General features: G+C 42.9%; 8 protein-coding genes and 2 long non-coding RNA genes across 12 annotated transcripts; 9 read left to right on the top strand and 1 right to left on the bottom strand.

Annotated features, from left to right (window-relative positions):
* The first annotated feature begins 16,131 nt into the window (after positions 1-16,131).
* Positions 16,132-27,860, top strand: LOC139543974 (DDRGK domain-containing protein 1-like). Its single transcript, XM_071350582.1, has 9 exons — positions 16,132-16,428; positions 16,909-17,064; positions 17,153-17,289; positions 18,123-18,224; positions 18,339-18,461; positions 21,251-21,289; positions 26,932-26,988; positions 27,253-27,301; positions 27,418-27,860. The coding sequence occupies exons 1-9, from the start codon at positions 16,341-16,343 to the stop codon at positions 27,576-27,578; spliced, it is 912 nt and encodes a 303-aa protein (XP_071206683.1). The 5' UTR covers positions 16,132-16,340; the 3' UTR covers positions 27,579-27,860.
* A 485-nt stretch (positions 27,861-28,345) lies between these two features.
* On the top strand, positions 28,346-35,987 carry LOC139543973 (uncharacterized). The gene is made up of 4 exons (XM_071350581.1): positions 28,346-28,563; positions 32,914-33,093; positions 33,373-33,534; positions 34,044-35,987. The coding sequence occupies exons 2-4, from the start codon at positions 32,916-32,918 to the stop codon at positions 34,496-34,498; spliced, it is 795 nt and encodes a 264-aa protein (XP_071206682.1). The 5' UTR covers positions 28,346-28,563; positions 32,914-32,915; the 3' UTR covers positions 34,499-35,987.
* Positions 35,988-37,734: 1,747 nt separating this feature from the next.
* Positions 37,735-51,948, top strand: LOC139543972 (leucine zipper putative tumor suppressor 3-like). 2 transcript variants are annotated; one of them, XM_071350580.1, is made up of 7 exons: positions 37,735-37,883; positions 42,750-43,566; positions 44,139-44,744; positions 47,035-47,163; positions 47,517-47,708; positions 47,983-48,213; positions 48,649-51,948. In XM_071350580.1, the coding sequence occupies exons 2-7, from the start codon at positions 42,838-42,840 to the stop codon at positions 49,474-49,476; spliced, it is 2,715 nt and encodes a 904-aa protein (XP_071206681.1). In that variant the 5' UTR covers positions 37,735-37,883; positions 42,750-42,837; the 3' UTR covers positions 49,477-51,948. The 2 variants fall into 2 exon arrangements, with proteins under 2 accessions (XP_071206681.1, XP_071206680.1); XM_071350579.1 differs by lacking the exon at positions 37,735-37,883 and adding an exon at positions 39,472-39,689.
* Positions 51,949-70,593: 18,645 nt separating this feature from the next.
* Positions 70,594-89,590, top strand: LOC139543971 (uncharacterized). Its single transcript, XR_011668780.1, has 3 exons — positions 70,594-71,041; positions 71,314-71,460; positions 88,554-89,590. It is a non-coding gene; the product is annotated as an uncharacterized lncRNA (long non-coding RNA).
* LOC139543970 (vasotocin-neurophysin VT 1) lies at positions 79,746-81,464 on the top strand. The gene is made up of 3 exons (XM_071350577.1): positions 79,746-80,056; positions 80,553-80,757; positions 81,025-81,464. The coding sequence occupies exons 1-3, from the start codon at positions 79,937-79,939 to the stop codon at positions 81,165-81,167; spliced, it is 468 nt and encodes a 155-aa protein (XP_071206678.1). The 5' UTR covers positions 79,746-79,936; the 3' UTR covers positions 81,168-81,464.
* On the bottom strand, positions 81,918-124,422 carry LOC139543969 (3'-5' RNA helicase YTHDC2-like). The gene is made up of 31 exons (XM_071350576.1): positions 124,086-124,422; positions 121,183-121,354; positions 120,995-121,085; positions 119,646-119,842; positions 119,264-119,466; positions 118,945-119,111; positions 117,807-117,909; positions 117,554-117,710; positions 117,191-117,298; positions 116,914-117,065; positions 116,526-116,661; positions 116,208-116,334; positions 116,041-116,106; positions 115,760-115,938; positions 115,134-115,230; positions 114,683-114,770; positions 114,461-114,541; positions 114,290-114,372; positions 101,802-101,907; positions 101,539-101,658; positions 99,388-99,660; positions 99,085-99,211; positions 98,563-98,771; positions 92,636-92,831; positions 92,344-92,450; positions 91,636-91,755; positions 91,299-91,495; positions 90,909-91,104; positions 88,766-88,972; positions 88,511-88,693; positions 81,918-86,293 (listed from the first exon to the last, which is right to left on the bottom strand). The coding sequence occupies exons 2-31, from the start codon at positions 121,346-121,348 to the stop codon at positions 86,153-86,155; spliced, it is 4,383 nt and encodes a 1,460-aa protein (XP_071206677.1). The 5' UTR covers positions 121,349-121,354; positions 124,086-124,422; the 3' UTR covers positions 81,918-86,152.
* Positions 124,423-128,979: 4,557 nt separating this feature from the next.
* mcc (MCC regulator of WNT signaling pathway) lies at positions 128,980-250,191 on the top strand. Of its 2 annotated transcripts, XM_071350574.1 has the most exons (19): positions 128,980-129,353; positions 132,744-132,988; positions 133,402-133,625; positions 185,950-186,063; positions 191,752-191,894; positions 196,102-196,244; positions 199,531-199,694; positions 203,531-203,737; positions 221,081-221,227; positions 221,726-221,815; positions 222,970-223,118; positions 230,027-230,167; positions 233,544-233,644; positions 236,608-236,791; positions 240,843-241,077; positions 241,739-241,951; positions 244,491-244,582; positions 247,398-247,520; positions 248,008-250,191. In XM_071350574.1, exons 1-19 carry the CDS (start codon positions 129,232-129,234, stop codon positions 248,186-248,188), a joined length of 3,018 nt encoding a protein of 1,005 aa, XP_071206675.1. In that variant the 5' UTR covers positions 128,980-129,231; the 3' UTR covers positions 248,189-250,191. The 2 variants fall into 2 exon arrangements, with proteins under 2 accessions (XP_071206675.1, XP_071206676.1); XM_071350575.1 differs by lacking the exons at positions 128,980-129,353; positions 132,744-132,988; positions 133,402-133,625 and adding an exon at positions 151,527-152,262.
* A 1,746-nt stretch (positions 250,192-251,937) lies between these two features.
* LOC139543418 (protein FAM221B-like) lies at positions 251,938-253,968 on the top strand. The gene is made up of 5 exons (XM_071349527.1): positions 251,938-252,052; positions 253,164-253,292; positions 253,390-253,500; positions 253,636-253,839; positions 253,928-253,968. The coding sequence occupies exons 1-5, from the start codon at positions 251,938-251,940 to the stop codon at positions 253,966-253,968; spliced, it is 600 nt and encodes a 199-aa protein (XP_071205628.1).
* Positions 253,969-258,881: 4,913 nt separating this feature from the next.
* Positions 258,882-264,119, top strand: LOC139543967 (uncharacterized). The gene is made up of 3 exons (XR_011668779.1): positions 258,882-261,159; positions 261,376-261,495; positions 263,098-264,119. It is a non-coding gene; the product is annotated as an uncharacterized lncRNA (long non-coding RNA).
* Positions 264,120-270,720: 6,601 nt separating this feature from the next.
* LOC139543966 (boophilin-H2-like) lies at positions 270,721-273,704 on the top strand. The gene is made up of 6 exons (XM_071350573.1): positions 270,721-270,875; positions 271,944-272,153; positions 272,519-272,683; positions 273,065-273,130; positions 273,301-273,379; positions 273,516-273,704. The coding sequence occupies exons 1-6, from the start codon at positions 270,812-270,814 to the stop codon at positions 273,571-273,573; spliced, it is 642 nt and encodes a 213-aa protein (XP_071206674.1). The 5' UTR covers positions 270,721-270,811; the 3' UTR covers positions 273,574-273,704.
* The last annotated feature ends 2,585 nt before the right edge of the window (positions 273,705-276,289 follow it).

Genomic DNA, 276,289 nt, shown 5'->3' with positions numbered 1-276,289 from the left:
AGTCTGTTTGGGGAAGGGAGTAGGAAGCAGCTGACTGGGAGGAGGCCTGATCAAACAGTTATCTCTGTTGATTTTGCTATCACTCTAGCTACTGTATCTGTCATTACCACAGTCATTATATCAATATCACAGTCATTATATCATTACCACATTCTGCACAAGTCACCAGTTCTCTTTTTCTCCTTTCTGCTTCTTGTATCTGGCTCATTCACATTGGCTGTTCACACGTTCCTCTCATCCAGTGTTCCTTCCTATCTTTTGTCAAAATATATAAATCTAAAGGACAGCAAGACTGTCACATACTGTCTATGAAGAATGGTCACGTTCAATTAGAAGACATTGTTGTGTTGTTATTTGTAGTTATATAGGATAGCCCCATTTAATACCAAGCAATAAAACCTCATTGAATGTCATGAGTTATAGAATGCTGTAATATCCTGTAAAAAAACAGGAGTTGACAGATACATAACTCCATTTTTATTATAGGAAACAGGGCTGGATGGGTCACATTTTCCCTTTCACTTCACAGGGTAATTAATACTTGGAAAAAACACCACCAAAACACGTGAGGATGCTTCTGGAATTACACACCCTTGTGGAGACAAACTGTTTACAGTAGGGAGTGTGGGAGAGAAGTAAGGGGTGAGGTGGAAGAGGAGAAGGATAAGGGAAAAAAGAAGGGGTGGGAGGAGAGGATGAAGGGAGGAGGATACGATTTGTGTGTGTGTGTGTGTGTGTCATGTAGTACTTGGCAGATGTTCTTTGGAAGATGAAGATGGGAGAGATTGCAGAGACAGAGGCTCAGAGAATTTACCGTATTTGTCCTGTTCTAATCAAAGGTCTGACTGTGGTATGGTGCTGCAGAAACTAAACACTGTTCAGCTGAGTAAGAAACTATGCAATACCATCTGTGAATTGAAGAACCTACCACAAAATATTTGACTTCATAACAGCAGAATTACTTTGAATTACTTGGTAATGTACAGTGCCTTGCAAAAGTATTCATCCCCCTTGGTGTTTTTCCTATTTTGTTGCATTACAACCTGTAGTTTAAATAGATTTTTATTTGGATTTCATGTAATGGACATACACAAAATATTCCAAATTGGTGAAGTGAAATGAAAAATTACTTGTTTCAAAAAATTTGAAACTGTCCCGCCCTGACCTTAGAGATCCTTTTTATGTCTCTATTTTGGTTGGTCAGGGCGTGAGTTGGGGTGGGCATTTTATGTTGTGTTCTATGTTGTCTAGTTCTATGTGTTTGGCCGGGTGTGCTTCTCAATCAGAGAGAATGGTTCTCAATCTTTGTCTCTGATTGAGAACCATACTTAGGTAGCCTTTTCCCACCTGTGTTGGTGGGTTGTTGTTTTCTGTTGTGTGTCTGCACCAGCCAGAACTGTTTCGGTCGTTATCTTTGTTATTTTTGTTATTTCAGTGTTCATTTAATACATATGGACACGTACCACGCTGCACCTTGGTCCTCTCCTTCCAACAGCCGTTACAGAAACACAAAAAAATGGAAAAGTGGTGCGTGCATATGTATTCACCCCCTTTGCTATGAAGCCCCTAAATAAGATCTGGTGCAACCAATTACCTTCAAAAGTCACATAATTAGTCAAATAAAGTCCACCTGTGTGCAATCTAAGTGTCACATGATCTGTCACATGATCTCAGTATATATACACCTGTTCTGAAAGGCCCCAGAGTCTGCAACACCACTAAGCAAGGGGCACCACCAAGCAAGTGGCACCATGAAGACGAAGGAGCTCTCCAAACAGGTCAGGGACAAAGTTGTGGAGAAGTACAGATCAGGGTTGGGTTATAAAAGAATATCAGAAACTATGAACATCCCACAGAGCACCATTAAATCCATTATTTAAAAAATGGAAAGAATATGGCACCACAACAAACCTGCCAAGAGAGGGCCGCCCACCAAAACTCATGGACGAGGCAAGGAGGGCATTAATTAGAGAGGCAACAAAGAGACCAAAGATAACCCTGGAGTTGCAAAGCTCCACAGCGGAGATTGGAGTATCTGTCAATAGGACTACTTTAAGCCATACACTCCACAGAGCTGGGCTTTAAGGAAGAGGGGCCAGAAAAAAGCCATTGCTTAAAGAAAGAAATAAGCAAACACGTTTGGTGTTCGCCAAAAGGCATGTGGGAGACTCCCTAAACATATGGAAGAAGGTACTCTGGTCAGATGAGACTAAAATTGAGCTTTTTGACCATCAAGGAAAACGCTATGTCTGGCGCAAACCAAACCCCTCTCATCACCCCGAGAACACGATCCCCACAGTGAAGCATGGTGGTGGCAGCATCATGCTGTGGGGATGTTTTTCATCGGCAGGGACTGGGAAACTTGCCAGAATTGAAGGAATGATGGATGGCGCTAAATACAGGAAAATTCTTGATGGAAACCTGTTTCAATCTTCCAGAGATTTGAGACTGGGATGGAGGTTCACCTTCCAGCAGGACAATGATCCAAAGCATACTGCTAAAGCAACACTCGGGTGGTTTACAGGAAAACATTTAAATGTCTTGGAATGGCCCAGTCAATGCCCAGACCAAAATCCAATTGAGAATCTGTGGTACGACTTAAAGATTGCTGTACACCAGCGGAACCCATCCAACTTGAAGGAGCTGGAGCAGTTTTGCCTTGAAGAATGGGCAAAAATCCTAGTGGCTAGATTTGCCAAGCTTATAGAGACATACCACAAAAGACTTGCAGCTGTAATTGCTGCAAAAGGTGGCTCTACAAGTATTGACTTTAGGGTAAATAGTTATGCACGCTCAAGTTTTCAGTTTTTTAGTCTTATTTCTTGTTTGTTCCACAATAAAAAATATTTTGCATCTTCAAAGTGGTAGTCATGTTGTGTAAATCAAATGATACAAACCCCCCAAAAATCTATTTTAATTCCAGGTTGTAAGGCAACAACATAGGAAAAATGCCAAGGGGGGTGAATACTTTCGCAAGCCACTGTATACAGTCAAATAAGTACAATATTAGTTTCCATTAACTGCAGAAATTTGAATGGAATAATACTAATTTATTTAATATGATTTTCAACTGTACAGTTACAGTATAGTGCATTGATAATTCTTTGTACAATTATTTTTGATTAATCATACAAAATAATAAATACAAATATTTTGATACACACATTACAAAATAAGTCATACACTTTCTGAAGAAATGTTTAAAATATCTTCAAATCGAGTACAAAGAGGTCTTTAGGAAAACTCACAGAATAGATTTGCAAATAAAACACTGATAAACATATGGAATGCCTCCATGAAATGCCACTTAAAACTTCTCAAGGATAGGGGGCAGTATTCGGAAGTTCGGATGACTGACGTGCCCAAAGTAAACTGCCTGTTACTCAGGCCCAGAAGCTAGGATATGCATATAATTGGATAGAAAAGCATTGGATAGAAAACACTCTGAAGTTTCTAAAACTGTTAAAATAATGTCTGTGAGTATAACAGAACTGATATGGCAGGCAAAAACCCGAGGAGAATCCATCTGTAAAAAAAAAAAAATTACGTCACCACCCATTGAAATGCTTGTCTATGGGATATTCAAAGGAAATCCTCCCAGATTGCAGTTCCTATGGCTTCCACTAGATGTAAACAGTCTTAAGAAAGGGTTTCAGGCTTGTTTTTTGAAAAATGACTTAGTAATTGTAGTTTTTCAAGGTGGCTCTCATTTTGGACTGTAGTCTTGTGGCGCGCGTGGATGAGGTTGCGCACTTCGTTATTTATCTCCGGTAATGAACATACTATTCTACGTCTTACATTTTATTGTTTATTTACATATTAGGGTACCTGAGGATTGATTAGAAACGTTGTTTCACTTGTTTGGACGAAGTTTATTGGTAACTTTTGTGATTCCTTTGTATGCATGTTGAACGAGTGGAACGGGTGGATTACTGAATCAAACGTGCCAAATAAACTGACTTTTTTGGGATATAAAGAAGGACTTTATCGAGCAAAACGACAATTTGTTGTGTAGCTGGGACCCTTGGGATTGCAAACAGAGGAAGATCTTCAAAGGTAAGTGATTTATTTTATCGCTATTTCTGGCTATTTTGTGACGCCTCTGCTGGTTTGGAAAATGTTTTCAATGCGGGGCGCTGTCCTCAGATAATCGCATGGTATGCTACAGAACTGTTTTTAATTGGTTAATGTTGCATAGGCTTGTGTTTTTTAAGTAATGCTTTAAAAAAAATCTGAGCGGTAGATCTCGGCTTGCATTTTGACTCAGGAAGTGATCTTGACTCAGAAAAGGTTGGTGACATCTGCTCTATAACAAAACGATACCAAAACAATACCACTGCAAAAAAAGAAGGCATATTAGCCAGACACAGAATGGCACTTGATGCAGCCAGATAAACTGAGCAACTGCTCTGTTCAATCAGTGGGCATCTTTTGAGTTCAATATCACTACATTCAATTTTTTTTTTTACATCAACATTTTAGAGACACCCATGTATGCATTAATGGATCAATTATACAATCATACAATCAATTTGACTTTGTTTTTACCAATCCAACCACATATTGGTAATCATTTATTTGAATGCTAAATCTCTATTAATAAACTTGGTAAATCAAGATGTAGCCTAGGCCTATCCACAAAACAGGTAAATGCATATTTAACAGGAGTCTGTGCATGTATTGAAATATCGAGCTTGTTTTGGCTTATTTCATGGGTCTACAGATGACAAACAATATGTTTCCCTTCCATTTGGGAATTATTTTATTGTACTGATAAACAACCTTTTCATAGAAGTAGCTTATTTTATAAAACATTTTCTTTTTAACCAGTCCTTTGCATTTACTTCTAGTGCCACCCCAGAGATAACACCCTTGATATGCTCCCTGTTTCGAAGATCCACATGACACATTCCAATCTGACATCTTGAGGAGCAGAGCACACTCCTTCTGTTCATTGACACCACCTCATCCAACGCATCCACAATTTTAATAGAGACTTCAAACAGATCTCCCAGGCAACAACATCGATCCATATATCTTATTCAAGCACATGAAAAGTGAAAAGATAACACATTTTTTATTAAATCCAATGACTTGACTCAGTATAACGTATGATCTTGTTTTAATTGTTTGGTATGTTTGAATAGTTCTCTCTTATATGACTAATCAAATAAAATCTATTTTTTTTACCGGGCCTGGAATTCAAAGCTGACTTTGAAAAGGCTTTTGATAAAGGACAACTGGAATTTATATATGCCTGGAATATTTCAATTTTGGAGAATCTCTTATACAATGGGTTAAAGTTATGTATAGTAACCCTAGGTGTAAAATAATAAATAATGGTTACTTCTCAGAAAGTTATGAAACTATTAAGAGGAGTACAACAAGGTTGTCTAAAATTGGCATATCTATTTATTATGGCATCAAAATGTTAGCTACTAAAATCAGATCCAACAATAATATCAAGGGCCTAGAAATCCAGGGCTTAAAAACAAAGGTGTCATTGTACGCTGATGATTCATGTTTTCTTTTAAATGCACAATTTGGATCCCTCCACAGCCTCATAGAGGATCTAGATAATCTTTCGAATCTCTCTGGATTACAACCAAATTATGATAAATGTACTATATTACATTTTGATTCACAAAAAAATACAACTTTTACATTACTGTGTAGTTAACCAATAAAATTGTCTGACGGGGAAGTGGACATACTCGGTATTCATATCCCAAAAGAAAGAAATGATCTCACTACAATCAATTTTAATAGAAAGTGAACAAAAAAAGATAATATCTTGCTACCTTGGAAAGGAAAATACCTGTCTATTTGTGAAGAAATCACCCTGATTAACTCTTTAGTCATATCCCAGTTTACCTCTTAGCTTATGGCCTTGCCTACACCTAGCGACTAGTTTTTTTATTTTATTATATGAGCAAGAAATTTTCTATTTTATTTGGAATGGCAAGCCAGACAAAATTAAATGGGCCTATTTATATAATGAATATGAATTTGAAGGGCAGAAATTATTAAATATTAAACCATTACCTCTCACTAAAGGCTTTAAGTTACACTTAAATCCGAAGTGGTTCTCTAGCAGATTAGTAAGAATGTCTCACCCCATGTCCAAGAATGGTATTTTTCCCGTTATTCAGATTACAACCTCACTTTCGGTTATTTGAAAATGAAATAATCTCCAAAATATCACTATTTTTAAAACAAGCCATGTAAAGTTGGTTGCAATTTCAGTTTAATCCACCAGAAAAGACCAAACAAATATACTAATTGATTAAAAAAATGTATATAAAGTATATATAACAATAAAATAAATGGTCTAATCTTTGTAAATTATATCATTAATAGGACTGGTGGAGCTGTCACACATGCAGCTAACAAAAATATATGGAAATGTCTGCTCTACTTAAAATTACAACCAACTAATTTCAGCATTACTGCAAAAATGGAAGAGGCAAGTGGAAGGGTGAGAAAGTAAAGAACTTGCATTAAAGACCAAAATTGGCAAAAGACATTTGTGATAAATAAAAAACTATACCAGTTCCATTTAAGTACCAAGAAATTGATAGCTGTGCCATGTAGATTGCAAAATAGTTGGGAAGAGATTTTCGATGTACCAATTCCATGGCAGATGGTTTATGAACTGATACACAAAACAACAACGGATTTTTCTATTTCAATTATTATGCAAAATTCTTGCAACCAATAGAATGTTATATACAGTTGAAGTCAGAAGTTTACATACACTTAGGTTGGAGTCATTAAAACAAATTTTTCAACCACTCCACAAATTTCTTGTTAACAAACTGCAGTTTTGGCAAGTCGGTAGGACATCTAATTTGTGCATGACACAAGTAATTTCCCCAACAATTTACAGACAGATTATTTCACTTATAAATCACTGTATCACAATTCCAGTGGGTCAGAAGTTTACATACACTAAGTTGACTGTGCCTTGAAACAGCTTGGAAAATTCCAGAAAATTATGTCATGGCTTTAGAAGCTTCTGATAGGCTAATTGACATAATTTGAGCCAATTGGAGGTGTACCTGTGGATTTATTTCAAGGCCTACCTTCAAACTCAGTGCCTCTTTGCTTGACATCATGGGGAAATCAAAAGAAATCATCCAAGACCCCCGAAAAAAAATTGTAGACCTCCAAAAGTCTGGTTCATCCTTGGGAGCAATTTCGAAATGCCTGAAGGTACCACGTTCATCTGTACAAACAATAGTACGCAAGTATAAACACCATGAGACCACACAGCCGTCATACCGCTCAGGAAGGAGACGTGTTCTGTTTCCTAGAGATGAACGTACTTTGGTGCGAAAAGTGCAAATCAATCCCAGAACAACAGCAAAGGACCTTGTGAAGATGCTGGAGGAAACAGGTACAAAAGTATCTATATTCACAGTAAAACGAGTCCTATATCGACATACCCTGAAAGGCCGCTCAGCAAGGAAGAAGCCACTGCTCCAAAACCGCCATAAAAAAGCCAGACACGGTTTGCAACTGCACTTGGGGACAAAGATTGTACTTTTTGGAGAAATGTCCTCTGGTCTGATGAAACAAAAATAGAACTGTTTGGCTATAATGACCATTATGTTTGGAGGGAAAAGGGGGAGGCTTGCAAGCCGACAAACTACATCCCAACCGTGAAGCACAGGGCTGGCAGCATCATGTTGTGGGGGTGCTTTGCTGCAGGAGGGACTGGTGCACTTTACAAAATAGATGGCATCATGAGGAATAAAATGATGTGTATATATTGAAGCAACATCTCAAGACATCAGTCAGGAAGTTTAAGCTTGGTCGCAAATGGGTCTTCCAAATGGACAATGACCCCAAGCATACTTCCAAAGTTGTGGCAAAATGGCTTAAGGACAACAAAGTCAAGGTATTGGAGTGGCCATCACAAAGCCCTGACCTCAATCCCATAGAAAATGTGTGGACAGAACTGAAAAAGCATGTGTGAGCAAGAAGGCCTACAAAACCTGACTCAGTTACACAAGCTCTGTCAGAAGGAATGGGCCACAATTCAACCAACTTATTGTGGGAAGCTTGTGGAATGCTACCCGAAACATTTGACCCAAGTTAAGCAATTTCAAGGCAATGCTACCAAATACTAATTGAGTGTATGTAAACTTCTGACCCACTGGGAATGTGATGAAAGAAAAAAGCTGAAATAAATCACTCTACTATTATTCTGACATTTCACATTCTTAAATGGCTGCAGTCCCGGTAACGGGACCGATATGACAACAGCCAGTCCAAGTGCAGGGCGCCAAATTCAAAAACCAGAAATATCATAATTAAAATTCCTCAGACATTCATGTGTTTTATATCATTTTAAATGTAATCTTGTTGTTAATCCCACCAAAGCGTCCGATTTCAAATAGGCGTTTTCAGCGAAAGCACTACAAACGATTATGTTAGGTCCCCACAAAACCACAATAAGCATAGCCATTTTTCCCAGCTAAATATAGCTTCACAAAAACCAGAATAGAGATAAAATGAATCACTAACCTTCGATTATTTTCAACAGATGACACTCATAGGACTTCATGTTACACAATACATGCATGTTTTGTTTGATTAAATTCATATTTATATAAAACAATCTGAGTTTACATTGAAGCGACAAGATTCACTAAATGCAAAAACATCAAGTGACTTTGCATAGCCCATCGTTTCAACAGAAATACTCATCATAAATATAGATGATAATACACATTGAATTATAGATATACCTCTCCTTAATGCAACCGCTATGTCAGATTTCAAAAAAACTTTACGGAAAAAGAAATGCACGCTATAATCTGAGACGGTGCTCAAAAGTAGCATACCACAGCTGCAAAGATGGCGTCACCATAAACACAAAAATATATGATAAATATTATCATGATAAATATTCCATTCCACCTTTGATGATCTAGATCAGAAAGCATACCAGGAATCCCAGGTCCACAATAAATGTTTGTTTTGTTCGAAAAAATCCGTTATTTATGTCCAAATACCTTCTTTTGTTAGCGTGTCTGGTTTACATATCCAAACGCTAATTCTGGTCAGCGTTATATCGGACAAAAACTTCAAAATGTGATATTACCGGTCGAAGAAACATTTCAAACTAAGTACTGAATCAATCATTAGGATGTTTTTAACATATAGCTTCAATAAAGTTCCAACCGGAGTATTCGTTCTTGTCTGCGTGAGCAATGGAACGTCAGTGGCTTACATGAAGAAAAAGCATGATCAGGAAATGGCTGCTTGATGGACACCTGACTGATTCTGCTCTCATTCTCTCCCACAACATCATAGAAGTCTCATTGAAATTTCTATTGATGGTTGACATCTAGTGGAACCCCTAGGCAGTGCAACATCATTAATAGCTCAAGTGGATTTTTTTAGGGACTCTGGTGAATACACACAGGCTCAGATTTCTGACTTCCTGTTTTGATTTCAACTCAGGATTTTGCCTGCCAATATGAGTTCTGTTAATTTCACAGACATAATTCAAACCGTTTTAGAAACTTTAGAGTGTTTTCTATCCAATACTAATAATAATATGCAAATATTAGGAACTATGACTGAGGAGCATGCCGTTTGATATGGGCACCTTTCATCCAAGCTACTCAATACTGCCCCTTCAGCCATAAGAAGTTAAAATAAAGTGGTGATCCTAACTGACCTAAGACAGGGAATTTGTACTAGGATTAAATGTCAGGAATTGTGAAAAACTGAGTTTAAATGTATTTGGCTAAGATGTATGTAAACTTCTGACTTCAACTGTACATGACAATAGCCTCACGATCTTTCTTAATATTGGCTACCATTAAGTTGACATTTGGGTGATCTAAAATACAAGTGAAGTTAACTATACCTGATAGTGTGAATGGTTTAGGATCATTTCCCATACTTTGTGGGCTCTGCATGTCAAGAAGGGCACAACTGCCGATATACTGTTAGCTGATCATGTTTACTCATATTGTGTTGCTACCCTGCTGTGTTGTCATGTCATGCCCTGAACATAGTAAGCTGTTTTTTCTCTGTGTTGGTTGGGGCGTGATGGTGACTTGGGTGGGTTATCTAGGTGTATTTGTATGTCTATGGTGGCCTGATATGGTTCCCAATCAGAGGCAGCTGTTTATCGTTGTCTCTGATTGGGGATCATATTTAGGCAGCCATTTCCCTTTTGTGTTTGTGGGATCTTGTCTACAGTAAGTTGCCTTTGTGCACTCTAGTAGCGTCACGTTTCATTTGTTCTTTATTGTTTTGTTTTGTGAGTTTCTCTTTATTAAAATTATGTGGAACTCTATGCACTCTGCGCCTTGGTCTCACTTATACGACGATCGTGACATGTCATGTGTTGCAACCATGCTGAGTTGTCGTCTTAGGTCTCTCTTTATGTAGGTTTGTGGTGTCTCTTGTGATGTGTGTTTGGTCCTACATTTTTAATCCCAGCCCAGGTCCCCGCAGGAGGCCTTTTGACTCTTGCTAAATAAGAATTTGTTCTTAATTGACTTGACTAGTTAAATAAAAAATGCAATAAAATTAAAATACAAATATTACATTGCAAGCTACCGGTAGAAATGTTGCACAGTTGGCTAAACAGAAAGTATTCATACCTCTTGACCTATTCCACATTTTGTTGTGTTAGAGCCTGAATTCAAAATTGATTAAATAGATTCTTTCCTTCTTCACCCATCTACACACAATATCCCATAATGACAAAGTAAAAACATGTTTTTAGAAATCTATAGAAAATAAAATACAGAAATATCTCATTTATATAAGTATTCACACCCCTGAGTCAATAGTTTGTAGAAGCACCTTTGGCGCCGATTACAGCTTTGAGTCATCTTTGGTACGCATGTATCAGCTTTGCACATCTGGATTTGGGGATTTTCTCCCATTTTTCCTCGCAGATTTTTTCAAGCTCTGTCAAGTTAGATGGGGAGTGGCGATGAATAGCAATCTTCAAGACTTTCCACAGATTTTAAATGAGATTCAAGACTGGGCTTTGGCTGGGCCACTCAAGGACATTTCAATTCTTGTTCTGAAGCCATTCCAGTGTTGCTTTGGCTGTATGCTTGGGGTCATTGTCCTGTTGGAATGGAAACCTTCGCCCCAGTCTAAGGTTGTTTGCACACTGAAGGAGGTTTCCATTACGGATTTGCCTGTATTTGGCTTCATTCATTGTTCCCTGTATACTTACCAGTCTCCCAGTCCCTGCTGCTGAAAACCATCCCATTGCATGATGCTGCCACCACCATGCTTCATGGTAGGGATGGTGTTAACCAGGTACAGCTCACACCCATCTTTCTCCACACACAGCGCTTTGCATTCAGGCCAAAGAGTTTGATTTGCATTATTGGTCTATATAATCCTTTGCCTAATGCTCTGAGGCTTTCCCATGCCTTTTTGCAAACTCCAGGCATGATGTCATGTGCTAAGGTGTATGTAAACTTCCGACTTCAACTGTATATGGGTATTCAATCTTCCCAGCTCTGCAGATTTTGCTGCGAGGAGGCAGAGTCATTAGATCATTTATTTTGGTACTGTCCATATGTAGCTTGTGTTTGGTGACAGGTCCAGGAATGCCTGAAGAATTGCAACATTTACCAAGAACTAACACTGCAGATAGCAATACTGGGTGATTTGAAAAGTCATAGTCAATCGAAAAAAGAAAAAAAGAGTGCGCAAAGCTGTTATTAAGGCAAAGGGTAGCTATTTGAATAATCTGAAATATAAAATATATTTTGATTTGTTTAACACTTTTTTGGTTACTACACTTCCATATGTGTTATTTAATAGTTTTGATGTCTTCACTATTATTCTACAATGTAGAAAATATAAAAAATAAAGGAAAACCCTTGAATGAGTAGGTGTTCTAAAAATGTTGACTGGTAGTGTATATTTACAAAACATATATGGGGGATTGGAAATGCAGACAATTACATTGATGGAAGCCACAATCTATCTGCAACATTAAAGCTGATCTACCCACTCATTATTATTATTTTTAAACAATGAAATGCTTACTTATGGGTTATTTTCCAACAATGCAGAGTTAACATGAAATAGGAATAAATACACAGTGAATAACAAAAAAATAACACATGACTATATACAAGGAGTACCAGTACCGAGCCAATGTGCAGGGCTACGAAGTAATTGAGGTAGCCGTACATATTGTAGGGGTAAAGTGGTGACTGAACAACAGGATAGAGAATAGGCAATAGCAGCAGCCTATAGGTGAGTGTGAAAGTGTGTGTGTGTGGCATCAATATGCACGTGTGCGCATGTTATGTTTGTGTGGGTGTATGTAGTGTGTATGTGTGTGTGTATGCGTGTGTTGGAGTGTCAGTGTAAGTACAGTATGTGTGTGTGCACAGAGTCAGTGCAAGAGAGTCAGTGCGGGAAGCCATTTGATTAGCTATTTAGCTGTCTTGTTTAGCAGACTTATGGCTTGGGGGTAGAAGCTGTTCAGGGTCCTGTTGGTTCCAGACTTTATGCACTGGTACCGCTTGCCATGTGGTAGCAGAGAGAAAAGTCTATGGCTTGGGAGGCTGGAGTCTTTGAAAAAAATGTGGGCCTTTTGTAGTAGCGGTGCGTGAGTAAAATCACAGGATAAGCCAGAAAAATAAACCATATTACAGCCTATGTGTTGTGATAATTGAGCTGTTTGCTCTATAACCTCTAAGTTCATATGCTTTGTGACTGTGATATATGCCTAAAGGCCGGGACAATAAGAAGACACAGTGGCAGAATAAATTCAACCACACCTTCGTTTCATCACAGAACCGGAGAGCAACCTTTATCCAGTGAAGTCCACAAAGCATATCGCATGCAAAAAACAGTTACATGACCTACAGCATGATCAAGCAAGTTAATATTTCAGACATTTTCGGACCACTAAACAACTAATGATTTAGAACCACAGAGAGTTATTACAAATTACAAAGAAAACCTGTATTGCTCAGTTGGTAGAGCATGGTGCTTGCACCGCCAGGGTTGTGGGTTCAATTCCTGGGGCCATATATACGTAAAATGTATGCACGCATAACTGTAAGTCGCTTAGGATAAAAACGTCTACTAAATGGAATATATTAATTAACAGGAGCTCCATCTACTATTTCAACATCATCAAGTCACCTATGCTTAGTCTAATACAGTGACAACTAAAAGAAACCTAAAACGATTTAGTCCAATCAACATAAACTAAATATGATGTGGATGCCCATGGTTCTGATTTATGTGTGTGTGTTCATGCAAGTAGAAAAAACATGTTGACTGTCACGTTCCTGATCTGTTTTCTGTTAGTTTTTGTATGTGTTAGTTGGTCAGGACGTGAGTGTGGGTGGGCAGTCTATGTTTTCTGTTTCTATGTTGGTTTTGGGTACCTGATATGGTTCTCAATTAGAGGCAGGTGGTTTTCATCTCCTCTGATTAAGAATCATATGAAGGTAGGTGGTGTCACATTGTTTGTTTGTGGGTGGTTGTCTCCTGTGTCAGTGTCTGTGTATGTTACGCCACACGGGACTGTTACGGTTTGTTTGTTCGGTTTATGTAGTCTGTTCCTGTTTCATGCGTTCTTCGTGTCATGTAAGTTCTTATGTTCAGGTGCGTCTATGTTGTTTTGTAGTTTGTTTAAGTGTTTTCGTGTTTTTCGTCTTTACTTTAATAAATCATGTCATATCACGACGCTGCATTTTGGTTCAATCCCTGCTCCTCCTCTTCAGAGGAAGAGGAATACCGTTACATTGACTTACTCTACTTGTAGAGAAACGCCAATGCCACCCTCCTTTCTTTCATGTTGACAAAACGATCTATCACTCTGTCATACAGTAAATGCTTTTATTTGTTGTTGTCCTATTCTACCTGGCTAAAATGCTTGCTTGCTAGCCTAACTTCCTTTCATGGGCAACGTTAGCTAGTTAACATTAGCCTTCTACATCTACTGTAGCAACATATTTAACTTCCATCCTCTCAGGCCAGAGGGACAATGTATGAATTAATGGTTGGACCAGATTCGTCGTTATAATCATTGGCCAGTACGGAGAATTAAGTAAAACCACAAGTCCAAATCCCTATCTCCATCCATGGATAATTTAGGAAAGGGACAATTTTAGCTAGCTGGCTAGCCACTGGAGGACAACAACACAACCAGATGCAACAATTCAAGTTGTTTCTGTCAATTACAATGCGATTTTATTAGATTGACTCCAAGTCCAAACTGACTTCCCATTACACTTTTTTTTGGTGCAGCAGAACCATTCAGAGTTGAGCTCACTCAGTTTAGCTCAATAGTGATTGCCGATTATGTTATACTTTTTTTTTATCAAGGGAGGCCAAAATGCTCCCTGGCTTCTCTTGCATTCAATGCTACGGGCGGCAACAACGTCGTACTCCTTTGGACCAGACAGCATCAGATAGATGGCCTACACATACAGAGACAGAGGGGTGATGTTTCGCTCGCACGGATGCTTTCTCTGGTGAGATACATTCAGCCTCTTCAAATTGAAGGACAAATATGAAACACAGAGACAAAAGATACTTTATTTTATACTTTATTTTATATTTCTTTCTTGATAAATTTTTGGAGAAAGTCTGCCTTCCCTTGGTATCCATGAATACACGCCACTGCCTGAATGGCAGGGAGCTCGGCCCCGTGAAGCTCTGGGCTGTAGTCACCACCCTCTGTAGCGCCTTGCCGTCTTTATGCTATGAATTTGTCTAGCCACACGGTTCTGGTATTTCACGCTCTATGATTTGACATTTAAATAATGAGACAACGCTAGTTGATCACGTGACATGGGTACTTTGTATATGGTTCTGTGGCTTTTACATCGATGTTGCGCCTTGATAGAATGCAAGCGAGGGCACTCAAGATGTGCGATGGTGCATTTAAAACTACACCTGTTGAGGCTTTACAGGTAGATTCTGCGGAAATGCCACAATCCCTTAGATGAGTTAATCTAGCCCTGGCATACTAGGAAATATTGAATGGTAGTGCGGTAGATCATCCAACACTGACAGTATTAGAAAACTGCTGGGAATATGAACAACATCAAAATAGGGGTTTTGGTCCAGAGATTGGGAAAACGGTTGATAAATATGGACTCAGGGACCTTGTTATAGTGCCAGCTGTGGCAATAGGAAATGTGCTACCGTTGTTTTATATAAGGCCACATGTTGATCATAGCCTGATGGAAGAAAATAAACAGTGGTGTGAAGAAGCTAATGTAGAAACAATAGTGGATCGATATATTAGTACTCAGTTTTGTTCTTGCCTTGCAGTGTATACAGATGGTTCAAAGGATCATATGAATGGGAAAACAGGAGAAGGTGTATTTATTCTTGAGTTTGATGTTAATCTATGCAAGAGACTAACAAATTATGTATCGGTATATTCAATTAAGTGGTTACGATAATTGTTGGATTGCAATGGATATAGGAGGTGCAACCAAGAAGAGTAGTAATATGTTCGGACTCTGTATCAGTTTTGTGTAGTTTAAAATCTGGAAAGTCAGAACGTGAGGATTTATGGTTAGAAATATTTATGCTGTTGTTGGATTACAAAAGAATGGTATTGAAATTCAGTTCTGTTGGATTCCTGCTCATAATAGCAAAAAAGCTTTGGAAAGAAATATTGTGGATATACAGGTGCAGTTGGGAAGAGGGGGAATTAAAACATTTATTCTGAAAAATTGGTTAGATTGCTGGCAGAGACAATGGGGTGAAAGTAGTGAGGGCAGAAATGTTTATAGTACAAGGAAATCTGTACGGGAGGTAGTGTCATATAATGGGAATAGAAGGGAGGACGTTATGTTGTGTTGGATGAGATTAGGGCATACAAGTTTTAATTTGTCTTTGAAATTGATAGGGAAACATGGTACTGGAATGTGTAATGGCTGTATGGTAGAGGAAATGTATTATTATTTTGTGAAATGTATGATGTAGAATGAGAGAGGTTGTTTGACAGGGTCAGAGAGGTTGGACTTGAATGTGGAGTGGGTGATATTTTGGGTGTGGGTGATGGGAGTAGAGAGGTTTGTTAGGGAAATATTTAATTTTCTTCAAAATTCGGGGTTAGTTAATTAAGAGAATATGGTGTTTTCGGTTGGTCGTGACCGGTCTCACACTCCAGTACAGTAGGTGGCGGTGTATGCACGTATCAGTTGGTTGCGATTCGCCAATTAAAACTTAAAGAAGAAGAATATCACGTGACATGGGTCTCTGAAGCACAACTCAACATACGTGTCTGTCATGGTGGGGAAGAGAGTTTGAAATGTGAAATTCATAGAATCTGAAATAACCATTTAAAATTTGCAATGGACATCGTGGTGTATTTGATTGCTGCAGCAATCCTTATTGTGATGATCGTTTTTGCTGTGAAGGTACGAGGAAAAACAGAGGAAGGTAAGGAGTTAACTGTAGCTACCAAGCGTTTGGATAACGACACCAATACTTAAACAGCTAACGTTAGCAATAGAGTTGCTATTCGTGTTTAACACTGGCTATTTATAGCGTTTAACCTAAGTTAAAAGTAGAGGTTGTTTGGGTGTTTATTTTTTTCCCTATCACTTGCTCGTCATGACCTGTCAGTTCTCAATGAAGCTAGCTACTGTTGTAGCTGACTAAGGAACATGTTGACAACAAGCTTATTTTACGTTATTTCTCTTGCTATATTTGTCTCCCTCCCCTATTCTCTTCCTATACTTTCTACTAGTAAACTTAATCGAGTCTATCTGTGTTCCCATTATCTGCCTTCCCTGACTCCCTCCATTAACTCTTCCCCATGTCTCCTGCTCTTTACCTCTCTCCGCATATGTGCACTAGTTTTTGGCCTAAATTGACCCAATAATCTGTAATTGAAAATGGTCCCCCCCCTCTCTCCAGCTGATCGTGAACAAAGGCAGGATGTGTTGGCTCGGGTGGCAGCTCCTCGCCCGCAGGTGGCCGAGGAGCGTGGGGCGGGCATGCCCCGACGCCGTAGAAATCTCAACAGCAGGGTGATGGCCCAGAGGCGAGCCCAAAGGGACGCATCCGACAACGGTAACACATCTGACATACACACACATGAGTATCACATGTGTTTCTACTGTGAAAATGAAGTTTCAAAAATGTGTGAATGCTCCTTCAGAGGACAGCCCTGTAGAGGAAGTGGCTGTGGAGGAACAGGAAGAAGAGGAGGAACAGCAGTTCCAGGCCACAGGGAAGCTTGGAGCCAAGAAGCAGAGGAAGCTAGAGGAGAAACAAGCCAAACGGGCTCAGAGAGAGGTATTACCACTCTCTGGAACAACTGGAGAACAGTTCTCCATTGGAGATTGTCCATTATGTCATCAGTAGCATGTCAATCAACAGTAGGGCCGGGACGATACCAGTATCACAATACTCGTTAGTTTTGTGGCAAGGAAACAAAACATGAAGCGGATTTAACTTCTTTAGGAAAACAGCCCTAATGTTGGAAACAAATATCATTATGTTGTCATCCAGTGTCACATTTATTTTCCAAACTATAAGCACACAATATTTTACCCTGCTGGACCTCTATGAACATTTGAACATCTTGGCCATGTTCTGTTATAATCTCCACCTGGCACAGCCATCTTGATCACCCCTCATAGCCTGGTTCCTCTCTAGGTTTCTTTCTAGGTTCTGGCCTTTCTAGGGAGTTTTTCCTAGCCATCGTGCTTCTACACCTGCATTGCTTGCTGTTTGGGGTTTTAGGCTGGGTTTCTGTACAGCACTTTGTGACATCAGCTGATGTAAGAAGGGCTTTATAAATACATTTGATTTGAATTTGATTTGATTTTACATACAGCAGTTCTTTTAAAGGACCAAAGAGTTTGATCTGCTTCTTGTTTTCCTGTTTGCCATGAACAAAAATATTGCCTCACAGCCCTAGTCAATAGTCTACAATGACTTTCTCCCCTCAAATGGCGTTCTCCCTTCAGCTGCACTGCTTCTTCTCAGCTGCACTGCTGTGATAGAACCAGGCAGGTGAAGGGCATCCACCATATTGCTTTGACCCACCCTGCATTTTCAAATCATTGTATTTTATGTTTGCAAGTGTTCTTCTTGGCGACTGGGTTTGATGCTGTGTTCCTCAGGCTGAGCTGGCAGAGAGAGAGGAAAGGAAGAAAATGCAGGAGCTCCGAGAGCAGGAGAGAAGCAAGGAGGATGAGAAAGAGAGACAACAGGAGCAGAAAGAGGTAATGAACACACACTATCTCACTCTTTTGAACACAGATGCAAGTAGACACATCACTTCTTATTCCCACTTTTGCACTCATTCCTTCTTTCTCCTATTATTATTTTCTGTTTAGGAGGAAGAGGAGCGGCGGGCCAAAGAGGAGCAGGAGAAGGAGGAGGAAGAGGAGTACCTAAGGCTCAAACAGTCCTTTGTCGTCGAGGAGCAGGGTGAAGCTGATGATGTCACAGAGGAAGAGGTAGTTTACTAGTGTATTCACATAGTTCAGTTTAAGTGGTTTAGGTGGCTGTTGACATGAACCCGTTTTTATCAAGTAGATCAGGGCTGGGCAACTGGCGGCCCACTTCCCCCCTTTTGTAGGCCCGCGGAGTGAGGGAGAAAGAAAGAGAGAGAACAAAAATATAAACGCAACATGTAAAGTGTTGGTTTCATGAGCTGAAATAAAAGATCCCATAAATTTTCAATACGCACAAAAAGCTTATTTCTCTAAAGTGTTGTGCCGTATACAACAGGTGTAGTAGACCTTTTGTGCACAAATTTGTTTACATCCCTGTTAGTGAGGATTTATCTTTTGCCAAGATAATCCATTTACCTGACAGGTGTGGTATATCAAGAAGCTGATTAAACAGCATGATCATTACACAGGTGCACCTTGTGCTGATGACAATAAAAGACCACTATAAAGTTTCGAGGGAGCGTGCAGTTGGCATGCTGACTGCAGGAATGTCCACCAGAGCTGTTGGCAGAGAATTTACTGTTAATTTCTCAACCATAAGTCGCCTTAGCAAGCTATTCTTGTCTAGCTTTTCCTGCATGGGACTCCCAAGAGCTAAGGAGCATTTTTTTAAGGAGAAGCCAGTATTACCTGAAAGAGAGGTAGGCTAGGACATCTATTATATATACACTGCTCAAAAAAATAAAGGGAACACTTAAAACAACACAATGTAACTCCAAGTCAATCACACTTCTGTGAAATCAAACTGTCCACTTAGGAAGCAACACTGATTGACAATAAATTTCACATGCTGTTGTGCAAATGGAATAGAAAAAAGGTGGAAATTATAGGCAATTAGCAAGACACCCCCAATAAAGGAGTGGTTCTGCAGGTCGTGACCACAGACCACTTCTCAGTTCCTATGCTTCCTGGCTGATGTTTTGGTCACTTTTGAATGCTGGCGGTGCTTTCACTCTAGTGGTAGCATGAGACGGAGTCTACAACCCACACAAGTGGCTCAGGTAGTGCAGCTCATCCAGGATGGCACATCAATGCGAGCTGTGGCAAGAAGGTTTGCTGTGTCTGTCAGCGTAGTGTCCAGAGCATGGAGGCGCTACCAGGAGACAGGCCAGTACATCATGAGACGTGGAGGAGGCCGTAGGAGGGCAACAACCAGCAGCAGGACTGCTACCTCCGCTTTTGTGCAAGGGGGAGCACTGCCAGAGCCCTGCAAAATGACCTCCAGCAGGCCACAAATGTGCATGTGTCTGCTCAAACGGTCAGAAACAGACTCCATGAGGGTGGTATGAGGGCCCGACGTCCACAGGTGGGGGTTGTGCTTACAGCCCAACACCGTGCAGGACGTTTGGCATTTGCCAGAGAACACCAAGATTGGCAAATTCGCCACTGGCGCCCTGTGCTCTTCACAGATGAAAGCAGGTTCACACTGAGCACATGTGACAGACGTAACAGAGTCTGGAGACGCCGTGGAGAACGTTCTGCTGCCTGCAACATCCTCCAGTCATGGTGTGGGGTGGCATTTCTTTGGGGGGCCGCACAGCCCTCCATGTGCTCGCCAGAGGTAGCCTGACTGCCATTAGGTACCGAGATGAGATCCTCAGACCCCTTGTCAGACCATATGCTGGTGCGGTTGGCCCTGGGTTCCTCCTAATGCAAGACAATGCTAGACCTCATGTGGCTGGAGTGTGTCAGCAGTTCCTGCAAGAGGAAGGCATTGATGCTATGGACTGGCCCGCCCGTTCCCCAGACCTGAATCCAATTGAGCACATCTGGGACATCATGTCTCGCTCCATCCACCAACACCACGTTGCACCACAGACTGTCCAGGAGTTGGCGGATGCTTTAGTCCAGGTCTGGGAGGAGATCCCTCAGGAGACCATCCGCCACCTGATCAGGAGCATGCCCAGGCGTTGTAGGGAGGTCATACAGGCACATGGAGGCCACACACACACTACTGAGCCTCATTTTGACTTGTTTTAAGGACATTACATCAAAGTTGGATCAGCCTGTAGTGTGGTTTTCCACTATAATTTTGAGTGTGACTCCAAATCCAGACCTCCATGGGTTGATAAATTTGATTTACATTGATCATTTTTGTGTGATTTTGTTGTCAGCACATTCAACTATGTAAAGAAAAAAGTATTTAATAAGAATATTTCATTCATTCAGATCTAGGCTGTGTTATTTTAGTGTTCCCTTTATTTTTTTGAGCAGTGTATATATATCTCAATTTAGAACAGGATTGTCTATTTTGGATAACATTTCAATGCGTTGGGGAGAGCCTGCGCGTGCACTGATTTTAAAGTAACGATATTCGATATATATTAAAACTCAGCAGCTGCAATAATAAAAAAAATCGTTATAATTAAAAAACAAGGTCACCCCCGAAAGCCAGATGGAGATGGGTAAATTAGACAAGCATTCTGTTTTTTTATATTACTGTAGCGTAGGTTATGCTGCAGCAAATGTAGACCTACCTGTCACATTAAAAACAAATTTTACCATGAGATGATAGGTCTCCATGCATTGTGAACTGCGCTCCATACTAAGATGGGCTGTCTGTCCCCACCCTGAGGGTTGATTCATCATGCAGAGGCTGTAGAGAAGCCACATTTAGACATCGCATGTAATTTAACAGTTCTGTTTCACACTGCTGTTCATGTAAATAATTTACCGGTTTCTTGCAGATATTTATCCTGGGAAAAGGGAGTAGTTTTGGGCGGTAAATCTCGGTAACCGGATTCCTGGCATAAAATCCCTATTTTATGTTAATGTTTGTTCTTCTTTTATAGTCACGCAACCTTCTACAAGAGTTCATCCAGTACATCAAGGTATGAGCAGGAACCTAACCAGAACCATATACACTGTGTACAAAACTTTAGGAACACCTTCCTAATATTGAGTTGCACCCCCCTTTTCCCGCAGAAAAGCCTCAATTCGTCGGGGCATGGAGACCCCCAGCTCTGCTAAAACCTTTGACAACTATGTGCCGTTTTCAAGGGAATGTTAAATAAATGTTATAACTATTTGATTTTAACATCATAACCTCTTGAAGAGAATAGTCAGAACTACACAGTTCTGATTATTCCACATTTAGCTCTATCATCCGAGTTATAGGCTATAGCAATTAACTGCATGCTTTTCATGATCAGTAAACCTCAATTGATCATGTCATTTCAGATGCGTGAGGATAGCATAACCATTTTTTATTTTTTTTATTTAACTAGGCAAGTCAGGTAAGAACAAATTCTTATTTACAATGACGGCCTACCCCGGCCAAAGCCGGACGACGCTGGGCCAATTGTGCGCCGCCCTATGGGACTCCCAATCACGGCCTGATGTGATGCAGCCTGGATTCGAACCAGGTACTATAGTGATGCCTCTTGCACTGAGATGCAGTGCCTTAGACCGCTGCGAAACTCGGGAGCCCCATTTGGCGTATAGTTAGTTAAGCAAACAGCGTGTCATTTGGCTTGTATCTTTAGAGATTAGGCTTTTGGAAAGAGCTTGACATCAGCAAGTCCTCGTTCTGATAAAGTTGTCAGTTGGACTTATGTCATCACCACTAGCAAGCAAATCAAACACTATTTGGATAAAGCCATCTAGTTTATCCCCTGAATGTTAACTTGTTAACTAACCATATTGACATGATCTGTTATTAGCTAGGTAGCCAATTTGACATCGTCCATTAATCAATGTAGCCTATCATGTCTGTCCACAGCAATTGTGATTAAACACTCTTAAAAACAATGTTGAAAAGGGAATAGTGTTAACTTCATTAGGTAGGCCTACGTTGGTTGGAGAAAAAAGTACATTACCACTACAGTGCATTTATGGGGCGGCAGTTAGCCTAGTGGTTAGAGCATTGGGCCAGTTGCTAGATCGAAGGTTGCTAGATCGAATCCCCGAGCTGACAAGGTAAAAAGCTGTCGTTCTGCCCCTGAACAAGGCGACCCATTGTTCCTAGGCCATCATTGTAAATAAGAATTTGTTCTTAACTGACTTGCCTAGTTAAATAAAGGTTAAATAAAAATTCACAAAGTATTCATACCCCTTGATTTAGTCCACATTTTGTTCTTACAGCCTGAATTCAAAATTGATTAAATATATTTTCTTCCTCACCTATCTACACACAAAATCCCATAATGAAAAAGTGAAAAAAGTTTTTAGAAATGTTTGCAGATTTATTGAAAATGAAATATATCTAATTTACATAAGTATTTACACCCCTTTGCTATAACACTACAAATGGAGTTCAGGTGCATCCAATTTCCTTTGATCACCCTTGACATGTCACCACAACTTGATTGGAGTACACCTGTGGCCAATTAAATTGTTTGGACATGATTTAGAAAGAAACACCTGTCTATATACAGTACCAGTTAAAGGTTTGGAGACACCTACTCATTCAAGGGTTTTTCGTTATTTTTACTATTTTCTACATTGTAGAATAATAGTGAAATAACATGTGGAATCATGTAGTAACCAAAAAAGGGTTAAACAAATCACAATATATTTTATATTCTTCGAAGTAGGCACCCTTTGCCTTGATCAAATCACATCAAATGTATTTATATAGCCTTCTTACATCAGCTGATATCTCAGTGCTGTACAGAAACCCAGCCTAAAACCCCAAACAGCAAGCAATGCAGGTGTAGAAGCACGATGACAGCTTTGCACACTCTTGGTATTCTCTCACACTCTTGGTATTCTCTCAATCATCTTCAGCACCTGGAATGCTTTTCCAACAGTCTTGAAGGAGTTCCCACATATGCTGAGCACTTGTTGTGTGTTTTTCCTTCACGCTGTGGTCCAACTCAACCCAAACCGTTTCAATTGGGTTGAGGTCGGATGATTGTGGAGGCCAGGTCATCTGATGCAGCACTCCATCACTCTCCTCCTTGGTCAAATAGCCCTTACACAGCCTGGAGATGTGTTTGGTCATTGTCCTGTTGAAAAACAAATGATGGTCCCACTAAGCAAAAACCAGAATGCAGAATGCTGTGGTAGCCATCCTGGTTAACTGTGCCTTGAATTCTAAATAAATCAGTGTCACCAGCAAAGCACCCCACACCATCACACCTCCTCCATGCTTCACGGTGGGAACCACACATGCAGAGATCATCTGTTCAACAAATCTGCGTCTCAAAGACACGGCGGTTGGAACCAAAAATCTCAAATTTGGACGACTCAGACCAAAGAACAGATTTCCACCAGTCTAATGTCAATTGCTCGTGTTTCTTGGCCCAACCAAGTCTCTTATTATTCGTGTCATTTAGTAGTTTGTTTGTAGCAACTGTGAAGGCATGATTCACACAGTCTCCTCTGAATAGTTGATGTTGATGTGTCTGTTACTTGAACTCTGTGAAGCATTTATTTGGGCTGCAGTCTGAGGTGCAGTTAATTGCCTATTTCTGAGGCTGGTAACTCTAATGAACAAATTTTACTATTTGGCCTGAATGCAAAACGCTGTGTGTGGAGAAAGACGGGTGTGAGCTGTGCCTTGTTAACACCATCCCTACCATGAAGCATGGTGGCAGCATCATACTATGGGATGGTTTTCAGCGACAGGGACTGGGAGACAGGTAAGGATAGATGGAACAATGAATGGAGCCAAATACAGGCAAATCCGTAATGAGAACCTCCTTCAGCGTGCAAACGACCTTAGATACAGCCAAAGCAACACTGGAATGGCTTCAGAACAAGAATGTGAAATGTCCTTGAGTGGCCCAGCCAAAGCCCAGTCTTGAATCTCATTTAAAATCTGTGGAAAGTCTTGAAGATTGCTATTCACCACCTAACTTGACAGAGTTTGAAAAAATCTGCGAGCAAGAATTGGAGAAAATCCCCAAATCCAGATGTGCAAAGCTGATACATGCGTACCAAAGATGACTCAAAGCTGTAATCGGCGCCAAAGGTTGACTCGGGGGTGTGAATACTTATGTAAATGAGATATTTCTGTATTTTATTTTCTATAGATTTCTAAAAACATGTTTTTACTTTGTCATTATGGGATATTGTGTGTAGATGGGTGAGGAAAGAATCTATAATCAATTTTGAATTCAGGCTCTAACACAACAAAATGTGGAATAAGTCAAGAGGTATGAATACTTTCTGTTTAGCCAACTGTGCAACATTTCTACCGGTAGCTTGCAATGTAATATTTTTTAAATTTAACTAGTCAAGTCAATTAAGAACAAATTCTTATTTACCAAGAGTCAAAAGGCCTCCTGTGGGGACCTGGGCTGGGATTAAAAATGTAGGACCAAATACACATCACAAGAGACACCACAAACCTACATAAAGAGAGACCTAAGACGACAACACAGCATGGCTGCAACACAATATGCGTAAACATGATCAGCTAACAGTACATCGGCAGTCGTGCCCTTCTTGACATGCAGAGCCCACAAAGGATGGGAAATTAACCTAAACCACTCACACTATCAGGTATAGTTAACTTCACTTGTATTTTAGATCACCCAAATGTCAACTTAATTTTTGCCAATATTAAGACAGATCGTGAGGCTATCGTCATGTGCAGTTGAAGTCAGAGGTTTACATACACCTTAGCCAAATACAATTAAACTCAGTTTCACAATTCCTGACATTTAATCCTAGTAAGAATTCCCTGTTTTAGGTCAGTTAGGATCACCACTTTATTTTAAGAATGTGAAATGTCAGAATAATAGTAGAGTGATTTATTTCAGCTTTTTTCTTTCATTACATTCCCAGTGGGTCAGTTTACATACACTCAATTAGTATTTGGTAGCATTGCCTTTAAATTGTAGCCTTCGACAAGCTTCCCACAGTAAGTTGGGTGACTTTTGGCCCATTCCTCCTGACAGAGCTGGTGTAACTGAGTCAGGTTTGTAGGCCTGCTTGCTCGCACACGCTTTTTCAGTTCTGCCCACAACTTTTCTATGGGATTGAGGTCGGGGCTTTTTTTATGGCCAATCCAATACCTTGACTTTGTTGTCCTTAAGCCATTTTGCCACAACTTTGGAAGTATGCTTGGGGTCATTGTCCATTTGGAAGACCCATTTGCGACCAAGTTTTAACTTCCTGACTGATGTCTTGATGTTGCTTCAATATATCCACATCATTTTATTCCTCATGATCTATTTTGTGAACTACACCAGTCCCTCCTGCAGCAAAGCACCCCCACAACATGATGATGCTGCCAGCCCTGTGCTTCACGGTTGGGATGTAGTTCGTCAGCTTGCAAGCCTCCCCCTTTTCCCTCCAAACATAATGGTCATTATAGCCAAACAGTTCTATTTTTGTTTCATCAGACCAGAGGACATTTCTGAAAAGTACAATCTTTGTCCCCATGTGCAGTTGCAATCTGTAGTCTGGCTTTCTTATGGCGGTTTTGGAGCAGTGGCTTCTTCCTTGCTGAGCGGCCTTTCAGGTTATGTCGATTTAGGACTCATTTTACTGTGGATATAGATACTTTTGTACCTGTTTCCTCCAGCATCTTCACAAGGTCCTTTGCTGTTCTGGGATTGATTTGCACTTTTCGCACCAAAGTACGTTCATCTCTAGGAGACCGAACGCGTCTCCTTCCTGAGCGGTATGATGGCTGCGTGGTCCCATGGTGTTTATACTTGCGTACTATTGTTTGTACAGATGAACATGGTACCTTCAGGCGTTTGGAAATTGCTCCCAAGGGTGAACCAGACTTGTGGAGGTGTACAAAAAAAATTCTGAGGTCTTGGCTGTTTTCTTTTGATTTTCCCATGATATCAAGCAAAGAGGCGCTGAGTTTGAAGGTAGGCCTTGAAATACATCCACAGGTACACCTCCAATTGACTCAAGTTATGTCAATTAGCCTATCAGAAGCTTCTAAAGCCATGACATCGTTTTCTGGAATTTTCCAAGCTATTTAAAGGCACAGTCAACTTAGTGTATGTAAACTTCTGACCCTCTGGATTTGTGATACAGTGAAAAAATCTGTCTGTAAACAATTGTTGGAAAAATTACTTGTGTCATGCACAAACTTGCCAAAACTTACGAAAACTATAGTTTATTAACAAAAAATGTGTGGAGTGGTTGAAGAATGAGTTTTAATGACTCCAACCTAAGTGTATGTAAACTTCTGACTTCAACTGTATCTGAAATCACATGATCAATTGATGTTTACTGGTGATGAAAAGCATGCAGGTAGGCTATTTAATGTATAATTATGATGATAGAGCTACAGTAAATGTCAGCTATTGTTTTGTATGGAATAATCAGAAATGTGTAGTTCTGACTGCTGTTCAAGAGGTGATGTGATAATATTATAACCAAATACTTAACATTTATTCAACAATCCCTTGAAAAAGGCACGCAGTTGTCAATGGTTTTAGCAGAGCAGGGGATCTCCTTGCCCCCCTACATGCAAGTCGATTACGCTGCACCTTATGTGACATTTTATTGTTAACAACGTATAGGTTTTTTACCCTCTATTCCTCTGGTTATCTCACAGGACTCCAAGGTAGTACTGCTGGAAGACCTGGCGTCACACTTTGGAATGCGCACACAGGTGAGTGGCAGGTGATGGCAGGAAAATGATCAAAGGGTGCCATGGACTATGATTCCTGCACTCAATGGTCTATTCTCATTTTGAAATATTTGTGTCAGATTGTGTTGTATCTCCACAAGGTTCAAGGTTATATTAGTGTTTTTTGTGGTGGTTGAGAGAAGGGAGATGATTGGTCATCATAACTAATTTGTAAGTCGCTCTGGATAAGAGCGTCTGCTAAATGACTTAAATGTAAATGTAAATGTAACTAATCTTTGCTCACAGGATGCAATTGCGAGACTGCAGGACCTCTTAGCTGATGGTGAACTCACAGGTAAGTGAATAAAAGTGTGTGCCAAAATTAACATTGTACTCATTTACTCAGAGAAATAGTCAGGCACTCTTGCTTCTCTGCTGTCTGACCATCTTTATTCTCATTCTTTTCTTCAGGAGTGATCGACGATAGAGGGAAGTTTATCTCCATCACGCCAGAAGAGTTAAACGCTGTGGCTCAGTTCATCAAACAGAGAGGGAGGGTCTCTATCAGCGAGCTGGCCCAGGCTAGTAACTCACTCATCAACCTCACGCCCGAGATACGAAACACCGCCTAATGGGGAATATACAGACACACACACACACATTGTGGACAGATTTTGCCGAAGCTAGAAACTCCCTCATCAATCTACAGTAAAACCTGAAATATTCAATGCTGCCAGATTTGTGATGCCAAACTCGGATAAGTAATGAAGCATAAACAAACACATTAGACAACACTCATGCTGGTACAGACTCAGAATTATAATTTCATACACTGAATTATTGGATTATATTGAGTGTTCTCATTATACTCAGTATACAGACTGTATATGAATAAAGTTGACATGTGAACTGGATTTTGGATGTTTCCTCTTTTTATGTATTTCCAGACCATATTTATTTGTATCTTAAACTTGGCCATACAATCACTACCCACAGTTATACCTTGAGTACGTTGCACATTATTGCATTCTTAGAGCAGATTTATGTTCCAGATTTCATAGCATATTGTTGATTCCTTGGTGGGATGAATATGAACCTGTCAGAGACAGGTAAATAATTGTACAGTATGCAAAAATACTAATTCACGCTTTGTTGGATTTGCTAGTTAATTACATCATGTCCCCGACTAATTGTTTGCACACCGTTGCACTCGGGTCGTCAGTAGTTACCACAGCCACAAAGTCATAAATCAATTTATCCTTTAAAAATATGATTTTACACCTAACCTTAGCAGTGTCGTTAGCTTTATGCCTAACCGTAATCTTAAATGAAGACCAAAAGGCACATGATTGTTTTCAGGAAGTTTTACGATATAGCCTTTATGGCTGTGGTAACTAGTGACAACATTGCACTCGTGCTTGTAATTTCCGGTCATCCCGGAAGACTGTCTACGAGCCAGCGTTAGCCAAATGAAAGTTAGATAATTCCGTGCTTTGAATTGGCTTTAGATTATGTCGGCTCAGAAAAAACATATATTTAGCCACACCCGTGAGGCATTTATATACATTTAAAGAAATAGATTGTATGTTCGTGGATTTCCTTGTTTTCGTAGCTCTGGTAAGTAACGCTAGCCTAGCTATTTCCGAAAGAACAAGCTTGTGCAGAGTTATTATTGTGCGCGTGGATCTGAAATAGCAAGCGCATGCTAGCTAGCCTGCTTTAGTTACTTTATTGACAACTGATTCTCTTGAGTTAATTCAGGACACGAGATAGGTTGTACATGTGAAATTTCGCAATGCCTGACTACACACCCTTCAGAAAGTATTCATACCCCTTGATTTATTCCTTATTTTGTTGTGTTACAGCCTGAATAAAACATCTTATTCAATAGATTTTCCCTCATCCATCTGGACACAATACCCAATAGTGACAAAGTGAAAACATGTTTTTAGATTATTTTTTATTTTTATTGAACATGTCTAATTTACATAAGTATTCACACCCCTGAGTCAGTAATTTGTAGAGGCACCTTTGGCAGCGATTACAGCTGTTAGTTTCCATAGGTAAATCTTACATTTTCCACACCTGGATTGTGCATAATTTGTGCATAATTGTTTTCAAAGTTCTTCAAGCTCTGTCAAATTGGTTGTTGATCATTGCTAGACAACCATTTTCAGGTCTTGACATAGATTTTCAAGTAGATTTAAGTCAAAACTGTAATTTGGCCACTCAGAAACATTCACTGTCTTCTTGGTTAGCAACTCCAGTGTAGATTTAAAAAAAAATATTTCACCTTTATTTAACCAGGTAGGCTAGTTGAGAACAAGTTCTCATTTGCAACTGCGACCTGGCCAAGATAAAGCATAGCAATTTGACACATACAACAACACAGAGTTACACATGGAATAAAGAAAACATACAGTCAATAATACAGAAGAAAAATAAGTCTATATACAATGTGAGCAAATGAGGTGAGATAAGGGAGGTAAAGGCAAAAAAAAGGCCATGATGGCAAGTAAAACACTGGAATGGTAGATTTTCAGTGGAAGAATGTGCAAAGTAGAAATAGAAATAATGGGGTGCAAAGGAGCTAAATAAATACAGTAGGGGAAGAGGTAGTTGTTTGGGCTAAATTATAGATGGGCTATGTACGGGTGCAGTAATCTGTGAGCTGCTCTGACAGCTGGTGCTTAAAGCTAGTGAGGGAGATAAGTGTTTCCAGCTTCAGAGATTTTTGCAGTTCGTTCCAGTCATTGGCAGCAGAACTGGAAGGAAAGACGACCAAAGGAGGAATTGGCTTTGGGGGTGACCAGTGAGATATACCTGCTGGAGCGTGTGCTGCTATGGTGACCAGTGAGCTGAGATAAGGCGGGGCTTTACCTAGCAGAGACTTGTAGATAACCTGTAGCCAGTGGGTTTGGCGACGAGTATGAAGCGAGGGCCAACCAACGAGAGCGTACAGGTTGCAATGGTGGGTAGTGTATGGGGCTTTGGTGACAAAAGGGATGGCACTGTGATAGACTGCATCCAGTTTGTTGAGTAGAGTGTTGGAGGCTATTTTATAGATGACATCACCGAAGTCGAGGATCGGTAGGATGGTCAGTTTTACGAGGGTATGTTTGGCAGCATGAGTGAAGGATGCTTTGTTGCGATATAGGAGGCCGATTCTAGATTTAATTTTGGATTGGAGATGCTTAATGTGAGTCTGGAAGGAGAGTTTACAGTCTAACCAGACACCTAGGTATTTGTAGTTGTCCACGTATTCCGAGCCGAGCCGTCCAGAGTAGTGATGCTGGACGGGCGAGCAGGTGCGGGCAGTGATCGGTTGAATAGCATGCATTTAGTTTTACTTGCGTTTAAGAGCAGTTGGAGGCCACGGAAGGAGAGTTGTATGGCATTGAAGCTCGTCTACAGCTTAGTTAACACAGTGTCCAAAGAGGGGCCAGAAGTATACAGAATGGTGTCGTCTGCGTAGAGGTGTATCAGAGAATCACCAGCAGCAAGAGCAACATCATTGATGTATACAGAGAAGAGAGTCGGCCCGAGGATTGAACCCTGTGGCACCCCCATAGAGACTGCCAGAGGTCCGGACAACGGGCCCTCCGATTTGACACACTGAACTTTATCAGAGAAGTAGTTGGTAAACCAAGCGAGGCAATCATTTGAGAAACCAAGGCTGTCGAGTCTGCCAATAAGAATGTGGTGATTGACAGAGTCGAAAGCCTTGGCCAGGTCGATGAAGACGGCTGCGCAGTAATGTCTCTTATCGATGGCGGTTATGATGTCGTTTAGGACCTTGAGCGTGGCTGAGGTGCACCCATGACCAGCTCTGAAACCAGATTGCATAGCGGAGAAGGTATGGTGGGATTCGAAATGGTCGGTAGTCTGACAGGTAGCACCGGACGTGCTACCTGTCCCAGACCTGCTGTTTTCAACTCTCTAGAGACCGCAGGAGCGGTAGAGATACTCTTAATGATCGGCTATGAAAAGCCAACTGACATTTACTCCTGAGGTGCTGACTTGCTACACCCTCGATAACTACTGTGATTATTATTATTTGGCCATGCTGGTCATTTATGAACATTTGAACATCTTGGCCATGTTCTGTTATAATCTCCACCCGGCACAGCCAGAAGAGGACTGGCCACCCCTCATAGCCTGGTTCCTCTCTAGGTTTCTTCCTAGGTTTTGGCCTTTCAAGGGAGTTTTTCCTAGCCACCGTGCTTCTACACCTGCATTGCTTGCTGTTTGGGGTTTTAGGCTGGGTTTCTGTACAGCACTTCGAGATATTAGCTGATGTACGAAGGGCTATATAAAATAAACTTGATTTGATTTGTTAACTTGGCAGATTTGGCCATGTGTTTTAGATTATTGTCCTGCTGAAAGGTGAATTAATCTCGCATTGTCTGGTGGTCAAGTCAGCTTTCCAGGTTTTCCTCTAGGATGTTTGTTGCCTGTGCTTCACTCCATTCTGTTTCTTTTTTAACCTGAAAAACTCATCAGTCCTTAACGATTACAATCATACCCATAACATAACACAGCCTTCAAGATGCTTGAAAACAATACTTTGGAGAGTGGTACTCAGTAATTTGTTGTATTGCATTTGCCCCGTAACATAACACTTTGTATTCAGGACAAAAAGTGAATTGCTTTGCCACATTTTTTGCAGTATTACTTTAGTGCCTTGTTGCAAACAGGATGCATGTTTTGGAATATTTTTTATTCTGTACAAGCTTCCTTCTTTTCCCTCTGTAAATTAGGTTACTATTGTTTAGTAACTACAATGTTGTTGAGCCACCCTCAGTTTTCTCCTATCACAGCTATTAAACTCTGTAACTGTTTGGCCTCATGGTGAAATCCCTGAGTGTTTTCTCTCCTCTCCGGCAACTGAGTTAGAAAGGATGCCTGTATCTTTGTAGTGTAAAGTGTATTGAATGGGATATTGAATGTCTGCTTTTTTCCCCTACCCATCTTCCAATAGGTTTCCTTCTTTGCGAGGCATTGGTAAACCTCCTTTGTCTTTGTGGTTGAATCTGTATTTGAAATTCACAGGTCAACTGGGGGACTTTACAATTATCTGTATGTGTGTGGTACAGAGATGAGGTAGTCATCTCATGCTTTTACTCCTGAACTTATTTAGGCTTTCCATAATAAAGTGGTTGAATACTTATTGACTCAAGACATTCAGCTTTTCATTTTTAATACGTTTGTAAAAATGTCTAACATCATTTGACTTTGACATTATAGGGAATTGTGTGTAGGCCAGTGACAAAAATCTACAATTTAAATTCAGGCTGTAACACAATCAAATTTGGAAAAAGTCAAGGGGTCTGAATACTTTCTGATGGCACTTTAGCTTGCTTTTCAGACAATATGCTGAACAATACACAATTAATTTGTCGCATGACTTTTGTTTTTATTTGTGGCACTTGGTTATCCCTAGCCAAGTAAAACTCAACTCCACGATGTTGATGTGAAGTACATTGTAGAGTTGAGTTTTACTTGGCTAGGTTATCCCTTAGCAGCAAGTAGCTAGCTAGTCTACATTTTCATCTTATAGTGGGTTAGTGCTAGTCTAGCTGCTGGTAAGTGAAGGGTTAAGTGACAGATGCCTTAATAATACCGAACCATTCCACAGATCTCTCACTTCCTCATTTCAAGTTTCCCAACTTCAGGTTTACAGTGTCAATGTTCTTACAACCTGCAACAGCATTCTGTGCTGCATCGTTATTTTTTGCATAAACTCTTCTTACTTCTTAGTTGTACATCCATTGAAGTCATATTATTACAGCTAACCATACACATGATTTGTCTGAAACAGTAAGAAAATCTAGTAAAACAGTCTAGTAAAACACCTTGCCTAAATGGTGACATTACATCTATGTATTTGGCAACTGTTGCAAATTCTCTGAGCAACAGTTGACTACAAATTGTTATGGATGGGGCTACATCGTGTCTCCCTTCCAGCCATGACTCTGAGCATGTCTCCGGCTGCGGTTTGCCAGTGCTTTACGCTGGTGTCCCTGTGCACGTCCATCGCTGACCCCAACTGGATCCAGGTCAGGAACAGTACTGACCCCGGAGGCAAACAAATCATCTATGGAGTGGCCTTCACACTGCACGCTGCCCAGAACCTCACTGACACAGGTAGGGAAGGGCAAGGCTGGACCGTCAAAGAAGAGATTGGTTGACATTTGTCTTCTATCTCTGCTACCACACAATCGTCATTTGTTTTGACAATGTAGAGTTCACATTTTCTACAGTTTAACTGCACCCACATATGTCTGGTTAAAGGCCTATGTACTGTACTCGTCCGTATTTCCATGTTTGTGATCTTAAACGTATTTACTTTCTGCTTATGCAGAAGCCTGGGAGTGTGGTGTGTGTGGAGTTGACTGAGAGTACGTGTGTGTTCCCTTCCTGTAGGTCCTCTGGGTGGTGTTAACGGCTGGGGGATGTGGCTGCTCTATGCCCTGGCGGCTCTGTGCTACACTGCTGTCCTGCTCTCCAGCTCCTCCTTCTTATTGGACTTCTTGGGGACTGGGATGTCCCACCCTCGACTGGTGGTGTCACTCCACATCTCCACTGGTAACCTAACCTTTCTCCCTTTGTCTATCTCTCTCACTTTTCTTATTCTCTCTCTTTCTCGTTCGGTCTCAATTGCTGCCAATGTTTTTCTCTGTCTGCTTGTCTCTCTGAGGGCTTTATCACTATACTGTCATTTTTTTATTTTTTTAAATGTTTAGTTATTTAGCAGACGCTCTTCTCCACAGCGACTTACAGGAGCAATTAGGGTTATGTGCTTTGCTCAAGGGCACATCTGCATATTTTTTATCTAGTCGGCTCAGGGATTTGAACCAGCAACCTTTCAGTTACTGGCCCAACGCTCTTAACCGCTAGTCATAATTTGAAGAAGAATATACTCTCACAGGTCTCATAAAATATTAAGTGTCATAAAATGACATGAGTCATGTTTGCTGAGCCATGTTGATTTACATCACTCTGCAGTTCTCTCTGGGATTAATTAGTTTATCATCCTCTCGCTCTCTTTCTCCCTTTCCCTCCATGTCTCTTTTTCTCCCTTCCACTCTCCCCAGTCGTTTTCCTAATGTCCGTGCTGGGAGTGTGTGGGGCTTGCCTGTACGTCATCAGCGGCAACCTTCAGGAGGGCAAATTTGGGCTACTGTGGGACTGGGTAGGGGGCTGGACCTGGCCCGGGTCTGGGTCTTGGTCTCCTAGGCCTGGCACCAGAAGCCAAGGAGGGGCAGCGGGGATGCAGGCTTACCCAGGGGAGAGCTTCTACATTGCCATGCTGGGCCTACTTTTTTCCTGCCTGGCTCCTGTGATCAGCCTGAGTTGCCCGGGGCACCCCACCTCCACCCAGAGTGACTACACAGCCGTGGTGGAAGGGGACGACAGTGACACAGAGCCCCTCACTCCCAGGGAGCAGGGAGTGGGGCAGTCTGACGGAGACAACAGGGGGGAGGAGTGGGCAGGAGAGGTGTTCCCTGAACTGAATCAGGTGGAGGTGGGTGGAGGTGGAGACTGCTAAAGGGGGTTCTGTTTATATGTGTAGCCCAAAAGGTGAACTGTGGTTTGGTTCTCTACTAGAATGCGAACCAGGATCACACATGGCCTGTAACAGACTTTATTAGACAGCAGTGCTGGCCTCTTCCCTGGTCATGTTTTGGTTCCTTTTAATACTTCACTGGACCGAGATAGTAGAATCCTGTCAGGAGCCAAAAAAGAGATCAGATACGTTTCCGAATGTTCTCGTAATGTTTGTCTGCCTAAAAACTTCCCTCTCGGGTCAGTGTGTGTACAGTTGAACAACATAAATAAAAAGAATAACATTATCTTTCCCTTGTGGGAGTTTAGGCCCAGAGTCTCCAACTTCACTTGACCAAGGTCAAGAGTTATTTTGCTTGCTGTGATGGTTGAAAAAGTGTGCCACATGTTTAAGCTATTTCTGTCTGTGTGACCAGGGCAAGAGTGTTATACAAATTATATGCTCTTTTCAATATAGTTGAACACGTGGCGTCACTTGCATGAAGGGATAGTAAACTCATCAATGGGAACAAGCTTTGACCCTGTTCCCATTACTGCAAAATAACCACTGGGGTATGTTCAGGATCAGCGAATGGTTTCAAACAGTTCAAAACCAGAAAATATGTTCAATTGAGCATAAGTTGAAATATAGCCCATGTTTGTACAATCACCTATTCTCCTCTTCTAGTTATAAAAATCCCTACAAGACGGTTTTTTAAAATTATTTTTGCAGGTTTTCTAACCTATTTATTATCTTAACCCCTTTGCACAATCTTTCATAGTGACACTTGAAGTTTCCCAAATGGAGGTCAGAAATCCAATAGATTATTCATAGATTTACCTGAAGTGTACTGAAACTAGAGTTTCCTTTGAGAAATTAAATTTAAAAAGCCCATTTGGCTATTATTGCCACTGTAGCTTTTATCACTTTTAATTGATGCACTATTTATTAATGCATGGATGTTTACTACTATAGGAAGAATTGAGTGTGGATATGACGGCTTGCATTTCCACAACAGGTAGTGTAAATACATGGCACTTGCCTTTATATGACTTGATATACTAATGATATTAAAATATGATGTGTTGAATATTTTATGTATATTTTATGTATATTGATATTAGTATATCAAGTCATATAAAGGCAAGTGCCATGTATTTACACTACCTGTTGTGGAAATGCAAGCCGTCATATCCACACTCAATTCTTCCTATAGTAGTAAACATCCATGCATTAATAAATAGTGCATCAATTAAAAGTGATAAAAGCTACAGTGGCAATAATAGCCAAATGGGCTTTTTAAATTTAATTTCTCAAAGGAAACTCTAGTTTCAGTACACTTCAGGTAAATCTATGAATAATCTATTGGATTTCTGTGCTTCTACACCTGCATTACTAGCTGTTTGGGGTTTTAGGCTGGGTGTCTGTACAGCACTTCGAGATATTAGCTGATGTACGAAGGGCTATATAAAATAAAATTGATTGAAATTGATTGATGTATTCAAATGTTTCTGGTTTCATAAAATGTCGACACTGCTATTTGTCACTAGATAATACATATCACTGTGAAAATATATTCCAGTTTGGCATCTTTAGATGGTTACATTACAGCACAAACCACTCTATAAAGCAGGGTTATCCTGCTTGAAGGCAACCAATAAAACAAGCTCCTTGATGGTGTTTGGTTGCAGACGATGGTAGGACCATGGATATTGGCTAATTAATTAAGATAGCTAAGAGCCTGCCTAGAATCAGGTTTTCCTTACCCACTTGTTTCCTGCACACAGATTAAGCCTAATCCTGTATTGGGAAACATGTTCAATCGAGATTCTCTTTTTATTTCAAGACTATGCTTAATCTGTGTCCGGGAAACTATTCCTCAATCTCTTCCTCAGGTACATAGGAAGACATTCCTTCTCTTATTCCAGGGTCACAGTCCCATCTCTATGAATCAGACTGTTCATTGTGATTGTTTGTGGTGTTATTTATTAATTAAACTGTTTTTGTGTTTAAGTGAAATGTGTGAATGCATTTTCTTCCTGTTCCAGAACAGAAGTGTCCAGTTCCTCTTATTCCCACTCATCTGTTTGTGTTGATATCTCATCTCTGACACTACAGCTTTATTTCCAACCAACATCATCAGGACATGATCTTAATCCAAAACCATGAGATCATCTAACACATTATTTTGCTTGCTGGTACGCAAATGACCAGGTATTAACTTAGAAATTACATGGTTAAATGATAATTACCCAGTAATAATCTACAGAATGAATTACTTGTTGTTTTTTTTCTTTGCGATTCATTTAAACAAGCCCCCGCAATAGGTACCATTTGGTAATAGGTTATGAAATTGTGTGAATTATATCAAAGTACCTAACGCCATACTAATTTCCTACACTGGTGGTAACAGTACCATAAAATCAATTGCTACCCAAATTCACCTTGTGGGAACATCTTGGCATCAAATGAGACATCGAGTAGGGGTCTAGGGATTTTGTCTTAAACCAAATTTAAATCTGAACCCTGTCTGTTGTATAGAGTAAGTATCCTGGGGTATATGTGACTATATAGGGACTGATGACCTTCTCTCCTCTTCATGGACAGTCAGGTGGCTCTAAATATACCTCAACACGGTCCCACATGTCTTTCTGAATGCATAGGCAGGTTTTAGGGTTAGCCAAGCAGAAGGACTCTATGTGAACATGATGTCCCCTCTGTTAAGCAATGACTTCAGCAGATAAACCACTCATTGGTAAGTAGAAATAATCCGTTTCTTTCCCCTCCCTCCATCTTTCCCTCTACTCTGTCACATGAGTCCAGCCCCTTCTCCAATTGGACAGAAACCATTGCCATAGTAACCTTGACAAATTGTTGATGTCGCCAGTGAATTTGTGAATGGAGAGGGAAAATGCAGGGTATTTGAGGATATTTTAGTGGTGGTGTTGCGGTCATGGGTGAGTGAGTGGGATCCTGTGTGTACACCACACACGCATGCAGGTACCTGTGTGGACTTGCTAGCACTGGTTTACTGTACAAAAATATACGGGAAGTTACAGATTTTCATGTAGATAATTTGAAATGTGGTGCATTTCCAAAACATGTATTTATTTTGTAACCCTAATATTCACATTTTTGCGAGGTAAATCGGACATATTTTCAACAAAGCGCGTGTGTGTTTGCGCACGCGTGTACTTTATGGAGGCGGATGGAGGGAGTGAGAGGATGCTATTGGTAGCTCAGAGGGGCTGGGACGCGGTGAGAATTACTACAGTTCATTTCCACATGGAGGAGTGGAACGAGGGATGAGGAGAGAACCGACAGGGACGAGCCTACTAGTGGAGCGCATCAGAAGAGAACCGACAGGGACGAGCCTACTAGTGGAGCTGTGAGATTGCTCTTTGTATACCTTCTTCCACTCCCTCAGTTTTCCTCTGACTCTCCTATTCTCCCCCTAAGTGACATTCAGCTATGGCGGCTCAGAAATTAAAAAAGAGGAGAGGAGAGAAAGAACACTGGCGTTATTAAAGATGGATGTCAGATCCTGTTTCACTTGCGTACTTGAATGCGGTCCCTGTGTAGCCTATCTGGTCCTGTGTTATGTTTATGTGTAGTAGGTCAGTACAGCATGAAATGTGAATACATTTGTGTTTTAAATGTCCAGAGTGGGTGTGGATCACCATGCACCTGGCGACAACGGTCATATTTGCCTTAGTGCATGTGTATGTACCATGTAAGTATTAATTGTTTTCTCTGCCAACCTGGCTCAGAGAGTGTCTATGTGTGTTTTTTAGTCTCTTGACAGTCTTGTGTATCCCTCTACGACTGGCAAAGCGAGTTGCGTGCGTGCGTGCGTGTGAATTGTGTTGGAGTGGCTTGTGTCCAGTTCTGTGTTAGTGTGAAGGACCATGGCTGTTTTCTAATCGTGTTGACGGGGTTATGTGTAGAAGAGTGGTTGTAGTAGGTATGATTGTGCACACAGTGGAGTGTGTATGAAGAAGGCATTATGAGTGGGAATCGAGTCACACATTTCTTGACATTGGATCCTGATTTACTCCAAATAAAACCTGCAACTCTCGTATGCAATGAACGGATAGATGTGTTTTGCATGGAAAGTATGGTGTAATGTTTTTATATCCCTATAAAGGCCTATGTGTGTGAGCTCCGTGATTTTGAACGCCATACATGTATTTGATTTTGGTAAACCCAGTCAGTTTTAGGAAATAGGACAGAGTCCTATGTCATACTTATTCTTCTACTCATCTCTCTCTCTCTTATCCTTATTTTTGTCGTTGGAGTGGTCATTTTAGGCAGATGTCTTCTTGTCAACTTTATCTCTTATGGGAGATGGTGTCTGTTGGCTTTATGACCAGCACCAAATATTCCATTCCAGACAAGTTAACAGTTCGGTTCAGCTCCTGCTACAGCTTCAACATTGTCTGTTTCTCTTTCGCTCTGCCCTCTTTCCCTGCTCTATGCTCTCTCTCGTCTCTTTCTGCAATCTGTCTCTGTCTCTCTCTCGATTAGTCCTGAGTGAGGCTGATTTCAGGCTCCAGTTCCTCACCTACACAGCCAGCTCTGCTTTCTCTGCCCCTGGGAACTGGGCATCATGTTTGCCCAAGGCCTCGCTTGCCGTTGGTACTAAGAACTGAAGTCCGAGCTACACACACACACTCAACCTATCCGGTCATGTGTCATTCAGTTGTGCAGTACTCAAAGGAATAAATATAGAATATAATGTGCAGATGCATACATAGTGATAGAAACAGAGAGACATGTTGTAGGATTGGCAGGGGTCCCCATTTTCCGGCAGTTGCATACGTATTCTGTATGGAACAGAATCAATACATTGTGTGCTATTCTAAGGTGGAGGAAGAATTCACACCTTTGTGTGGGCGCAGGCGCGGGTCTGGGAAGGGGGCGGTGCTGTGCTCTATCAGAAGGGGCGGGGCGGAGGTGGGTGTGTGACACAGCTGATACACGCATCCTCTCGCTGTCTCCATCACCCGATATCCGCTACGGGCAACAGCGGTTGCAGTCTCCCCCCGACCAGAGCCACACGAGTAGGCTATAGGCCTACTGCCACTCCAACGTCCCTATCTGCGAACCCCGAATCGGACAGCTCGCCGAGGAGCAGTGGGGCGACGTAATTCGGCTTCATTCGGCGTTGTCTGTGCTGCTTCTGCCGCTAATAGTAAGTGCGGAGCTGTTCTCGGCTATGAAGTGATGGAGCCGAGCGCTCTTTCATTTCCATAGAGAAATACGCGCACCTAGTAAGGGACGCAGCGCGGCGTACAATCTACACCTGCGTTTTTCTATATTTATCGTCATTCACCGCATTGCCAATCCATTATCCTGCCGCTTTCCATGTTGGATTTGGGGTGATTCAAAGGTTGTTGTGGCAGAGAGATAAGTGGAGAGAGCGAGATGGAGAGAGAGAGAGACCGTGTTTTTTAATATTGCTCATTGGATTGAAAGTAAAGATGCGAATCGGTGAGGCGCAAGCGGGAGGTTGTGCGCGAGGGTTGTAGCGGATGCTGATGTTTTCTCGAGCTCGCTCCTTTCCGATTCCCCCCACGGAGAGAGAGCTGCGAGTGGAGTAGAGCGCTTTGCGTGACCCACACACGCATTATCTATTGCGTGAATGAAAAGAAAAACGGATCGAATAGATCATGCTAATTATCTCGTTCTTATTGCCTTTAGTGGCTGGGTTAGGTCTTTTTCACTGGTATGGAGAAGCGAGTAACATTTCACCATTGTGCTCTAGCATTGCCGCGTCAGCTGACAGCCTATGCACATCACTGTGGTGATGAGGAGGTTGTTGTAGCGGCTGCAAAAATAATGGAGATGATTTTGAATACATGGAGTTTAAATGGACAGACCAAGAGCAAATGGCCTACAGTAGAATTTAGACCAACCTTGGTACTTAAAAGGAATAGATTGCATGGACGTGCAATAGGCTGATTTGTAGACCTACATCACTACCAAACATATATGTAGCAAATACTGTATTATTGACATGATATAAAGCTTATTATGAGGATATGTATGGACTAGAAATGTGAGCTAGCATGTCAGTTTTAATATGCTGGTAATGACAAGGGAGCTCTGATAAAATAGGCCTATTATTTAATATTCTCTACAGTGCAGTGGTTACCTCTGTACCCAATGTGACTGCTCTGCGGGACTTCTACGCCTGGCCTATTTGAGGCCTTGAATGAAGTGTGTGTAGTGGGATAGCAGCGGTCACCGTTTGGGGGGCAGTTTGTTTGCATTTGAGGTGTATATAGGGGTCTATATATGGACAATGTAGTGAAAATATGGGGAGAAAATGTATTACTGGTGTGTAGACTACACCTATTAATCTAGGAATTATCTCATACTGCATGTCAACACAGGAGATTAGATTGAGAAGACTCCCTTAATGAGAGGGAGTGTGTATGTGTGAGAATGATGGGGGAGCGCGCACCAGAGAGAGTGCCTGCCTGTGTGTGCGCGCTCTCTATTTGAAGCATGGAGCCGATGATGTAATGCCTAGGAGTGTGTAACTGTGGCAGTGAGGCGAGTGTAGGCACGTGCCACAGCTCAGCCAACACTGGAACAGGGCCCTCTGCTGGCCCGAGGCAGTATCGTACCGTATGCCGTTTTGGACACAGCACCTCATCCTAAGGATTCAGTACTCCCCTGTTCACATCCCAATCTGTTCCCATGTCCTACCTGAGATGGAATGTCAATACTCACCTTATTATAGCAAAGTAACATAGAAGCATAGTAGCTTCATGTGCACAGGCTTGGCTTCAGGCATGAAGAGACAATGGGGAGAGACAATGGAGAGAGAGAATTCACACCAAGGTTTGACTGCATCTTTGCTCAGATAGGAGTAGTAAGCTACACTTGGTACAATGGACTATAAATTCACATATTACCTTTAGGTCAATGTTCAATCAGAGATAGATATTCTAGTGAGTAATCAGATAGTGCTCCCTGTGGGTGTGGTTCAGTGACAGGGATATAATACAAATATGGATAGTGTTCCTTATTGCACTTAGTGATACATACACGGACATGATGTACTGTCTTTATATGCACAAAACTGTGCATGGCCTTATTTGCAATGAAGTATTGACGATTGTCTCCCATGTTTTTCCTTCCATTAGAGGTTTGATAAAGAAGATGGGTTTTTGTCATTATCATTGGCACAGGGGGAACAACTGTGTGTGTGAGTGTGTGTATGTGTCAGAAGGCAAGGGGTTAACATGCAAATATACCAGGTGTGCAAAAGACCTGCTCTGCTAACCAATCACAAAGTAGAGTGTGAGATGGTGAGAGAAAGGAACAAGACAAGAAGGTTGTGTGAGCAGAGAGCAGAGTAACCTTTCCTTCTATGGTTGTATATTCAGGATCTGTAATTGAGGTACAATCTGTTAATGTAGAATGTAGTTAATATTTTTTATGATTTGATTGAACTTGATAATCATTTGCATTGACTAGGCTATTTGTTAGCCCTTTAATATCAACAGTTTTTACATTTTATATCAGATGTGCTTTCATTATTGTTGCATATGTGAATTTTGATATGATGTGGAATGAGGAGTAACCATATAAGGGGAAGCATACTGAAATAAGTACTCTAATTCATACTTTAATCATACATTCAATGTACTTATTTTTGTTTAAAAAAATTATACATCATATTTGAATGCTCAAGAAATCTCAATTAGTGTCAAAGTAACCTTGTTCTTAAAAGAGTTTGAATCGCCTAAATAGCTTTTGCAGGGTGTATAGTATGACTCCTATCTCAGAGAGACAGAAGGAGAGGAGGGAACAGGGAATTGGGAACTCATTGCTATGGTGAGGGGGGAGAGCACGGGTGGAGAGAAGTAAGAAGGGGGCGAAAGGATGACCTCACCCACTGTATCAATGTCCCGGGGGGGGGGGGGGGGTTCAGTCAGTATTACATTGCATGAGAAAATGGCAGTGCTGACGTATAGGCCTATGGCACTTTTAGCTTAGTGCATAGATATGAATCAACAGTCATATCCTACAATATAGTATGTCTCACTCTATAGATCATGTGTGTATGGTCACTAAATAAATCTGTGTGTGTCTACTTTACATTATGTCAACCCCTTTACTCTCTTCCTTATGTCGTCTATAGTTATTAAGTAATTCTGTTACTTACAGTGTGTACCTTACTCCTAATGAACCCTTTCTCCCCCTCTCTCCCCTGTCCCTGTCTCTGTGTGTCCTGCAGTGTGTGTTGGCAGGTGCTGCCTCCCTGCCCTCCATCATAGCGCGTGTGGAGCACGGGGTGCTGAGTGAGGGGGGGGCGCCCCCAGGGCATGGGCAGTGTGGCCAGCGGGGAATCCTCCTCGACCACCACCACCTCTGGTCAGCAGCAACAGCAGCAGGAGATCGCCATGCGGAGCGTGGGCACCCGCACCACCCAGCAGAACAGCCTGCCTCGCGCCCCCCCACCACCCCCCTCTTCTTCCTCCACCTCCAACTCCACCCACAGGGGCAGGAGCTTGGAAGATAGGAGTTACAGTATCGAGAGGTCCTCTCAGCAACCTCCTCCCCTGACCCATGCTAAGGGGACTACGGCGGACGAACGCAGCTTTGCCACCGTCGAGAACTCTTCTACTTACTACGGCAGTGAGCGTCCTCTGCCGCTCTGCGAGGGGACAGAGAGAGAGAGGGCCCCCGTCCATAACAACGGCAACAGACATGTCTCCAATGGCAATAGGGGCATTCCCAATGGGAGCCGAGCGGCAGCGGCGGGTAACAGTGAGAGGCAGGTGGCCAATGCAGTGTTTCTGAATGGAGGCGGGCGGCGTGATGGGCGGGACCAGAGGGATGGGCGGGACCAGAGGGATGGGCGTGATGGGGGTAGAGAGGTACCAAGAGGGGCGGTGAGTTTGGATATTTGTGGGAACAATGTGCTGAACAATGATAAGAACAGTAGCCAACAGCTGGCTCAGTACAAGGAGGCGGCCAGCGCAGCCAAGCTGGATAACCATAACAACCCCCCCAACATCCTCCCCATCTCTGGGAAGATGGAACAGGTTCAGGTGGGTCACTGTGTGTGTGTGTGTGTGTGTGTGTGTGTGTGTGTGTATGTGTGTGTGTGTCCAAATACAGGCTGTAGGTTGAGTATGAGGGTTCATGTTGAAAGTGTGTGTTGTGTGTTTTGTACATACAGGCATGTGTATGTTATGGTGCAGGCAATAAAAAACTGTCGTAAATTCATGTACTGTACTTTGTTACCTACCGGCTGTAAATCAGTGTTGTTCATTTATGACAGGGAGTTGTTTACATGAAATATGATCTCCTCTCCTGTCAACTCCTCCATGCACTGTAATAAGATTAGCCTTAGCTATTACTGTCTGGTACATGTATATCTACATATAGTTTGTGTACTGGTATATTAATAAACTATAGTAAATAAGATGAATCCCCCTTGTAATCAGGGAATTTAAGATCACAAATTCACATTTAGCTTCAGTATGCTGGTTGTTTAAGTAATTATACATATAGCAGCATATTCATAATCCCTGTAAACCAAATTGTCAGATAACGTATGTTGTACAATCCTTGCATTATATTTCACCACCAATACCATTTGCCTTCCTCCCCCATCCAGAGCAACGAAGGATTGGTCCGCCCATCGGCCTTTAAGCCTGTGGTACCCAAGAGCTTCCACTCCATGCAGAATCTGGTGTGCCCCCCCCAAACCGGAGGAGTGGGCCACAGCGCCGGAGGAGGGTCTGGAGGTGGTGGGGGTCCCAGTGTAACAGGACCCCTCAGAGACACAGACAGCCCTGGCAGCCGGGGTGGAGGTACCAGAGGCGGAGGAGGGGGCGGCAGCAGGGGCGGAGGCCAGGGGAGCCTGTCCGACTCAGGGAGGAATTCTCTGACCAGCCTGCCCACCTATGCTGGCTCGGGCTACGGGCCTCCGCCTGTCCTGGGGCCCCTGAGTGCCTCTACCAGCCACATCAACCACCTGGGGGCCACGGGGGCCCCGGAGAAGTTGGACAAGCCTGGTGGCATTAGCGGTAGCGGCGGTAATAGTGGATACCAGAACGGACTGAGCGCCTCGGATAGTGGTCGCTCTTCCTCCGGGAAGAGCTCCTTGTCCTATCAGAGGCTCAGCCACCTGAGTGACGCCCCCGCGCCGCTCCGCCCCTCTCCCTCCTCCGATGACGTCATCCAGGACCTGGAGGACCGGCTATGGGAGAGAGAGCAAGAGGTGAGGAGAGCGAGGGAGATGAGGAAAGAAAGAGGGAGGGATGAAAAGGGAGAGGATGGATACTACTGGGGGGTATCCATCCTCTCCCTCTCCCTGGATACTAAATGGGAACAAATTATCACAACTATAGCACAGTGAATACAGTTATTTTATATACACTCCCATCCATATGTATTTTTGAGAGTGAAGCAAAACTCTCACATTTGGTTCTATACACCACCATTTTGTATTTGAGATAAAATGTTTCATACGAGGTGACAGTACGGAATTCAGCTTTTGAGGGTATTTTCTTACATTTCTGTTTTACTGTTTAGAAATGAATGCACTTTATTTATCTAGCCTTCCCATTTAAGTAAATCATAAGTATTTGGATAAATTCACTTCAAGTGTATTAAAGTATTCAAAAGTTTAGTATTTGGTCCCATATTCCTTGCACTCAATGACTACATCAAGCTTGTGACCCACAAACTCGTTACATGTATTTGCAGTTTGTTTCGGTTGTGTTTCGGGATTGTATTTCGCGCAATAGGAAATGGATGGTGAATAATGTATTGTGTCATTTTGGAGTCACTTTGATTGTGAGTAAGAATAGATGTTTCTGAACACTTCTACATTAATGTGGATGCTAACATGATTATTGATAATCATGAATGAATCGTGAAAAATGAGGCTAGAGGCTCAAAGATCATATCCGCCAAAAAATGCTAACCTCCCCTGTTATTGGTAATGGGGGCTATTCCACGCCAGCATGGCCCGAAAACATTTTTGGTATCTCAGATTGTTCTGGCAATTCTCACATAAAAACTTTATTGGGAGGAAGGATGTTTAACATGCTTTTTACATTTGTATCACAAACCATTTTTGAGAAAATCTTTATGAAAGTGCAAATTTTCGGCTCTTTTTATACCTAAACAGTGCCTTCAGAAAGTATTCACACCCATTGATGGACTTTTTCCACATTTTGTTGAATTACAAAGTTGGATTCAAATGGATTTAATTGTCAATTTTTTTGTCACCGATCTACACAAAATACTCTAAGTGGAAGAACAATTCTAACATTTGCAAAAAAATGATATAATATATAAAACACTATAATATATCTTGATTAGATAAGTATTCAACCCCCTGAGTCAATACATGTTAGAATCATATTTGGCAGAAATTACAGCTGTATGTGAGAATTGCCAGAACAATCTGAGACACTATGCTATGCTGGCATCGCCCAATGTTGAGAGGTAGCATGTTTTGTTGTAGCCTCTGTAATGATGGCATTATCAGGATTAATTAGAAGTGTTCAGAAAACATCTTTCACTTAGAAAGAAAATGACTCAAGTCACCATTCTGTTCCAATTGAGCAAAATATAACACAACTAAAACAAACTGCAAATGTATCCAACGAGTGACGAGCTTGATGTAGTCATTGCGTGCTACGAATATGGGATAAAATACTAAACTTTTGACTACCTTAATACACTTCAAGTTAATTTGTCCAAATACTTTTCCAAATTACTTCCTCAAATGGGGGGTACTAGATACAAGTGCTTTCATTTCTAAACTGTAAAATGTATGTAAATTCCCTTGAATAAAAGGTGACATTCTGTACTGTCGCCTCATATAAAACATTTGATCTCAAATCTAAAATGCTGGAGTAGTATAGAGCCAAATGTACAATTTTAGAGTCACTGTCCAAGTACATATGGAGAGGAGTGTAATCACAAACATCTGTTATTTGAGGAGTTTGCATGACCTGTAGAAGGCATGGGTAACTGTACCAGTGATTTTACTGTGTACATAATACTGTCTATGGCTTAAGAATAAACCGTTAAAACCATTGGGTGTGCCTGAAACTCTCTGAGTGGACAACTGTATTCTTATTAGCTGATGGTCAAGTAGGTAAGATACGTTAGGCCTTGGGTCTGAAATAGTAGTGCAAGGTATTCAAGTACTGAGGGTTTTGGAAGTAGCGATATGTGATATTGGAGTGGTACACATTGGTGGCAGTTTGTGGGTGAAGTGTGTTACCCTCATATAATGCAATACAAGGAGACATAGTGGAACACCTAAAATGCTATCAATTGATATTCAACATTCATTGATATTGCATATGAGAAGTACAAAGAAATATGAAAGACTAGTGGGGCAGTAACTGGTCCTCATTCACTTACCTTGGTAATGGATGTCAGCCATTTTGTGAAATAACCATCAACACCTCCTGCAGTGGATGGAAATATGAGCAGCTCACAATACACGTTAATTACACCCGAGTTCCCTTCCTCCTCCCCTCCATAAGGTTCTCCACATGCGCCGTAACCTGGACCAGAGTGAGGCGGCCATCGTCCAGGTGTTTGAGGAGAAGCAGCGCGTGTGGGAGCGCCAGATGGACGAGCTGCGGCAGAACTATGCCTCACGCCTGCAGCAGGTGACCACACAACTACAATAGATAGATATTAGAATTGCAGAATATACTGTATCTTACAAGTATAGAATGGCTCCTCAGTTCACAGATTGTGGGGTGGTAGGCTATACCCAATATCATATAGCACAATAGCATTAGCCATGGCTGCATGGAAAAACACAGAGAAAAGGCAAATAATGAGCTTAAAGGAGCAGTTTAGAGATGCAGAGTAAAGTTCTGTGGAAAGAGATGATTTAATCACTGCTCTCTAATTTTATTCCAAATGGTACACACAATATGGTTGCCACCGGTATACCCACTGCCGAATGTTGATTTGAATGGGGAATGTCCATTCTACTAAAAGTATTTCTACCCAGGTGACGCGTCGCGCCCAGCGCTCCCAGAGTGCCTTGCAGGCCCAGATCAGCCGCCTGTCGCTGGATAAGCGGCGCCTACAGGAGGAGATGGCTGCACTGCTGGCCCAGAAGGAGGAGCTGGAGAGGAAGTGCCTGGACTACAGGAAGGAGCAGGCTGACATTCTGCCCCGCCTGGAGGAGACCAAGTGGGAGGTGAGATAGGGGGGTGGGACTACCTGGGGTTAAGGGGGTGGTGTGTGTGGCTGGGTGTGGGATACGAGGGAGATGAGTGAGGGCCCAGCATAACATCTACTAGATTTCCATGCCAAAAAAGGACAAAAGGGCAGTACTTTCTAAAACCAATGATCAAATATGCAATAGCTGTCCTATACTGTACATGCATATCCATTAGACAGAGAAATGCTTGTTGATCTCTATTTCCACCATCTTCATACCTTTCATCCCCCCTCCCCGTCCTCCCCTCAAGGTGTGTCAGAAGGCGGGGGAGATCTCCCTGCTGAAGCAGCAGCTGAGGGAGAGCCAGGCGGAGGTGACCCAGCGGGCGGGGGAGATGGTGGCCCTGCGGGGCCAGCTGAAGGAGGTCAATGCCCAGCTGAGGGACCGGGAGGAGGCCATGCTGGGCCTCAAGGACTCTTACAGCACCAAGAGCCTGGAGCTGGAGCGCTGCGAAGGGGAGCTGCAGAGGACGCTGACCGAGGTAGACAGACCTGAAACACTAGCTACAATTTGTAGAGTTGTTCTGCTCTGTGCACCAAACGTTTTGCGCTCTTGGGTCAGTCACATGCATACAGATACAGGCATTCGCATACACTTTGAAAGACACAAATAATACTTGCACGCACGCACACACACACACACACACACGCACGCGAACAAAAAAAAGTATGTTGGGGACCAAGTAATTGATTCCCATTTTCCCTTAAACACAAAATCGAACTCCTAACTGTAACCATAAACCTAACCCCTAAGCCTAAAATTGCCTTTTCCATTGTGGGGACCGGCAAAATGTCCCCACTTCTCAGAATGTTCCTTATTATACTATCCTTGTGAGGACTTCAAGTGAATTAACCCTCACTTCCTCTTCCTTTAACTACTGATTGACCCTCCTGCTCCCCTCCCTGTGTCTCTCCAGGTTTCTCTGCTGAGGGACAAGCTGGGCATGTTTGAGGCTGAGGTGGTGGGGCTGAAGCGGGCACTAGGTGAGCTCAGTGCGAGGGATAGGGCTATCGAGGCTAGGGGTGGCGGAGGAAGCAGGGAAGCATCCAGGACCAGAGGGGGGCTTTCCTCCCCACACAGCCCACCTGAGGGCTATGCCTTCTCCTACCCAGCCCTGCCTCCACCCCCTGTACCTCCCCCAGATGCCATACTGAGTTTGCAGAGTGATGAAGCTAAAGTTCAGCGCCAGGAGGCCCACCAGCGCCAGGAGGCCCACCAGCGCCAGGAGGCCCACCAGCTTCAAGAGGCTCAATTGCGGCAGGAAATCCACCAGCAGCGCCAGGAGGCCCACCAGCAGTGGGAGGAAGCGGGGGATCTGCGTCGGCAGCTGGAGCGCCTCCAAGGCGAGCTGCGTCTCGAGCGGCAGCAGCGCGAGCGGCAGGCCCTCACTTTCAAGAAGGAGCGCCACGTGTGGATGGACGAGAAGGAGCGTGTGCTCAAGTACCAGGCCCAGCTGCAGCTCAGCTATGTGGAGACCCTGCAGAAGAACCAGGCCCTGGAGCTCCGCGTGGGCCAGCTGGGCTCCAAGCTCACCTCCACCAACACCACCCCCTTGCCCACCTCACCACCCCGACAGTCCCTGGCCCCCATCCCCCTGCCTGCCCCCGTCACCCCCCTACCCTCCCTCTCTCTCTCCCCACCTCCCCTCGCCGAGGACAAGAATCTCCCCCCCGCCCTCCACCAGCTGGCCCCCCCCTGGCCGGTGCCCACCCGTCTGGAGAGGATAGAGTCCACAGAGATCTAGATTCTATTTGCTGTAGATATATGGCCCTCCAGAACACTGCCGATCAGTTAAATTCAGCTTATACAAACGTTTACAATAATTAAACCATACCACATAGCACCTGTATCAATAGCATTAATTTGGTACAGTCCTAAATGGTTATACTACTCACTGCTACCCCGGGGCGGTCCTAGGACACACTGCACTATGAATGGTGGACAGAGGCATCGAGGACCAATGGGAAAGGGGGAGAAAAATAACAGTTTAGACTGGTATTCAAAGCCGCTCTTCAAGCCCACTTGTATACAGGTTTTTAGATCTATTGATCTGCTGTCCACAATATGAGGCAATCAAATTAACATTTAGGTTGGGGTGAAGATTGGAGTCAAGAGTAACACACTACTGGAAAAGCTATTGTTACATTGTCGTTAGCATGATATTTATATATCATAAAGAGCAAGACAGTGTGTGGGTGAAAGGATTTGAAATACAAAACCTGTAGAATCTATTTAAATCAAGCCCAATACTACCACAGTTAACAAATAATGTAAAAGTATAGACAAGGGAATTATCCTGCAGATTTAGTCTAGGACATCATAATAACTGATGTATGACAGAGTTTGAATAAAACACAGTTTTACCAACCTATATACAAAAAGGGGCTTGAAGGACAACATTGAACACTACTGTTGTGTCAGATTTGAGGCATGACTGTTGGGCATGTGTGGTTATGGTATGCCATGTGCAACTGGTCCAAGGCCAGTTCTTCTGCTTAATTCACATGGTTAAATCAAAATCCAATCAAAGTTTATTGGTCATGTACACAGATTAGAATACACTGTTAACATTAGGAACGAGGTAAAGACAGCTATGATTCAGGTAAACGGGGAGATCCATCCACACAGCCTCCCCCTGTGGCTTTATGTGTGCTATAAGAACACACCACCACACAAATCACTAAGGAAACACAACCAAAAGGTTAGGATACAGAAGCCGTTTTTAAGGGATGTGAGATGTGTTTTTCAGGAGTGTATTGCATTGTATCATGGTAAGGGGGGGACTGGTGAGAGGCGTGCTTGGTTGAGATATGGAAATGAGGCTTCAGAACCCTAAGGGGCAGGATTGCATGACAGGATCAGTTGTATAAAACAATCGGAGATCTCCAAATATTTGATGGAACTGCAGCTGTGAATGATTAACGGCACATTGCTGGGTTTAAAAGCCTTTGTTTCCTACCTCTCCAGTGATGCTGTACATGTATGTTTCTCTGTGCTGTCAGTAGCTGCAGTGACTGAGGATGGCCACCATGTGGCGACAACCGACACAAAATGGCTTGATCAATCCCAGGATGACCTCTTTTTTTTCCATTTTTCTTTCTTCATTTTTCTTCGTTTCGAAACTATGTAGGCGACAGCCAAAAGCAGTTTGTAATTTGTTGACGTTCTAGATGCTTTTGGTCTCTATTGATATTTCTTAAAGTGACAGAAAAGGACATGTTAGTGATTAGGTAATGGGCGAGTTTGTTTTGCATGGCAAGGTTGGTCAATGAAGCTGCTTATCTGAGCAAAGTGTCTATTTAAGATCACTAGCAGCAGGTTGTAGCTGAGCCAGCAGACTTGGTGTTAGATACTCATGGTGAGATTCAGACTTTATAGGAAGAGTAATGCATTTTAGGAATTATTCTTTGAGACAATGGAGTTTTATGTGGTGTACTTGTTTGAACAGGACCCACCATTATTTGAAAAAACTATGTATATGTCAATATATACTACCTTTATAGATATCTAGATTATATTTGGCTGTATGGGACATTTTACAATATATGAAACTATTCTAAACATTATAGTGTGTACAGTATATGTTGACATATATTTTTTAATAGGTCTGGGCAATTTAGAGAATGCCTTTGTGAAGTGAGGAGTGAAAGGAGTGAGGACTTAAAGAAAGAATGAATGTTAGAGGACTGGTTTATATGAGGATGGTGTAAGTATAGAGGGATGGAGGCCCACATACCCTCTGTCTTGGGGCAACATTTGCTGCTATGTACTTCTGTTGTGTCCTGCTGTGTTCTTGGTAGAGACAGAAAGTCAGTGTACTTGGATGTAAATATCATTTATTTATTATGTGTACATATATATTCAAATATATCAAGCTATTGCGTGTGAATACTTTAAGAGGATTATTGTGAATTAATGAGACAGACATTTCTGCTTTAATTTTTTTTACTATATCAATATAAATATATAAATATATACATATATTAAATCTTTTTAATTTTGATCTACTACATGTTACAGTACAACTAAAGCGAACATTCAAAAACCATTGTCTGTTTCTTTTTATTGTTGTTTCATCTCTTGCAATGTCTTAAAAGACAAAATGCTGCCAAGTTTTTTTGTGTGTTATTTCTTATTTTGTGTTACTGAAAAATGGCTTGAAGAAAGCAAATCTTAGCAAATCTTAATTTAATTAATAAAGACGTGATTAAATAAGCATGAATAACTCCTTTTTGGCCTACAGTGTACACACATCCACTACGACTATTATGACTTTCAGTTTTAAACATGTTGCAGTAGCTAATTTCTTATTAGAAATACAATTGGCCAATCATGTTCAATAATTAGGATTATTTGGATACAGTTGATCAATCATATCCAAGAAGGAGTAGCAGTCAGACGTCTTTGTCCTGTCGTGTCCCTTGTAAATAGAGCTTCCGAGAGCTTCTGGTCAGCGGGGTGGTGGCACCGGGATCCTCATCTCTCCCAAGTGGTCATTCTCTCTTTCTCCCCTTACCCATCTGTCTATCGCCTCCTTTGAATTCCATGCTGTCACAGTTACCAGCCCTTTCAAGCTTAACATCCTTATCATTTATCGCCCTCCAGGTTCCCTCGGAGAGTTCATCAATGAGCTCGATGCCTTGATTAGCTCCTTTCCTGAGGACGGCTCACCTCTCACAGTTCTGGGCGACTTTAACCTCCCCACGTCTACCTTTGACTCATTCCTCTCTGCCTCCTTCTTTCCACTCCTCTCCTCTTTTGACCTCACCCTCTCACCTTCCCCCCCTACTCACAAGGCAGGCAATACGCTCGACCTCATCTTTACTAGATGCTGTTCTTCCACTAACCTCATTGCAACTCCCCTCCAAGTCTCCGACCACTACCTTGTATCCTTTTCCCTCTCGCTCTCATCCAACACTTCCCACACTGCCCCTACTCGGATGGTATCGCGCCGTCCCAACCTTCGCTCTCTCTCCCCCGCTACCCTCTCCTCTTCCATCCTATCATCTCTTCCCTCTGCTCAAACCTTCTCCAACCTATCTCCTGATTCTGCCTCCTCAACCCTCCTCTCCTCCCTTTCTGCATCCTTTGACTCTCTATGTCCCCTATCCTCCAGGCCGGCTCGGTCCTCCCCTCCCGCTCCGTGGCTCGACGACTCATTGCGAGCTCACAGAACAGGGCTCCGGGCAGCCGAGCGGAAATGGAGGAAAACTCGCCTCCCTGCGGACCTGGCATCCTTTCACTCCCTCCTCTCTACATTTTCCTCTTCTGTCTCTGCTGCTAAAGCCACTTTCTACCACTCTAAATTCCAAGCATCTGCCTCTAACCCCAGGAAGCTCTTTGCCACCTTCTCCTCCCTCCTGAATCCTCCTCCCCCTCCCCCCCCTCCTCCCTCTCTGCAGATGACTTCGTCAACCATTTTGAAAAGAAGGTCGACGACATCCGATCCTCGTTTGCTAAGTCAAACGACACCGCTGGTTCTGCTCACACTGCCCCACCCTGTGCTCTGACCTCTTTCTCCCCTCTCTCTCCAGATGAAATCTCGCGTCTTGTGACGGCCGGCCGCCCAACAACCTGCCCGCTTGACCCTATCCCCTCCTCTCTTCTCCAGACCATTTCCGGAGACCTTCTCCCTTACCTCACCTCGCTCATCAACTCATCCCTGACCGCTGGCTACGTCCCTTCCGTCTTCAAGAGAGCGAGAGTTGCACCCCTTCTGAAAAAACCTACACTCGATCCCTCCGATGTCAACAACTACAGACCAGTATCCCTTCTTTCTTTTCTCTCCAAAACTCTTGAACGTGCCGTCCTTGGCCAGCTCTCCCGCTATCTCTCTCAGAATGACCTTCTTGATCCAAATCAGTCAGGTTTCAAGACTAGTCATTCAACTGAGACTGCTCTTCTCTGTATCACGGAGGCGCTCCGCACTGCTAAAGCTAACTCTCTCTCCTCTGCTCTCATCCTTCTAGACCTATCGGCTGCCTTCGATACTGTGAACCATCAGATCCTCCTCTCCACCCTCTCCGAGTTGGGCATCTCCGGCGCGGCCCACGCTTGGATTGCGTCCTACCTGACAGGTCGCTCCTACCAGGTGGCGTGGCGAGAATCTGTCTCCTCACCACGTGCTCTCACCACTGGTGTCCCCCAGGGCTCTGTTCTAGGCCCTCTCCTATTCTCGCTATACACCAAGTCACTTGGCTCTGTCATAACCTCACATGGTCTCTCCTATCATTGCTATGCAGACGACACACAACTAATCTTCTCCTTTCCCCCTTCTGATGACCAGGTGGCGAATCGCATCTCTGCATGTCTGGCAGACATATCAGTGTGGATGACGGATCACCACCTCAAGCTGAACCTCGGCAAGACGGAGCTGCTCTTCCTCCCGGGGAAGGACTGCCCGTTCCATGATCTCGCCATCACGGTTGACAACTCCATTGTGTCCTCCTCCCAGAGCGCTAAGAACCTTGGCGTGATCCTGGACAACACCCTGTCGTTCTCAACCAACATCAAGGCGGTGGCCCGTTCCTGTAGGTTCATGCTCTACAACATCCGCAGAGTACGACCCTGCCTCACACAGGAAGCGGCGCAGGTCCTAATCCAGGCACTTGTCATCTCCCGTCTGGATTACTGCAACTCGCTGTTGGCTGGGCTCCCTGCCTGTGCCATTAAACCCCTACAACTCATCCAGAACGCCGCAGCCCGTCTGGTGTTCAACCTTCCCAAGTTCTCTCACGTCACCCCGCTCCTCCGCTCTCTCCACTGGCTTCCAGTTGAAGCTCGCATCCGCTACAAGACCATGGTGCTTGCCTACGGAGCTGTGAGGGGAACGGCACCTCAGTACCTCCAGGCTCTGATCAGGCCCTACACCCAAACAAGGGCACTGCGTTCATCCACCTCTGGCCTGCTCGCCTCCCTACCACTGAGGAAGTACAGTTCCCGCTCAGCCCAGTCAAAACTGTTCGCTGCTCTGGCCCCCCAATGGTGGAACAAACTCCCTCACGACGCCAGGACAGCGGAGTCAATCACCACCTTCCGGAGACACCTGAAACCCCACCTCTTTAAGGAATACCTAGGATAGGATAAAGTAATCCTTCTCACTCCCCCCCCCTTAAAAGATTTAGATGCACTATTGTAAAGTGGCCGTTCCACTGGATGTCATAAGGTGAATGCACCAATTTGTAAGTCGCTCTGGATAAGAGCGTCTGCTAAATGACTTAAATGTAAATGTAAATGTAAATATCTTTTTACATCTTTTTCTTCGCATATCTTTTAAAAATATTTTCTTAAACCTCAACTTCTAAATACTCACCTGCAACCCGCCTCACCCAATGTGCCATGGATCAGCTTTTTTTCTAAAGTATTTATATTTACTTCGGATCTGGAATCCCTCAACTGATGCTAGCCAGCTACCTACCAGCTATCAGTTAGCAAACCATTCCTAGCTAACCTTTAGCTCGGAAAGCTCTCGCCAGTAAGAAACAACGTGACTTAAACCAGAGCATAACGGACCTAATTCTCTCCATATCCCCGGATTCCTACCGCAAACTCGGAACATTTTCATCTGGATCTTCGCAACTGGCTAACCACAATCCCGGGTGACCACTCCTGGCTAGCGTTTCCATCCCGGAGCAAGCACCAGTTAGCCTGAAGCTAGCCCGGGCAGGGCTCCTGTGCTACCACCGAAGCCCACTCCTGGGCTACAATATCCGTACCCCTTCTACTGCCGGTATGGGGCACGGAACCCCGCCGATCCTCTACGACTGGAATACCGACATAATCTGCCCGAGGACTCCAACAGGCCCCTCAGGCGCTACGCCCGCTGAAGGCCCATTCTGCTGGCCTGCTAGCTACCTAGAGCTACCTGGAACCCTACTAATTCCACGACTGGTCTATCGACGTCAGCGCACAATGAGGCAAAAACAGACTTACCCCCATCGCGACGTCCCCCAAAGGCTAACTTGCTAGCTCCAGTCTGCTAACTGCTAGCCCCGGTCTGCTAACTGCTAGCTTGCCTGCCCCGGTCTGCTAACTGCTAGCTTGCCTGCCCCGGTTTGCTAACTGCTAGCTTGCCTGCCCCGGTCTGCTAACTGCTAGCTTGTTTAGCCCCGGCCTACTAACTGTTAGCTTGTTAGCATCGGCCTGCTAACTGTCTGAATCGCCGTGTACCCAGTCAGCCCAACCACTCACTGGATCCATATGTTCACTTGGCTACGCATGCCTCTCTCTAATATCAATATGCCTCGTCCATTATTGTCCTGGTTAGTGATTACTGTCTTATTTCACTGTAGAGCCTCTAGCCCTTCTCAATATGCCTTAACCAACCATGTTGTTCCATTTACATTACATTTAAGTCATTTAGCAGACGCTCTTATCCAGAGCGACTTACAAATTGGTGCATTCACCTTATGATATCCAGTGGAACAACCACTTTACAATAGTGCATCTAACTCTTTTAAGGGGGGGGGGGGTTAGAAGGATTACTTTATCCTATCCTAGGTATTCCTTAAAGAGGTGGGGTTTCAGGTGTCTCCGGAAGGTGGTGATTGACTCCGCTGACCTGGCGTCGTGAGGGAGTTTGTTCCACCATTGGGGTGCCAGAGCAGCGAACAGTTTTGACTGGGCTGAGCGGGAACTGTACTTCCTCAGAGGTAGGGAGGCGAGCACATATGACATCCAGGTGATGTCATATGTGATGACATCACCTGGTTTAATCGTTTCTAGAGACTATATCTCTCTCATCATTACTCAATGCCTAGGTTTACCTCCAATGTACTCACATCCTACCTTACCCTTGTCTGTACACTATGCCTTGAATCTATGTTATCGAGCCCAGAAACCTGCTCCTTTTACTCTCTGTTCCGAACGTGCTAGACGGCCAGTTCGTATAGCATTTAGCCTTACCCTTATCCTACTTCTCCTCTGTTCCTCTGGTGATGCAGAGGTTAATCCAGGTCCTGCAGTGCCTAGCCCCACTCCCCAGGTGCTCTCATTTGTTGACTTCTGTAACCGTAAAAGCCTTGGTTTCATGCATGTTAACATTAGAAGCCTACTCCCTAAGTTTGTTTTACTCACTGCTTTAGCACATTCTGCCAACCCGGATGTCTTAGCTGTGTCTGAATCCTGGCTTAGGAAAACCACCAAAAACCCTGAGATCTCCATCGCTAACTATAACATTTTCTGCCAAGATAGAACTACCAAAGGGGGCGGTGTTGCAATCTACTGCAAAGATAGCCTGCAGAGTTCTTTATTACTATCCAAGTCTGTACCCAAACAATTTGAGCTTCTACCTCTAAAAATGCACCTTTCCAGAAACAAGTCTCTCACTGTTGCCGCTTGCTATAGACCCCCCCTGTGCCCTCAATACCATATGTGAATTGATCTATCTTCTGAGCTTGTGCTACTAAGTGACCTAAACTGGGGCATGCTTAACACCCCGGCCATCCTACAATCTAAGCTTGATGCCCTCAATCTCACACAAATGATCAATGAACCTACCAGGTACAACTCCAAATCCGTAAACACAGGCACCCTCATAGATGTCATCCTAACTAACTCGCCCTCCAAATACACCTCTGCTGTTTTCAATCAAGATCTCAGCGATCACTGCCTCATTGCCTGCATCTGTAATGAGTCTGTGACCAAACGACCACCCCTCATCACTGTCAAACGCTCCCTAAATCACTTCTGCGAGCAGGCCTTTCTAATCGACCTGGCCGGGGTATCCTGGAATGACATTGACCTCATCCCGTCAGTAGATGATGCCTGGCTATTCTTTAAAAGTGCCTTCCTCACCATCTTAAATAAGCATGCCCCATTAAAAAAATGTAGAACTAGGAATAGATATAGTCCTTGGTTCACTCCAGACCTGTCTTCCCTTGACCAGCACAAAAACATCCTGTGGCGTTCTGCATTAGCATCGAATAGCCCCCGTGATATGCAACTTTTCAGGGAAGTTAGGAACAAATATACACAGGCAGTTAGGAAAGCTAAGGCTAGCTTTTTCAAACAGAAATTTGCATCCTGTAGTACTAATTTAAAAAAAGTTCTGGGACACTGTAAAGTCCATGGAGAATAAGAGCACCTCCTCCCAGCTGCCCACTGCTCTGAGGCTAGGAAACACTGTCACCACCGATAAATCCACTATAATTGAGAATTTCAATAAGCATTTCTCTACGGCTGGCCATGCTTTCCACCTGGCTACCCCTACCCCGGTCAACTGCCGTGCACCCTCCACAGCAACCCGCCAAGCCACCACCATTTCTCCTTCACCCAAATCCAGATAGCTGATGTTCTGAAAGAGCTGCAAAATCTGGACCCCTACAAATCAGCCGGGCTAGACAATCTGGACCCTCTCTTTCTAAAATGATCTGCCGCCATTGTTGCAACCCCTATTACTAGCCTGTTCAACATCTCTTTCGTATCGTCTGAGATTCCCAAAGATTGGAAAGCTTCCGCGGTCATCCCCCTCTTCAAAGGTGGTGACACTCTAGATCTAAACTGCTACAGACCTATATCTATCCTACCCTGTCTTTCTAAGGTCTTCGAAAGGCAAGTTAACAAACAGATTACCGGCCATTTCGAATCCCACCGTACCTTCTCCGCTATGCAATCTGGTTTCAGAGCTGGTCATGGGTGCACCTCAGCCACGCTCAAGGTCCTAAACGACATCATAACCGCCATCGATAAGAGACATTACTGCGCAGCCGTATTCATCGACCTGGCCATGGCTTTCGACTCTGTCAATCACCACATTCTTATTGGCAGACTCGACAGCCTTGGTTTCTCAAATGATTGCCTCACCTGGTTTACCAACTACTTCTCTGATAGAGTTCAATGTGTCAAATCGGAGGGCCTGTTGTCCGGACCTCTGGCAGTCTCTATGAGGGTGCAGGGTTCAATCCTCGGGCCGACTCTCTTCTCTGTATACGTCAATGATGTTGCTCTTGCTGCTGGTGATTCTCTGATACACCTCTACGCAGACGACACCATTCTGTATACTTCTGGCCCCTCTTTGGACACTGTGTTAACTAAGCTGTAGACGAGCTTCAATGCCATACAACTCTCCTTCCGTGGCCTCCAACTGCTCTTAAACGCAAGTAAAACTAAATGCATGCTATTCAACCGATCACTGCCAGCACCTGCTCGCCCGTCCAGCATCACTACTCTGGACGGCTCGGACTTAGAATACGTGGACAACTACAAATACCTAGGTGTCTGGTTAGACTGTAAACTCTCCTTCCAGACTCACATTAAGCATCTCCAATCCAAAATTAAATCTAGAATCGGCTTCCTATATCGCAACAAAGCATCCTTCACTCATGCTGCCAAACATACCATCGTAAAACTGACCATCCTACCGATCCTCGACTTCGGTGATGTCATCTATAAAATAGCCTCCAACACTCTACTCAACAAACTGGATGCAGTCTATCACAGTGCCATCCCTTTTGTCACCAAAGCCCCATACACTACCCACCATTGCGACCTGTACGCTCTCGTTGGTTGGCCCTCGCTTCATACTCGTAGCCAAACCCACTGGCTACAGGTTATCTACAAGTCTCTGCTAGGTAAAGCCCCCCCTTATCTCAGCTCACTGGTCACCATAGCAGCACCCACTCGTAGCACGCGCTCCAGCAGGTATATTCCACTGGTCACCCCCAAAGCCAATTCCTCCTTTGGTCGTCTTTCCTTCCAGTTCTCTGCTGCCAATGACTGGAACGAACGAAATCTCTGAAGCTGGAAACACTTATCTCCCTCACTAGCTTTAAGCACCAGCTGTCAGAGCAGCTCACAGATTACTGCACCTGTACATAGCCCATCTATAATTTAGCCCAAACAACTACCTCTTCCCCTACTGTATTTATTTATTTTGCTCCTTTGCACCCCATTATTTCTATTTCTACTTTGCACATTCTTCCACTGCAAATCTACCATTCCAGTGTTTTACTTGCTATATTGTATTTACCTCGCCAACATGGCCTTTTTTTGCCTTTACCTCCCTTATCTCACCTCATTTGCTCACATTGTATAGACTTATTTTTCTACTGTATTATTGACTGTATGTTTTGTTTATTCCATGTGTAACTCTGTGTTGTTGTATGTGTCAAATTGCTATGCTTTATCTTGGCCAGGTCGCAGTTGCAAATGAGAACTTGTTCTCAACTAGCCTACCTGGTTAAATAAAGGTAAAAAAAAAAAAATCTGTATTATGATATGATCATGTAAATATTAGAATTTTATTGTCATATATTGATTATCAATTGATTGAATGCATGATTTCAAATTAATTTGACCAACTGCATAACTAGGAAAACCCTGCCTTGCACATCTGCAGCATTTCATTTAGAGTAGGAGAGCCCTCTATGATGGGCCATAGCAAGCTGTTTTAGTTTTCCAGATCTATCTCTGTCGAGGGAGGAGCAATTTATTTATTTTTTTTACATATGTATATTTATTTATTCTGAGCACATTTCCGTTTCTTGGCAACGTCAATTCTTGCACATGTTATTAAAATACGAACTTTTGTGTTCATTAGCCGGACAGGCACACGCCGCAGTGTACTAAACTGTAAACCAATCAAAACTTGTATACTATCCATGGTACTGTCTCTGCTGGTCATGTCTGCCAATCACGTTATCCGTATCTAAGGTATTAGACAGCTGGTGACATCGCGAGAGCGATCTCCGTCCGACAAACTGCTATCAAGTAAAGTATTTTGTATTTATTTGTTATGTAACAATTCAGTTCTCGAAAAGTGGTAGAACTCCGCAACTTTAGTAAAGTAGCTAGCTTGCTAGCTAGTTACAATAAATAGATATGTTGCTAGCTAACAAGAACAGATAGCTTTATCACTAGTTAGCATGTCAACACGGTGTTTTGCCGAAAAGCTCCCCCTGCTAGAATTCTCCCCTTCGCGTGAACCCGTACGCACTCAAATCTTAATTGTTACGTCTTACTTGCTTGTTGAGATTTCTGATCACGTTACAGGCTGACCACACCGCTCGCATTGCAAAATAAATGTAGAAATCTATGTTATTCAATTATTGCACCCACACTGCTTGCACGCGCCAACGAGCGTCTGCGTTGCCAAGGGCTACAATAGAAATCAGTTATATTTCTGACGCAGATCACCGGTGCAAGTCCTGCCTCTCCCATCTCCTCATTGGTTTATAGAAGCAGGTACCCACATGCCATCTCCTCATTGGTTATACCCACTTGGGTGACTGAAAGACGAACGAGGTCAGTGGCGGTAATGCACCTAATTTATGAAAGTTGCCGATTGCAATATAAAGTCAAGAGAAGAAAAAGCCTGGAAGGAAGAGAGATGACTAGAAACGATTTGGTTAACCGTTTCATGTGTGGATTAATTGGCAGAGTAGAGGACCATGTGCATTTCAGGTAAAATAACAACTCAATGTTTATATCCCAGGACAAATTAACTAGCAACAGCAAGCTAGCTAAATAGGACACATTAGCTAGCAAGTGCAGGCTAACTAGCTAAATTTCCATAAATGTTTAATGTTTTTGACCTGTCCCCAAATTAATATAATTGGTTCAGAGATTGTTTTGATATTTTAACCTGCGTGTCGTGACAGCCGGTTTGCGTTCCGTGTTAGGCTGCGTTTCATTTTATTTGTATGTTGGTTTGATCGTGGGGGAGGTATTAGTAATATCTGCAATTTTCAGTTTGGCTATTTGTTTCAAGTGTAATAGTCTATAAATAAATCTCTTTGCCAAAATTCGTCATCAATCAATCAATCAATTTTATTTTATATAGCCCTTCGTACATCAGCTAATATCTCGAAGTGCTGTACAGACACCCAGCCTAAAACCCCAAACAGCTAGTAATGCAGGTGTAGAAGCACGGTGGCTAGGAAAAACTCCCTAGAAAGGCCAAAACCTAGGAAGAAACCTAGAGAGGAACCAGGCTATGAGGGGTGGCCAGTCCTCTTCTGGCTGTGCCGGGTGGAGATTATAACAGAACTATGCCAAGATGTTCAAAAATGTTCATAAGTGACAAGCATGGTCAAATAATAATCAGGAATAAATCTCAGTTGGCTTTTCATAGCCGATCATCAAGAGTTGAAAACAGCAGGTCTGGGACAGGTAGGGGTTCCATAACCGCAGGCAGAACAGTTGAAACTGGAATAGCAGCAAGGCCAGGCGGACTGGGGACAGCAAGGAGTCACCACGGCCGGTAGTCCCGACGTATGGTCCTAGGGCTCAGGTCCTCCGAGAGAAAGAAAGAGAGAAGGAGAAAATTAGAGAGAGCCAAGATTTTCAAAATGTTCATAAATGACAAGCATGGTCAAATAATAATCAGGAATAAATCTCAGTTGGCTTTTCATAGCCGATCATTAAGAGTTGAAAACAGCAGGTCTGGGACAGGTAGGGGTTCCGTAACCGCAGGCAGAACAGTTGAAACTGGAATAGCAGCAAGGCCAGGCGGACTGGGGACAGCAAGGTGTCATCATGCCCGGTAGTCCTGACGTATGGTCCTAGGGCTCAGGTTCTCAGAGAGAAAGAGAGAACGAGAGAATTAGAGAGAGCATACTTAAATTCACACAGGACACTGGATAAGACAGGAGAAGTACTCCAGGTAACCAACTGACCCTAGCCCCCCGACACAAACTACTGCAGCATAAATACTAGAGGCTGAGACAGGAGCGGTCAGGAGACACTGTGGCCCCATCCGAAGAAACCCCCGGACAGGGCCAAATAGGAAGGATATAACCCCACCCACTTTGCCAAAGCACAGCCCCCGCACCACTAGAGGGAAATCCTCAACCACCAACTTACAATCCTGAGACAAGGCCGAGTATAGCCCACAAAGGTCTCCACCACAGCACAAACCAAGGGGGGTCATCTCTCCCATGTCTTATTCGACTAGTAGTTGTTCTGAAATGTTTATTGCTTGCCTACATTTTACTCCCTCTATGTTTAATATAACACACATACATTCATTATTAATTTCTTTCCGTTGCCTATCCTGACTTGAAAGATCCATATAAATGTTTTTTTTTAAATCTACAATTATATTAAATTAGAAATTGAACATACCAGTGTTTTGGAGGAGAGTGACTGCTATTTCTTCTCTCATGATGTTAACTTTGTCCTTATTTGAAAAGAAAATTGACTCCTTCAGAACACATTCAGCAAACTGGGGGAAAAAATTGATGGCAATTTCAGTTTCCCCCAACAAAATTATGTTACACTTAAGATTTTAATTCGCAAGTATACAACGACGCAGCTGTAATATAATTTGACAGTTCTGTTTTGCCTTTTAGTCAGTATACTTTCAGTAGGTTAATTGTACATTACTTATACTCTCATACTTACTTTCAAGGCAAAGACCCCACAAGAAGTAACATCTTGTTGGCATGGGTGAGGAAGGGTACCACACGCCCATCTGGACATTTTACACCCCTTCTCTCTCAGGAATGATCTGAACATATATGTTAGTAAAAGTACAGCATTTTGAAACACTATTGATTACAATATAGAGATTAATAACAGGGGAATCTGAGAATGCAGGGATTCCAGCAGGGTGTGAGTTGAAGTAGTCAAATCTGGAGTTGACAAGGGCTGGAATGTAAATGACGTGATCATCTGGGATTATCTAACATCTGAGAATGGGCAGGCATTCCCTCGGATGAAGAGCATCTCCGTCTTGCTGATTATGTGCTGTCATCCAGGTGGAAATGTTACCTGCATATCTGATGTAGGTGACAGAGATAAGAGATAAGTTGAGTGTCCTGTGAATATGTTTATGTATATCTACTGTACATGTATGTGTATATATATCTTGGTATATATTTTATTTTCTATTATTATTATCATTATTGTGTTTTGTGGTTGATGGGTGGGGGGAGGTTGATGGGGAGGGTGGAGGTGCTGGGGGTGTCCTATTGAGGGGGAAGGGATTCTTCATCGAGGCACATTCAGTCATAGTTTTGTTTATTATATTATTATACATGTATTTTTTTTTTTTTAATTTTGTCTATTATTATAAGTTTACTGTGATTATGGATATGCACTCAAGTTGACTTATATATTTGAACTTTCTTTTTCGCCCAGAGTACATGTCACGACTTCCGCCGAAGTTGGTCCCTCTCCTTGTTCGGACGGTGTTCGGCTTCTAGCCATCATTGATCCATTTTTCATTTTCCATTGGTTTTGTCTTGGCTTCCTACACACCTGGTTCCAATCCCATCAATTACATGTTGTGTATTTAACCCTCTGTTTCCCCTCATGTCCTTGTCGGAGATCGTTTGCTGTGTGTAGGTGTTTATTGTTTATTCTGGTGTGCGACGGGTTTTGCACCCTCTATTTGTTATTTTGTATACTTTGGTTTTCGGGGGTTTTGATGTTTATTAAACAGCTCCGTTTTAACCAAGTTCATTCTCCTGCGCCTGACTTCCCTGCCACCAGCACGCACCACATTACGGAATCTCTGACCTTACTATGGAGTCAGCAGGAGAGGGTACCCCAGCCATTGAGGTGGAGGAGCGCATCCAGGAGCATGCAGTTATGCTTCACCATCTTGGCATTGCTATGGATCGCGTTGTCCAGACGATGGACCGCTGGGAGAGACAGGGAGTTCTTCCAGCGCCTCCACCAGCACAACCGGGGTCTCTCTTGAGCGCCCCTTTCCCGCCTGAACCCAGTGGGATCTGTCTCTCCTTGCCCCAGGACGAGGGCTTCGAACTGCCAGGGGTTTTTACTGCAATTAAATCTTTTTATGGCCACCGTCCACCCGGCTCCATCGGATCGTGAGAGGGTGTCCGCCCTCGTCTCGTGCCTCACCGGGAAAGCCCTGTAGTGGGCCAACGCCGTATGGAGAGAGGGAGATGCGGCGTTGGACAAGTTTGAGGAGTTCACCCGCCGTTTCCGGGCAGCCCTCGGGTACACCTCTCAGCCCTCGGGTACGCCACCGAAGCTCCGCCCCTGTGCCTTCTTCTCGAAGAAACTCAGCCCGGCGGAGCGAAACTATGATGTGGGGTACCGGGAGCTGTCGTCAAGGCCTTGAAGGCGTGGAGACATTGGCTTGAGGGGGCTAAACACCCTTTTCTGATCTGGACTGACCACCGTAATCTGGAGTACATCCGGGCGGCGAGGAGACTGAACCCTCGCCAGGCAAGGTGGGCCATGTTTTTCACCCGTTTTGTATTTACCCTTTCATACAGACCAGGCTCTCAGAATGCTAAGGCAGACGCATTGTCCCGGCTGTATGATACAGAGGAGCGGCCCATGGATCCCACTCCCATACTCCCGACCTCTTGCCTGGTGGCACCGGTAGTGTGGGAGCTGGACGCGGACATTGAGCAGGCGTTGCGTACAGAGCCCGCTCCCCTTCAATGTCCGGCTGAGCATCTATACGTTCCGTCTGCTGTCTGCGACCGGCTAATCTATTGGGCCCATACGTCACCCTCCTCTGGTCATCCTGGTATCGGTCGGACGGTGTGCTGTCTAAGTGAGAAGAGGTAAGTTACAACCCTTACCCGTTCCACAACGGCCATGGTTGCACCTGCCAGTGGATTTCCTGACTGATCTTCTTCCTTCACAGGGAAATACCACTATCCTGGTTGTTGTGGATCGTTTCTCTAAGTCCTGCCATCTCCTCCCTCTACCCGGTCTCCCTACGGCCCTACAGACTGCGGAGGCCTTGTCTACATACGTCTTCCGGCACTACGGGGTGCCTGAGGATATAGTGTCTGATCGAGGTCCCCAGTTCACTTCAAGGGTCTGGAAGGCGTTCATGGAACGTCTGGGGATCTCGGTTAGCCTTACCTCAGGTTTTCACCCCGAGAGTAACGGGCAGGTGGAGAGAGTAAACCAGGATGTGGGTAGGTTTCTGAGGTCTTATTGCCAGGACCGGCCGGGGGAGTGGGCAGCGTTCGTGCCCTGGGCAGAGATGGCCCAGAACTCGCTCCGCCACTCCGCCACAAACCTCACCCCCTTCCAGTGTGTATTGGGGTATCAGCCGGTTCTGGCTCCTTGGCATCAGAGTCAGACCGAGGCTCCTGCGGTGGATGACTGGTTCCGACGCTGCTCATGTCCATCTTCAGCGCGCCGTGCTGCGCCAGAAAGTGGGCGCAGACCGTCACCGCAGTGAGGCCCCGGTGTTCGCACCAGAGGATCGGGTCTGGCTCTCGACCCGAAACCTGCCCCTCCGCCTGCCCTGTCGGAAGCTGGTTCCGCGGCTTGTGGGGCCATTTAAAGTCCTGAGGAGAGTGAACAAGGTATGTTATAGGTTACAGCTTCCCCCCAATTACCTTATTAACCCCTCGTTCCATGTGTCTCTCCTCAGGCCGGTGGTGGCTGGCCCACTCCAGGAGTCTGTGGTGCGGGAGGTTCCTCTGCCCCCTCTGGACATCGAGGGGGTGCCGGCGTACTCCATTCGTTCCATACTGGATGCGAGACGTCGGGCGAGGGGCCTTCAGTACCTCGTGGACTGGGAGGGGTATGGTCCGGACGAGAGATGCTGGGTTCCGGTGGAGGAGATGTTGGATCCTTCTATGCAGCGAGATTTCCACCGTCTCTATCCGGATCGCCCTGCGCCTCGCCCTCCGGGTCGTCCCCGAGGTCGGTGCCGCGAGGTCCAGCGCTGCTGGGGCCGCGCGTCAAGGGGGGGGGGGGGTACTGTCACGACTTCCACCGAAGTCGGTCCCTCTCCTTGTTCGGGCGGTGTTCGGCAGTCGAGATGGGGGATTGAGGGATGGGTAGAGAGAACAGTAGAGGGCTCTGAAAACTATTATTGCTGAAATAACGACTTCCTTTTGTGACTAGAGTCTAATACTTCATGTGGCACACATCAGAGGGCATGATAGGTCACCAAAAATAATTCTGAAGTATGCCAGGCCTTGCAGTCCCAAGATAGAAGGGGGGGGGAGAATTTCGGCAGGCAAGAAAATGGCCTTGCCGAAATCCTCCTCCCACCTTCTAATTTTGTGGCTAGAGTCAAATATTTTCTGTGGCACACATCAGAGTCAAATACTTTCTATAAAACAAACTTCACGTCAGGATAGGCAACCGAAATTAATAATTCATGTTCAGTTGAAGTCGGAAGTTTACATACACTTAGGTTGGAGTCGTTGAAACTCGTTTTTCAACCACTCCACAAATTTCTTGTTAACAAACTATAGTTTTGGCAAGTCGGTTAGGACATCTACTTTGTGCATGACACAAGTAATTTTTCCAACAATTGTTTACAGACAGATTATTTAACTTATAATCTTAGAATTCACTGTATCACAATTCCAGTGGGTCAGAAGTTTACATACACTAAGTTGACTGTGCCTTTAAACAGCTTGGAAAATTCCAGAAAATGATGTCATGGCTTTAGAAGCTTCTGATAGGCAAATTGATATAATTTGAGTCAATTGGAGGATGTATGGATGTGTGGATGTATTTCAAGGCCTACCTTCAAAATCAGTGCCTCTTTGCTTGACATCGTGAGAAAATCAAAAGAAATCAGCCAAGACCTCAGAAAAACAATTGTAGACCTTCACAAGTCTGGTTCATCCTTGGGAGCAATTTCCAAACGCATGAAGGTACCACGTTCATCTATACAAACAATAGTACACAAATATAAACACAATGGAACCACGCAGCCGTCATACCTGCCTCCTAGAGATGAACGTACTTTGGTGCGAAAAGTGCAAATCAATCCCAGAACAACAGCAAAGGACCTTGTGAAGATGCTGGAGGAAACAGGTACAAAAGTATCTATATCCACAGTAAAACGAGTCCTATATCGACATAACCTGAAAGGCCGCTCAGCAGGGAAGAAGCCACTGCTCCAAATCCGCCATAAAAAAGCCAGACTACGGTTTGCAAATGCACATGGGGACAAAGATTGTACTTTTTGGAGAAATGTCCCCTGGTCTGATGAAACAAAAATATAACTGTTTGGCCATAATGACCATCATTATGTTTGGAGGAAAAAGGGGAAGGCTTGCAACCGAAAAACACCATCCCAACCGTGAAGCACGGGGGTGGCAGCATCATGTTGTGGAGGTGCTTTGCTACAGGAGGGACTGGTGCACTTCACAAAATAGATGGCATCATGAGGGAGGAAAATTACGTGAATATATTGAATTAACATCTCAAGATATAAGTCAGGAAGTTAAAGCTTTGTCGCAAATCGGTCTTCCAAATGGACAATGACACCAAGCATACTTCCAAAGTTGTGGCAAAATGGCTTAAGGACAACAAAGTCAAGGTATTGGAGTGGCCATCACAAAGCCCTGACCTCAATCCTATAGAAAATTTGTGGGCAGAACTGAAAAAGCGTGTGCGAGGAAGGAGGCCTACAAACCTGACTCAGTTACACAAGCTCTGTCAGGAGGAATGGGCCAAAATTCACAAAACTTATTGTGGGAAGCTTGTGGAAGGCTACCCGAAACATTAGACCCAAGTTAAACAATTTAAAGGCAATGCTACCAAATACTAATTGAGTGTATGTAAACTTCTGACCCACTGGGAATGTGATGAAAGAAATAAAAGCTAAAATATATAATTCTCTACTATTATTTTGACATTTCACATTCTTAAAATAAAGTATTGATCCTAACTGACCTAAGACAGGGAGTTTTTACTAGGATTAAATTTCAGGAATTGTGAAAAACTGAGTTTAAATGTATTTGGCTAAGGTGTATGTAAACTTCCGACTTCAACTGTATGTGTGTTATTTTAAATATAGAGGAGGGAGTAAAATGTAGGCAAGCAATAAGCATTTCAGAACAACTACTAGTCGAATAAGACATGGGAGAGATGACGCATTTTTGCAAAGAGATTAATTTATAGACTATCACACATGAAACAAATAGCCAATCTGAAAACTGCAGACATTACTAGTGCCTCCCCCGCTTTCAAACTGACATAATAAATAAAATGAAATGCAGCCGAACCTGATCAGAAATCTCAACTAGCAAGCAAGTCGCAGCAATGAAGAATTGAGTGTGTGCGCGTTCACGAGAAGGGGGGGATTCTGGCAGGGGGGAGCTTTTCGGCACAACACTGGGGCAAGGAGCGTTTTAGCTTTTAGTTTATTCCAAGTAATAATTTGACTACAAAAATCTATAGGACAATGAGTGTAAAACTAATACAGTCATCAAGACAGGACCCACACATTGCATTCATACTGACAAATAAGAAAGGCCACATTATCCCTGCCAATAGTTGGAGTAGGATGATTGCAGAGTATCCTGCCTCAAACTGTCAGGATGTTCATATTCTAGCTCACAAACTACTAGGCTTGGGCAGTATATCGTATATACCATATACCATGGTATTTGGAAATAGCCAGGAGATGGCTTTTCAATACTGTCAATACCTTTGGAACTATGTCTTTGAAGTTTTGAAATACATTTCAATATTTGTAGCTACCTTTTAAGTAAATACCTGCAGTCAACTTGTGCAATACGTTAGGAGAAAAATCAGATCGCGTTCTTCATTTCCCTTACCATAGTTCCCCAGAACAGTTGAGCCAGTCACGTTTTTGTTTGTAAATAGTACAATGGGAGAAAGCGGGAGCTGTTAAGTCCAGCTGTGTATTGACAGGGGTTGCTTTTTATATTGAAAGTCAACAGTGTTTTTTTGCTTCAACAGAGTGATCAGGGACGTGCAACTATAGTTTTCCTTCACAGAAAATACATTAGTGCAACACATTCAGCAGAAAATAGTTTAATTTATATCAGATGACAACAGGAGTTCAACGCTATTTGGCTGGCAGCAACACAAGTAAATTAGCTTACAGTGAAAAAGCAAGATATTTTTTTCAAAAACGATGCATGGCCATCATATTTCTAATGTTTATCATTAATGTTTTGCTTAAAGTTAATCTTGCATTTTACTGGAGAAAAGTAGGCTGGCTTCACCAAGGAAAGAACTGGAGTGAAGTAGCTCCACATCAGTCAGAGCGCTGTCTGCTGATAAGAATGCAAGTTCATGAATTATCATCTGAGTGAAGTGCAACTGAAGCACGAAATTAGTCTGCAAGATATTTCTTATGCGTTTGATCTTTCTTTCCTGTGTGAAAGCACTGAATTCTGCATTAATGCAACCCTTAAATTGAATTTGCTAGTTAATCTGCGTATGTGGCTGAATTAGTAAGGTGACGGTGCATCATATTGTGTTAGCTTTCTGCCATGTTTAAGAAGTCAAAGCCCTTTGGATGAGTTATTTGAACAGCTGCCACCATCTTGATTTCCTTGCATTTTTTCTCCTCTGATCTCGCCCCATCTTCTCCTCTCCCCATCTTCTCCTCTCCGCTCAGAGCACAGCAGGCAGGCCCGTTGCCCTAGCAACTCCAGACTCTACACATACTCTATACAGACACAGGTGTAGCCTACACATGCTGCTCCAGAGCCAGTACTGTTCTTCCTTCAAACAAGCATGCATCAATATTTGGTTAATTTGCACAATGTTTCTTGTTCACATTCGCTTGTAAATGTCCAAACTCACCAAAAATGACATTCAGTAGCTCTTACTTACACTACCGTTCAAAAGTTTAAGTCACTTAGTCCTTGTTTTTGAAAGAAAAGCACATTTATTTTGTGCATTAAAACTTCTTAAGGCTAGGGGGCAGTATTTTCGTTTTTGGCTAAAAAACGTACCCATTTGAAACTGCCTATTTCTCAGCCCCCGGAAACTAGAATATGCATATAATTGTCAGATTAGGATAGAAAACACTCTAAAGTTTCCAAAACTGTCTTAATATTGTCTGTGAGTTTAACAGAACTGATATTGCAGGCGAAGACCGGAGGAAAATCCAATCAGGAAGTGCCTCTTTTTTGAAACCTCTCTGTTCTTATGCATGCCTAACGTGCATTTAAAGGTATATCAACCAGATTCCTTTTTTTATGGCTTCCCTAAGGTGTCAACAGTCATTAGACAAAGTTTCAGGCTTTTATTTTGAAAAATGAGCGTGAAAGATCACATTGCGTAAGTGGATAGGTGGGGGCTCTCAGAGTGAGTTGTGCGCAACAGAGAAAGGCTGCCATTGTTTCTCCCGGTCCTAATGAAAAACCAACACTTCCGGTTGATATATTATCGAATATATATTTGAAAAACATCCTGAGGATTGATTATAAAAAACGTTTGACATGTTTCTGAGGACATTATGGATATTATTTGGCATTTCCGTATGCGTTTTCGTGACCGCTCTTTCCGGTGGATTTCGGAGCATAACGCACCAAACGAACGGAGGTATTTGGATATAAAAGTAATATTTATCGAACAAAAATAACATTTGTTGTGTAACTGGGAGTCTCGTGAGTGGAACCACCCGAAGATTATCAAAGGTAAGCGATTAATTTGATTGCTTTTCTTACTTTTTCGTGACCAAGCTAACCAAGCTAATATAAGGCTAAGCTAATGTAGCATAGTAAGCTACACTCACAAAAGCTTGGATTTCTTTCGTTGTAAAATATATTTTCAAAATCTGACGCGATAGGTCGATTAACAACAAGGTAAGCTGTGTTTTGGTATATTTCACTTGTGATTGCATGATTATAAATATTTTAATAAATATTTTTTAATCTGATACGTTTGGAAATTTCCGTCTTCCTTTCAGGACCTGAATGAGGCTGTCGTTTTTTTCTTCATGACGCACAACCCAAATGGCGTTTTTTTGTGATAAAAGTAATATTTATCGAACAAAAAGAAGATTTGTTGTGTAACTGGGAGTCTCGTGAGTGGAAACGTCTGAAGATTATCTAAGGTAAGCGATGAATTTGATTGTTTTTCACGCTTTCGTGACTATGCTAATTTGGGGTTAGCTGATGTAGCATTGAAAACTACACTCACAAAAGCTTGGATTTCTTTCGCTGTAAAATATATTTTCAAAATCTGACACCATAGGTGGATTAACAACAAGCTAAGCTGTGTTTTGGTATATTTCACTTGTGATTGCATGATTATAAATATTTTTAGTAATATTATTTGACTGTGGCGCTATGCTATTCAGCGTTGCTGATGACAATTATCCCGGATCCGGGATGGGTTGTTCAGAAAATACAGTGTAGACATTGTTAATGTTGTAAATGACTATTGTAGCTGGAAACGGCAGATTTTTTATGGAATATCTACATAGGCGTACAGAGGCCCATTATCAGCAACCATCACTCTTGTGTTCCAAAGGCACGTTGGCACTTCATTGAATAGTACCCGCAAAACACCAGTCTCAACGTCAACAGTGAAGAGGTGACTCCGGGATGCTGGCCTTCTAGGCAGAGTTCCTCCTTCCAGTGTCTGTGTTCTTTTGGCCATCTTAAACTTTTCTTTTTATTGGCCAGTCTGAGATATGGCTTTTTCTTTGCAACTCTGCCTAGAAGGCCAGCATCCCGGAGTCGCCTCTTCACTGTTAACGTTGAGACTGGTGTTTTTAGTCAATGAATACCTCCTTTTCCTGTAGTCTACAATCATCTCCTTTGTCTTGATCACGTTAAGGGACAGGTTGTTGTCCTTGCACCACACGGTCAGGTCTCTGACCTCCTCCCTATAGGCTGTCTCATCGTTGTCGGTGATCAGGCCTACTGTTGTCATCAACAAACTTAATGATGGTGCTGGAGTTGTACACGGCCAGGCATGACTCCAGCACCATCATTAAGTTTGCTGATGACACAACAGTGGTAGGAAGTACAGGAGGTGACTAAGCACTCACCCCTGAGGGGCCCCCATGTTGAGGATTAGTGTGGCAGATGTGTTGTTACCTACCCTTACCACCTGGAGGCGGCCCGTCAGGAAGTCCAGGATCCAGTAGCAGTGGGAGGTGTTTAGTCCCAGGGTCCATAGCTTAATGATGAGCATTGAGGGCACTATGGTGTTGAACGCTGAGCTGTAGTCAATCGGCTGCGGAGAGCGTGACCACACAGTCGTCCGGAACAGCTGATGCTCTCATGCATGTTTCAGTGTTACTTGCCTCGAAGCGAGCATATTTAGCTCGTCTGTTAGGCTCGTGTCACTGAGCAGCTCTCGGCTGTGCTTCCCTTTGTAGTCTGTAATGGTTTGCAAGCCCTGCCACATCCGAAGAGCGTCGGAGCCTATGTAGTACGATTCGATCTTAGTCCTGTATTGATGCTTTGTCGGTTTGATGGTTTGTCGGAGGGCATAGCGGGATTTCTTATAAGCTTCCGGGTTAGAGTCCCGCTCCTTGAAAGCGGCAGCTCTACCCGTTAGCTCAGTTGAATGTTGCCTGTAATCCATGGCTTCTGGTTGGGGTATGTACGTACAGTCACTGTGGGGACGACATCCTCAGTGCACTTATTGATAAAGCCAGTGACTGATGTGGTGTACTCCTAAATGCCATCGGAAGAATCCCGGAACATATTCCACTCTGTGCTAGCAAAACAGTCCAGTAGTTTAGCATCTGCTTCATCTGACCACTTTTTTATACATCAAGTCTTTTTTTATACACCGAGTCTTTTTATAGACCGAGTCACTGGTGCTTCCTCCTTTCATTTTTGATTGTGAGCAGGAATCAGGAGGATAGAATTATGGTCAGCTTTGCCAAATGGAGGGCGAGGGAGAGCTTTGTACGCGTCTCTGTGTGTGGAGTAAAGGTGGTCTAGAAATGTTTTCCCTCTGGTTGCACATTTAACATGCTGATACCCACACATTATTCTTAGTAATGTATTGTAAAATGGTAATGTAATAATGGAGAAATGTTTTGTATGATGTCATGTTTTATTTCTGTTTGGGCCACAGGAACAGTAGGTGCTGCCTTGGCAACAGCTAATGGGGATCCTAATAAAATACTAAATACTTCTCGAAGTAGAGGATGTGCGCCAGATGTCACTGGTCCTGCTAAGTGGACTGTCAAATAAAAATTAAGTGTGCCATTATGACAAACAGTCAGTCACTAAAGGATGTGGAGGGAGTTATAGAAGTGTTTGTTTGCAAAGTTCATAAACAAATATTGTGTAACTAAATCTCATTTTCATATAGAGTGAATCATTTCAATCACAGGGCCTCATGATAGACAACCGATTGTGAAAACCATAATAAAGGGCAGGAAAAATAGGTTGATTTAATGTTTTGAAGAAAATACAACTTTATGTAATTGTTATTTTAAGTTATTTTATAAGGTATATCAATACATTTTACTCATACATAAATACTTTCTTGAAGAACTTTTGAAAGAATAAGGGCATTAAAAAAATTATATTTCAGTTAAAACAAGGGGAAAATGTAACGTGTCAGCATGATAGGTTGTAGCATGAATTAGCATCAAAGCTTGTGATGTCACCAAGGTTTCTGTCAGATGTGCATAAGTGCTGTACAATCAGTGTCTCCCACTCTCTCTCTCTCATACACACACACAGGCACATTAACAAAAGCACGCTCAGTAGCCCTGTTTATACCTGGTTCTAACATGCGTCCTTTGTCCTGATCCAGACTGGTTGCATAGACTAGACGTAACATAGTAAATGTAAATCCAGGACACTCAAATTAGTATCATACAGGTATGTTACGTTTGATATGGTTAGATAATAGTTCTTTCTGTGAGATGTTACCCCACTCTTCCACCAAGGCACTTGCAAGTTCCCAGACATTTCTGGGGGGAATGGCCCAAGTCCTCACCCTCTGATCCAACAGGTCTCAGACGTGCTCAATGGAATGGCTCTTCGCTGGCCATAACAGAACACTGACATTCATGTCTTGCAGGAAATCATGCACAGAATGAGCAGTATGGCTGGTGGCATTGTCATGCTGGAAGGTCATGTCAGGATGAGCCTGCAGGAAGGGTACCACATGAGGGGGGAGGATGTCTTCCCTGTAACGTACAGTGTTGAGATTGCCTGCAATGACAACAAGCTCAGTCTGATGATGCTGTGACACACCGCCCCAGACCATGATGGACCCTCCACCTCCAAATCGATCCCTCTCCAGAGTACAGGCCTCGGTGTAACGCTCATTCCTTCGATGATAAACGAGAATCCGACCATCACCCCTGGTGAGACAAAACCGCGACTCATCAGTGAAGAGCACTTTTTGCCAGTCCTGTCTGGTCCAGCGACAGTGGGTTTGTGCCCATAGGCGACGTTGTTGCCGGTGATGTCTGGTGAGGACCTGCCTTACAACAGGCCTACAAGCCCTCAGTCCAGCCTCTCTCAGCCTATTGCGGGCAGTCTGAGCACTGATGGAGGGATTGTGCGTTCCTGGTGTAACTCGGGCAGTTGTTGCCATCCTGTACCTGTCCCGCAGGTGTGATGTTCTGATGTACCAATCCTGTGCAGGTGTTGTTACACGTGGTCTGCCACTGCAAGGACGATCAGCTGTCCATCTTGTCTCCCTGTAGCGCTGTCTTAGGCGTCTCACAGTACGGACATTGCAATTTATTGCCCTGGCCACATCTGCAGTCCTCATGCCTCCTTGCAGCATGCCTAAGGCACGTTCACGCAGATGAGCAGGGACCCTGGGCATCTTTCTTTTGGTGTTTTTCAGAGTCAGTAGAAAGGCCTCTTTATTGTGAAGTTAATTGCCTACCATCTGTAAGCTGTTAGTGTCTTAACGACCATTCCACAGGTGCATGTTCATTAATTGTTTATGGTTCATTGAACAAGCATGGGAAACAGTGTTTAAACCCTTTACAATGAAGATCTGTGAAGTTATTTGTATTTTTACGAATTATCTTTGAAAGACAGGGTTCTTTAGGTTAGTTTAGGTTAGTTACTTAAGTCAAAAACGAAAGGAGGGTATTATAACTCAAAAGTCTAGTAACCCAAAGGTTACGTGTTTGAATCTCATCACGGACAACTAGCATTTTAGGTAATTAGCAACTACTTACTACTTTTTTGCTACTTTGCACCTACATAGCATATTAGCTAACCATTCCCCTAACCTTAACCTTAACCCTTTTAGCTAACCCTTTTAGCTAACTCTAACCTTAACCCTTTAACCTAAATCCTAACCTTAACCCTAATCCTAACCCCTAACCCATAGAGCTAAACTGGTTACCAACGTAATTTAATCAGTAAAAATACATATTTTGTCGTACCGGTGGTATATGGTCTGATATACCATGGCTGTCAGCCAATCAGTATTCAGGGCTCGAACCACCCAGTTTCTAATTATATTTATATTCCGGACTCTGACATTGCTCGTTCTGAAATTTCTTGATTTTTATTTTGGGGGATTTGTGTGTATTGTTCAGTATTACTGCACTATTGTAGCAAGAAATATAAGCATTTTGCTGCATCTACAACATATGAGTACGATACGATAAAATTAGATTAGATTTTGATTTTATCTCATCCACATTATGATTGTGTCCACATTTTTAGACAGGTGTAGATGTTTAAAAGACGCATTGTGATATTATAAGTGTAAACAGACCATATCAGGATGTAGGACGCATGTTAAACACAGGTATAAACGGAGCTATAGACATACACACGATGTCCCCTGGCGCATCTCTGCATTGGATTTGTTTGTCACTTTTCCTCTGACTAATTCTGACGAGACCCTTATTGAGAATTTACTATTCCAACGCCAGTACGATACGCAACAAGCCACCTGTTAGGACACTGAGAATTAACAGTCATTTAGAAAGGCCCATTTGAATTTCCAATAGCTTGATTTATTCCTAAATAAAAACGTGTCAAATGTCACTGCATAAATATGGTCGTGTTCAAAACCACACACAAGCTGTAGCTTATTTTCTCCCTGCTCCATCTGTCCATGTCATGTCCAACTGATATTGGTTTCAAGGTTTATTTCAAGGTATTTATTATCATAAACCATGTTTCTATGCACAGTTTTTATGCGAGTAAAGTCATACAGTATAAAAAAAGTCACTACGATTGTGATGGAAACAAGAAGTTTCGGTACAATTTTATAAATGCCTACAGATAATTTGTTTGTTCGACATGGTGGGATCTTTTTGTGAGAGGTAAAATGAACTATGCGAAACACATTGAACTTTAGATATGTATTCGGTACATGAAACCTTTTAAGCAAAAAATAACATTTTGTGTGCACAATGTCATCACGCAGCAAGTCTGTTTGGTGGAAACACCACTGGTGAGAAAGTTTGCATATTTTTCTTTATGCATATTTTAGAATATTTGCATGTAAATCTGTTGCCAATTGGATGGAACCCTGAACGATTGTTCCATTCAGAATTTTGGTCTCTTTCCCAGTTCCCCCACCACTGCCATAGCTCTGTGAACGATTGTTCCATTCAGAATTTTGGTCTCTTTCCCAGTTCCCCCACCACTGCCATAGCTCTGTGAACGATTGTTCCATTCAGAATTTTGGTCTCTTTCCCAGTTCCCCCACCACTGCCATAGCTCTGTGAACGATTGTTCCATTCAGAATTTTGGTCTCTTTCCCAGTTCCCCCACCACTGCCATAGCTCTACAGTAGACTATGTATGGAATAATTGGTCGGTCTAAGAAATGTGTTTACCAAGCTGCACCATTGTAGGCTAATGTAACAATATCATTGGGAATCCTGTTTCCTCTCCCAACTAGTTGCACTGGCTGTGGTTGTGACATCACATAATTTCCATACAGCCAGGAGGGTAGATATTGTTATTTTTGCTCCATTCATTTAAAGGCTCCCCATGACTTCTCACTGTTGCTCCATTTTGTTTTCTGCCTTGCATATGAACAGCTGGTTTAGTGTAACAGTCATAAATATTCAGAGCAATTAGCTGTGGCATCGCTGTAAAGGACTGACAGCTTCTTTAGCTCATGTTCAGAGGTCCTGCTTGATGTGCCATAAACAAAATGGAAGATTTCTGATGCAGCTCATCACTCTGGGTCTTACAATGCTTGCTCTCTCTTTCTCTCTCTCTCTGTGTCTGCCTGTCTGTCTAATAACCTGTCACAAGCACATCACTCTGGATCAATGTCACACATTTTGTTTCACATTTAGTCAAACATTTCTCTATTACTCACTATTTCTGTTCCTTCTTTCTTTTTTAACATTGCCATCCCTCTTCTCAGTCTCTTGTCTGATTGGGATGCAAACAGTTAATTAAGGGGAGACCACTTGCATGACCTAAAATTAGTTGAGAACACTTACAAATTATCTTTCGGCCTATGTTATGGAAATACAGGTTTAGGATGTGTTTTTAGAGACAATTATTGAAGTCATTGGCATTATATGTAATGAAATGGTTATATTTCTCTGTAATGCATATGCTTGGAATGTCTATGGTGTCACATTTCATATAGGCCTAGGCAAAAACCTGACAGTGGATAGGCTTGTCAAGAGCGTTTTCCAGACAACTCCTTGAAGTACAGTGGCAAGAAAAAGTATGTGAACCCTTTGGAATTACTTGGATTTCTGCATAAATTGGTCATCACATTTGATCTGATCTTCATCTAAGTCACAACAATAGACAAACATAGCGTGCTTAAACTGTATTGTATTTTTCTTGTCTATATTGAATACATAATTTAAACATTCACAGTATAGGTTGGAAAAAGTATGTGAACCCCTAGGCTAATGACTTCTCCAAAAGCTAATTGGAGTCAGGAGTCAGCAAATCTGGAGTCCAATCAATGAGACGAGATTGGAGATGTTGGTTAGAGCTGCCTTGCCCTATAAAAAACACTCACAAAATTTGAGTTTGCTATTCACAAGAAGCATTGCTAGATGTGAACCATGCCTCGAACAAAAGAGATCTCAGAAGACCTAAGATTAAGAATTGTTTGCTTGCATAAAGCTGGAAAGGGTTACAAAAGTATCTCTAAAGGCCTTGATGTTCATCAGTCCACAGTAAGACACATTGTCTATAAATGGAGAAAGTTCAGCACTGTTGCTACTCTCCCTAGGAGTGGCTGTACTGCAAAGATGACTGCAAGAGCACAGCGCAGAATGCTCAATGAGGTTAAGAGTAATCCTAGAGTGTCAGCTAAAGACTTATCTGGAACATGCTAACATCTCTGTTGGTGAGTCTACAATACGTAAAACACTAAACAAGAATGGTGTTCATGGGAGGACACCACGGAAGAAGCCACTGCTGTCCAACAAAAACATTGCTACACGTCTGAAGTTTGCAAAAGTGCACCTGGATGTTCCATAGTGCTACTGGCAAGGTATTCTGTGGACAGATGAAACTACAGTTGAGTTGTTTGGAAGGAACACAAAACTGTGTGGAGAAAAGGGCACAGCACAGCACACCAACATCAAAACCTCATCCCAACTGTAAAGTATGGTGGAAGGAGCATCATGGTTTGGGGCTGCTTTGCTGGCTCAGGGCCTGGACAGCTTGCTATCATCGACGGAAAAATGAATTCCCAAGTTTATCAAAACATTTTGCAGGAGAATGTTAGGCTATCTATCCGCCAATTGAAGCTCAACAGAGGTTGGGTGATGCAACAGGACAAAGACCCAAAACACAGAAGTAAATCAACAACAGAATGGCTTCAACAGGAGAAAATACACCTTCTGGAGTGGCCCAGTCAGTGTCCTGACCTCAACCCGATTTGAGATGCTGTGGCATGACTTCAAGAGAGCAGTTCACACCAGACATCCCAAGAATATTGCTGAACTGAAACAGTTTTGTAAAGAGGAATGATCCAAAATTCCTCCTGATCGTTATGCAGGTCTGATCCGCAACTACAGAAAAAGTTTGGTTGAGGTTATTGCTTCCAAAGGAGGGTCAACCAGCTATTAAATCCAAGGGTTCACATACTTTTTCCACCCTGCACTGTGAATGTTTACGCGGTGTGTTCAATAAATACATGAAAACGTATAATTGTTTGTGTGTTATTAGTTTAAGCAGATTGTGTTTGTCTATTGTTGTGACCTAGATGAAGATCAGATACATTTTTAAAATCAATTTATGCAGAAATCCAGGTATTTCCAAAGGTTTCACATACTTTTTCTTGCCACTGTATATAAACAGACAGTGTCAGTCTCATTCATCTAATTTGCCAGTGTTATTGGTCAATTCTAATGAGTCTTTCTTTAATCAAATGGGAGAGGGATTAGCCTAATTTTGACAGTTGAATCATCGGGAGATCAGATCGGACGTTGGCGATGGTCACGGTGGGGAGAGGCAAATTATGTGATGACGTAGGCGCGAAGCTTAAGCTTTATCAGCGTTGTACCAATTTGGACGATCCCAATAAATAACGGAAAGTTCTTAGTCGTTCAAAAACAAACGAGCCATTTGAAGGAGTTCAGTTGTAGCCGTAGCCTACAGTACAAATTGGACGAAGCACTTTAGACTGAACAAGATGCCAGATTCTACTATTCCACTTCTGTGCGTCCTGGGGCTCCTCGCGCTCTCCTCTGCATGCTACATCCAGAACTGTCCGCGAGGCGGGAAGCGCTCTTTTCCTGATCTGCAAAGACCGGTAAGTTATTTTTCGATGGAAAATAATGTTTTCTAAGGAAAGTTTCTTAGTTTTGTTCGCAATAATTTTAACAGTTGATTGGTTTTAATTGGGTTGTTCGGAAGGACGTGAGTGCTTTGGTGTATTAATAAACTTTAGGCCTATTGGTGCAAAGAATCCATTGGTTTGAAATTAAGTAGCCTATTCATTCTGTTCCGTGGTTAATGAAAATAAAACAGTTCTTACAGATAAGCATCAAATCAGCTTAATGTGAATAGCCTACAAATGAGCTCTGCCAGAGACAAAATGTAGCCTACGGATATTTTTTGGGCGACATCGTCCTTTATGTGACTCCTTGATAATGCCTGCAGTATTGAATCTTAAATAAAAGTAACTATTAATTTAAGCCACTGAAACACAGTAGGCCAATCAGCGGTGTTGTAACTTACCTGCGCTTTAGTCTTGTGTAATAACGCTTCTACACACAGCTATTTACAAAATATCCTTTCATTTTCAGTGCATGTCATGTGGCCCCGGAAACCGGGGCCTCTGCTTTGGCCCCAGTATCTGCTGTGGGGAAGGGATGGGCTGCTACGTGGGCTCCCCAGAGGCAGCTAGTTGTGCTGAGGAGAACTACCTGCACTCCCCCTGCCAGGCCAGAGGAAGAGTGTGTGGGTCTGAGGAGGGACACTGTGCTGCACCTGGGGTGTGCTGTGATGCGGGTAAGACAGTCCTCTTTCTTTGTTAGCCCTAGCCTGTCTGTCTGCTGGACTTGATAAAGACAGTAAATGGAGAGGTGCGCTTGAAACCGATGTGATATAAGTGATTTTACTAGTAAGAGGTGACTTATTGTGTAAATACTTTTGCCTATATTTAACTTTTGCATCATCCACTGGTTGGTGAGGTGACACTTCAGTTCATAGTAATGCAAAAAAAAATCCATATTGATGTTTGGTCTACTATATGAATGTTCTATCTTATTTCTACAGAGAGTTGTCTACTGGACTCAGACTGCCTAGAGGACAGTACACGTCAGCCACCCAGTGAGCAGAACAGTTCCTTGGTGGAAGGTTTGGCAGGAGATCTGCTGCAGTGGATGCTGCATGCCACCAGAAGGGAGAGACCTCAGTAACAAACCACTGGCCATCCCTCACCTGAACACACACCCAGAATAGAGCCTAGATCAGTTTCACATGCACTACTACTGCAAAAAACTTACACAGCATACACACACATCAGGACACAGGAAAGGAAGAGTGGGCTTGCTACATAAGAAAAGCAATCAGCTCTAGTACATTAAAATTTACTGTGCGTACAGTAGCCTTCAGTAAGTTTTAATTTCTAAGGCTTCAACTCAAATATGCATTGTACAATCCACTAGGGGTGGAAGGAATGTAAATATGTAGCAAATAAATATTTTCTTGCACTATTGAAATGTGTTTTTCCTATGACTTACTGAGAGGTACAGTAATAAGCAAACAGCACCTTTATTGGGATTATTCACCACAAAATCAAAGGGTTCTCGTCAGGGTTGGTGCCAATAATTCAGTCTAAATTCCAGTGAATTCATGAATAGATTTGCACTCCTATGGACAACTTTTTAAATTCAACAGTCTGGAATACACATTAGGTAGGAAAGATTTGGCACCATATAATCTGATTTTAGGGTGAAGTATCCTTTTCAGGTAATACTGTAATGGGGATGTATAAAAAAGCTGACAGGTTATTGATAAGGTCTTTATATCTTTACCTTACTTTGATAATACAACCATAAAAATGTGTCAGATGAACACAGACTTGTAAGTCAATTGTGTAATATTTAACCCCCTGCATTACCAGGGATAACATGAACAGATACAACAACAAAAAATACCCACTTGAACATTTCATTTCCAAAATCTGGATAAAGTATTTTGTTTATTAGAAAAATTATACAAAATAAATTACAAACGATCACAGATCAGTTGAAATGAAAACACAGAAACATTTGGGTCGTTGACAGAATGAAAGAGAAAGACATGAACTCTAGTAAGGTCTCACCAGGCACAACTTAGCTACAGCAGTTCAAGGTTATACAAAGAGTATAAAAAACATTAGGAACATCTGATCTTTCCATGATAGACTGACCAGGTGAATCCAGGGGAAAGCTATGATCCCTTTATGTCACTTGTTAAATCCACTTCAAATCAGTGTAGATGAAGGGCAAGAGATGTTAAAGTATTTTTAAGCCTTGAGACAATTGAGACATTGTGTATTTGTGACATTCAGAGGGTGAATGGGCAAGACAAAAGATGCCTTTGAACGGGGTATTAGTACTAGTAGGTGCCAGGCACACCGGTTTAAGTGTGTCAAGAACCGCAATGCTGCTGGGTTTGTCACGCTCAACAGTTTCCGATCTATATCAAGAATGGTCCACCACCCAAAGGATACCCAGCCAACTTGACACAAATGTGGGAAGCATTGGAGTCAACATGGGCCAGCATCCCTGTGGAATGCTTTCGACACCGTGTAGAGTCCATGCACCGACGAATTAAGGCTGTTCTGAGGGAAAAATGGGGTGCAAATCAATATTAGGAAAGGTGTTCTTAATGTTTTGTGCACTCAGTGTATTAACGTTAACACAACATTCAACACATTGTGTGGCACGGGCTGCTATGGTACATGAAACTCATACAGTACATTCAGAAACTATTCAGACCCCTTCCCCTTTTCCACATTTTGTTACGTTACAGCCTTATTCTAAAATTGATTAAATGAACACATTTCCCCATAAAATCTACACACAATACACCATAATGAGAAAGTGAAAACATGTTTTTAGAAATTGTAGCAAATTTATATACACTACCGGTCAAAAGTTTTAGAACACGTACTCATTCAAGGGTTTTTCTTTATTTTTACTATTTTCTACATTGTAGAATAATAGTGAAGACATCAAAACTATGACATAACACATATGGAATCATGTAGTAACCAAAAAAGTGGTAAACAATATATTTTATATTTGAGATTCTTCAAAATCATCAAGACCCTTTGTCTTGATGACAGCTTTGCACGCTCTTGGCATTTTCTCAACCAGCTTCATGAGGTAGTCACCTGGATTAATGTGGAATTTCCTTCATGCGTGAGCCAATCAGTTGTGTTGTGACAAGGTAGAGGTGGTATACAGAAGATAGCCTTATTTGGTAAAAGACCAAGTCCATATTATGGCAAGAACAGCTCAAATAAGCAAATAGAAACGACAGTCCATCATTACTTTAAGACATGAAGGTCAGTCAATCCGGAAAATTTCAAGAACTTTTAAAGTTTCCTCAAGTGCAGTCGCAAAAACCATCAAGGACTATGATGAAACTGTCTCTCATGAGGACAACCACAGAAATGGAAGTACCAGAGTTACCTCTGCTGCAGAGGATAAGTTAATTTGAGTTACCAGCCTCAGAAATTGGAGCCCAAATAAATGCCTCACAGTTCAACATCCTGTTCAGAGGAGACTGCGTAAATCTGGCCTTCATAGTAGAATTGCTGCAAAGAAACCACTACTAAAGGACACCAATAAGAATAAGAGATTTGCTTGGGACAAGAAACAGGAGCAATGGACATTAGACCGGTGGAAATGTGTCCATTGGTCTGGAGTTCAAATTGGAGATTTTTGGTTCCAACCGCCGTGTCTTTGTGAGACGCGGTGTGGATGAAGGAATGATCTCTGCATGTGTATTTCCCACCGTAAAGCATGGAGGAGGTGTTATGGTGTTGGGGTGCTTTGCTGGTTACACTGACTGATTTATTTAGAATTCAAGGCACACGTAACCAGCATGGCTACAGACAATGACCCAACTCACATCCAGGCTGTTTAAGGGCTATTTGACCAAGGAGAGTGATGGAGTGCTGCATCACATGACCTGGCCTCCACAATCCCCGACCTCAACCAAATTGAGATGGTTTGGGATGAGTCGGACTGCAGAGTGAAAGAAAAGCAGCCAACAAGTGCTCAGCAATTGTGGGAACTCCTTCAAGACTGTTGGAAAAGCATTCCAGGTGAAGCAGGTTGAGAGAATGCCAAGCGTGTGCAAAGCTGCCATCAATGCAAAGCTTGGCTATTTGAAGAAACTCAAACATAAAATATATTTTGATTTGTTTAACACTTTTTTGGTTACTAAATTATTCCATGTGTTATTTCATAGTTTTGATGTCTTCACTATTATTCTACAATGTAGAAAATAGTAAAAATAAAGAAAAACCCTTGAATGAGTAGGTGTTCTAAAACTTTTGGCCGGTAGTGTATATAAAAAATAAAAATAAAATAAGTATTCAGACCTTTTCCTATGAGAGTCAAAATTGAGCTCAGGTGCATCCTGTTTCCATTGATCATCCTTGAGATGTTTCCACAACTTGATTGGAGTCCACCTGTGGTTAATTCAAATGATTGGACATGATTTGGAAAGGCACACACTTGTCTATGTAAGGTCCCACAGTTGACAGTGCATGTTAGAGCAAACACCAAGCCATGAGGTCAAAGGAATTGTCCGTGACAGGATTGGGTCGAGGCACAGATCTGGGCAAGGGTACCAAAAAATTACTGCAGCATTGAAGTTCCCCAAGAACCTAATGGCCTCCATCATTCTTAAATGGAAGAAGTTTGGAACCACCAAGACTCTTCCTAGAGCTGACCGCTGGGCCAAACTGAGAAATCGAAGAAGGGCCTTGGTCAGGAAGGTGAACAAGAATCCGATGGTCACTCTGACAGAGCTCCAGAGTTCCTCTGTGGAAATGGGAGAACCTTCCAGAAGGACAACCATCTCTGTAGCACTCCACCAATCAGGCCTTTATGTTAGAGTGGCCAGACGGAAGCCACTCCTCAGTAAAAGGCACATGATAGCCCGCTGGGAGTTTGCCAAAAGGCACTTATAGGATTCTCAGATCATGAGAAACAAGATTATTTGGTCTGATGAAACCAAGATTGAACTATTTGGCCTGAATGCCAAGCGTCACGGCTGGAGGAAAGCTGCCACCACCATGAAGCAAACATCTATGGAGAGACCTGAAAATAGCTGTGCAGCGATGCTCCCCATCCAACCTGACAGAGCTTGAGAGGACCTACAGAGAATGGGAGAAACTCCCCAAATACAGGTGTGCCAAGCGTCATACCCAAGACGACTCATGGCTGTAAAGGTGCTTCAACAAAATACTGAGTAAAGGGTCTGAATACTTATGTAAATGTAATATTTCCATTGATTTGTAATAATTTAGCATAATTTTTTTTAAATTATTTGTCATTATGGGGTATTGTGTGTAGATTGATGAGGGAAAAAACAATATAATCAATTTTAGAATAAGGCTGTAATGTAACAAAATGTGGAAAAGGTCAAGGGGTCTGAATACTTTGAGTGCACCGTATGTGCTGTGAGAAGCATTGAAAAGACATACTTTTTATGGGACAAGATTCCTCACTAATACTCCCAATCATTACATTTCACTGAACACTTCCTCTCTTCCATAGTCCCATATACTTCACTGTGAGTTAGGGTAGATGTCAGTCTCCTTATAAACTGTATTATCCAGATTATTAAAAACAAACAGAACAGACCTTTCTTCGTGAGGCCACTTCATGTAAACACATCTTTCTGCACTCAGACATTCTTGAACATGAACATAATAACAATATTGCATCTGAAAAGCTGAACATAAACCCCAGTTACTGAAAAAACACCAAATAAAATGCACATTGTGTAACTGGTTGTGGATCACTGACAAAGAAGTGGCTACGGAAGTGGTTCAAAACACATTCTGGAACAAAACTAGCCCTCGATCTGTTATAACACTGTCTTCGATCTGTTATAATACTACATAGCCAAGTCAAATGGTGAGGACCTCAAGGTCAGTCCAAGCAGTGCAATCTCTCATAGGTAAAGAGGGAGAAAATACATCTAATGACCACATTGCCAACTGGTAATAATATTTAATAAAAAAATAATCAAATGGGCATAGCAAAAGAACAGGCCAAAGCTGCGTAAAATTAAACAAAAGTTTGGTGCATTTTAAATTAAGAAATGGGTCTGTCCAAGAGTGAGGAGTTATTTTGTCTGATTTCCTTAAACACTGCAAATTATATTTCTGGAGTCATGTTGTGTGTAACCTGTGGTTATCTGATGATAAAGATGGGGCCTGTTGTACCTTGTGTTGCTGTGGTAGCTGCTGTGGTTTCCCTGAGAGTCCCTCCCACAGCAGCAGCAGCTGGCCCCCAGCCTGAGGCTCCAACTCCTACATGAACCAGCGAGAGATAAGAGATAAAGTGAGGAGGGGCAGTGAGATGGGAAAAAAATTGTCCCATTCCAGTCATAGAAATATACAGACCAAAGATGGAAATGAGCTACACTATATATACACAAAAGTATGTGGACACCCCTTCAAATTAGTGGATTCGGCTACTACAGCCAAACCAGTTGTTGACAGGTGTATAAAATCGAGCACACAGGCATGCAATCTCCATAGACAAACATTGTCAGTAGAATGGCCTTACTGAAGAGCTCAGTGACTTTCAATGTAGCACCTTTCCAACAAGTCAGTTCGTAACATTTATGCCCTGCTAGAGCTGCCCCGGTCAACTGTAAGTGCTGTTATTGTGGCTCAGCCGTGAAGTGGTAGGCCACACAAGCTCACAGAACGGGACCGCCAAGTGTTGAAGCGCATAGAACGTAAAAACCGTCTGTCTTCGGTTGCAACATTTGCTACCGAGTTCTAAACTGCCTCTGGAGGTAACGTCAGCACAATAACTATTCGTCACTAGCCTAGCTAACAATAGACTAACAGCAACGCACAAGCCTAAGATCACCATGCGCAATGCCAAGGGTCGGCATTGTGGTGTAAATCTCACCGCCATTGGACTCTGGAAACGTGTTTTCTGGAGTGATGAATCACGCTTCACCATCTGGCATTCCGACGGACTAATCTGGGTTTGGCGGATTCCAGGAGAACGCTACCAGTCCCAATGCATAGTGCTAACTATACAGTTTGGTGGAGGAGGAATAATGGTCATGGCTGTTTTTCATGGTTCGGGCTAGCCCCTCTTAACGCTACAGCATACAATGACATTCTAGACAATTCTGTGCTTCCAACTTTGTGGCAACAGTTTGGGGAAGGCTCTTTCCTGTTTCATCATGACAATGCCCCCGTGCACAAAGCGAGGTCCATACAGAAATGGTTTGTCGAGATCGGTGTGGAAGAACTTGACTGGCCTGCACAGAGCCCTGACCTCAACCCCATCGAACACCTTTGGGATGAATTGGAACGCTGACTGCGAGCCAGGCCTAATCGCCCAACATCAGTGCCCGACCTCACTAATGCTCTTGTGGCTGAATGGAAGCAAGTCCCCGCAGCAATGTTCCAACATCTAGTGGAAAGCCTACCCCGAAGAGTAGAGGCTGTTATAGCAGCAAACGGGGACCAACTCCTTGATTTTGGACTGAGATGTTCGACGAGCAGGTGTCCACATACTTTTGGTCATATAGTGTATGTAGCAAACTAGCAATATGGGGAGAACTATATGGGGGGACTATGTTCTGCATAGTCCCCAAGAAATAAACAAGTCATCTCACTTGAAATCTTAAATGTAAGCCATTTTGGTATGTTTGTTTAATTAGTCTTTGTATATTGAATGCTGTTTGTCGGTGGGGTCATCTTGACAATATAGAGTAAAATAGTAATGACGCATTTTTGTAGGCACTAACGGGGGAGAACTCAGCCATGGCTTGTTGGCCAAAGCCTATGGGGAAATTAATGTTATTTTTTTGGGGGGGGTTTTTGGATAAACGCTGAAAATAAGGTCTGTGGTAAACACAGGCTTAGGAGATCCTTAACGCTTTGTTCTATGAGATAATTTCCATCAGCTAACATCACTATCTGTGAATTTTGAAGCATTTGAGAAATCAAAACAATAACATAAAGGCTTAATAATTCATAAAGTACATGTTAACAGACTGATATTATCGCATAGAACAAAACGTGTAAGATCCCATAAGCCTTTGTTAAATTCAGACCTTATGTTTGGCACGCATCCTGTAAACATTTGACATTTTTTGTAATTCAGCAGATGCTCTTATCCTGAGCGACTTACAATAGTGAGTGCACACATTTTCATTTTTTTATACTGGGAATCGAACCCACAACTCTGGCTTTGCAAGCGCCACACTCTAAGAACTGAGCCACTAAGGACTTCATAGGAATGGCCAACGAACCAGAGGAAGAAAAGTCATTTTTTTTAGGACTACAAGCTGGCAAGCTCTATTGTTCTCAGATAGTGGGATCATCTTGACCTCACATCTTAACAGTAGACTGATGGGGAGTTTTGACCATAATAGCTGTAGTCTGTGAAGACATTTTCACCATATTAACAGCATAACATCTCTCTCTCTGTTCGGTTGTCTATATTGGTCCTAGTCTGTGGAGATGTTCTGACTGTATTGATGTTAGGTAACCCACCTGTCCGTCTCTGCTGATCTGCACTTTCTTGTTGTCGTTCCAGGGGTTGAGCAGCTGCTGGGCATATTGGAAGGGCAGGCTCTCCTTCCGGGTCCACTCCACACTGAAGACCCCCCCCAGCCCTGTGGAGCCCCAGTCCTGACAGCGCTCCTGTCCGATGACCGACATCATCCGCGCATAGCCCTGAGAGGCACCAAAATGACATGTTACAGTCTGCTATTCTCCATTCCACATACGCACACCACACACACATACCTGGAAATGTCCGGAGCCCTGGACAGAGAAGACCAGGAAAACCTGGCTGCTCTCCAGGAAGGCTCTGTTGAGTTTGAGCTCGTTGCTGGGCGTGGAAGACCAGATTCCTCTCTGCTGGGAGATGTCAATGTTCCTCAGGTTGCTACTCTTCATGATGAAGTAACGCACCGTCACACCTCCTGGCCGCGGGGATGGAGACTTGGAGCACTGAGGGAGAGATTGAGTTAAACTATGATAGATTTACACATGGCCAAGCTGTACTAATAAACAGGGGCGCAAACTGCTGAGGGCCCAAAAAGGTGACACTTTTTTAATTAGCACTGAAACATGCAAAAAAATCCATGCTAGGGGGAAATGTAGGTTTTAACTAATTAAACTACATGATCTACATGATCAGTCTGTGTGTAAAATAAAAAAAAGTGGTTAATGTGAACCTAACTCACAGCTAAAACAATGTAAAGAAAGCAATCCAATGTTATTTGTTGCCTAGACTTTACTGCAAATCACAGAAGTCTTGAGGAAAAAACAATACACTAATATTGCAGTTAGCCATGACAGCCTTTATAATAGAACGCTTGTGACCACACACATGAATATTGCACATAAATATTGCAAAAAAACATCTGAAAGTAGAAATAGAATGAAACAAACAGGAATTCTATTTTTGCTCTATTATAGTGGCCACTATAGGAGACATAGATCAAGTGCACAAGCCTACACGTGTGCAAAAATAACATTCACCGAGTAATCTTTTTAAATTATCCCCCTTCACTCACACACAAGTAGTACTGTCAAGTTCAACACAAAATAAACATCTTTGCTTTACTGCAGGCTATTACATTGTACACTTTCTGCCTGTGGACATCTGTTCTACAATGTGCCAGCAGAGTATGAGACCATTTGTTAGAATAATTGATCTCTTTCAGGCAGAGAGCACACCTGGCATACTCCTTTTTATCCACTGTATTGGAAAAGTGCGAAAAGTGCGAAAGAGGGTAGGTGTGAGGTGTTCCTTTCACCTCTATAGTGGCATCCAGTCCTCACTTATTATTTATTTAACTAGGCAAGTCCGTTAAGAACAAATTCTTATTTACAATGACGCCTGGACACCGCCCTATGAGACTCCCAATCACGACCGGATGTGATACAGCCTGGATTCGAAGTGACACCTCTAGCACTGAGATGCAGTGCCTTAGACCGCTGCGCCACTCGGGAGCACCAATCAACTTGTTTATTAACAAGCAACGCCTCATTTTTACTTAATTCTCTCAATCTGAAAATTAACCACATATTGTAGAGGGAAAACATTAGTTCACAGATAGCAGTTAGTTTGTTAGCTAGTTAATATTTCAGTTTGCCAGGGTCCAGTAAGCAACTAACGCGTTATATGAGGAACGGCAAGGAGTCGTAACGTTTTACCAATTAAGTTAATACTATAGCGAATTGGTTAGGTTACTAATGTTAGCTCATCTGATGTTGTAACGTTAGCTAGCTAACTTTGCTGTCTGACTTTATTAGCCAGCTAATTTTCACACCATAAACTCAATTATTTGATCAGTTAAGTTGGCTAATGTAGCTCAACATTTCTCGGGCTAGCTAACGGAGAATTCGATCCAGCTAGCAAGATGACGTTACTAAACAATGCAAACAATACTTGTTCCACCACACTTTCTCCCTCACCTCAAACTTTCCAAATGCCACTTGTTTCTCGGTTACAGCTCATGTAAGTACGCTTCATCACCTTCTCACCCGTCTCCGTGGTCAGGCTTTTCACCTACCTCTTCGTTATCGTTCAGGGGACGCGCTGCTGTAAATGGCAAACTGCCTTTCTATTATCTGCTGTCTTTCCAGAGCACGCGCTGATGCTGTAACTAGTAAATTGCTTGTCTCTTCTCTCTTCAGTCGGGTGCTGCATTCTGTTATGTAAACGACTGGCTGAGCCTTGGATACAGCTAGTATTGCTCCAAACGCGCATCACTCGTTCGCTTACAGCCAGTAGTGTGATCCAAAGTCTCCCCCCCAAACTTTTCTCATCAGATTCACACGAATCACACAGGTCACCTATTTTGTATTCAAAACTTCGAATTTCGTTGAAAGGTGACTAGTTTGCATCCCTAAATAAAGATATAGGTAATTAGTGTACCTTTCCAGATGAGGTTGGGGAGGGGCTGGCACAGGGGCTGTGGAGGCAGAGTGAAGCAGATTCAGGAGAATTGGTGGTGGAGGAGTGGTCATCTGTGGGGAGCTCGGAGCACTTGTCCCTGCTGCCATGGGAGACTTTGGGCTGCAGGAGGGCCCAGGCAGGGGACAGTCTGGAGGCAGGGGACAGTCTGGAAGACCTGGAGGAGGGGAGGGAGGTGTGGGTGGATTACTGGACTGGGCAGGAACTGGACATAGATCAGATTTACAAAAATGTAATTAACAGGTTGATATAGACTTCGTTAATCTATAAGGCATTGTGAATACTGAGATAAAACATTTGATCATAGTTGGTCCATTTCCCATACTGACACATCCAACCTTCTCTATTCACCTGTCTGTGGCTTTTTGTGAGGGGGTGGGGATGAAGAGTTCGTCGTCGGTGCTGGCTGTGGGGCCGGAGGTCCTCCTGCTGTTGGCGGTCCTCCAGGAGGAGGTCTGGGGGGGCTCCTCAGAGGACATGGGTCGGGGCCTCTGGCCAATTCCTGTGGGCTGCTGCAGCCCCGCAGTCTGATCCTCAGCCCCCAGCACCTGGAGACAGGTTGGGGATGTATGGGTCAGTGACAGATACAGGTACTGTACCCGGTGGTACAGCTACCAGGTTTACAGGCCCATTTACGGTGGTATTTCCAGTATTTCTTTCATAATTTAAGCCAGAGTGTTGTACTGACAGAAACCAGGGCCCGTATGGTGTTCTCATCCAGCTGGGACCAGGGCTTGGAGGGGGAGCGGATCCTCCTCAGGAACAGACTGTGCCACTTCTGCCTCAGCTGGAACACCAGACCCACCATCTGACAGACAGGTGGATGGAGGAAGTGATGGAGAAAAAGCGTGGGTTACACAAATAAGAAGGCAGTGTTTCCCCTAGGATTTTATTCAGCAGCTGTGGCAAAGTTAGCACGGGGCGTGGTAGTGGGCATGGCCAACGGCGCCATCTCCGGCCAACGTTTTTAGAGGCCCTTTTAGAGCCTCTAAAGTGAAAAATAGTAGTTTTTAGAGTGAAAAATAGTAGTTTTAAAGCTAATTTCCTGCAATCTTACACATTTTGCCATATCATAAGAACATGGCATAAGCCATCTGAGTAAATCAAATGTCTTTTCAAACAGCTCACACACTAAAAGGGCATTTTCACAATTTCATAGTACTATTCCAACCTCATAGTGTGGCAAAATTGATAAAACACAGGAAAATCTTTTTTTAATTTTTTATAAACATTAGGTCCACTGCTGCTAAATAAATATAGGGGAAACACTGGAAGGTGATGAGCACTAGATGCAAAACTGCTGTAAAAATGAAATGCCCAGTTATATTGCTTGAAGGGCTCTTTAAGTACAGACAGAACATATCAGCACTGCAAAATAACCAAGTTATGTCCTCACCTCTCTGTCCAGTTTGAAGTTGAGCCACTCGTCAATCTTCATCTGAGCCAGGTGGGCCGTGGAGCGATCCTCCATCTCACTGTCACTGCTCTCATTCACCACGTAATCTACAGCAGACACATAGGATGTTAGGTTTAACCATTTACAGAATACACATCAACTAGGGACCATACAGGCAGAGAGTGATTTTTCAAGAGTCTCTTTGGAACCATCATATTCCAACATATTAAGTGCAAATACAGGCAAGACTTATCTAACTGAAGGATGTTTCCTTCAGTTAAGATAACCCTACCTTTCTGAATGGCAGGTTCCTGTAGGGCTGTGCTGGGCAGTTTGGCACAGCCCCCGAAGATGGCTACAGTGAATGGGGAGACCACAGAGCAGCAGCGGATGCTAGCTATCCTATGGGCTCGCGTCATCTCATCATAGATCAGCCAATCGGTGGGCAGGGACTGGACGGCCGCCACCTGGCCATTGGCTGGGGGGATCTCAGTGATGGAGAAAAGGTACAAACGGTTTTAAATACCTCTATGGACCGTAAAGGAAATCACACTACAAACTATCACCCTCATGCACTTAAAGAAATCACGAATGTCATGGATATATTGGAACTAGTGGATATATGGAGGTTTAAATATCCTGACCTAGTGAGATATACATGGCGGAGGCTTAATCAAGCTAGTCGTCTTGACTATTTTCTTATATCATTCTCTCTGGCACCAAAAGTTTTTAAAAGTGTTGATAGGGGACAGAATGCGGTCGAACCATCAAATAATTGGCATATATATTACTCGTACAGAATTTCCACGTGGGGAGGATATTGGATATTTTATCAAAGCCTATTGGATGATAAAAACAAGTTAACTAGGACAGAAGAATTTATAAATTACTTTTTCCGACATAACAGAGTACCAGTCAAAAGTTTGGACACACCTACTCATTCCAGGGTTTTTCTTTATTTTTACTATTTTCTACATTGTAGAATAATAGTGAAGACATCAAAACTATGAAATAACACATATGGAATCATGTAGTAAGGCCAGACAAAATGGATTCACTGTTTAACGGATTTCCCCCCCAGAAAAGTGAGGCGAACAAGCAAAAAAAAAAAATCCTTAGGTGGATAAGGAATAACAGTACTTTACCACATTGTCCTAGGCTATATGGACATGAACAAAAGGCAAAATATTCAATTTCAGACAGATCTTTTGATTATTATTAATACACAAATGAACATTAATGAACATTATTCACATAGGATGTATAATAGAATGCAATATTCTATCATATTCACAAATTATTGGGGGAAAAAAGTAATGTATTATCAGTTCATTAATCTACTTAATTGTATAGCCTAACAAATTCAAGACTGATTGACAAATAATTGTAATGAAATTTAAATGTTGACGCATAATAATGAGTTCATTACCTGAATGCATCTCTATAGCCTAGGCATTAACAAAATTCATACAAATATGATTAGGCCTCTCATAGACTAGGCCTTGTAGAAAAAGGGTCAATCAAGTTAGGTCTGCCAAATTAATGTAGCATTGGAAACAATACATCAATCCAGCCATAGAGTATATAACCTTTTAATCATCCCAAAAATCTGTTGTTTATAACATGCACACTTAGAAGCATCAATCTATATAGAGCAAGCATGACTAAATTTGAGCCCACTAACTTTGCTTACCGCATCCTCCTTCGATTGTCTCTTCTGGCTGCCACGAAAAGCCCCCACCTGCTGATCTGCACAAAGTGTGTGCCACTGGTGATGTACTTTGCTTGACATGCTAGTTGTTCTCGGCGGCGCATCATCGCTTCAAACGCATTCCGTCGTGGTGTTATCAGTTGGTAGTACCGGTAAAATGTAAGTTATGAATCGCAAATCACCATACAGCTGACACTTCGATTTCATCAATCACTTTGACTTCAATTTGGTTGTCCAAAATACTATCAGCTTGCTGATGAATGCCCTGATCTCTGGCCAATCATTTGGTTAAATGACATTGTTGTTTCGTCTATTTATCACTTCTAATAGATCTGAAAATGATGCAATAACCATGAATTTAACTGACTGTTTGTTTATAATGAGGGACGTCCCACATTTAACCTGGACACAAATAGTAGGAATTTGCGCTGGCTTCAGCCATGACCACATGAGAGAAAAATGAAACATCTGCTCGTTGCCTGTAGGTGCGAGCGTGCGTTTCACTGTCCAATCCGAGGCTGGAACATGATCTGAGCGCGTGATCAGCGGCTGTTTGGTCTCTTGGGCATCAACTTGGGAAAGCCTCAAGGGAGAGCGGACAGTGCATTATAAACAAAGAGAAGCATATATTGGGCAAAAAATAACACAGATTTTTTTTTTTTTTTTTTGGTGTGTGGAGAAAAGTGAGGCAGGGCATCCGTTAAACAGTAATTCAACTTTGTCCGGCCTAACCAAAAAAGTGTTAAACAAATCAAAATATATTTTATATGAGATTCTTCAAAGTAGCCACCCTTTGCCTTGATGACATCTTTGCACACTCTTGGCATTCTCTCAACCAGCTTCATGAGGTAGTCACCTGGAATGCATTTCAATCAACAGGTGTGCCTTGTTAAAATAATTTATTTCCTTCTTAATGTGTTTGAGCCAATCAGTTGTGTTGTGACAAGGTAGGGGTGATATACAAAAGATAGGGCTATTTGGGAAAAGACCAAGTCCCTATTATGGCAAAAACAGCTCAAATGAGCAAAGAGAAACAACAGTCCATCATTACTTTAAGACATGAAGGTAAGTCAATCTGGAACATTTCAAGAACTTTGAACGTTTCTTCAAGTGCAGTCGCAAAAACCATCAAGCGCTATGATGAAACTGGCTCTCATGAAGACCACCACAAGAAAGTAAGACCAAGAGTTACCTCTGCTGCAGAAGAGAGGATAAGTTCATTATAGTTGTTTTTATTTATAATTTTTTTTACCCCTTTTTCTCCCCAATTTTGTGGTATCCAATTGATTGTTACAGTCTTGTCCCATCGCTGCAACTCCCGTACGGACTCGGGAGAGGCGAAAGTTGAGAGCCATGCGTCCTCCGAAACACAACCCAGCCAAGCCGCACTGCTTCTTGACACAATGCCCGCTTAACACGGAAGCCAGCCGCACCAATATGTCGGAGGAAACACTGTACACCTGGCGACCGTGTCAGTGTGCACTGCGCCCAGCGTGCCACGGGAGTCGCTAGTGCGCAATGGGACAAGGACATCCCTGCCTGCCAAACCCTCCCCTAACCCAGACGACGCTGGGCCAATTGTCGCGGACGGGAGTTCATTAGTTACCAGCCTCAGAAATTGCAGCCCAAATAAACCATCAACTGTTCAGAGGAGACTGCGTGAATCAGGCCATCATGGTCGAATTGCTTCAAAGAAACCACTACTAAAGGACACCAATAAGAAGAAGAGACTTGCTTGGGCCAAGAAACACGAGCAATGGACATTAGACCGGTGGAAATATGAGACTTTTGGTTCCAACCGCCGTGTCTTTGTAAGATGCAGAGCAGGTGAACGGATGATCTCTGTATGTGTGGTTCCTACCATGAAGCATGGAAGAGGTGTGATAGTGTGGGGGTGCTTTGCTGGTGACACTGTCTGTGATTTATTTAGAATTCAAGGCACATGGCTACCACAGCATTCTGCAGCGATACATCATCTCATCTCGTTTGCGCTTAGTGGGACTATCATTTCTTTTTCAACCGGACAATGACCCAACACACCTCCAGGCTGTATAAGGGCTATTTGACCAAGAAAGAGTGATGGAGTGCTGCATCAGATGAGCTGGCCTCCACAATCACCCGAACTAAACCCAATTGAGATGGTTCGGTATGAGTTGGACAGCAGAGTGAAGGAAAAGCAGACAAGTGCTTGGCATATGTGGAAACACCTTCAAGACATTTGGAAAAGCATTCCAGGTGATGCTGGTTGAGAGAATGCCAAGCGTGTGCAAAGCTGTCATTGTGGCTACTTTGAAGAATATAAAATATATTTACAAAATTATTCCATGTGTGTTATTTCATAGTTTTGATGTCTGCACTATTATTCTACAATGTAGAAAATAGTAAAAATTTTGAAGAACTCTTGAATGAGTAGGTGTGTGAACTTTTGACTGGTACTGTATATATACAGTTGAAATCGGAAGTTTACATACACTTAAGTTGGAGTCATTAAAACTCGGTTTTCAACCACTCCACACATTTCTTGTTAACAAACTATAGTTTTGGCAAGTCGGTTAGGACATCTAATTTGTGCTTGACACAAGTCATTTTTCCCAACAATGTTTCACTTATAATTCACTGTATCACAATTCCAGTGGGTCAGAAGTTACACTAAGTTGACTGTGCCTTTAAACAGCTTGGAAATTCCAGAAAATGATGTCATGGCTTTAGAAGCTTCTGATAGGCTAATTTACATCATTTGAGTCAATTGGAGGTGTACCTGTGGATGTATTTCAAGGCCTACCTTCAAACTCAGTGCCTCTTTGCTTGACATCATGGGAAAATCAAAAGAAATCAGCCAAGACCTCAGAAAAAATTTATTAAAAAAATTTACCTCCACAAGTCTGGTTCACCCTTGGGAGCAATTTCCAAACGCCTGAAGGTACCTTCTTCACCTGTACAAACAATAGTACGCAAGTATAAACACCATGGGACCACGCAGCCGTCATACCGCTCAGGAAGGAGACACGTTCTGTCTCCTAGAGATGAACGTACTTTGGCGCGAAAAGTGCAAATCAATCCCAGAACAGCAAAGGACCTTGTGAAGATGCTGGAGGAAACCGGTACAAAAGTATCTATATCCACAGTAAAACGAGTCTTATATCGACAGGCCGCTCAGCAAGGAAGAAGCCACTGCTCCAAAACCGCCATAAAAAAGCCAGACTACGGTTTGCAACTGCACATGGGGACAAAGATTGTACTTTTTGGAGAAATGTCCTCTGGTCTGATGAAATGGCCATAATGACCATCATTATGTTTGGAGGAAAAAGTGGAAGGCTTGCAAGCCGAAGAACACCATCCCAACCGTGAAGCACGGGGGTGGCAGCATCATGTTGTGGGTGTGCTTTGCTGCAGGAGGGACTGGTGCACTTCACAAAATAGATGGCATCATGAGGGAGGAAAATTACGTGAATATATTGAAGCAACATCTCAAGACATCAGTCAGAAAGTTAAAGCTTGGTCGCAAATGGGTCTTCCAAATTAACAATGACCCTAAGCATACTTCCTAAGTTGTTGCAAAATGGCTTAAGGCTACTAAAGTCAAGGTACTGGAGTGGCCATCACAAAGCCCTGACCTCAATCCCATAGAAATTTTGTGGGCAGAATTGAAAAAGCGTGTGTGAGCAAGGAGGCCTACAAACCTGACTCAGTTACATCAGCTCTGTCAGGAGGAATGGGCCAAAATTCACCCAACTTATTGTGGGAAGCTTGTGGAAGGCTACCCGAAACGTTAGACCCAAGTTAAACAATTTAAAGGCAATGCTACCAAATACTAATTGAGTGTATTTTTCAACTGTCTTTTTACTGTTGTTTTATTTCTTTACTTACCTATTGTTCACCGAATACCTTTTTTGCACTATTGGTTAGTAAGCATTTCACTGTAAGGTTGTATTGTATTCGGTTGTATTCGGCGCAAATCAAATAAACTTTGATTTGATTCGTAAACTTCTGACCCACTGAGAATGTGAAATAAAAGCTGAAATAAATCATTCTCTCTACTATTATTCTGACATTTCACATTCTTAAAATAAAGTGGTGATCCTAACTGACCAAAGACAGGGAATTTTTACTAGGAATAAATGTCAGGGATTGTGAAAAACTGAGTTTAAATGTATTTGGCTAAGGTGTATGTAAACTTCCGACTTCAACTGTATACAAAAAAATACATGGGGGATTGGAAATTATGCAGACAATTAGATTGTAGCTTCCATCAATGTATCTGAAATATTAAAGCTGATCTAATCCCTATTTATTTTAAAATAATACTATTAAAACATAAAGGTAGAAATATGTTTTTAGATTGTTGTTTTGAGTCAGCACTGGGTTAAAAGGGTTTGAGTATATTATGGTTTGGGACTGAATGTAAGCATGCAGTAAAGATAGATGGAGAAGACAGGAAGCACCTGATTTTGAGAGAACTGCCCCAAACAGGATTCATTGAAGGTGAACAGAGGATGTGAGCTAGCTACCTTCTTGTGGGGCTGTGTCTGGCTGAGGATGGAGGTGGGGTGGAAGCGGACCTTCTTCTCCTTGGCCCCAGAGAGGGAGCAGCTATCACGGTCCACATGGATCAGGTTGGGGTACATCCCGGCCACCAGGGCTGCCTTCACCACTGACCAGTTCTCAGAGTTCAGGTTCACGTCGCGGATGTCTCCGCCGCCCCGCGCCCGCACAAAGCCTGGTGGTGGAACACACACAATGGAAAAGGAATCAATGTATCGACGTGGGGGGAGGGGGCGAAGACAAAGAGAAAGGCCACAGGATATGGTTAGCACAAAAATAGGTGGATGGCTAAAACAAGATTATTCATTTGACACAGGATCAGGTGTGGGCTTCAGTAGAGCATAAGTCTTTATCCAACACCACTTCCAGTCAAATGAATATATCCAGTATAGAAACCCACAACCTTGATCCACCATGCTCCACCTGAGCCCTCAGTACCACTGTATTACCCAGAGGAAGAGTATAAAACAAGATAGGTAAGTCTATACCTATGGCTCGGAGCTGTCCTAGCAGCTGGGTCCTCATCCCTATGATGATCTCCATGGTGGCTTGGGACAGGAAATTTTTCTCACAGAAGGACCTCTCCCAGCCGTCGCTGCGGGCCTTCTGCCACGCCTACAACACGACAAGAGAGATGGATTATTAGGAACATGTCGTCTGGACAGAGATTTTTTTCAACGTGACTTGTGCAATCAAAACAAGCTAATAATGCTTTGGATTAAATACATCTGGCTCTAAACATCTCAACAGCAATTAAATGAGTCACTTGAAACCTCAAATTCCCACCTTACCTGGAAGGCTCGGAGCAGGGCCATGTGGTCGCTGAAGGTCCCTGCAGTAAAGCGCTTCCGGCACAGCATGGATGCCCTCTTCTGGGAGGCCTGGGAGGGCAGCACGAAGGGGTCGCGGTGGGCCAGCGTGCAGGCGATGGTCAGGATGGGGTCCAGGCACTTGAGCACCACACCACACAGAACCATCTTGCCTAGGTGGGGCTCCACAGGCAGGTCAGCCAGGTGGTAGCCCAGCTCCGTCAGGTCCTCCCACGGGTCCATGGCGTCTATGGTCTATGGATACATTTTATGGTCAGTGTTTTCTACCTATGTTCATTAGGTAGTGTCACAGTGCCATGTATATATACTACCATTCAAAAGTTTGGGGTCACTTAGACATTTCCTTGTTTTTGAAAGAAAAGCAATTTTTTTGTCCATTAAAATAACATCAAATTGATCAGAAATACAGTGTAGACATTGTTAATGTTGTAAATGACTATTGTAGCTGGAAACGGCAGATTCTTTTTTAATGGAATATCTACATAGGCGTACAGAGGCCCATTATCAGCAACCATCACTCCTGTGTTCCAATGGCACGTTGTGTTAGCTAATCCAAGTTTATCATTTTAAAAGGTGAATTGATCATTAGAAAACCCCTTTGCAATTATGTTAGCACAGCTGAAAACTGTTGTCATATGATTGAGTGTAGTCTGGCCCAGGAGTGTGAAGGTGAACGGAAAGGCTCTGGAGCAACGAACCGCCCTTGCTGTCTCTGCCTGGCCGGTTCCCCTCTCTCCACTGGGATTCTCTGCCTCTAACCCTATTACAGGGGCTGAGTCACTGGCTTACTGGTGCTCTTTCATGCCGTCCCTAGGAGGGGTGCGTCACTTGAGTGGGTTGAGTCACTGACGTGATCTTCCTGTCTGGGTTGGCGCCCCCCCCCTTGGTTTGTGCCGTGGCGGAGATCTTTGTGGGCTATACTCGGCCTTGTCTCAGGATGGTAAGTTGGTGGTTGAAGATTTCCCTCTAGTGGTGTGGGGGCTGTGCTTTGGCAAAGTGGGTGGGGTTATATCCTTCCTGTTTGGCCCTGTCCGGGGGTATCATCAGCTAGGGTCAGTTTGTTATATCTATAGGACTTCTCCTGTCTTATCCGGTGTCCTGTGTGAATTTAAGTATGCTCTCTCTAATTCTCTCCTTCTCTCTTTTCTCTCTCTCGGAGGACCTGAGCCCTAGGACCATGCGTCAGGACTACCTGGCATGATGACTCCTTGCTGTCCCCAGTCCACCTGGCCTTGCTGCTGCTCCAGTTTCAACTGTTCTGCCTGCGGCTATGGAACCCTGACCTGTTCACCGGACCCTGACCTGTTCACCGGACCTGCTAAAAAAGCCAACTGACATTTACTCCTGAGGTGCTGACTTGCTGCACCCTCGATAACTACTGTGATTATTATTATTTGACCATGCTGGTCATTTATGAACATTTGAACATCTTGGTCATGTTCTGTTATAATCTCCACCCGGCACAGCCAGAAGAGGACTGGCCACCCCTCATAGCCTGGTTCCTCTAGGTTTCTTCCTAGGTTTTGGCCTTTCTAGGGAGTTTTTCCTAGCCACCGTGCTTCTACACCTGCATTGCTTGCTGTTTGGGGTTTTAGGCTGGGTTTCTGTACAGCACTTTGAGATATCAGCTGATGTACGAAGGGCTATATAAATACATTTGATTTGATTTGTGCTGATTTAAAGATGCAATAAAACTGGCCTTCTTTAGAATAGTTGAGTATCTGGAGCATCAGCATTTTGTGGGTTCGATTACAGGCTCAAAATGGCCAGAAACAAATTACTTTCTTCTGAAACTCGTCAGTCTATTTTTGTTCTGAGAAATGAAGGCTAATCCATGCCGAGAAATTGCCAAGAAACTGAAGATCTCGTACAATGTTGTGTACTACTCCCTTCACAGAACAGCGCAAACTGGCGCTAACCAGAATAGAAAGAGTGGGAGGCCCCGGTGCACAATTGAGCAAGAGGACACGTACATTAGTGTCTAGTTAGAGAAACAGACGCCTCACAAGTCCTCAACTGGCAGCTTCATTAAATAGTACCCGCAAAACACCAGTCTCAACGTCAACAGTGAAGAGGCGACTCCGGTTCAAAACTAAAAATACTAGCTCTTACCTTGAGCATCTGCACTGCGTTTTTGACGATGAGGATGGGAGGTGGTTCGGGTGCTTTAGATAGGAATTCAGCGATGGGACAAGAGATGGGGGCCAGCAGCTTGGTGTGGAGACACAGTTCCTGAAAGAGAGAGGGGGGGAGTTAATTATACAATCAACACAGCCTGGGAGAGAAACGCTTGCATGAAAGTATTTATAACGATAACTTTGTCTGTATAAGTATGTTTATGTGTCATACGTTCAGCTTGAAGCGTGTGTGTGTACCTGCAGGGGCATCCTCAGTAGCTGGGGGACCTGGTACTCCAGCATGTTGTTGAAGCGGAGGCGACTGAAGAGGTGGAAGCAGATCCCTGGTCGGCAACGCCCAGCTCTGTCACGCAACACAACATAGGACACATTCATAAGAGGACTTAACTTCTCTAGGATACGGGGCAGCATTTTCACGTTTGGATGAAAAACATACCCAAATTCAACTGCCAGCTACTCATCCCCAGAATATAAGATATGCATATTGTTAGTATATTTGGATAGAAAACACTCTGAAGTTTCTAAAACTGTTTGAATCATGTCTGTGAGTATAACAGAACTTATTTAGCAGGCGAAACCCCGAGGACAAACCATTCAGATTTTATTTTTTGAGGTCACTCTCTTTTCAATGGATTTTCATTGGGAATAGAGATTTCTAATTGACCTTTTTTTTGTTGAATATTTTATTTTTGCATTTTCCAATTAAGAACATTCAAGACAAAAGTGAAAATATATTAGACAACAATAGGACAATGTGACAGTAACAGACGAGCTGTCACGATCGTCTTGCTGAGAGAAAGTGGACCAAGGCGCAGCGTGTGCAAAATACATTCTCTTTTATTGTAGAGAAAGGAAAAAAACACGCAACAAACACTATAACAAACTGAAACAAAACAACAAACGAATCGTGAAGCTAATGACGTAAGTGCACACACAGGCTACAAACGTACAACATAGACAATTACCCACATTAACCTAGTGCCTATGGCTGCCTTAAATATGGCTCCCAATCAGAGACAATTAATGACATCTCTCTGATTGAGAACCACAGGCAACCATAGACACAGCTAGACACCTATACTAAACACAAACCCATCTACTCTATTTAACCCCCTAAACCATACAACCACCCTAGACACTACAAAAACACATACATTCCCCATGTCACACCCTGACCTAACTAAAATAATAAAGAAAACAAAGAATACTAAGGCCAGGGTGTGACAGTACCCCCCCCCCAAAGGTGCGGACTCCGGCCGCAGAACCTGAAACAGAAGGGGAGGGTCCGGGGTGGCCCTCCATCATGGCGGCGGCTCGGGACGAGGCCCCCACTCCACCATTGTCATTACCCGCTTTGGTGGCGCCTCTGGAGTGGCGACCCTTGTAGCAAGTCCCGGACTGAAGACCATCCCAGAGGGCGCCACCGGACTGAGGGGTAGCTCCGGACTGAGGGGTAGCTCCGGACTGAGGGGTAGCTCCGGACTGAGGGACGGCAGCTCCGGACTGAGGGACGGCAGCTCCGGACTGAGGGACGGCAGCTCCGGACTGAGGGACGGCAGCTCCGGACTGAGGGACGGCAGCTCCTGGCTGGCTGACGGATCTGGCTGCTCCTGGCTGGCTGACGGATCTGGCTGCTCATGGCTGGCTGACGGATCTGGCTGCTCATGGCTGGCTGACGGATCTGGCTGCTCATGGCTGGCTGACGGATATGGCTGCTCATGGCTGGCTGACGGATCTGGCTGCTCATGGCTGGCTGACGGATCTGGCTGCTCATGGCTGGCTGACGGATCTGGCTGCTCATGGCTGGCTGACGGATCTGGCTGCTCATGGCTGGCTGACGGATCTGGCTGCTCATGGCTGGCTGACGGATCTGGCTGCTCATGGCTGGCTGACGGATATGGCTGCTCATGGCTGGCTGACGGATCTGACTGCTCATGGCTGGCTGACGGATCTGGCTGCTCATGGCTGGCTGACGGATCTGGCTGCTCATGGCTGGCTGACGGATCTGGCTGCTCATGGCTGGCTGACGGATCTGGCTGCTCATGGCTGGCTGACGGATCTGGCTGCTCATGGCTGGCTGACGGATCTGGCTGCTCATGGCTGGCTGGCGGATCTGGCTGCTCATTGCTGGCTGGCGGATCTGGCAGATCCTGGCTGGCTGGCGGCTCTGGCAGATCCTGGCTGGCTGGCGGCTCTTGCAGATCCTGGCTGGCTGGCGGCTCTGGCAGATCCTGGCTGGTTGGCGGCTCTGGCAGATCCTGGCTGGTTGGCGGCTCTGGCAGATCCTGGCTGACGGACGGCTCTGGCAGATCCTGGCTGACGGACGGCTCTGGAGATCCTGGCTGACGAACGGCTCTGACGGCTCGGGGCAGACGGGCGGCTCTAACGGCTCGGGGCAGACGGACGGCTCAGATGGCGCTGGGCAGACGGGCAGCTCAGACGGCGCTTGGCAGACGGGCAGCTCAGACGGCGCTTGGCAGACGGGCAGCTCAGACGGCGCTTGGCAGACGGGCAGCTCAGACGGCGCTTGCCAGACGGCGCTTGGCAGACGGGCAGCTCAGACGGCGCTTGGCAGACGGGCAGCTCTGACGGCGCTTGGCAGACGGGCAGCTCTGACGGCGCTTGGCAGACGGGCAGTTCTGGCCGGCTGAGGCGCACTGTTTGCCTGGTGCGTGGTGCCGGAACTGGAGGTACCGGGCTAAGGACACGCACCTTCAGGCTAGTGCGGGGAGAAGGAACAGGGCATACTGGACCCTGGAGACGCACATTAGGCCTAGTGCGTGGTGCCGTCACTGGTGGTACCGGGCTGGGGACACGCATCTCAGGGCTAGTGCGGAGAGCAGCAACAGGACGCACAGGACTCTGGGGACACACAGGAGGCTTGGTGCGTGGTGTAGGCACTGGTGGTAATGGGCTGGAGACACGCACCATAGGGCTAGTGCGTGGAGGAGGAACAGGGCTCTGGAGACGCACAGGAAGCCTGGTGTAGGCACTGGTGGTACTGGGCTGGGGCGGGGAGGTGGCGCCGGAAATACCGGACCGTGCAGGCGTACTGGCTCCCTTGAGCACTGAGCCTGCCCAACCTTACCTGGTTGTATGCTCCCCGTCGCCCGACCAGTGCGGGGAGGTGGAATAACCCGCACCGGGCTATGTAGGCGAACCGGGGACACCATGCGTAAGGCTGGTGCCATGTATGCCGGCCCGAGGAGACGCACTGGAGACCAGACACGTTGAGCCGGCTTCATGACACCTGGCTCAATACTCAATCTAGCCCGGCAGATACGAGGAGCTGGTATGTACCGCACCGGGCTATGCACACGTACAGGAGACACCATGCGCTCTACTGCGTAACACGGTGTCTGCCCGTACTCTCGCTCTCCACGGTAAGTACAGGGAGTATGCGCAGGTTTCCTACCTGACTTCGCCACACTCCCTTTTAGCCTCCACCCAATAATTTTTTGGGGTTGACTCACAGGCTTCCTACCGCGTCGTCGTGCTGCCTCCATTCGCCGGTATCCCTCCTCGCACTGCGCCAGAGAATCCCAGGCGGGCTCCGGCACTCGCCCTGGGTCGATCGCCCACCTGTCGATCTCCTCCCACGTAGTGTAGCCCAGATCCTGCTCCCATTGCCATAAATCCTGTTGCCGCTTTACACGCTGCTTGGTCCGGGTTTGGTGGGTAATTCTGTCACGATCGTCTTGCTGAGAGAAAGTGGACCAAGGCGCAGCGTGTGCAAAATACATTCTCTTTTATTGTAGAGAAAGGAAAAAAACACGCAACAAACACTATAACAAACTGAAACAAAACAACAAACGAATCATGAAGCTAATGACGTAAGTGCACACACAGGCTACAAACGTACAACATAGACAATTACCCACATTAACCTAGTGCCTATGGCTGCCTTAAATATGGCTCCCAATCAGAGACAATTAATGACATCTGTCTCTGATTGAGAACCATTCAGGCAACCATAGACACAGCTAGACACCTATACTAAACACAAACCCATCTACTCTATTTAACCCCCTAAACCATACAACCACCCTAGACACTACAAAAACACATACATTCCCCATGTCACACCCTGACCTAACTAAAATAATAAAGAAAACAAAGAATACTAAGGCCAGGGTGTGACACGAGCGTAACAAAGAAAAAATTAAACAAATTATAATTATATATACAAACATACAATAAAAAAATAATAATAATGAGACATTGGATCATATGGTCACCTGCCGTAGGCTACATATTCTACATTACGTGTGAAACATTATATAAGGATTATATAGAGATTCAATCAATGTGATGTGGGGGGAGATTCTCCATATAGCCAATAAAAGGTTGCCAAATTCTGTAAAATGTAACTTATTCCTCAAGCAGTAAGTAATTTTCTCCAGTGGGATACAACTATTAACTTCTGATAGTCACATTGCAACTGGCAGGGAGGAATCCAATTTCCATTTCAAGGCAATACATTTCTTGGCAATTGCTAGCAATATTTCTGTTAGCTTTATAGTATGGCTTTGCCTAAGATTGGTGTTAGTAAAGTTGCCCAGTAGACAGACCTCCGGGTCTAAAGGGAATGCAACCCCGTGAATTGAGGATATGGTACCGCATACCCCCTGCCAGAAACCGTGTAGTTTTGAACACTGCCAAGTGGAATAGAGGAATGTTCCTTCATCTGAGCCACATCTAAAACATAGGGAGGAGATATCAGGGTTGAACTTGTGCAGTCTAGATGGGGTGATATAGAGCTGATGGAGGAAACTAAACTGGATCAGTCTGTATCTGGAGTTCAATGTGGATGTAACACCATCCCTGCATAGGTCACTCCATAGACCCTCATCAAGATCAATACCCAGATCTTTTCCCCATCTAAGTCGGGGTTTATCTAGCCCAGGCAGTGTTAGTCCTGACATAAGAGCATCGTAAACACGGGAAATAGTCTTGAATAGTGGTTGGTCTGCGTGGCAGAGTTGTTCAATAGGTGACATCTTAGGTAGGTTCCATTGTCCCTTGAGAGTCACCCTAATAAAGTTTCGTAGTTGTAGGTAGCTAAAGAAGTCCCTGTTAGGCAAGTGGTATTTCTGTTTCAGCTGATCAAAAGACATAAGAACTCCCTCCTCGTAACAATGTTCCAGAAGAGTGATCCCCTTATCAGACCATGGTCTAAAGTTACTATTCTGGAAAAACATAGGAATCAATCTATTGTTCCATAAAGGGGTTTTAGGGGAAAGGAATCCCCCTCGTCCGAATAGCTCATGAAGTTTGCACCATGCCAGGACAGAATGTATGATTAAAGGGTTGTCTGTGATGGTTTTTATAGATTTTCTGTCCCATTTGTAAAACAATTCTGCCCCAGTGTCATCATTTACCTCAAGCTTTTCAATGTTCAACCATGAGGGAGAGGGACCATAGTCAAACCTCTGAGCCAGAAACCTAGACTGTGCAGCCCAGTATTACATTCTAAAATTGGGGAGGTTTAAGCCCCCTTGACTGTAATCAAGGGTCAGTTTATCCAGGCCAACCCTAGAGGTTTTGCCGTGCCAGATAAACCGTCTGGTCAGCTTGTCGAGAGAGGAAAAGAATGCTGCGGGAACAGGGATAGGGATAGATTGAAACAGATATAGAAATCTGGGCAGGACATTAATTTTAATTACATTGATTCTACCCAGTGGAGTGAGAGGTAAGTCCATCCATTTACAAAGGTCACCCTCCACCTTTTGCAACAAACTGGCCAGATTAAGTTTATAGAGGTTGTTCAGATTACCATCCACCATTATGCCCAGATATGTGAAGCCCATAGGCGACCATCTAAAAGGAAACTTGTGCTTGATGGTATGATGGTCAAAGACAGACAACGGTAAGATTTCGCTTTTATCAAAATTTACCTTATATCCAGAGAAAGAACTATAACACTGTAGTAGGATCTGCAAGTGAGAGAGGGAGTGTTCTGGGTTTGTTAGAAATAAGATAAGGTCGTCCGCAAAGAGTGATAATTTATGGGTATGGGGGCCCACCTCAAAGCCATGTATGTCAGGGCACGTTCTAATAGCCTCAGCCAACGGTTCGATGGCGAGGGCAAAGAGGTGGGGGCTAATTGGGCAACCTTGTCTGTTCCCCCTATAGAGAGGGAATGAGGAGGAAGTAATCCCATTGGTAGCAATCCTAGTTTAAGGAGATTTGTACAAACACGGTACCTAAACCAAACTTTTCCAAGACGCGAAAGAGGTATGGCCATTCAACCCTATCAAAGGCCTTTTCAGCGTCGAGGGAGACTGCGACACTAGGTATTTTGTTTTTGTCAGCAAGGTGAATTCTATCAAAGAACCTTCTGAGATTATTGGAGGACAATCTATTAATTATGAAGCCAGTCTGATCTGGGTTGACCAACAGGGGAAGACATGACTCCAGTCTCTTAGATAGCATCTTGGTGACCAGTTTACAATCTGTGTTAAGGAGAGAGATTGGTCTATAGGAGGCGCACTTTAGCGTGTTTTTCCCTTTCTTGTGTATTACAGTAATCACTGCTTGAGAGAAAGACTCTGGAAAGCAGTTGTCTTCCCTGGCTTTTTTAAGTACCTCCATAAGGTAGGGGACCAACAGCTCCCTAAATTCTTTATAGAACTCTGGAGGGAAGCCATCCTCCCCAGGAGATTTATTAGAAGGTAAGGATTTAATGGCCTCCAACAATTCAGGAACTGAGAAGTGTTCACTCAGGCGCTCGCTGTCTTCCCCTGACAGGCATGGGAGGTTGAGAGAGGAGAGAAAGGAGTCGATCTCTGATAGATCATCGCTTGATTGGGAAGTGTAGAGGTCTTCATAGTATTTCTTAAAAGTATTATTAATTTCAGTAGGGTCGAAAGATATCTCATTAGTAAGAGTTTCTATAGCATTAATTGTCCTCTTACTTTCCTCTGCTTTCAGTTGCCATGCCAATACTTTGTGAGCTTTCTCTCCAAGCTCGTAATAACGCTGTTTTGATTTAGTGATGGCCCTCTCAGCTTGATATCTGTTCAGAATATTATATTTCAGTTTTTTATTTACCAAAAGCCTGTATAGATCTTTAGTCGGGCCTCTTTGGTAGGTTTTCTCTAGCTCTGAGATTTCAGATTCAAGGGCACTCAGTTCCGCACCGTGTTTTCTCTTCAGCCCTTTAGTATAGGAAATTATCTGTCCCCTCAGATAGGCCTTCAATGTGTCCCAAAGAATGAAACTGTCAGGAGCGGAGGGTTTGTTTGTCAAAGTAAAAATATTGATCTGCTCTTTGATGAATGCACAAAATTCAGGTTGCTTTAGGAGTGTAGAATTTAGTCTCCATCTATATGCTCCATTTACCTTGGTAGGAATGGAGATTGATAATACCAGAGGAGAATGGTCACTAAGCAATCTGGGGAGATACTCGACATCTAACACTCTATGAAACAGTTGTGTCGATAGTAAAAAGTTATCTATGCGTGTGTGTGTCTTGTGTGGGTGTGAATAAAAAGAGTAGTCCCTATCCTGTGGGTGCAACTGTCTCCAGATGTCTAGTAAATTGAGATCTTTCATGAATGACATGGTGAGCTTGCCGGCTTTGGTAAGAAGTGAGGGTTTATCAGAGGACAAGAACTGTATCTAAACAAAAATTTAAATCTCCTCCAACCAGTAGCCATCCTGGTGGTGCTTGAGCGACCTGAAGGAAGACATTCTGAATAAACATATGGTCATCGAAGTTAGGAGCATAAATATTCAATAGGGTCCAAGACTCTGAAAACATATGCCCCTGCACCAAAACAAACCTGCCAGAGGGATCAGAGATGGTGTTGTTGACGCAGAAGGGGATGTGTCTACTTATCAAAATTGCAGTTCCTCTTGCTTTGGAGTTAAAAGAGGACGCAAAAACTTGTCCTACCCATTCCCTCTTCAATTTCTTGTGTTCAATACATGTGTTTCTTGTAAAAACACAATGTCAGCCTTTCATTTCTTAAACTTAAACTCTTTTCCTTTTAATCGGGCTGTTAAGACCTTTTACGTTGAATGTGACATATTTTAGTGGATTAAGCATAGGTTGGGTTTCAAATATGTAACTGAATGGAAATCTATCATATGTAGATAGTTAGGAAATGTTTAAACTTTGGTTTGAACACAGAAGTGACCTATGTGTCTCTTTAGGAAGGAAACAATAAACATAGAAAAAAGGGGGAAAAAATAAAGAATCCCACCCACCCCGATTGTCAGACTAAAACAACAATCCTAACAATCAAACATGAATACACTTGTAGAGATACGTTGCTGCTCGCTTTCCATCTTGCTCTTACTAGCTAAACCTTGGCGTAAACTAAAACCTGCGAGCTCTCTAAATTGAAAACAAACGTTGTGAATAGACATTTATGGCTGAATATTTACTGCCCAAGGTAAGGGCTGCTTGAGTCTCTTTTCGAAAGATTAACATAAATGAGGGGGAAAGCAGTGGGCCTAAACCCACTTATTTGCTTCGCCCAGTGGATATGGACTAAACCAAAATATACTCTCCTGTAAATGTAATAGAACTCACACCGGAAAGAAACGGTTAGTTGAAAATGTGCAAATCAATTATAGCGACCGGAGGATATCAGCGGTTCAGTCCGGATAAGAGAAAACAAACAAACTGCATCTTATCCCCCAGATAGACCGTCCTGGCTCAGACGTTGTTCAGTTCTTTGAGAAAAGTGTACACTTCTCCCGGTGTGTTGAAGAGATGGCTTCGGCCTTTGTACTGAACTTTCATCTGCGCAGGGTGGATGAGGTAGCCGGTGATGTTCTTCTCCTTCAGTGCTTTGGCGGCAGGTCTGAACTGCTTGCGACGTCTGGCGAGATCCGCGCTCATATCCGGGAAAAGGCTGACCCTCTTGCCATCGATGGTGATGTCCCCTTTGGCTCTTGCGAGTTGCAGTATCTTCTCTCTGTCTTGGAAACGGAGGAACCTGATCAGGACGGCCCGTGAGGGCTCATCTGGCCAGGGTTTCGGCGCTGATGTTCTGTGGGCGCGTTCGATTTCCAGTGGCTTGGTGAAGTTGATTATGCCATAGGACATCCGGGATCCATTGAGTGAAGAAACGGACCGGGTCACGGCCCTCGCTGTCCTCTTTCAATCCCACCACACGGATATTACTACGTCTGCTCTGGTTCTCCATCTGATCTACCTTGTTTTTGAGGTAGGCATTGTCCTTTTGCAGTTGTATCAAGACCTGGTCATGTCGAGCGATGGTATCTTCAACTGTGCTAATGCGCAACTCTGCCTCAGTCGTTCTCAAAAGGAGATCATTCATGGAGGATTTCAGGTCGTCAATGGAAGAATGGAGTTCAGCCGATTTCTTATCAATTTTCATAGAAAGACCTTTGTTACCATCCTGAATTTCCCGGAGGAGAGTAGCCAGCATGTCGGCAGGCTCGCAAGAGGCTGGAACTGTCGTCTGAGTTATGAGGGCTAATGCTAATCTTGCTAGCTGTAGCGTTGTCGTTATCTTGGGAATCAACAACGTTTTGGTCGTCCTTCTTGCCTCTCGGTCGGAGGTCCATGGCTCCAATTTATCAGCCGATGTTAGAATATTGTTTCAACGTTGTTATTTAGGTAATAATAGAATAACTTTGAAGAGCTCGGTTTGTCAATGTCTGCTCAGCTCCGCGGCATCACGTGCTCCCCTAATTGACCTTCTTGCAGTTCCTACCGCTTCCACTGGATGTCAACAGTCTTTAGAAATTAGTTGAGGGTTTTTCCTTTGTGTAATGATGAAGTACGGCCATTTTGAATCAGGGTCACTTGAAGTGTCCTGTTAGAGGCGCGTGACCAGAAAGCATGCTACAGATTGTTTTAATCCTGTATTGAACACAGATCATCCCGTCTTCAATTTTATCGATTATTTACGTAAAAAAATACCTAAAGTTTTATTACAAAAGTAGTTTGAAATGTTTTGGCAAAGTTTACAGGTAACTTTTGAGATATTTTGTAGTCATGTTTCACGAGTTGGAACCGGTGTTTTTCTGGATCAAACGCGCCAAATAAATTGACATTTTGGATATATATCGACGGAATTAATCGAACAAAAGGACCATTTGTGATGTTTATGGGACATATTGGAGTGCCAACAACAGAAGCTCGTCAAAGGTAAGGCATGAATTATATTTTTATTTCTGCATTTTGTGTCGCGCCTGCAGGGTTGAAATATGTTTATCTCTCTTTGTTTACAATGGTGCTAACTCAGATAATAGCATCGTTTGCTTTCGCCAAAAAGCCTATTTGAATTCTGACATGTTGGCTGGATTACACTTTGAAGATTTTTCGTTCACAGATTAAACTGCCTCGTACTCAATTCTTGCTCGTACAATATGCATATTATTATTACTATTGGATAGAAAACACTCTCTAGTTTCTAAAACCGTTTGAATTATTTCTCTGAGTGAAACAGAACTCATTCTGCAGCTCACTTCCTGTCAAGAAGTGAGATTTCTGAAATTGAGGTCTCTGTTCCAGGGTCGGTTTATAAATTCCCTTATAAGCTATGGGGCTACATGCACTGCATACGCCTTCCCCTAGATGTCAGTAAGCGGTGAGACTTTGAATGGAGCGGATAGCACCATCTGGGGGAGTATAAAACCTCTTGGAACGGAAGTACCGACCTTTTCGACGAGGCGCCTGACGCATGAGCTACACCGGCATGGCGTCTTCAAAAGCTTTCAGTTTAGCAGTTCTATATCTCCGGCTCTGATTTAATTTGTTTTTTGTCTTAAAAACTTCATAAGGTAGTTAATTTAAACCGACTTATAGCAGTTTATTGCGATTTTCTGGAGTTTCTTTGTCAGGCGTTATCACGAGTTGGGCACCTCTCCGGTACATCGGCGTTAGCAGCTAATTTCTACAGGAGTAGAGGACATCTTTCAACCAAAAGACGATTGTTCTGGACAAAGGACCACTTGCCCAAGATTCTGATGGAAGATCATCCAAAAGTAAGAGCTATTTATGATGTTAATTCGTATATCTGTGGAAAGATGTAAAATTATTAGTCCGCCATTGATTTAGGCATGGTCTCGCTGTAACGCACGCTGAATGTCGAGTAACGTTAATTAAAAAAATCTAACAGCGGTTGCATTAAGAACTAATGTGTCTTTCATTTGCTGTCCAACCTGTATTTTTTAGTCAAGTTTACGATTAGTTATCGATTAGATTAGGTGCCTCTCCAAGATGGCGCCGGCCAGATTGCCTGAAATGTTGCTACTAATCACATTGTATAACCACGATTTGTGCTGCTAAATATGCACATTTTTGAACAAAACCTATATGCATTGTGTAATATGATGTTACAGGACTGTCATCTGATGAAGTATATCAAGGTTAGTCAAAAATTATATATCTTTTGCTGGATTGTTACGATCGCTAACCTTTGCTACTGGTAAACGGCTTGTGTTTCCGGCTATTGTGGTAAGCTAATATAATGCTAAATTGTGTTTTCGCTGTAAAACACTTAAAAAATCTGAAATATTGGCTGGATTCACAAGATGTTGGTCTTTCATTTGCTGTACGCTGTGTATTTTTCAGAAATGTTTTATGATGAGTATTTCGGTATTTGACTTTGGTCTCTGTAATTATTCTGGCTGCTTCGGCACTATTTCAGATTGCAGCTGCAATGTAGAACTGTGATTTATACCTGAAATATGCACATTTTTCTAAAAAAACATATGCTATACAATAAATATGTTATCAGACTGTCATCTGATGAAGTTGTTTCCTGGTTAGTGGCTATATATATCTTTATTTGGTCGAAATTGTGATAGCTACCTATGCAGGAAAAAAATGGTGGGAAAAAAAGTTGTGTCTTTTGCTATCGTGGTTAGCTAATAGATTTACATATTGTGTCTTCCCTGTAAAACATTTTAAAAATCAGAAATGATGGCTGGATTCACAAGATCTGTATCTTTCATCTGGTGTCTTGGACTTGTGATTTAATGATATTTAGATGCTAGTATTTACTTGTGACGCTATGCTAGGCTATGCTAGTCAGCTTTTTTACTGTGGGGGGTGCTCCCGGATCCGGGATTGGGACCAATTAGAAGTTAATGAAAGTTTGATTTTTATAGTATTTTATTTTAATTTGGCGCGCTGCATTTTCTCTGGCTTTTGGCCAAGTGAGACAGTAGCGTCCCGCCCAAACTCAGATTTTTGGATATAAATATGAACTTTACCGAACAAAACATACATGTATTGTGTAACATGAAGTCCTATGAGTGTCATCTGATGAAGATCATCAAAGGTTAGTGATTAATTTTAACTCTATTTCTGCTTTTTGTTACTCCTCTCTTTGGCTGGAAAAATGGCTGTGTTTTTCTGTGGCTATGTACTGAGCCAACATAATCGCAAGGTATGCTTTCGCCGTAAATCCTTTTTGAAATCAGACACTTTGGCTGGATTAACGAGAAGTTTATCTTTAAAATGGTGTATAATACTTGTATGTTTGAGGAATTTTAATTATGAGATTTCTGTTGTTTTGAATTTGGCGCCCTGCAATTTCACTGGCTGTTGGTTAGGTGGGACGCTACCGTCCCACATATCCCAGAGAAGTTAAGACGCTATGAGGCTTCATAAGAGATGATACACCCTTACCATCACGATATGTCTATAGTGCATGGAGTGCCTCTGTAGTAGGGCTCTGATGTAAATTGTACATGATTGATTTCTATGGGGAATATCTGAGTCTGTGCTTTACCTGCCCTTCCTCTGCAGAGAACTGGCCTTGGAGATCCACACCATCTTTAGCATGGTCACGTTGTTCAGGGCATCAAAGGACTTCTGTGATGGGGAAACAATCACATATCAAGATTTGCTATTCCGTCGGGGGAGGGGTGCAGTAGACTCTTGTTTTCAAAGTAATCCTAACCTCTTTAACTTTTCCTGCGTCGATGACAAACACCACATCGTTGACGGTAATACTCGTCTCTGCGATGTTGGTGGAGAGAATCTGAGGAAGAGAGGAAAAGACTTGATGTCTGAACAAGAAGATGGTATTTTGCTTCAAGGAACACTTTGGGCCCCAGAAGTTTCTTTGTGAAACTGTTCTTTTGTGTGATAGTCAGCACAGCCGATGTAAAAATATACTCACTATTTTCCGGACCCCAGCAGGGGTGTTCTTCAGCACTTTCTTCTGATCGGAGGTCTGCATGTTGGAGTGGAGTGTGAAGACCTGGTATCTATAATGAAACACACAGATCTGAGGTTCTAGATATGGTTCAGACAGTACAAAAATAGAAAATCTCTTCATTGTCTCTTCCAAATAATCTATATTTCTTCTATAAAAAATATATTTTGCCATTTTTGTCAATATAATGATGCTTCCTAATCTGACTTGCAAATGTGTACATTTACATTTGGGTTGCGTATGCAGGAACATGAAGTAACATCATGGAAGTGAGCATCAAATTAGAACAATAATTGTGAATAGACTGATCAGAATAAGACACAAATAGACAAGAGCTATGTTGAAATACTGATGGCCCAATTAAACTATGTTGAGAGGGACACGTTGCTCTCGCCACTCATTATACTGATGGTACCTTTGGGAGTGGTCTGCAAATCTTTTATCGTCGTACAGGATACGGTCCCTCAGACCCACTATTTCATCGTATCCGGGGAGGAAGATCAACACCGCACCTGACATGAAAAGATTTGAAATCAAATCAAACTACATGTTCAATACAATCAAGGGAAAAATGTACACTGCCACGTCGAGAGGTGGGATATAAGGACTTGCCTAGTTAAATAAAGGTTAATTTTAAAAAATTTAACATTTAAAAAAGGATCTAGCTACATTTTTGTCATTGCCCTGTTCTGTTCAATGTTCTCTACCTATATAGTACTCTAAATACCCAAATTCATGTTGTTAAGTTCAATAGAATAGAAGATAAAAATTGCTGACACCATTCAAAACAATAAGGGTTTGGAACTTTAAAGCCAATTAGCTCAGAATTATCTTTTTGCAGATAGAACCTTAGAACACCAAGCTCTCGACTTTGGGTCAAACAATTAGAAAAGTTTTAAAAATACAATACCATTCAGTAGTCACTAGATAAGACTATCAAGTAGTCGTTAGATAACACTCGTCAAGTAGTCACCACACAAGACTATCTGTAGTCACCTACAGAAGACTATCAAGTAGTCACTAGACAAGACAATCTCTCACCTTCCTCAGAGCTGGTGCAGATGTTTTGCAGCAGGTGCATGATGAGGTCCAGGTCCACCCTCTCGTCATCAAAGCTGTGGTGGTATTCCTTGAGAAGCTCCTGGTCCTCCGGGCTCATCTCTGTGGTGGCTGCCTGCACCAGGGACCACTCGTCCAGCTTCCCCGCCTCCAGGGATGAGCTGCCAAGGAAGGGAGTATTTCTGTTATCATCCTCAAACAAAGGCAGGGTTTTCACATATAGCCATTCATAACAATGATACAGTGATAAATGGTGCTCTTACAGGTAGGAATCTAGTAGGTCCACCACCTCTGCCTGCTGGAAGTGCTTGGCCCAGTCCAGTACTGTCCTGAAACGAACCAAATACTGATCAATATTTCAGACTCATTCATGGTGTATAGAGTAAATTAAAAGAGGATGCATTTATACAGTTATTCAAAGAACCCTTACCAGCCATTGGAGGCCTTGATTCTGACGCTGGCTCCCATACTAAGCAGCTGCTCAATCTGACTGAGGAAGCCTCGACCTGCTGCCACCATGAGGGGAGTGGCGCTTGTCTCACTGTGCATGTAGTCCACTGAGAAGCAGGAGGAGGACATATCAGGCTTGGAACTACTGGGAATATTACTCTCAACTCTTGGGATTACATTTTTTTTTATTTATTACATTTTTGATTATGTTGGTGTCATCATTTCATACACAAATAAAATAGAGATACAAGAGTAAACTGGGGCACATAGGTTTTGTATGCGTCCTTAACTATCTTACCGCTGACGTTCTCACTAAGGATGAGATTGAAGAGCTGGATGAAGGCATCAGCGTCCTGGTTGAGGAAGATGTCTGAGATGCAGGCATCCATCTCCTTCAGCAGCCACGGGTCCAATGACGCCACATCTTTCTCATTCTGAAACAACACATCCTGTATCAGACTGATAGCAAACCCAGTGCCACTTAGTAAGAACCAGGAAATAATATCCCCTGTGACATTGGTGAACTCAATCATGAGGTGCAATAATAATTAGTGGCATCTCTTCAGCCCATTCAGAGTACATTCTGAAAATAACTGAAGCAACTGGGAGAAAATAACATAGAAAACTAGGATATTGAGAAATGAGCATGGCCCCCATATCCAACCCAAACTAACTGTTGTTCTCACCAGCTGGTTGAAGACACTGTCCCCTCCATCATCCAGCAGGTCGTTCTCCTGGAGGACACAGGAGGCTGAGGTCTTATCCCTCTGGGGCTCCTGGCGGGAGCCGCCCTCCTGGACCTTACACCACTCTGTCAGGGACGTCTGCTGCTTCTCCTCTGCCAGGGACAACACACACATGCACTTGTTCAGTCTGGGAGACATTGGACATGAGTCCAAAACAGTGTTCAGAAATCAAAATGGAAATCAAGCAAACCAGGATTAAGAGAAGGTTGGTAGTTACCCCTCTGAATCTCCTTTTTGTATTTCATCATGTCTTTGTTTGCATAACCCGTTGTCTTCAAGATGTCTTCCAGGAAGAGTTGCTTCACCTCAAATGGTCTTCCTTTGACTAGATCAAAAAAGTATTCTTACTTTGCCATTTATTAATTTAATTTAAGAAATCAGTGCTTGCAGGACCAGTCATGACAAGCATTAGCCCTATCCATACAGATGTCTTTCCCTGCAATTACCTGGCTTTTGCAGGTAACGGTTTCACTGATGAATCCCGGTCCCAATTTCAGATGAGTATATTAGGTGATTCTGTAGTGATTTCTGTACTCTCCTCTCTGTATGTGGCTTATCCAAACAGACGGGGTTGACTTACTGTGGATGACGGGACAGGAGCTGAAGTAGCGGAGGAACAGCTCCACGTCCAGGGCAGCGCTGGACAGGATGAGCTTCAGATTTGGCATCGTCTGGAGCATGTCCCTCATCTTGATCAGCAGGAAGTCACTTAGGCCGTCCCGCTCGTGAACCTCGTCCTGATTGGACAAGAGGCATGAAGTATCATATTGACGTGCATTCATACAGTAAAAGCTGTGAACTATAACAAAAGGGTCACAGTAACTTTTACTCACCACAATGACATGAGTAACAGTGGACATTGTGGCGTCTCCAGCCATCAGTGTTCTCAGCAGGACTCCGCTGGTGCAGAAGGTCAGCAGCGTCTTAGGAGAAACTCTGAGGGGGCAAACAAATCAAATCAAATTTTATTTGTCACATGCGCCAAATACAACAGGTGTAAACCTTACCATGAAATGCTTACTTACAAGCCCTCAACCAACAATGCAGTTCAAGAAATAGAGTTAAGAAAATATTTGCTAAATAAACTAAAGTAAAAAATCTAACAAAAATAAACACAAGATTACATAACAATAACGAGGCTATATAGAGGGGTACCGGTACCGAGTCAATGTGCGGGGGTACAGGTTAGTCGAGGTAATTTGTACAGGGGTAAAGTGACTATGCATAGATAATAAACAGCGAGTAACAGCAGTGTAAAAACAAAGGGGAGGGGTACCACCTGCCGTGCGGTAGCAGAGAGGACAGTCTATGACATGGGTGACTTGAGTCTTTGACCATTTTTTGGGCCTTCCTCTGACACCGCCTAGTATATAGGTCCTGGATGGCAGGAAGCTTGGTCCAAGTGATGTATTGGGCCGTACGCACTACCTTCTGTAGCGCCTTACAGTCGGATGCCGAGGAGTTGCCATACCAGGCGGTGATGCAACCGGTCAGAATGCTCTCGATGTTGCAGCTGTAGAACTTTTTGAGGATCTGGGGACCCATGCCAAATCTTTTCAGTCTCCTGAGGGGGAAAATGTGTTGTTGTGCCCTCTTCATGACTGTTTTGAAACTCTCGACCCATTCCACTACAGCCCCGTTTATGTTAATAGGGGCCTGTCTGGCCTTCCTTTTCCTGTAGTCCACGATCATCTCCTTGGTCTTGCTCACATTGAGGGAGAGGTTGTTGTCCTGGCATCACACTGCCAGGTCTCTGACCTCCTCACTATAGACGGTCTCATTGTTGTCGGTGATCAGGCCTACCACTGTTATGTCGTCAGCATCATCAGGAAGTCCAGGATCCAGTTGCAGAGGGAGGTGTTTAGTCCCAGAGTCCTTAGCTTAGTGATGAGATTTAATTAATTTCCGCACAGTAGCCCAGTGAACGTAGACAGAGTTAGTGCCTCCCTTCCTCCCTCGCTCTCCTCCTACCTGCTCTCCAGGCGGATCTGGTAGCCAATGGTCTGACCGATGCTCTCCCCTCTCTCTGCTGCAACCCGCTCCGCCACAGCGATGGCAGCCAGACGCCGGGGCTGCGTGCAGAAGATACGACAGGGGATCCCATTTCGGCTGCAGTCGTCCAGGAGGAACTGTGGGATCTGGAATGGCAAAACACTTCCCAATTACTTTCTAGCTGATCAGGAACTTACAAATGTAATACCTTTATCATACCAATGCAAAACCTTTGTAGAGCATAAGAACAGCACAATCCCATATTTGGACAGTGACGTAAAACGTTTCTCCCCCTCACCTGTGTAGTTTTCCCCGAGCCGGTCTCCCCCACCACTAGGACCACACGGTTGTCTTTGATGACCTGGACAATCTCCTCCTGGCGCTCGTACACAGGCAGTGAGCGGCGGAAGAAGTCTAGCTCAGACGGGCCCCTCCTCTTGGGCACCTGGGGGATGCCATTGTTGAGCCGCCCGCTGGTCCTGTTCTTGTCACGGCTGCTCTCTGGTGGAGAAAAAAAAGAGGGGCAGGGGAATGTTTATACTTTGTATTGTCAATACATATTGTTAACACCTTGATAGTTTATTCATTCATTAGTACATTGACATTAAAAACCTAAAGTTTGGCAAGGTCTCCCATTGATATCAATGCATTATTAACCCTGAGATGTAACTGCGACTCACCAGCCTCCATGGCCACAGACAGGCCTCTCTCAGTGTGAGGCAGTAGGTCTCTGCACTCCTTGTTGGTGATGGGGAACCTCTGCAGCAAGCTGCGCACCACATGCTTGGAATTGTGGGAAAGGTTGAAAGTCATGACGGACTGGGCCGTCTCTGAGCCATCCTTCTTTCTGATAGTGAGGGTGCGGCTTGATCCTTTTCTGAAAATGAATGAAATAGGCTGTTAGGCTTGAAGCACAGCACACTAGTAAACCTGAGGGAGGCTTTTAGGGAGTTAGAACTTACGCTACAATGGCGGGGAGGGATACACAAACTGTTCTACTCAAGTTCCGCTTGAACACTGAGTGTATAAAACATGCTCTTTCCATAACATAGACTGACAAGGTGAATCCAGGTGAAAGCTATTATCCCTTATTGATGTCACTTGTTAAATCCACTTCAATCAATGTAGATGAAGGGGAGGAGACAGGTTAATGGATTTTTAAGCCTTTATGACAATTGAGACATGGATTGTGTATGTGTGCCACTCAGAGGGTGAATGGGCAAGACAAAATATTGTAGTGCCTTTGAACGGGGTATGATAGTAGGTGCCAGGTTTGAGTGCGTCAAGAACTGCAATGATGCTGGGTTTTTCCACACAACAGTTTCCCATGTGTATCAATAATGGTCCACCACCCACAGGACATCCAATCAACTTGACATAACTGTGGGAAGCATTGGAGTCAACATGGGCCAGCATCCTTGTGGAATGCTTTTGACACCTTGTAGGTCCATGTCCCGACGAATTGAGGCTGTACTGACAGAAAAAGGTGGTGCAACTCAATATTAGGAAGGTTTTTGTAATGTTTTGTACACTCAGTGTATATGGGAGTATCTTAGATTGACCTAAAGACTATAGACGGGTTGGCTGACAACATTACCAAAAACATTATACGCACGCATTGATGTGGCCAGAAGCCGTGTGTTTGTTATGATTATGAACGGTCAGATAGCTAGCAACAATGACAATAAGCTGCTATGTGGGGAATCATAGGTGGCTCGTTTCAGCTCATTGTATCTTGTTATTGATATCATGTCTTGTTTTGACTGATTTCATGTCAATGCTAATATGGCAAAAATTCAGTAGTTAACTATCAACTCTAACCATGTATTTGAGAGACAACAAGTGCTCATTGTGCAAATGTATTTATGTTTTCAATAAACATGGAGCCAAAATATAGTTTACATGTTGTCAACAATTTAAGACAACCTCGTCTGTTAAGCCCCATAGTTGCGCACAAGTCGGTTTTGTTGCTAAACAACTAACCTGGCTATGGGCTCTGATATCCCTCATATCAATTTGGATAGCTCACCCTCTGCTTTTAGAGATATATCCCAGGGACTGCGCAAAGCGATGGATGAAGGCCCTCTCAGTACTGGACAGGGAGGAAGGAAACTCAATTTCTGTAAAAAAAAGAATATGTATAATACATAATATAATACACATTTCTCCACGAATCATCACTTCATCAGCATGAGTAGAAGGACCATTTTCTCTTACCTTTTTGCTCACTGTACTGAAACCTTTCAAGGGAGATGTTCACAGCAATCTTAACTTCTTCATCGATGCGTATGTCTTTCAGCCCTTTGCCCCTGGGCCCTCCACTACCAGAGTGTTTGGAGTGGCCCATGGCAGGCTTGGGGGAGGCAGTACTGGGACGTGACATGATGCACTGTAGAACACAAGAGTTCATCAAATGTAGCTAATGAGCAACCTACTTTACAACAATACATTGCAATCTCTCTAGATGACTGTCACATGTTACTTGAACTAACTAGAGACAAAGGGTAGAGTGTCATTTCAGGAAGCCATGACACCTACCATCTCAGATTGTTCTGAAATGGTTTCTGCAGAAAGATTAGCATTCCTTTAAAATTATTTTGTTTAAATATAATTTGAACTCTGAGAAATTAAGCTAATTGATTGCACCTAAATTGGCCCTTTTACTTTATAGGATTCACATAATTTTAAATGAATATAGTACCTAACATCCGATTTGGACCAAACGTCATGCTACCAATGAGTGAGACATGAGGAATCCAAAGAAATGGTCAAAAGCAACCTACGGACCGCCCACACCATGCCCACCCCAATGGCCAGTATACAGTATCAGTTCCCGATGTCTGACAAGTAGTATGAAGCTGCAGCTAGAAGTATTGTTTCTTCATACTAAGTAATGCACAGAAGGGTGCTGGGGGGAGGATGGCTCATAATAATGGCTATAATGGAGTGAATGGAATTGTATCAAACACATGCAAACCATATGTTTGCTACCATCCCATTTATTCCGTTCCAGCCATTACTATGAGCCTGTTCTCCCCAATGAAGGTGCCACCAGCCAGCAGTAAATTTGGTGATGGTTATTTCCCCCTGTTCAGAGAAATTAGTCATTGAAGTTAATGCACCATCATACAACCTGATATTACCAGGTATTATTAACCACTAGACAGTGCTGTTCCTGCTCTTTGTTGAAAAAAGTGTGATGAATCCCCCTCCCCCTCAATGTTAATTCAAGACAGAACATTCAAATTATAATGATTTATAAACGTGGGGGAAGAATTCAAGTTAGAACATTTTATTTGCCCAAACACATCATAAGAAAACAAATAACAGCATTGAGGACTTCTCATTCCTCATTTCATACTTTCACTTTCTTTCTTTCGTCAGTGCATCTTCTATTGCAGTGATGTCGCTACATCCCAAATGATTGCAGTGGTTGGTGCCTTATATCCCATTTATGCTTGATCCGAAAATGTGGTCGGAGTCTTCGTTTGGAAGGTGTGACGTAATTGAGTAGCCTCTGGAGGCATGAAGAGGCAAAATCAAGCTCCGTACCGCATCGCTGTGCACCTCTCAAATTTACTAACAATGCGGAGGGCTCCATATAACTCCGCATTGACATAATTAGTTTATATTTATTTTTATTTTACCTTTATTTAACTAGGCAAGTCAGTTAATAAGAACAAATTCTTATTTTCAATGGCGGCCTAGGAACAGTAGGTCGGGGCGGAACCTCCTGTATAAAACACAAACTCAATTCCTTGACAACTTTCTTCACAATAGCTCTGCTCTGCTAAGCACAAGAAGTATGAAAGCCCTGAAGTCTGCATTACAGTAAATGCTGTATGGCCTCGTCAGACGTCGGATTGACCATGCAGAGCCTTTTAATGGTGCAGCTGATTTCCCAGACGACTCAAACTGAATTCTTCCGGTGCTCTGTTCGCTACATACTTCAGTCAGACTGCCATCGTTGAAGTCGTTTGTGGTGACAAGGGGCGTTGTACAAAACAAAGTCATCAACTATTGGATCATCTCTAACAAATCAGAGGATCAAAGCCAATTAACATTTTTCTAAATGCCGCTTTACCCATGTGTGTTCTGGCTCTAGCCCAACCCATCGATTTTTGAGACCAATCAGAGCGGTTAGAATGTGTTTGCGTTCTAGAAATTGTCTGGGAGGTACTCAGATCCAGACTCTTCGCGGAAAAGAAAGTAACGTCCGTGGGCCTGGCGTAGCGTTTGGCCGGAGCAAGGAGTTTGGGTAGCCAGGCAGATAATGCTTGTTTTTGGTACATAACGTTTCCACTCGGTTTCGCCAAGAAAATGACCTTGCTGGATAACTTGGATGTATGAATTTCACATTTACGTCCATGCTTCCATCCGTGTCCACTCTGTTTCGCCAAGAAAATGACATTGCTGGATAACTTGGATGCATGAATTTCACATTTACGTCCATGCTTCCATCATCCACAGCATCTGCAATTCCAATCCAGTACTCACCATCATAGCAGCAAACTAGAAAATCAAATGCTTACACATTACACATTGAGAGTCTTCAAAGTAGCAACCCGTTGCCTTGATGACAGCATTGCACACTCTTGGCATTCACAAGGGGGCGGAAGGTAGCCTAGTGGATAGAGCATTGAGCCAGTAACCGAAAGGTTGCTGGATCGAACCCCCGAGCTGACAAGGTAAAAATCGTTCTGTCCCTGAACAAGGCTGTTCCCCGGTAGGCCGTCATTGTAAATAAGAATTTGTTCTTAACTATTTAAATAAAGGTATACATATAAAGTAGTTACAATAGCTAGCAAACTGTTAGCTAGCCATCACCTGAGCCGTGTAGCTTACTAGTTATAGGTAAAATAGCTCGTGACAATTGTGTTAATTTAGCTGACGTTAGCGAACTACAGCACCTAGTATATCAGAAATATAACTAGCAATAGTTAGCTAGCCACTAGCTGCAAGCAAAAAACAAGCTAGCTAGCTATCGTTAGCCAGTTAATATAGTTATAGCTACAGAGATATAACAAACGTGTCATTGAGCTTTATCCATTATTTAGTAAATTATAGATGCATCTCATAATGTTTTAACTGTAAGTAACATGTAACTAGCTAGGTAATACCTTTTTCTATGTCAGATTCCCGCTCGTGCGCCTGCAGAAGTTCGCAAACACTGCATTGATGATACATCACAGACACCGCTAAGGGGTGCGTCTCAATAAGTTGGGCATCCTCAACTCCTTCCACTACTTCGTCTGTAAAACGTTCCAGTTATGATTTTAGAACAAGCCTGGACTTGTCTAGTCCGTAAACTGTATTATGTCACTGTCAATGCCAGAAGCAACCCATACTTACAAGGGAAACACTTTTCACGCCATTTCGATAACGAAGTAATTTCTTCGTAGCAGGTTAGGAGAACGTATGCAGCAGGTTGGGAGAATGAGCGTAGCAGGTTATTAGGATACAGACTGAGGTTACGGTTATGAAAAGAGTTGGGTTTAGCGAAAAGGCTTAACGAAAATCACTTAATGTTGAAGTTGCGTGAAAAGAGTGCCCCACCTACTTCTAAACTCATGTGTTGATCTGAAAGGTTTAGATAGTACTGAATAGGTGGCGTAACAAATGCTACACATTTGTGACACAATAGGACCCCACGTTTTGGTCAGTGTTTCCCAGGGGACTCTAGTGTGAAATAGTGTAAAAGGTATTGTAACGACCCTGGGTTTATATGCGCGGAAATCGACTCTGCCGCTCGAGCATGCTTTTGCAGCACAGTCGATAGCGCTCCGGACCTCGGGCTAGAAGAGACCTGCTCCCTGCTGTTTCATTACATTGGTGTCAGAAGTGTAAACCCAGGGTCGTTACAGTATAAAACCACCCTTCCTTCATTCTCTGCTCTTCTGCCTTACCCTATTCTATCCTTTTAAAACGTAGATGAGGTCTCCCCCTCCTGGACATATGCTGTAGGCATACTGTTGATTATACCTTTTCTAACAGCAGAATACTTGAGTGTACACTGTCATGAGGTGTTATTTTTGTATTAATTGAAACCATAAGAAATCTGTAAAGAAGCTTTTACTGTCAATTGATGTCAAACCCCTGAGTATCTACTTTGTTTTAAAAAAATGTGTGGAGAATCAATTGTGCTAAGCAATAGCTCCTCTCCACCACATCCATCCCACTTTAAAGGCCACTTCCACCACTTTTCAACCTCATTTTTATTATCTCCAGCATAATACAAGTGTTATGTGAAAACGGCACATTTCTACAATAATATTAAAAAGTTAGACTCGATGACATCATAAAAAGTTTAAACATTTGAATAACAGTGATTTTCAAACACTATGAGATTTGCAGTGACATGGGGAGCTAGAAACTCATTGCAGGTTTTGAAAATCACAGTTTGTTTTACTTTTTTAATCCTACCCTGTGATGTCACAGAAGTATTTTTTAGGACCTTTCTTCATATCTTTTTAACCACATATCATAGAAACATGCTATTTTCACATATTTAGACACTGGTTTGGTGGTGGAGATAATGAATATGAGGTTGAAAATTGTCGGAATTGCCTTTTAACCTTGCTTAAATATAAGCAATTGTTGATGTAGACATAATCTGTCTGATCTAAGTCACAGCACAAATGTAGGAGGTGGAAGGATGAAAGCAGAGGTTCTTTGGTGAACTACGGTGGTGGGACCTTGTCTGAGATGTGATGCCTCGACCAGAAGGCACCTAGGAGTCAGCTCAGTGGGCTAAATGCAAAGTCACGCAGACACCCAGGCTCACTACCTTGTCAGTAGACTTACAGCAGTAAAACCAGGAGCTGAGTGGTCAGTGAAAGGCAGAGTAGAGTACAAAAGGGGGAAAGATCCATCCTCCCATCCACCAACTACATCTGGACCCCTTTTGTGATAGCAAATTCATCAGGGACCCCCTCATAATCAGAACACAACTCGAGTGACATAAAAAATAGCATACAATGACTTCGGCAGTGCTTGGCTGGTCAAACCACGTCTCGGCCCTGGGAAGGGACATTTTAAAGGCCCAATTCTCAGTTTTCAACTTAATTTTAACCACGGCAGGTAGCCTAGCAGTTAAGAGCATTGGGCCAGTAAACGAAAAGTCACTGGGTCGAATCCCCTTAGCCGACTAGGTGAAAAATCTGTCAATGTGCCTTTCAGCATGGCACTTAACCCTAATTGCTGCTGTAAGTCCCTCTGGATAAGAGTGTCTGCTAAATTACTTAAATCTAATTCTACACATGAGGCATAGAGAATTTTTGTTGTTGCAGCTTTGACACTTATATCCTGCAATTCTACACAATTTTCCATGAGGCAGAGAGACCATTTTTGGGGAATACAAGAAGTATTGAGTTGCAAAATGTATAATTGGTGGAGTACTGTGGATACCGATATTGCTGTGAGCCTCCCAGGCACATGTTACTCAGGGTTAAGAACATCAATTGTAGATTAATAATATTACATTTTATTGTTTTACACACTTTAAACTTATTCTGGGGATCCCTTGACCAACATTTGTTTAATCTGTTGTTGTTAGAAATATTAATAAAAAAATATATTTTTTTACAATTGTATTTATTTTTGTATTATTAAAAAAATTATATTTTGAGATCTGGCCTTGGCCCCTGCAGTACGGGTCCCCACTTTGAGAACCCTTGCTGTAAATAGCTCACAGCCAACATACATTATTACTTCAGGTATTCATGTTTCATCAAAGAAATGCATATTTCATCAATTAAGTGCTTTGTTACTTTGCAACAACATGTGGTGAACTTTATTGAGGAGCCTCTGTTTAAAAGAATATCTCAGCTATCAATTTTGGTTTAAACCCATAGAATTGTTTACCTTTATTTAACTAGGCAAGACAGGCAGAACAACAGATTTGTACCTTGTCAGCTCAGGGATTCAAACATGCAACCTTTCAGTTATTAGTCCAATGCTCTAACCACTAGGCTATGCTGTCACCCATAGAACCAATTTTCTATATTTAAATATCAAATACAAATGTGCATTCCTTGTGCATACTCACACAGTTTTCATGCTGCCCAGGACAATATCCCATGTCTTAATATAAAGTGCCTTTCTCTGCTACACTGTCAGAAGTCCAGCTCACTCACACACTGAGATCTATGTAAAGCTAGCTACAATAAGGATTCACCACATTAGTGGAATTTGTGGTTTGCCTTCAAAATATAAGTTCCCATTGAAAGTGATGCAAATGGATAAAAAATACTGTAATCATGCCATATTTGGACTATATAATGCTCAACAAGTTTAGAATGTTGTTATATAAATTCAACAAAAGACGATAATGAGTTAATTTGACAAAACAGTAAAAATTTGTTGTAATTGCACTGTTAATATATTCAAATTCAGAATTGTATTGGGGCATACTTATATTTCACTGTGCAACCTTGCCTATGGATTTTTTATTGATCCACAATCCATAGGTAAGGCTGTACAGATTTGGGTTGTCACCTAAAACACTCACAAACTTTTACAGATGCACAATCGAGAGCATCCTGTTGGGCTGTATCACAGCCTGGTATGGCAACTGCACCGCCCTCAACTGCAAGGCTCTGCAGAGGGTAGTCCGATCTACACAACGCATCACCGGGGGCAAACTATCTGCCCTCCAGGACACCTACAGCACCCGATGTCACAGGAAGGCCAAAAAGATCATCAAGGACAACAACCACCCGAGCCACTGCCTGTTCACCCCGCTATCATCCAGAAGGCGAGGTCAGTACAGGTGAATCAAAGCTGGGACGAGAGACTGAAAAACAGCTTCTATCTCAAGGCCATCAGACTGTTAAACAGCCATCACTAACATAGAGAGGCTGCTGTCAACATACAGACTCAAATCTCAGGCCACTTTAATAAATGGACTTAATAAAGGTATCACTAGTCACATTAAATAACGCCACTTTAATAATGTTTACATATCCTACATTACTCATCTCATATGTATATACTGTTCTATACCATCTACTGCATCTTGCCTATGCCTATCATTAGCCACTTTAAATAATGCCACTTTGATCATGTTTACATATCCAACATCCCTCATCTCATATGTATATACTGCTCTATATCATCTACCGCATCTTGCCTATGCCGCACGGCCATCGCTCATCCATATATTTATATGTACATCCCTTACATTTGTGTGTATAAGGTAGTTGTTGTGAATTTGTTAGATTACTTGTTAGATATTACTGCGTTGTCGGAACTAGAAGCACAAGCATTTCACTACACTCGCATTAACATCTGCAAACCATGTGTATGTGACCAATAAAATTGGATTTGATTTACAGAGAAAATGAATGTCCAATACACATAGTAGGTTGACTTGTAGGCTTAATGTGGCTCATTTCACATGGATTTCAGTGTTCCGCAACAAGAGCTACGATGCTAATATTTGTGTAAACTCTCCACAGCTGTTTTCTGTGGGTGTCACTGAGTAGACTGATACCCCATTTATTTGATCCACAATCCATAGACATGGCTGTACAGTGAAATATGAATGTCATTACGCACAATAGGCTGTCTGGGGAGGTGATTTCCCACAGTCAAAGTCCCGTAATAAGAGCTAGGACGCTAATATTTGTGTAACTCTTCACAGTTATGTTCTGTGGGTGTCACTGAGTAGACTGATACGCATTTCAATCCATAAGTAAGGCTGCACAGTGAAATATAAGTATGCCCCCAATGCAATTCTGAAGTTTAATACATCCATAGTGCGATTTCTACAGATTTGTTTGTTAAATGAACTCATTATTGTCTTTTGTTTAATTTACATAACAACATTCCAAAATGGTTTAGTATTATCTAATTCAAATATGTCATAATTCCACTATTTGCATCCATTTTCATCTTTCAATTAGGGAGTTTTATTTTGAAGGTGAACCGCAAATTCCGCTATTGTGGCTAATCCTTATTGTGGCTAGCTTCACATATGTCCCACTGAGTTTAGGTCGACACTCAACTCCACAGCAGTTTACCCAAAGCTTTTTAACGCCTCCCTATTCGCGACTAGATCTCGGGGTTAACTTTTACGGCACGTGCTGCACCTTCCTTTTTGCAGATGTGACCTAAACCCAAGTTTATATTTGATTCTATTCAATCCGATGTCGGGTAGTAGTCGACACTTACGGGAAGTGTGATGATGAGGCAGTTACTTTGTTGAGAATGAATACTTGGAGGGGTAGAAGCCTAGCACACTAGTTACAGTATTCAGGGAAGATCATGGCGGCGGTGGAGGTGAGTGTGAGTAGCGGCAGTAGTGACACATCTAGCACCGGCGAAGAGGAGAGGATGAGGCGGTTGTTTCAGACTTGCGACGGTGACGGTGATGGATACATCAACAGGTAAGTCTATTTTATCAACGACACGGTGGGGTTAGAATTGAAGGCTACCAAATGCAAATGAACAGATTTTTCCAGACATGTATATATGATCTGGAAATATGATCACTTGTTTAGTTAGTTTTGTAATGTGAGCAAATTGCCATTGACTTCCGTAGCGAACAAGTTCTCGGATTTTGATTCGTACACTTCGAACCATGCCCAGTCTCGAAAACTGGCAAGGGCAAACTATCGAAAAACATCTGCATGCCATGGAAGTGTTGGCTTGAGTTTTTGAAAGCAACTCAAAATGTAATTTGACAATGAAAATGTTGCAGCAGTGTATTTAGTTGAATGTAGCTAGCTAACTAAAAGCTAGACTCCAGACAATCATACTCATATAACGTTACTAACTCCAGACTAGAAGAAACTGTTGGCCAATAACATGCTTCCTATTATGTGACCAATATCATAATCATAACCATTCCGTTTGTAGCTAGTTGCAAAGAAATGTATGGATATTCTAAAAGCTTATGCACTGAGTCAGAACTGCTTTCACACATGCTCATTGACGAGGGCTACTGCATAGTGTAAATAAACACCAACCCTCCAACTTAGATCACAGCAACTGGATTTGATGCAGCATCCAAAGACCTTTTACATTTCATGTGCAGGCTGCAGAAAAGTGGCATGAGCCAGGCAAGATCATGGAGAATACTCCTGAGCACAGAGAACTGAAACATTTGTCCATACCTCGGGAATAGGGAATCTAGGCCTATTCCTGTCCTAACATAATCTTGTGAGTGTGAGTTATGGTGTTATTAAGTTACAGTTTACACAGCGATATGAGTTATAATCATAGTGGTGGTCTGTAATTATAAAATGCTCATGAACTCTGAAGTGTTGAATGTTCTTTCTTGGCAGTAAAGTAGGCATGCTTTAGGCTATACACAAGCACAGAGAGCGGTGAGCAAAATTAAAACATGCAGGACAGGAGAGCTTAAGAGCATTGGTTACTTTTGATTCAACTCAAACACATCTTTTTCAGTCATCTCTTTTGTTACAGAGAAGCCCATGGTTTGCTTAGTCATTTGAGATGCATGTTTTTATGTATATTTGTGGCATAGAACGCACCACTAAATGGATTGGTTGCCCCTGTAAGGCATCAAAGATGATAAATGGAACCAGTTCTGTGAAAATGTATGATTTGGCTATATTCTCCATGCATTCCAGCTGTTAGACATGAAACTGACGAATAAGATATCCATTGTGCTGAATAACTACATCTATTTATTTATTTTCACTCTTTTGAGAAGTGAAGACAATTTCTCAGGCTGGTGCCCTGGCTAATGTATCAGCAATTCAACTTGGTGCTGCAACTTGTACACCACTCTTCAATTGAAAACAGTTATCTCTCTCTCTCTCTCTCTCTCTCTCGCTCTCTCTCTCTCTCTCTCTCTCTCTCTCTCTCTCTCTCTCTCTCTCTCTCTCTCTCTCTCTCTCTCTCTCTCTCTCTCTCTCTCTCTCTCTCTCTCTCTCTCTCTCTCTCTCTCTCTCTCTCTCTCTCTCTCTCTCTCTCTCTCTCTCTCTCTCTCTCTCTCTCAATTCAATTCAAGGGGCTTTATTGGCATGAGAAACATGTGTTAACATTGCCAAAGCAAGTGAGGTAGGTAATATACAAAAGTCAAATAAACAATAAAAATGAACAGTAAATATTACACATACAGAACTCTCTCTCTCTCTCTCTCTCTCTCTCTCTATATATATATATATATATTCAAGGGGCTTTATTGGCATGGGAAACATGTGTTAACATTGCCAAAGCAAGTGAGGTAGATATTATACAAAAGTGAAATAAACAATACAAATTAACAGTAAACATTACACATACAGAAGTTTCAAAACAATAAAGACATTACAAATGTTATATTATATATACACAGTGTTGTAACAATGTACAAATGGTTAAAGCACACAAGTTAAAATAAATAAGCATAAATATGGGTTGTATTTACAATGGTGTTTGTTCTTCACTGGTTGCCCTTTTCTTGTGGCAACAGGTCACAAATCTTGCTGCTGTGATGGCACACTGTGGAATTTCTCCGAGTAGATATGGGAGTTTATCAAAATTGGATTTGTTTTCAAATTCTTTGTGGATCTGTGTAATCTGAGGGAAATATGTCTCTCTAATATGGTCATACATTGGGCAGGAGGTTAGGAAGTGCAGCTCAGTTTCCACCTCATTTTGTGGGCAGTGTGCACATAGCCTGTCTTCTCTTGAGAGCCATGTCTGCCTACGGCGGCCTTTCTCAATAGCAAGGCTATGCTCACTGAGTCTGTACATAGTCAAAGCTTTCCTTAAGTTTGGGTCAGTCACAGTGGTCAGGTATTCTGCCACTGTGTACTCTCTGTTTAGGGCCAAATAGCATTCTAGTTTGCTCTGTTTTTTTGTTAATTCTTTCCAATGTGTCAAGTAATTATCTTTTTGTTTTCTCATGATTTGGTTGGGTCTAATTGTGCTGTTGTCCTGGGGCTCTGTGGGGTGTGTTTGTGTTTGTGAACAGAGCCCTAGGACCAGCTTGCTTAGGGGACTCTTCTCCAGGTTCATCTCTCTGTAGGTGATGGCTTTGTTATGGAAGGTTTGGGAATCGCTTCCTTTTAGGTGTTTGTAGAATTTAACGGCTCTTTTCTGGATTTTGATAATTAGTGGGTATAGGCCTAATTCTGCTCTGCATGCATTATTTGGTGTTCTACGTTGTACACGGAGGATATTTTTGCAGAATTCTGCATGCAGAGTCTCAATTTGGTGTTTGTCCCATTTTGTGAAATCTTGGTTGGTGAGCGGACCCCAGACCTCACAACCATAAAGGGCAATGGGCTCTATGACTAATTCAAGTATTTTTAGCCAGATCCTAATTGGTATGTTGAAATTTATGTTCCTTTTTGATGGCATAGAAGGCCCTTCTTGCCTTGTCTCTCAGATCGTTCACAGCTTTGTGGAAGTTACCTGTGGTGCTGATGTTTAGGCCGAGGTATGTATAGTTTTTTGTGTGCTCTAGGGCAACGGTGTCTAGATGGAATTTGTGGTCCTGGTGACTGGACCTTTTTTGGAACACCATTATTTTGGTCTTACTGAGATTTACTGTCAGGGCCCAGGTCTGACAGAATCTGTGCAGAAGATCTAGGTCTCTCTCTCTCTCTCTCTCTCTCTCTCTCTCTCTCTCTCTCTCTCTGTCCTTTTACCTCTGCCTCTCCCTCTTCTTTTCTCTCTGCCTCTCCTTCACCATGTCCCTCCTTATTTTTCCCTGTTTCTTTACTATCACCATACCTTTCCTCCTGCCTGTATCTCCTTCCCTCTCTCCTGCACCTTTTCCATCTCCCTAAAAACCTCCTTCTCTCCCTGTCTCCTGTTAGGAATGACCTGCTAATGGTGTGCAGACAGCTAAACATGGAGGGGTCTGTGGCAGAGATCATGGGCCAGCTGGGAGCAGACGAGCGAGGCAAGATCTCCTTTGAGGACTTCACCCGCTGCCGCATGCAGCTGGTCAATGAGATCCGTAGGGAAGAGGGCGAGATCTCCCAATGCTCCCAGGACTCTGACACTAGGAAGCTCAGGGAACACATCGCCTCCTGGCCAACCAGTAGCGAGATTAGCAGGGGTGAGTTTGGGGATAGCCAATGAAGATTAGCCAGAATTTTGAGTTACATTGTTAAACAAGAGACGCCAATTAATCATAGCTGCCTACAAGCATAAAACCAGCTAAGAACAGGCAACACCAAACAACTAAATCTAACACCCGACATTCAACAACTAACTGCAAACAACCACTAACCCTTATTACACAGTCATTATTAACCATAAACAACTGACACCAAACTGCTAAAATGAAACAACCAAAACATAACCTGCATGACTGAGGCTATGGTTTTTAACTCTGTTGCTAAACCCACAGATCTGTTTGGGAGTGTCAAACCTTCACATTGCTTATTAGTTATGAGTTATTACCTGTTATTTCTAAGTTACTACCTGTTAGTTATCGAGTTATAATGTGTCCCCGAGGGGCCTTGTCAGGAGCCAGAGAGAGCTGGGAGTACTACTCTGGGGCCCGGGACCTTCAGAGTACAGACATCCAGCCTCAGCAGACACAGAACCAGCAGCAGCCAGCCATCCTCCAGAAGCTCCTGGAACAGCCTGGGACTGTCCTAGAACAGCAGGCTGCTCTTCATAAACTCCTGGCCCAGACCAGCACCCGCTGTGCTCCCCTGGGGGGAAACTACCTGGAGCTGGCCAACACAGTGAGTAGACTGCTGTTGGTGTTGAGTGCGTACTGCATAGTGCTGGTGGTAGCATTTGGTGGATTCCTGATATGTTGCCTTTTGAATTATTTTGTGAGCCACCCAATGGCCAAAATAGTTGTTTCTAGTCAAAAGCCAGTCTGTGACTGCGATACTCTCAGCTGCCTACTTAGCCTCTGAGTTACTGGATGTTTACTGCCAACGATGAAGGAATGAGTGTGCAATGAATGGTGGAGTCTGGAGATATTGCATTTACAGAAAAGACAACCGTGTTGTCAGCTGGCACCTCCAACACCCATACAATGTCTAGTTGGTAACACACAGAAACCTAAGACGTGTTGTGGTGCTGTGTAAAAGTTGAACCATTGAAAATCAATATAATCTTCCTGGGAAAAGACTTTCACCATGAAGATAGGGGGAAATTAATTAATGATAGGTGTAGTAAGCATGGTTATCATGCAGAGGGCAGTGCTGCTCATGATAACTTAGTCTTCTTGCATTTACCTCTCCTGCTTAGAGCAGTCACTGGGCCTGAATGGCTTGACATCAGGGTGCCCCCTCATTATGGTTAGGATTTGAAGATACTGATCCTAACTGCGACACTGTCCCTGTGTCTTTACTCTTCAGCAAGATAACTGTCAAACCTACAGACCTCTTCTGACGCTAGAACCACAGCGAGGTATCACAATGCTTTTTATGCTTTGTCCGGGTAGGGATTCCAACTCTCCCTAAGTTTTGACCTTGGCTCTCTGTCACAGTCTTAAGGGGTATCATCATCAGGGTATCTGTATAATCTCCTTCACCTCCCCTGAGCAGTAATCACACCCCTTTATTAATGCATCCATATTTATTATTCATCACATTGGGCTGTCATATTTCCTTCCTATATCAGGTTTCAAGGCTGGGCGCCTTTATGGACCCATAGAAATAATTTTGAAGTTTATTACTGACATTCACATCTTGACACCGTCCCTCTGTAGATTAGCACAGGCACCAGAGAGAATGGGAGGTTAAACGCTGTCGGTTGTGAGTGACAGGAAGTGATGTTTGTGTCTGATGGAGAAAGTGTAGTGACTAGTCACTTTCCAGCGCTAACCATTCTGTGCAATATGGTGCGGTGGTGTAGCAACTGTTTTTAGCCCCCCCCACGCAATTAGGAGCCCCACTTTACGGGTTTGACCTGCTGGTAGCCGTGCTTAATGCGGCCGCCAGGTTTCGACCACAGTCCTAATGGAATATCTGGTTCCGGACACAGGAAGGCCGTGAAACTATCAATGCTTTGGTTCTCTAGGTAGAAAAGGGACTTTATGGACATGGTCCCTGTCATGTTTTGGGATGTTTTCAGAATAGGGGGAGGTATAGATGCTGTATAGCCTATGATTGTGTTTGTTTGTTATTTTTAATGCCTGGGTTGGTTCTTTTTATTTGGGTTTATGAAAAGTTTAAATGTAAAAGGTCTAAATGTCAAATCAAAGTATATAACAGGTGTAGACTTTACTGTGAAATGCTTACTTACAGGCTCTTTCCCAACAATGCAGAGTTCAAAAGTAAGAACATTTGCTAAATAACAAAAAGGAAATAGTAACACAATAAAATAACAATAACAAGGCTATATACAAGGAGTACCGGTACCGAATCAATTTGCAGGAGTATGACATAGTTGAGGTGATTGACGTAATATGTACATGTAGGTAGAGGTAAAAGTGAATAGGCAATCAGGATATATAATAAACAGATAATACACAGAGTAGCAGCAGCAGCGTGTGTGCATGTGTGTGCGTGTGGCATCAATATGCATGTGTGTATATGTTTTGTGTGTGTTGGAGTGTCGGTGTAGTATGTGTGTGGGTAGAGTCCAGTGCAAGAGAGTCAGTCCCCCTCCAAAAATGTAGGCTAACATGCTGACTAGACCGGGCACGTGCGTGCACCATCGTGCGCATGTTGATTTTGTCCATCCACACCAGATGCGATTAGGACACACAGATTAAAATACCAAAACGAACTCTGAACCAACTATATTAATTTGGGGACATGTCTAAAAGCATTAAACATTTTACCTGAAATGCACAAGGTCCTCTAATCCTACAATTAATCCACAGATAAAAGGTAAAACCGTGTTAGTTTCTAGTAATCTCTCCTCCTTCAGGCTTCTTATTCTTCTTTGGGCTTTATATGGCGGTTGGCAACCAACTTTAAGGTGCATTACCACCACCAACTGGGGTGTGGACCCCCGTTCATCTTTCAATCACCCACATGGGTATATGGTCCTAAAAACCAATGAGGAGATGGGAGAGGCGGGACTTGCAGCGCGTCAAGAACCACGTTTTATTTTAGCACCTGGCTACGTAGACGCTCGTGAGCAGTTTGGATTTAATGATTGAGTAACATGTACGTATGTGTACATTTATTTTGCGACGCTCGCGTACATCACGCTAGTGGTTTGGTCAGCATGTAAGTTTTATCTTCCTTCATGCACTCATGTAGACCATGTTAGTATTTGGAGGCCTTGTATGGAATTACGTTCTGACCTTGAAGGGCATTTGCAAATATTAAGAGATTATATACTGAACAAAAATATAAACGCAACATGCAATAATATCAAAGATTTTACTGAGTTACAGTTCAATTGAAATACATTCATTAGGCCCTAATCTATACATATATGCATCTGTTGGTCACAGATACCTCAAGAAAAAGGTAGGGGCGTGGATCAGAAAACCAGTCAGTATCTGGTGTGACGACCATTTGCCTCATGCAGTGTGACACATCTTCTTCGCATAGAGTTGATTGTGGCCTGTGGAATGTTGTCCCACTCCTCTTCAATGGCTGTGCGAAGTTTCTGGATATTGTCGGGAACTGGAACACGCTGTCGTACAAGTCGATCCAGAGCAGCCCAAACGTGCTCAATAGGTGACATGTCTGATGAGTATGCAGGCCAAGGAAGGTCCTTGCGAGATGGGTTCATGCATTATCATACTGAAACATGAGGTGATGGCAGTGGATGAATGGCACAACAATGGCCCTCAGGATCTCGTCACGGTATCTCTGTGCATTCAAATCGGCATCGATAAAATGCAATTGTGTTCATTGTCCGTAGCTTATGCCTGCTCACACCATAACCCCACCTCGACTATGGGGCACTCTGTTCACAACGTTGACATCAGCAAATCGCTCGCCCACACAACGCCATACACGTGGTTTGCGGTTGTGAGACTGGTTGGATATACTGCCAAATTCTCAAAAACGACGTTGAAGGTGGCTAATGGTAGAGAAGTTAGCATTCAATTACCTGGCAACATCTCTGGTGGACATTCCTGAAGTCAGCATGCCAATTGCACGCTCCCTCAAAACTTGAGACATCTGTGGCATTGTGTTGTGTGACAAAACTGCACATTTTATAGTGGCCTTTTATTGTCCCGAGCAGAAGGTGCACCTGTGTAATGATCATGCTGTTTAATCAGCTTTTTTATATTCCACACCTGTCAGGTGGATGGATTATCTTGGCAAAGGATAAATGCTTACTAACAGGATGTAAAAAAAATTGTGCACAATATTGGAGAGAAATAAGCTTTTTGTGCATATGGAACATTTCTAGTATCTTTTATTTCAGCTCATGAAACATGGGACCAACACTTTACATGTTGCGTTTTTATATTTTTGTTCATTGTACATCAGCTGCTGAGTGGAGAGTGAATGCTACATTTTCTCCTGTGTTAATAGAAACATTGAGTGTGTGTGCGTGGCTTGCGTGAGAGAGGGAGAGTGTGTGTGTGTTTGTGCGTCAGGCAGCGCTGTGTATAGCAGAGAATACATTGCCATCCCTGGTTGAATAGATTCCCGTGCCCCCTCACCCAACACTCATTACCCAACTCCATATCCCTCCACACTCAGTAAACAACATTGTGTTTGGGGGAAAATAAACTGCATATCATTATCCCCATGAGAAGAAACTTAATCCCTGGGTTGCAGATTGCTTTCTGTGGCATTTTGAGTTTATTCACACCCCTGTTCATTATCTGGTATTTTATTTGCCAGTTAGGGGAAATTTAATCACTATACGGGAATGATGTTACCCCGTTGGCTACAGCCAGCATCTGGCCAGGGCTGTAAAGGCAGATTAACACTGTCAATGGAGACATGGGACATATGCAGGGGCCACCAACAGATTAAACAATGAGGACGGTATATCACTGTCAAAGGGACTTTCCAACATTATTGGACTAAAACTCACACTTTTCTCATTCCTCTGTGATTTGGATACCTTTTATTTTTTTACCCCTTTTTCTCCTGAATTTTGTGCTATCCAATTGATTGTTACAGTCTTGTCCCATCGCTGCAACTCCCATATGGACTCGGGAGAGGCGAAAGTTGAGAGCCATGCGTCCTCCGAAACACAACCCAGCCAAGCCGCACACCAATGTGTCCGAGGAAACACCTGCCCGGCCCGCCACAGGAGTCGCTAGTGCGCGATGGGACAAGAAAATCCCTGCCGGCCAAACCCTCCCCTAACCCAGACGACGATACCTTTCTGATAAGATTTTATTCGTCACATGTTTTGTAAACAACAGGTGTAGACTAACAGTGAAAGGCTTACTTAGAGGCCCTTCCCAACAATGCAGAGAGAAAGAAAATAGAGAAATAATAACACGTAATAATAAATACACAATGAGTAACGATAACTTGGCTCTGTAAACGGGGTACCAGTACCGAGTCGATGTGCAGGGGTATGAGGTAATTGAGATAGATACAATGCCTTCAGAAAGAATTTACACCCCTTAAATTATTCCACATTTTTCAAAATGAATTCCATTGATTTTTTTCTCTCACCCATCTACAGTCAATAATACCCCATAATGACAAAGTAAAAACATGTTCTTAGACATTTTTGCAAATGTATTGAAAATGAAATACAGAAATATATAATTTACATACCCCCCTGAGTCAATACCTTGTAGAAGCACTTTTGGCAGTGATTACAGCGATTTGTCTTTCTGGGTATGTCTCTAAAGCCTTGTTCACATTGGCAGTTTTATTTATTTGCATATCTGATTAAAATCGGTTATTTTGTCCTGCAGTCTGAACAGCCAAAAAGCACATGGAATCAGATATTTCAAGCCACGTACAAATCTGATTCCTTGCCATGCGTCTTGTCTGAACAGTCAAATATGATTTATTTCCCCTCAAGTGGTTTTTATACTGTTATTTGGCATATCTTGTTGCTTGCTAGCTACTCTGTTGACAGTTTTGACAAGAACTTGTGGTAGCTAACTAGCTTGTTAATCGTTTACAAGCAAATTAGTTAATGTGCTAGAAAGCTAAACGGCTAGCTAGCTAGTTGACTGCTGAGGTTAGCCAAAAAGGACTCATTTTGAAAGTTGGATCATCTTATCCTTTGAGGCTTTGATTTTGAACATTCAAAGCAACTGGGAAACTTCCATGGCAGGCATTGTCACCATAGCTTGCTACATAACTTCTGAATGATAAGAAGCACGTGCACCACCACCAGTCAGTCTACAACACTGCACACACCAGGACTCGAATTTACAGGCGGCAGTGACAACAGAGTCGATGCACACATGTGTGGCCGTAATACACCAGAAAAAAAATCCATGCTTTGCAGCCAAAGTGGCCGTTGTCCCCTCGGTCACATAATAATTCTCTTCTCACGGCTGCCAATCACCTTACTCCAAAGCGCTTCTCACTCATATCGCTCTCTCAGATATCTAAATTATTATTAAAAACTGGGTGGTTCAAGCCCTGAAAGCTGCTGATTGGCTGAAAGCCATGGTATATCAGACCATATACCACGTGTATGACCAAAAATTACTTTATACTGTTCTATTACGTTTGTAAAGAGTTTATAATAGCAGTAAGGCACCTCGGGGGGTTTATGGTATATTGCCAATATACCACGGCTAAGGGCTGTGTCCAAAGCACTCCGTGTTGCATCTTGCCTAAGAACAGCCCTTAGTCGTGGTATATTGGCAATATACCACACCCCCTCGGGCCTTATTGCTTAATTAGCCAATGCCTGTCACATGATTGGCTCCTCATAAAATGACAAAAAAACATCCAGGTTTTAAACAATTATGTTTATGGTTTAGTAGTTTAAAAATATTGACTGCCTCCACTTGTGAGGTGTGTGATGTTGCAGTGCACAACAGGCAGTGGCCTTTCTCCACCAGTGCCTCAAGTATGTCGACAGAATCAAGCCTTTAGATATTAATCATGATCCTACATTATATTGGTCAAAGATGACTGGCGTTTAGCCTAAATGTATGTATGTGTATATATGCAGTACCAGTCACTTTTTACTATTTTCTACATTACTAGTGAAGACAAACTATAAAATAACACATGGAATCATGTAGTAACCAAAGAAGTGTTCAACAAATCAAAATATATTTGAGATTCTTCAAAGTAGCCACCCTTGCCTTGATAACAGCTTTGCACACTCTTGGCATTCTCTCAACCAGCTTAACCTGGAATGCTTTTCCAACATATTTCCAACATATATGTGAATGTAATTATAAGTCTAATTAGAGTTTGGCTACATTTTCAAGCACCTCCCTCATGTCAGCATTGTTCTGGAGACATGACAGGCTGTAACAAATATGCACAGGCTATCACCTACACTAGCCTAATTATTTATGTACATTTACATACACTTTTATTTCTTAACAGAATAGCTACTCTTTTTTCGATTTTCAAATCAATTTCATTGGCTATTTTGGTTAATGGCTCTGGTGCCCAAGCAGATGGCCTTGGTGTCCTGGCAGATTGGGCACCTCTTGAAGGCCAACATGAAATTCCAGGCCTGGCACACACCCATTGTTACTATGACAACTACCGTAGCCATGTCAGCAAATTTTAGCAGTGCTGTCTGTACACACATCCGATTTGGTCACTTGTAACTTGCTGTTTGGACAGTCAGTATTCCAAAACGGATTTGAAAAACCAAACTGAGTGAGCATTAAAGCCTGCAGTGTGAACAAGGCTTACAGCTTTGCACACCTGGATTGTGTAACATTTGCCCATTTATTAAAAAAATAAATATTCAAGCTGTCAAATTGGTTGTTGTTTATTGCTAGACAACCATTTTCAGGTCTTGACATAGATTTTCAAGTAGATTTTAGTCAAAACTGTAACTCAGCCAGTCAGGAACATTTCAGCCTTTCATTTTTTTATTAATTTGTAAACATTTCTGAAAACATAGTTCCACTTTGACATTATGGGGTATTGTGTGTAGGCCAGTGACCAAAATAATTATTGAATCCATTTAAAATTCAGACTGTAGCACAAGAAAATGTGGAAAAAGTCAAGGGGTGTCAATACTTCCTGAAGGCATTGTACATGTTCTCTGTGAGTGCAGGCGTGATTCATGCCTACGTGTGTGTGTGTGTGTGTGTGTGTGTGTGTGTGTGTGTGTGTGTGTGTGTGTGTGTGTGTGTGTGTGTGTGTGTGTGTGTGTGTGTGTGTGTGTGTGTGTGTGTGTGTGTGTGTGTGTGGTTAAGTGTGATCTCATCAGCACTGCTGGATTACCCTCTGATCACACCCATGATTCATGCCTGACACACACACACCGACACACAGTTTATTGCCATCTCATTATCGGGCTCATTATCCTAAGAGCTCTCATCCGATGACCCACTGCATTCAGCCACGTTTACCTTGGTCGATGGTAGTTTTCTGAATGCTCAAGTAGTTCACTTTATCTTTATGCAACCAGAGATTGGCCTCGGAAATCAAGATTCCTCGAGTCAAATGGTTGATGACTTGACACTTGATTATTGACTAAAATGCCTTTATTAGTATGGCATGTTCAATAGAAACAAAGTTGTTAAAAACCGACGCGTTTCGGCTGCATGGCCTTCTTTAGGGAGAGGCCATGCAGCCGAAACGCGTCGGTTTTTAACAACTTTGTTTCTATTGAACATGCCATACTAATAAAGGCATTTTAATTAATTATATGAAGAGTGCCTTGGTCCTCCTTTCTTTTTGATGACCAATTTACACCTTTTACCAAAGAGCACCTTCTATATACCAAAATATACTATAGTGTACCTTAGTAGCGCTTCCCTTCCTCCTCTTTCTACTTGATTATTGACCTTGGAAAGTGAGATAAATGTTTTATCTATTTAACGGTTGTTACCAGAGTTGGCTTGGGGTTTCAATCTCATAGTGTGGTCAATGCATTAACACATGATTCAATATTAACTCTACAAACACTGAAATAGGTTTGGAAAGAGATGTTGGCTCTGTAATGCTGTGCTGTAATGATGCTCTACTACTTTACAACATGATGTATGGTAAGCTAATGCCACAAGTTGCAACCATACGGGCTGATCTAGGCTATCCATAGTCAGAGATGTCTCTTTACACTAGTGTTTTGTAGAGACTTTTGTATGATCTTGATTCCATGCCACATACAGTAGCCTATATTGACCTATATAGCAGTTTCTTTTTCAGCATGTGTAATATATCCACTGGTGTGGATGGTGAGGTTTTGTCCGTAGCAGAAGTGCAGAGCTGGCTGTATCTTTCTCACTACTGTTCTCCATCTGGTGTCTCAGTATGAAATCCCCCTATGATATGACACCAGGTTCTCAGCCAAGCCCCAAAATAGAGCAAAGTAGTCCTAATAGATAGCCTATTTTCAAGACAACAAAAAGCTAAATCAATATCTGTTAATTAGCCCTTTACACTCGTACCTGTATATGGGTTGAAAATGGCAGATTTGGGCACTGATAAACACTGGTTGTACAGTAACATGTTATACATGACGTCAGCGCTCTGGCTCTGCACGTCACAGGTTTTGACTAAGAGACATTCTGAACTTGAGCACCGTGCACGACAAGACGTTGCCTCCATCTCTCCTGCTAATTGGGCATCTTTTGCAAATGTTTTTGTAACGGTCGTCTTTAGGTGAGAGATTGGACCAAAGCGCAGCGTGAAATGTTGACATAATGATTTATTTAAACAAACGACAAAACACGAAATAACACTTGATAATTAACAAAATAACAAACGACGTAGACTGACCTAAAACATGTGAACTTACATATAACGAAGAACGCACGAACAGGTACAGACTACAAACAAACGATACAGTCCCGTGTGGTAACATATACGGACACAGGAGACAACCACCCACAACAAACAATGTGAAACAACCTACCTATATATGGTTCTCAATCAGAGGAAACGTCAAACACCTGCCTCTGATTGAGAACCATACAAGGTCAATTAACAATGACACTTAACATAGAACAAACACAGACTGCCCACCCAGCTCACGTCCTGACCCACTAAACACAACTATACAAAAGGAAAACAAGTGTCAGGTTTTGGCCAAGACTGTTCGGGTTTTGGTCACTAGATGTCCCCATTGCACCTTTTTTGTACCTTTTGTTTTTCTTGCTCTAATTATTGTTTGCACCTGTAGGTCATTCCCTTGTTAGTATTTAAACCCTGTGTGTTCCTCAGTTCCTTGCTCAGTGTTTGTAAGTTAGCACCCAGCCCCAGCCCAAGCCTTGTTTTATACAGATATTTCTCTTGTTGGATTTTCCAGAGGTTCTCTGGTTTAGTTCTTGTGTATTATTTGAGTAGTCTTTTGAGGTTTGTTTTTCCCTGCTGTATTTAACCACTTTGTGGAGTTTCTTTTGTATTTTGGAGGTTTCCATTTTTGTGCCTCTTGGCTTTATTTTTGGACATTGTGGATTTAGTTTCTTTGCCTGAAGATTTTGTTCTTTAATTAAACCACCATCCCTAGTACTGCTGTGTCTGCCTCATCTTCTGGGTTCTGACGATTATTAGTGACTGTTTCTCGCACCGGGTCCTGACAACAAGGTCAGGAACGTGACAGTTTTGTTGTCTGAGTGAGGGAAATCTTGTAAATTAAGAGGACTCCTGTGTATTTTGAAAAATGAGACATTGAGGAATATAATAATTACAGCTTTGATGTCATACAAGCAAACCAAACACCTGTGAGTCCAAATGTGGACTTCACATTTCCATATCATAAAACTACTGTAAAAGGTTAAACTGTCATATACAGTGTCAACGTTTCTGATCACTATGTGTGACGTACAGTTACAAGATTAAATCAGACCCTGGGTTGTTCTGAACACAATGTGCCTGTTTGTCTATTGTGAAGAACATTTGCCATGGCACACGCTTTTGTATGCACTCATAACTCCTTTCTATGTGCACCAAAATTATGATCTGACCCAGATTGCGATTTATAATGGACTTTTTTTGGATTGCGAACAAAACAACTACAAGAGTTGAAGACTTCTTTGAGTCATAAAAGTGCACTGAAATTACGTAGGAACTGTGCACACTTTTGGAGAGGTGTGTGAGGCCAATTGAAGACACCAGTTAGTCCTCTCACTCAAACCCTTGTCATTTTGTTCTCTTATGATGCACCTACCCCACATTCTCCAGGAATACTCTTATGTTACTAATTGTATCCAGAGTATGTTCACATTTCGTTATAAACAAATGCTGCGAAAGTACAGTACATGTAAAATGAACATCACATCAACAGTGTAATGTTTGGATTCAGTCTTGTGTCAGGTCCACTGTTGTGTCCTCACCTTTGGTCTAATCATTTACCCATAATCTCCAAAATGTTCCCTTTCAATTGCTAACATGGTTATGCATATGCTTTTCATATTTCTTCTGTAAGAAACATTTCAATTTAGCCCAGTTGATATAGGCCAATTCCCATGACTGTAAAAAGGTTAACAGATGCATCGCAGTATCTGATGGATTTTGTCACCCATTTCGCTCTCTTCGATATTGCAGTAGCTTATGAGGGAACAGTGTTTCACCAGAGGAAGAGAAGTGAGTGATGTTTGGAGGAAGAGGATGAGAGAAGAGAGGAAAGGAGGAAGCAGTCCTGCTGAGAGGATGTAGATGCAGCCGAGCGGTCGCACCACATGTTCATGGAAGACATAGAGAGGAATGGGAGGAAGAGTGGTAGGTAGAGGAGGACGATGTACACGCAGTCACCAAGGGAGTGATCCAGAAAAGGAATGTGCATCCAGAGCCTTCTGTTTCTTCTCCTGCCTCTGGAGGTACACACAACACTTACACACAGCAGGCTATCCCTTTACCACACCAGCCTTGGTTCATGACCTGTGTCTTGTAAGTTGCGAGCTAGTTTGGCTCCTGGTCTTACAAAGCCTGCTCCCCCATTTTATTACCATGCTCCCAAAGAGCCTAACCGAAAGAGCATAGCCTAGGTTTCTACATAGCTTAACCAGTATGAATCTAGACACACAGGCTGCTAAATGGCACCAATATACACTGAACAAAAATATAAACGCAACATGCAACAATTTCAACGCTTTTACTGAGTTACAGTTCATATAAGGAAATCAGTCAATTTAAGTATATTCATTAGGCTCTAATCTAGGGATTTCACATGACTGGGATTACAGATATGCATCTGTTGGTGACAGATACAAAAAAAAGGTAGGGGCGTGGATCAGAAAACTAGTCAGTGTCTGGTGTGACCACCATTTGCCTCATGCAGCGCGACACATCTCCTTCGCATAAAGTTGATCAGGCTGTCGATTGTGGAATGTTGTCTCACTCCTCTTCAATGGCTCTGCGAAGTTGCTGGATATTGGTGGGAACGAACACACTGTTGTACAAGTCAATCCAGAGCATCCCAAACATGCTCAATGGGTGACATGTCTGGTGAGTATTCAGGCCATGGAAGAACTGGGACATTTTCAGCTTCCAGGAATTGTGTACAGGTCCTTGCGACATGGCGCCAAGCATTACCATGCTGAAACATGAGGGTATGGCTGCGAATTAATGGCACGACAATGGGCCTTAGGGCTGTGCGGTAAACCGTATTTATGATATACCGGTATTGATGCATGGACAATTTTGGGTTTGTACTTTACTTTCTATAACGGTAATTGAATGTTTGGTTTGTTAAATGTGATAGCCGTGTGTAACGTACATTTTTATAGTTTATTTCGCTACTTGAGTCCTCTCTCTCTCTCCATGCCGCATTCCACAGACTTAGCCCCGCCCAATTTGTGCCTAACCTGCTGGTCAAAATCGCACAATTAATCGTTGTGACCAGTTGAGGATGTCATAACCAGTTGTGACAGGTGTTATGTCAGTCTTATAACAGTATTATGCCTATTTCCTGCTTTGGTTGGAGTTGTTTTTCTATAGATCAGGCAATGTGATTAAAGGCCTTTCACTCCGCAGGTAGAGAAAGAATGACACCACCAGGCTGGCCGTGAGCCAGTCCTCCCTCTTTGGGGGCTAGCTGCCACTGTTTGGATTAGCGTCTGTAACTCTGGCTAGCGCTAAACCCATAGCCCCCCTGTGTGCTAGGCTAGCTGCTATATATGCCCTCAATACATAGCCCCTCTGTGTGCTAGCTAGGATAGCTCTATCGCTATCTGCCCCGCAGCAGATTTGATTTCACACACATTCAAGTTGGAGTTTCACTGTGGCACTGACACTGTCCCTTTCCCTGTGCCACTCCTCTTTTCTCTCCCCCTTGGAAAAGTCTCCCCCAGAAAAGCATAATCGAGTCTCCCGATACATCCTCCCAGCCAGCACCACTGCAATGCACAGTCACTGTGTCTTCCAAGCTCTGTGTTGGTCGCTAACAAGGTGTTAGCCGTAATGTGTTAGCCTAGCTTGTCTTTTTATATAGCTCTTTTGGACTAACATGTTGATGTTGGAGGGCTGTTGAGAGGACTGTATGTTGGTGATGAGGTAAGTAAGGCTGAGCAGGAGGATGAAAGAGATGGGTGGTATTTCTGTGGGGAAAGTCGCTTTAGGCCGTGCCGGCCCTATAGCCTAGAGCTGATTTGCCAGGTTGGAGTGGACGTAGCTAGAGACCAGAGACCACTGCAAAGGGTAACTGTTGGGACTTGGATATCTATGTGGGTGAGGATGTTGGACGTTTTAGACTGCTGTGTGGATTTGATGGGAAACATGCCATCGATCTTCAGGGATGCCTCTCATTTTAGTCTGTTTGGAGAATCACTTTCTATTGAGGCCTATGTTGTTTTATATTCATCTGTATTTCACTCTATAGCAGTATGATATGTGTACATACAGTGGGGCAAAAAAGTATTTAGTCAGCCACCAATTGTGCAAGTTCTCCCACTTAAAAAGATGAGAGAGGCCTGTAATTTTCATCATAGGTACACTTCAACTATCACAGACAAAATGAGAAAAAAAAATCCAGAATATCACACTGTAGGATTTTTAATGAATTTATTTGCAAATTATGGTGGAAAATAAGTATTTGGTCAATAACAAAAGTTTATCTCAATACTTTGTTATATACCCTTTGTTGGCAATAACAGAGGTCAAATGTTTTCTGTAAGTCTTCACAAGGTTTTCACACACAGTTGCTGGTATTTTGGCCCATTCCTCCATGCAGATCTCCTCTAGAGCAGTGATGTTTTGGGGCTGTTGCTGGGCAACACAGACTTTCAACTCCCTCCAAAGAGTTTCTATGGGGTTGAGATCTGGAGACTGGCTAGGCCACTCCAGGACCTTGAAATGCTTCTTACGAAGCCACTCCTTCGTTGCCCGGGCGGTGTATTTGGGATCATTGTCATGCTGAAAGACCCAGACATGTTTCATCTTCAATGCCCTTGCTGATGGAAGGAGGTTTTCACTCAAAATCTCACGATACATGGCCCCATTCATTCTGTCCTTTACACGGATCAGTCGTCCTGGTCCCTTTGCAGAAAAACAGCCCCAAAGCATGATGTTTCCACCCCCATGCTTCACAGTAGGTATGGTGTTCTTTGGATGCAACTCAGCATTCTTTGTCCTCCAAACACAACGAGTTGAGTTTTTACCAAAAAGTTATATTTTGGTTTCATCTGACCATATGACATTCTCCCAATCTTCTTCTGGATCATCCAAATGCTCTCTAGCAAACTTCAGACGGGCCTGGACATGTACTGGCTTAAGCAGGGGGACATGTCTGGCACTGCAGGATTTGAGTCCCTGGCGGCGTAGTGTGTTACTGATGGTAGGCTTTGTTACTTTGGTCCCAGCTCTCTGCAGGTCATTCACTAGGTCCCCCCGTGTGGTTCTGGGATTTTTGCTCACCGTTCTTGTGATCATTTTGACCCCACGGGGTGAGATCTTGCGTGGAGCCCCAGATCGAGGGAGATTATCAGTGGTCTTGTATGTCTTCCATTTCCTAATAATTGCTCCCACAGTTGATTTCTTCAAACCAAGCTGCTTACCTATTGCAGATTCAGTCTTCCCAGCCTGGTGCAGGTCTACAATTTTGTTTCTGGTGTCCTTTGACAGCTCTTTGGTCTTGGCCATAGTGGAGTTTGGAGTGTGATTGTTTGAGGTTGTGGACAGGTGTCTTTTATACTGATAACAAGTTCAAACAGGTGCCATTAATACAGGTAACGAGTGGAGGACAGAGAAGCCTCTTAAAGAAGAAGTTACAGGTCTGTGAGAGCCAGAAATCTTGCTTGTTTGTAGGTGACCAAATACTTATTTTCCACCATAATTTGCAAATAAATTCATTAAAAATCCTACAATGTGATTTTCTGGATTTCTTTTCACATTTTGTCTGTCATAGTTGAAGTGTACCTATGATGAAAATTACAGGCCTCTCTCATCTTTTTAAGTGGGAGAACTTGCACAATTGGTGGCTGACTAAATACTTTTTTGCCCCACTGTATATGCCCTGCTGTATTACTTTACATTGATCTGGGAGATTTTATTTCTCTGTTGTGTAGTGATGGTTATTTGAGCTTTCTTCCACTACTAGTAACAGCCAAATTATTTTTTATCTTGCTATCTAATTACTTTTCTATCTGCCTAGAAAACCTCTTCGAAAAAAGAAAACTCTTGAGTAAAGAAGGGGTCTATTCTCCATATCATTGTTCTCATTTAATTTTCACTGGTCAGGGAGAGAGGGAGACAGACTAGACTTCCTGCTCCATTCCATTTCTTTGAGTCACTCAATTAGAAAGTGAACCAGCTCCCAATGTACCGTAAGTCCAGCTTCATAAATGATGCATGCCGGTGTTTTTGCAAGGCCAGAGCAGTTCTGTCTAAACGTAGCCCAGCAGCACCTCTGATATACTACTCCGAGTGCAGAGTCAGAAAATGTTCAACTTTTTGTCTCCTGCTACGGCTCTCATCTTCTCAACTGTCTCCTGCTGTTAGAATTCTTTTAAATGTATTGTAATATTGTTCTCTTAGAATATCAACTAGGAATGGTAGTTGAACTTGTTTCAGCACAGTTCTTTTAATATAGTTCTTTTTTTACCCCCTAGTGAAATGGATGAGAGAAGACATTAGGGTGGGAATTAATTACATTTACAATAAAATATTAATTTTGGATGAAGCTAGGGTGAGCCTTGGGCTATAGGGTGGTAGGTTGAAGTATTGCGACTCACTTGCCTTGAAGCCTTACTATTGAATGTGAATTCAGTGGTCAGGGCATTTGTGAGTTTACATGTTCCAATTTGCATAGCAAGTAAGGCAGACTTCTAATTAGGGGCATATGCCAGCAGGTGCCCGACTGTGTGCATTTCCCCTCTTTATTCTGCTCTTTGTGTGTTTGCATTCTGATGAGCAGTGTCCAGCTTGGGGAGCAGCATGATTTGTAGCTGAGCTTAAAGGTCAGGATCACCCATGCGCTAAAACACCCCGTCTAAACTCAGCAAAAAAAGAAACGTCCTCTCACTGTCAATTGTGCTTATTTTCAGAAAACTGTGTAAATATTTGTATGAACATAAACAAGATTCACCAACTGAGACATGAACTGAACAAGTTCTACAGACATGTGACTAACAGAAATTTTATAATGTGTACCTGAAGAAAGGAGGGGTCAAAATCAAAGTAACAGTCAGTATCTGGTGTGGCCACCAGCTGCAGTGCATCTCCTCCTCATGGACTGCACCAGATTTGCCAGTTCTTTCTGTGAGATGTTACCCCACTCTTTCACCAAGGCACCTGCAAGTTCCCGGACATTTCTGGGGGGAATGGCCCTAGCTCTCCCCCTCCGATCCAACAGGTCCCAGACGTGCTCAATGGGATTGAGATCCGGGCTCTTCGCTGGCCATGGCAGAACACCGACATTCCTGTCAAGCACAGAATGAGCAGTATGGCTGGTGGCATTGTCATGCTGGAAGGTCATGTCAGGATGAGCCTGCAGGAAGGGTACCACATGAGGGAGGAGGATGTCCTCCCTGTAACGCACAGCATTGAGATTGCCTGCAATGACAACAAGCTCAGTCCGATGATGCTGTGACATACCGCCCCAGACCATGACGGACCCTCCACCTCCAAATCGATCCCGCTCCAGAGTACAGGTCTTGGTGTAACGCTCATTCCTTCGACGATAAACGCGAATCCAACCATCACCCCTGGTGAGACAAAACTGCGGCTCGTCAGTGAAGAGCACTTTTTGCCAGTCCTGTCTGGTCCAGCGACGGTGGGTTTGTGCCCATAGGCGACGTTGTTGCCGGTGATGTCTGGTGAGGACCTGCCTTCCAGCCTCTCTCAGCCTATTGCGGACAGTCTGAGCACTAATGGAAGGATTGTGCATTCCTGGTGTAACTCGGGCAGTTGTTTTTGCCATCCTGTACCTGTCCCGCACGTGTGATGTTCGGATGTACCGATCCTGTGCAGGTGTTGTTACACGTGGTCTGCCACTGTGAGGACAATCAGCTGTCTGTCCTGTCTCCCTGTAGCGCTGTCTTAGGCGTCTCACAGTACGGACATTGCAATTTATTGCCCTGGCCACATCTGCAATCCTCAAGCCGCCTTGCAACATGCCTAAGGCACATTCGCGCAGATGAGCAGGGACCCTGGGCATCTTTCTTTTGGTGTTTTTCAGAGTCAATAGAAAAGCCTCTTTAGTGTCCTAAGTTTTCATAACTGTGACCTTAATTGCCTACCGTCTGTAAGTTGTTAGTGTCTTAACGACCGTTCCACAGGTGCATGTTCATTAATTGTTCATGGTTCATTGAACAGGCATGGGAAACAGTGTTTAAACCCTTTACAATGAAGATCTGTAAAGTTATTTGGATTTTTACGAATTATCTTTGAAAGACAGGGTCCTGAAAAGGGGACGTTTCTTTTTGCCGAGTTTGTGTGTGCGTGTTGTGTTTGTGCATGTTGTGTGAGCATGTCTGAAATAGCTGCTTGTGTTGTTGTGTCCATCCACATCTTTGTGTGTGTGTGTGTGTGTGTGTGTGTGTGTGTGTGTGTGTGTGTGTGTGTGTGTGTGTGTGTGTGTGTGTGTGTGTGTGTGTGTGTGTGTGTTGTGTGTGTGTATATGCTACTCTGCTATGTAGTCTCCTTGACACCTTGTCGTTCCCCTAATGTGGCTTCCGGTCACATCTCAACTTGTCATATCAAAAATCAAACCAATATCAATAGGGGGAGCAGTTTATTCTATGTTCCATTCAAAGTGCCGAGCAAGAGGTGGTCGTACTACCTGTTTTTTCAAATCCTTATGTGACTGCCTTTCCCATTACCAACATAATCTAACCTATCTGAATTAGCTAGTCTTATCGGCTAACAAATATTGCGTTGATCCATGTAGTCAAATATTCATTACTGGTTGCGCTAAACACCAGTCATCAATATATTAATAAAGTGCTCCAATCTGTTCATATTTAATGAGGCCTGAATGGGCTGCTAATGAACTGGTCTATTAGCGCACCCTACACACTATAATTAAGTCTACGAGAGGAGCCACAATGCCAGAAGTGCACTTTAATTGCTTTAACAGCCTCCAAGAGTGGAGATGAGGGAAAGTTCTGGAACGCTGCCATTTCTAGAGCTCAGGGAGGGAGGGAGAGAGGGAGAGAGCATGCACTCTGTTGAACATACCATTAGTGCCGCGGCACTCTTTGGTGTGAGTGCTTGTCTGAGTTTCAGAGAGAGAGGTCTGGGAGTGGCACAGACCGACTGAAGGAATGAGAGGGGGGTGCTGCTAAAACTTGAATCCGTATCGAAGAGAGGAGGTGGAGAGAACAAGGGGAGAGGGGGATAAGGAGGAACAACTGCTGGTAGACTGGAATCCGACAGGCAGTCGAGCAGCAGAGACAATAACACACTGGGGAACGCTGCCCGCTACACACACACAGACGCACTGAGCCTGGCCCCGGGTGGCGGCAGCGCGTGGAGATGACGGGGGAGCAGCAGGGAAAAGGCGAGCCAGCCAAGAGAGACTCCATCAGTTTTCCTTGGATACACTCGGGAACGGTTCTCCTGAGGGGCAGCAGGAGCGCTAATGACTTAACTGATAACGGATCATGGAACATGTGCCGGTGTGTGTGACTGTGCACTTCTGAATGTGAGCGAGTTTGTGTATGTGTATTTACCTCCACCTTTGGTTTGTGCGTGTGTGCGTGCGTGTGTTCACTCTGATCACAGTGTGGGATTTTTCTGAATGAAGGTGGTTGGCCACAGCAGCCAGCGGCACTGGAGACTACATGCAGCTGAAGACAAGGGACTAAGGGACTGCGTTTTTCTTTCGTCGCATTTCTGTCGGGAGAGAGAGCTCTGGAATCTTAATATCTTTTGAGAGTTTGGGGAAATCATGAACTCTTCCGGAACAGTCGGAAAATTGGGGATCGAAGGGGGCGAGGTAAGACTGCACATTTCTGTACAAGTGGCCACATCAAAACTGTCTACTGGCCACATCAAAACTGTCTAATGTCTTGCTTGTAGGCTTGCCTCAGGTCTTTCAGGTCCACTGTGTAAGAGGTAGCTGTTAATTTGAAAAGGGTTGGAGCTGAGTTTTCTCTTACTTTGTCTTAAAGGTTTGGTTTGGAAGTGGTGACTTGTGTCGTTAGGGTTTCTGTGAAATCTTCTTGTCACCCATTTCTAGGTTATTTCAAGGTTTGGCCAAGAAGTAGGACTCCTTTCTTATAACCCAAGCGAGTTGGCTGTCATTTCTGGAATGTTTCAGTCAGAGCTGTCTGTCTTTCGTCCCTCTGTAAACACTTGTGCCCCTCCAGCTCATGGCTCAGACTCATCTGGGCTAGTCCTCTACCCCTTTCTCTCTCCCCCGCAGTCCCCCCCCTGCTTGCAGCATATTAAATCCAGGTGGGAGAGAGTTAGGTTCAGGCGAAATACCTCTCAAAGGGGAGGAGGAGAGAGAGAAGGGGTAGGAAAATGTAGGCGAAGTGCCTCAGGTATGTTAGGCACAGTGAAAATATAAGACCAGATAGCTACCAAATCAGCACTCTCCCTCTTTTTCTCTGTCTCTGTCCTTCTGACTCTGTAAAACAAGCTGTTTGTTTTCCAAGGGCTTTTGAGAGGGATAGTAAGCAAGCTTCGACTGTTAGTGTAAGCTCTTCTACAGAAGTGTTTCTTTCAGTTTCAAGGTCTTCATGGCCCCTTTCCCTTCTACCCTCACATCGTCCACAGATGAGAACGGTTAAATCTCCCAGAGAGTCACAATGGCCATCTGTTTCTGAAGACACAGGAAGTGAGGCTCTGTGTAGAGGTGCATTGTTGAGTGGCTCAAGTGGCCCAGGGCCCCTAAGTCTCCATGTCTCTACATGCAGAGCCAGCCCTAGCCTTTTGGGGGCCCTAAGCAAGGTTTGATTGGAAGGCACCCCTACCTCACTGGCAAAGCATTTTAGTGGGCCCCCTCTTGACAGTGGAGATTACATTACAGTTTTAAACTACATTTCCTTCAATTCTACATATTTGTGACTCGTTTCAGGAAACTAGGCGTATGTCGCACCCCACTACTTCACAGGAGAGGCATTTGAACGCAAACATACATTTTTTAATCAAAATGTGTTTTCTGGCAGAAATGCCTTCGGAAATGTGGCCTTTCATGTGCCCTAATAACAAACCTGTATGCCATCTGTAAATACAAATTAAATAGTTAAATTACGAGTAGAGGTCGACCGATTAATCAGTATGGCCGATTAATTAGGGCCGATTTCAAGTTTTCATAACAATCGGTAAACGGCATTTTTGGACACCAATTGTGGCCGATTACATTGCACTCCACGAGGAGCCTGAGTGGCAGGCTGACTACCTGTTACGTGAGTGCAGCAAGAAGCCAAGGTAAGTTGCTAGCTAGCATTAAACTTATCTTATAGAAAACAATCAATCTTAACATAATCACTAGTTAACTACACATGGTTGATGATATTACTAGTTTATCTAGCTTGTCCTGCGTTGCATATAATCGATGCGGTGCCTATTAATTTCTCATCGAATCACAGCCTACTTCGCCAAACGGGTGATGATTTAACAAGCGCATTCTCGAAAAAAGCACTGTCGTTGCACCAATGTGTACCTAACCATAAACATCAATGCCTTTCTTAAAATCAATACACAATTATATATTTTTAAACCTGCGTATTTAGTTAATATTGCCTGCTAACATGAATTTCTTTTAACGAGGGAAACTTCTCTTGCGTTCCGTGCAAGCAGTCAGGGTATATGCAGCAGTTTGGGCCGCCTGGCTCGTTGCGAACTGTGTGAAGACCATTTCTTCCTAACAAAGACCGTAATTCATTTGCCAGAATTGTACATAATTATGACATAACATTGAAGGTTGTGCAATGTAACAGAAATATTTAGCCTTAGGGATGCCTTAGGGATGTTAGATAAAATATGGAACGGTTCCGTATTTCACTGAAAGAATAAACGTTTTGTTTCCGAAATGATAGTTTCCGGATTTGACCATATTAATGACCTAAGGCTCGTATTTCTGTGTGTTATTATGTTATAATTAAGTCTATGATTTGATATTTGATAGAGCAGTCTTACCGAGCGGTGGTAGGCAGCAGCAGGCTCGTAAGCATTCATTCAAACAGCACGTTTGTGTGTTTGCCAGCAGCTCTTCGCTGTGCTTCAAGCATTGAGCTGTTTATGACTTCAAGCCTATCAACTCCCGAGATTAGGCTGGTGTAACCAATCTGAAATGGCTAGCTAGTTAGCGGGGTGCGCGCTAATAGCGTTTCAATCGGTGACGTCACTCGCTCTGAGACCTTGAAGTAGTTGTTCCCCTTACTCTGCAAGGGCCGCAGCTTTTGTGGAGCAATGGGTAACGATGCTTCGAGGGTGACTGTTGTCGATGTGTTCCTGGTTCGAGCCCAGGTAGGGGCGAGGAGAGGGACGGAAGCTATACTGTTACACTGGCAATACTAAAGTGCCTATAAGAACATCCAATAGTCAAAGGTATATGAAATACAAATGGTATAGAGAGAAATAATCCTATACCTATAATAACTACAACCTATAACTTCTTACCTGGGAATATTGAAGACTCATGTTTAAAGGAACCACCAGCTTTCATATGTTCTCATGTTCTGAGCAAGGAACTTAAACGTTAGCTTTTTTACATGGCACATATTGCACTTTTACTTTCTTCTCCAACACTTTGTTTTTGCATTATTTTAACCAAATTGAACATGTTTCATTATTTATTTGAGGCTAAATTGATTTTATTGATGTATTATATTAAGTTAAAATAAGTGTTCATTCAGTATTGTTGTAATTGTCATTATTACAAATAAATAAATAAATTGTCAGATTAATCGGTATCGGCTTTTTTGGTCCTCCAATAATCAGTATCGGCGTTGAAATATCATAATCGGTCGACCTCTAATTACAAGCCTAGTTGGTTTAGCCATGGAAAAAGTCAGGAACCTTCCCGCTAGCCATGATTGGCTGAGATAATGAGGGGCTGGACATGCCGAGAAATGAGTTCAGATTGGTCTGCCATGTAGCTTGCTTCTGTCTATAACATGAGCTACTCAGTATGTGTAGGTAATCCTTTCAACCGCTGCTTTTTTGAAAGATGTCATGGAGAATTGCAAAAGTGTTGCTACTACTCCACTTTCTGGAGAACGATTGTGGAATGCTGACTCTCTGACTCTGAAAATGAATTACACAATAAGGAACTCCCAGATTTAGGTAAAAACATGTTAATTGAACCAGCTAGCTAGCTAACATTGAGCCTAGTTGGTTAGCTTTAGCTACCTGCAGATTAATGCCTGGTGGCTAGCTATGACAATGAGATTGTATTGCTAGTAGTATGGGTTGGGAATATTGCTGCATTCAAAACAACTGGGAACTCGAAAATATCCGACTTCAGCGCATTTAAGACAACTGGGAACTCTGGTAAAAACGAGCTCCGACTAGGAAAACTATTTTTGAACGGTCATCCAACTTGGATTTGAACACGGGAACTCGTGCCTCTTTCTAGAGCTCTGACTTTCCGATCACTGACATCATGATTTGACCTTGTATTTTTCCAAGTTCCCAATTGTTTTGAAAACACCATTAGGTTCATTGTTTAGCTAGCTAGCTAGCAAGCTACATGTCTAAACAAAAGACTCCATCAAATTTGCCAGGTGTGTCTGGGGCTGATTACGGTCATCTATTTATTGTATTTCATGAACATGTGTACATGTCTAGACTATAGTGACCCATCCACTTAGCTAGATGTGGCTGAGGGGTTGTTTATAGCATTTCTTTCACATGGCCCATCAATTTAGACAAGTGTTTCTGGGTAAGAATCATCTAATTATAAATGTGTGAATGTGAAACACAACATGACCTGCACCAAAGTCAGATTAGGAAATAGGCCAAGGACTAGATAAAGTGTATTTTTGCTACAACTTTCCCATTGTTTCTCAACTGCAGTATATGATATACCCGTTTTTTTTTGGTCTTAGTCTTTACTTTAATCCCATGTAAAAAAAAAAAAAAAAAACAGCATTTCAAATTTTGCTATGTAGGACCGAATCGAGCCGGCCGGTCACATTTTGCTATGGGGAGTAGAGAAAATATTGCGGTTCTAAAGCAAGCTTTCTGCAATTCTACATGTTTTGCCATGGGGCAGAGAGAAGGTTAGCAATTTTATTTAAAAATCCTGAAATTCTACTCATTTTGCCATGGGGCAGAGAGAGAAGGTAATCCATTTTGTAAGCATTTAAGCATGTAAGCATTTTTATATGGCTGGCCTTGCTTTACACCTGGCTACCCCTACCCCGGTTAACAGCTCTGCACCCCCCACAGCAACTTGCCCAAGCCCCCCCATTTCTCCTTCACCCAAATCCAGATAGTTGATGTTCTGAAAGAGCTAAATGCATGCTCTTCAACCGATTGCTGCCCGCACCTGCCCGCCCGCCTAGCATCACTACTCTGGACGGTTCTAACTTATAATATGTGGACAACTACAAATACCTACGTGTCTGGTTAGACTGTTAACTCAACTTCCAGACTCATATTAAGCATCTCCAATCCAAAATTAAATCTAGAATCGGCTTCCTATTTCGCAACAAAGCATCCTTTACTCATGCTGCCAAACATACCCTCGTAAAACTGACTTTCCTACCGATCCTTGACTTCGGCGATGTCATTTACAAAATAGCGTCCAACACTCTACTCAGCAAATTGGATGCAGTCTATCACAGTGCCATCTGTTTCGTTACCAAAGCCCCATATACTACCCACCACTGCGACCTGTATGCTCTCGTTGGCTGGCCCTGCTTCATATTCGTCGCCAAACCCACTGGCTCCAGGTCATCTATAAGTCCTTGCTAGGTAAAGCCCCACCATATCTCAGCTCACTGGTCACCATAGCAGCACCCACCCGTAGCACGCACTCCAGCAGGTATATTTCACTGGTCACCCCCAAAGCCAATTCCTACTTTGGCCGCCTTGCCTTACAGTTCTCTGCTGCCAATGACTGGAACGAATTGCAAAGATCACTGAAGCTGGAGGGTCATATCTCCTTCACTAACTTTAAACAACATCTATCAGAGCAGCTTACAGATCATTGCACCTGTACATAGCCCATCTGATAAATAGCCCATCCAACTACCTTATCCCCATGTTGTTATTTATTTAATTTATATATATATATATTATTTTATTTTATTTTATTATTTTGCTCCTTTGCACCCCAGTATCTCTACTTGCACATTCATCTTCTGCACATCTATCACTACAGTGTATATTAACTAGTAACTGCCTATTTATTGCCTTACCTTCCTAATCTTACTTCATTTGCACACACTGTATATAGACTTTTCTATTGTATTATTGACTGTACGTTTGTTTATTCCATGTGTAACTCTGTGTTGTTTGTGTCACACTGCTTTGCTTTATCTTGGCCAGGTCGCAGTTGTAAATGAGAACTTGTTCTCAACTGGCTTACCTGGTTAAATAAATTTTATGGCAATTCTACCCATTTTGCCATGGGGTGCAGAGATTTATTTTGCGGTTTAAAGCTAATTTTGGGCAATTCTTCACATTTTGCCATTTCTTTTGCCATGTTAATGATATCTAACGAGATTGACGGCCATGATTACTACAAGTTTAGATAGCTGGCTAGACTAACTTACCAATCTAAAAAATATAGCTGACCTGGCTAATTGAGTGACTGTCAGTGACTAACATAACTAGAGAAAAACTGCTGATGCACAAACACATTTAGAAATTGCACCTTTTGTATTAAAATATTTTAACTCTCAACAGTTAGTTGAGACCCCGACTGAGTTCCAACATTACATTTCTTTTAATAATAATAAGCGTCTGGGGGCCCTAAGCGACCACTTATGCCTGGATCCGGCCCTGTCCACATTAGTTAAATTTGGGATAAGGGGTTTGTGGTCTAACTGAGGGGGTTGTGGCAAGCTGTCTCCTCAACACTGCTGTGTCCTGTCATCTTAATAGAGGTGTCCAGTATCACTTTGAGTTAGATTTGTAGTGGATAGTGTAGATTTGATCAGATTTTGGTCGTTGAAATGATTGGTTGTTAATCAGTTGTAGAATGGATTATGAATAAAGAATTGTTTGAAAAGCTGCAGGAATTTTGCATAGTTTCAGTTTTCGGAACCAATCAGCTTTTTTGGTCACATTTTGCTCAAAGAGGGCTTTGCAGTAGTGTTTTATTGTCTATTCTAACCTGACTATTCTAGCCCAACAGTCACGGTCAAAATTATGACATTGTGTCTGACTGAGAGCGTTTAATTTTCTGGCCAGACTAGAACTTCCGAAATAAACGTCTAGGGAGTGGGCAGCATCCGCCAAATAAACGCAGAGTGGCGCTGTATAGAGTAGAGTGAGAGTGACCTTAAGAGAGGTTGAGGTATTCCATCTTGGCTGTCCAGGGAGGGCTGCCTGGAGGAAACAGATGTAGGGAGCATATGGCAGATATCCAGATCCCTGTATAGGGACTATATACAGTGCCTATAGAAATTCTACACCCCCTTGAACTTTTTTCACATTTTGTTGCGTTACAAAATGGGATTGAAATATAATTTTTTCATTGATCTCCACAAGATACACCATCATGTTAAAAGTGAAAAGTAATTCTACAGATGTTTACAAATGAATAAAGATGAAATAACTCAAATATAGTCGGTGCATAAGTATTCATCCCCTTTGTTTAGGCAAGCCTAAATTAGTTCAGAAATCAAATGTGGCTTAACAAACCACATAATAAGTTATATGGACTCACTCTGTGTGAAATAATAGGGGTTGACATGATTTCTGAATGACTTCCCCTTCCTCTGTTCCCCATACAACAAGGTCCCTCAGTCAAGTATTGACTTTCAAGCACAGATTCAACTACAAAGACCAGGGAGCTTTTTGAAAGCCTCAGCAAGGGCATTGATTGATAGATGACAGACATTGAATATATCTTTCTGCATGGTCAAGTTATAATTGTGCTGTGGATGATGTATTAAACCACCCAGACACATCAAAGATGCAGTCATCCTTCTGAACAGAGCTGCAGGACAGGAAAGAAACTGCTTAACCTTTCTCAACCACCCATCCCGGATCTGGGATAATTGTCATCAGCAACGCTGCATAGCATAGGGCCACAGTCAAATAATATTACAAAAAATATTTATAATCATGCAATCACAAGTGAAATATACCAAAACACAGCTTAGCTTGTTGTTAATCCACCTATCGTGTCAGATTTTGAAAATATATTTTACAGCGAAAGAAATCCAAGCTTTTGTGAGTGTAGCTTTCTATGCTACATTAGCTTAGCCTTATATTAGCTTGGTTAGCTTGGTCACGAAAGTAAGAAAAGCAATCAAATTAATCGCTTACCTTTGATAATCTTCGGGGGGTTCCACTCACGAGACTACCAGTTACACAACAAATGTTCTTTTTGTTCGATAAATATTACTTTTATATCCAAATACCTCCGTTCGTTTGGTGCGTTATGCTCCGAAATCCACCGGAAAGAGCGGTCACGAAAACGCATACGAAAATGCCAAATAATATCCATAATGTCCACAGAAACATGTCAAACGTTTTTTATAATCAATCCTCAGGATGTTTTTCAAATATATATTCGATAATATTTCAACCGGGAGTGTTGTTTTTTCAATCGGACCGGGAGAAACAATGGCCGCCTTTCTCTGTTGCGCACAACTCACTCTGAGAGCCCCCACCTATCCACTTACGCAATGTGATCTTTCACGCTCTTTTTCAAAATAAAAGCCTGAAACTTTGTCTAATGACTGTTGACACCTTAGGGAAGCCATAGAAAAAGGTTGTTTTCTATCCTAATCTGACAATTATATGCATATTCTAGTTTAGGGGGCTGAGAAATAGGCAGTTTCAAATGGGTACGTGTTTTTTAGCAAAAAACGAAAATACTGCCCCCTAGTCTTATTAAGGGGATTTTAAAACAGCTACAGAGTTCAATGGCTGTGATGGGAGAAAACCGAGGATGGAGCAACAACATTGTAATATATCCACAATAATGACCTAAATGACAGAGCGAAAAGAAGAATACAAATATTCCAAATCATGCAAACAGTGCCTTCAGAAAGTATTCATACCCCTTGACTTATTCCATATTTTGTTGTGTCGTGACTTGACCTTTACATTAACCCTGTGATTTATCTAATTAACTAACTATGTTTGATTGTTAGCCGATTTTAAATTAATCATGTAACAATTAACTCATTAGGATCTGGGGCACCACGAGAGCGGTTCTTTAAAGAGTTACCATCTCCCGACTTAAACTCTAAAAGGCCGTTACCTATCACATCTATAAACAGTCAACTTATTAATCATAACCTTGTATCATATCATCATTCTTAACAGTCGTAACCTCCTTGCATCTGCATAAACCCGAGCCTTACTTATGGTTCAGTACTACACAAATAAGTTCAATTCTTTATTTACTAGCTAATTAAATGGGAACACAGGATAAACATACACACTGCACCAGTTATTGACTGGAGACTTAATACGCTGAAAACAGGTCCCTAGCGGGAATGACAACAACATGGATGCTTGTTAAAGAAGAGATGGAGAGAGGGAAAGAGAGTGCAGGGGGCGGTTCCTCCTGCAGGCAGAGGAGGGTCGTTAGTGATTGGAGCCACCTGGGCTCAGGGTATAAAACTGCTTACTAATCACCTCTCTCTCTCTCTCTCTCTGCTCCTCCAGGTATGCTCATGATTTGTTTGTTCCTTTGTAGTTTTGCATAGTTTTCACTCAGTCATGTTCACACACACATATCCACGCATCCATGCACTTTACATACACCTTACATCATGATACTTCCACACCTCATTCCTTTTTCTTAGTTTAAGTTAATAGTTTGTTTATAATAAAGAACACTTTTAAATTGGCCTATACCTGTTGTTCGTGTCCCCTCATTTTTGTCACAGGCTATGAGCCGGCTTGTGACAATACACACTGCACCAGTTATTGACTGGAGACTTAATACGCTGAAAACAGGTCCCTAGCGGGAATGACAACATGGATGCTTGTTAAAGAAGAGATGGAGAGAGGGAAAGAGACACTTAACATTCCCACATTCATAAACTACTCTCACCTGCAGTAACCATATACTTTGCACATGAACTGCCGCCCGTTTGAGAAAGAAATCATGAATGTATTTACGTGAAATGCCTGGGTTCGCCGGGGGTCTCTCGGTGAACGGGGCCACCATGGAAAGGGGTTTGGGCCCTTTCACGACACGCTTGTAATGCTCTGATTGTCCGAAATGGTTCCAACAAATCTTCTCCTGTTGTCCTTCTTCGTAGTTGTCCGGTATCTGGTGACTTGTCATGTAGACCTGAACAGAACTACAGAGTTAATCTTTTCTTTTTATTGTCCAGTCTGAGATGTGGCATTTTCTTTGCAACTCTGTCTAGAAGGCCAGCATCCCAGAGTCGCCTCTTCTCTATTGACGTTGAGACTGGTGTTTTGCGGGTACTATTTAATGAAACTGCCAGTTGAGGACTTGTGAGGCATCTGTTTCTCAAACTAGACACACTAATGTACTTGTCCTCTTGCTCAGTTGTGCACCGGGCCTCCCACTCCTCTTTCTATTCTGGTTAGAGCCAGTTTGCGCTGTTCTGTGAAGGGAGTAGTACACAGCGTTGTACGAGATCTTCAGTTTCTTGGCAATTTCTCGCATGGAATAGCCTTCATTTCTCAGAACAAGAATAGACTGACGAGTTTCAGAAGAAAGGACTTTGTTTCTGGCCATTTTGAGCCTGTAATCGAACCCACACATGCTGATGCTCCAGATACTCAACTAGTCTAAAGAAGGCCAGTTTTATTGCTTATTTAATCAGGACAACCGTTTCAGCTGTGCTAAAATAATTGCAAAAGGGTTTTCTAATGATCAATTAGTCTTTTAAAATGATACTTGGATTAGCTAACACAACGTGCCATTGGAACATAGGAGTGATGGTTGCTGATAATGGGCCTCTGTACGCCTATGTAGATATTCCATAAAAAATCAGCCGTTTCCAGCTACAATAGTCATTTACAACATTAACAGTGTCTACACTGTATTTCTGATCAATTTGATGTTATTTTAATGGACGAAAAATGTGCTTTTCTTTCAAAACCAAGGACATTTCTAAGTGACCCCAAACTTTTGAACGGTAGTGTAAGTATTCACACCCCTGAATCAATACACGTTAGGATCGCCTTTGGCAGCGATTACAGCTGTGAGTCTTTCTGGGTAAGTCTCTAAGAGCTTTTCACACCTGGATTTTACAACATTTGCAAAAATTCTTCAAGCTCTGTCAGGTTGTTTGTTGGTAAATGGTAGACTGCCATGTTCAACTCTTACCATATATTTTCAAGCCGATTTAAGTCAGAACTGTAACTGTAACTAGGCCACTCAGGAACATTCAATGTCGTCTTGGTAAGCAACTCCAATGTATATTTGGTCTTGTGGTTTAGGCTGTTTTATGATATCCTGCTGAAAGATGAATTTGTCTCCCAGTGTCTGTTGGAAAGCAGACTGAACCAGGTTCTTCTCTAGGATTTTTCCTGTGCTTAGTGTTTTCTGTTTTTTTAATCCTAAAAAACTCCCTAGTCCTTTCCGATGACAAGCATACCCATAACGTTGATGTAGCCATCACCATACTTCAAAATATGAAGAGCGGTACTCAGTGATGTCATGTTGGATTTGTCCCAAACATAACACTTTGTATTCAGGACATAAAGTGAATCACTTTGCCACATTTTCAGTTTTACTTTAGTGCCTAATTGCAAACAGGATGTGTTAGAATATTTTTATTCTGTACCGGCTTCCGTCTGTTTACTCTGTCATTTAGGTTAGTATTGTGGAGTAACTACAATGTTGATCCATCCTCAGTTTTCTCCTATCACAGCCATTAACTCTAACTGTTTTAAAGTCACCATTGTCCTCATGATGAAATCCCTGTGTGGTTTCCTTCCTCTCTGGCAGCTGAGTTAGGAAGGATCCCTGTATCTTTGTAGTGACTGGGTGGATTGATACACCATCCAAAGCGTAATGAATAACTTCACCATGCTCAAAGGGATTTTCAATGTCCGCTTTTTTTTACCCATCTACCAATAGGTGCCCTTCTTTGCGAGGCATTGGAATACCTCCCTGGTCTTTGTGTTTTGATTCTGTGTTTGAAATTCACTGCTTGACTGAGGGACCTTACAGATAATTGTATGTGTGGGGTACAGAGATGAGGTAGTCATTAAAGTAAAAATTCATGTTAAACACTATTATTGCACACAGAGTGAGTCCATGCAACTTATTATATGACTTGTTAAAGCACATTGTTAAGCACATTTTTACTCCTGAACTTTATTTTGGCTTGCCATAAAAAAAGGGGTTGAATAATGACTCAAGACATTTCAACTTCACATTTTTTATTAATTGTGTAGGGCAGTGACACAAAATCTAAATGTAATCCTTTTTAAATTCAGTCTGTAACACAACAAAATGGTGAAAAAGTCAAGGGATGTGAATACTTTCTGAAGGCACTAAAGTAATACTGCAAAAATAGCACAGCAAAAATGTTGCTTAAATTCAAAGCCTTATGTTTGGGTTAAACACAACACATCACTGAGTAATTGCCTTATTTTCAAGCATGGTGGTGGCTGCATCATGGTGTGGTTATGCTTGACATCTGCAAAGACTGGGGAGCTTTTCAGGATTTAAAATAAATAGGATGCAGCTAAGCACAAGCAAAATCCTAGAGGTAAACCTGCTTCAGTCTGCTTTACACCAGACACTGGGAGAGGAATTCACGTTTCAGCAGGAAAATAACCTACAAAAACAAAGCCAAATCTACACTGGAGTTGCTTACCAAGACAACATTGAATGTTCCTGAGTGGCCAGGTTACCGTTTTTACTTAAATCTGCTTGAAAATCTATTGCTGTCTAGCCATGATCCCTAACATTTTGACAGAGTTTGAAGAATTTTGAAAAGAATAATGGGTAAATTATTTCACAATACAGGTGTGCAAACCTATCATGTGACTTACCCATGAAGACTCGCAGCTGTAATTGCTGTAAGTGTTTCTAACATGTATTGGCTTATCTAATCAAGGCATATTAGTGTGTTAATTTTCATGAATCTTTCAAAAATGTCACTTTGACAATAGTATTTTGTATAGATCGTTGACAACAAATGACAAATCCATTTTAATTCCACTTTGTAACACAATAAAATTAGAAGAAATCCAAAGGAGGTGTAGACTTTCTATAGGCCCTGTAGGTATGTTTCAATCCTATGGATACTTTGTCATGCCTTGCCTGCAGCCAATTTCAATGGCGAGATGGGGTGAGCTGGGGAGAAAGAGTGGAGAGAGAGTGAGTAGACAGAGTTCAGTTTTCGTTACCAACAATGTGTGTTCGAGCTCTTTAGGGACAGAGCAGGGGCTAGAGAGAACATTATGCATGAACGTGTTGACACTTTTACTTCTTCCACTGACTTACCCTGCAGCTCTGGTAAAGCAATGTTCAGTCACTAACCCTGCAGCTCTGGTAAAGCAATGTTCAGTCACTAACCCTGCAGCTCTGGTAAAGCAATGTTCAGTCACTAACCCTGCAGCTCTGGTAAAGCAATGTTCAGTCACTAACCCTGCAGCTCTGGTAAAGCAATGTTCAGTCACTAACCCTGCAGCTCTGGTAAAGCAATGTTCAGTCACTAACCCTGCAGCTCTGGTAAAGCAATGTTCAGTCACTAACCCTGCAGCTCTGGTAAAGCAATGTTCAGTCACTAACCCTGCAGCTCTGGTAAAGCAATGTTCAGGGGCTTAGGCGATTCCCCAGAACCACCAGCCAATTCAAACACAACGCTGATCTTCAGAAAATCACATTCCTGCATGCATGAGCGCATACTCTGAACCTAAACAGGGAAAGCACACGCTTCCTTATCAGATGAACTGTACTTAGACCATCAAAGACAGCCCGTCTCCCATGTCGTTTATTTTTTCACTACCCTCACATCAACTAGAAAAAACATATATTGTCTGGGCAGATGTTTTAGAAGCCCTTTACCTTCAATTTATGGCGAGGGAAAGCAAACTGGATCTATCAGTGACTTAACAGCCGTAGTATTGTAAATGTATCATTCAGTCATCGTTTGCGCCGCTGATGTACTACTGTGGAGCGTAGAGAATCATAAACTATGGTCGAGGCACTCGATCGATGCAGGGAGGATTTGGAAGAGACGACATCACACCGGACCCGGAGGCTGCACGAACGTAGTCTCTGTGCCTCCACCGGTTGGTACGCAACCTTGATTTCCGGCCCCTCTGAAGTGGTCTTCTAACTCCGTCAACTGAAAACACGAGAGAAGCAGGGGCTGCAGGTAGAATTTACGAGCTTCTCCTGGTAGGTAGAGAAAACCAGAACAATGACCCAGTGTAGGAATGAATTACCCTGGCACTTTTTTATTTTATTTATCCTCATATTTAATTATGGGTCCCCTCTGTATACTTGATGGTCTCTTTCAAATGTCCTGTCACATATTTATGAAGTTGTTACATTTCTGAATTCATTATGGGAGAGAGGGAGCATATTGATTGACACAACATTGAGTGCTATAATTCAACAGTCGCCTTCTCTGACGTTTATTGTTCAAGTGACTCACAGTGATAGGCTACTTGCTAAACAAGACATTTTCATCTACATCTACGTTTTGTTGTTCTGTCTTTGTCATCAGTTTAACTTTAGGGTTCAAGACTGCCATAGAAATCTGCACATTAACCAACTCCTTGCCACTAATAACTAGGTTAACTCTGACAAGCTACATGAACACATTTCAGCCAATTCATTTCAATTCCATCTCTTTCAAACAATTCCACTTTAAATGACTCTGAAGGACTGTTACTGTATTTCTGTGACGTATTTGAATAAGGTTTGAAAGTATATGTACAAGGCTGAAAGTAGGGAAGTTAACCAAGGTTTCCCCTGACTAATGACCGTGTCAGTCTGAAGTTGCAGTATCCTGGAGCAGCAGGACTGACTGGGGCCCTTACCTCAATGTGCCTAATTGAAATCATTCATTTACTGGGGGAGCCCTCATTAACTCCCTTCTCTAGGTCTTTAGCAGGTAATTAGAGTGAAGTACCAGGGCCCCAGAGAGAGGAACACTGAGAATCACACACACTAATGAAAACATGCATGTTCATGTGCACGCACGCACACACACGTGTTCTATGCACGTTGCGCACGCACACTGACACTTATAGATTTACAAATTCACACACTTTCGCATAGGCACACATTCAGAAACACACAATCACACATGCATGCACTTTTGTAATCAGAAACACACATACACACTTTTGTATCTCCTATACTCACTCACACGCTGACTTTCTCACTCCATTTCTCTCTGAGAGAGAGGGTAGATCTACTGCCAATTAGGGCTGCACAATTACTGTATAACCCTGTAACCGCCAGTTATGGATGAAGACGTCATGAAAATAAAATAACCGTCAAAACATTTATAAATAGATTACAAACAGCTGACTGAAAATGGGACAGCTGGGCATTCGTACAGTTATTTTTTGTGTTATTGAAATGGTTATTACAGTGACAGCGGTATGGACCTGGAGCATTTAACAATTGGAAATGAGGCTTGAGAGTGAGGAGAGGGAGATAATTCACCTTTCACAGTCTATTAAGCTGCAAAACCAAAGTTTCTTTCCACCAGTCAAAACAAACCGGGCTATTTATAGAAATGAAATGATAAAATCTCTAAAGCTACTCAGTGAGAACATTAACAGGAGAGTAAAAAAATGAATGCTATAATGATGGTTTTTCTTGGTACAGCACTGCGTGTAAGTCTCTGTAATGGAGCAGAGTGTGTGTGTGTGTGTGTGTGTGTGTGTGTGTGTGTGTGTGTGTGTGTGTGTGTGTGTGTGTGTGTGTGTGTGTGTGTGTGTGTGTGTGTGTGTGTGTGTGTGTGTGTGTGTGTGTGTGTGTGTGTGTGTGTGTTATTGTGGAGGCTTCTGTCACCCATGATGGAACATCTCATCCTACATCCAGGACAACACTCCTTGGTATCAGACGGATGCAGCTACTGCAACACTTGACTGGCTGCAGGGGAAACTCGCTGCTCTGGACTGTGCTGACCACTCTGTCTCCCATTCCATGTACCAGAATACTGCCATTAGCGAGGACATTCAGACCTTTACTGTTAAGGCGAGGCTGCAAGTTCTACCAACAAAATATAGTCTAGCACTCTGGTACCCTGCAAACCATGATCCATTTTGTATTCTAGATGAGTCAAATGTAATGGAGTCCATTGCCCATGTTGTAAATGGCTGCTGTTCATATAAGGATTTGTACATTGCTAGACATGACCGCCTTGTTGACCTGATAGCCAGCAAGGTGAGACCAGGGGTCTTGCCAACAGCACGCATGCATAAACATTTTTGTGTAAGGGAAAGCTGGTTTGATGTTGATGATGTGTTTTCCTGTGTTCCAAATACACCAGGTATTGTTGTTGCTAGGCCAGGGGAAGGTGCTTATTTTGGAAGTGGGTTGCTCATTTGACGGCTGATATTTGGCAGTCTCGGCCATGTTCACAGGCTTGCAGTTCGTGGCCTCCAGATTGCGGGCCTGACAAAAACTAGGGCAAAGCAATTGGCTCGGTACTGCTCTGTTTCAGCTGTCATGGGCAGCCTAGCTGTTTGGAGAAGGAGGTGCTTTCTGTGCCCTTGAGTGCCATGCATACAGGGACCTTTGAAATGTTTGGATTCTTTTTTTTTTAAAGTATTTAAAATGTGTGTGAGCCTTCAGATCTGGTTCTGTAACAATACCTTTAGCGGTTTGTTTGTTTGGAGAGCGAACGAGCTGTGAATGAGCAAGCATGCAGAAGTTGAGTTGATTGCTCATGCAGACCCTGAGAACCCCTTTCAAGGTCGTAAGCCTATGTTTGGGCAGACACTGAAATTTGCAAATGTGTTTCCCCTATATTAATAAACACTAGACAGTCGGGGACAATCTAAAATAAAATGTCATGGCATGGTGCCCCAATTGATTTTGTTATAATGCAGCCAAAGAGGGCCGCTACAATTGTGGTCGGATACAGCACTATTGCCACCGCTGCTGAATAAAATTCTAGATTGTTGCCAGCACAAAAAAATAACAAATTAAAACATTTGCTTTTACATTTCTGCTGAGACACATGCTTTTAAGATCAGAGTGACAAGTTACAACAAGTTACATATCTTCCTCAGATTGTCAACAGATCGTCAGAGAAACTTCCAAGGTATAGCTAGCTTGTAATCCTGGAAGGGTAGCCAACCCATTGAGATAGATGGAGAACTCTAGTGCCCAAAAGCCAGTTTTAGTATGGGCAGTGCCAATTGAGGACTTTCACCATTTTGAAGTAGTCAACTGGGTGGGAATTCCTATGGGTTAAGGAAGGATCACATAATTCTATCCATGTCATCAGGAGGGATCAGTCAATAAATTATTCTCTTGAGTAAACATTCCATAACTGGAGTTTGGAAGTTAATCACCAACCTTGGCTTTATATCTGTTCAAAGAACACACTCCAGGTGGCAGTATGCACTCTTTCAGTTTGTTTACCAACTCATAAAAGTAGTAGAATAAAAAATGGACTACTTCAAAATGGAGATGGTCTCAATGGCGCTGCCCATGCTCTCACTGACGCCATAACGGAACAGATACAGCGCTGTGTCCTCTAACACTATCTCTAATGACTGGTTGGTTGTTTAGCAACAAAACCGATGCGCTCACAACTATGGGGCAAAACAGACCAGGTTGGCTTAGGTTGTTGACAACATGTAAGCTGTATTTCGTCTTCAATGTTTATTGAAAACATATACATTTGCACAATGAGCACTTGTTGTCTCACTGATACATTGTTACAGTTGTTGGTTAGCTAGCTAGCAAATTTTAGCCATATTAGCATTGACATGAAATCAGTCCAAACAAGACATATCAAGAACAAGATGAAATTAGTTTAAACGAGCCACTTATGATTCCCCACATGGCAGTTTCTTGTCATTCTTGCCAGCAATCTGGCCATCCAGAATCACAACAACACACTGACTTCTGCCCCATGGAAGCGCGCACATCATTTTCGTTACGTTGTCAGCTAACCCATCTATGACGCAACCCTATTAATAGACGTCTGTAATCATTGTTTTATATTTGATACAGTAACGTTACACTAGCTAAATTATTTTGGGGGTTAATTTAGAATTGGCTGGTGACTTTATTGGGATCAAATGACACTGTCCTTGATTTTCAGATGAGTGTCAAAGGAATAATTACATTTTCATGCATTTTGGAATAGAATGTCTTTTTTTCTTGTCCTCAGAAGTGACCTTCTCAGTCATTCAACTAAAAAATCCCCCTCTGCCACCTACTGAAATAAATCCTAGTTTAAACACTGCTATAGTTCTGGAATGTGCTTTTATCTTTATTAGTCTTATTTACAAATCATAAAGTCTAACCTCGTAGAGAAGACTACATTTTGTATGAACAGACAGATAATAAAATCAGGTCTGAAGGTTGTGTAATTATGTATTTTAACAACCTCTTTGTCTTTTGATTCCAACAGCAAGCAACTCTTTGATTGCATTTCAAGCTGAGAGATGTTGCTTAGTGGCACATCCTGTGGTGCTAGTAGTTCAATTCTCGCCAAACTAGATTTGTTATTGTACAATAAGTCATTCCACTCAAGTCAAGTTACCCCAAAGATCATTGTTATTTCCACCCGAATATCTTGGAATCGTTTTGTCTTTGTTTGCATCCGTGGCAAAATAGTGTTTTTATTTAGACGTTGGGTATATATCACTGCATCTAGTTCTCTGTTCGCTATCTCTTTCATCCGGGGTGAGGTGATCACAAGTTTCATTGTCCAGTGCCGAGCCTCCTGCGTGTGGAAACACCTCTTTTTTTTAACCTTTGACCTGCCCACAGCTTCATGTACACTGGTGGGACTCCACTTCCCACAGGAAGTCCTGAGGAAAATAATGGGCTGGGCTGTATTCTCCCTCCAAGTGTTTACTTCCTGTCCGAATGCCTTTGGTGTGAGAAGTGAAGGAACTTACAGACTGTGATACTAGCCCTAACTGGGCTTTGTTGTGGTCACCACATAGGCTAAGCCTACTTATAGGGTTGCTGTGTCCACCAATTGTCTATGGTTTGAGGCTATAATTTTGAAACAGAGTCATTTGTTTGAAACATATGTCTTGGTTTTTTTATTAGCGTGATTGTGTCTTCAGCATTTCCAGACAAGTGTCTTGTCTGTACATTAGTGATTTTTTTTTTTTTTTACTGTATCAATGTTGAAAACATATATATATTTAGGTGTGACTATAAGCACAGAACACTTACAGTACCTATGTGTTTTCCCCTAGAGATCTGACAGCTGATTTGCCTTTGATTTATTTCCAGTTGCCTCCAAGGAGTTATATCTAACAGTGTTCAGGCAAGGAGGCTACTTATGTTATTGTGATTCTGGCAAGTTAAGGCTATATCTTTATGTAACATTATGCTGTTACAACCTAGTCTAGCAGTACATTTGTATGTTTTCTAGAGTGGACTTGGAGGGAATGTTTTTAACTTTAATTTAAAGAAAGGGAAAAGGGATGTTGTGTCCCCTTATGCTATTTTGTTGTTTTCTGAGAGGAATGAGCGGTGTAGTACTTTGTTTCTATACTTTGTACTGAGGTAGGTTTTGCTAGGTAACATGTGTTTTCTTGACTGGAAGGGATCGGAGCAAACAAGGTAATAATTCCTTTGCGGTCATAAAAGTAGTGGGGTAAAGGAAAACAAGGTATAACCTTGAGGTATTTATTGTTTTCTTGTGAGCGAAATAAGGGATTCAGCACTTGACATACTTTGATGAAGTGAAGTACTTGTTTTCAAGGTGGAAGCTACACTGCTAGGTCCTGGAATATGTGGTCTCAGGAGAGGTCTATGTCCAGACTCTGTGTCTGCTATGTCCAGCAGGAGGTCCAGGTCATGGCCACTCACTCCTGACCTTTCACCCTGGACGCAGCCTGTCCTTTCCTTTTCTATTGTGTTATTGACTGTATGTTTGTTTATTCCATGTGTAACTCTGTGTTGTTGTTTGTGTCGCGCTGCTTTGCTGTATCTTGGCCAGGTCGCAGTTGTAAATGAGAACTTGTTCTCAACTAGCCTACCTGGTTAAATAAAGGCGAAATAAATAAACAAATTTTAAAAAATCTTGTAGAGTGCCCAGGGACCATTATTTTTCTGACCAGGGCTCAGTCCAATAGCGCAGCCCTAACCCTGCGATCTCCAATAGCAGGCAGACCTAACCCTGCGATCAACACCCCCCACTCGGACAGGAAGGAAAGGGCGATGCTAACAACAAATTGAAAAAGAAACAGAGAGAGAGCAGCGCAGCCCCTTGTTTCAGAGGGAACTCACACAGTCAAGCCTCCACAGCGGACAGAACTCCAACCACCACAAGGAAACATAATGGAATGCTGGGTGGACCGTGTGCTACCCCTGAGCAGGAGATGATAACGAACCACAGCCTGGAGGAGAAACGCACACAGAGTGCCTTGGTCAGGGGGAGAGGAGGAGAGGGGGAGCACAGGTAAGGATAACAGAGGGAGCAAAGGGGGGAGAGGAAGAGAGACTGTGATGAGAGGATGAGTCGGGACTGAGGAAGTAAGGAGACACAGAGGAGTAAAGAGTGGAAAGGAGGGAAGACTGGTAATCTCTTCAGAGAAGAAGAGACCGAGAAGGGATACCAATGAGAGTAAGGTAACGGAGGCCCTATTTGGGGAAGAGAAACAGAGGAGAGGAATTGGGAAGAGAGTCGAGGAGAGGGGGAAAGATGGACAGGGAATGAGAGGAAGGAAGCAGGAGGCTTCTCCACAACAGGCTTGACGTGTGTTTGTGTGCGTGTGTTGATGAAAGGCGAGTTTGTTCATGCCTAGCAGTCAACCGTTGGGGTAATCACAGCTGAGGAGCCTGTAGAGGTTTGCAGGGAGGGTGGCACAGATGCTGGAGTTTGATATATATAATTATTATTATTTATTTATTTTTTACATTTTGTCAGATCCAAGAAGCACGTTCAGTTTGCCTTGTCTCAGTCAAGTGGTGGTGCTTTAGGTTGAGTGTAGGGAGCCACTTTGTTTTCTTGACTTTTTCATTTCATTTATTCAGACCATCAGTTGTATTATTGCTGTACTTTGTCTAACAATAGCTGTTTCATTGCGCTCAGGCGTCTTATAACCGTCACAGGGATCCTTCTATTTTACGGCACTGTTAAGCTAAACGAGAAGGGCTTTGTGTGAATGGTAATGAAGTGGATTATTTCATTATCTCTATGTCTTTGTCCCTAGGACTTGGCCTGTTATTCGTGCTGCTCCAGATGTATCCTGTAGGATGTCACTGATTCCTTCCTTATCCCCCTTGTCCCCTTGTTAGAGGTCATCCTTCATGAAAGGACAATACTTCTAAAAGCCTATATCTGCGTTAGGTATTTCTGTAAAACAATAATGCTATAATTCATGAATCCGCTGTCAACAAGGCTTTTGACTTCTAGAGAGTATAGATCAATCGGCCTGCTAACCATTTTCAGAAATACAAAAATATTGGCATTATTGTGTATTATAATATCCACTTATATAGGCTACTAGTGCTCCCTCAGCTTTCTCGTTACAGTTCCACCGCAAGGTCATGGTGAGTGTGTACACATCTTATTAACTGGTGTGTATTCCTCCGGCACCACTTTGGTTCCACTTGAGTAGCCGTGTTAACCATTAGCATTTTCATGGGCTGGTGGGTCTGTCAGTGTGTAGCAGCCTAGACCCCTGTCCTCAGTTGTACTGTAGGCGGTTATGTATACTGCTGTGCTGAGGTAAGGCTTTGGAAGCAAAAGTGCTTGGCTGTGCTCTGTCCGAGACCTTGTGTCAGCATGTAGCTAACTCTCCCTCACTCCAGTCTACACTCTAAAATCTCATTTAGGGACTCACACTACGGTAAGGCTGGGCGATATGGCCAAAATATCATATCACAGTTTTTTTCAAATTTATGATGGTATTTGATGGTATTTGATGTTTTTGAATAATAAAAGTTCTACATTTGCTTCAGGAGTAGTGCATGACCCGACACATACATTCAGATTGATTTCATCAGGTCTTTTTCCATTATGATTGTTTTATACTGTTCAGTTAAACATTTTCATAAATTTCCTGCACTCGCTTGAAATCTTGAAATTCCCACACAGCCACGTAGGGCTGCACGACATGGGCAAAAAATTGAGGCCTTTGTTGCCAAATGTTCCGATTCCGATTTGACTTGCAATTTAGATCAATACCCTTGGGTGAACTGTTGGAATCATGGAAATATAATTAGTATTCTAATTCTATAGTTAGACTATAATTGTTGGCAGTTTGAACACAGTGTTGTTTGACATGACAGCGACTGAAAATTCCAGGGAGGACTTATTCTGACAGGGTAGGAACCAAAGTATTGATCAGTGTTTGCTAGGGGACCTTATAATCTTTGGCTACATTAAATGTTTTCTCTTAGCTACTTCATATCGCTAACATGTTCATGCTTCGCCTATTCCTCTTTGATTTAGAAGATACTGTTGCACAAACAACGTGCTGATTTAGGCCTAGTCATGCATTTCACATGACTAGGTAAGGGCGCATAAGCCCACCCATTAGGGAGCCAGGCCCAACCAATCAGAATGAGTTTTTCCCCACTAAAGGACTTTATTACAAACAGAAACACTCCTCAGTTTCATCAGTTGTCCAGGTGGCTGGTCTCAGATGATCCCACAGGTGTAGAAGCCGGATCTGGAGGTCTTGGGCAGGCGTGGTTACATGTGGTCTGTGGTTGTGAGGCCGGTACTGGCAAATTCTCTAAAACAACGTTTTAGAGGCAGCTTATGGTAGAGAAATTAACATTCAATTCTCTGGCAACAGCTCTGGTGGACATTCCTGCAGTCAGCATGCCAATTGCAGGCTCCCTAAAAACATGAGACATCTGTGGCATTGTGTTGTGTGACAAAACTGCACATTTTAGTGGCCTTTTAGTGTCCCCAGCACAAGATGCAGCTGTGTAATGATCATGCTGTTTAATCAGCTTCTTGATATGCCACACCTGTCAGGTGGAGGGATTATCTTGGCAAAGGAGAAATGTTCACTAACAGGGATGTAAACAAATCTGTGCACAGAATTTGAGCGAAATTAGCTTTTTGTACGTATGGAGAATTTCTTGGATCTTTTATTTCAGTTCATGAAACATGGGACCAACACTTTACATGTTGCGTTTATATTTTTGTTCAGTATAGATAGCCAGCTAATTAGTGATTAGCATTAGAGGCTAGCTTTAGCAGCTAAGGCGATTTAGCCATAACCTTCTAAGAAAAGAAAAACTAGCTGTTTGCAGATGTAAAATTTTTTTGGGAACGTTTGTGGATTTATATTGAGAAGAAAAGCAGAAACAACATCGTCGTCATCAACATTGTTGCACTGACCCTGCAGACTCATCGTAAGTGTCTTGTGGTCAAGCAACTACAAATAAGCTCCTTGAATGACGGGGCGGGGCTAGGTCTGTGTGGAAAGTGGCATGGAGAGAGAGCGGAGTAAACTATAAAAACGGACGTTACAACAGCGTATCACATTTAACAAACCAAACATTCCAATACCATTCTAGAAGGTAAAGTAAAAACCCAAACCGGTCCGTGCAGCCATACCGGTATATAGTAAAATACAGTACACTGCCCAGCCCTACACTACGGCCATTACTGGTGTTTATGCTGTCACTGACAAATCTAGCCTAGCTGTCGTAGTAAGCAACCATTTCGATATTTTTTTGGGGGGGTGGGTAATCAAACTGCTGTGGTCTCAATTGTGGAGTATGTTCTTATCCAAAGGAATACCTATGGGCCTAGATGGGGAGGGTTGGGGGTGTTGCAGAGAGGTGGAGGTATTGAGGGTTGGATGTGTGGCGTGTGTGGGTCTCTCTAGAAATTCCAATGCTTTTAAGGTAATTATAATCACAGAGAAATGACCAGTGACGTATGGCTGGAATGCCGAGAAGCTGTCTGATCCTTTAGGACTGATCCAAGGTCAGTTTTGTATGTTAACCTGATACACACACCCTGCAATAGAAGTTAAGTCAATTGGACTAAGGGCTCATGCCTGTAAAGGCAGTTGTCAGCAGCGCCATATACTGGGGGAAAACAATAACAACATAACAATTCATCACTAGGTACAACACAGTACTACTGAATAAGATGGCGGTGCTGAGGAGGGTGCGTGTCTTTCCTGCTCGACTTTGCTTTTTTGTGGCTATTTTTGCGTTAATTATTACTTTGTTTGCTCAGAATGTTCATGCAATAATTTCCTATGACCGACAAACACTTCTGGATCATGAATAGGAAGCTACATACAACAAAATAACTCAATCTCCTCTTCACCCAAACTGGAGTTTCTGATGCTTAATATGCCGACACCACTGTATGCTGAGGGAATTCACATGGGTTATTATCACAGCTTTGTACATACCGCCACAAGCAAACATCCAGGCGACACTCAGCGAACTGTACAAGATCATTAGTTAGCAAAAAAAGTCTTTATTTATTTATTATTTAAAAAAATGTCACCCCTCCACCTCTTCGGAGAACAAATATCTTTTTTACAGCTTTTTTTCTACATATACATACATTTTACATACATGGTACTTTTATATAAAGAAGTCACATTACAATAATGCATTACCAAACATCTTCTTCAAAATATCCCCAACATGTATCCTGCCACACAATAATACAAAAAAAACGTTCTGGACCATGTACATTGAGTGTACAAAACATTATGAACTCCTGCTCTCTCCATGCCAGACTGAGCAGGTGAATCCAGGTGAAAGCTATGATCCCTTATTGATGTCACTTGTTAAATCCACTTCAATCAGTGTAGATGAATGGGAGGAGACAGATTTAAGAATAATTTGAAAACCTTGAGACAATTGACATGGATTGTGTTTGTGTGCCATTCAGAGGGTGAATGGGAAAGACATAATATTTAAGTGCCTTTGAACCAGGTGCACCGGTTTGTGTTAAGAACTGCACCGTTGATGGGTTTTTCACGCTCAACAGTTCCCCGTGTGTATCAAGAATGGTCCACCACCCAAAGCTTCAACATTGAATATTTACCATGTGATCATTTGTCCCTGTCTTCTGGCAATAACACAAGTTAGATATATGAATCACATTTTCCCTCAGCATGTGGAGCACCAAACTATTTTTGGTGTCGGGTGGCAAGGTGAAATTGCTTACAGCCTCTTTAGGAGTGTCTGTTTGCGCACCCTGAGAGGGCAATTAATTGTTCTGTTGGTTAAGTAGGGCAGCTATAGTGAGTGCCTTCAGAAAGTATTCACACCCCTTGACTCTTTCCACATTTTGTTGTTACACAATGATTTAATTGTAATTTTTTTGTCAGCGATCTACACAAAATACTCTGTCAAATTGGAAGTAAAATTCTAACATTTGTAAAATATTAATGAAAAATAAAACACTCATATTTAACCCCCTGAGTCAATATACAGTACCAATCAAAAGTTTGGACACACCTACTCATTCCAGGGTTTTTCTTATTAGGATAAGTGCCATGGAATCTTTAGTGACCACAGAGAGTCAGGACACCTGTTTAACGTCCCACCCGAAAAACAGCACCCTACACAGGGCAATGTCCTCAATCACTGCCCTGGGGTGTTGGGATATTATTATTATTTTTGACCAGAGGAAAGAGTGCCTCATACTGACCCTCCAACACCACATCCAGCAGCATCTGGTCTCCCATCTAGGGACTGACCAGGACCAATCCTGCTTAGCTTCAGAAGCAAACCAGCAGTGGGTACTCAGGACATGAAGTTAATTACTTTGCCACAATTTGTTTGCAGTTTTACGTTAGTGCCTTATTGCAAACAGGATGCATGTTTTTGAATATTTTTTATTCTGTACAGGCTTCATTCTTTTCACTCTGTCATTTCAGTTAGTATTGTGGAGTAAATACAATGTTGTTGATCCATCCTCAGTTGTCTCCTATCACAGCCATTAAACTCGGTAAGAGTTTTAAAATCACCATTAGCCTCATGGTGAAATCCCTGAGCTGTTTCCTTCCTCTCCTGCAACTGAGTTAGTATCTTTGTAGTGACTGGGTGTATTGATACACCGTCCAAAGTGTAATTAATAACTTCACCCGTCTGCTTTTTTAATTTTTACCCATCTACCAATAAGTGCCCTTCTTTGTGAGGCATTGGAAAGCCTCCCTGGTCTTTCTGGTTGAATCTGTGTTTGAAATTCACTACTCAACTGAATTACCTTAATTGTATGTGTGGGTTACAGAGATGAGGTAGTCAATCAAAAATCATGTTAAACACTATTATTGCACACTGAGTGAATCCATGCAACTTGTTAAGAACATTTTTACTCCTTAACGTATTTAGGCTTGCCATAACAAAGAGGTTGAATACTCATTGACTCAAGATATTTCAGTTTTTAATTTTTAATTAATTTGAAAATAATTCTAAAAACATAATTCCACTTTGACATTATGGGGTATTGTGTGTAGGCCAGTGACACGTGATCTCAATTGAATCCATTTTAAATTTAGGCTGTAACAACAAAATGTAGAACAAGTCAATGGGTGTGAATACTTTCTGAAGGCTCTGTATGAGATAAATAGGCTGCATAGCTACTGCGCTGCTGTTGAATTGTTTGCCTCTCCTGTACTTTGTAAAGGTTGTAGTTGTACTGGCTTAATTCTGCCTTAGTGATGGCTAATGAACAATGTTGCCCTCTTCATTTGGTGGATTTAGTACACATTTCCACAGTACAAACACAGAGGTTTCAGTCAAGCATAGTCCCTAGTACCAAACCCACTGTACTGTTGGTCTTATACATTTTTACAATGGGGACAGTGGCAACAAGTTAATAGCTCAGACAGAGATTGGGGACAACCTTTATAAGGTCACTCACTATCGTAGCCTTCAGATAAGGCAATTTAATTGGTTAACATATATTAAACCTGACCAGATATCATTTTGGTATGTGGCACTCTTGTATTTGTGAAGGTTTCACCATATGGGGAACATATAGTCCTACATTATATATATTTTTTTGCTGGTTTAGGCTAGATATGATATGTCCATAGTAATGATAATGTATCTCTACCAGTGGAGGCTCCTCAGAGGAGGAAGGGGATCAATCTAACTACATTCACATGGCACCAAATAACTGATTAAAACACCATGGTGTAGCTGGAGTCCTCCTCTGGGTTCATTGACGTCAATACAAAAATGCAAAACCTAGGAGGCTCCTGAGAGAGAGATTTGTTGTTGTTGGGGTGAATGGAACATGATTGACAGTCATCCAATATGCTGTAATAGAAGTAAGGCCAGGCTCATAACAAAATAAATAATAATATTCTACCATCGATCTTGCTGGGAAGTTATATTAAACTGAAAGGGTAAGGCTTTGATTCCTGCTTTATTTAAAACCTTTTAGACGTAAAGTCCGCTGTTTTGGTGACCTGCATGATGCTAAAAATATGTTTGAAATGTTTTAGCATTATTGGATGACGCTTACCCAGACACACGTGTCTAAATTGATGGTTCATGTGAAAGAAATGCTATAACCACCCCCTCAGCCACATCCAGCTAAGTGGATGGGTCACTGTTGTCTAGACATGTACACATGTTCATGAAATACAATAGATGGCCACGTAATCAGCCCCAGACACACCTGGCTAACTTGATGGGTCATGTGATCATCTGGCCGAAGTGGAGTATTTTTTTGTTTAGACATGTACATTTTGTCTAACACTAAACATACAAATACTGTATATTGTAAGGAAGGCAAAATCTTATATTTAGTTGTTTTATAATTTGATTATACTATATTTAGAAAGCATATATGTCATTTCAAGCCTTATTCATCCAGTTCTGTTGAATAGGAAATACAGTGGGGAGAACAAGTATTTGATACACTGCCGATTTTGCAGGTTTTCCTACTTACAAAGCATGTAGAGGTCTGTCATTTTTATCATAGGTACACTTCAAAAATCCAGAAAATCACATTGTATGATTTTTAAGTAATTCATTTGCATTTTATTGCATGACATAAGTATTGGATACATCAGAAAAGCAGAACTTAATATTTGGTACAGAAACCTTTGTTTGCAATTACAGAGATCATACGTTTCCTGTAGTTCTTGACCAGGTTTGCACACACTGCAGCAGGGACTTTGGCCCACTCCTCCATACAGACCTTCTCCAGATCCTTCAGGTTTTGGGGCTGTCGCTGGGCAATACGGACTTTCAGCTCCCTCCAAAGATTTTATATTGGGTTCAGGTCTGGAGACTGGCTAGGTCACTCCAGGACCTTGAGATGCTTCTTACGGAGCCACTCCTTAGTTGCCCTGGCTGTGTGTTTCGGGTCATTGTCATGCTGGAAGACCCAGCCACGACCCATCTTCAATTCTCTTACTGAGGGAAGGAGGTTGTTTGCCAAGATCTCGCGATACATGGCCCCATCCATCCTCCCCTCAATACGGTGCAGTCGTCCTGTCCCCTTTGCAGAAAAGCATCCCCAAAGAATGATGTTTCCACCTCCATGCTTCACGGTTGGGATGGTTTTCTTGGGGTTGTACTCATCCTTCTTCTTCCTTCAAACACGGCGAGTGGAGTTTAGACCAAAAAGCTCTATTTTTGTCTCATCAGACCACATGACCTTCTCCCATTCCTCCTCTGGATCATCCAGATGGTCATTGGCAAACTTCAGACGGACCTGGACATGCACTGGCTTGAGCAGGGGGACCTTGCGTGCGCTGCAGGATTTTAATCCATGACGGCGTAGTGTGTTACTAATGGTTTTCTTTGAGACTGTGGTCCCAGCTCTCTTCAGGTCATTGACCAGGTCCTGCCGTGTAGTTCTGGGCTGATCCCTCACCTTCCTCATGATCATTGATGCCCCACGAGGTGAGATCTTGCATGGAGCCCCAGACCGAGGGTGATTGACCGTCATCTTGAACTTCTTCCATTTTCTAATAATTGCGCCAACAGTTGTTGCCTTCTCACCAAGCTGCTTGCCTATTGTCCTGTAGCCCATCCCAGCCTTGTGTAGGTCTGCAATTTTATCCCTGATGTCCTTACACAGCTCTCTGGTCTTGGCCATTGTGGAGAGGTTGGAGTCTGTTTGATTGAGTGTGTGGACAGGTGTCTTTTATACAGGTAACGAGTTCAAACAGGTGCAGTTAATACAGGTAATGAGTGGAGAACAGGAGGGCTTCTTAAAGAAAAACTAACAGGTCTGTGAGAGCCGGAATTCTTACTGGTTGGTAGGTGATCAAATACAAATATTGTCATGCAATAAAATGCAAATTAATTACTTAAAAATCATACAATGTGATTTTCTGGATTTTTGTTTTACATTCTGTCTCTCACAGTTGAAGTGTACCTATGATAAAAAATTATAGACCTCTACATGCTTTGTAAGTAGGAAAACCTGCAAAATCAGCAGTGTATCAAATACTTGTTCTCCCCACTGTAAATGATATCAAATATTTCATATTTTTATCATATTTATGATTTGTCCTCAAAGGGGATTTGTAACAATGTTTTACCAGAAAGGTGAGCTTTTAGCCTTTCTTGGAGTACGCCGCCTTTCTAGTTGTTGTTTATGGCCCTCTCATGATAAATAATTACTTCTGGGGATTACGTAGATTACATTTTTGATTACATTTAGTTACGTTTAACAGGTTTTAAGGATTGTGTGTAAGGTTGACATGGCAGTGATGGAGGTGTTAGAGGATTGCCCTCTGTCGGGAAAAGAAGAACCCTGAATTCCCGGGAGTGGAATCTGTAGAACGGCCCTCTCCTCCCCAACCCCTCACTCCCTGCCCCCTACTCCCTCAAATAGATAATGGAAGTGCATCATGGAGCTCTAATTAATACCATTTTACCCATGAGATATGCCTAACTCCCCCCGGAGCCTGAAATGGGCTCTGTGTGTGTGTGTGTGTGTGTGTGTGTGTGTGTGTGTGTGTGTGTGTGTGTGTGTGTGTGTGTGTGTGTGTGTGTGTGTGTGTGTGTGTGTGTGTGTGTGTGTGTGTGTGTGGGAGAGATAGGAGAGAGGGCTAAGAACCTTCCCAGGCAGAACTCAGTAAACACATCAGTGCCAGCTTGTCGCCTCAGACTGCAAGGGTCACTTGTCTGCCAGAAAAATTATATTAAATCACACACACACACACACACACTGAAGGCCAGGTCAGCCAATCATTGAGAGCTAAATATCAGGTCAGAGGAAAATTCAAAACATTTATTTAGGAGGAATTATGTAATTAACTCCAGGCCTCTTAGAAATAATAGTGCAGAGAGAGCAAAACATTGGCCTGTATGATTACTACTACTCATGATTTGTGGCCACGGAACTAGCTTTGATCATAACTACTCAGGCAAATTATGTAGGCAACAAGACTTCTCTTTTGGCACCAAATAATTACAGTTAGTGCTGAGCAATTAGTGCTTTATGAGGTTGGTTCGATTATTAAAAAACAACACAGATTTAGTTTTCGATAAAAAACGTAGGAGACTAAATGTGCTATGCATTATGTGGGTTGAATGCTGTAACAACTCTTCTTGAACTGCACTGTTGGTTAAGGGCTTGTAAGTAAGCATTTCACGGTAAGGTCTACACTTGTTGTATTCGGCGGAAGTGACAGATAAAGTTTGATTTGAAAACTGAATAAAACAATACAATTCCCTTGATGGTAGTGACTGCCCATTACTGCTTATCACTTATTAATCATCATTTATTCACATTACTTTACTTTAATGAAATATTTCAGTTGTTGTGTATATATTACATTTGTTTTATTTGATTACATTATTATTTCATTCCAAGTCATCTCATCTCTCTATTGCTGCTGCCAATGCGGTCTGACAAAAAATGTATTTTAGTAGATCTTCAAAGTAAATGGCATACTTTTATGACTGCTTGAATGTATTTTTTGGGGTAGAGATACTTTGTGAAGAAAAGATCACCCGTTCTTCTCTCGATCTCCTTGTCTGTTTCACACAAACTAGACAAGTAGGAGAGCAATGGATTATTGTTATTGTAGTTAATTACCATCATTTATGCGCTAAACTATGTCGAATATTGGCCTGTTGGAAACTACAACTCCCTACTACATCACACAGTTCGTGCTTGATCTGATTTATCTCTAGAGAAACTGAGCATTGAGAGAGAGAAAAATTAACTAAACTAAATGGAATTCAAATAATTGAACCGATGTTGGTCAAATAGTTGTTTCAAAACTGAAAATTACAGACATTTCGGTTAATCCCTCAGCACTAACTACTGTATTCAATAACTCCATTTGAAGAACTGTCATTGAAATAGAGCAGTGGTCCCCAAACTCTTCTGAGCCGAGAGCATACATTGAAATAATGTGCTTTCTTTATTTTACTGGGCTGATTCTGCTTGCATCTGATGGTCATTCTCTGCGGAGGGAGAGCATCAGAGGTTCTGCCTCTCACAGTCAGACCGTCCCTCAGCTCTCACCCTCTGCAGATACTGAGCAAAAAGGGGACAATGTCTTTGAGCTGATGGCAAAACACCACATTATTTCTGCCTCATGCATTCATGTTGTTAGTCCTATGACCAGAGAAAGTGAAATATTCCTCGATATTAAAAAACACATCCGCTAATAATAACAACACAATCCTATCGCTACAATTTGCTACTCATTCATTGAAGCTGCAGTGCTGGTTGCAGCGCAAGTGGAAGAGAGAATATCATGCTTTATAAAAGTGTTGAATAAAAAGTGTTGACAGTGCTGAATAAAAACATGAACTCAATCATAACAGGACCTCTTGGCTGTATTCGTTGAAAGTCTCTCTCTAGTCATGGTTTTAGACTTTTTGAAATCAAAGTATCAACTTTTCTGCACACTCCAGCAAACTGCAGACAGACATGGTGATCTGAGCAATCCGATTGGCTAGCGGTAGGCCTATGGGTGCACTTGATTTGCTCTCCGGGCATGCAGAGTAGGCGTAGTTTTTACCTTGAAACACATGAAATGGTTCAAAATGGGAACACTTCGCCTACCCGGGGCACAGGGCAGCTGAAATAAGTGCACCTACTGCCAACAGCGCGAGACAGAAAAAATAAGGAATGCAAGGCTTTATCGTTGTTGTTTTTTATATACATTTTTGGCGATCGACTAGGAATGCCTTGGCCATCGACCAGTCGATCGCAATCAACCATTTGATGACCACTGAAATAGAGTAAGAAGGTCAAGGCTACCCCGTCCTTTTCTCTCCTCATGGTGAATACCCAACACTGAGATCAAGGGTCATGCTTGTGTACTGTATGGGGTCACTAATTACCTCTACTTCATACCTCTGCCGGCCTGCTTTTCTGTCTGTCTTTCGTGTCATTTCCTCTTTCCACTGCTGATCTCTCTCCCGACTCTTATAGATTTCTTTCACGGGGTTCAGTGGTTTTGGATGCTCTTCTGATTGGATGTGGACCAAGGGTTAGTTCTGGTGGTTGGCCCCTCCAGTTGAGTGAATGATGAAGATGACTGTTTAAACGATATATGGATTTATGTCATTGTCTCACTCATTTACTTATCATGCAAGCCTTTTCATACAAACTACAGTGTTTTATATAAATATATATAATGGCCAATGCTGTGTATCTAATACCGAATTGATTTAGATTAAACATTTTGTGAACAGTCACATAGCAATGTGCTTGCAGGTGCAAAGAGGCTCACTGTTCAGTATCAGGAGAAGATGTTTTACTATCCACTTTACCTGGATCTTCCCTACTGGATCTTCCCCACTGGATCTTCCCCACTGGATCTTTCCCACTGGATCTTCCCCACTGGATCTTCCCTACTGGATCTTCCCCACTGGATCTTCCCTCTATCTATGAAATAAGGCCTTAAATAAACATCCCTTATTTGAAATGCTCCCTCCATCTCTCTCTCTGCTTGAGTGTTAAATAGTCCATTTGGAACAGCAGGTGAACCTTGCGGTCCATCTCTGTGATGTTTCCGGGGTTTTTTCACTTCCTGAGAGGATTCATTCAAAGCTTTTCTTCCGCTCAGGGCTCATCAGAGACGGCAGAGGAAACACACTATCGCTGGTTAATTAATTCAAATCGCTGCCGACGCAGCAATGTTCTATCCATAGTTATGGTTTTAAGAGTCCGTGTGTATGGAGTTCTTTGTATAGAGAAAATGTAGGTAAAGTGGGGAAAAAAAGATTCACCTTGAAGTTGTGTAAATGAATAACACTTTCCTTTTGTGCAACTGACCTTTCACCAAGAATGTACTATTCAGGAGTTATTGTCAAAAGTACTGAGTCCAAAATATTCACCATTAATTATTGTAAGCCTGTTCTTTGTGTAGCCTGTTTGCAAAATAGTAGGTAGACACACACTTGGTGGGTCACGGACAATTCTTACTGAGTTTTGGCTTGTGCTGATTGTGCTGTGGTCACTGGTTAGGCTTACAACATTGCTTTGTCTAGATGTCCACAAGATCATTTGTTTTAGTTTGCTCTCCAAAAAGTTTTGGAACCACTAGGCTATACTGCAAACTCAAGCAGTGAAAATAAATCTTCAGGGGCTGGTTTGAGTTAGGTTAGCAGTAGAGGCTAATTTAAGAATCACAGACCAGGATTGGATATATTTGGAAGTTGGTCTTTCTTCGCTTGAAAACCAAGTCAGCTCCCCTGTCTCGTTTGGAAAGGACTCTCCTTGCAGCTTAGTGGCATGCAGTCCCATGTGATGTGTCTGGACTTGGTCTCTGCTTAGTCATGACAGCTTTAGTTCCTCTGAGAGTTAAGCCTCCCCACTGCATGGCGAAACAGAAAGCTTGTCGCAGAGAAGATTGCAGTCTTTTTCTTATCCCTCGTTCCGAGAGTTTTCTGTTCTTCTGTTGCTATATGCTGAGGTAAGGGGTAAGAGCAGAGTTTTCTGTTCTTCTGTTGCTATATGCTGAGGTAAGGGGTAAGAGCAGAGTTTTTGAATGTCCCTGGGCTTATATTTAGTTTGAGAGACTTTTCCCTTGATATGAGAAAGCATGACTGCTGTTTTTTTTTTTTTTAGTTTAAGCCAAGGTAGTCCTCTCCTCTGTAACTAACTTAACCTGTACCATTTAAAAGACTTGGTCATATTTTTTTTTTAATGGAAGTTGCCTTTGGTATTAGGAAAGCATACCGTTTAAAGCATGACTGTGAGCAGGTTACCTGACTAGAGGAGTGTGTATATGAAATTTGTGATCCCTCAGATAGTTGAACAGGCTTGTGTGTGTGTGTGTGACACCTCGGCCCACCCAAGTGACAAGTCTGCGTGATCCAGATGCTAGTGTTAGCACTCTCTCTGTTCTGCTTTGGGCTTAAACCCTTCCCTAGAGTGTCTATGTGTGAGGACAAAGAAGTGCGTGTGCTCTGTACTCACTGAATCTGTTGTAACTTGGTGTGTGTGTGTGTTATGGTCGTAACACTCTCTCCTCTCCCCTCTCTCTTTAGCTCCACCTGGCAGCCCTGGCCTCATTGAAGGGGGACGTGGTGGAGCTGAACAAGCGGCTGGTGCAGACGGAGAGAGAGCGAGAGATGCTGGAGAAGAGACTGGCCAAAGCACAGGTACTCTACTCTACTGGGCCATAGACATATACTCAGTTTATTAGGTACACCACCTCGTTCACAAAAATGGATCGCTCCTACAGACAGTGAGTCACACGGCCGTGGCTTGCTATATAAAGCAGGTAGACAGGCATCAAGGCATTCAGTTACTGTTCGATTGAACGTTAGAATGGGAAAAACAAGTGACCTACGCGACTCTGAGCATGGTATGGTCATCGGTGCCAGGCACGACGGTTCCAGTACCTCAAAGGGCCGGCCAATTGGGCTTTTCACACACGACAATGTCTAGGGTTTATCGAGAATGGTGCGACATACAAAAAACATCCAGTCTGCGGCAGTCCTGTGGGCAAAATACGCTCGTTGATGAGAGGGCGAAGTGAATGGCAAGAATCGTGGCAAGCTGACAGGTGGGACACAAACAGGCAAATAACGGTGCAGTACAACAGTGGTGTGTAGAACAGCATATCTTAACGCACAACTCGTCTATCTTTGTCACGGATGGGTTATTGCAGCAGACGAGCACACCGGGTTCCACTCCTATCAGCTAAAAACAAGAACAAGCAGCTCCAGTGGGCACGCGATCACCAACACTGGTCACTAGAAACACACATCGAATTCAGAATTTTGAGAAGGTCCTGAGGACGTGGATATATGCTGTCCTCGGTGCTCACCCTATAAATACAACATTTTTGGCACAGCACTGTTTTAACCCTGTAACCATGTGAAATTAACCCTGTAACCATGTGGAATTAATGGGTCAAAAATCAACGTTCATCCAATTATGTCAAATCCCGAAGTGAAGTTATAAGATCAAGTTGCCGACGAATCCCGGTTCCTGTTGCGTCATGCTGATTGCAGAGTCAGGTTTTGCTGTAAGCAGCATGAGTCCATTGCCCCATCCTGCCTGGTGTCAACAGTACAGGCTGGTGGGGTGGTTTAATGGTGTGGGAAATGTTTTCCTGGCACACGTTAGGTCCCTTGATACCAATTGAGCAACGTTTACATGCCCCAAAGAATTCATGTTGTTCTGGAGGCAAAGGAGGGTCCGACCCGGTACTTGATGGGTGTACCTAATAAACTGGGCACTGAATGTATATTCACATAGACTCATGTTCATCATTGTATTGGACACTCACTTAGCTAAGCTACCCATTCAAAGTACCATGCCCAGAACATTGGTGTAATGCAGTGGTTACCGCCACCACTCCATTTATAAATGACAAATCTTAATAATAATTCTGTCTACAAGCCAACTGCAGTGGATCTCTCATGACTTATAATTGGAAAACACACTGTGTCAATAGTTCCTCTTTTCTGCACCTGAGGATTAGACCTCTGGTATGGAAACGTTCTTTTACAGGGTTATCTTTGCATAACAACCCAAACTGCTAAATCATGTTTTATTTGTTGAACCTTTATTTATCTAGGCAAGTCAGTTAAGAACAAATTCTTATTTACAATGAAGGCCTACCCCGGCCAAACCCTCCCCTAACTCAGATGAAGCTGGGCCAATTGTGCGCCACCTAATGGGACTCCCGATCACGGCCGGTTGTGATACAGCCTGGGATCAAACCAGGGTCTGTCGTGACGCCTCTTGCGATGCAGTGCCATAGACCGGTCCCCCAATGATGGATATTAAAGAACTACAGTAGAAAGCTGTGATGGAATTGAACTGGCTTCACATGAGTGAGATTTATTTTGTTTTTTGAAGAATATCCTAGAATATCCTGGAATAGCTGACATTGCACACAGGCATTTGAATTGAATGGCTCATCTATTACAATGCGTCTGGAAATCCTCCCTCCTCTTCCCCCAAAACACCCAGTCCATATGCTCCAATCAGAGTACATAGAGAAGAGGTGCAGAATGCTGATCATTTTTTTGTCGTTACTATCATTCTAGCATGCTCGAAATTACCTGCTTTCTTTTCAGCTGTCGGTTATCACCTTCCCATAACATTACATTGTCTTCAGTGTAATGTTATCGTCCCAGTGACTGGTATTCTCTGTGACCTTGGGTGTGTATTAGAGGAGTAGGAGGATTTAATTCCAGCTCTGGCTCTCTGGATACCTGCTCTCATACAGTGATGAGAGACTGGAAGCTTTTACTTTTTTAAATAAAGAGGAAATAGATTTTGGGATTATTTGGCATGAAGCAACACACCCCATATGTCACTGGAACCAGGAACGTCAGTAATCATGCCAACTGCTCAGCTTCGATCTGCTTTGTAGTTTTCCCGGTCCCAGTGTTTGGCACGGTCTCTCTCAGAGGATGGAGTTTTGGGCTTGCTTGGTGTGTGCGAGAACGAGAAAGGGGGAGAATGCTTGTTTATGGAGAGAATTATTGGGTGTTTATGCGTTTGTGTAATGGAGCGAGTGTGATAGAGGGAGAGAAATAGAGAGACAGATTGTGTGAGTACCTGTTCTATAAACGCCCTGGCCCCTCTCTCCCTCTCCCCCTGGCCCCTCTCTCCCTCTCCCCCTGGACCTAGAAACAGATGCTGGTTCAAAGAGCTGTGGAATACCTCTGGTGGCAGCTGAATCAGCTATGGGTATTTACCTAGTGGCGGCTGTAAACAATATCTGGTACTATTATTTGTGTCAAATATTAATGCTAGAAACGTTTTGTTTTTTATTCTAGTTTCCCATCAGTTCCACTGGAGTTAGATGAAGAGGGATAGACCATTAGTTTTAAGATAAAGAAATGGCTTGGAATATACTTGCACTTGCCATTGTTGTTAGATTCCATTGTGATTAGGGTTGGGCGGTATCAACATTTTCTTATCGTCATTACTGTCCTTCTCGCATCCCGGTTTAGTACGTAAGGTTCGCCAAAAAGCGTCTGGGTGTCTATTACCAGAATGCTAACAAAATTAGAACAAGTAATAACGAATTTCCATGGAAGCTGCTAGCTAAATATGCTAATGAGCGCAAACATAAATAAACGAATTGCAAAGACCGGCAGTCCAGCTCATAAAGTTATACATATATAGGTAGGAGCTACCGAATGTCATTTTTGGTGCATTTGGACATTTACAAGCGAATGTGAATGAGAGACATTGTGCAAACGAACAGAGTTTTGACGCATGCTTGTCTGAAGCAAGAACAGTACTGGCTCTGGAGCAGCATGTGTACATGTTATGTTGGTCTGGAGTCGCTAGGGCAACGGGCCTGCTTGCCCTGCTCAGAGAGGAAGGGGGAGGAGCAGACCGGCCGAGAACGGAGAGGAGAAAAAAACGCAAGGAAATCAAGATAGCAGTGGCAGCTGTACAGATTTCTCAAACTCTGCAGAAAGCTTAACACTATGATGCCCCGTCTCAAGATTAACTTTAAGCAAAACATTAGGAAATGTAGCTGGCTACATTCTTTCTATGATAATCATTAGAAATATGGCCATGTATTGTTTTTCATTGTGAACTCATTTACTTTTTTGGCTGCCAGACAAATAGCGTTGCACTTCTGTTGTCATCTGCTGAAAATGAAGCTATTTTCTGCCGAATGTGCTGCACAAATGTTTTCTGTGAAGGAAAACTATAGTTGCATGTCCTAGATCACTATTGAAGCAACAACAAAAACACTTTTGGCACTATGCGACCCTTGTCAATAGACAGCTGGAATCACCTGCTCCCTCTTTCTCCCATTGTGCTATTTACAAATACACACACTGTGTGACCTGACAATGGCTGACTGGAAGCTGCTCTTTGTCACTGCAGCTCTCCCTGGGGCAGGGGAGCTAAAGCCACTTAGCTCTTCTAATTGTCACCGCTGGCCAGTTGACTGGTAGACTCCTGACTCAACACATAGTATAACACACAGACACATTGGGGCTCTGTCTCTGCGTGGGGACTCTGATGGCTGTGTCAGCCTGAGGCTCATATCTTGTCACCTGAACCCCTGACCTTTCATACACAGATGTTTTTGTTTAGGGTGAAGTACACCCCTGACTCCTGACTACCCAACCTTTTGATCTATTGCCCTATGACTCCCACTCTCAGAATCCTGGGGCTGAGACTTATTCAATGGGGCTCTAGTTTAGAAGGTCGCAGAACGATTCCACACGACCTCATGTTCCTCGTGACAGAGGTTTGTCTTTTCATCATGTAATTCTATGACATTTTTCACATTCTTTTGGCAGTGTAAAAAAATATATATTTTCATGACGTTAAACCTTTGTGATAAGTCCATAGTAGTTGTATGGGACCGCTTTAAATCAAATAAAATTGTATTTTTCACATGCGTCGAATACAATAGGTGTTGACCTTACTGTGAAACTCTTACTTACAAGCCCTTAACCAACAATACAGTTTTAAGAAAATACCTATAAAAAAAAATATATATATAATAAAAGTAACAAATAATTAAAGAGCAGCAGTAAAATAACAATAGCTAGGCTATATATAGGGGGTACCGGTACAGAATCAATGTGCGGGGGCGCCGGTTAGTCGAGGTAATTGAGGTAATATGTACATGTAGGTAGAGTTATTAAAGTGACTATGCATAGATAATAACAGAGAGTAGCAGCAGCGTAGAAGGGGGGGGGGGAAATGCAAATAGTCTGGGTAGCCATTTGATTAGATGTTCAAGAGTCTTATGGCTTGGGGGTGAAGCTGTTTAGAAGCCTCTTGGACCTAGACTTGGTGCTCCGGTACCGCTTCCTGTGCGGTAGCAGTCTAATGACTACGGTGGCTGGAGTCTTGGACAATTTTTAGGGCCTTCCTTTTCAGTCTTTTCAGTCTCCCGAGGGGGAATAGGTTTTGTCGTGCCCTCTTCTTGTCTGTCTTGGTGTGCTTGGACCATGTTAGTTTGTTGGTGATGTGGACACCAAGGAACTTGAAGCTCTCAACCTGCTTCACTGCAGCCCTGTAGTCCACAATCATCTCCTTTGTCTTGTAGTGGTTTTAGTGCTTGATTAATGTCCAATTGTATAAAGCACTAGGAAGACCCCTCTGTCTGTCTTTGTTTCATTTTCACGTTCAACCTCCGACGCAGGCCAGGAAAGGTCATTCTAAGGTCATTCTAGGAAGCATAGTATGACACACACGCTCAAGCCAGATCTCTCTCTCTCTCTCTCACACACACACACACACACACACACACACACACACACACACACACACACACACACACACACACACACACACACACACACACACACACACACACACACACACACACACACACACACACACACCTCTTCTCCCCCTTCACTTGTAATATAGCTGAGTGGAAAGCGGATACCTTTCCCTCTCTCCCAGCCTCTGAGCTCCATGTAGAGAATCCCCAGAAAAGCCCTTAGGCCTGACCTTGTACACAACGGTGCAGTGTGTGTGTGTGTGTGCATTTGTATGCCAGAGACAACAATCTGGCAACCCAGCAGAGAATTTCCTCTGGATTTATTCCCATTCCAAATTACACGCGACTGTGTAGAAAGATACCTTTTGTTAAAATGCCATTCTCCACACTTCAGCATTGAATGGGCGTCATTGTTATGGGTTTTGAATGGTGGCTTTTTACAGTAACATGATTCAATCTCTAAATTGTGATGTCAGTTAAGAAATGTTGGATGTTTTCAGATTGCATTCCTTTCAAAATTCTCAAATAACCGAATAGGTTGCCTCTCAGATATCAAGGCATTAGCTCAGTGGGATAACACGGTCTTGGGTTAATGTGTATGCGTGTGTTTTGTCAGTGTGAGCAGTCCTATCTGATGCGGGAGCATGAGGACGTTCAGGAGCGGACCACCCTAAGATACGAGGAGAGGATCACAGAGCTGCACAGCATCATCGCTGAGCTCAACAAGAAGATAGACCTGCTACAGGACTCTACCATCAGGTGGGTGGTAGACACAAATGCACACTAACACACACAAGCACACACATACATGCGCACATAGGCAGGTATGCAGACTAGGGTTGGGCGATATGGCCTAAAAATCTTATCTCTATTTTTTTCAAACTTACGAGCAGTTCATGATATATATCTCAATAAAAAAATATATATATATTTTCTCTAGATAAGCTTTGTTGTAAAGGTCAAATAGACTGAATTTCAAAGAGTCAGCAATAATCTAATGAATTCAGGGCTTGTGAAATTATACCTAGGCTAAATATAAGCCTTCCACAACCATAAGACCCACTAATAATTCAATGTTATCAAAATAGTTTAACCTGTTTTTTTTGTTGTTGCAATAATCACTGATCTGGCTTTCACGTCTGTCTATGAAAATGCCCTATTTTGTTACAAATTTAACTAGAACCAAGCATAATGCACATTCACAAGGAATGACTAACTTCTTGTAGCAGGCATTAGGCTATAGAAAATTAAAACTGGTCTCATCAAAAAAATCTCAAGCCTAACGTGCCAGCTAATCTGTATATTTCAAGTTTAGCCAACTTGGATCTATCCGTTAGCTAACAAGGTAGAACAGTTGAATTGTTATGAACACACCCGTCTGTCCGTCTCCAACTGTTTGAACAGCATGCTAGCCTGTCCACTTTGTTGAGAAGTTGAAATCAAGTGGCCTGCCTTATTTCTCAGACTGAGAACGAGTTGCCAATTCCTTATATAATTTTGTTGTATGCTTATTGCACATTTATAAAACACAGACTAGACAGCAAGTATAACAGTATTTAGCTAAAATGCTGCTAGCGGTACGTGGTACCCCAATGCCACGCACGACAAACTGAGCATGAATTTTCCAGAATCAATGTTCATTGATACTCTCGTTTTAGTAGTGTCTGCTCTGCATGCAACTACATGAGTAGTTGAGACATAAAAATGGTATCGTTAGAAAAGGTAACTTCTCTATTACAGTAGAATAATGTCTCAATGTGTTCCAGTGTCCATGTGGACCAAACCTCAAACGTAAATAGCGAGTTGAAACTGCTTGTCAGAAAGGAAAATATGATCTCTCAACTTTGTTAATGTGAGGGGGGGACAGGCTGTGTGTGTGTGTGTGTGTGTGTGTGTGTGTGTGTGTGTGTGTGTGTGTGTGTGTGTGTGTGTGTGTGTGTGTGTGTGTGTGTGTGTGTGTGTGTGTGTGTGTGTGTGTGTGTGTGTGTGTGTGTGTGTGTGTGTGTGTGTGTGTGTGTGTGTGTAAACCATAGAGGAAGAGGTGAAGTGAGAGGTTTTACTCTGGTTAAAACCTGTCCAAAATAAGGCCAATGGGTTTATGTTGGACCTAAGCTTATTGTCTGCCTACCCGCCTTGGGACAGCGACTTCCATTGTTAGGGCGGAGACGTGCATCTCGTCACTATACACGAATCACTGGTGTAAATGGGAAGGTGCATACAGCACAAAAGAGACGAGACCAAAAATACAACATGTGAACAAGCGGACATAAACGCTCAAAATAACAGGCATTTGGAATATTGCGCAAAAACATACGTTCAAATTAATCAAATTAATTTCATATATCGCCCAGCCCTAATGCAACACACACACACCACCTCCACCCTCAATTCCCTTAGGTACCCTAATTGTGCCTCCCTTTGATTGGAATCCCTTTTTAGTACCCTTTCGTTTAACTCTCTTCCTCCGTTGTTTACTTACTGTAGTGAAATCAAAATGGCAGCATTTGCGTCAGAGGCCTCCTAAATGTTTGTTATCCTAGCTCAAGTGCCCTCTCCAACCCTCTCCACATGTGCTTAGCACACCGATGTGCACCGGAACAAACTCCTCTGACATAACAGGCATGGTTTTGAGTGCTAAGCAGGAACATTAACCAAACAATTCATTAGAATGAACTCAAGCATGGCAACCCCCCAACATTCTCCAAAATGTGTACTGGTTTTTGATTAGGTTCATTATAAAGTCTGTTTTCTTTCATGCTCTGTTCATTTGTGTGTGTATGTGTTTGCATAAACTGCCATACCAATTCAGTGTATCCTGCGACATTTTGTCAGAACAGCACATAAGTCTGTGAGTCAGTACTTTCTATTTGCCGACCTTGTGAGAACTCTGCGATGTGAATTTACTGCCTGGCTATTTATTTCACAGATGTACAATAACGATTGTATCAAATCAATGAAATGCATTCAAACGACCCTATAATTCAGATCTACTGCCAGGACTTGACGTATCAATGTTTGGTGGTAGCAGCAGTGAGGTTGTCTGTGTCTTTCACATACATACGGAATATTCACATAGTCCTATATGCTTGTGCATATATTTAAATACTAATGCCGAGAAGCTCAGACAGGTTCTCATCTGAAGCACGTACTGTACATATGCGCGCAGACACACATACAGTATTCACACCCCTAACTTATTCCACATTTTGTTGTGTTTCAGCCTGAATTCAAATTATTATAATTTTTTTTACCCATCTACACACAATACCCCATAATGACAAAGTGAAAGCATGTTTTTAATTTATTGAAAGTGAAATACAGAAATATCAAATTTACATAGGTATTCCAACCTCTGAGTCAGTACTTTGTAGGAGCACCTTTTGGCAGCCATTTACAGCTGTGATTCTTTCTGGGTAAGTCTCTTAAGAGTTCCACACCAGGATTGTGCAACATTTGCCCATTATTCTTTTTTCAATTATTTAAGCTCTGCCAAATTGGTTGTTGATCATTGCTAGACAACCATTTTCTCAGGTCTTGCCATAGATTGAAGTCAAAACTGTAATTTTCCACCGGCCACTTAGGAACGTAATCATCTCCAGTGTCGATTTGGCCTTGTGTTTTAGGTTATTGTACTGCTGAAAGGTGAATTAATCTCCCAGTGTCCGGTGGAAAGCAGATGGAACGGGTTTTCCTCTAGGATTTTGCCTGCGCTTAGCTCCATTCTGTCTCTTTTTTTATTTAACAACTCTTCAGTCCTTAATGATTACAAGCATACCCATAACATGATGCAGCCACCACTATGCTTGAAAATATGGTACTCAGAGAATGGTACTCAGTAATGTGTTGTATTGGATTTGCCCCAAATATAAAACTTTGTATTCAGGACTAAAAGTTATATTCCAATTTTTTTTTGTAGTATTACTTTATTGCCTTGTTTCAAACAGGATGCATGTTTTGGAGTATTTTTATTCTGTACAGGCTTCCTTGTTTTCACTCTGTCAATTAAGTTATGTATGTGTGGGGTACAGAGATGAGGTAGTCATTCAAAAATTATTTTAACCACTAGTCCATGCAACTTATTATGTGACTTGTTAACCACATTTTTTACTCTTAACTTATTTAGGCTTGCCATAACAAAGGGGTTGAATACTCATTGACTCAAGATATTTCAGATTTTTCAGCATTTTTATTAATATGTAAACATTCCTAAAAACATAATTCCACGTTGACCTTATGGGGTATTGTGTGTAGGCCAGTGACACAATCTCAATTTTAATGAAATTTAAATTCAGGCTGTAACACAACAAAATGTGGAAAGAGTCAAGGGGTGTGAATACTTTCTGAAGGCACTGTATACGTGCGGTATTCGGTCAGTCGGTATTCGGTCAGTCAGCTTGCATTTCACATGGAAAAGCCTACAGTATATAGGCTACATCTCAGAGGGGTCAAAGTGTCATCTAAAGGTTCTTGCAGGTCATTTTTTCCAGATATTAACCATGTTAACTATATTCAAAGCTTTTAGGATTCACATGATGCATGGTTACTGTGTCTGCTATTATTAGATGAATAGCTCATTTCCTACAAAACAAAAAGATCTGTCCACCATCATCTGTCCTATGGCCATGTGTGTGTGTGTGTGTGTGTGTGTGTGTGTGTGTGTGTGTGTGTGTGTGTGTGTGTGTGTGTGTGTGTGTGTGTGTGTGTGTGTGTGTGTGTGTGTGTGTGTGTGTGTGTGTGTGTGTGGTCATGAAAACAACATTGAAGTAAAAAACTTAAACTTGTATGAATTTCTTCTTTTGAAAATATGTGTGAGTCATACCCGTCTTGTTGCCAGAGCTGTGTATGCTTTAGCCGATGTCATTTGCCATGACAGCGTTATCCAAGCACAAACATATCTAGTAACAAGGCTACTATCATATCTGTTGGACCTAACTCAGACATAACTTTGTGATCCTCTGTGCCCCAGGGAGGAGGATGAGTTTTCAGAGCTGCGTTCAGAGCTCAGCCACAGCCAGCAGGAGGTCAACGAGGACGGACACAGCCTGGACCAGGACGGGGCGTCCGTCTCACTGCCTGAAAACCACTCCACCCTGGTGACCTCCGACATGGGTAAGGAAGGACCCAATTTGCCTGTCCTGCTTGACTGTATATCAAGTTAAGCTAAACCCATGTACAATCAACTCCTGATAACGGCACGTTACTTAAGTGCAAACTCTGTTTAAGAGCAGTGAAGTTCACCCAGACCCGATTGCATTCTTTTGACTTGCGCAAAATATCTTCATACTCCGTTTTAGTGGACACATTCACAACAGTCCCAAGCCATTGTATTGATCAGGAGTTGGTTCTACACAACCAGTAGAATGAATGCACACTATATATACAAAAGTATGTGGACAACCCTTCAAATTAGTGGATTCGGCTATTTCAGCCACACCCATTGCTGACAGGTGTATAAAATTGAGCACACAGCCATGCAATCTCCGTAGACAAACATTAGCAGTAGAATGGCCTTACTGAAGAGCTCAGTGTTTTTCCATGTGGCACCATCATAGGATGCCACCTTTCCAACAAGTCAGTTCATCAAATTTCTCCCCTGCTAGAGCTATGCTAGAGCTACCCCAGTGACCTGTAAGTGCTGTTATTGTGAAGTGGAAACAACTAGGAGCAACAACGGCTCAGCCGCAAAGTGGTAGGCCACACAAACTCACAGAATGGGACCGCCAAGTGCTAAAAATCGTCTGTCCTCGGTTGCAACTCTCACTACCAAGTTCCAAACTGTCTCTGGAAGCAACATCAGCACAATAACTGTTCGTCAGGAGCTTCATGAAATGGGTTTCCATGGCCGAGCAGCCGCACACAAGCCTAAGATCACCATGCGCAATGGCAAGCGTCGGCTGGAGTGGTGTAAAGCTCGCCGCCATTGGACTCTGGATCAGTGGAAACGAGTTCTCTGGAGTGATGAGTCATGCTTCACCATCTGACAGTCCGGCGTACGAATCAGGGTTTGGCGGATGCCAGAAGAACGCTACCTGCCCCAATGCATAGTGCCAACTGTAAAGTTTGGTGGAGGAGGAATAATGGTCTGGGGCTGATTTTCATGGTACGGTCTAGGCCCCTTAGTTCCAGTGAAGGGAAATCTTAAGGCTACAGTGTTACATCTTAACGCTACAATGCCCCTATTCCTGTTTCAGCATGACAATGCCCCTATTCACAAAGAGAGGTCCATACAGAAATGGTTTGTCGAGATCGGTGTGGAAGAACTCGACTGGCCTGCACAGAGCCCTGACCTCAACTCCATCGAACAACTTAGGGATGAGTTGGACCGCCGACTGCGAGCCAGGGCTAATCGCCAAACATCAGTGCCCGACCTCACTAATGCTCTTGTGGCTGAATGGAAGCAAGTCCCCACAGCAATGTTCCAACGTCTAGTGGAAAGCCATCCCAGAAGAGTGGAGACTGTTATAGCAGCAAAGGGGTGACCAACTCCATATTAATGCCCATGGTTTTGGAATGAGATGTTCGACGAGCAGGTGTCCACATACTCTTGGTCATGTAGTGTATATACTCTCACTCTACTCTTTGTCACTAATAACTGCTTTGATCAGTGGTTCTTTTGAATCATCTCTCCCATAGAGAGACTGTTCGCTATCTGTGTATGTCCTCCCTTGATGGATGGCCTGTTACAAACCAGTGGCTATAGGGTTGATGGCACACAATACACATTTATAGGCTTCTACAGGAGCAGTTATGTGTGTGTGTACATGTGTGTCTCTGACAGAGTGAGTGTGTGCATGTGTGTGTTTGTGCACTCTTCCACAATGGAAAATTGATTCAGCACTCTGCTAAATCAATTTTCCATTGTGGGGGAGTGCACAAACACACTGTTGGGTCTGTAACAGAACCATTTTTCCCAAACAACACTGCACTGCACGGCAGTTCCTTCAAGACGCTATTAATACTACCCTCTATCAGTGGTGCTGAGAGCACCCAGCAATCACTTGTCAATGGTAAAGAGCTTCATTGGTTTCTCTTATTCATCATCCTCAACGTTTAGCAGAAAAACATTTTTCAATATTCGCAGTCCTTCGTCCCTGGCTGTAGCCGCGGCAATCTTATCCCCACACGAACAGGATTTCACCAGTCAGGAAATTGTTTAGGAAACAAATTCAAGTTTTGTTCATCTTCACGTTCCTTCGCACTGTGCTAATTGCATTTGCATTGTTGGCAGAATCTGCACTTAAGGGGGGCACTTGGGGAAATACATCTGCCACTCTCCACATTTTAATTTCCCACACAATGTACACAGGCTCTGTTTGGTCTTGGACAATAATAATAATCATCATCATCATCTTCATTATTATTTTGGATGCAATATAGAAGCAGATGCTAACCATCGACATGCATGTCTTTGCTGCTTTGCAGGGATTGTATTAATATGCTAATTGAAATGAGTTTCCGATGAGCTCATTTGATTACCTCTGGAGATAAGAAGTTGACAGAGTGAATAGTGAATAGGGAACGGAAGCTCTGAAAGTGATGATGAAGCTTTGGTTGGGGCTAGTTGCTTGTCTTGCAACCACAGGGTTGTGGGTTTGATTCCCGCAGGTCTTAACTGTAGGTCGCTGTGGGTAAATGTACGGAATGACAATATTGTCATAATATATAATAAAAAATAATGTTCCTGCTTGTATCTTCATCACTGTTGTCTTTCTCTCAGGTAGTTATGTGTTATTGTCTCTAAACAGAAGATGTGTGTGATGTGGTTTAATTAGTGTTTTACTAGCCTGCAGCATTCCTCCAGTCAGCCTCGGGCATTCAGTTAAACCATTAAGCATATGGCCGGTTATTAGTATGTAACTAGTTTTATTTATTTTATTAAACTAGGAAAGTCAGTTAAGGACAAATTCTTATTTTCAATGACGGCCTAAGAACAGTGGGTTAACTGCCTTGTTTAGGGGCAGAACGACAGATTTTTACCTTGTCAGCTCGGGGATTCGATCTTTCAAGCTTTCGGTTACCAGTCAAATGCTCTAACCACTAGGCTACCTGCCGACTAGTACACAATACATCATCACTATGCTGCTATGCTAACAAGGTCACCTTGCTCATGCAGACTACAGTAGTTGTGTTGTTCTTTGCACATTGAGATTTTAAGTATTTTCTCCTAGGTCTGTGTATCTGGCTCTAGCCCTATTATTTCTCCCTGTATCAGGCACACTGGCATTCATTCATCTGATACCAGATCAGTTTATTTGACCCCGGCCCTGGGCTTCCTCCCTGTAGACTACTGCAGTGACCTCAACTCTGTTTTCCTGACATTACATCAGGCTTGTAAACATTGATCTGTTCCGAGACCAGTTAAATCTGACCCCGGCCCTGTGTTTTCTCCGTGTAGACAACTGCAGTGACCTGAACTCGGAGCTGCAGCGGGTTCTGACGGGGCTGGAGAGCGTTCTGTGTGGGAGAAAGAAGAGCACATGCAGCCTGTCTGTGGCCGAGGTGGACCGCCAGATAGAGCAGCTGACCACCGCCAGCGAACACTGTGACCTCGCCATCAAGGTAAGACACCAGGAAATGACTTGCGGCGAAGACTGAGACCCGTTCTAGAAAGTCCATTTCCTTCCTCATTATAAACACAATTAATTGGGAGTTAACAGTAAAGGATGATAAAGAGTGGACAGAGTGAGAAAAAAACAACATGCAGGATAGATGAATATAGGTGAACCCAATACTGGTGTGCAAACCTCTCCTATCAAATACATTCACAGATACTGTAAGTAAAAGAGAGTGAGATGAGTTATAATAACACACACTGTCATATAATGTTGAACTGTCCTGCTGGAAAACCTGAGCCACTTCCAGTAATCAGTCAGTAGGGGTCCTGGGGTGACCCTGGGTTGGACCCAGCAGTAAGCAACCGCCTGTTTCAGCCTGGGGGCCGGGGCCTGTGTGAGTCAGACTGATGTCAGCCTAATGTCTGACTGATGGGGGCATGATGGTGGTCCCCACGGTGATGCCTCAGCTCTGATAATGGAACCCTGTCTGCCTAGTTGTCGTCTTCGCAGCGATGTGAGTGCCAGCAGTCCTGAGAGGAATTCAGTCTGCTAGCTATTGGTTTCCTCGCAAAATTATTATACAACACACACACACACACTGAAAGATGAGGGAGAGATGGGGGGGGGGGTGTTGAGAGAGGCAGAGTGAAGGACGTAGAGAGAGCAAGCGCTAGACTGAAGGGAGCTCCTTTCCTCATACACCTAGTGATTTCACTGAATATGAGCTGATGGCACAATGGAAATATGTCCTTGGTGTTAAGACTACTAAAGGCTTGACAGACAATCACCATCACTGGCATTCCTTTGGTGACAGTCACAGCCCACTGTAATGTGGGAGAATGGATTTACTTGGCTTTATTTTTATCAGCCTGAATCGACCTCCGTCACAAACTATTGTGTCAGAGCAGCAATAGAGGATAGATAGCTAAACAAACTAAAAGTATGTGGACACCCCTTCAAATTAGCAGATTTGGCTATTTCAGCTACACCTGTTGCTGACAGGTGTATAAAATTGAGCGCACAGCTCTGCAATCTCCATAGTCAAACATTGGCAGTAGAATGGCCCATACAGAAGAGCTGTGACTTTCAACGTGGCACCGTCATACAGTAGGATGCCACATTTCCAACAAGTCAGTTCGTCAAATTTCTGCCCTGCTAAAACTGCCCCAGTCAACTGTAAGTGCTGTTATTGTGAAGTGGAAATGTATAGGAGCAACAACGGCTCAGCTGCGAAGTGGTAGGCCACACAAGCTCACAGAATGGGACCGTTGAGTGCTGAAGCGCGTATCGCATAAAAATCGTCTGTCCTCGGTTGCAACGCGTCAGCACAATAACTGTTCGCTATAGCATACAATGACATTCTAGACTATTCTGAGCTTCCAACTTTGTGGCAACAGTTTCGGGAAGGTCTTTTTCCTGTTTCAGCATGACAATGCCCCCGTGCACAAAGCGAAGTCCATACAGAAATGTTTTTTTGAGACCGGTGTGGAAGAACTTGACTGGCCTGCACATAGCCCTGACCTCAACCCCGTGGAACACCTTTGGGATGAATTGGAATGTCGACTGTGAGCCAGGCCTGTGAGCCAATTGCGCAACATCCGTGCCCGAACTCACTAATGTTCTTGTGGCTGAATGGAAGCAAGTCCCTGCAGTAATGTTCCAACATCTTGTGGAAAGCCTTCCAAGAAGAGTGGAGACTGTTATAGCAGCAAAGAGGGTACCAACTCCATATTAATGCCCATGATTTTGGAATGAGATGTTCCATGAGCAGGTGTCCACATACTTTTGGCCATGTAGTGTATCTACATTTTCTAACAAACAAATTGAACTTGGCTATCAAATTCCGTTCGTGATTCCAAAACTGAATCCAAAATCCTAAATCGTGATGTGAAAGAAGTCATTGAACACTGTTCTTGTATTTAATTTCTCTCCCTTTTGTTGGCTGGTCACAGTGGACACAACCAGTGCTAATCGATTAGGATGAGGACAAGAGCTTTCTCCTTGGGCTTGAAAGAGAGGATATCGAGCTGGCTTTTTCCATTATGAATCTGACCTCACTTAATCCTAATCCAATTACATTTTGTGGGAAGAAAAATGGACGCCTTCACATTTCCAGTTGAGGCTTAATCCCAAACCGATCCCTGGAGTCGTCTCTAGACTGAGTTGTCCTAATGGTGTCTCCCTCACAAAAACATATCTAAAATAACGGAATGTATGTAATTTGATAGAAACAATTATTGTCCAATGAGTATGAGAGGTGGATCGGATACCATTTTTCCTACAACGACCTATCCAGTCCTTTCAGATTTGCGAGGAGAGTCAGCCAAGGGTCTAGGGATGGGTTTTGGATTGGGCCATGGTATCCCGTTGTGAATGTGGGCCCAATCCATTACCATGTACTAAGCCTATTAATAGATATTGGGTGTTCATTTGGCACAGACAAGATTAAGTTACTCCATGTTCCATAGTGGTAGTTGGGCTTCTAAAACAGTTTTGATGCGGTTGATAAAGCCGATCCATACCTCATACAGAGGGAAAGGCGATGTACTTTATATGATATAGAGCCCATAGACACCATGAACTCACCAGAATCCGCCATAAACCCACCAGAATCCGCTACCATGAAGTCTGAAGTTTAACAAGAGAGTGTAAAATACATATGTAAAGTGTTTGAGCGATTACAATTATTTATCAGAGTGAATTCAGGACATATTGGACCACACTCTGCTAATTGGGGGTATTTCAGTGCATTTTCAAATATGTTACAGATTTCAGATGTTCTTCGTTAGAAATATATCAATCTTGAAATTGTGTACTACTGTAAACAATGTATAAGTTCAAGCCAATACTGGGCCACAGAAATAGAGACTATTCTATACAGTACCACCCATCTCAGTATCACTGGTGCTTATCTTAACCAGGCTTAGGTTAAGACTTAGATTTGGGAGATTGAGTGCTGGGCTGGACTGGGATCTACAACAGTCAATGAGACTTGGGATTTCATTCTCGTTCCCTTCCTCATCCTCATATTCCCTCTATCTCTCTCTCTCTGTTTTTGTGTCTCTCTGTGTCTGTCTCTCTGTCTGTCTATTTCTGTCTGTCTATCTCTGTCTCTCTGTCTCTCTGGCTGTGTGTGTGTCAGCTGAGAGGGAGATGGAGGGATGAGAGGACTAGCTGGATGGAGGGATAAGAGAGATTGACGCTCCGTGGTGGAGGACAGATGAAGGCAGGACTCAGGCCTGTCTCTAAGCCCACTACACACCTATGAATCACTCACCAGAGATGAGGATCTGTAGAGGCAGACATGGTCATAGACTCCATCCCTCTGCCATATCTCACACGCCCTCACGCACACACATGCGCACACACATACAGTTATACACTCTGAAATATGGGCACTTTGGGAGATCAGGGGTTTGTTCCACTGGATAAAAATAGGAAAAAGACATGTACATACATCATAGTCTAGGATGCTTGTTCTACTCGTGTAAATTGAGACACATGGTGTAGGGCTACACTACCCACAAATTATGAACATGAAATTGGTGAACTGACAGGGGGAAATCCTGTGTGAAAATGTATGTGCCTGACGTGTTTGTATTCTTGTTTTGTCTGTCTCACGTTTGTTTTGTCTCTGTTCTTTGTTTACATTTTTCTCATAATTTTCTTCTCTTTCTTGGGGCTACTTCAAGGTACCAAAAGGTTCTTCTTTTTGATGCCATTTTCATTGAGTCCCAGAGAAACCAGAGTCATTCACATTTGGTTACTAGAATTGTGACCATGTAATCGCAATCTCAACACTATACATACTGCACTGTAAAAAGGTGTGCCTTTCCCCAGACGGTGGAGGAGATCGAAGGGGCCCTGGGCCGGGACTTCTACCCCAGCCTGTCGGAGGAGCGGGTGCGCTGGGAGAAGGAGCTGGCAGGCCTGAGGGAAGAGAACGAGAGCTTGACAGCCATGCTGTGCTCCAAGGAGGAGGACCTGAACCGCACCAAGGCCACCATGAACGCCATCCGGGAGGAACGCGACCGCCTGAGACGACGGGTCAGTCAGCTGTGTCCTGTTTATATATATTTTTATATATTTTTTCAGTTGGTCATTTTGTCTGGAGCGACTCACAATAGAGCTGTGTACCTATAAACCTTTATATGTGACTGTGTTGGTGGCTGATAAACTGGGATGCAATGTTGCTTATTACTAAGGCAGGTTTAATAACATTTTGATTGCCTCTAGCCCATAACAGAAAATACATAATGATACATAGTACCTAGTATCTAGTGAGGTGGAAGGGGAAAAAAGAAGGGGATCAAATTAGCAATGCATGTTTCTCAGTTTTCTTTCTATGTTTCGTGTTTTTATTAGCTGCCAAAATAGTGGCGTGAACTTGAGCCTGTTGCCAAATCTCCAGTAAATGTGTCCTAGTGTGAACCTGTTCGAGGCAGAGAACTAAGACCTGAATCAGACTGAATCAAAGAAATCTCTGCAAAGAGGCTCTAAAATGTAATTATGGTCCACCATTTCCATTATTGGATTGAATGATCTGCGGAGAGCGGCCGGGGGTTGGAATATAAACATGATCTCTGATGCGTTGTCGCTAGGCCACTGCACTGACACGCGCGCATACCGTCTCTAATTACAACATGTTTATTCAGGGACGTCTGAAGGAGAAGAAGACATTACTGGGCAGGAGTGGTCAGACACATGTATTTATCCACATTTCTACAAGAATGAACCCTTTGAATTCTCCAGCTGCAAACTGAGATCTGCTGTCTGAACCAAACAATGGTTCCCCGGTTAGGACGGGCCTCCGAATTAATACGTAGAGCACTTTTAGACACATAATCAAATCTGGTGTCCTCCTAAGGCTTGCTGAAGCTGGTTAAGGCGGTAATGCAATTGGGTCTTTCTATAAACTAGGGTACCAGTGAGGATTTCCTACACTGGACAACTTGTTACAGCTGTTGATAAGTAATTGAAAATATTCGGCACATGTTTTTCATGTCATTAATTTAAGATATAAGGGGGATCATGGCTATATTCAATACAATTAACGAGTTGATTTAAAACCTATGTTTAACCCTTTATCATGGTTGGTGTCTTGGCAGTATTTTTGCTATCTAGGGCCATCAACTTTAAGTGCTGCCTGTCTTCCCAGTGACCTACTTGGTGTGCTGACTGCTCACAATTTGCAGATAGTTGTTGACACATCAACCAGGATCAAGATGCAGGGCAATTTGTGACGTGTTTTGGTAATCAGTGGCTGTATTGGAGGGGGAGTGGTTTCACCTTTCCTAGGCAGTCAGCAGTTAGTACAGGAAGGTGTGCTTTCCACCTCTGCTAAGCAATTCATCAAATCAAATCAACGGTTATTTGTCACGTGCGAAAAAAGGTGTGTGTGTGTGGGGGGGTATGTAAAGAAATAAAACAACAGTAAAAATACATTTGAAAATAAGAGTAGCAAGGCTATATACAGACACCGGTTAGTCAGGCTTATTGAGGTAGTATGTACATGTAGATATGGTTAAAGTGACTATGCATATATGATGAACAGAGAGTAGCAGTAGCGTAAAAGGAGGGGTTGGCGGGAGGTGGGACACAATGCAGATAGCCCAGTTAGCCAATGTGCGGCAGCACTGGTTGGTCGGGCCAATTGAGGTAGTATGTACATGGATGTATGGTTAAAGTGACTATGCATATAAGATAAACAGAGAGTAGCTGCAGCGTAAAAGAGAGGTAAGGGGGGGCACACAATGCAAATAGTCCGGGTAACCATTGGTTACCTGTTCAGAAGTCTTATTTGCTTGGGGGTAAAAACTGTTGAGAAGCCTTTTTGTCCTAGACTTGGCACTCCGGTACCGCTTGCCATGCGGTAGTAGAGAGAACAGTCTATGACTGGGGTGGCGGTGATCTTTCACAATTCTTAGGGCCTTCCTCTGACACCGCCTGGTGTAGAGGGCCTGGATGGCAGGCAGCTTTGCCCCAGTGATGTATTGGGCCGTACGCACTACCCTCTGAAGTGCCTTGCGGTCAGAGGCCGAGCAATTGCCGTACCAGGCAGTGATGCAACCGGTCAGGATGCTCTCGATATTGCAGTTGTAGAACCTTTTGAGGATCTCAGGACCCATGCCAAATCTTTTTAGTTTCCTGAGGGGGAATAGGCTTTGTCGTGCCCTCTTCACGACTGTCTTGGTGTGTTTGGACCATTCCAGTTTGTTGGTGATGTGGACGCCAAGGAACTTGAAGCTCTCAACCTGCTCCACTGCAGCCCCGTCGATGAGAATGGGGACGTGCTCGGTGCTCCTTTTCCTGTAGTCCACAATCATCTCCTTGGTCTTGGTTACGTTGAGGGATAGGTTGTTATTCTGGCACCACCCGGTCAGGTCTCTGACCTCCCTATAGGCTGTCTCGTCGTTGTCGGTGATCAGGCCTACCACTGTTGTGTTGTCTGCAAACTTAATGATGGTGTTGGACTCGTGCCTGGCTATGCAGTCGTGGGTGAACAGGGAGTACAGGAGGGGACTGAGCACGCACCCCTGGGGAGCTCCAGTGTTGAGGATCAGTGTGGCAGATGTGTTGCTACATACCCTCACCACCTGGGGGCGACCCGTCAGGAAGTCCAGGATCCAGTTGCAGAGGGAGGTGTTTAGTCCCAGGTTCCTTAGCTTAGAGCTTTGAGGGTACTATGGTGTTGAACGCTGAGCTGTAGTCAATGAATAGCATTCTCGCATAGGTGTTCCTTTTGTCCAGGTGGGAAAGGGCAGTGTGGAGTGCAATAGAGATTGCATAATCTGTGGATCTGTTTGGGCGGTATGCAAATTGGGGTGGGTCTAGGGTTTCTGGGATAATGGTGTTGATGTGAGCCATTACCAGCCTTTCAAAGCACTTCATGGCTACAGACGATTTAGCTCGTCTGGTAGGCTCATGTCACTGGGCAGCTCGCGTCTGTGCTTTCCTTTGTAGTCTGTAATAGTTTGCGAGCCCTGCCACATCCGACGAGCGTCGGAGCCGGTGCAGTATGATTCAATCTTAGCCCTGTATTGACGGTTTGCCTGTTTGATGGTTCGTCGCAGGGCATAGCGGGATTTCTTGTAAGCTTCCGGGTTAGAGTCCCGCACCTTGAAAGCGGCAGCTCTAACCTTTAGCTCAGTACGAATGTTGCCTGTAATCCATGGCTTCTGGTTGGGGTATGTACGTACAGCCAGTGTGGGGACGACGTCCTCAATGCACTTATTGATAAAGCCAGTGACTGATGTGGTGTATTCCTCAATGTCATCAGAAGAATTCCGAAACATGTTCCAGTTGTGGTCGGATTTACCAAATGGAGAGCTTTCTGTGTGTGGAGTACAGGTGATCTAGAATTGTTTTCCCTCTGGTTGCACATTTAACATGTTGATAGAGATGTGGTAGAATTAGGTTTCCCAGCATTAAAGTCTCCAGGCCACAAGGAACGCCGCCTCTGGGTGAGTGGTTTCCTGTTTGCTTATTTCCTTATACAGCTGACTGAGTGCGGTCTTAGTGCCCGCATCTGATTGTGGTGGTAAATAAACAGCCACAAAAAGTATAGCTGAGAACTCTTTAGGCAAGTAGTGAGGCCTGCAATTTATCACAATATACTCTACTTCAGGCGAGCAATTCTAGAGACTTCCTTAGATTTCGTGCACCAGCTGTTGTTTACAAATATGCACAGATCGCCCCCCCCCCGTCTTACCGAAGTGTGCTGTTCTATCTTGCCGGTGCAGCGTGTATCCCGCTAGCTGAATATCCATGTCGTCATTCAGCCACGATTCCGTGAAACATAGGATATTACAGTTTTTGATGTCCCGTTGGTAGGATATTCGTGATCGTACCTCGTCTAGTTTATTGTCCAATGATTGCACGTTGGCGAGTAATATTGACGGTAACCAAGTCTCCCTTGGTTTCCCAGCTGCGGCTATAAGCGGTGGTTGTGGTGGTTTTGTCACAAAACAAAGACCGTTGCCGAAAGACAAAGACGGTTCTACCGAGTTGTTCGAGGAAGGAAAGAGAGGAATGCTCCACACCACTCTCTCAATTGAGTATCTTACCTAGTTATTTATAGATTATCTCATTTTGCTCTTTTGTAGCTTTATCAACTGTGTGTGTGTGTGTTTTCTATACATGTTTGCATCTCTCCCTGTAGGCTTCACAGACGCTCCCCACCCCTTGGCTGCAACCCTTCTAGTTTAGTGTAGCCTGCGCGCACAACTCATGTGGAATTCCTGATCTCTGGCAGCGTTTGGAACTGCCGATCTTTGTTCAAGAACGCCGAGTTCATCTCAGCCTATGCTGCCCTTCAGTCCCTTGCCTTTTTGGCCCTGACGGAGACATTGATCACCCCATCTCCTCATTTGAATTTCATGCTGTCACTTGTCCACCCAAGCTTAACATTATTGTCATCTATTGCCCACCAGGTGCCCTTGGAGAGTTCCTCAGTGTGCTTGACACCTTGATAAGCTAATTTCCTGATGATGGCTCACCGCTCTTTGTACTTGGCAACTTCAACCTCCCAACGTGTGCCTTCAACTCATTTCTTTCCAACTCTCTCTTTCCCCCCCTTGTCTCTCTTGACTTTACCCTTACCCAATCCCCAACAACTTACAAGGTAGGCAATATGCTTGACCTCATCTTTACTAGGGTCTGCTCACCTACTAATCTCACTAGAACCCCCCTCCAGGTCTCTGATCACTACTTTGTTTCCTTTTCTGTCTCCCTTACCTCAACCATAACCACTCAGCCCCTACCCAGATGGTCATGCACCATCGCAATCTTCGCTCTCTCTCCCGGTCCTTCTCCATCCTGTCTCCTGATTCTGCCTTGTTGACCCTACTCCTAAACTAAAACTAAACTTCTGGAGGACCTATCATACTTTCACTCCCTCCTCTTTACCTTCTCTTCCTCTGTATCTGCTACTAAAGCCACTTTCTACCACTCAGCTTCTGCCTCTAACCCTAGGAAACTATTTTCCACCTTCTCCCGCCACCTTAATGCTCCACCCCTCCCTCCTCCCTCTCTGCGGATGACTTTGTCAACCACTTTTTAAAAAAGGTTGACGACATCTGCTACTCATTCACTGAGCCTATTGAGTCCGCTGGTCTCATTCACACAGAACTACCCTACGCTTTGACCTCTTTCTCCCATCTCTCTCCAGATAACATCCTGCAACTATTGAGGTCTGGCCGCCCGACAACCTGGCAGCTTGACCCCATCCCCTTCTCCAGACCACCTCTGGAGACCTTCTCCAATTCCTCACTTCCCTCATCAACTCTTCCCTGACCACTGGCTGCGTCCCCTCTGACTTTAAAATGGCCTGAGTTTCTCCCGACACTCAACTCATCTGATGTCAAAAACTATAGACCTGTAGCCATCCTTTCTTTTCTTTACCAAACACTTGAGAGTGCTGTCTCTGTTAAACGTTCTCATTATTTCTCTCAGAACGATCTTCTTGACCCAAACCAGTCAGATTTCAAGACGGGTCACACAACCGAGAGTGCTCTTCTCTGTATCACAGAGGCTCTCCGCACTGCCAAAGCTGACTCTCTCTCCTCAGTTCTCATCCTCTTAGATATATCCGCTGCCTTCGTCACTGTGAACCATCAGATCATTCTCTCCACCCTCTCAGAGCTGGGCGTCTCAGGCTCTGCACATTCTTGGATTGTGTCTGCACCCCAGATCTGTGTCTGCACCCCGTACTCTCACTACTGGTATCCCCCAGGGCTCGGTTCTAGTCCCTCATCTCTCTATACACCAAGTCACTCAGCTCCGTCATATCCTCACATGGTCTCTCCTATCATTGCTATGCGGATGACACTCAACTACTTTTCTCCTTCCCCCCTGCTGATACCCAGGTGGTGACACGCATCTCTGGGTGCCTGGCAGATATCTCAACTTAGATGTCGGCCCACCACCTCAAGCTCAACCTCGACAAGACGGAGCTGCTCTTCGTCCCGGGGAAGGCCTGCCCACTCAAAGACCTCTCCATTACGGTTGACAACTCCACATTGTCACCATCCCAGAGTGAAAAGAACCTTGGTGTGACCCTGGACAACACCCTGTCGTTCTTTGCAAACATCAAAGCAGTGACCCGCTCCTGCAGGTTCGTGCGCTACAACATCCGTAGAGTACGCCCCTATCCCACACAGGAAGCGGCGCAGGTCCTAATCCAGGCACTTGTCCTCTCCCATCTGGACTACTGCAACTCGCTTTTGTCTGGGCTCCCTGCTTGTGCCCTCAAACCCCTGCAAGTTCTCTCATGTCACCCCGCTCCTCCACACACTCCACTGGCTTCCAGTCGATGCTTGCATCCACTACAAGACCATGGTGCTTACGGAACAGCTAGAGGAACTGCCGCTCCCTACCTTCAGCCTTTGTTCAAACCCTACACCCCAACCGAGCACTCCGTTCTGCCACTTCAAGTCTCTCGGCCCTTCCACCCCTACAGGAGGGCAGCTCCCGCCTAGCCCAGTCCAAGCTCTTCTCTGTCCTGGCACCCCAATGGTGGAACCAGCTTCCCTCTGAAGGACAGCAGAGTCCCTGCCCGTCTTCCGAAAGCATCTGAAACACTACCTCTTCAAAAAGTATCTTAAATAATCCTCTTCCCAACCCCTCTTTCTAGCTCTGACTCGACTGATAGCTACGTTATTGAGATTTATTTTTCTATTCCTGTGATATGTGGTTGTCCCACCTAGCTATCTTAAAATGAATGCACTAACTGTAAGTCGCTCTGGATAAGAGCGACTTAATAAAGAGCGACTTTGGATAAGAGCGACTTTAATAAAGCCCTTTTGTGGAGAAAAACTCATTCTGATTGGCTGGGCCTGGCTCCCCAGTGGGTGGGCATGGCTGGCAAGTGGGTGGGCCTGGGAAGTCATGTGCCCTGCCCAGTCATGTGTAATCCATAGATTAGGGCCTAATTAATGAATTTAAATGGACTGATATCCTTATATGAACTGTAACTCGTTAAAATCTTGTTGTGTTCATATTTTTGTTCCGTATAATATCCCTAGCGAATTGATGTTGAACATCTGTTGTCTGCTTGATTTACAGCAGGCTCGTTAGATTTAACAGAGAACGCTTCAAGGTAATGAGTTCATGTCTTCATATGTTTTTGTGCTTTGAATTGGACACCGAGTCTACTGTGCGCAATTGTGTAGGATAGACTATCGTGCAACACCCTATTCCTATGAATTATTCTGAATATAATGACAACAAATGACATAGCCTAGTGGGCTTATTCTAGTGATGGGTCGTTCGCACACTCTTGTAGGTGAACGTTGGGAGCCGGCTCGCATATTAGAAGAGCCGAATCTATTTATAAAAATTAAGATATGAATAATCAAAAGATTTCAATGAATAGAATTAACCTATTCAAAGAACGAAACAAGAAATAAAATAATATAGGCCTAAATGCTCAAGCGCACACACAAATTCGTTCTGACTGTCTGCTCAGACTAACAGCCTCACCTGTTGTTCCTGTCAATCAGACACGCAGTGTCAACCAATGAACCAAAGGTGCGTGAGGGAGGGCCGAGCCAAGTCAGTCACAGTCACACACTTAGCAGCCGAGGAGAGAGAGGAAGGACCGCTGTGAAAACAACAGCTGGAAAATGAGTAGGAAGCACAGTAACATTTGGATGCATTTTAATAATGTACACAATGTTAGAGCACAGTGTAGAATTTGCCAAAACAAAATCTCATATAAAGCCGGTTCTACGCACAACCTACACTGGCATATGCGAACTGTCCACCCAACTGTGAAGCTAGCTGTAGCGGAGCTTCGAGAAACTAGTGGGCCTGCTAGTGATAGTGGTGGAGCCAGCACCTCCACACGTGGAGATATATCCACTCAGTCAAGTAGGCCTACTCCGCGACCCACAGCAACGCAGTCTTCTATGGACCAGTTTATGCCAAAGTCTATATGTCTGTAGCAAAACAAGGCTAAATTTATATTGCATTAGCTAAAATGATTGCCACCGATTTCCAGCCATTTTCGATCGTGGAGGACAGAGGTTTTAGAAATTATAGCAATAGTCTATATCCAATGTACACAATTCTAAGTATGAAAACCCTTTCAAAATCACTTATTCCACAACTGTACGAGAGCACACAGGCTTCAGTGCGGGAAAGAGTCCAAAAAGCACTGCAGTTTGCCTTACCACTGACTGCTGGACATCAAGGGTAACCACTTCTTACATGTCGGTTACATGTCACTTCATTGAAGATTTTACGATGTCTAGCTGACTGCTTTGAGTTCAGCGACAGACACACCTCAGAGAACTTGGCAGAGGAACTGTTGAGTGGCCAGAGAATGGCAAGTAGATGGAAAAGTGGTCTGTTGTGTTAGCGACAATGCAGCTAACATAACCAAAGCCATGAAAATTTTAATATGGACCCATCATCCATGTCTTGCCAACACACTCAACCTGGTTTTAAGAGATGCTCTGAAGTGATGACGCCCACTGTGGACAAAGTGAAAGCAGTTGTGGAATACTTCCACAGGAGCATAGTAGGTGCTGAAAAACTAAAGTCTACACAAAGCGAGATGGGGATGCCTGAGCTGAGGCCTAAACAAGACTGCACTACAAGGTGGAATTCAACATTTTATTTGTTGAAGCGGTTTCTTGAGTCAAAGGATGCCATCATCTCTACCCTGGCCATTGTCAATGCACCTGTTGATGCTCTGACCCAAGAGGAATGGGAGGTGGTGGAGGAGGTGTGCAGAGTCCTGGTACCCTTTGAGCAGGTCACTGTGGAGATCAGTGGAGAGAGGTACAGTAAGCAGTTATTACTACATCATTACTTAATCCAGTATTATATATGAGTATGAGCAGTAGATGAGAATCAGTAGACAAAACATGAACCTGAACTAATACGTTACTGTTCTCTTCAGCTATGCGACAGCCTCAAAAATGATACTCCTGTATAAGGGTCTGCAGCGAATCACAGCCAGCCGCCAGAGAGAAGCAAATGTAACCACAGGACGTGACCGAGTTGATGGACACCCTATGTTCATCAATGGACAGAAGGTTTCACAGAATGGAATATAACCACGTGCTATTAGAAACCGCTGCACTTGACCCCAGGTTTAAGAAGTTAGCCTTCAGTGATGCCAGAGCGATTGATGAGGCTCTTTAAATAATAACCTCAGCAGCAGGGAGGGACAGCCCCAGCAGTCAGCTGGCTCAGGCACCAGGGCAACAGGAAGAAAAGAAAGAAGAGGGATCAGATGGAGCAGAAACACCAGCAGTAGTGCCACAAACGTCTGCTGTTTGGATGCTGTTTGATGAGAGCGCAACTAGGGATGCAACACGAAGGAATCCCTCAGCAGATGCCATAATGGAGGTCCGATCCTATTTGGAGGAGCAGATCCTCTGAGCTGGTGGAAGAACAAGGCCTCTGTCTACCCACGGCTTACTAAAGTCATGACAGGGAGACTGCATAGTGGCCACATCCGTTCCCTCTGAGAGGGTCTTCTCGAAAACGGGACAAATAATTACTGAGAGAAGAAACCGCATCAGCCCCTCGAAAGTGAGGCAGCTTGCATTTCTGAATGCAAATCTTTCATAAAAGCAAAATATGGTCAGCATTGCTGTGTGCTGCTGGTTATAACATGGCAATAAAGAAGAGAGAGAAAAGAGGGACCAGTTTAATGTTTTAAATGGGATGCTGCAGTTGTGCACATTGTTATTTATTTTCCTTTGATATGGTACAATATTCTATTATGCTGTTCAGATTCTATTTGTTTTGAGTGGTTACATTTATATGCACTTTGTTTATATACATTAAAAAGTTAGACTTTAAATGCAAATGTTTAATAACAATCTTTTCATAACAAACCAATGCATTTTTAAATACATTGTGGTTAAGGCAGAGTATGATTTCATTTAATCATTTAATTAGAATCGTTTTAACACAAATCATAGTCAAACTATCGCAAACTGTTTGACTTGAAAAAATACAAAACATATATTTTTTTAAAGAGCCGTTTGGGAGTCAAAAGAGCCAGCTCTTTTTGGTGAGCTGAGCCGAACGAGCCGGAATGCCCATCACTAGCTTATCCACAATATGATCTGGTAATGAAATATAACAACAAATACTTTTAGTATTCCATGTTAGACCTGCAATTTTAAACAATACAACGAGCTTGAAGTAGCCTACTAGAATTTGGAGCTCAGAAATTCAAGTACTGGAATAGGCTTGCTTGAAAATCTGACATTTCCTCAATTTTGGTGCTTAAAAAGTTATTGTAATTATTGTAGCCAATTTATAAATTCTCCTACACCCTTAAATGTATCGGTTGTTTTCATTTTTTGATCCGTTTTTGTGGGAGATATGACCACTTTCATTTGTTTCCCGCCGCTTCATATGAAGGGTGTTGTGCTACTCTGTTGCAGTAAAAGTGGTTATTATGAGGACAACAACATCTAATTTTGGCTTCAAAATCCTTCCATGAAAAAAGGAACCTGGTTTTTGGTCACTTTCTCATTATAAAAACAGCGATGGTGAGATTCAAATGGTGAAATTAATGCTGCAGCAAGTTATGGCTTTATTATGTGTGCCTGCGTTGGCCACATAGGCTACAGAAAAATCGGCATGTATGCATCCAATCTATTTAGTCAGGCAATGTCCACATTATTCTCACATATTTTAGAATGCAATAATAATTTCAATATCAATGCATTGTTAAGGCCTAAAAAATGCACTATTCTTAGTGGTAATGGGCTACTTTTTTGACAATTGTTGCATGCTTTTTGGGAGATGTGGGGGTTCTATATTAGGCCCTATATGTACAATTATATAAATTATACAATTGTATGACATTGAGGTCTTTGAAAATTACAATGAAGTGCTTGGAAAAAGTCCCTGAAAGTCCTTGAATTTGATTTGCCAATGTCTGTATGAACCCTGCTTAAAGGATGTGTAATCCTATGTTGTTGTCTGTATGAACCCTGCTTTAAGGATGTGTAATCCTATGTTGTTGTCTGTATGAACCCTGCTTAAAGGATGTGTAATCCTATGTTGTTGTCTGTATGAACCCTGCTTAAAGGATGTGTAATCCTATGTTGTTGTCTGTATGAACCCTGCTTAAAGGATGTGTAATCCTATGTTGTTGTCTGTATGAACCCTGCTTAAAGGATGTGTAATCCTATGTTGTTGTCTGTATGAACCCTGCTAAAAGGATGTGTAATCCTATGTTGTTGTCTGTATGAACCCTGCTTAAAGGATGTGTAATCCTATGTTGTTGTCTGTATGAACCCTGCTTAAAGGATGTGTAATCCTATGTTGTTGTCTGTATGAACCCTGCTTAAAGGATGTGTAATCCTATGTTGTTGTCTGTATGAACCCTGCTAAAAGGATGTGTAATCCTATGTTGTTGTCTGTATGAACCCTGCTTTAAGGATGTGTAATCCTAGGCCTATGATGTTGTATAGGTGAAGTTATGGGTTCATTTATTTTAAGTACACATATGGAACTTCATGAAAATCCTTATTTTTGTTTCAAACCATTTTGAAATGTTGATCCCAATGTCTCCCATTGGCCCCATTTATTTATAGAAAGACCCAATTAGACCGTGAGATGCATCAAGCGAAAACAGTCAGGCAGTCCAGTCCTGCTAACCAACCTCACGGATTCTGTTTGCCTTGAGAAAGGAGACCCAGACGCAGCAGAAGAATCACTCCAGCTCAGTTCAGAGCGCTCGTTCCTCTCTCCTCATCCTCTTTCCTCTAATGAAATCTGTCTATTTTGCCGACTAATTGGACAAATGCATTGCATTGCTGTTTCAATGCGAGGCTCCTTGAAAGGATTTGCTATGCACACACCGGCGCATCCTTGGGGGCCCGTGTCCTCCGGCTCAGCGTTTAACTTCTACCGCCTCAGAAACCCGGATCCGGGAGCACCCCCCACCCCCCCACCAGTAAAAAAGCTGAATAGCATAGCTAGCATAGCGTCACAAGTAAATAATAGCATCTAAATATCATTCAATCACAAGTCCAAGATACCAGATGAAAGATCCACTTCTTGTGAATCCAGCAATCATTTCTGATTTTTAAAATGTTTTACAGGGAAGACACAATATGTAAATCTATTAGCTAACCACGTTAGCAAAAGACACAATTTTTCTTTGTCCACCATTTTTTCTCTCCACCAGTAGCTATCACCAATTCGGCCAAATAAAGATATTGATAGCCACTAACCAAGAAAAAACCTCATCAGATGACAGTCTGATAACATATTTATTGTATAGGATAGTTTTTGTTAGAAAAATGTGCATATTTCAGGTAGAAATCATAGTTTACAATTGCACCCACCATCACAACTCGACTAGAATAAATACAGAGAGCAACGTGTATTACCAATTTACTCATCATAAAACATTTCATAAAAATAGACAAAGCATAGCAATGGAAAGACACAGATCTTGTGAATTCAGACAATATTTCAGATTTTCTAAGCGTTTTACAGCGAAAACACAATAAATCGTTATATTAGCATACCACATGTGCAAACGTTACCCCAGCATGAATTCAAGGCAACGGGAGCGATAACGTTATGATCACCAAAATATATTAATTTTTTCACTAACCTTCTCAGAATTCTTCCGATGACACTCCTGTAACATCATATTACAACATACATATAGAGTTTGTTCGAAAATGTGCATATTTAGCCACAAAAAAACGTGGTTATACAATGAGAATAGTAGCAAAACTGGCCTGAAAATGTCGGGCGCCATCTTTGAGAGTGATCTAGTCTAATCGATAACTAATCATAAACTTGACTAAAAAATACAGGGTTGACAGGAATCGAAAGACAAATTAGTTCTTAATGCAATCGCTGACTTACATTTCTAAAATTATCCTTACTGTGCAATACCGGGTCCGCCAAAGCGAAGCTACACAAAACAAAATGGCGAAATATGCGTTTAACATTTTTCAACAGAACAGCGATTTATCATCATAAATAGTTCTTACTATGAGCTGTTCTTCCATCAGAATCTTGGGCAATGTATCCTTTCTCCGGTCTAATCGTCTTTTGGTCGAAATATGTCCTTTTGTCCCGTCGAAATGGCCACTAACGTTCGGTATGTACAGGAAACGTGCCCAGCTCATGGAAGGGCGTCACAAATAAATGCCTCAAAATCGCACTAAACGGATATAAATTGCTATAAAACGGTTTAAATTAACTACCTTATGATGTTTTTAACACCTATAACAAGTAAAAACATGACCGGCGATATATTACTGGCTAAACCAAGGCTTGGAAAGAGGTCGGTCCAACGTCCATCGTGCGTCGAGCGCAGGGTCCAAAGGAAAGCTACTTCCGGTCTTTGGTGTTTTATACAGGCCCTGATTGCGCAATCGACTCCATTCAAATTGTCACCACTTACTGACATCTAGAGGAAGGTGTAGGCAGTGTTTGTATCCTCATAGCATTCACAGGGACATTAAAACTGACCTGGGACCAGAGGCCAAGATTTCTGAAATCTCACTCCCTGTCAGGAAAAGTGCTGTAGATAGAGTTCTGTTCCACTCAGAGACATAATTCCAACAGTTATAGAAACTAGAGAGTGTTTTCTATCCAATAATAACAATAATATGCATATTGTACGAGCAAGAATTGACTACTAGGCAGTTTAATTTGGCAATGTCAAAAAAAAGAAGTGCTAACAGCACCCCCTATTGACAAAAGGTTAAAAGATGGATTCAACCTAATTTGAGTGTCAAGGTCCGGAGACTATCTTAACTTCCCTTCCTTAGGCTTTTACCCTCCATTGATGGAGAGGTATTTACTTTGGTAGTAAGCATATTTTACACCTTTTCTAGTAACGGTACTGTATGTGACAAGTCCACATATTTCCTCTGCGTCAGCAGTTTGTTTACGATACAAAAGAGACTCTTCTTGTATTATTAATAGCTAGATTTTTGAGGTCAGATACAGACCTCTATATTGTCAGGTCATTGTAAGCATTCTAAGCTTTTACAATTCTTTCCACTCATAATACAACTCACAGATATGTAGGAATCAACCACTGCCGGTGGTAAAATACAGTGGAACATCAGTCTTTTTAAAGATCTGTTGAATTCAAGACCTGTCCTGGACAGATGTGCATGTGAGTCAAACCTGTTCACTCCCTCAGGCAGAGTGTCACAGTCGTAGTTCCTTTTGAAACCAGGAAATTACACGGAAGTCCTCGATTACATAATTACTGGCCAGAACTGAACAGAACCTATCATTTTCTTTGCCATTTCTTTTCTTGGGGATCATGAGGGAGGCAGCTGGCCAGGGGACTGGTTCATGATGGTACAGTCGCTGTCCTTTTTGTGTCCTTTGGCAGCACATGGCAGCCATGTTGGCTTTTTTAGACCCACGGCTCCAAGGGAGTTTGGCAGGAGAGGAGAGCAGGAAAAACCGCAGTGTTCAAAGTCATGGCCAAGTACTCTCTCGCTCTCTCTTCTGCACGCTCTCTCTCTCCCCCCATGTTCCTTCTCTCCCTCTCTCTCTGTCACTCTCTCCCTCCCCATCTACCCACCCCACCTTCTCTCCCAGTATCTCTCTGCTACACTGTCAGTCTTCCCCATCTCCATCTTCTCTCTGTCACTCTTTCTCTTTTCTATTCTGTCTCCGCCTGTCCCTCCCTTTCTGTCTCTGAAATTCATCCTGTCTCCTCTTTCCTGATGTCCCTGTGAAATAGAGGTGGGGAAAATCCCTGACAGAGTTAGAGGCAGGCTTATCGCCTCATCTGTTTTCCAAACCATTATGTCTGGCTCTGGAGGAAGCCTGATTTACACACCAAACCACACCTGCGTATGGCCGGGTAGCATACAGTGCATTCAGAATGTATTCAGACGCCTTGACTTTTCCCACATTTTGTTATATTAAAGCCTTATTCTAAAATGAATGAAATCAATAATTTTCCAATCGACACACAATACCCCATAATGACAAAGCAAAAACAGGTTTTAGACATGTTTACAAATTTATAAAAAATACTAAACAGGCTGTATCACATCCGGCTGTGATTGGGAGTACCATAGGACGGGGCACAATTGGCCCAGCATCGTCAGTCATTGTAAATAAGAATTTGTTCTTAACTGACTTGCCTAGTTAAATTTAAGGTTTAAAAAAAGACAGATACCTTATTTACATACGTATTCAGACCCTTTGCTATGAAACTTGAAATTGAGCTCAGGTGCATCCTGTTTCCATTGATCATCCTTGATGTTTCTACAACTTCATTGAAGTCCATTTGTGGTAATTCAATTGATTGGACATGATTTGGAAAGGCACACACCTGTCTATATTAGGTTCCACAGTTGACAGTGCATGTCCGAGGAAAAACCAAGCCATGAGGTCGAGGGAATTGTCCGTAGAGCTCCAAGACAGGATTGTCGAAGCATTGAAGGTCCCCAAGAATACAGTGGCCTCCATCATTCTTAAATGGAACAAGTTTGGAACCACCAAGACTCTTCCTAGAGCTGGCCGCCCAGCCAAACTGAGAAGGGCCTTGGTCAGGGAGGTGACCAAGAACCCATTGGTCACTCTGACAGAGTTCCAGAGTTCCTCTGTGGCGATGGGAGAACCTTCGAGAATCTCCATCTCTGCAGCACTCAACCAATCAGGCCTTTATGTTAGAGTGGCCAGACGGAAGCCACTCCTCAAAAAAAGGCACATGACAGCCCACTTGGAGTTTGCCAAAAGGCACCTAAAGGACTCTCAGACCATGAGAAACAAGACTCTTTGGCCTGAATGGCAAGCGTCACGTCTGGTGGAAACCTGGCACCATACCTATGGTAAAGCATGGTGGTAGCAGCATCATGCTGTGTGGATGTTTTTCAGCGGCAGGGACTGGGAGACTTGTCAGGATCGAGGGAAAGATGAACGAAGCAAAGTACAGAGAGAACCTTGATGAAAAACTGCTCCAGAGAGCTCAGGACCTCAGACTGGGGCAAAGCTTCACCTTCCAACAGAACAACGACCCTAAGCCCACAGCCACCGGGCTTGAACCCACTCGAACATCTCTGGAGAGACCTGAAAATAGCTGTGCAGCGACGCTCCCCATCCAACCTGACAGAGCTTGAGAAGATCTGCAGAAAACTCTCCAAATACAGGTGTACCAAGCTTGTAGCGTCATACCCAAGAAGACTCAAGGCTGTAATCGCTGCCAAAGGTGCTTCAACAAAGTACTGAGTAAAGGGTCTGAATACTTGTGTAAATATGATATTTCAGTTTTGTATTTTTATACATTCTGGAAAAATCTATAATAACTTGTTTTTGCTTTGTCATTATGGGGTATTGTGTGTAGAGGGGGGGAAATGATTTAATACATTTTAGAGTAAGGCTGTAACGGAACAAAATGTGGAAAAAGTCGAGGGGTCTGAATACTTTCCGAATGCACTATACTGCAGACAACATGTACTGATGTTATCTTTTTTTATATACATGTACTGATGTTTGTACAGATAGTTACAATGATGTAGATATACTGTACCTTTTTCTATAATGTCACATGTATGTATACAATGTAAACGATTGGCCATATTATTGAAAACATGCAGGTAGCTAACATGATTTAGGCATCTTGACATGTCTGTGTATGCAGCTATATCCAGTTCTGCTAACAGCACATGCCAGTAGCTGACTGTGTGTGGTATGTTTGCGACATCAATGATTTATACTTCCATATATTTCCTCTCTGTCTGTACAATGGGTGCTGTGTAAAGCACAAAAGGCCGTTGTATCTTCATTGTTTATATTTTCGTGGGCCAGCGTTCAAACTAATGTTCCTTTCCACGCTCTTCCTGGCAGAGGAAGCTCTCTCCCTCCGACACATACACACACCCAACATACATGCAGGCACGCACACACACCAAGGGCCTAAACTGCTGTAGTGTTATGAAGAGAGAACACAATTAAACAGCGTATGTATTTTGTACACCAGCTGCAAGCATAATGCTGACAAATCCATGCTGGCATACAAATTCATTGCAAGACCTGGCAAGTCTTTCCATGAGTTCGCTGATGCTTAATATAGAGTGAGAGAAGAAGCCTGTCAGTAGTGGAGCGACTCAAGTACCCTGTTTCCTCTGCATCATCATTGTCCCAACATTCCTGCCTTTGCCCACTGCACTGAAGAGATCAGATGGATCCTCACATTGTCTCATACTGGAGCAAGAAGTGGGTTAAGTAGCAACAAACTGAGTCCTTTTGTAAATCGTCTGTATGATGAGATTATAAGCAGGTGTGTGTGTTCTCACCAGATCTGTGCCCATGAACCTCAGCCTGTATGTCTGTGTGTCCCATAGAATTAAATAGAACACATTCACAATAAAATAGTGATATAAGGTATCTATCTCTATCTCTTTTCCCCAGGTGCGAGAACTGCAGACGCGTCTCCAGAGCTCCCAGCCTGCAGGCCCGTCCAGCCCTGGGCGTCTCACCCCCGCCTCCCGCCCCATCAATCCCAGCACTGGGGAACTCAGCACCAGCAGCAGCAGTAACGATATACCTGTGGCCAAGGTAGAATGCACACACACACACACACGCTATGTCATGCATAGTAAGGTACAAAACACCAAAGTACTGGAATGATGGAGTAATGAAATTGGAACAATGGGATGTTGTACATTCGTATGAGGGACACACACACTGTGGGGATATTCTGAACTCTCCTCTGGAATGTTCTCCATCTCTCTTTTCTCTCTTATTGTACTATCACTTGAATGACACAAACACACACACACATGCACGCACACACACACCAATCTGTGTACTAGCCTTGAGCTAGTCCAGCCAGAGAGGGATAATTGTAATCAAAGAGTCAGTCTGATCAACCATTTTGCTCTTCCACTTTCCTGTGTGTGTGTCCTTGACATTGACTCTCAGAAGGAATTCAATACATTAGAGTTTGATTCCATAGAGATCCAGTACAACCCCTACATTTATTTATTTTAGGGGCCAATCACTTTTATATCAGTAATTCCCAGTAATGTATTGAGTGTGTTGTCTTGTTGCTAGGTGGCAGAGCGGGTGAAGCTGTCTAAAACCAGGTCAGAGTCTTCCTCTACTGAGAGGCCTGTTCTGGGATCAGAGATCAGCAGCATCGGGGTAAGGAGATACTGGATGGCTATTCAATACTGAAGGCTTTGAGAGGGGAAAGATGCAAACGGGTTTAAAGAGAGGAAGAGAGAGAAGTAAGAAAGAGAGAGAGGGGTGGACAGGAAGAGTATGAGAGAGCGACATTAGGTAGGGGCACATTTCCCTGTAGCAGCTGGCCGATGGTAACAGCAGCATCAGCAGATGTGTCAGAGATGGGTATCTCCAGTGGAGTGTGACAGACCTGGTGTCACTCATTCCCCACTGTTCCCTTCCCCTGGCACCCACACAGCCTTGTTGACACTAAAGGTGACCTGCCAACGTCCCCTCTAACAGTTATCACTTTCCTCTTCTGGTGCCCTTTTTTTCTCTTGTGCCTCCCTCTCTCTCGCTCTTTCTCTCTCCCTCGCTCCTGTTGGTGTGTGTTCGTGTGTGAGTGATGGGAAATCAATCCTAATGATTCCAGGGCTTGTCTTTTCCCTGAAAGCTCCGGCCACTAAAATTCTCCTCTCAATCTTTAGCCGGAACCCATCTGGTCCAAAATAGACTAAAAAGAGAGGAAGAGGGAAGAAAGAGAAAGAGAGGCAGAATGTTAGCATTCCTCTGGGACTAGGCTGCGACGGATTATGTAAAGTTCAGTAGAAAACCTGTCTCTTTCTGTATACAGTCTCTCTTGAAAAAGAGATTTGATCTCAAGGAGACTAACCTGTGTAAGTAAAGATTATAAACTCTATCTGTATACACTGTGGATTAAGAGAGTAGAGGATCACAAAGAAATGCCCTCAGTCAGTCTGACCCACTGAATTCCTATTGTGTCGTTTTTAGATTGTGATTTTTGGCTGCACCTTGACTCACATTGGTTGAGGCGCTGTCTACTCCCTTCCTCGCCTTGTTTGTACCCCCATTTACTCTTTACACAAAAGTAGTGCACTTCATATGGTATAAGTTACCATTTGAGACTGGGAGGCGACCATAGATCTATGTAAATGTCTGTCTTACCCCCTGTCTGTCCTTGAGCTGTTCTTGTCTATTAATGTTCTGTATTATGTTATGTTTCTTGTTTTGTGTGGACCCCAGGAAGAGTAGCTGCTGCTTTTGCAACAGGTAATGGGGATCCTAATTAAAAATACCAAAATACCATGTAACCCTGTTCCTCCTACTCCCAGGTGTCCAGTAACGTGGCGGAACACCTGGCCCACTCCCTTCAGGACTGCTCCAACATCCAGGAGATCTTCCAGACCCTCTACTCCCACGGATCAGCCATCTCTGAGAACAAGATCAGGGAGTTTGAAGTGGAGACAGAGAGACTCAACAGGTGATACTCAAACCATGCTGTCATTGTCCTTATGTCCTTATCATTTTTTTATCCATTCGTCGGTCCATCCATGCCTAATTAATACTGTTAAAGTGGAACTGACAGCATTTTAACAAACTGAAATCTTATTCAAATCTGTTCATATACAGCCCCGGGAAGAATATGACACCTTCTTTTTTTCATTTTCTGACAAGCGAGCACTTAGATATGGAATTCATAAATTCATAGAATGTTTGGTAATGACAAATAGAAAGGCATTTGAGAAATGTATATAGCAATATAGAGGGAGAAAGTGGCCGTGCGTTTGGACAATTAAGACACTCCAGTAAATAAAACCTAATAGAAATGTGTCTTGGCCAGGACCAGAGTCTATGCATACCGGTGCGCCATAGCCAATTCGAGCTACAGTAGTGTTGCCTACTGTAGCAGTGTTGCCTAGAATATTTAGCAAGTTTTCAGACCCCTCCAGCTACTTTTATTGGTAAAAGATTCTAGCGACAAATTCAGCTACTTACGGTACATGGGCTTGCCATCATTCACTTTGAACTGGACTGTGTGTTTACAGGCAGTAGCAACAACACGATTTTAGATCATTAGAAAGCAATTGCCAAAAGCAAATATTTCTGCAAATATATACAGTGGGCTCCAAAATTACTGGCACCCCTGACTGGCAATGCACAAACAATACTTAAACAAATATAAACAATATAATTATAGAGACAAACTCAAAATACCAACATGTGAAAAATACTGTACTTTATTAATGTTTCAATGGAACCCAACAAAATCATTTATTAATTTAATTAAAAATCAATGTCTTCCAAATCAAGGTTTCACAATTAATGGCACCCTTAAATATTATTGTAAATAACATCGACCAAAATTAAATCAGGAATTAAATTCCACTTATTTAAGTTTATCTAAGTGTTAAGGAACTATTTTGAGCCATTATATCACTTCCTTTTTCACTAGGGTATAAAAATGAGGTAACACGCATGCAATATCCCTTTGTCATCCAAACCATGAAGAAAACAAAAGAATTGGCAGTTCAAAAGAGACCGATGGTCGTAGACCTTCATAAATCTGGTAATGGCTACAAGAAGATCCACAAATGATTGAATATACCACTGACCACTGTCAGGGCAATTATTAAAAAATTCAAAAGATATGGAACAGTTGAAAACCTCACGGGTAGAGGACGCAAATGCATTTTGCCCCCTAGGATAGGGAGGAGGATTGTGAGAGAAGCAACAAAACCCCCAGAATCACTGTGAAAGAATTGCAGGCCTTGGTGGCGTCTTGGGGTCACCAGGTTTAAAAAACCACCATCAGACGCCACCTCCACAACCACAGGTTCTTTGGAAGGGTTGCCAGAAGAAAGCCCTTTCTGACCACAAGACATAGACGCAAGCGCTTGGAGTTTGCCAAACGTAATTTCAATTATGATTGGAAGAAGGTGCTCTGGTCAGATGAGACCAAAATTTTACGTTTTTACGTCAGCATCGGCATGTTTGGCGTCGAAACAGAGATGCATACAAGGAGAGGCACCTCATACTCACAGTGAAATATGGTGGTGGGTCAGTGATGTTTTGGGGCTGTTATAATTCCAGAGGTCCAGAGGCACTGGTTAAGATTGATGGCATAATGAATTCCACCAAGTACCAGGCAATTTTGGCTGACAATCTGGTTGCCTCTGCCAGAAGGCTGGGACTTGGCCGTATGTGGACTTTCCAACAAGACAATGACCCAAAACATACCTCAAGATCCACACAGAAATGGTTCTGTGACAACAAAATCATTGTTCTGCCATGGCCATCTCAGTCGCTGGACCTCAATCCAATCGAAAACCTGTGGGCTGAGTTGAAGAGGGCAGTTGATAAGTGCAAATCCAAGAATGTGAAGGATCTTGAAAGGATCTGGTCCAAAATCCCTCCAAATGTGTTCCTTAACCTTGTCAAACATTACAGGAAAAGACTCCATGCTGTTATCCTTGCCAGAGATGGTTGCACTAAGTACTAAATGAGGAGTGCCAATAATTCTGAAACCTTGATTTTGGTTAAATGTATTTTGTATTAAATAATTGTATGATTTTGGTAGGTTCCATTGGAACATTAATAAAGTACAATATTTCTCACATGTTGGTATTTTGAGTTTATCTCTATAATTATATTGTTTATATTTTTTAAAGTATTGTTTGTGCATTGCCAGTCGGGGGTGCCAGTAATTTTGGAGGCCACTGTAAATAACGCGAGAGTCGTCTTACATTTGGGAACAACAGTCTTAATGATCAAACAGCCATGAAAAGGTAGGCTGTTTCCTTCAGTTGCCTATGAACATCAACAATAACAAGATCAATAACTAATGTTAGCCAGAGTGAGATAAGCTAAAATCTACCGAGGGAACAGTAGGTGAACCCTCTCAAACTTTTTTAGCTTGTAGTTGGCAGTCAAAATTGCACTGCTAAACGATGGGGAATAGTAGCCTGCTCGCCCTTCTGCAGCTTGCCTGCCAAAGTGCGGTGTAGTTAGCTGTATATTAAAGATTCAGACTTTGCTCATTAATATCTCTTCATCGGAACGTGCAAGAATGATATAAATTACATATTCTGAATCAGCTGACAATAGCAAAAAAATTGCACTCCTTGTTTTTGCAATTCGGTGTCATTTTCTTTTTGGAGGTGAAATGTAGCTAAAACATTGCTCTCCTCTGCTCAGAGGGTTAAGGGGGACAGTCTTACAACTCCAATGTTGCATGTTAATGAATAGCTTCTCAACCACAAGACATATAGCTCTCAAATCAATTTGACGTTGTTTAGAGGCCTCTTCTTTCGAATTCACAGCAATCATGATGGGGGGGGGGGTTGTCAATGTGATCATTGCCCATGCTTTGATTGTATTGACATACCCAGCCCTGGTTACATTTGTCCGTTTTTGTCCAAAATATTGAGTCATTGAAACTGAAACAGTGCTTCCCAGATAGCTGGAGGAATTAAGCAAACAGAGCTAAGATTTACAACCTGATAGCAATATTTGTTGGACTACCAATACATTTAATGGTGAATTATATTAATCATGCATTGAACTATCTATTCTGCCAACAATGCCTTACTCTACATCATGGAATTTTTTGTCAAATTGAACCTATTTTTAAAACCTCTTATAAAGTTGGTTTTGTAGCATAAACTGGGAATTTCATATTTTTGACTGATATTATGATTGTCTGTTTCATATCTGCAAAGTAGTTAAAACTCTGTCAGTTCCACTTTTAAGTAATACTTAATCGCATCATTGATGCGAAAATGCCATGACAGTAACCATACTTCAGTATAACGCAAGCATTAGATTTGGAGTTATTTTGTATAGAGAACATTTGGACTGATGGAAAGAATAATTACATTAAATTAAATACACACATTTGCTTTGGATTGGTTTAGGATTAAAATAAAGAGACATGTTTATAATGTCAACTGTAGTATTGACATCCTCCATGGTGTTGCGCTGTGGTGTAGAGATACAGTTCATTCAACCTCATTTACTGCCTTTTTAATAACCATAGCTGATATGGTTGACTTGCTTAAACAAATGTGGTTACTACTGACTCCTTGTGGATTTGTGTAAGTCGATAAGAACCGCATTCTCCTTCAATAATAACGAATGCCAAAATGAATTTTGACGTTTGAACTATGCACAAACATTATTATATTTACAGTACCAGTTTGGACACACCTACTCATTCAAGGGTTTTTCTTTTATTTGAAACATTTTCTACATTGTAGAATAATAGTGATGACATCAAAACTATGAAATCACACATGGAATCATGTAGTAACCAAAAAAGCGTTAAACAAATCAAAATATATTTTATATTTGAGGTTCTTCAAAGTAGCCACCCTTTGCCTTGATGACAGCTTTGCACATTCTTGGCATTCTCTCAACCAGCTTCACCTTCACCTGGAATCCTGTTGGTTCATCACCTTCAAAATGGACACCTACAGAAATTCAGATAGATGTTAGTTCAGATAAATTCAGCAAGATGTTGAGACCTTTACTTTACTCTTCTTTAAGTCACGAGAGAGAGGGGGGAGGGAGAGAGGGGGGGGGACTCGGTTAGCCTACCATTTTAAGTATTTTATTAGGCCTATGTGGTCTAAAAAGGAAGGAAAATACAAATCATGAGGATCCACTTTTATATACAATATACTGACGCACAGACAAAACAACCTTTGCAATATCAACTGGGATTACATGGGTCTATTACTGAACTTTAATATTTGAATGAGAAGAGACTGTCAATGGCAAACATGGTTACCCAACAACATTATATAGTATCTCCTCCTCATCAAGAAATGCACATGAGCTAATTATAATACACAAAGTAAGCAAAACAATGAAATCATTCCAAAATTGCATTAAATGATGAATAAGATGCCTATAACAATTGAGATGTACAAACTATGGCATTAGGGAACGATGAGCAGATAAGAGGCAATCCGTAATTTCAATTAAGACATTAATGAACAAGCTAAGATGGACGTAGTCAATATAAATATTTGTTCAGCACTTTTGAAATGCACAGCAACAGAATTCAGAACATAGGCCGTTCTTACAGTATTCTCCCTGTACACCAAGTCAGAACTGTAGGATAAATAAAGGGGGCATATAAGCAGACAAATAAAGCTCTTATAATATTCAATGATGACATTTCTCTTAAACAGCCTATAGGCTACATGTGCACCACCAAGTCATAACCGTAGGCTAAGTTCTGAGGGGGTAAGTGATCACATTATTAGGGTGAGGCACATGGGCTACTAACAGTTTACTACACAACATACACTTATTATTACTTTCTTACTTACAGTATACATAACTCCCTGGCATATTACATCTTTTATGCAGCAGCTTTTAAGACATTTTTGGACTCACATTGTTGTGCTGTGCTTACTTGAACAGGAAGGTGGCGCGGCGGGCCTTCTTGTGGGAAAGTATTGTCATCAAAGTCTGTCTTTCTCTGGATTTATCATGCTTTCAAGACAACTGGGAGCTCGGGAAAAAAACAAGGTCTAATCATTACGCCAGTGAATCGTGACATTAGGTCGGAGCTCTAGAAAGAGGCCCGAGTTCTCGACTTGGAATTCCGAGTTGGATGACCGTTCAAAATGTGTTTTCCCAGTTGAGCTCGTTTTTTCCCGAGTTGTCTTGAACTCACTGAAGTCTGAGATTTCCCAGTTCCGAGTTTCCAGTTGTTTTGAACACGGCAGAAGTCATGCTGGATTGACAGCATGGTCAATGTATTCAACATTTTCTGGAACATGGTGTTGCGTGTGAATGTTTATCATTTTAAGCTTGGAAAAGAGACCCTTTCAGACAGATGTTTTAAACCCTTAAACCCAGACTTAGACCACACTCTCTCCACTGAATAGCAGGCAGGGGAAGCAAAATAGTTAGCCACTGATTCCTTCCAAAACTACTCATTGTTGAATTTGCGATTTCCGACTTGTTGTGTAATGTTTATGTACAATGGCCATTGAGCACTGATACGTTTTATCTATAATTTATCTTCATATAAAAATGATTTGCCAGTAGATTGTCAATGTGATTCATGATGATGACTGCTTGTCTTGCTTGCTAGCTAAGATTTTGAAAGTGTGATGTTGACATGATCAAATATATGATGTACAGTGGGGAGAACAATGCAAATTAATTACTTAAAAATCATACGATGTGATTTTCTGGATTTTTGTTTTAGATTCAGTCTCTCACAGTTGAAGTGTACCTATGAAAAAAAAAAAAATGTTTTACAGACCTCTACATGCTTTGTAAGTAGGAAAACCTGCAAAATCGGCAGAGTATCAAATACTTCTTCTCCCCACTGTATATATAACGTGATTTGCCGTCATTTTATCTGTGCCCAATGACCATGAGCCTTCTTGCCTTCTTGGATGGTCATTTCTAATGTAAATCTATGGCAGCACCCAAGGGGGCTTGACCTGCCTAGCTCTCCCTGTAGATTCTGCGGTGATGTAGTGTCCCCATGAGTGACAGAACACTGAGTCAATCACAGTGCAACTAGAGAAAATTACCAACGCCTACACTCTGTATTTTCCGATGGCTGCTCCTCCACCACAGAAAGCACTGAGCTAGGCTAAAATTGCTTTTTGGAGCTGCCTTATTCAAAGAGACCATGTTTGTATGTGTCTTTATTCACTCAATAAATGTGTTTTTACATTGTTTGCAAACTGATATGCGACACGAATTAATGCCCAAATAACATGCTAAACAGGCAACAACAACAAACTAACAAAAATGACGGGTCGCCACTGCTTAAAAGGATAGTTCACCTTAAAATCCAACCAGAATTGGTGTAATGGAGTCAATCCAAAATGAATGGGAAAGATCAGCACCTGATAACCTGTGACAAAAGTTTGAAACTTTACATTTTGGTGTGTACTATCCCTTTAAGGTTGTTATTTGGCACATGTGTTTTATGGGATATCCCATACGTTTACCACTAACGACCAGGCTGCTGACACACTATTTTCTCTTAATTAAGCCCAGAGTGCTTTATCGACGTCCTTGATTAGATGGATAGTTACGCGTCATTAGCTACTCTCACATAATCTACCCATAAAACCAAGGCCGTTTGAGTTCTATAGAGGGGGGTGGCTATAGTTTCCCTGTCCCTTTTTCCCCTAACACTCACTTAAACTGCAATAGATGATGTGTGATGAGCGACCTGGCATAAAATGGATGCCGTGAATCACCCAGGTGGGTGCTTTATATCGCTGGTCGATGGGTGAGTCGCAATGTGAGGTGCTTTGAGATATGACAGGCACTTTATACAATAAATGTACCCCAATGATGATTTTGTGTGTGTGCGTGTGTGCGTGCGCATGTGTGTGTGTGTTCCAGCCGCATCGAGCATCTGAAGTCTCAGAATGACCTGCTGACCATCACGTTGGAGGAGTGTAAGGGCAACGCAGAGAGGATGAGCATGCTGGTGGGCAAATACGAATCTAATGCCACCGCCCTGCGACTGGCACTGCAGTACAGGTATACACACACACACACACACACACACACACACACACACACACACACACACACACAGCAATGCCTAACCTAATGGAGCATGCATCATACATAAGACATTTGTGCAGTCCTGGTTGGATTCACGCATCAGCCAGAAAGAAACACACCAACAGGGTGAAAGCCTGAATGCAAATTCCCTGCTCCACTTTTAAGACCAAGCCTACTCTGAGCCTTGCATAGCTAACAAACACCTTATCAAGCTGTAAACATCAGAACCACACTAATGTTCCTCGTTAGAAGCCTCCTCCAGTAATTATAATTAAGCTGTACTCTTCGAGTTCAGGGCCTTTTTGTAGGTTCCATACGGTAGCGGCCATTTGCATATTATTAGCATTCGCATCCCCTTGGCCAATCAAGTGTGTTTGTGTACGGGCCTTGGCCCCTCTCTGATAAGGTGCCCTGAAGGTGCCCATTCAGCAAAGCTAACGCTAACGAGATACGAAAGGGAAAAACAGATTTAATCTAAGTGGTATTTCTAATTAGCATCATGCTAATCATCCAACCATGATAATCCTGTGGGGATGTTATGAGTTGCAGAAAGGCTGTTAATCCTTTTCTTGTATGGTAAAGTTTAAGCAAACTGAAATGGAAATAAGTTGTATTTTCAGCTGTTGATATTGGCTGAATGTAATATTGTGGTGGCATGGTAACGTTACGTGTGTTTCTCATAGCATTCTGCATAGCATGTCTCAGGGAGACGGATTGCCACAAAGCAAAGCTATGAGCAGATGTATAAACAGATACAAAGATAGATGACCGATACATAAATAGAAACGTTATAGCCATAAAAGAGAATTATTAGTCTTGCCCATTACACCAGAGTACACAACACTTGAATAGCCCTCAAATGCGTTATTAATATAACACCAGTTCCAAAAACACAAACACACACTAAGATTCATACTGTGTGTTTTTCCCTGTATGATTTATTCATGAAGCCATTGATTTTATGTGATGTGGTGGACTGTAGTGTGTTTGTACCTGGAGGGAGAGAGGGTTTGGCCATCTGTGTCTGGTTTGTTGCTCACTAGAAGCCCAGATGTCAGTGCTTTGATTGAATTTCAGCCCCGCCAAGTGGGATGTCAGCGAGGCCACCCCATTGGGCCATTTGGGGAGAGATATAGTCTTTCATTGGATGGGGGAGTGTGGTGTGTAGGATTGCAAAGCTACCGGAATCTTCAGTCATTTTGGTAATTAACAGAAAATCTATGGCAATCTATCGGAATTTAGGTAATTTATACTTGAATTATGTATTCATATATACTGAACAAAAATATAAAGGCAACATGTAAAGTGTTGGTCTCATATTTCATGAGCTGAAATAAAAGATCCCAGAATAATTCCATATGTTCCAAAATGTTGTGCACACATTTACCAAGATAACCCATCCACCTGACAGGTGTGGCATATCAAGAAGCTGATTAACAGTAGGATCATTACACAGGTGCACCTTGTGCTGGGGGGCAATAAAAGACTACTCTAAAATGTGCAGTTTTGAGGGAGTGTGCAATTGGCATGCACACCGCAGGAATGTCCACCAAAGTTGTTACCAGAGAATTTAATGTTAATTTCTCTATCATAAACCGCCTTCAATGTCATTTTTGAGAATTTGGCATTACTTCCAACCGGCCTCACAACCGCAGACCACGTGTATGGTGTCGTGTGGGCGAGCGGTTTGCTGACAACGTTGTGAACAGAGTGCCCCATGGTGGCGTGGGGTTATGGTATGGGCAGGCATAAGTTACGGACAACGAACATAAGTTACGGACAACGAATACAATTGCATTGTATTCCCTGTCATGTGAAATCCATAGATTAGAGCTTAATTTATGTATTTTATTTGACTGATTTTCTTATGTGAACTGTAACTCGGTAAAATATTTGAAATTGTTTTATGTTGCTTTATATTTTTGTTCGGTATATTTTACATGTGATAAGACCACACAGAGAGCCAGAGATGATCACATACACTTGTGATAATCTGAAGTACCCAAAAGGGCCACTAAATGTCTTGTGATAAATTAAATTAAATCCTTGAACGATACTGCAATTCTGGTAGTTTACTGGTGAACTTTTCCCTAGGGGTGTGTGTATGTGTGCATTTAATATTTGGTGGAAGAATCTCCAAGGAGCTCTCTCTGACTCTCTCTCTCTGTTTCTGTCTCTCTGTCTCTCTCTCTCTCTCTGTGTGTGTCTGTGAGAGAGAGAGTTGGACACTGTATTTATTTAAAAAGCAGTGTGGCGCCAAGCTAGTAAACAGTGGTATTAATCAGCAGTCTGGAAAGCAGTGTAATGTTATAAAGAATCAAGAGGGGGCTTGGAGGACAGCAAGTGAGTGTGTGTTTGGCTGTGTGTGTGCGTGCATGCATGGCTGCATTTGTATATGATCTATGCCAGTGTGTGCGTGTGACTAAAACTATAATCATAAGATTGAAACATCAAAAAGAGGAACACTGTGGTGTATGTTGATAATGCCGGCTACTTTATGGTGTTTTTGCAGGTAGAAACTTGCTGTGTGTGTATTTGCGTTCTTGAGAGAGTGACTAACTCGTAGTGTTGGCGTGAGCTATCAAAGTGTGTAAAAGTATCCACAGGATTTGTTTTGGTACAGTTGAACTAGCAGGGGACTGGAGTCGAGGTTGTGTGTGTGTGGATGTGTGTTTGTGTGTGTAAATGAGAAACATGTGTTTTTAAATCAGGTCTGCCCCTTTAGCCATCAAACACACACACACACACACACACACACACACACACACACACACACACACACACACACACACACACACACACACACACACACACACACACAACAAATAGAGACTAGCTATGAGGAGAAAATAACTTAGATGTTAAATGTTTAAATTGAATGCAGGCTTCAGACTTCCTCTGTGGAGTAATGACGAGTTTTTAGGCTTAATACTTAATTACCCTAGCGCTCTCTGTATTTGTTTGGAGAAAAGGTGGCTTTTTACCCGATGTGTAATCATTACCTGATTAAACGATAGTGCCTCGCTGTTTTTCTTCCATCCCCGGGCCCCAGGCAAACACGCACGCGCTATGATGACTGTAGTTAAATAGACATCAGCACCTCTCGGCCGCGTTCCTTTTGAACACGATGAAAGTGCAACACAGAGGAAGGATAAGTGGACGCGAGAGGCCTCCACATTCCTCGTGTGCGTGAGAGAGCAAAGAGAAAGAGGGAGAGAGCGCCTATGTGCATTCTCATTTAGTAGTGCAAATAGGTTGTGTTCTCTGTCAGTCAGTGTATAGAGGCCTATGAGCTACTTTATATGTGTGTGTGTGTGTGTTAACTGATATGCATGTGTTCTTTCCTCAGTGAACAGTGTATAGAGGCCTATGAGCTGCTGTTAGCCCTGGCGGAGAGTGAACAGAGCCTGGTACTTGGCCAGTTCAGAGCTGCCGGAGTGGGGACTGTAGGTGAGTCACACTTCGTGCCCACACAGGCTTGTTTGTTCTTTGATCAGTGCTGGTTTGTTCCTCCCTGCATTAAGAGACCCACAGTTGAACTCCTCCAACCAATCAAAGCAAAGAGGCCACCTTCCAAAAACACACACTTCTAATTTATTACTCTTTCACAAACTGCTCCACTCACCCATTTAATTCCTTCACAAACCTCTCCTCCATCACTCCTCTTCCCTATTCACTTCTCTCATCCTCCCATCATAAACGTCTATATCCTACTCATTTGTTTCCCTCCTTCCCCAACTCTCCTCCCTCTCTCCTTCAGCTGTTGACAGGTGCCATGTCTTCAGTGAGGCATGTCATGCATCATGACTCCCTTGTCTCACACACTTCCCCCACTCCCAACCTAACCTTTTCCCCTTCAACACAAAAACACTCTCTCAGAAGAACATCCCCGTAGGGTAAATCCATTTGAATTCAATCACTTTTTGACAGCACCCCTTTTATTTGAATGAAACCTTCCATACATATTTTTCCCATTGTAGAAGTGCTCAGTAAGTTACTTTTTGGAACTGAATGCCAAACTATTCAAGAGGTTAAGGTGCTCAAAGTGGACAGATTTTGCATACTCCACCATATCATGAGACATCCATGTCTTCAGCACTGGAAAAGATAAACGGTTGAATTTTATATAATTTAGAAGCTTACAAACAGGGCTGTCAAACAAAACCAAAAAATCTGGAGAAAAAATTAAATGTGTCCTTTTTTATCTCTTTCCACTCACAGCCCTTTCATCCCGTATGTCAGATTTTGTCATTGATAGGCGCCTCGCCTAAATTGGAACACAGTGCTCAGGTTCTCCTCTTCACAGGGCAGGATCAGTTTTGACTGACATCTGTTATAAACTTGAGCACTGTGCGTGACAAGAAGCCTCCATCCCTCCTACTAATGAGGCTACTTTTGCACATTTTTGTTGTCTGAGTTAGGAAAATACTGTAAATTGAGAGGAGTCGATGCGTTCTGAAAGATGAGACGTTAAGGATTATATTAAATACCGCTTTGATGTCATACAAGAAAACCACACACCCATGAGTCCAAATGTGCACTTCACATTTCCATATTTAAAAACTCATATACTTTTACAGTTCTTCTGTTACAAACATTTCAATTTGGCCCTATCCATATAGGCCAATTTCCACTAGTGTAAGGGGTTAATTAACCTTTAATGCCAAATATTAAACTGTTGATTTTCATATTTACATACAGTACCAGTCAAAAGTTTGGACACACCTACTCATTCCAGGGTTTAACACATATGGAATCATGTAGTAACCAAAAATATAACGTCTCCTCCAGGCTGTGTAAGGGCTATTTGACCAAGAAGGAAAGTGATGGAGTGCTGCATCAGATGACCTGGCCTCCACAATCACCCGACCTCAACCCAATTGAGATGGTTTGGGATGAGTTGGACCGCAGAGCGAAGGAAAAGCAGCCAACAAGTGCTCAGCATATGTGGGAACTCCTTCAGGACTGTTGGAAAAGCATTCCAGGTGAAGCTGGTTGAGAGAATGTCAAGAGTGTGTACAGCTGTCATCAAGGCAAAGGGTGGCTACTTTGAAGAATCTCAAATATAAAATATATTTTGAATGTTTAAAACTGTTTTCGTTACTACATGATTCCATATGTGTTATTTCATAGTTTTAATGTCTTCACTATTATTCTACAATGTAGAAAATAGTAAAAAAAAATAAGAAAAACCCTTGAATGAGTAGGCGTGTCCAAACTTTTGACTGGTACTGTATGTTGTAGCTTAGATCCTAAAAGTTACAATTTCAATTCATTTAAAATGTCAGTGATGTACCAGCTAAATTGCGGTAGGCCAATTCCATGAATTCTATTTCTATGATTGAAATTACACCCACCCTGCATTCAAGAGCATGTTTTGTCTCAACTGATGGCGGGAACAACACAAAAACCTCAGATGTGAAATAAGGTCTAAGTTACAACATATGCGAATATGAAAAAAAACTGAGTTTGTGTTTTTGGCAGCAGGTATCCTAGCGGTTACAGCATTGGGCCAGTAACCGAAAGGTTGCTGGTTTGAATACCCGAGCCGACTGAAAATCTATCTGTGCCCTTGAGCAAGGCACTTAACCTTAATTTGCTCCAGGGGCGCCGTACTACTATGGCTGACCCTGTAAAACAACACATTTCACTGGACTTATCCGGTGTATGTGACAATATATATTTTTTGCGGATAATTGACGTTAAATGTAAAAAAAACAACAACAAAAAAACTTTTTTATTAAAACATACTTTTTTTAATAAAATAATGTAGTTTGACAACTTTTAAATGATATCAAACTCAATTGTTTATCTTTTCAAATGATAAAGGCATGGATGTCTCATGGTACGGCGTATGCAAAATGGGTCAACTTTGAACACCTTTATCTCCCGAATGTTTTGGTATTCGGGTCCAAAAAGTCACTTTCTGTAAGATGGGATGCTGTAAAAAAGTGATTGAATTCAAATGGATGTGGCGCAGCGTTCTAAGGCACTGCATCTCAGTGCTAGAGATGACACTACAGACCCTGGTTCGATCCCGGGCTGTATCACAACCGGCCGTGATCGGGAGTCTCATAGGGCGGTGCACAATTAGCCCAGGGTCGTTAGGGGAGTGTTTGGCCGGGCTAGGCCGTCATTGTAAATAAGAATTTGTTCTTAACTGACTTGTCTAGTTAAATAATGGTTCAATAAAATGAAAATAAATGTATTCATCTAATGCTGACCAACTTTACATACAGTATAGCCTTTTGTAGCCATATTTACATTGTCCGTTTGAATGCTCCATTCGATCATTTTGTTCATATGGCATATCTCATTGGCCTTGTGAGAGCCCTAAAATGACTGCAGCGAATGCAAGTTATTTGACGGTTCTGTCTGTCTGCGTCTGTGTCTGTGTGTGTGCGTGCGTGTAGGTGAGCAGTCGGGAGAGGAGAGCATCACTCAGATCCTGAAGAGGGCCCACGACTGCAGGAAAACAGCAGAGAACGCAGCCAAGGATCTGCTGGGCAGGCTGGACGGTAGCTGTGGAGCTGCATTCGCTGTGACCGGCTGCAGCGTTCAACCATGGGAGAGCCTGTCCTCTAATAGTCACACTAGGTTTGTGTGTGAGTGTGCATGTGTGTGTGTGTAGAGTGTCTTCTAGCAGCCGTGTGTGTGTGGTGTGTGTACTTGTTTGAGAATGTCTGCACATTGGTAATTATCCCATGTGCAATATGTGTTTAACTCACCAATGCATTCCTGTTTCTTTTCTATGAGAATATTTCTAGTTCATTACTTATATGGCAATCCATCCCCTAAATATTCTGTTTTGAAACATAATTGAGGCCAACCCTCTGCTCACGTGCCCATGACAGTTCAGGCAAGGAAGCTGCTCCCTAAACAAAGCATTAATCTACAGCCACTGCTCCGGGAGAGAGAAGACATGACAGTCATATGTGGCTCACATGTTAGTCAGGAGCACAGCAGACAATTGACAATTAATGTAGGAGATGAGAGTCCACAGTGCTGTGCTGTCGGACCAGTACACTAACGGACATTCCCTATGCTGGATCCACATCACTGATCCCACGAACGCACACACGCACAGCAGGGGATCTCACGCTGGCTTTTTAATCATAGACACAAATTCATAATAAAATCTTTCTCTCCCTCCCTCACACATGTACGCACACACAGACATACAGTTCATTCGGCAAGTTTTCAGACCCTGCAACTTTTTCCACATTTTGTTACATTACAGCCTTATTCTAAAATGGATGAAATAAAAACATGTCCTCGTCAATCTACACACAATACCCCATAATGACAAAGAAAAAACGGTTTTTTAGATTTTTTTGCAAATGTATTCAAAATAAAAAACAGATACCTTATTTACAGTTGAAGTCGGAAGTGTACATATACTTATACGAGTCATTAAAACTCGTTTTTCAGCCACTCCACAAATTTCTTGTTAACAAACTATAGTTTTGGCAAGTTGGTTAGGACATCTACTTTGTGCATGACACAAGTAATTTTTCCAACAATTGTTTACAGACATGTTTTTAACTTATAATTCACTGTATCACAATTCCAGTGGGTCAGACGTTTACATACACTAAGTTGACTGTGCCTTTAAACAGCTTGGAAAATTCCAGAAAATTATGTCATGGCTTTAGAAGCTAATTGACATCATTTGAGTCAATTGGAGGTGTACCTGTGGATGTATTTCAAGGCCTACCTTCAAACTCAGTGCCTCTTTGCTTGACATCATGGGAAAATCAAAATAAATCAGCCAAAACAATTGTAGATCTCCACAAGTCTGGTTCATCCTTGGAAACAATTTCCAAACGCCTGAAGGTACCACGTTCATCTGTACAAACAATAGTACGCAAGTATAAACACCATGGGACCACGCAGCCGTCATACCGCTCAGGAAGGAGACGCGTTCTGCCTCCTAGAGATGAAACTATTTAGGTGCAATAAGTGCAAATCAATCCCAGAACAACAGCAAAGGACCTTGTGAAGATGCTGGAGGAAACGGGTACAAAAGTATCTATATCCACAGTAAAATGAGTCCTTTATTGACATAACCTGAAAGGCCGCTCAGCAAGGAAGAAGCCACTGCTCCAAAACCGCCATAAAAAAGCCAGACTACGGTTTGCAACTGCACATATGGGGACAAAGATCGTACTTTTTGGAGAAATGTCCTCTGGTCTGATGGAACAAAAATAGAACTGTTTGGCCATAATGACCATTGTTTTATGTTTGGAGGAAAAAGGGGGAGGCTTAAAAGCCAAATAACACCATCCCAACTGTGAAGCACGGGGGTGGCAGCATCATGTTCATGTTATGGGGGTGCTTTGCTGCAGGAGGGACTGGTGCACTTCACAAAGTAGATGGCATCATTAGGATGAAAAATTATGTGGATACATTGAAGCAACATCTCAAGACATCAGTCAGGAAGTTAAAGCTTGGTCGCAAATGGGTCTTCCAAATGCACAATGACCCCAAGCATACTTCCAAAGTTGTGGCAAAATGGCTTAAGGACAACAAAGTCAAGGTATTGGAGTGGCCATCACAAAGCCCTGACCTCAACCCTATAAAACATTTGTGGGCAGAACTGAAAAAGTGTGTGCGAGCCTGGAGACCTACAAACCTGACTCAGTTACACCAGCTCTGTCAGGAGGAATGGGCCAAAATTCACCCAACTTATTGTGGGAAGCCTATGGAAGGCTACTCGAAACGTTTGACCCAAGTTAAACAATTTAAAGGCAATGCTACCAAATACTAATTGAGTGTATGTAAACTTCTAACCCACTGGGAATGTGATGAAAGAAATAAAAGCTGAAATAAATAATTATCTCTACTATTATTCTGACATTTCACATTCTTAAAATAAAGTGGTGATCCTAACTGACCTAAGACAGGGACTTTTTACTAGGATTAAATGTCAGGAATTGTGAAAAACTGAGTTTAATTGTATTTGGCTAAGGTGTATGGAAACTTCCGACTTCAACTGTACATAAGTATTCAGCCCCTTTGCTATGAGACTCAGAATTGAGCTCAGGTGCATCCTGTTTCCATTGATCATCCTTGAGATGTTTCTACAACTTGATTGGAGTCCACCTGTGGTAAATTCAATTTATTGGAGATGATTTGGAAAGGCACACACTTGACTATATACGGTCCGACAGTTGGCAGTGCATGTCAGAGAAAAAACAAAGCCATGAGGTTGAAGGAATTGTCTGTAGAGCTCCGTGACAGGATTGTGTCGAGGCACAGATCTGGGGAAAGGTACCAACAAATGGCTGCAGCATTGAGGGTCCCTAAGAACACAGTGGTCTCCATCATTCTTAAATGGAAGAAGTTTGGAACCACCAAGACTCTACATAGACTGAGCAATCAGGGGAGAAGGGCCTTGGTCAGGGAGGTGACCAAGAACCCAATGGTCACTGACAGAACTTCAGAGTTCCTCTGTGGAGATGGGAGAACCTTCCAGAAGGACAACCATCTCTGCAGCAGTCAACCAATTAGGCGGTAGAGTAGCCAGGCGGATGCCACTCAGTAAAAGGCACATGACAGCCCACTTGGAGTTTGCCAAAAGGCACCTAAAGGACTCCGACCATGAGAAACAAGACTCTTTGGCCTGAATTCCAATGATGGTGGCAGCATCATGCTGTGGGGATGTTTTTCAGCGGCAGAGACTGGGAGACTAGTCAGGATCGAGGGAAAGATGAACAGAGCAAAGGACAGAGAGATCCTTGATGAAAACCTGCTCCAGAGCGCTCAGGACCTCAGACTGGGGGCGAAGGTTCACCTTCCAACAGGAGATTGACCCTAAGCACACAGCCAAGACAAGACAATGCAGGAGTGGCTTCGGGACAAGTCTCTGAATGTCCTTGTGTGGCACAGCCAGAACCTGGACTTGAACCCGCTCGAACATCTTTGGATAGACCTGAAAATAGTTGTGTAGCAACACTCCCCATCCAACCTGACAGAGCCTGAGAGGATCTGCAGAGAAGAGTGGGAGAAACTCTCCAAATACAGGTATGCCAAGCTTGTAGCGTCATACCCAAGAAGACTTGAGGCTGTAATCGCTGCCAAAGGTGCTTCAACAAAGTACTGAGTAAAGGGTCTGAATACTTATGTTAATGTTAAAAAACTATTTTTGCTTTGTCATTATGGGTGTAGATTGATGAGGGGGGGAAACGATGTAATCAATTTTACAATAAGGCTGTAACGCAACAAAATGTGGAAGAAGTCAAGGGGTCTGAATTCTTTCCGAATGCACTGTATCTGCGTAGACACATCTTTCTTAGTTGACACAATCAGCCTCAAACAGATTTGAGGCTGATTGGCAATAATAAAGAGTTGTTATCCAATCATGTGTCCAACCAGGTTACTATAGTTTGGTATCAGTCTTTAGCTGGATTTCTGCACAGTGTTTGGTGACTTAATTTCTCCATGTGTCAGACTTGCTTTGGCTTGAATCTGCCCATAAGGCACAGATATAGGAACAGTTTAGCCTCTCTAATCCTGATCTTAACTGTTCAGGGGGATATAAAGGCTAGTTTCTAGATGCTACAGTTATCATCCAACAGTGCATAATTTTATGATACTATCTCTCATCTCTACCTGTGTGTGTGTGTGCGTGTGCGTGCATGCGTAGCACCACCAGTTCCACGGCCAGCTCATGCGACACTGACTTCTCCAGGGAGGACGAGCAGCGGCTGAAGGACTACGTGCAGCAGCTGAAGAATGACCGCGCGGCGGTCAAACTGACCATGCTGGAGCTGGAGAGCGTTCACGTCGACCCCCTAAGCCTGGAGATCAAGCCCCGGGGAGACACACACAGGCTGGACCTGGAGAACGCTGTGCTGATGCAGGAGCTCATGGCCATGAAGGTGAGGGAGGGAGGGAGGGAGGGAGGGAGGGAGGGAGGGAGGGCATATACGCAGGCTTGTATGAATAAACACACAAAACGTACCCTTCAGTTTAGGGAGTTAGTTAGAATCTGACACTTTGTCCCCACAGTCCTCCTAATGACATGAAAACCTAGTTCTCCCCTGACCTTGGCGATCCGTCTGGTTGATAGGATCTTGTGGTGATGGCTCCACATAAGAGGGCAGGAATAGGAATACACTTCTCCTCTGAAATACTAAAGATTGCAACACTCACCTCACCATGGATGGCTGAACATTCTCTAAACAAGATGACTTGCGTCAGAACTGTCCCTGTTTGACATTGACTTGCCCATTATTTAGTGTTGTGGTGACATTGATAATTCCATGGCCTTCATTCTGCTATTGGCTGTACTGTGCACCATCAGCTCTCTTCACTTAACCCTGACTGTAGTTAATCCCTCCCTTCTTTTCTTCCTTCCTTCCCTCCTTCTTTATATACTTCTTTCCTCCCTCCCTTTTTCCCTCTCTTTCCCCTTTCCTTCCTTCCATGTGGTTAACATCACTTGATCAGAATAATTTGTGGCTTGTGTATATTAACCTGTTTAATCCTTTCTTTCCTTGTGTGCGTTAAGCCTTTCTTTCTCTCCCTCCTCCCCCTCAGGAGGAGATGGCAGAGCTGAAGGCCCAGCTCTACCTGCTGGAGAAGGAGAAGAAGGCGGTGGAGCTGCGGCTGAGCACGCGGGAGGCCCAGGAGCAGGCCTACCTGGTGCACATCGAGCACCTCAAGGCTGAGGTGGAGGAGCAGCAGGAGCAGCGCAGGAGATCCCTCGGCTCCACTGGGAGTGGTAGTAAAGACAAGAGCCAAGCCGCCAAGGTGAAGGGAGAACACACACTCACACACTCATACACACACACACAAGAATTCACCTCAAACAACCCCCAGCGCTAACAGGGACAAGTGCCAGGGTGAGGGTGCTCCCACATTTACGCCCTCAATTCCCGACCTCGAAGTAGACCTCTTCCACCTCATCGAAAAACGCAGCCCTAGCCCCAAACAGGTCTACCACAGAGCCACAGAACAGGGTTTAGGCTTGGATTGAGATTTAGACTTGTAGACCGACCTTATAGACAGTGTCTCTCCTGTACACAGCAGCACTCACTCTGACCCAGTCAGTCACATGAAATATTGAAGAGGCTCTCTGCTCTCTTTGCAGTAGTCTCACTGTCTCACTCACTCTCTCTCACACACACACACACACACACACTTTGTCAGTCTGTATGTATTTGGCTCCTGGGATGACTGGTGCTTGAGCCCCCATAGACAACAGTCCTGAAGCTGTGAGGGGCTGTCACTCAGAACGGTTGGCGCACTAGTACTCCCGTTAGTGAGAATCTCCTCTGTGAGAAGCGGTCTCTACTCTACTCCTAAAATAATTGGAGTCTTTCTTATTCTGTTGGGGTTTTCTTCTGGGGAGCTGTCTGTCATTCACTCTGAGCTGGGGCCCTAGAGACGGGGACACTGTGTGTCTGTGAGAGTCCTACTGCCTACACAGAGTGACAGAAATAAAAAGAAAAGACCTGCAGAGGGAGAGAGGAGAAAGGGAGAGTTTAAGAAAGGACTATTGAGAGGGAGGAAAAGTAGAAGGGGGAGAGGAGAGAGAAGCAAAGGAAGGAAGACAAACTAAGATAAATACTGAGTACTACTGTACTGCGTAACAGGAGCTGACAAAAGGAGGATAAGAAAATGGGAGGAGTGGGTGAGAAAGTAGACAAAGGAGGACTTACAGAGTCTCAACTATCAAAGACTTTTACCTGAATTCCAAAAGGTCTGGGAGGTCAATTCCATATCAGAGTGCTAAGCCCCTCACACCATCCCTGCCCTGGTCTTCTCTACCCATTTCTTTAATCCAGATAGATAGAGATCAGCTGTCAGTGTGTTGCCAAGATTAAGAAAGGGAGAACACAGGTGTGCTTTTCTCTGATCACAGCCTTGAGCATCCAATGCTGGTGACACTACATTAACCTTATAATCCACTGGATACGATAACAGTGTCCTTCCATACATGAACACATGCACTTCACATCTCTAGGCATGTAGACACACACACCTCTATGTATGCACACACACCTCTCCATCTGTATTCACACACACATAACATATACACCCCCCACTCCCTGCTATCACCGTAGCTCCTTTGGTTCAATAAAGCTTAATCCTCGGTTGCTAGGAGCAACCGGCATTGAAGATGCCAATCACAGGACCATCTGTAAATGAAGGTGCTTTTCAGAGTGAAAGCCAGAGCAGCAGCTATTATTGCCTTTCACCCTTCTCTGTCCTTTTCAAACCAGCCACCTTTTATATCTACAGACCAGTTCTCATTGTTAGGGTCTAGAAATGGCCTGCTTGATTGGATCTCGCACACTGGGAAGACTAATAGGCACACACACCTCCTGCTGTGGGAGAGTATACATACACTCACTCACTCACTCACTCACACGCACACACACACACACACACACACACCATCATTCCACTCTGTCAGAGCCATTCATCATGCACACACAAACACTGCAAGCCCAATCAAGCATAGTTCACACAGCACAAAGGCTATTACCCAACACACACACCAACAAAACACTAACCAGCATCTCCCAGTATCTTCCCCTCCTCCCTGGTCTCTTCCTATATCCATTTCTCCACTAGCTTTAATGGAAGCCATGTTCCAATATCTATCAACAGCCCTGTAATAAAATCAGGCTAGCAGCATAGCAGGCCCTGAAAGTATGACAGCATACCTGTAACTCGATAAGTCATGTAGCATGCTAAATGAATGCTCTGACATGCTTGTCCGTTGTGAATCAGGCTGTATTATTCTGTAGTCCAGGTGTAGGGCAAATACACTGGGATAATAGGTTGAAGTGGTAGTGCTGCCACCTCATGAACCGGGTGTGCATGTAACAGCTTGAGGTAAACGTTGCACCTAACCACAGATCTAGGATCAGATTACCCTCTCCAAATCGTAACGTCAACCAGTATGTTGAGACATGCAGAGCTGACCTTAGATCACTGTCTTTAGAGGCAACTCATCCTTCTCTGGCAGGTCTGAGAGGGAATGTCCTTCGGAGTAATCAATGTTTTGGGATTGGTGACATGGGCTTGGTTTATTAATGCGATTTAGTTAAATGACTGATTATGTAATGGTGTCTTGAGCTCTTTTCCTTGTTCTGTTGTGTGTTATGGTATTGAATTAGAGTGATTGAGGCCAATGTTAACTTGATCACTGTAAGTCTTGTATCTGTAGGCAGCCTAATCACCTCCGCCCATCACGTCACCAGGCCTTGTCTGAGAATGGTCATTAGTAGCACTGTGGGGTTGTAGACCAGCTCCTCCTCATGGAAGTGTTATTTTCCAGGATTGTGGAGACTCTCCAGCCATCAGCTTGTCAGATCTGAGGACACTTAATGACAGCGACCTGGCAGCAGAGCTCACCAGCGCACTGAGACGGTAAGAAACCCAACACACTGTGTGTGTGTGGTTTTTGTTTTTACTATCCTTGTGGGGACCAGAAGTCCTCATAAGAATAGTAAAACAAGGAAGATTCGGGGACATTTCACCGGTCCCCACAAGGAAAAAGGCTATTTTAGGGGTTAGGTTTAGGGTTAGGGAAAATAGGATTTGGAATTGGAATCAATTATTTGGTCCCTACAAGGATAGTAAAACAAACGTGTGTGTGGTGACCGTAAAGTGTGTGTGTCTTTGTCACGATCGTCTAAGTGAGAAAGAGAGGAGGACCAAAACGCAGCGATGTGAATCCATTCTTCTATTTATTAAACGAAGAACACTTAAACTAACTATACAAACTAAACAAAATAACAAACGACCGTGACGCTAATGAAACCGAGTGCAGACATGCAACATCAACTAACATAGACAATCACCCACAAAACACAACAGAAAACAGGCTACCTAAATATGGTTCCCAATCAGAGACAATGACTAACACCTGCCTCTGATTGAGAACCATATCAGGCCAAACGACAAACCCAACATAGAAACACAAAACATAGATAACCCACCCAACTCACGCCCTGACCATACTAAAACAAAGAAAATACAAAAGAACTATGGTCAGAACGTGACGGTCTTAGAGAGAAGGTGTGTGTGTGTGTGTGTGTGTGTGTGTGTGTGTGTGTGTGTGTGTGTGTGTGTGTGTGTGTGTGTGTGTGTGTGTGTGTGTGTGTGTGTGTGTGTGTGTGTGAGACCTGGGATAACTATAATTCTAGCTATGCTTTGTGTAAAGATTTTTGTTTTCAGGGGAACAAATAGTTACTTTGGAGGTGACTACAACTATCTGAATACAGATCTGAGAAAGCAAATACTTAAAAAAAAAAAATAATGAATACAGATACAGATCGCTCTGCCATTTCCTGGTTGCTAAAATTTTAATAGTTTGCCTAATTTCAGTTTGTGACAAAACAAGTAAGTATAGTGTAGTAAATCATTGTACCATCTAAACCGCTGTGAAATATATTTTCCAGAACCAAAACTATAGTATTTTCTGCAGTTTGAAACCCGAAAGTAAGAGCAGGAAGCATAGAAATAGTGCACATAGAACAGATCTACCGCTTCTTATACTTGCGTTCAATGAGTGACACATCTATAACACATACTTCTATGTGCATTTGGTCGGGTTTCCCAAAAAGTTACATATTGCAGCTTTAAAGGAAGTGATGACTTTTCTGCAATTATTGAATTGGCTGCCTTCAACTAATGGCAGGGCTGTATCTGGAACTGCATGTTGAATATGGAAATAGAATGAATAGAGCACACATAATTGCATACTATTCCAATCTATCTGACAGTCATATTTGATCTACACAATACATTTCCATCTGAATATTTTGTAAATGTCCATTCTCCTGAATGTCCATTGCCCCAAGTGTACATAATCAAGTCAAAGCAGTGATATTTTGTACAGATAAGTATAAATAACTTGTATTGCTCAACTACTGTATGACTCTTTCAACATGCCACTGAAAAAGTAGAATGCTATAATACATTATATGATACCTGAAAATACTGCAGAGTAATTCAAATACATTTGCAAACATTGCAAACAGCAAGTTGCACACTTAGCAAAAACAAATTCCAACCTCTTTGTCCATCTGAGGGTAAGTGTTCTTGTTTCAAACACACTATACCATATGTTTTTATTATTTTTTTATTTAACCTTTGTTTAACTAGGCAAGTCAGTTAAGAACAAATTCTTATTTACAATGACGGCCTAGGAACAGTGGTATAGCTTACTCAGAATACAAACTAGCATGATTTTCCACCTACCTTGGCTATAGTTGATTCAAGAAGGCAGTTTGGGGATATTTAGTTTCCTTTAGACACTTAATAGCCATATTTTGTTACTGTTAGAATTCTCAGTAACACTTAACATGAAACGGTTCTTGTGCCTGTGTAATAAAACATGAAACGGTTCTTGTGCCTGTGTAATAAAACGGTAATTACATTAGGAACAACATTTTATTAGCATGTTGTTGCATACCTTGGTAATTGCATTTTAATTGCATAGCAACAAGCTGCAAGTTTTTGTAACTACTATACACAAGAGGAATAGTGACTTACTTATTCCACTCGTGTAAAACTCCAGTATTATGCAATTATAAAGCCATTTCCAAAGTCCTATGTGACCATAATGTTGCTATTGTAATAATCACTATTGTAATAATAAAGTTACTTCACCAGTATAGGAACTGGATGTCAAGTGTTACTGTATTACCTTATGTCTCACTCATTATGAAAAGATATTTGTTAGTCATTTTGAAGCTGCAAAAGTGGTCTACTCGAATGATGAGTTGATTCCATGTCCCTCATGTATTTAACTATAGGCTATATAAAGATGAACATCTAAGAGCCCTCCAAACCATGTGCTTATGATCATATATTTAGACTAATTCAACTAACTGTTATAGTTTTTGGTTCTTCATCAAATAGTTGGCAGCCATCAAATAATTTTTTTATTTTTTTTCAAATAACTTGCAAATATTCACATACCTTCAAACATACCTTCGTTTTCTGAGAGGTATTCAAAATACTTCCAAATATGATTTGTTTTTCTGATACCTGTATTTGAATATCAAAGAAAATAGTTGGCTTTTAGTTGAAACCCTACATAAACTGCTGTATATTCGACTACCTTGAGTATTTGAAAAGTTGGTATTTAAGTAAATTACAAAAATACAACCATTTTCTACCTAGGTCTGGTGTGTGTGTCTTCCTGACTCATCCCGTGTGTGTGTGTGTGTCTCAGAGAGAAGAAGCTGAAGGGGCGTGTCCAGGAGCTGGTGGCAGCGCTGGAGAGACTAACCAAGAGCAGCGAGGTCCGCCACCAACAGAGTGCCGAGTTCGTCAACGACCTCAAACGGGCCAACAGGTAACCATGACAACACACACAGGAGGGGAGGAAATATATTTAGTGACTAAAAGTGGAAATGTTTATTGCTATTAAGACTTAATTGTGTGCATGTGGGGGGGCTTGTTTATGACTACCAATAGATAAAGAATGAAAAGGTCTTGGAAAAATTAATACAGTTCAGCTATTTGGATTCAGACCCTTTCTTATTTGTTTTCTGTCATTGTTTTGTTTTGTAATACAGCATTGCCATCTAGTGGGAAAGGGGGTGAATTGATATAGAACAGCACTATTCTTTATGGATTGCATAAACACAATTTTCCTCCTAAACACATTTAAGTTAATTACTACATCTCACTATTTCACTTTCACTGCAACCCCTCAGCAACCCCTCTTTCTCTGTGACTGAACTCACCAAATCAGAACCAACTGAAGCCAGTCCATCCATCTGCCTGTCTGCATTGTCCTGTCTAGCCATTTGACTCTCTCTTTCTCTCTCTTTCTCTAGTAACCTGGTGGCAGCATACGAGAAGGCCAAGAAGAAGCACCAGGGCAAGCTGAAAAAGCTGGAGGCTCAAATGATGGCCATGGTGGAGCGCCACGAGACCCACGTCCGCATGCTCAAACAACGCATCGCCCTGCTGGAGGAGGAGAACTCACGGCCACACACCAATGAGACGTCCCTATGAGAACTGATGAGATGCCCTAATGAGAACTGATGAGACATCCCTATGAGAACTCACCAGACATCTCTATGAGAACTCACCAGACATCACTATGAGAACTCACTGGACATCACTATGAGAACTCACAAGAATACATGGCAATGAGAGACGTCACTATGAGATCTCACGAGAACTCACTAGGAGAACTCAAAGCTCCACACCAACAGGACCTACGTGTGAGCATTATTATGAGCAACGGTTAGAGGAGGGGACGAGGGAGAGGAAAGACTGATGTGTGTTGAGAATGTAACCCTTTCCTACCAACCCAGAGATACCCTGCAGTCCTATTGGGCACATACACGTGTGGGAGGACACTGAGGTGATAGCTGCAAGCTCATTAGCCAGCTGATGGACTGGTAGAACTGCCAGGACCTATCAGAGTTGACGCTACAAATGAACGCTACGCTATCAATCATCTCTGGAGAACAACACGTAATTATAATGTACTTTTTTTGAAAGCACTACTATCCTTACTGGTAAATTAATCGCTATTATGTCTCCCACTTTATTTCATATGTTTATGGTCGTCTTTAGTAGCCTTTTTGTTATCTCAAGGTTTGACTGCAAATTATTTAGGAAATATTTTAGATCGATGTTGTCATTTAAAGTTATTCCTTTTTGTTGCCATTTGGCACTATTTTGAGCGATTCCCTTTTTAAGGAATTCCATTCTCTCAGCTCTACTTAACAACTTCACAGTTTTCAGTCTACAATGTACACTCTGCCATAGTGAAGACTCACTGAACACAAGGGCTCTATTCACTCAAACCTTTCACTTGGTTTGACGTCTGAATATGTCAAAAACATAATTCTTCTTGCACTGTCATTTGAATTGTCACACAGGTAAAAATGTTGTCTTTGATGTAACTGGCAAGCCTGCTTCCCAGATTGGGATAGGGCCCTAAGTCAATACCTCACAGTGTGCAAAATGTCCTTCCAATATGAATGGCAGTGTTTCAGCACGGGCCTTGAACTGTACAGCAGTGAATCAATCGCAAAATACTGTAGTAGGTGTGTGCATGGAGGGGAGATAACAATAGAGTTTTAAGTGTGTGTGTGTGTGTGTGTGTGTGTGTGTGTGTGTGTGTGTGTGTGTGTGTGTGTGTGTGTGTGTGTGTGTGTGTGTGTGTGTGTGTGTGTGTGTGTGTGTGTGTGTGTGTGTGTGTGAGAGAGAATGTTTGAGACAGAGATACAAGATTATGCCTTGTCATCCCCTTCATACACACAGAGTTGTTGTACACACACAAACATCCTTTCCAGCCGCAGCACGTTTCACTTCCCGCTGGATAATATCACCACATTGCCTTGTTGAGGACTCTTTGTTTTTCTGCAAGACTTAAACCTGCAAGACCTGTTAACCAATGGCTGCTCCACTTTCTCTGGACGAGGGAACCACATACTATTCTATAGCAATCTGAGATGCTGCATTCTCTCACTCTACCTGACTGCTGTATTGTTCAACATACGTACTACTGTATCTAGCTACTATAAGTATACTTAAGCAGGGACAGACTGGCGCCCAGATGACACCCATGTTTCTAGATAACCCTCAATAGCCTGCTATACAGACATTTTAATTAGGCAGGGGTGGGTCAATTGCATATAAATTCCATCTAATTTATTAATGGAAATTGGATTTGACAATATTTTTGCTTCGATTCATTAACCAAATGTCCTTTTCATTCCCTGAGTTTCAATGTATTAACCCCAGTCCTGCTATTTGGTAAGACCCACAGCATATGAAAGCAAGCATTGGCGTGTAGACTATTAGTGTAGTAGTGATGTCATTTCCTCTTAATAAACTGATTATAATATTACTTATCACGCAAATACCTGTATTCTGTTTCTGTTGCACATCTCGACCAGACCACACTCAGGTGAATCTGGGGAATACTCCAGTTGACTGGGTGGTCTCATCTTCTGTTCTGTGAATGAGACGAGGGGTTAGAGGGGTAGCAAGGGGGGGGGGGGGGGGTAAGAAAGGGTTGGCAAACTAATGACCTTATTTGCACAGATATGTTTTGTAATCAAATCTTGGCAATCATTGTTTTCTTGGTTTTAATACAGATAGTATTTGTTTATATTATAAAGTAATAAACCAATTTGAAAGTAAAATGCCAATTGAGTGCTTCTCTGTTTTTCTTATGCTACAATAACACCTGTCATACAAACCAGCATTGATACATTCAGAAGACCAGGTTTAAAGTATCATTTTAAAAAACATGTCTGTGTATTACGAGACTACTCTATTTTTAGTAATGTACAACTTATTTCTCACTTACAATTATTCTTTGGAACGCTACTTTTCTTACACGTTTAAGCTAGAAATGCCATTTAAATGTAAAAACGTGTAGACTGGTCAGGAACATTTTGATATCTTTTATACTTTTTTAACTATTAAGTTTTTTGTCCATCTTTTTGTCCTCCATCCACTTATGGGATTTCTTCAGCATTCTAAAGGTCCCATTGTTACAAACTCCCAGACTTCCAACATTCTATTCACAGTAAACAATGTAACTTTTGACACAAATCAGCTACTTTGACCACTTTCCCAACAACTTAGGAAAAAAGTATAAAATCTTTGTCTACTTCTCTGCTATTGAAATCTGAAATCAGAACCGAATGATCTTCTACCAATCAAGAGGTAAAGCTGTTTTAGAACCGCATCAACTAATTTCATTAAGCTAACTTCCCGCTGTTGAATATAACTGGAACTTTGAAAAATGTAAAACGATAGCAATGGGGAGCACAGTTATTTATACTGCACTCTAACTGCAGTTACACTGCAAAATTACTTCAGTAAAAATAGCTTATTTTGGATGCAGTGTTTGCACCATACTGCAGTTATACTGCACTCGAACTGCATTTATACTGCAGTGTACTGCAGTTATACTGCACTATGACTGCAATTTTTTTTCGTAAGGGGGTCTTTCATGCCAAATAGTGTCGCCCTCTACGTCACAATGGGATTCGATGAGTTCTAGCTTCTGTTGCTAGGACTGTTGCTAAAACTTTCAACATTCTGACCGGATTACATAATGAACCAAAGCGTCTGTTGCTATGCTGGTTGCTTGGCTCTATTTTACCTCGTAGGAGGATGCGGGCAGTTATAGATCTATTTCACCGCATAAATTATTACCTCAGAATTACTCTCAAAGGAGAGGTAGAGGGGGACACTATTTGGCCGGGAGACATTATTTGGCATGACAGGCCCACATTTAAAGGTAATGTTGATATAGTATTCTATTAAAGTAATCAGACCAGATATTTTAATATATTTCACTTTGATTATATTCCACTGCTTCACTTGAGAAAAAAGTTTAAAACTTCTTCAACTACCACAAAAATACTTTTAAAGAGCTGAAGCAAATCACAAAATGTTTCTTCATGGGAAATTACCATCTAGTTTGTAGTGCTACACTGCTACTTGCAAGTCTTGAGTATCTGTCTCCATAGTAACGTCATCAACAACTTAGGTAACTTAACTAAAGTCTACTGTCTACTGCACCTATGAAAGGTAAGTGAGAATAGACAGTTAAACAAAAGAATTGTCTGAAGAAGATTGTAAATGTTTGATTCACTGTTCATGTCTGTCAGCTCTTGTGAGTGGGCCTGTTTGTTAGATTCCCTGTTTGTGTCAATTTTGGCCACCTGTTGTGTGTGTTTGTATTACCTCTTGTTTGTCACAGTTAGTCAGTGTGTTAGTGCTTATGAATGGCTTCTGAGGACCAAGGTTTGCAGAACAGAGCTCTGGTGACCAGCTCAGGGAAAAGGAAGGAGAAACTCCGTCACAGTGTAGTGGCAAGGCCAGTCCACCTCAGCCCTGCAGGTAGGCAGCACACATGCATACACACACACCCCAGCTAGAACATCATGTTCTGAGAACCATATGTTTCTTAGAGCTTGGTAAAAGTGTGGTAGTCAGTTATTTTGCATACAACCTTCTCACAATTTTCTGGGTATGGTGCAGGATAGTTGCTTGGCTTTGGAACATTCTCAGCACATTTATTCTCAGCACAATGTTATTCTGTGGGAATTTTAGTACTCAGCGTAACGTTTCCTCATGGTTCTATTTAAAGTCATGATCTCATTGTTCAGAAAACGTTACAAAAACTTGTCGTAAAAAAACACAAGAATACTTTAGTAACGTTCAGAGATAGTTCTAAGAATGTTATTTAAAAACATATACATTCCGTTCTCAGCATCAACAAAACGCTCTATCCTTTATCTTGTTAAGTGTGTTCATGTGTGTTGGCTGCGCCCACTAATTGGCCACACCTGATCTTAATGAGTGCTTGTTTCCTTTGAAATGGGGTCTGTTGGAATAGACTAAAATTAACAGCTTTGTATGACTTAAAAAACATGTCATGCTAATGCCATTTTGGTTCTAAACTCATGGATAGAGAACAGAAGATCATAGGTTCGAATCTCTGATGCCGTGCCACAATAGAAAATAAATATGTTTGCATGATTAATGCCAAAGCAAATTAAATGTATTGTGTCCTATCTGTGCTTGGAGATCAAAACAGTAAACCCAAAATAAGCTAGCAGTGTTATTGTGACATTACCTTAAAATAACCTATAATTTCCCTTCTCAGAAAGGTAATAAAGCCTCCCAGGAAAAGTTTCAGGGAACCATAGTAAAACGTTCTCAGAACCTCCCTGCAACCTAAAAATTAAGATTCCAAGAACAGGCAAAATTTTCACTTCCGTTCTCAGAATGTTTAAAAAGCTTTCAATTTTACCGGTCAGGAAACGTATGGCTTCGTTCCCAGAACCAATGGGAAACCAAAAACATACGTTCCCACAACTTCCAAGGAACCAAATGTGCTAGCTGGGACACACACACAGACGCACACAGAGAGAAACTTGATACAACCAAACTGTCTTGTGGTGTCTTTGCCTTGTTTACCTTTACTCCCTGTCCGACTGTACCTCAGTATCTACAGATACCAATGGAACAGTGGCAGTTCCCAAGTGGATACACAGTCACACACAGAGGCCTGGACAAAAGGTCAAGGACCTCCTTGGCCCTGAGAGAGAGGCAGCACTGAAAGCTATACAGACAGGTACCACCATCCTCTGCTCACATTCCCTATTTACAACTAACAGAAAGGCTCCTACAGTATTTGTGATGTCTCTGCTCTGTGGTGGTGTTGTATTCAGGTGTGTATGTGGGCTGGAGATGTCCAGACTTGACCTGGGATTGTTTTAGAGTGGGTGACTCCTCCATGTGCTTCTGTGGACATCACCTGTATGAGCATGGGAAATACACAGGTACAGACCATCTGTCTAAAAATTGATAAAAAAATAGTATGGTGTATGTGTGTGCATGTGCATGTGCCTGGTCTACACGAGTGTACTTAAACTAGTTTTTTATTACATAATGGTGTGTCTGTGTGTGTGCGTCAGGCTCCAGTGTGCGTGTGCCCTGCTTGGTCCCGTCCTGTAGCTGCGGGGCCTTTGCCTTCATGCCGTCCCGTCCAGAAGAGGTGGGGGAGCCATGGGTTAGAGGGACACCTGGGTTTGACTCCCAGGTCTGGAGGGCCCTCTGTCGCTGCAAACACCCCCACCAGCAACACTCTCCCAGGGCAGGACACTCCTGCAGGGTGGGAGGTACGGTAGTGAACAATAAATGGACATGTCAGCCGCTCAATGATGTAATAATTGCAAACATAAATGACAGGACTGTATGTGTTCATAGATTTCCCAAATGGTGGGCCAGGACCCAGTAGTACAGTTTGATAGGGTTTCACTTTGTTTCATGGCACCCTCACATGCGATAAATCAAATCACATTTTATTAGTCACATCGCCGAATACAACCTTACAGTGAAATGCTTACTTGCGAGCCCCTAACCAACAATACAGTTTTTTTAAAATACGGATAAGAATAAGAGATAAAAGTAACAAGTAATTAAAGAGCAGCAGTAAATTAACAATAGCGAGACTATATACAGGGGGCAACCGATACAGAGTTAATGTGCGGGGGCACCGGTTAGTTGAGGTTGCATGTACATGTAGGTAGAGTTATTAAAGGGGGGGGGGGGGGGGGCAATGCAGATTGTCTGGGTAGCCATCTGACTAGATGTTCAGGAGTCTTATGGCTTGGGGGTAGAAGCTGTTGGACCTACACTTGGTGCTCCGGTACCGCTTGCCGTGCGGTAGGTGAGAAGAGTCTATGACTAGGGTGGTTGGAGTCTTTGACAATTTTTAGGGCCTTCCTCTGACACCGCCTGCTATAGAGATCCTGGATGACAGGAAGCTTGGCCCCAGTGATGTACTGGGCTTTAGGCACTACCCTCTGTAGTGCCTTGCGTTCGTAGGCTGAGAAGTTGCCATACCAGACAGTGATGCAACCAGTCAGGATGCTCTCGATGGTGCAGCTGTAGAACCTTTTGAGGATCTGAGGACCCATGCCAAATGTTTTCAGTCTCCTGAGGGGGAATAGGTTTTGTCGTGCACTCTTCACGACTGTCTTGGTGTGCTTGGACCATGTTAGTTTGTTGGTGATGTGGACACCAAGGAACTTGAAGCTCTCAACCTGCTCCACTGCAGCCCAGTTGATGAGAATGGGGGCGTGCGCCGTCCTCTTTTTCCTGTAGTCCACGATCATCTCCTTAGTCTTGATCACGTTGAGGGAGAGGTTGTTGTCCTGGCACCACACGGCCAGGTCTCTGACCTCCTCCCTATAGGCTGCATCATCGTTGTCGGTGATCAGGCCTACCACTGTTGTGTCATCGGCAAATTTAATGATGGTGTTGGAGTCGTGCCTGGCCGTGCAGTCATGAGTGAACAGGGAGTACAGGAGGGGACTGAGCACGCACCCCTGAGGGGCCCCTGTGTTGAGGATCAGCGTGGCGGATGTGTTGCTACCTACCATTACCACCTGGGGGCAGCCCGTCAGGAAGTCCAGGATCCAGTTGCAGAAGGAGGTGTTTAGTCCCAGGGTCCTTAGCTTATTGATGAGCTTTGAGGGCACTATGGTGTTGAACGCTGAGCTGTAGTCAATGAATAGCATTCTCACATACAGTTGAAGTCGGAAGTTTACATACACTTAGGTTGGAGTCATTAAAACTCGTTTTTCAACCACTCCACAAATTTCTTGTTAACAAACTATAGTTTTGGTCGGTTAGGACATCTACTTTGTGCATGACCCAAATAATTTTCCCAACAATTGTTTACAGACAGATTATCACTTATAATTCACTGTATCACAATTCCAGTTGGTCATAAGTTTACATACACTAAGTTGACTGTGCCTTTAAACAGCATGGAAAATTCCAGAAAATGATGTTGTGGCTTTAGAAGGTTCTGATAGGCTAATTGACATAATTTGAGTAAATTGGAGGTGTACCTGTGGATGTATTTCAAGGCCTACCTTCAAACTCAGTGCCTCTTTGCTTGACATCATGGGAAAATCAAAATAAATCAGCCAAGACCTCAGAAAAAAAATTGTAGACCTCCACCAGTCTGGTTCATCCTTGGGAGCAATTTCCATAGGCCTGAAGGTACGTTCATCTGTACAAACAATAGTACTGTCACGATCGTCGTACGAACTGGAAATATACTCAGACCAACGTGCAACGTGATTTGGGTTCCACATTTTTAATAAAGGAAACTCTGCCTAAATATGATCCCCAATCAGAGACAATGATAAACAGCTGCCTCTGATTAGGAACCATACCAGGCCAACACAGAAATCAACACACTAGATCACCCACCCTAGTCACACCCCGACCTAACCAAAATAGAGAATAAAAGGCTCTCTATGGTCAGGGCATGACAGTACCCCCCCAAAGGTGCGGACTCTGGCTGCAAAACCTGACTCTATAGGGGAGCGTCGGTGGCGTCTAGCGTCGGTGGCAGCTCCGGTGCGGGGCGAAGTACCCACTCCGCTCGTGGATTCACCAGCATCGGTGGCGGCTCTGGTGCGGGACTTTGCCCCCGGGTCCGGCCATGGAGCCGGGTAGAACGCCGTGCCAGGACTGGGCATCGGCGCAGAGGAGGGCCCCGGCCATGGAGCTGGGTTGTATGCCGCACCCGGACTGGGCACCGGCGCCGAAGAAGGCTCCGGACATGGAGCTGAGTTGACCGCCGTGCCTGGACTGTGCACCGGCGCAGAGGAAGGCTCCTGCCATGGAGCGGGACTGGACGCCGTGCCTGGACTGGACATCGGCGCAGAGGAAGGCTCCTGCCATGGAGCGGGACTGGACGCCGTGCCTGGTCTGGGCATCGGCACAGAGAAGGGCTCCTGCCATGGAGCTGGACTGGACGCCGTGCTCGGACTGGGCATCGGCGCAGAGGAAGGCTCCTGCCCTAGAGCTGGAGGTACTGGACCGTGGACCGTCGCAGGAGGTTCCGGACCGTGGACCGTCGCAGGAGGTTCCGGACTGTGGACCGTCTCAAGAGGTTCCGGACTGTGAAACGTGGCCAGAAGCACTGGACTGTGAACCGTCGCCGGAAGCTCTGGACTGGGACTCGTAGCCGAAAGCTCTGGACTGGGACTCGTCACCGGAAGCTCTGGACTGGGACTCGTCACCGGAAGCTCTGGACTGGGGACCGTCGCCTGAAGCTCTGGACTGGGGACCGTCGCCTGACGCTCTGGACTGGGGAGGCGCACTGGAGGCCTGATGTGTGGGGCCGGCACAGGTGGCACCGGACTGGTGACACGCACTTCAGGGCGAGTGCGGGGAGCAGGCACAGGACGTACCTGACTGGGAAGGCGCACTTGAGGGAGCGTGCGAGGAGCAGGCACAGGACGTACCGGACTGGGGACACGCACTTCAAGGCGAGTGCGGGGAGCAGGCACAGGACGTACCTGACTGGGAAGGCACACTTGAGGGAGAGTGCGAGGAGCAGGCACAGGACGTACCGGACTGGGGACACACACTTCAGGGAGAGTGCGAGGAGGAGGCACAGGACGTACTGGGCTGTGGAGGCGCACTGGAGACCTGGTGCGTAGAGCTGGCACAGATGGTGCTGGAACGATAACACACTCCGCACGGTGAGTGCGATGAGCTAGCACCGGACGTACTGGGCTGTGGAGGCGCACTGGAGACCCGGTGCGTAGAACCGGCACAAATTGTACCGGAACAATGACACACTTCGCATGGCGAGTGCGGGGAGCTGGCACAGGACGTACTGGGCTGTGTATGCGCACTGGAGACCTGGTGCGTAGAACCGGCACAAATTGTACCGGAACGGGGACACACATTTCAAGGCGAGTGCGTGGAGGAGACACAGGACGTACCGGACTGTGGAGGCGCACTGGAGACCAGATGTGTGAAACCGGTGCAGATGACACCGGACTGGTGTCACGCTCATCAGCACGCTCACGCTGCAGCACTCTCATCGCCACCACCTCTCTCCGGAATCTTTCATCGAGTTCCTCCTTCGACTCCCTGACGGTCTTTGGCTCATTCCTCGGCTCCACCGACCACCCCGTGTTCCCCCCCAAAAAACATAATTTGGGCTGTCTTTTGGTCTTACTCTGTGGCCGCGAACCCCGGCGTCGTCGCTGTCCTCCCTTCTCTCCCTGCGTCTGCTTCCACGGAAGGCTTTCGTCTCCAGCCATAATTTCCTCCCAAGTCCAGGATGTCTTCTCCTCCTTTATCTCCTCCCAAGCCCAGGATACCTTCTCTTCCTGGGCACGCTGCTTGGTCCTGTTGTGGTGGGATCTTCTGTCCAGATCGTCGTACGAACTGGGAATATACTCAGACCAACGTGCAGCGTGATTTGGGTTCCACATTTTTAATAAAGGAAACTCACAAAAACAATAAACAGCAAACGAAATGTGAAGTCATGGAGTGCTCACAGGCAACTACACACAAACAAGATCCCACAAAACACAGTGGTGAGATGGCAGCCTAAATATGATCCCCAATCAGAGACAACGATAAACAGCTGCCTCTGATTGGGAACCATACCAGGCCAACATAGAAATCAACACACTAGATCACCCACCCTCGTCACACCCCGACCTAACCAAAATAGAGAATAAAGGCTCTCTATGTTCAGGGCTTGACAAGTACGCAAGTATAAACACCATGGGACCACGCAGCCATCATACCGCTCAGGAAGGAGACGCGTTCTGTCTCCTATAGATGAATGTACTTTGCTGCGAAAAATGCAAATCAATCACAGAACAACCACAAAGGACCTTATGAAGATGCTGGAGGAAACAGGTACAAAAGTATCTATATCCACAGTAAAACAAGTCCTATATCGACATAACCTGAAAGGCTGCTCAGCAAGGGAGACGCCACTGCTCCAAAACCGCCATAAAAAAGCCAGACTACGGTTTGCAACTGCACATGGGGACAAAGATCGTACTTGTTGGAGAAATCTCCTCTGGTCTGATGAAACAAAAATAGAACTGTTTGGCCATAATGACCATCATTATGTTTGGAGGAAAAAGGGAGAGGCTTGCAAGCTGAAGAACACCATCCCAACCGTGAAGCACGGGGGTGGCAGCATCATGTTGTGGGAGTGCTTTGCTGCAGGAGGGACTGGTGCATTTCACAAAATAGATGGCATCATCAGGCAGGAAAAAAAAAAGCAACATCTCAAGACATCAGTCAGGAAGTTAAAGCTTGGTCGCAAATGGGTCTTCCAAATGGACAATGACACCAAGCATACTTCCAATGTTGTTGCAAAATGGCTAAAGGACAACAAAGTCAAGGTATTGGAGTGGCCATCACAAAGCCCTGACCTTAATCCTATAGAAAACCTGTGGGCATAACTGAAAAAGCGTGTGCGAGCAAGGATGCCTTCAAACCTGACTCAATTACACCACCAACTTATTTTGGAAAGCTTGTGGAAGGCTACCCGAAACGTTTGACCCAAATCAAACAATTTGAAGGCAATATTACCAAATACTAACTGAGTGTATGTAAACTTCTGACCCACTGGGAATGTGATGATAGAAATTAAAGCTGAAATAAATCATTCTCTCCACTATTATTCTGACATTTCACATTCTTAAAAGAAAGTGGTGATCCTAACTGGCCTAAGACAGGGAAATTTTACTGGGATTAAATGTCGGGAATTGTGAAAAACTGAGTTTAATTGTATTTGGCTAAGGTGTATGTAAACTTCCGACTTCAACTGTAGGTGTTTCTTTTGTCCAGGTGGGGAAGGGCAGTGTGGAGTGCAATAGAGATTGCATCATCTGTGGATCTGTTGGGGCGGTATGCAAATTGGAGTGGGTCTAGAGTTTCTGGGATGATGGTGTTGATGTGAGCCATGACCGGCCTTTCAAAGCACTTCATGGCTACAGATGTGAGTGCTACGGGTCGGTAGTCATTTAGGCAGGTTACATTTGTGTTCTTGGGCACAGGCACAGATGGTGGTCTGCTTGAAACATGTTGGTATTACAGACTGGTTCAGGGAGACGTTGAAAATGTCAGTGAAGACATTTGCCAGTTGGTCAGCGCATGCTCGCAGTACTACACTTCCTGGTAATCTGTCTGGCACTGCAGCCTTGTGAATGTTGACCTATTTAAAGGTCTTACTCACATCGGCTGTGGAGAGCGTGATCACACAGTCTTCTGGGAACAGCTGGTGCTCTCATGCATGTTTCAGTATTATTTGCCTTGAAGCAAGCATAGAAGTAGTTTAGCTCATCTGGTAGGCTCGTGTCACTGGGCAGCTCTCGGCTGTGCTTCCCTTTGTAGTCTGTAATAGTTTGCAAGCCCTGCCACATCCCACGAGCATCAGAGCCGGTGTAGTACGATTCGATCTTAGTCCTGTATTGATGCTTTGCCTGTTTGATGGTTCGTCAGAGGGCATAGCGGGATTTCTTATAAGCTTCTGGGTTAGAGTCCCAGTCCTTGAAAGCGGAAGCTCTAGCCTTTAGCTCAGTGCGGATGCTGCCTGTAATCCATGGCTTCTGGTTGGGGTATGTACATATACGGTCACTGTGGGGACGATGTCATCGATGCACTTATTGATGAAGCCAGTGACTGATGTAATGCCATCGGAGGAATCTCTGAACATATTCCAGTCTCTGCTAGCAAAATAGTCCTGTAGCTTAGCATCTGCTTCATCTGACCACTTTTTTATTGATCTCGTCACTGGTGCTTCCTGCTTTAATTTTGCTTGTAGGCAGGATTCAGGAGGATAGAATTATGGTCAGATTTGCCAAATGGAGGGTGAGGGAAAGCTTTATATACGTCTCTGTGTGTGGATTATAGGTGATCCAGATTTATTTTTCCTCTGGTTGCACATTTACAGGATGATAGAAATTTGATAAAACGGATTTAAGTTTCCCTGCATTAAAGACCCTGGCTACTAGGAGCGCCGCCTCTGGGGGAGCATTTTCTTGTTTGCTTATGGCGGAATACAGCTCATTCAATGCTGTCTTAGTGCCAGCCTCTGACTCTGGTGGTATGTAAACAGCTGCAAAGAATACAGATGAAAACTCTCTCGGTAGGTAGTGTGGTCTACAGCTTATCATGAGATACTCTACCTCAGGCGAGCAATAGCTCGAGACTTCCTTTGATATCGTGCACCAGATGTTCTTTTCAAAAATACATAGTCCACCGCCCTTTGTCTTACCAGACACCGCTGTTCTATCCTACCGGTACATCGTATAACCAGCCAGCTGTATGTTGATATTGTCGTCGTTCAGCCACGACTCTGTGAAGCACACGATGTTATAGTTTTTTATGTCCCGTTGGTAGTTTAATCTTCCGCGTAACTCGTAGATTTTATTCTCCAAAGATTGCACGTTTGCTAGTAGAATGGAGGGAAGTGGGGGTTTATTCGATCACCTACGAATTCTCAGAAGGCAGCCCGGCCTTCGGCCCCTCTTTCTCCGTCTCCTCTTCACGCAGATCCCGGGGATCGGGGCCTGTTCCCGAGGAAGCAGTATATCCTTCGCGTCGGGCTCGTCAGAGTCGTGAAATGAAAAAAAGGATTCTGCTAGTCCTTGGTGAGTAATCGCAGTCCTGATGTCAAGAAGTTATTTTGGGTCATAATAGACGGTAGCAGCAACATTATGTACAAAATAAGTAAAAATATAAGATATAAAAATAAGTTGCAAATAAACAAACAAAAAAACACAATCGGCTGGGGGCATGTAAAACGTTTGCCTTCTTCTCCGTCGCCATGTTTACTCCAGTGTGCAATGGTGTCTTATGGCCCCCAGGATGTCGCTGTGTTATCTTCCAGTCCAGCTTCCTGTGTGCTTCATGTGACCAGCACTGGGAGAAGCATGAAACGTTCTTCGACACTGAGCAGTCCAGGAGAAAGCAGGGCCTGCCATACGGTGAGCTAGGAGAAGTCCTGGAACATTATACCAAATGGTCCACCCAGCCACTACGAAACGTTGCTTGAATAGGAATATCTGTAGGGGAGAGTGGGGTAAGTGGAGCCATTTTTTATATTCAGCATCACTCCGTCAAGGGAAATATATTATTCTTTCTAACAAAGAGTTCGATGGGGTTAAGGTCAGGGCTCTGTGCAGGCCAGTCAAGTTCTTCCACACCGATCTCGACAAAGCATTTCTGTATGGACCTCGCTTTGTGCACAGGGGGCATTGTCATGCTGAAACAGGAAAGGGCCTTCACCAACTTGTTGGAAGCACAGAATCGTCTAGAATGTCATTGTATGCTGTAGCCTGAGCCATAAAAAAAAACAGTTCCTCCACCAAACTGTACAGTTGGCACTATGCATTCAGGCAGGTAGCGTTCTCCTGGCATCCGCCAAACCCTGATTGGTCCGTCGGACTGCCAGATGGTGAAGCGTGATTCATCACTCCAGAGAACGCATTTCCACTGCTCCAGAGTCCAATGGCAGCGAGCTTTACACCACATCATCCGACGCCAGCCGACGCTTGTGTTCGGCTGCTCGACCAAGGAAACCCATTTCATGAAGCTCCCGACGAACAGTTATTGTGCTGACGTTGCTTCTAGAGGCAGTTTGGAACTCCGTAGTGAGTGTTGCAACCGAAGACAGACGATCTTTACGCGCTACACGCTTCAGCACTCGGCAGTCCCATTCTGTGAGCTTGTGTGGTCTACCACTTCGCGGCTGAGCCGTTGTTGCACCTAGACATTTCCACTTCACAATAACAGCACTTACAGACCGAGGCAGCTCTAGCAGGGCAGAAATCTGATGAACTGACTTGTTGGAAAGGTGGCATCCTATGATGGTGCCACGTTGAAAGTCACTGAGGTCTTCAGTAAGGCCATTCTACAGCCAATTTTTGTCTATGGAGATTGCATGGCTGTGTGCTCGATTTTATACACCTGTCAGCAACGGGTGAGGCTGAAATAGCCGAATCCACTAATTGTATATATAGTGTATATTTCAGGATGTTGTGTATCCCTGGAAATAATCAGAATTCATGTAAACAGTTTTGAAAACATAGCTTGTCCATATCCCGGGTATAGAGTAAGTTGAGCCTTGGGACAGGGTAAGTTAAGCCACCTACAAATGTCTGTATTGAATTAAATATTACCACTACCTTTTTTAAAGTTTTTATTTCCCAAACACAATTCAACACAATCACAATAGCTTTTTTTGTCTTTTAGTAATATTTTAACACAGGCTTAACACCTAACAAACACTTTGTACTTTTTAAAACAATTTTAACATAGGCCAGCCCCTGTTGTTACCTCGTATCCCAGCGATAATGCCTTGCATCACGCTTGGGTAGAAAACACTTACATTTGCTCAACTTGACATTGGCTCAACTTACTTCACTCTCCCCTGCAGGAATTCTAATGTTTGTGGTCCACTGGTGGGTTGCAACTGATTCCTCTTGGTCCTATAGAATTAGATACTGGTGATGTTCCAGGTTGTCTTTTTTTGCAGTCAAAATGTTTAAAGCAACAAACTGACATTTCCCTCTGCTTGGTTTCAACAGGAGACACATACATGCCTTTTGCAGAGGTCCCCACCCTGAGAAATGCTGTTTTAACAGGCCGATTGAAGGACACCTACGCCTTGTCAGACAGCACAAGAAAGACTGTTTAATCATCATCATTCAAGGGGGGGGGTCATTATCTTTGAATTATCTTGACTGGAATCAACTTTAAACTAATGACATCCACATTACTTCTTATTATTCATTTTGTTATATATTTACAAAAAATTACACAAGCCAGATACAAATGAACAACAATTTACAGACTGTGGCGGATGAATCAGAATTAGTTGGGTAACATAGATAAATAAGATGTTTTATTTACATAATATGCTTATGTGAGATACTTCTCATTAGAATGTATCCCTTTGGACTATACTGTTGGCAGTTGCACTTTTCCCTTCTCAGCTAGGGCTCAGTCACTTGGGGCCCAGAGAGGGGAGAGGTCAGGCTTGTCTTTTACATGTCTCTGGTAAGATGCAGAATATCAGAAAGGGAGGAGTACAGAATGGAACATTGTCTTCATATGTGAATGTATCTGTTAAACCATGTGAAGGGATGGCGTGATTAAGGGGGAACCAATTATCTCTTGGCTCCACAATGTCTGTGCGCAAGTCACTCCCCTCAGTGAGCTTGTCCATGAGTGGGGCGAAGAGGCAGGTTTACTTGAGATGGGAGTATATAGAGTTGACAATTGAGTTATGCCTTGGATGAGGTAATGTTTTGGTACTATGAAGTACCAGGAACGAGATTAGTACCTTGTTTTAGAGACCAAACTGAGTGATAATTTATAGCGAATGCAATCTGGCTAAGGGATACTCCTTTCTCAAGCAAAATGCCCTTTGTGAAGAGTTCCTAAGATCTGTGGTTCATCATGTAAGTTGAGAGGGGTGTATCTTTGCTATAAAAGATCTCAGTTGCCATTATGTTGGGACTCTCAACAATTCATTATAGATAGTGAATTGTTGAAAGTCACAGGGCTATGGTAAAGCTCATATTATTAAAGATGAAATTTAAGTATAACTCTGACTGGTGTGTGGTTTGTAACTCTCCTCATTTGGTAATACAGGAAATTGGCACAACAAGACACACACAAACATTGTCTACATCTCATCTGCCCAGACCCGCATACTCACACCTCCATCCCTAGTGCCTCCATTATTGTCTGCCACTTGGCCTTAAATTGTGCCAATTCGTTTTTCTCGGTCGCCCATGCTATTTCAATATTTAAATAATAAATAATTAAAACAGACAGTTTAAAAGTATGTTTACATTGTAATTCTTCTGACAGCCAACTTTCTAGCTCCACCCATAACTTCCGGACTTTATAGTATTCCCAGAAAGTATGGATTATTGAGTCATTGTTAGTTGACTCATTGTTAATTTTCAGAATTTTGTCTCTTGTATAATAAATTCTATACTTTAGTTTATACTGGATTAAGCATCAATTTTCATTAACTTGAATTTTACTATTTATGTTCCAACTTTCCCTCCATCTTGTACCGATAGCAGTTCTTTTTAAGTACCAATAGTAAAAAAAAATCTAAGAGATTGTCAGTTGGATAGGCTCTCTGCAAGGTTTTGTATATCTTCCCTATCATATGAACATCATTTTCTGACTCAAATATGGTTCCCTCAAAGTTGCTCTGATGTCTAAAAGATGTAAAATAAAAACTTTGTGACATGTAACTTTTGGTCAGTCCCCCAAAAAATTATTTGGTCATGAAAATAAATGTATTTCCTGTTACCAAGTCATTTACAGTTTCTATGCCTTTAGTTTTCCATCTGGACCAATTTAATGGTGAATTCTGAAAAGCTATTCAGGGATTGTTCCATAAAGTTGTTTTTAGGGAGTGATATTGGTTCTTGTAGAATACATTTAATTTTCTTCCATATTGTTATAGTGTTCATAACTATGAAGTTGTTAATGTCCTTAGCGTTATCCTTTTAAAATAGACACATACAAAGATTCTGGGGATGAGCATGTGCATCTTCAAAATGTACCCATTGTTCCTCCATAGTATCACAACACAGGATGAGACCCAAATGCAGACCCAGGAGGCAGATGGTTAGAGTCTCTGATATTTAATAATAGACAAGGGGCAGGCAAGAGGCAGGTCGAGGACAGGCAGAAGTTCGTAAACCAATTCAGAGTCAGATGGGAACAGGATGGCAGACAGGCTCGAGGTCAGGGCAGGCAGAATGGTATGGCAGGCGGGCTCAGGGTCAGGGCAGGCAGAAAAGTCAAGAACCGGGAGGACTAGAAAACAGGGACTGGAAAACAGGAGTATGGAAAAACACACTGGTAGACTTGACGTGACATGACGAACTGGCAACAGAGAACACAGGTATATAAACAGGAGACAGAGGGCGTAGGTTTAATTCTGGACACATGAAAAATGGTATGTATACGGAGGGTACGGGGCAACAGAAGGCGAACAGCAGAGGGGCTAAGGATCTTGGAGATGGGGAAAGGGCCGATAAGTAGTTCAGTAGGTCCTATGATTGAGTGTAGTCTGGCCCAAGGGTGAGAAGGTGAACAGAAAGGCACTGGAGCGACGAACCACCCTTGCTGTCTGCCTGGCCGGTTCCCCCCTCTCCACTGGGGTTCTCTGCCTCTAACCCTATTACGGGGGCTGAGTCACTGGCTTACTGGTGCGCTTCCTTGCCGTCCCTAGGAGGGGTGCGTCACTTGAGTGGGTTGAGTCACTGACGTGATCTTCCTGTCCGGGTTGGCGCCCCTCTCGGGTACGTGCCGTGGGGGAGATCTTCGTGGGCTATACTCGGTCTTGTCTCGGGGTAGTAGGTTTGTGTTTGAAGATATCCCTCTAGTGGTGTGGGGGCTGTCCTTTGGCAAAGTGGGTGGGGTTATATCCTGCCTGTTTGCCCATGTCCCGTGGTATCGTCGGACAGGGCCACAGTGTCTCCCGACCACTCCTGTCTCAGCCTCCAGTATTTATGCTGCAACAGTTTGTGTCGGGGGGCTAGAGTCAGTCTGTTATATCTGGAGTATTTCTCCTGTCTTATCTGGTGTCCTGTGTGAATTTAAGTATGCTCCCTCTAATTCTCTCTCTTACTCTCTCTCTTCTCTGGGGGGACCTAACCCCTAAGGCCATGCCTCAGGACTACCTGGCCTGATGACTCCTTGCTGTCCCCAGTCCATCTGCTCATGCTGCTTCTCCAGTTTCAACTGTTCTGCCTGTGGCTATGGAATCCTGACCTGTTCACTGGACGTGCTACCTTGTCCCGGACCTGCTAATTTGGACTCTCTCTCTACCACACCTGCTGTCTCTAACTCTGAATGATCGGCTATGAAAAGCCAACTGACATTTACTCCTGAGGTGCTGACCTGTTGCACCCTCTACAACCACTGTGATTATTATTATCTGACCCTGCTGGTCATCTATGAACATTTGAACATCTTGGCCATGTTCTGTTATAATCTCCACCCGGCACAGTCAGAAGAGGACTGGCCACCCCTCCTCGCATGCCTGAAGTTGAGGTGCTTGGCGGTGCAGAGATATTCCAGGTTCTTATGGTCCATCCACACCAAAAATGGCTTTTCTACCCCTTCTAACCATTGCCTCCACTCCTCCTACGCCATATTGACAGTGAGTAATTCTCGATTTCCCACGTCGTAGTTCCTCTCTGCGGGGTTAAGGCGATGCAAAAGGAAGGCGCATGGATGCAGCCTCTGGTCCTGGGCAAAGTGTTGGGACAGGACAGCCCCCACTCCGACGTCCAAGGCGTCGACCGGTCTGAATGGATTAAGATGGGGGCTGTAGTGAATCGCTGCTTGAGGTCAGAGAACGCCCTGTCAGCTGCTGGAGACCATATGAACGGCACCTTGGGAGAGGTGAGTGCAGAGAGAGGGGAAGCAAGGATGCTGTAACCCCAGATGAAATGACGGTAGAAATTGGCAAACCCCAGGAAATGCTGCATCTGCACTCTGGATGTGGGTTGAGGCCAATCCACCCCTGCTCTCACCTTGTCAGGGTCCATTTGCACACTCCCTGCGACGATGACGTATCCTAGGAAGGAGATGGTGGTGCAATGGAACTCACACTTCTCCGCCTTCATGAACAGCTGGTTCTCCAGGAGACGCTGGAGGATCTGTCGGACATGGAGGTCGTGCTCTTGAGCTGACCGGGAATAGATGAAGATGTCGTCGAGGTAGACAAACACAAATCGGTTGAACATGCCCCGGAGCACATCATTGACCAGGGCCTGGAATACTGCGGGATCGTTGGTCAGTCTGAATGGCATCACCAGTTACTCGTAGTGCCCACTAGCCGTATTAAAAGCAGTTTTCCACTCTACCCCTTCCTGTATCCGAACCAAATGGTAGGCATTCCGAAGGTCCAACTTGGAGAAGATGGTTGCCCCCTGGAGAGGCTCGAAAGCTGAGGAGATAAGTGGTAGCGAGTAACGGTTTTTAACCGTAATGAAATTGAGACCCCGGTAGTCGATACACGGATGCAGGGTGTTGTCCTTCTTTTCCACAAAGAAGAACCCTGCGCCGGCGGGGGAGGAAGAGGGACGTATAAACCCAGCAGTGAGAGAGTCCTCAATATACCCTTCGCTTTGGTCTCCGGATCCGACAGGGAATAAAGTCGCCCTCGAGGAGATGTAGTGCCCGGGAGAAGGTCGATGGCGCAGCCATAGTGCCGATGCGGAGGAAGCAAGGTGGCACGGGCATTGCTGAAAACCTCCCGGAGGTCCTGGTATTCCGCGGGAACGGCAGAGAGGTTTGGGGCTTCTCCCAAGCCCGCAGGAAGACATCCTGGGGCAGGCTGCGCCGACTTCAGGCAATGCACATGGCAAAACTGGCTCCAACCCAGGATAGAGCCAGTAGCCCAGTCGATCAGAGGATTGTGCCTCTGGAGCCAGGAGAACCACAAAATCATGGGTGCATGAGGGGATTCAATGGGCAGGAACTGCATACTCCCACTGTGATTGCCCGACACTCTCACGTTAATGGGAAACGTAGTGTGGGTGACTGCCAATAAAGTGTCCGTCCAATGGTCTGGTGTCCATGGGAATGGAGAGTGGTTGTGTGGAGATGCCCAGCGCCGACACCAGGGTAGTGTCCATCAAGCTCTCGTCGTCCCCAGAGTCAATAAGCACCCAGAGAGATTTGGACCTGTGTTCTCAAACAGAGAACACGGGTATAAATACACAGGGGATAATGGGAAGATGGGCGACACCTGGAGGGGGGTGAAGACAAGCAAAGACATGTGAAACAGATCAGGGTGTAACTATGTTTTTTTTCTAAAAGACACACTTGTATTGGATACTTAATGTCCATTCCAATTTACCATACAATATTGAATATATACAGTATGTTTAAGATTAAATGAAATACATGTAATATCACAGTACCATCATTCTCATTGCTGGTCATCGAAACGGCTCTGTTGACTCTGTCATAATAACTAGGCCAGCCTCTCTGATGTAGCTCTCAGGCATGTTATATTACCTGCCCTGACTGTAAACTGATACCAGTCATGTTTTATAGGTGTCACGACTTCCGTCGTCGTCACCGGCTTTCTAGCTGCCACCGATCCATGTTTCTGTTTTCCATTTGTTATGTCTTGAGTGTACACACCTGGTTCCCATTAAGTTATTATTATTTCCCTATTTAACCCTCTGGTTCCCGTTATGTTTTGTGCGTGATTATTCCTGGTTTGTGTTAGTCGTGTGTGTTAGGGTTTGTTATTCCTGCGTGGATTATTTTGGCTGATTACATTTTTCAGAGTAAAGTACGTTATTTTACTCAGTTCTGTGTCCTACGCTCAAATGCACTAACTCAAATAAACTCCCATACATTTATCCTAGGTATTTGAAAATAGAATTTGAAATAGGTATTTGAAAATGCTTTCAATTACAATTTAGAAGACTATTTGTTTTTTGACAAATAACCTTTTACTTAAATAAAAGTCCTTGTTTTGGGCTGTGTTATTTGAAACTCAAACAACAACAAAAATAACTAAAACACATGTATTTGAACTCAGCTTTGACTACCTGTATGGAGAATTAATCACAATAGTCTAGTGGCTTCCTTTCCTAGTGTTCTATGCTTCATCTGCAGTAATCTGAAAACAAAGGGTTAGAGATAGCAGTATGGGGGATTTCAGAAATGTGACATTTATTACCTTTCAGGATCTTTCATATCAGTGTAGACGAGGGGAAGCAGACAAACAGAGGAATCTCCTTTAGACTATTGAGACTAAGTATAGCATTGTTCAGCAATCTTATGCACTTCCTAAAATTATACAATAAGTAAACATAATAGCCTATTTATAGGCCCAATAAACCATTTGGATGGGGGAAACAAGGTTTAGCTTTCTGATTGGTGTGTCTGTGCAATTTCCTCTTTGCTTCTGCATATCAGACTTGGCTGTTCATATGATGCTGATGTAACATAGGAGGAAATACATTTTGGAAGACCCTATAAAATAGGAAGTAGATATGGCAGATATTATGTCATATATTATGTTTTTGTATCGAGAGAATGAAAAATAGAAAAGTATATTGTTTACTCACAGATGGGTTTTTGTTGAGTTGGTGCCACATCCCAAATGTATGATTAATAATATTAATTTGGCCGTGGATATAAATAAATCTACTTCAAATCCATTCTTATGTAATAGCATAAGGTATTCTTATCCAATGAGTCAGGACCATGGGTTAAATTGAGAATTTGGAAGAGCCTGATTTAGAGGAGTTAAGGTAAGGGTTGATCCAAGGTTGAACAAAAGGCTAGGGTTATGCCAATATTAGGGTTAGGGTTGTGGATGAGGCTAGAATAAGGTTTGTACCGCGATGTGGATATGAAGCTAGGGTTAGGGTTGTGGTTGAGGGTTAGGATTGAATCAGGATGTGGACATGAAGCTAGGGTTAGGGTTGTGGTTGAGGGTTAGGATTGAATCAGGATGTGGACATGAAGGTAGGGTTAGGGTTATGGTTGAGGCCAGGGGCGGTCCTGGACATAAGCGACATAAACGGTCGCCTAGGGCCCCCGGCCGCCAGGGGGCCCCAACCACCCAAAAATAAAAATTTTGTAGAATTACAGGAAATTATTATTTATTTATTTATTTTTGCCATCTAGAGGTGGGCCACTAAAATGTTTTGGCAAATCTCAACTAGGGCCCCCAAAAGGCTAGGGCTGGCCGTGGTTTAGTCTAGGGCTAGGGTTGTGGCTGAGGTTTAGAGTTGCACCAGGATGTGGACATGAAGCTAGCTTTAGGGTTATGGCTAGGGTTACTGCTGTAAGTAAAATGTATTCCATTCTAGGGTTAGGATTAGTACTTTTATACTTTTACCCTTCTTCTCTTTGACCCATGGTGCAGTAGCTCAGCTCTGGGTAGCTCCGCTCAATGTAACAAACGTTTCTTTGAAGATAAAAGAAAGGTTACCATAAGGTCTTTATGTGTGTGAAATGCTTGATTACTCAACTACAATAAAAACATGAACATTGAAAGAGTTTGGCAAGATACTGCCAGTCATTTACCTATTTTATGACTGACACCATGGGATCTGTGACCGAATGAGAGAGAAAGACACTCCTAGGTCATAAAAACCTAAGTATTGATAAGGGGTACAAATAATGTTACATACCTGTGGACAGAAGCTTATAGAACAGGATTTGAAAAGGAACAAACATCTTTCTGTTGGGGGGAATCTACGGTCTTGGCCTACCAGCGACAAAATTATGGCAAATCCACTGTTGAATGTCTTTTTACTAGGAGTTATGCTTCCTATAGCTTTGTCCATTGGTGAGTATATTCTATGTTTCTTTACATTTCTGCATTCTCTCAATGAACCCTTTGCTTTATCACCTTGCTTTAATGTGTGCTACTGTAAGAAGTACCTGCACTCCTACTTTGTCATAATTCCTTTATGCCAGTTATATCAAAGCAAAATCAAGTAAGGCCAACACGGTTACTAAATCTAGTAGTGTAAATAATGTCTTTTTTCTCGGAAATTAATGACTGATGATATCATGTATTCCATCCCATCTTACATGTAAGGCTGAGTTTACATTGTGAATGGGGTCCTTTCTCAATATTATTGAGATGCAAATAATACATTTTTTGACATTTTTTGAGGGGAACATTGAGTGTGAAGATGATGCTAAGATGCTAGGAATTAAAACCCCTTACTTTTGAAGCATACTTGTGTGTTGGAAATAAAGAAGAAATCACACAACTGAGATGGTTCAAACTAGATTGAGAATGCACTTGCAAATCATAAATCCACACTGTGTTTTTACTGTTAAAGAACTCCGTCAAAACTGTCAAGAGAACATGGGTTGTCACTAGTCAGTTACTTCTTCAGTGTTGGGGAATTTACTCTGAAAAGATAGTTTAAATTGTTAACAATTACTTCAAGCTATACTAAAGCTACCATTAAGAAAAACATAGCTTATTTAACTAAAGTGACTTAGAAAAAGTAGTTCTACGTCCAAACTACTTTGTGAAAAATTATATCTAAATCTGAAATGTCATAGACTACAAATTGCAAGAACAGATCACTCTGAAGTCAGATGTTAACAGAATGTGTAATTTAGACTATTAAAAACAAAAGGTGAGAATTAGGCACACACAAAAGTGATTAAAGTGAGAATTAGGCATTGCATACTTCACCCATGTTTTATTTTTGCTAAAAAAGTTGTGTAGTTCCAGTAATTCGCTACACCACTACATGGCAAAAAAATAATTAACTACTGAAAATTGCAACTTGAATTTAGTTAAACTACCACCAAGCTACTGCAAAATGTCATTAAATTACTAGTTGAACTAAATGTAGCTCACTACTCCCCAATGATGATCTTCTTCTCTCAGAACCGTTTTGCAGTAGGAAGATGGACGAGGGAAAGCCAGTGGAGGGAAAGGAAGATAACACTAAACTGCAGTATTACTACGATGAGGGGGCAGGCATCTGCTTTCCTTTCTTCTACAAAGGACTGGAAGGGAATGAGAACCGCTTCAACACAGACAGGACGTGCATGGAGGCCTGCTCTGCCAAGTTTGAGGAGCTCTACCCAGCTGCAGGTAGGCTGCTACAGAGAGTGGGGAGAGAGAGCGGTTGCTGTATGGCGGCCATTTTGTTAGGTGTAGATTCAAAGAGGACTAACAAACAGGATGTCTATATGACAGATACAAACTGTACAGTGTTGCATTGCTGTATTGGATTGTATAATAATGGTTAGTGATTGATGAACTCATAATGGACAAGATATTGTCCAAACCATATAATAAGCAAATAGACATAGCATACACAGCAATTCTATAATCAGATTATTATGCTACGCTACTCTCTCAAAATGATCCATCCATTTAAGGAAGAATTGTTGAGCTATTCATAGAAGTTCATCAAACCCATAATTATCCCTCATATTTTCTCTCTGCTCTCTCAGATGCAGTGTGTGACCTTCGATTGGACCATGGCAGTTGCTTTGCCATGTTGTTGATGTACTACTACAACGCAAAAGAGAGAACCTGCCGTATCTTCCACTACGGGGGCTGTCAGGGCAATGGCAACCGTTTCGAGACCAGAGAGCACTGTCAACAGACATGCATGGGTCAGTTCACTATCTATTTTTGTGATACCACTATTTCTTATCTCTCCCTCCACGTCTGAGGTAATGATAATATGCACCCAAAGATAACAACACCTCATTTTCAATATAAAGAACCTACATATTTCTCTTTCTCTCTACTGCCATGTGTAAATGCATGTTTATGTATGAAATGTGTATGAAAATAGTCTGTAGACACTGAAGGGCATTTTAGACATTGAGGTGCAATTCCTCCTTACACTGCACAACAGACACTCAGCTGACTTCAACTGTCTTGACATTTCTTCTTTAGTCCACTAGAAGTCCTTCCTCCACCACTTCATTACAACTACAGTATATTACTGATGCTTGTTCGTCCTGTTCATGTGAGATGTTCTTCTGCAGCCATAGGAGGCAGGCATGGTGCTGCACAGCCAGGAGCTAACCCAGATGAGAGTTCCACTAATGCAGGTACATCAATAACTTTTGTGCCATTTTTGTAGAGTCGATTATCTAGAGTTTGAGATCATGTTAACCCTAACAAATTAGGTAGTATCTTGATGATTATCTTGGTAATGGACCTATATTGTCATTATGAAAGAGTTCATTTTAACTGTCTGTTGTGTTTGCCCTTGTCTCAGGACTGATCGTGGGTATTTTAGGAGGAATTGTGTTCACCGTGGCAGTGATCTCTGCTATTGTTCTCTTTGTTGTCCAAAGGTAGTGGGTACTCTTACAAAGTCAATACAGTAACCTTTTTTAAGGAAAGGGATGATAACAATATTTAAATGTCATGGTAATATCAATAAGTGTGTTACATTCTGACATTTTATAACATTCTTTTTAAAATTCACAGGAAAGGGAAATCAAGCAAAGATGGGAGAGAGCAGGAACTACCTATTGAGATGTCCTAGAGATGTATTACCCTCGACACCATTTTCAAATTCCTTTTTTGTTTTGGATTTCATTTACATTTGTTAGGAATTACATTTTGTACTCTATTTAGGTTGAATAAAAAAGGAAAATGCCATGCTTTATCTATATATTTTAGTTTTTTTTTTACTGTGGAATGTTTTTGACATTGGATAAATTTTAAACAATGGCTAGACATTATCCCCCTTGTATTTGCTGTTGACATAGTTAGTACAGTAGGTAATGAGCATTAACCAACCTGTAAATAATAGAAAACTGCAGGTTGAATGTTGTAACAGGACTGATCTGATCAACTCTGATCTGATCAAAAGCATTGATCAACTCTCAAACTGGTCTCAGACTTATATACTGTATATGTATATACTATCGGTCCAAAGTTTTAGAACACCTACTCATTCAAGGGTTTTTCTTTATTTTCACTATTTTCTACATTGCAGAATAATAGTGAAGGCATCAAAACTATGAAATAACAAATGGATTCATGTAGTAACCAAAAAAGTGTTAAACAAATCAAAATATATTTTACATTTGAGATTCTTCAAAGTAGCCACCCTTTGCCTTGATGACAGCTTTACACACTCTTGGCATTCTCTCAACCAGCTTCACCTGGAATGCTTTTCCAACAGTATTGAAGGAGTTCCCACATATGTTGAGCACTTGTTGACTGCTTTTCCTTCGGTCTGTGATCCAACTCATCCCAAACCATCTCAATCTGAGGCTTTTAACTCTAATTAACTTATTCTCTGCAGCAAAGGTAGCTCTGGGTCTTCCTTGATGGTTTTTGCGACTGCACTTGAAGAAACCTTCAAAATTATTGAAATGTTCCGGATTGACTGACCTTCATGTCTTAAAGTAATGGTGGACTGTCGTTTCGCTTTGCTTATTTGTTCTTAACTGACTTGCTTAGTTAAATGAAGGTTAAATAAAAAAAAAACACTTATGACCCTTTCATACACAGACCAAAATCCCACTAATTTACCATGCCTGCTTTTTTATATCAGCTTTTGTGTATATCTAAAGCGGAAGAGGGTTAAAAACTATGGTAAATTAAAAGCCACCTCAAATCAAATTGTATTTGCCACATGCGTCAATTACAGCAGGTGTAGACCTTACAGTGAAACGCTTACTTACAAGCCCTCAACCAACAATGCAGTTAAGACATCATGGGAAAATCAAAAGAAATCAGCCAAGACCTCAGAAAAAAAAGTGTAGACCTCCACAAGTCTGGTTCATCCTTGGGAGCAATTTCCAAACACCTGAAGGTACCACGTTCATCTGTACAAACAATAGTACGCAAGTATAAACACCTTGGGACCACCCAGCCGTCATACCGCTCAGGAAGGAGACGCATCCTGTCTCCTGGAGATGAACGTACTTTGCTGTGAAAAATGCAAATCAATCACAGAACAACTGCAAAGGACCTTATGAAGATGCTGGAGGAAACGGGTACAAAAGTATCTATATCCACAGTAAAACGAGTCCTATATCGACATAACCTGAAAGGCTGCTCAGCAAGAGAGAAGCCACTGCTCCAAAACCGCCATAAAAAACCCAGACTACGGTTTGCAACTGCACATGGGGACAAAGATCGTACTTTTTGGAGAAATCTCCTCTGGTCTGATGAAACAAAAATAGAACTGTTTGGCTATAATGACCATCGTTATGTTAGGAGGAAAAAGGGGGAGGCTTGCAAGCTGAAGAACACTATCCCAACCGTGAAGCACGGGGGTGGCAGCATCATGTTGTGGGGGTGCTTTGCTGCAGGAGGGAGTGGTACACTTCACAAAATAGATGGCATCATGAGGTAGGGAAATTATGTGGATACATTGAAGCAACATCTCAAGACATCAGTCAGGAAGTTAAAGTTTGGTCGCAAATGGGTCTTCCAAATGAACAATGTCCCCAAGCATACTTCCAAAGTTGTGGCAAAATGGCTTAAGGACAACACAGACAAGGTACTGGAGTGGCTATCACAAAGCCCTGACCTTAATCCTATAGAACATTTGTGGATGTAACAGTATAACTTTAGTGCGTCCCCTCGCCCCGACCCGGGCGCGAACCAGGGACCCTCTGCACACATCAACAACGGTCGCCCACGAAGCATCGTTACCCATCGCTCCACAAAGGCCGCGGCCCTTGCAGAGCAAGGTGCAACACTACTTCTAGGTTTCAGAGCAAGTGACGTAACTGATTGAAACGCTAGTAGCGCGTATCCGCTAACTAGCTAGCCATTTCACATCCGTTACACTCACCCCCCTTTCAACCTCTTCCTTTTCCGCAGCAACCAGTGATCCGGGTCAACAGCATCAATGTAACAGTATAACTTTAAACCGTCCCCTCGCCCCGACACGGGCGCGAACCAGGGACCCTCTGCACACATCAACAACGGTCGCCCACGAAGCATCGTTACCCATCGCTCCACAAAGGCCGCGGCCCTTGCAGAGCAAGGTGCAACACTACTTCTAGGTTTCAGAGCAAGTGACGTAACTGATTGAAACGCTAGTAGCGCGTACCCGCTAACTAGCTAGCCATTTCACATCCGTTACATGGGCAGACCTGAAAAAGCGTGTGTGAGCAAGGAGGCCTACAAACCTGACTCTGTTACACCAGCTCTGTCAGGAAGAATGGGCCAAAATTCACCCAACTTATTGTGGGAAGCTTGTGGAAGGGTACCCGAAATGTTTGACCCAAGTTAAA

The sequence above is a fragment of the Salvelinus alpinus genome, chromosome 18 (assembly GCF_045679555.1).
Source record: "Salvelinus alpinus chromosome 18, SLU_Salpinus.1, whole genome shotgun sequence".
In the NCBI taxonomy this organism is placed as follows: Eukaryota; Metazoa; Chordata; class Actinopteri; order Salmoniformes; family Salmonidae; genus Salvelinus; species Salvelinus alpinus.
Note: the sequence above shows the minus strand (reverse complement) of the source record. Positions and strands in the feature narration are given on the sequence as shown.

What these genes read in the sequence shown, in the direction of transcription:
- LOC139543974 (XM_071350582.1), top strand. Translation starts at nt 16,341, where the DNA reads ATGGACATCGTGGTGTATTTGATTGCTGCAGCAATCCTTATTGTGATG. An exon ending in ATGATGTCACAGAGGAAGAG is followed by an intron (nt 18,462 to 21,250) that starts GTAGTTTACTAG and finishes CTTCTTTTATAG; the next exon opens with TCACGCAACCTTCTACAAGA. An exon ending in ACTTTGGAATGCGCACACAG is followed by an intron (nt 26,989 to 27,252) that starts GTGAGTGGCAGG and finishes CTTTGCTCACAG; the next exon opens with GATGCAATTGCGAGACTGCA.
- LOC139543973 (XM_071350581.1), top strand. Translation starts at nt 32,916, where the DNA reads ATGACTCTGAGCATGTCTCCGGCTGCGGTTTGCCAGTGCTTTACGCTG. An exon ending in CCAGAACCTCACTGACACAG is followed by an intron (nt 33,094 to 33,372) that starts GTAGGGAAGGGC and finishes CCCTTCCTGTAG; the next exon opens with GTCCTCTGGGTGGTGTTAAC. An exon ending in GTCACTCCACATCTCCACTG is followed by an intron (nt 33,535 to 34,043) that starts GTAACCTAACCT and finishes CACTCTCCCCAG; the next exon opens with TCGTTTTCCTAATGTCCGTG.
- LOC139543972 (XM_071350580.1), top strand. Translation starts at nt 42,838, where the DNA reads ATGGGCAGTGTGGCCAGCGGGGAATCCTCCTCGACCACCACCACCTCT. An exon ending in TATGGGAGAGAGAGCAAGAG is followed by an intron (nt 44,745 to 47,034) that starts GTGAGGAGAGCG and finishes CCCCTCCATAAG; the next exon opens with GTTCTCCACATGCGCCGTAA. An exon ending in TGGAGGAGACCAAGTGGGAG is followed by an intron (nt 47,709 to 47,982) that starts GTGAGATAGGGG and finishes CCTCCCCTCAAG; the next exon opens with GTGTGTCAGAAGGCGGGGGA.
- LOC139543970 (XM_071350577.1), top strand. Translation starts at nt 79,937, where the DNA reads ATGCCAGATTCTACTATTCCACTTCTGTGCGTCCTGGGGCTCCTCGCG. An exon ending in TTCCTGATCTGCAAAGACCG is followed by an intron (nt 80,057 to 80,552) that starts GTAAGTTATTTT and finishes TTTCATTTTCAG; the next exon opens with TGCATGTCATGTGGCCCCGG. An exon ending in TGGGGTGTGCTGTGATGCGG is followed by an intron (nt 80,758 to 81,024) that starts GTAAGACAGTCC and finishes TTATTTCTACAG; the next exon opens with AGAGTTGTCTACTGGACTCA.
- LOC139543969 (XM_071350576.1), bottom strand. Translation starts at nt 121,348, where the DNA reads ATGTCACGTCCCAGTACTGCCTCCCCCAAGCCTGCCATGGGCCACTCC. An exon ending in GACCTACTAGATTCCTACCT is followed by an intron (nt 115,939 to 116,040) that starts GTAAGAGCACCA and finishes CTTCCTTGGCAG; the next exon opens with CTCATCCCTGGAGGCGGGGA. An exon ending in CCCCAACCTCATCTGGAAAG is followed by an intron (nt 88,973 to 90,908) that starts GTACACTAATTA and finishes TCTCTCCCTCAG; the next exon opens with TGCTCCAAGTCTCCATCCCC.
- mcc (XM_071350574.1), top strand. Translation starts at nt 129,232, where the DNA reads ATGGCGGCGGTGGAGGTGAGTGTGAGTAGCGGCAGTAGTGACACATCT. An exon ending in AGAGACTGGCCAAAGCACAG is followed by an intron (nt 186,064 to 191,751) that starts GTACTCTACTCT and finishes GTGTTTTGTCAG; the next exon opens with TGTGAGCAGTCCTATCTGAT. An exon ending in GCGACCGCCTGAGACGACGG is followed by an intron (nt 203,738 to 221,080) that starts GTCAGTCAGCTG and finishes TCTTTTCCCCAG; the next exon opens with GTGCGAGAACTGCAGACGCG.
- LOC139543418 (XM_071349527.1), top strand. Translation starts at nt 251,938, where the DNA reads ATGGCTTCTGAGGACCAAGGTTTGCAGAACAGAGCTCTGGTGACCAGC. An exon ending in TGAGCATGGGAAATACACAG is followed by an intron (nt 253,501 to 253,635) that starts GTACAGACCATC and finishes TGTGTGCGTCAG; the next exon opens with GCTCCAGTGTGCGTGTGCCC. An exon ending in ACACTCCTGCAGGGTGGGAG is followed by an intron (nt 253,840 to 253,927) that starts GTACGGTAGTGA and finishes ATGTGTTCATAG; the next exon opens with ATTTCCCAAATGGTGGGCCA.
- LOC139543966 (XM_071350573.1), top strand. Translation starts at nt 270,812, where the DNA reads ATGGCAAATCCACTGTTGAATGTCTTTTTACTAGGAGTTATGCTTCCT. An exon ending in TCCTATAGCTTTGTCCATTG is followed by an intron (nt 270,876 to 271,943) that starts GTGAGTATATTC and finishes TTCTTCTCTCAG; the next exon opens with AACCGTTTTGCAGTAGGAAG. An exon ending in CTGTCAACAGACATGCATGG is followed by an intron (nt 272,684 to 273,064) that starts GTCAGTTCACTA and finishes GTTCTTCTGCAG; the next exon opens with CCATAGGAGGCAGGCATGGT.